General features: G+C 42.0%; 1 protein-coding gene, 1 long non-coding RNA gene and 1 pseudogene across 13 annotated transcripts; 1 reads left to right on the top strand and 2 right to left on the bottom strand.

Moving 5' to 3' along the window:
- Window positions 1-12,179: 12,179 nt before the first annotated feature.
- On the bottom strand, window positions 12,180-132,284 carry KIZ (kizuna centrosomal protein). 12 transcript variants are annotated; one of them, XM_077951105.1, is made up of 15 exons: window positions 132,066-132,284; window positions 131,730-131,831; window positions 126,268-126,361; window positions 126,065-126,127; window positions 121,717-121,879; window positions 112,535-112,624; window positions 94,928-95,573; window positions 94,264-94,579; window positions 53,771-53,864; window positions 44,616-44,781; window positions 43,345-43,410; window positions 29,568-29,672; window positions 25,920-26,016; window positions 14,489-14,532; window positions 12,180-12,323 (listed from the first exon to the last, which is right to left on the bottom strand). In XM_077951105.1, exons 6-15 carry the CDS (start codon window positions 112,595-112,597, stop codon window positions 12,226-12,228), a joined length of 1,695 nt encoding a protein of 564 aa, XP_077807231.1. In that variant the 5' UTR covers window positions 112,598-112,624; window positions 121,717-121,879; window positions 126,065-126,127; window positions 126,268-126,361; window positions 131,730-131,831; window positions 132,066-132,284; the 3' UTR covers window positions 12,180-12,225. The 12 variants fall into 12 exon arrangements, with proteins under 12 accessions (XP_077807231.1, XP_077807227.1, XP_015005072.3 ...); XM_077951101.1 differs by lacking the exons at window positions 126,268-126,361; window positions 131,730-131,831 and adding an exon at window positions 119,047-119,151; XM_015149586.3 differs by lacking the exon at window positions 131,730-131,831.
- Window positions 132,285-144,591: 12,307 nt separating this feature from the next.
- LOC700685 (large ribosomal subunit protein eL24 pseudogene) lies at window positions 144,592-145,065 on the bottom strand (annotated as a pseudogene).
- Window positions 145,066-153,881: 8,816 nt separating this feature from the next.
- Window positions 153,882-168,898, top strand: LOC144332029 (uncharacterized). The gene is made up of 3 exons (XR_013399732.1): window positions 153,882-154,212; window positions 156,985-166,172; window positions 166,588-168,898. It is a non-coding gene; the product is annotated as an uncharacterized LOC144332029 (long non-coding RNA).
- Window positions 168,899-288,358: the final 119,460 nt, after the last annotated feature.

Genomic DNA, 288,358 nt, shown 5'->3' on the forward strand with positions numbered 1-288,358 from the left:
GACACAGTGTCATTGCACTCCAGCCTGGGTGATAGAGTGACACTCCGTCTCAAAGAAAAAAAAAGAAAGTTAGAATGTGGTTGCCAGGGACTGGAGGAAAAGGGGAATGGGCAGTTATTGTTTAATGGGTACAGAAGTTTAGTTTTACAAGATGAGAAAGATCTGGGGCTGGATGGTGGTGATGGTTCCACAACAGTGTGACTATACCTAATGCCACTGAACTGTATGCTTGGTAATGGTTAAGATGGTACATTTTATGTGTATTTTACCATAATTTTAAAAAATTAAGAAAGAAAAAAATTTTCACTCTTATGCATGTATATAAAAAAAAATACAGGCCAACCAAATGAGTTAATGCTTTCCCAAAACTCCTTCACATATCAAACTTGCCTCTTCCAAATCGCTTTTTGATTCTGAGTGGCAGATGTCACTTTCCCCATGTGATGTCATCCACGGTGCCATGAAGCACATTGGTGATGCAGCATGTCAGAGTTCTCCACTATTGTCCCCAGGACTTCTGTCGAAGCAGCTGATACCCATTCTGCAATGACAACAATGCCACGACTGTTGTGTGACCAGTGAGATGCATTCCAATTTCAGAATTGTTAAAATGTGAAGAAAACTGTGCCAGAAGCAATAAAATATGGTGATTTTTGTTCTTGACTTTTATTAGCTAGTGGACTTGATGAACCTAAAATGAGATTGTCAGAATACAAATGGTCTCTCAAGACGGAAGTCTCATCCCCTGTTTAAAAGTCTTCAGTGGCTTCCAAATATTGGCCAATAGAATAAAGTTCAAATTCCTTAGCATCAGTATAACACTCTTCATGACCTGTTTCTTTTTTAAAATTACGAACTATTTTAAACACACAAAAATTCAGAGAAAAACATAACAAATAACATGTAGCCACCACCCATATTTGACAAATATTTGATAAATGTTGATACTTTGCCATATTTGCCTAGACCATATGGTTTTTTTTTTTTTTTTGCTATGTAAACATAAGTAACATTTATAACACTAGGTGTTAAAAAGTCAGGGTAAGTGATAAGTGAACATATTAAAACTGTTCCAAAAAATATACAACGGAAAAAGTCTAAAAGAAAATAAACCAAAATTACAGGGTGAATAATATATACCATTTGTCTAAACCTGGGAGGCGGAGCTTGCAGTGAGCTGAGATCCGGCCACTGCACCCCAGCCTGGGTGACAGAGCAAGACTCTGTCTCAAAAAAAAAAAAAAAAAAAAAAAAAAAAAAAAAATATATATATATATATATATATATATATGCACGCAATCATTGGAAAATTGTTTAAAAATTAGTGGTGATCAATGATATAACTGAAGACTATCTATGTCTTATGTCTTTCTACATTCACAAGTACATGAAGCTGAGAGAGTATTTGGGTTTTTGTTGTTGTCGTTGTTGTTGTTTTTGAGACAAGGTCTCATTCTATTATTGCCCAGGCTGGAATGCAGTGGTGCGATGTCGCCTCACTGCAACCTCTGCTTCCCAGACTCAAGCAATCCTCCCACCTGTCTCTGGAGTAGCTGGGGCAACAGGCCTGTGCCACCATGCCTGGCTAGTTTTTGTATTTTTTTTTTCCTAGAGACTGGGTTTTGCCATGCTTGCCAAGCTGGTCTTGAACTCCTGGGCTCAAGGGATCTGCTTGCCTCAGCTTCCCAAAGTGCTGAGATTACAGGTGTGAGCCACCGTGCCTGGCCAAGTTGCTTAAGAAAGTAAGCCGCTACTGATGAATTGAAATTCTCTGTGTACCACCCACCCTATTCTTTTTTCTTCCCCAGAGCTAATCGCTTTCTTGAAGCGCTCACAAAACCCTTCCATCCATGTTTTTATACTTTTATTCTATATGAGTCCTTTCCTATCTTTAAGTGACACATTGAATTACTTTGTTTTCAATTGTACACATTATTTTTGTTTTTCTTTTTTCACTTTTACATACGTTTCCTTAGCTGTATAAATCCTCCAGCAATGTGTTTCTTATCATTTTCCTGTCCCTGGGCCCAAATGCTTCCAAATTTTCCTATTTCAAACAATCCACAATTAAATTTTGGACATGTCTTTGTGTACAATGGCCAGAATTCTCTATAGCAGCTTTGGCCAATAGAAATATAATAGAACCACAAATGCAAATCACATATGTAATTTTAAATTTTCTAGTAGCTACATTAGAAAATGCAAAAAGAGGCTGGGCATGGCGGCTCACACTATAATCCCAGTACTTTGGGAGGCCGAGGTGGGCAGATCAACCGAAGTCGGGAGTTCAAGACCAGCCTGACCAACATGGAGAAACCCCGTCTCTACTAAAAATACAGAATTATCTGGGTGTCATGGTGCATGCCTGTAATCCCAGCTACTCGGGAGGCTGAGGCAGGAGAATCGCTTGAACCCAGGAGGCGGGGGTTGCAGTGAGCTGAGATCATGCTATTGCACTCCAGCCTGAGCAACAAGAGTGAAACTCTGTTTCAAAAAAAAAAAAAAAAAGCAAAAAGAAACAGGTAAAAAAAGAAACCGTTGAAATTAATTTTGATGCTACATTTAACCCAATATATCCAATATATCCATTTCAAGATATGAACAATATAAACATTAATAAAATAGTTTACATTATTTCTTGCAGACCAAGTCTTCAAATCCAGTGTGTGTCTCATAATTTGGACAGGTCATGTTTCAAGTGCTCAAGTTATATGTGGCTGGTGATGACTGTGCTGGGTAGCGTGGCTCTAGAGTATACATTTAGAAATGGAGTTGCTGAGTCAGGACATGCCTGTCTATAACTTCACTTGATGTTGCAAATGGGCTCTTCACACTGCCAAAGTCCCTCTTCCCTGAAGTCCTTCCCAATTGTCAGTGTGACCTGCCTCTCACTCTCTGCCAGTCTGTTGGGTATGGAATGGCACCTTATCATGTGTCACTTTTACAGTTTATGCTAGTGAGTTCAAGAATCTTTTACATTTACTGATCATCTGAATTTCGTTTTGTATGAACTTCTCATTCTGATCCTTTGTGTTTTTCTACTGAGTTGTATTTTTCTCAGTACGTATTTCTTTATGTATTCCACGTACAGGTCTTTGATGGATATATATCCTAGAAATGTCACCCTCCAGACAATGATTTGTCTTTTTTTGTTGGCATTTTTGTCACACAGCAGAGTTTAAAAACTTTTCTTTCTTTCTCTTTTTCTTTCTTTCTTTTTCTTTCTTTTCCCTCCCTCCCTCCCTCCCTCCCTCCCTTCCCCTCTCTCTCTTTTCGGGGTCTTCCTCTGTCACCCAGGATGGCAGGCAGTGATCTCACCTCACTGCAGCCTTGCCCTCCCGGGCTGAATTGATCCTCCCACCTCAGACTCCCTAGAGGCTGGGACTCCAGGAGCACACCACCACACCTGACTAATTTTTCTATTTTTGGTAGAGACGGGGTTCCGCCATGTTACCTAGGCTGGTGTCAAACTCCTGGGCTCAAGCCATCTACCTGCCTCAGCCTCCCAAAGCCATCTACCTGCCTCAGCCTCCCAAAGTGCTGGGATTACAGGCATAAGCCACAGTGCTCAGCCGCAGAAGTTTTAAATTTTAATGTTGTGATATTTATCAATATTTTTATGAGTTTGTGCTGCTTCTGTCTTGGCTAAGAAATTCTTCCTTGCTTCAAAGTCATAAAAATACTTATTTTTTTTCTTTAAAAGTTTTAAAGTTTTCTTTTTCATATTTAGTTCTTTATCCCAGCACAAATTTCTTTCGTGTTAGGGATGAAGTGGAAATTTAATTTTCTGTTTTGCCATGTGTCTTGCCAGTTGGTCCATCCCTGACTGGGAAGTTGGTGATCACCTCACTGATTTCTAATACTACGTCGATCCCACACCCAGTTCTCACGCCTGGGAATATTTCTAGAGCCTGCATTCTGTTCCATGTTTCTATCCCTGAGTCAATACCACATGGCCTAATTACTGCTCTTTATAATAAATCTTGATTTCTGCTATAGCAAGACTCCTTCTCTTTATTCTTCAAAATTGTCTTCAACATTTTGTCCTTTTAAATTCCTTCTGAGTTTTACGACCAGCTTGTCAAGTACCTGGAAGACCTGTTGGGATTTTGATTGAAATCGCATTGGCTTTTGGATCAATTAAGAGGTAACTACGATTCCTTTTTTTTTTTCTTTTTCTTTTTTTTGAGATGGAGTCTTGCTCTGTCGCCCAGGCTGGAGGGCAGTGGCGCAATCTTGGCTCACTGCAAGCTCCGCCTCCTGGGTTCAAGCGATTCTCCTGCCTCAGCCTCCAGAGTAGCTGGGATTACAGGCAACTACCATTACAAAACCACCCTAACACTCCCTTATATCTACCCATCTTGCCGACCTCTCACTGGTTCTAAGGTGTAGCCCTCAAAGTCTCTTGATTTTCTTTGTTAACAACCATATTGTCTATGAATAATGAATACTCTGTCTCCGCCCTTCCAATCTGCAGTTACTCCTTTCTCAGTTACTTCCACCTACCTTCATGGACTCAGCCCTCACCTTGCTGCACATGTTCCTTATGCTGCTACATGCGACGATTAATCATGCTTCATTTACACACATTCCTTTGTGCCGCTGAACCTTGCAGGTGCCATTTCTCTGCCTATGTCCCCTGTGCCTCCAGATTCACTCCATCTTGTATAAATGCCACGTCCCATGGGAAACTTTCTTAACTCTACCTTAGGAGAAATTATTTTTCACTCCTCTCAGCTTTGGGGACATACACAGATGGTCCCTAACTTACAATGGTTTAACATTTTTGACCTCATGATGGGATTACTTAATGCATTTCAACTTACCTCTATTTTTGACTTATGATAAGGTTGTCAGGATGCATCCCATTGTATATCAGGGGCATCATTCCCACCATCATGTATGTAATGCACCATGCTTCAGGCTTTTCCTCCTTTCTTGGAGTGTGAGTATCCCAAGGTCAGTGACTGTGCTACATTCATCTCTGCATTCCAAGTGACTAGCATAACAAGGGCCCACACACGGGGAGTGTCCGAAAAGGACTGAGGTTTATAATTCTTTGGGTGTATACCCAGTAATGAGATTGCTGGGTCAAATGGTATTTCTAGCTAGATCCTTGAGGAACTGCCACACTCTCTGCTATAAAGACACATGCATATGTATGTTTACTGTGACACTATTCACAATAGCAAAGACTTGGAACCAACCCAAATGTCCATCAATGACAGACTGGATAAAGAAAATGTGGCACATATACACCATGGAATACTATGCAGCCGTAAAAAAAATGAGTTCATGTCCTTTGCAGGGACATGGATGAAGGTGGAAACCATCATTCTCAGCAAGCTATCACAAGGACAGAAAACCAAACATTGCATGTTCTCATTCATAAGTGGGAGCTGAACAATGGGGACACATGGACACCGGGAGGGGAACATCACACATTGGGGCCTGTCAGGAGGTGGGGGACTAGGGGAGGGATAGCATTAGGAGAAATACCTAATGTAGATGACGGGTTGATGGTGCAGCAAACCACCATGGCACGTATATATCTATGTAACAAAACTGCACGTTCTGCACGTGTACCCCAGAACTTAAAGTATATACAACAACAACAACAACAAAAAACCAAAAATATCCTTTACTCGGGGGGCGGGGGTGGTGGAAAGGACTGCAGAATGACCAAATACTAAAGCTGCATCTGAATTTCAGTTGGGAGTTGGTGGGGAGTGACTACCCCAGATCTAGAGCTGAGAGTCCTTAACACTGTGAGTCCTGGTGCTTCACCAGTTCACAGTATCCACATGTTCATCAAACTCACAAAAGTTTGATTTATCAATGGGCAGATCGGGTTATTAACTTACGCTGTGATAGTGATAGTGCTTTCACCTGGGAAACAGGACTAGCCATGGGCCCCATGTGTGACCTTCCCATGAAGCCTGATCCTCTGGAAACCCCAAAATACATCAGGGAGGTGTTTGGTGAGGGTAACAGAGCAGCTTTCCCCTCCTTCCACTTGGTCATGCCCTCCTAGCATTTGTTCTATTATTTTTTTTTTTTTGGCTTATTTTTGAAGGTCAATTTTCTTTTTCCCTAAAATGTATTTTAAAAGGGAACTTTATATCCCTGCTATCCATTTTATTTTACTTTTATTTTGTCAGGGCCTCATTCTGTTTCTCAGGCTGGAGTGTAGTGGCACGATCATGGTTCACTGCAGCCTTGACCTCCCCAGACTCAGTGATCCTTCCACCTCAGCCTCCTGTGTAGCTGGAATTACAGGCATGAGCCACCGTGCCTGGCCACTCCTATACATTTTAAACCAGAGTCATTTGAGATAAATAGAAAGCAACTAAAAAGAAAAACAAAAGGTTAAATTTTAGCTGGAAAATTTTGCTTGCTACTAGTGTGGGGCCCTAGGCCTACTCTACTGCTACGAAGTAAGAAAACGGTTAGCAAAGTTTTAAAGACTAGCACCAAACCTAGGCTTTCTTCTGGACGATCACCAGTGCAGCACGTGATTCTAGGTAAAAGATGTTAAGACTTAGGACTCTGTATACCCCATCAGCATTGCTGACACATAGCAAGGTAGCGCCCTGGTTGAAGGCCTACCAGGCCTGTTTTGTTTCCTTAGTGGGTATCAATCCTATAAGCCTGGTAAGTTTTAGATTAAAAATAGAAACATTTAAGAGAACGAAAAATCATAAGCGCATAGAAAAAGTGTGGAAGGGTGTCACCCAAGTGTCAATAACATTTATTGACGGAGGTTAGTTTATGTGGAATAATTCTAGATTTGTTGCAAAGATAATGCAGATTTCTTATATAGCCCTAGCCCAGTTTCAGTTGCCCTTAATATTATCAGCTTACATTGCTGTGGCACATTTGTCAAAACTAGGAAACCAACATGGTACATTAATATTATACTCCAGACTTTTTTCACATTTCGACAGATTTTCCACGAATGTCTTTTTTTTTTTTTTTTTTTGTTCGAGGATCCCACCAGGGCTCCACAATGCATTTTAGTTGTCATGTCTCTTTCTCCTCTGGTCTGTGGAAGTTTCTTAGTGTTTCCTTGCTTTTCATGACATTGTCTGTTTTGAGGAGTAAAGGCTGTGTGTTTTGTCAAATGTCCCGAGGTGATCTGATATTTTTCATGATTAGGCCGTGGTTAAGATTTTTCAGAAAGAACACTGTAGAGGAGAAGTGCCCGTCTCCTGGCAGCATGTCAGGGTTCCAGATATCCACACGAGTCATCACTCATGGGTGTTAACCTTCATCACGTAGGGTGGTGTCAGGCAGGTTTCTCCACTGTACCATGACTATTTCCCCCTTTCCATCTCTATTCTGTGGAAGTGAGTCACTAAGTCCAGCCCACATCAGAAATGGGGAGAGGAGGGAGAATTCAGTTCTACCTCTTGGGTCAGATGGTTGGAGGAACCCAGTTCATTTGCTATTTTCCAGTTGAGATATATACAGATACCCAGAGAAATGCTCCAGATGCTGTGCCTGCTTTCCAGAGACCACAGAGGGCTTCCCAGCAGGCTGTGGTTTCTGGAGTTTTTCCTGTCAACAGGCTCCCATTTATTGGCTACCATAGCTCAGTTCTAAAAACGTCCCGCAACCCCTGCCCCAAGGTGTGCAACTTGTTCCTCACCTTCTGCAACTGTAACTGTTAACACTTCATTTAGAAATAGTCTAACCACAGACACTTCAGGTTCTCAACTGGAAAAAGGAAAAAAGATGTTCTTTATTCAGTATCAAATTTTCTTTAAAAAAATCTTAAAGGTGTAATGTTTATTTAGTGAGCATTTAGGAAACCTTGCAAGTCTCACCACTCCAAAATTAAATTACACGTGGCCTAATCAGAATATACATAAATGGCTGGGCGTGGTGGCTCACGCCTGTAATCCCAGCATTTTGGGACCCAGAGGAGGGCAGATCACTTGAGGTCAGGAGTTCGAGAACAGCTTGGCCAACATGGTGAAACCCTCTCTACTAAAAATATATAAATTAGTCAGGCATGGTGGCGCATACCTGTGATCCCAGCTACTTGGGAGGTGGAGGTTGCGGTGAGCTGAGATCCTGCCACTGCACTCCAGCCTGGGCGACCGAGTGAGACTCTGTCTCACACACACACACAAAAGGAAAAAAAGAAAAGAAAAGAATATACGTAAATGGAAGAATGTATATTGGTCAGGCTAGGCCAGAATTTTCCTGTGGTAACAACCTCCCAATTCCAGTGGTGCGAACATGATCAGCGGGGAGGTCTGCCCGTCCTAGTCACTGAGGCACCCAGGCTGATGCAGGCTCCACTTGTCCCATGCTGCCATGGCTGCTGACCCAGGAAAGAGGACACAGAGAATCACACATAGCACTAAACCTTCTCACCAAAAGTGGCATCAGTTACTTGTGTTCACATTGCATTGGCCAAAGCAAGTCATGTGTTTCCATTTAACTTCAATCCTTGCCAGGCACACTTCTCCTTCCTTGCCTTCTTAGTGTTACTGACAACTTAGTATCCATATTGCTCTTCCCTTGGCTGCCTTATTTATGTATCACTTTTGACCAAGTTTTCTAAAATGAGAAGTTTTGATGAATAATGTCCTTTTTGACTCTAAACTTCAAAGACCATGTGATCTCTAAAAGCTTTTCCAGTCCTAAAATATCATGATTCTAAATCTTTCCATCGTGTGCTTTGAGCCATAATGTACCCCCTTATTTATGTGCAGAATTACCATTAGAGTCAACTCCCATTATTTAATAATGGTGGATAGGGAAGAAAGAATATAGAAAAAAAATGCTGGAGTATAAAGCTTAAAAGTTTTAAAAACCAAAGAATGAAATATTTTCTTATTAGAGTAACTAAGCCAGAACAACATAATGCAAAAAAGAAAAAAATAGAAAAGAAAAAGAAAAAAACAAAACAAAACAGAAAAACCAAACAGCCAACATTCCTTGCCTCCCATCAGATGGATAAAAACACGGATTTCAGAGTTGAATTTATTTCCCCACAGTAGATAGTTGTCTTTCTAGAAGAGTGATTCCCACAGGGGTGCCTGCTAAAAATGCAGATTCCTAGTCTCTGCATCAGCTCTGGGTTTCTATGCTAAGCAAGCAAAGTGTCTGGGACATAATAGGGTGCTCAATAAATAGCAGCTGTTTTATTAGCAAATTAATAATACACAAATTATACCTTTTTAAGAAGAAAGAAAAAGGAAACCCATGGCAGGATTTTTCTTAGTTGCCAAGGGCAATATCAAGACAGCTGCTGCAGAAACTCAGGTGTGAAGGCTCAGATGCGGATGGTGATGATGGCAGGGAAGACAGGAAGGGCCTTGGTAATTTGAGTGAAGAGAAGGAAGAATAAAGGAGTGAATCAAAGACAACTCCCAAGTTCTTGAGCAGGGTGAGTGACAAGCAGGAGGTGATTTAAAAACGAAACACAATGCTTTAAAAATCATTTCAGCTTCAGAGATTCTGAGGGCCCAAAGGAAGCCAGAGTAGTCACATGACCCACCATGACCCCCAGGCTCCTGAGTTGCACAATTAACTTCTGACATTGACTAAAGTGACCATTTAAAAGAAAGTGTTGCACCAAGAGTTGCCTGTAGTCACTCGAGTCACTAGACCCCAAGATGTATGAATTACCAATTTCCTTTTTCTAAACAGTATTGACATATAATTTACATAGCATATAATTCACCTATTTAAAGTGTACAATTCAATGGTTTTCGGTGTATCCACAGAATTATACAGTCATCAGCACAATGAATTTTAGGACATTTTCATTATCCCTCCCAAAACTCCTCCTATCAGCAGTCACTCCTCTCCCGACCCCAGGCCTAGACAACCACTCATCTGTCGATGGATTTTCCTACCCTAGACACTGCATAGAAATGAATCTGACATTATGTGGTCTTTTGTGAGTGACTTCTTTCACTTAGAATAATGTTTTCAAGGTTCACCCATGTTGTAGCATGGATTAGTACTCCATGCCTTTTTACTGATGAATGATATTCTATTCTATGGATAGTCTGTTTATCCATTTATAAGTGATGGACATTTGGGTTGTTTCCACTCTTTGGCTCTTACGAATAATTCTTCTGTACACATTCCTGTACAAGTTTTTGTGTAGATGTTTTCATTTCTCTTGGAGTAGAATCATTAGGTAATAATCCCTCTATGTTTAACCTTTTCAGGAACTACTAGAGTGCTTATCAAAGTTGCTGCACCATTTCACATCCCTGCCAGCGATTTCTCCACCTCTTCATCACTTGTTACCTGCCTTTTTGATTCCAGTCACGCTAGAGGGCATGAAGGGGTACCTCACTGTAGTTTTGATTTGCACTTCCTTGAAGACCAATGATGCCACGCATCTTATTGGCCATTTGTGTATCTTCTTTGGAGAAATATCTATTCAGATCCTTTGCCCATTTTAGAAATTGGGTTGTCTTTTTATTATTGAGTCCTAAGAGTTATTTATGTATTTCTGGATACAAGTCCATTTTTAGATGTATAATTTGCAAATATTTTCTCATTCCATAGATTGTTTTTTCACTTACTTTTTTTTTTTTTTTTTTTTTTTTTTTTTTGAAATGGAGTCTCACTCTTTCACCCAGGCCGGAGTGCAGTGGCGCTCTCTTGGCTCACTGCAACCTCCACCTCCTGGGTTCAAGCGATTCTCCTGCCTCAGCTTCCCGAGTTGCTGGGACTAGAGGTATGTGCCACCATGCCCGGCTTTTTGTATTTTTAGTGGAGATGGGGTTTCACCATGTTGGCCAGGCTGGTCTCAAACTCCTGACCTCAAATGATCCACCCAACTTGACCACCCAAAGTGCCAGGATTACAGGCATGAGCCACTGCACCTGGCCTTAACTTTGATAGTATCTTTTGCAACCACATCTAAGCCTTTGCGGTCATATCTAAGAAACTGTTGCCTAATCCAAGGTTAGATAAATTTACACGTTTACTTCTTTTTTTTTTTTGAGACCAAGTCTTGTTCTTGTCACCCAGGTTGGAGTGCAATGGTGTGATCTTGGCTCACTACAACCTTCGTCTCTCAGGTTCAACCGATTCTCCTGCCTCAACCTCTCAAGTAGCTGGAATTATAGGTGCCTGCCACCATGCCTGGCTAATTTTTGTATTTTTAGTAGAGACGGGGTTTCACCATGTTGGCCAGGCTGGTCTTGAATTCCTGACCTCAGGCGATCTGCCTGCCTCAGTCTCCTAAAGTGCTGGGATTACAGGCATAAGCCACCGTGCCTGGCCACCTATGTTTACTTCTAACAGTTTTATAGTTTTAGCTCTTATATTTAGGTTCTTGATCCATTTTGGTTAATTTTTGTACATAGTGTGAGGTAGGGATCCAAGATCATTCTTTTGCATGTGGCTATCCATTTGTCCCAGCATCATTTGTTGAAAAGACTGTTCTTTACCCCATTCAGTAGCAGAAATTGTCACCCTTGTCAAAAATTAATTTACCTAAATGTGAGTTTGTTTTTGTATTCTCAATTCTAGATACATATGAATCAACAGTCAATATTCCATTGATTTCTGTTTATCTAGTACCACAGTATCTCAATTACTGTAGCTTTTCAGTAAGTTTTGAAATAAGGAAATGTGAGAAATCCAACGGTTTTTTTTTTTTTTTTTTTTTGAGACGGAGTCTTGCTCTGTCACCCAGGATGGAGTGTAGTGGCGTGATCTCGGCTCATTGCAACCTTTGCCTCCCAGGTTCAGGCGATTCTCCTGCCTCAGCCTCCTAAGCACCTGGGATTACAGGTGCATGCCACCACACCTGGCTAATTTTTCTATTTTTAGTAGAGATGGGGTTTCACCATGTTGGCCAGGCTGGTCTCGAACTCTTGACCTCAAGTGATCCACCAGCCTCAGCCTCCCAACTGTATTTCTTTTTCAAGATTGTTTTGGCTATTCTGGGTCTCTTGAATTCCACATGAATTTAAGATCAGTTGGCTAATTCGTAACATAGAAACTACCTTGAATTTTGATGGGCATTGCATTTATCACTTTGCTTCATGATGACACTTAAAAATGAATATGCAAGTTCATATTTATGTCATAAAATTTCACTTGAATAGCAATGTAGTCCTAAGTTTTCCTATGAAACAATTAGAAAACTTAAAAGAACATATTCATTTTGGACATCATATATGAACACAGGGTTTCAGTGTGTTTAAAGACTTTATTTACAACAGATGTCACAGCATGTTAGTCATAAAAATCATCAGAATCATCGGTGTTATGGTTTCTAGGGCGTAAAGCAGCCTCAATTTCTGAGTTACTGTCGTCAGACTCATCCCAGAGGGCTGGAAAATAAAACCAGACAGTCATTTAACATTTCTGCACTCTGGTTAAGAGCTTACAAAACAGCAGAGCATGGAAGGACTGGTTAAGCGGAGTGTCGGTCTGCAAAATGCCTAACAGGGACACCACGTGATGTACCTGACCAGACACACCCAAATGCATGTCACACTGCACAAATTACACAAAGTGTGTCCTATGCACTGTTATGGAAAACAATTTGCAGAATACTTCCTTTTCCCTTCTGTTGTGCCCAACTCTTTATTACAGGATAGGGATTTAAAGTCAGGGTTACATGGAAGCAGGGTTCCCTGGTGTGCTGTATCAGCCTGATGCCGCCCCACCTCAGCTGTCCCTCCACTTTTATCTCCCATTCTTCTTTATGAGAGCAGAGAGGAGAAGGGAAAGACGTGACAGAGGAATAAGCAGAGATGGTTAGCCTGAGACAGGGCTTTGGTTCACCTCGTTTACTTGAGAGGTGAACCCAGGAACCATGGAGACAGTGTAACAAGGAAGACAGGAAGCCAATGAAGGGTATGATGATGAGTGGGTGCCTGGCAGTGAGTGGACAGGCAGGGCTCAGCCTGCTGGGGCCCCCTGAGAGACTGCAGAACCCTCCCCAAGGTTGTCCCAGTGAAGAGCAAGGGAGCGGGGTTACTGATCCACCAACTTGCCTCTGTTGGTTGAGGGTTGCTCTCAACCCAGGGCATCAACTCCGTGGTACTCTGGGCTGCCTTGTGAGGGCTGAGCATGCTCCTGCAGCCAGAGAAAGCCCTCAGGCAGAGAGACACAGCTGCTTGGTGCAGGAAGCTGTGGGCGTTGTGAATTGGAGCTGAGGTGCCCTGTGGGTGGTCTGGCAGGATGTGGTGGTGGAGTGCACTGCGTCTACCGCATCAACAATCCCCTAACTCTGCGGACACCCGCATGGCAACACCTGCCAGCTCTGTGCTGACTTCTCATATGCGACCCGATCTCATCCTCACACTAGTCTGGCAAGGTAAGTATTAATGTTTCCATTTCACTGAGCAAACAAATGGGCGCTGAGGGGGTTAAGAAATTGGCCACAATCACTGCCTGTGAGTAGCCAAGCTGGGAGTCCTACCCAAGTCATCTGACTCAAGCCTGTACTCTCCATCACAACCCCCTGGGTACTTGTCTCCCCCACAGTAGGTAGCTGTCCTTCTAGAAGAGTGATTCACACTGGGGTGCTTGCTAAAAATGCAGATTCCTAGGCCTAGGTTCTACAGCCGCTCTGAATTAGTTTCCACGCTGCGTTAGCAAAGTGGGTGCTAAATAAATAGTAGGTATTTTTGTTATTGGCAGTAAAACTATTAATCGAATTATACCTTTAATTTAAGGTATAAGCAGTTTAAGAAGACAGGAGCTGAGAGAGCCCAAGCTGGGCAGGGGATATGCCACAGTGTTAGGGTAGAAGGCAGGCTAGATTTTTCCTGTGAGCTGGGGGTTGAAGGATGAATAGGAGCTCACTGGGCTGAGGAGAAGGAAAAGGAACTCCCTAGAGAAGGAACAACACGGGCAAAGGTACAGAGGCATAGGTGTGGTACAGCTGAAAAAAGCTGACTGTGGCTTGACCCAAACAGGGGACCTTGGGAGGAATAAGCTGGAGAGCAGAGCTGAGGCCTCCCAGGAATGGAGAAAGCTCAGACTACGCTGCAGGCACGGGGAGGCATCGGCAGTCCTTACACAGGAAGGTCGGGGGAAGCCAGGGTCTAGAGGCTGGTGGCCAGGTGAAGGACAGTCAAGAGCTGGGAGGAACTCGGTATGAGGAAACCAGTTAGAGTTACTCCAAGAGCCTGTCCACTCATGAGCAATGGGTGCTTCCGAGGATGGGGAGAGTCAAGAAACATTTTATTGGTAAAATACATGGTGCCGATAATTAATTAGACATGGAGGCCAGGATGCCCTGCAAATTCATACTTGCAAATTACAATGCTCTGCCCCTGAGGTCCATGGCACCTGTGTGGTCCTGTCTGTGAAGAACGGAGCCTCCAGAAGCCCTCAGGCTCCACCCCAGGGAGAACTGCAATGGCAGTCCCTGTGAGCATGCCCGCTTCAGGACTCACATGAGGGTGTAAACAACAAATGCATGTCACAGAGTTTTTTGGTTAAAACACAAAAAGAAAATCTGTTGTCCGATTATCTCTCTTACCATTAGATTTTAACTTGATCATGGGTTTCTTTTTGTTTTCATGCCTGCAAAATAAAGAAACAGTCTAAGTTCTGGAAAAAAAAAAAAAAAAAAAAAAAGACAATGAAACTAGTATTTTCATAATGAATGCATTAGAGAAGGAGCACTTTGATTCACTGGAGGCCAGAACTTTACACTTACTTCCCAGAGTTTAAAAGTAAAGGGAAAATATCGGGATGCAGCGTGACCTTGCTGGGAGGGTCGCTACTCAACAGCATTGCTCCCGTCCTGGGTGTGTCCCCTCAGCAGGTCTGCATGGCCCACCCCGCGCTGCTGAGCTGTGCCTGTGTAGGGCCCTGTGTTCTTGGGGGAGGATGATCGCATGGGCCCCTGAGGCAGGGGACCGGTTTCCCTCAACAGTCTTCTGGAAGACACTGATGCGTGAAGCTTTAGTGCTTTCAGGCAAGCTAAAAATGAAACACTGAGAGTAGGGAATTCAGGATGTTGGTAAGGAAGTTAAAATACTGAGTCAAACCAGTGGCAGCAATACTAACAGCCTAAGGAAGGAGTTCAACACAAACACCTGGTAGAGGGCACTGCAAGTGTCATACAAATGCTAGTGTTCATGGCATCCAGGACCGAGTGACTTCTCGACTGAGGCCAATATGGCAAGAAAACTGGCTCCACAGGATATGATTTCTCTGTGTGCCTTTTCAGGAGTTTTTGCAATTTTAATGAATTTAAAAGTCTCCCCAGGGAGCAGCACTCGAATGTTTTATGATGCTGAGATTTTTAAAGAATTGCCTGAATGGTCACAGGAGATGTTGGTAGAGAAACCATTCTTGGTGCATAGTTTGACGCTTTGCCCTACCCCACGTACCACCACTGCCCTTCTCAAGGCCAGGGCCTTGCTCTTCTGACAAAGGAAACCCTGCAAATATCTTTTCCTTCCCTTTGGGCCAAGTCTGGTTGACTTTTGGCTTAAAAATCTACCTTTTGCTATAATTTACTGTTTTTTCAGAACAACATGCTTCGCTAATGTATTGTTTTCTAGGCTATCTTTCAGTGTTCCCTTTAAATTTGGTGCCTGTTTCTTTAATTGCCATGACTGAGTAGCACTCACAGCCATTTCTCCATGAAGCATGGAAGACCCCTACGAGCATCTGGAAAGGCCAGCAGCTGACTGACAGTCCTGGAGCTGCCAGGATTGTGGGGACCTGCCAGTGAGGTGAGCCTGAAAGAACCCGTTTTACAGAAAGTGACACACACATCACACACACACTAAATGCAACCGCAGGGATGTCTATTATTTCCCCACCTCCCGCTATCTGAGGACACTGGGCTAGGTGCTGCAGGAGAGGGTGGATTATAAAAATGCTAGGAGGGGTGGAAAGAGGCTAATTTGCCAGCCACGGTCCATATAAGAAGAGCCACAGGGGGAACAGGAGAAATCTTTGCCAGCTGGGAGGACGAGGGCACTGTGGCAGGCAATCGGGGGAGCTGCAGGACCACAGAGAGAGCCAGGCACCTCCAAAGGCAGAGGCCTTCACAGGCCAGGACTGAGGAACAAGGTGTGGCAGCAGGGAGCCCCTGACACAGAGCTGAGGCCTGTGTCCACTGAGGACACAGTGGCAGGTGAGCTCAGCTCCATCTCAGCAAATGGTACCCCCGACCCACTAGTTCCCCCAAGCCTGTCTCCAGTCTCCACTCCTCCTTCCTCCACACCCAGTCTGGCCCTCGGTCCTGCCAATTCCCCCACCTCCCCACACTACTTCCAGCAGTCCTCGCCAGTTCCCTGGGCACTGCCAGCACACTGGGCAACAAAACTATCAGCTCTTGCTTCTTTCTCTGCAACAACTTCCCAACTAGTGACACACACTCATCTTGTCCCCTACAATCCATTTCCCACTAGGCAATGAGAGTGAGCTTTCTGAAATGCAAATCTGGTCACTCCACTTCCTTGCTTAAAATTCTTCAATGCCTTTCCACTGATTTCTGCACAAAGACCTAAATCTCAAGCAGTGCCTCCAAGGTGGATCCCCCAGGAGTGTCGTGCTGTCCTCCTGGAGTCTTCCCACTTCTGACTCCCTATCTTCACCACTGAGTCCTCGTCAAGTTGCTGTCTCACATCCACTTGTGCAGTGAAGAGATGTGCCACTCCTCCCCCTCTGAACTGCAAGCTCCATGCGGGCAGTGACCACAGCTGTTTCAGCTCACCTGGGTAACGCGGTGCACAGCACTTAACAGGTGTTTAGTATGTTCACTTGGAATGAACAAGTGAACCTCACTAAGCATAGGGCCCTGCTTAAAGGCATTTGATCAATATTCAATTATATAATACTTGATTTACATATTTCTATTTAATATTGCACTTCAGAATCAAGTTTAAGTTTCTTTGGCTTCCCTGGTGGCAAAGAAAAAACAAAAATAAAAACCCAGAAAAGCTAAAGGGGGAAAAAAAAAAAAAGGAAAAAGTCATGCACAAGGCTGTAAACACAAACAACATGAGAACCATCTATGCGTGTGTGTGTTAGTTGTCACTTAACTCATCAAAAGCAATCAGCCAGCAACGCTCAGTCCCACCACGGAGGTGACCCACTGAGCATTTCAGGGACCTCGCTTCTGCATGTGGCACTCTAGGAAAAAATGATTTCCTGAAGCCATGTCTCTATGAGGCCACTTGAACTTGCTTTTTCTGTTTGTCCTGTGGTTACACAGTGTGGCTTTGAGAACATTTAAGCCACAGGGAGCCAGTAAACATCCCAGTGAAATGTGAATTAATTGTGTAATGGTTCTTAATTGTCTGTGTTACTGGTTTTCTCACAGGAAACATGTTTCAGAGCTAAATGTGCGTGGTGCATGGTCTACCCACGGAGACGGGCAGAGCGTGCTTTTCAGTGTTTTGTTCTCCACTCTCATATCTAAGGGGCAATTATTTTTCCTTTTGGGAAAATCTCTGAAAGTCAATGTGACCCTGCAATTCATAGTTGATGTTTTATTATACAGAATTCTTAGGGTCAACATTTTTTTTCTCTAGGTCATGCCTAATATGTAAAGCTAAGGCAAGGCTGATGGAGAAGCCTGAGAACTTTCTATGGTGTGCTGGACAGAGCCAACTACTTTGGCTACTAGAGTAGATGAAAGAAAAACAAAACTGCAAAACTGCATTTCAGAAAGTAAAAGAAATCAAAGAGTCATGTTTGTAGGCCATGGGATACGGTCACCATGTGGTCTTATGTGCTCGGAATCTAACTGCTGAATCTTTGCTGAGAGTGTAGAAGTAAAGTTTTCGTCTTGTAAGGCAGAGGTTTTCTGTAAAGAACCAGAGAGTAAATAGTTCAGGCTCTGTGGGCCATACGGTCTGCCACAACTACTCAATTGTGTTTGTAGCATGAAAACAGCCATGGACAATTTGTAAACTAAAAGATGTGGCTGTATTCCAACTAAACTTCATGTATAGACACTGAGATTTGAATTTCATATAACTTTCACATGTCATGAAACATTATTCTTTTAATTTTCATCCAACCATTTAAAATGTGAAAACCACTCTTAGCTTGCGGACTGTATGGACCCAGGCAGGGGCCTGGGCATGGCCCAAGGGCCATTACTGCTGTAAAGAATTGCCTCACATGAGGCCCATGCTGCAGGTCAGAGAGCCTGCCTTTCCCCGCACCGCGGCTCAGGGCGACTCTTGGAACCGCGGAGGGTAGACTTGGTATTTTTTCCCTAGAAGTTTACAACTGGACTGGAGGTCCTACTTCAAAATAAACCATTTTCAGCAAGACACTGCAGATGATTAACTGAGTAAACTAAAATATAACCATGTTCCACTCTTCTCATTTGAATGGGACAATTGGCTGGGTGTGGTGGCTCACGCCTGTAAGCCCAGCACTTTGGGAGGCTGAGGCGGGTGATCGTCTGAGGTCAGGAGATCGAGACCATCCTGGCTAACACGGTGAAACCCCGTCTCTACTAAAAAAATACAAAAAAACTAGCCGGGCGCGGTGGCGGGCGCCTGTAGTCCCAGCTACTCGGGAGGCTGAGGCAGGAGAATGGCGTGAACCCGGGAGGCGGAGCTTGCAGTGAGCTGAGATCTGGCCACTGCACTCCAGCCTGGGCGGCAGAGCGAGACTCCGTCTCAAAAAAAAAAAAAAAAAAAAAAAAAAAAAAAAAAAATTATAATAATAATAATGGGACAATTATCTCTGCAGAATTTCCCAGTAGCTTTGGTCATTTTTTCTCCCAGCTGTGCCAGGAATGCCCCATTCCCATTAGGGAGGTGCTCACTTGTTGCCGTTCTGCTGTGCTGACTTCACCACATCTCCCCCTCTACCTAGCCCTTAAGCCATCTCATTTTGGATGCATTTTGGTAACTGCTTATAAATTCCCCTGCTATTGATAAACCAGATTAGGCCAATGCTAATCAACGTCACTTTTGTTCTCAACTTTGTTAAACTTAAGAAGTTAGGGCCAGCCAGGACTTCAACAGAACAGGTTTTGTCTGAGAGCAGCCCTGGTACACAGTGAACACTCTACACATGGAGTCAGGATGACACAGTGTGCTATGGAAAACAGTAACAATTACGTGTCAGTGGTTCATTTTATATGAACAAAAGGCTAATGTAGCTAGAATTGGTCTACACAGTCAACATCAATATAAAGTTAGATAGTAAGGATGACTGACAATAGTAGGTTTTGCTTTGTGGAGCCAACAAGTAAAGACAAAAATGAGACACGGAATACCCAAGGCCAAGAAACCCACTATTCAATTAGAACACGGCATTCACAGATTATCAATCCAGAGCCTTCACTGTACAGTGGTGGAGCCCAGAGAGGTTGAGAGATGTGTCCTAAGACACACAGAGTGAGCCAGCAGCAGAGCAGAAGTGGAACAAAATGCTCTTCCCAGGACACTCCTACAAATGCACACGTTGTAGACACCCGCCCCACAGGGCCTCCTGAGCAGCAGTAAAACAGTAGGGCAGGGAGAACCCTGCCGCAGCATGCGCCTTGCTATGTGATCTGCTTTCAGAAGCTGAGACAGAATCAGCTCTGGGGCCAGACAGACTCTGCTCACTCGTGATCCTGGGCAAGTTCTCTACCTCTTCAAGCACCAGTTTTCTTGTCTGTGGAATGGGGACAGCAATGCCTTCCTGGAAGTGTTCTGAGAAGTTTGCAGACAATCCTGTGAGAGCCTGCAGAAAGCAGACTTCAGTAAGCAGTGCCACTGCACTGTCAGCACATGTGGATCAACAAAAGCATGTGCTCAGTTTGGTGATGTGCAGCCGTGGGTTCTAAGTGGAGGTGATGAGTACTCAGGCACAGGGGCCGAGGAATGGGAGGTTTGGGGACAGACGGAGAGAAGACAGGCCTGAGATGCATGAAGTTTCTTCCTCGAGGAACCTGACAAGTGGGTGCCCTTGAAATGGGAAGAGACAGGGCAACTGCCTCAGCCAGGCCTTCCAAGAGCAGGGGCAGAGCAAGGCATCGGACTCTGTGCTGGGGCTGCAGCAGCAAACAAGACAGACTCGCTCGATGCCCTTGAGGTGCTCATGCTCCAGTGAGGAGACTGACACCAGAATAAATACCATGAAATGGGCCGAAAAGGCAACTGTGGGGTTGGCTGAGAACTGATGACAGTGGAATTGGGGGATGATGTTCCAGGCCTCCAGCATGTGCCAAGAGCTCTCATCAAGGTCAGGGCCCGAAGCCAGACACCTTTCCATCAGCAGACAAGACAACAGCCAGGGAAGAACCCCAGTGAGACTCTGCAAGTGTGTTCACACAGGTCCTGCTTCCTGAAACTGGAGATGCATGAGCAGACGGCATATTCACAGTCATCACCAGTCTCCCTTTGAAAATGTATGTGTCCACACACACACACATTCACACACACTCTCACACACTCTCTCTCACACACACACTCTCTCTCTCTCTCTCTCACACACACACACACACTTATGCAGATAACTGTATGAAATGCATGATTCCCTGCAGCTCAAGTACATGATGCCATACAGAAGTAAGGGAACTTGTACAAACTGACTTTTATTTTAAAAAAACAAAACTAGAGTGAATGGTGCAGCTATACATCCATGCTTACTCACTCAGGAAGTGCAATGACTATCCAGCACTGGTGATTAAGAAACCCGCTGCTGGGCACGGTGGCTCGCTTATAATCCCAGCACTTTGGGAGGCCGAGGAGAGAGGATCACCTGAACTCAGGAGTTCGAGACCAGCCTGGGCAACCTGGCAAAATGTCGTCTCTACCAAAAATACAAAAAATTAGCCGGGCTGTGGTCCCAGCTGCTTCGGAGGCTGAGGTGGGAGGATTGCTTGAGCCTGGGAGGCAAAGGTTGCAGTGAGCAGAGATCATGTCACTGCACTCCAGCCTGGGTGACAGAGTGAGACCCTGTCTCTAAATAAATAAATAAATGAAACGAAGCCTGCCCACTGTGGGAGGGAGGGTACTGGGAAATGGCTTCTATCCCTGCACTACAGATGGTAACAGAAATAGCTAGGGAGACCACAGGAGGGGCATGCTGTACAGCCAGGTCTCTGCTTAGGAAACTTTCATAAGGTTGAGTTAAGCCTTGAAAAATCTAGAAGGCCTTAACCAGGTAAAAGAGTGGAACAGGAGCATTCCACTAAAAGCCAGGGACATGAAATAGTGGGTCATATGCGGCAATGACATGCGGTCTGGTTGTTAACTTTCTTGAGCAGGGGGACAAGGGGAGCTGGCTGGTAAGGGTGTGTAGACTGCCCGTGCTCGACAGGGGTGCAGGCAACAAAGGCCCCCTGAGAGATTTGTGGCAGCAAAGGTGGGTGTCAGATACTCATTCCTGGCCAGAGCCGGAGCAGGGGGTGGAATTTGGAGAAAAGAACAGAGAGAAAGCCTCATACTAGTAAGACACTGACTCAATTTCATGGTCAATATCTTTTTATTCTTTTTTTTGAGACGGAGTTTTGCTCTGTCACCCAGGCTGGAGTGTAGTGGCACGATCTCAGTTCGCTGCAAACTGCCTCCTGGGTTCAAACAATTCTCCTGCCTCAGCCCCCTGAGTAGCTGGGATTACAGGCACCTGCCACCATGTCCAGCTAATTTTTGTATTTTTAATAGAGATGGGGTTTTGCCATGTTGGCCATGCTGGTCTCGAACTCCTGACCTCAGGTGGTCCACCCACCTCAGCCTCTCAAAGTGCTGGGATTACAGGTGTGAGCCACTGCACCCAGCCATCATTTTTTTTTTTTTTGAAACAGAGTCTTGCTCTGTTGCCCAGATGAGTGCAGTGGTGCAATTTCGGCTCACTGCAAGTTCTGCTTCCCAGGTTCACGCAATTCTCCTGCCTCACCCTCCCAAGTAGCTGGGATGACAGGTGCACACTACCACACCTGGCTAATTTTTTTTTTTTGTATTTTTAGTAAAGACAGGGATTCACCATGTTGGCCAGGCTGGTCTCAAACTCCTGACCTCAAGTGATCTGCCTGCCTTGGCCTCCCAAAGTGCTGGGATTACAGGTGTGAGCCACTGTGTCTGGCCTGTCATATCATTTTTTTAAAAAGAAAAAATAGCCATGGCCTATTAACAAATATACCCAAGTTATTGTGACTTTGAGGCCTCACCAATTGAGTGTGGCAATAAGACTCAGAGGGTCCTGCCAGGAGCACTGTCTATGACGTCCAGGATAAGGAGGAATGGCTCCCGGCAGGAAGTGTCCTTCCAGTTCTGAAGTCTAATTAGCAGGCTGAAAATAGCGAATTTATGAGAAGACATGGTCTTTAGACTCCAAATTCTAAAATTTTAAGTAATTTTTGACTGCTAGCGGAAATCAGTATTACAATTTCTAAAGGAGCAATTTCAGCTGGAACGTTCCCCAAAACAAACATATGTTTCTGAAAAACAGAAGGCAAAAAATAATCCAGAAAGAAAAAAATCCCAATGACTGTGCCAACAAATCTCTGTAAACACTAATTTTAGGTTTTAAAGGCCTACCAGTAATTTAACAAAGTCTGAGCGCCCCCTGATGGTTAATCAGGGGTCCTACAGAAGATGCCACTTTTAGCTACCTGAGGTCAACTTGTTAACTTTTCTCTTCAAATAATCAAGCAAGTCATTGTTCTTATTTGCTTTGTGCAGAAAAAACAAAGTATGTAGGCTTGTGATAAGAAACGTGACATGTTTAGGAAGCTGCCAATTCAGTGGAATTTAAGAACGGAGATGTGCCAAACCCAAGACAGAGAAGAGTGCTTTTATATAAGAACCTAAAGGACTTCCAGGAAAAACTCATTTTTATTTCACTGGACTATTGGTTCCTTATAATCTTTATGTTATCCTGGGGAAAACGGCACAGCGACCAGGCAAAGACAGAAAATGCCACCGCCCCCACCAGAGCATCAGCTGCAGGCTGGCGCCCTCCACTGGCCGCTCTGGTGGCTGCAAGGCTGGCACAGAATGCCACCCATGGTGGCCCTGCCAGGGAACTGTGGCTGGGTGACTTCTGCTACCTTTCCCCCAGGCAATTATGCTGCAAGCACACACCCTTTCCTTTTGGTAAAACATTATCTGGTCCAACCAGTAAGCTGAAGTTACAAGGCAGGAACCAGCAAGCTAAGGGCAGGCTGTTAAAACATACTCTCCATTGAACAAATGGATCCGGGAGAGTGAAAACCGCTTGCTGGGGAAGGTAAAGCGAGACAATGTTTGCAGAGGAGAGGAAGCTCTGGCATGCACCCCTGAACAAAAGGGAACAAGTGGTCTTTACTTGGAGAACGGCTTCCTATTAGGACTCACTCCTTCGTACATTATGCCTTTCATCCCCACTCAACCACAAAATGATTTTGCTGAAGCAAATACAATGGTAGAAAAAGATTTACACTGAAAGAATCTTTAATAATAAACTGTTGCCAATCTGCCTACTTGCCCGTGATTTATAATACAATAAACATCGGATTCTATTACGGCTCATGCACTGAAGCTGCTGCTCTGAAAAAACGGCATATGAAAGCACCCGAACCCCACCACCATCACAATGAAATGAGCATGTATAAATGTGCTAAGAGTATCTCTTTGCATCTTTTATAGCTTGTGTGTATTAATCTGTAACGCTTATTAAGAAAGTCATTGCTATGCAAAGCAGCACCCAATCTCTTTCTCTGGCTTTTCAACAGGAGTGCACTGTTTAGCCAATAGGACAGACCCTCTGGCCCTCATTCTGCATTCATCACAGGCAACATTTGCACAATGTATCTCTCAAAGGCGGCTGAAAAGAAGGCCTTAATACTCATGTAAACAACTGCAAACCAATTACTTAATGAATCAGGCCCACACATAATGAGGTGCAGACAAAGAGCTATAAATGCATTTTTGCGCCCAAGCCGCTGCTTTAAAGTAAAATCCCTCAGCTGTAGTTTGGGCTTAACTAGCACATCATAATTATTGTCTCTAGGACATCAGAGGAAGCCATTTTTTTTTTTTTTTAGGTCCAGCGGGTTTTTTTTTTTTTTTTCCTGAGGTTGCTCATCAGCTCACTGACAAAATAGAGCAAAGAAGAATTTTAAAAGTGCTACAGCAGCACTGCACTGTTATGTTTATTCTCAAGTACCGGGTTTCGAGACCACTTGTAAAAGCAATAAAGCACAAGGAGTGACTGCAGTAAGTGGGATCCTTAAATGTAAGCCTCTAAGAAATTTCAGTGAATCCAGCACAAACAGCAAAACTGGAGCTCTCCAAAGCCCAGGGTGGCGTATTAACAACACCAAACCCAGCACAAGAACCAAACTGTGACAAACAGCACGCCAAGCCTACGCACTCTGGGCCCAGACCTTTTCATCACTGGATTATTATCAAGTGCCTAGAACCAAGAGTTCCTTGAAGGCCTTTTTGTGTGTGTGGTTTTTTTTTTTTGTTTTTTTTTTTTTGTTTTTGCTTGTTTTCTTAAAGCGGATGATGAGATTACTTGTAATTTATTAGGAAATTCATTTCATACAGAAATACTAATAACAAAAGGCCTCTGCCTCAATTTGAAGGAGGAAAAAAGTTTGATTTTAGTTTAGTGAAATATAGACAAGATGTAAAATTATTAGGCTGAGAAATGTTCTACAAAATCCAATTGCTTTCTTAATGTCTTTAAACATTTCCCAAAGAACCTATGTAAAGACTGTTTAGGAAGAACTGGGTTTTTTAGTGCCTCTATATATTATTAAGCCAAATGGTAACATTCGGCCCTGAAAACTATCTGTAGAATTTACTGTCTTTTAAAATTTCTTTTAGGAGACCTAGAACTTGAATTTATAATATACTCGTAATAACGTAATACTTTTAACACTCTTCCTGTCCCATTTACCTCCCATTTCCTTCAAAAATATGGATGAAAACTCAGGCACTAAAAATAATAACTTCTGATAATTAAATGAGTTATCTCCCTAAAACTGAACTTGTCAAGTTTCTAAAACCCATAATTTTAGAAATTCAGTCTCATTTTAATATATACTCCAGGTTCTAAAAACACTGTATTGTTTTATAAAATATGAATAAAAATAGGATTTTTTTATTTAAAAAATTCGACATTCCTGGCTCAAATCATTTTCTCTTATGGAACATTGTATGTTATACTAGAAATGTAAAGTTCCTGTTCTAAAATTTCATCACAAACAAGCAGTTAATTCAAATGTAATATAATCATCTGAAGGACATCTTTTTACTGAGCAATGCTGTTCCAAAAGGAAAGTTGCTATGCCATTTTAAACAATATTTAGCTCAAAACAAAAGAGCAAGGTATTTCATCAGATGACGGCTGATATTCCCATCTATAAATTCTAAGTGACCTGAAGCTACTGTGATTAGTATTTTATGTTAATGACAAATTCGGCACACAACTCTCTTAGCACTGGTCAAAAAACTTACAAGAAGTGAGTGCTACAGTTTGACAAATGTGAAGAGATAAATTTTGTTCTTTATGGAAAATAAGCAAGAAAGTATTAAAAAGGAAAGAATAATCTAGCCTAAATACTTGGTTAAAAAAAAGAGAAAAATAAAAATGAATATCCAGCAATTACTAGTTTATATATTAGCCATCACAAAAAGAAGAAACATGCCACTTTATTTCTTTTAAGGCCTGATGTTTTCTCTCTGCCCTTTTTTCTGACAACGTCCATTGTGTGGTCTCTAAGCAGTCCTACTGCGAGCAGCTGTAGACGCTAATTTGTGGTTCACTGAGGTGTCAATTGAGTCTTAAACCAAGGAAACAACAGCTGCAAAACAATACTTGGCTCTGGTGCAAATATTTTCAAAGGTAGACTAAAGTTTCAACTGTTATTTTAGATAAACAAAAACCCAAACCATAACCCTCCAAGTCACACAACAAAATAATATGCAGCTAGAGTTTAATTCATTGCATTGTGACATTTCTCATCTTGTTGCTGCTATTCAGAAAGGCTTTCACAACTTTACCTTGACAAAGGACTTCCTTCACTAGATGAAAAACTAGCTTCCGACGCAATTTTGTTAGCTGTCTTTGTCTCGAATGCACCGCTGCCAATATTCAAACCTGTGATAAGCGTAAACATGGAGAGTGAGGGTTAGCTGTCATGCAGCCACGGGACAAAATGAATAAAGTGGCCTCACAGTAAGTTTGGTGAAACAAATGCCAGCAGAGGAAGAAACTGTTCAAGCCACAGAAGGCAAGGGAGCTTCTAAGGCAGAGAATGAAATGCTGGTAGAACACTGAAAGGGAGTGGGGCGCTTTCCTGTGATACCTAAACAGTAGCCACAAAAAGTGAAAACTGAAATCATCCAAAGAGTTCAATTTTAAATGACCAAGATGCACATGTAGGCATATGGATCTCTACTGTGTCACAAAGCACTGGATAATTCCCACTGTTATAACACACGGGTAGCAAACCAGGGCTCAGAAATAATTGAGACCCGTGGATAACAGTTACCCACCTTATCCACTCTTAAGCCCCTCTGTAAAATCCTCTATTTTCCATCCCATAGAGGAGAAAGAATCTCCACTGAAAATCATCAAGGCCACTCTTTACCAGCCTCCAAAGGTTGAGGAGGAGGATGCACACTCCACGTCTTTCTCTGGAGCCAGAGACTTGGATATTCCCACAATGCCCCCAGTTTGCAGGGCAACCCCTGACCTTTGCCTTCTGGGAGTTCTCAGCCTTGGATGTTTCTGCTACAGGTCTGCTTCTTAATTGGCAGTCACAATCAGAGACACAGCATGCATGGGCATCTCTGCAGAAAGCATTTGCTGAGTTTCTAACCTGGAATCTGCCTGCTTGCATGTACACTCTGCAGCAAAGTGATTATTTTAAAAATGTGTCCACATTCAGCCCAAAGAGGGTGTCCACATGCTTACCAGGAGGAGGTCTTTTCAGACATGAAAACTAAGGCTCAAGGTTTATTTAAGAAGCTTTCCTCAGGACAGGTCCACAGACTCAGAAGTAAGTGAAACATGCACTGCTTCTTCATTAGATTTGGGGTGGGCTCCTTGAGCGCAGAGTGCACCACCACCTCCCATCCCTGCTACTTCTAACAACACTGTGAAGCTGCCCTATACCCTCCAGTCCACTTTCTGTTTTTCTCTGGGACTCAGATAAGTCCTTAGGATCAGAATGAGAGTAAGGGTAAAAGATAACACACAGCCAAAGGATCTGACTACAATGACAGTGACAGCAAACACAGGCAGGAGCACTTTGAGTATAGGGCAAGGGAAATGAATTTAGGGGTGCCTGACTATATAACCTAGAGTGTCATTTCATTTATGAACAAATTAATAAAAATGCATTAAGTACTAGGTTATTAATAGTACCATAATCCATAATTTCAGATACACATCCAAGGGATTACAACTTATATGTCAAATTTACTCATCCTTTTTTTTGTTTGTTTTTTGAGACAGGGTCTGGCTCTGTCACCCAGGCTGGAGTGCAGTGGTGTGACCTTAGCTCACTGCAACCTCTGCCTCCTGGGTTCAAGCCGTTCTCCTACCTCAGCCTCCTGAGTAGCTGAAGCACCTGTCACCATGTCTAGCTAATTTTTGTATTTTCAGTAGAGACAGGGTTTCATCATATTGGCCAGGCTGGTCTTAAACTCATGACCTCAGGTGATCTGCCTGCCTTGGCCTCCCAAAGTGCTGGGATTACAGGTGTGAGCCACAGTGCCCAGCCAAATTTACTTATTTTGCACTTGTCCAATTAACTACTGAAAATAACACTTACCAGAAACAGATGTGTGGAGTCACTTTCCAAAGTATGTGTGTCATTTATCTAGCTGAAAGGCTCTGAGCAAGGTGTTACTCTCCTGGGGACTCATTTGTAAAATAGGAGTGTTGAATACATTCTTTCTAATATCCCTCTGGATTCAAATTCCATGACTCAAATGTGAAGAAGGTCATGGAAAGCAAACAGTTAAGAGTTTGCAAGTGATGACAATCTCCATCAGGACAGAGGCCCTGTTTTATAACTCAGTAAACTACAATGTCTGATGTTCAAATCACCCCTACCACCGCAATGGCTGGCTCTCCTAGGGGGCTTTTCACTGTCAGGCACTGTGCTGGGCACTTCATGTAGTGGCTCACCAAATCCTCAAAACCACCAAAATAACTGAATTTTGCCGCAACTGACTTTAACCACTAATATTATCTAGGAAATAGCTCTCCAAATACAGCTAAGTCTGATGGACCGTAAGTATGTCCCTCAAAAATATCTGTCTGAAAAAGACATTTTTTGTTTATTTTTTAGATAGGGTCTTGCTCTGTTGCCCAGTGCAGTGGTGTGATCATAGCTTGCTGCAGCCTCAAACTTCTGGGCTCAAGTGATCCTCTTGCCTTATTAGCCTCTTAAGTAGCTAGTAGTATAGGAACATGCTAAAACGTGTGTTAATTTTTAAATTTTTTGTAAAAACAGTGTCTTGCTATATTGCCCAGGCTGGTCTTGGGACTCCTGGCCTCAAGCACCTCTCTCACCATAGCCTCCCAAAATGCTGGGATTACAGGCATGAGCCACTGTGCCTGGCTGAAGAACACATCCTTGAGATAACCAGGAAATCTGAATATGGACTGGGAATTACATGCTATTTAGAAATCACTGTTCATTCTGCTAGGTGAAATTATGGCATGGTGGCTAAGAAAGTCAATGTGGATTTCCTTCTGTATTAATCCATTTACTCTCACAAAGGAAAGTGAGGTAATTTATGCTTTAAAAACTGGTGTAATGAAAGGAAAACCACTGGAAATAATAGATGTACAATAACAAAGCACAAAAAAACAAAATTACAATTAAAACAAAATCCTAGATTGAAGGAACTATAACTAAGCTTAAAATTTAGCTTTCCTGACTGCGCATGGTGGCTCACACCTGTAATCCCAACTCTTCGAGAGACCAAGGCAGGTGGATAGCTTGAGTCCAGGAGTTTGAAACCAGCCTGAGCAACATGGCAAAACCCTCTCTCTACAAAAAAATACAAAAATTAGCTGAGCCTGGTGGTGTGCACCTGTAGTCTCAGCTACTTGGGAGGCTGAGGTGGGAAGATTGCTTGAGACCGGTAGGTTGAGGCTTCAGTAAGCCATCATGCCACTGTACTCCAGCCTGGGAGACAGAGCAAGACCCTGTCTCAAAAATAATAAATAAATAAACAAACAAACAAATAAATAAAATTTAGCATTCCTGGGATTTATAATCCTTTCAGTAAAATAACTAAAAATCCCCCAACATTCTGGTGAGGGAAAGCAGCCCAGTACAACACTGCCCATTGAATGACAAAGACACTAGTAGTCGTGGGGAAGAGAAGGAATTTGGGTGTGTCTTCCCAGGGTCACTGATGACAAGTCACTATCATGACATGCTTGGCAGAATCCAGGGCCTGGGAGGGCCACTGCCGTGCTGGCCAGCACATGTCTAGGACACAACAAAAGGGCTTTTCCACATGTCCGTTTGCCAAGGATAAAAAAAGTACTAGCTCATTCTGTCCTGGTGACAGCTCGTTACAGAGCAAACTCCAGAAACCTTCAAAAAGAATAACCACCCTTCCCTGAACACAGCCCTGCCCGCCACTTTGGGCCCCTGGACACTGCCATCTGCTCTTACTTACCTGACAAGTGTGACACAGAAGCATCTGCCTTTTGAAACCTGTTTTCAGTTTGATTTGTATTATCCTGAAGGGTAGCCTTCTTCAGCAACTGGTAGGCTTCTGTTTCTATTGATTAAAGAAAAACACAGAAATACCACATTTTTTACTGCCCAGAAAGCAGCTTTTAAAATTCTTCCTATGAGATGAACACTTCTCAAATGCATGCAAATTATTATTTTTTGAACTGTCACATTTTAGACATTCTAAAAATAAAAACAATTTAGTTGAAACCAGGTTTCAAGACTCAAAGACAAGTTGTATGAGTTTATTTGAGGCAGCCAAATTCTAGTCTGTGGGTCTGTGGATAGGTTCACCATCACAGTAAAACAGTTTCACTTCCCTCTGGGCCTTGTAGAGGAATGAACCAGAATGAACCAGAAAAGAAAGCAAGCCTTCCTAGGTTGCCAGCTCACTCAGAAACTCTCTTTGCTCTGGCTCTTGGGCTCTCACACTCAAGTGCAGGGGCTCTGGGACAGGGCTGGGGGAATGGGGAGAGGGTCAGGAAGGGTGGTGACAGCTGGATGAGTTCAGAGTCCCACAGCTGAGGAAATCTAACCAAGTCTTGCCACGGGGAAGGAGCGAGAACGGGTTTGCAGAGAGCAAAGCCAGGCGTCCACAGGGATCAGCGGCAGCCTGCACATGCTCATGTTCATAGGATGCTCTTGGCCATGCAGTGCTTCTAATGGCATCTGCTATAAGTGAAATTGGGGAAGACTGTTGGGAAAAACAGTAAACAAAAATACATAAAGAACCTGAGTGACACAACCTTCCCCATTACTCTAAATTTCAAGAGCACCCAGATGAAATGCAGGATGAAGAATCAGAGTTTCAGCACAAACATAACAAAACAGCATCCATGTCTACATCTTCAACGTAACACAAAAGGAGTCTCACTGTCAATGCCAGGGGCTGGCAACAGGTTGGATTCCTGCTTTCGCTGGCTTCATTTAAGGACTTAACCATGAGACCCTCTTACTGGATTAAAACTACCATCACACTGAAGAATAAAAATACAACTTACCTTGCCCTACTGAAAATCAGTCAAGATAAAAATGAGTACTTAAAATGAACATTATACTTTGGAATATTAAGTACTATATAATTAAAATACATACAGATCAGGGATTCTTCGCTCTGAAGATAATAAATTCTAAGGCAACACTTTTTTAACATTGCTGGATTGTGAAATCAGTTTAGGTCACTGAAACCAGTATTTTGAAAAATCTAATAAAGAAAACATCAGAAACAGTGCATACAGAGGGGAAAGTGCTGTTTTGTGTAATGTGTGTGTGTGGGGGGCGGGGGGGCGCTGGGGTGAAAGTGTTTCCTGGTGAGGCTGGTCGCACTGTCCTAGGATGGCTCCAATGGGATGGTGTCGTGATGCCCTTCGGCTAATCCTAATATCCGTGTTACTTCAAATACACTGTAAGGTAACTGTGAAAGAGGGACAATATTAATAAAATCAAAGACAGAGTGTCTGAATTTCTAAAGGGAAGAAATCAGTGTAAAAGAGGTAAAAATGCCCTGTTTTGTTTTTATTTTACAAAAATCAACCAAAAAGTTTTTCAGCTCTCAGGATACAACTCCAGATCTTAATGACCCCATGTTATTTCTACATTCAATTAAACTTATTTCGTCAAGGAAAAGAGAGCAAAGATGGGAACTTAAAAAAAAAGGAGCAGCTTCTTGATAAACAAAGCCTCCTGGCCACTGGAAGCTGGAGCTGTGCACTGCAAATTCATTTCTCCATTGTCGGAAGGCAAATCACTTGACTCCAGTGAGACGGCGCTCCTGCTTCTCAGAAACCAGGAAAACGTGTCACTGGCAATCAGAAGGGGATTTCTGTGAGAAGTATCAAGCTAGTAGTCCTGAGGTAATTTCATATTTGGGGGGGATTAAGCATTCTGCCCAAACAGAAGAAGAGCTGATAGTATTACTGGTTTGAGGTTAGCAAGGGAGGAAACTGCCAATGTGAAGTGAAATCACTTCTAGCAACAAGGCACCATTCTGATACTCTGGAAAAGACGAGCCCTTTCTATGCTCCACACTTTCCATCTGGTCCCCCTCCCTTCCTTCCTGAAGAGTGCGAGCTCAGAAGCTTTTGGCTAACCACCCATCCTGAGATGGCTCACTCTCCTGCTCCATTCAACCAGAGCCCACCACTTCCCAATCACCTCACTGGTGTTTCATCCTTAAGCCTCTGTGGCCCTTCTCCAAGCAGAGTCACCGAAGCCCACCTGGGCAGTTTTTATTTGGGATGCAGCTGCCCTGACCTGAGTCATAAAGGACTGGCAAGATCAGGTTGAGGACTGCTGGGCACATGTCTCACCCCCAATCCCAGTGCGCACTCTCTCCAATGGTTTAAAGGCAAAGTGAAGTTTAAAAGGTACAAAGATGAAGTGCATTCACCTAGAGGAATGACACTCACTGAGGCAGGACCACAGATGTCAAAGCAGGAGAGGGCAGAGAGCCTAGCACTGTTGCTGCCCAACCGAGGATCAGATGCACCAGAGCTGGAGTCGCTCTCCCTATGCATCACCCCCCTATTTAGTCAGAATTGTTGCACAAAACTATTTATGAAAGTCTGAGAGATGATCTACATAGGAAAAACAAAATTAATAAGGGTTGGTTAAAACAAATTAGAAGTGGTTAAAGGATACATAGTCTGCATAGAACAAGGTCGGAATAGGGAAGGAAAGTTCAGGTATTGCAAACAGACTGGACAGGATGGGCATTGCGGATGCAGATGCCTCTGGGGCCAAGCAAGTACCTCCAAGAAGTGACTATGGCCAGGCAGGAACAGCAGGAAGCGCCCGCCCTGTAGCAGGCAAGGAGGCACATGACTTGTCCATAGAGCACAGCTGCTCCTTGGCTCCAGCCAATTGCTGCCTGGTGGGAAGGTGGGTCTGGTCTTGCCAGACTTCTGCCTTTTCTTTCTTCTTTTTAAAAATAAAACACTGCACAGACAAAACAGAACATATTTGTAGCCTCGAAACTAGATGGTAGTGAGCAACTTTTTGTGTTCACTGAAAGTGGTACAAGAACACTTAGGGAAAAACTGCAGCCAAATAATACAAGCTAGATATCAGGAAAAGCTTTCTTGTTGAAAGGGTTGTTGGAACATGTTATCCAGGGAGGATGCATCAGCTGTATGAAGATTTTTAAGGGGCTGTCTGTATCAAATAGACCAGGTTTCAGACCCTGGAGGCAAGAGTGTATTTTTTTTTTAGGAGTTCTCAAACAAATCAGACATCCTCCTGAAACAGCCCAGAAGACTTGGCCGGGACGCTAGTTTCATGAAGCAAGAGTGTAAAGCTATGGATGTGAGGTTTGTGGTAATTCAGGCCCAGGATTTTTTAGAAGAAACACAGTGATGAACCAAGCAGTTAAAAGCTCCATTTTGTTGCTGCTCTGCAAATTTATAGTTATTAAATGAATGAACAAATAAAGGAGCAAAAGTAACGAATCAAGAAGTTCAAGTTAGTCTGTTACAAACAAGGTAGGGACAAAGTCAATATATTTCCAAGGGAAAAAGATTTTTGTTTTCTCAGCTGCAAGTAAACTGTAAGTCTGAAAATTTGAGGATTGGGTGTTTGCTTTAATGGTTTCACTTTCTAGCCTGACTTAGAAATCCAGGGAAACACTTCCTCCCATTAGTAAAGTTAAACTCTCAGAAAATACTGAGTAGTGAAAATGTTTAATTAGACAAACATTTCTAAAGAATACAATCATTTTCGATGGAATGTTCTGATACACACAGAAACAAACACGCATGCTCAAGCTTTCAGTTCTGAATATTTGTTCAAGCATTGATTATATATTCAAATCTGTGTCAAGACTTAGTTTCAAAAGTAGAAAATATAGTAGTTCAAAATGTAAGGCAAGGCAAGGAGGGGCATCCCATGCAGTCTACAGCTCCAGAAGGTGAAAATCTATCCTTGTCTATTAACTCTTGACTGATGACATGAGATAAATGTATTTTCCCTTACTTTGTTACATAAGCTGCCTGAACCCAATCATCTATCTTTCTGCAAAGTGCTGAAGGATCGCTGAGACTGTTTTTTTTTTTTTCTTTTTGATATGCGTTTTGTGTCTGGAAAATAGAAACAGCTACAGAAAGAAAGTGAAAACATGCTGAATAAAGAGGTGGGAGAGAGATGATGCTGAGGAGAGGAGAAAGAAAAAGCCTCAACTTCTTATCTGTTTTCCTCTTTTATATGCAAATGTACACCTGCTAAAATACTTCTAAATCTACAAATAAAAAGAAAATATCTGATGAACAAGTGCTTTTAACACCCCATTACAAGAGCCAGACAAACACATGGTTCACCAGTCTCTAAGGGGTGTCTTGGAGGCAGGGAATCTGCCCATTGCTTTTGCAGAAATCCTTAATGAAAAAAAGAGTTGGGCTCGGAGAAAAAATAACAAAGGGAGATGCAAACAATACTATCACTACGGCTAAAAAACCGACCTTGAACTGACAGAGAACTGGGCATGTTTGAGTAAGGAAGGATAATTGCTATTTCTATATGAAGTTAAAACAAAATCTGAAAAATATTCTCTGTCCACTGAGTTTCTCAGTATTGTTACTTTTCACATATTTCTACACCTACGTGTTTTTTCAAATTGTACTACGTGTGTTGCTGACACTGCAAACTCGGTCATTTTTGCAAAATAAAATAAAAATTGTGAGATATGTTTCTTAAGTTACTTCAAAAGATAAATATTAACACTGAGAATCCAGAAATCATTTGCCTAGTAATCTACTTAAATAAAAATAAGGGCCGGGCGGAAGGCTCACGCCTGTAATCCCAGCACTTAGGGAGGCTGAGGCAGGTGGATCACTTGAGGTCGGGAGTTCGAGACCAGCCTGACCAAAATGGAGAAACTGTAACTACACCATTGCATGGTGGCACATGTCTGTAGTCCCAGCTACTTGGGAGGCTGAGGCAGCAGAAAAGCTTGAACCCGGGAGGCGGAGGTTGCGGTGAGCCAAGATCGTGCCATTGCACTCTAGCCTGGGCAACAAGAATGAAACTCCATCTCAAAAAAAATAAATAAATAATAAGGAAATAGGGCCGGGCACAGTGGCTCACACCTGTAATCCCAGCACTTTCGGAGGCTGAGATGGGTGGATCACTTGAGGTCAGGAGTTTAAGACCAGCCTGACCAAGATGGTGAAACCCTGTCTCTACTATAAATACAAAAATATAAAAATTAGCTGGGCACAGTGGCAGGCACCTGTAATCCCAGCTACTCAGGAGGTTGAGGCACGAGAATCACTTGAACCTGGGAGGTGGAGATTGCAGTGAGCCGAGATCACATCACTGAACTCCAGCCTGGGTAAGAGAGCAAGACTCTGTCTCTGAAAAAAAAAAAAAGAGAGAGAGAGAGAGAAAATAGGAAATGGCTGCTTTCGCAATTCTGAAAATACAAAAAAAAGGATTTTTTTTTTTAAAGGCAGGAAGATACACAAGTTTGGGTCCATAACCAGAATCACTTTTCATGTCCCGACTTTCTGCAATCAACTCCACTCCACCTGTATAGACCTGGGCCTGCAAATTCCATTGTCAAGGTTGCTCTCTGCACTCTCCGGAAGAGGGCCGATGCATGAGAAGAGACCCACCTAATTCACATGAGTTGTCTGGCACTGCTTCAGAAAATAGAGATTTATGTCATAGTCCTAATTTCTATGGGTCAACTCAACAATTAAACCTGAAAACAAATTCCAGGCTTGAAACTGACCTTTAACTGACATTCCCCAAATGAGCTGAAACACTTTTGCTTGCCATTTAACACTGTTCAGTCGTGAGAGGTGAATTTTCAACTCTCAACCTCATGACACCTTTAACTTTTCAACTTGAGTAATCCTGGTCAGAAAGCTGTATTTTATTGATATAAATAGCTTTTTAAAAAACAGTATATTTTAGCCCTTTGTACGCAATGATTTATTTAATGAGAGAAATTAGAAATGGCAATATTATCTTTACCATTATTTATGATAGGTGCAGGAATAATTACTATAGAAGATGAACTGGATGCTAAAAATGTAAAATATGAAGAAGTCCATCCTCATTCCCTGTAGTTGGTTGAATAGTGTTGTTCCCCTCAACCCGACAAACTCATGTCCTCCCAGAACCTCAGAATGTGACCTTATTTGGAAATAGGTTCTTTACAGACATATTAGTTAAGGTTCCCGAGATGAAATCATTCTGCATTTACCGTGGGCCCTAAATCCCATTTCTGATGTTCTTCTAAGAACAGCAGACACAAAGACACAGAAGAGAAGGCCAAGTGAAGACAGAGGCAGAGACGGGGCTTATACTCCCACAAGCCAGGAGCCACCAGCTAGTGCCTTCAGAGGCAAGGGCCCTGCTGATGCCTGGATTTCAGACTTCTAGCTCTCAGAACTGTGAGAGAGTGCATTTCTGTTGTTTTAAGTTTGTGATTCTTTGTTACAACAGCCCTAGGAAAATAATACACTCCAACCCCTGATTTTATTAAAATATTTAAAGCTCGATTTCGTCTTTCAGAGTCTTCTGTATAAAATAAGGGTGCTTTACAACAGGACCTATAAGGGTTCTTTTGAACTGAGACCCCTGCTCCATAGTTCTCAAACCTAAGAAGTTACCTGGATGTGTTACAAAGTACTTATGCCTGGGTGCCACTCCCAGAGGTTCAGAAATAATTGCACAAGGGTGTGGCTGGGGCATGGGTATGTTCTAAAACTCTACATGGGATTCTACCATGAGCCACTGGGGAGAATTTCTCCTGGCATTTATGAGTTCATCTCCTTGAAGGTAGAAGCATCCAGTCCAGAAGATCCATCGGAAAGATACCTTTCATCCTTTAATGACCAGGTTAAATAAACAGCACTGTCCTGCAATATAATGAGGACTGTTTTGCTATGGCAAGTAGCAGGGAACAGGCTCCATGGGTGAAGCCCCAGCAGGCTGAGCCCTGGCACAGAGACAGGGCCATGTGGACTTTCAATGGACAATCCAGCAACATATGGCGGTTCCCCTGGTTTGGCACAAGCTGGGGGTTTCCTGTCCCAGGCACAACCGGTAACATGTCTCGACTGATTCTTGTCAGGAAAGTGCTTCTGGGGCAGGACAGGTGAAGCACATTCTCGGTAAAGCCTCAGTAGTAGCGGTGTTATGCCACTGTGCTTTGGGAGCCCAAAGTCATCACTGCAGTCTTTCCTCCCAGGATAAATCCAGTCACTAGTGACAACCTAGCCACTGTATCTTTCCAGCCCTTTTCTGAATTGATGTAAAACTCAAGCAATCACATTTTGGGAAGCACTGCCTAGAACTCCAAGTGGCACCCTCCAAATCTAAGCTGACCTCCTGGAAAGATTCTAAATGGATGTCTTAGGAAATACGCAAGGAAATATTACCTTGCATATTTCAGCTTGCCAAAGAATATCCATGAGGAATGGCACAGTCAGGCAACCACTTTCAACACAGCTTGACCAAGAGAATTGGTGTCAAAAGAACGACAGGCTGAATGGACATTCTTAGAGGCTTAATCCTCTTGAGATAAAAGCTGAGAGCCCTTTTCACATGGAGCTTAAGGAGACTAGTTTTGCCAGGATGGGCACGTGGGGTGGGAAAAGTACTGGTGGAATGAATGATTGAAAGAGATAGTATTCTGTCCTGAATCAACAAGCATTTAAGAAAATTCCTTAATATCCCCATTTTTATTCATTTGACAAATTAAGTGCCCACTCTGTGCCAGATACTGTGCTAGGTTCTGTATTTTTATGACATTTAGCATAGCTGCATCATCTGCTAAAATTAAAACTCACTTAATGCTGAAAGGTAAATTTAGTGTGAATACAAACAAAATTGTCAATGTGGGAAATTTTCACTTTGGGGATATAAGTAGTTCAAAAGGCAGACTTTCTCTCCCAATCTAGATAAGCATCACTTTGCTCATGGCCTGAGTGTTTCAGGCAAACTAACCTGTATATTAGGTCAGGAAGTATTTCAGGGAAACCGACCTCCCAGCAGCCCAGCTGGGCTCAGGTTTGCCCCACTTTATAAAAGGCCTACCTCTTGGGATGAGCTGCATTTGAAAATCCTTGCATGCTGCCCACCTCTCCAGGCCTAACCCAAGTGAAAGGAAAGGCAAGCTTTGTTTATCATTGCTCTCAGAAGCAGCTTTGCAAAGCCCATCTTCTGTTATGATGTACACTGATGTTTAATTGATCCGGACATCTTGATGCAGCTGTCTTTTTGGTAAAATAAAAGAGGCAGGGTAGGCCGGGCGTGGTGGCTCACACCTGTAATCCCAGCACTTTGGGAGGCCAAGGTGGGTGGATATCTTGAGGCTAGGATTCAAGACCAGCCTGGCCAACAGGGCAAAACCGTCTCTATTAAGAATACAAATTTAGCCGGGCATGGTGGAACGTGCCTGTAATCCCAGCTACTCAGGAGGCTGTTGCACGAGAATCGCTTGAACCTGGGAGGCAGAGGTTGCACTGAGCCGAGATCGTGCCACTGCACTCCAGCCTGGGTGATGAAGTGAGACTCTGTCTCAAAACAAATAAACAAATAAATAATAAAAAAATAAAATAAAATAATAAAATAAATAAAAGAGGCAGGGCAGTGAAACGGAAGGAGTTCAAGGGCCCAAATCCCAAAGTCTAAGTTTAATTCAAGATCTAACACACTAGCAACATGGCCTTGAGCAGGACACCTTTCTAAGTTTCTCTTTGACCACTTGCAGGGTGAGTACAATGTTTACCCTATAAGACTGTTGTGAAGGTTAGAGATGAGGGAGGCTCAGTGAGGGCAGGGATCCCATCTTTTGTGGTTCCTGGTATCCCAGGATTCAGCCCATGTAAAAGTATTAATTAATTAATATAATTAAGGATTTTATATATAATTATATGATATATAATATATATTGTATCAATACATCTAATTATATAGTACTTATTATATACAGAAAACCATACATTTATAGATACAAAAATTCATCTTTGATTTCCACCTGGATTCTTCAGTGAACAACAACTAGACTAATAAAAGGGGTAGAATATATTCACAACAACAGATCATACAGGCTATGGAATACTGACTCTGTGTTTGTGGGTGGGGCATCGGTGTGTGCCCAGGAGGGTTTGTATGTAAATCTAAACACAGAAAACTCGCATGCTCCATAATAATGATTAACAAAGCAGATGCCTTCAAAGTGACAGCAGACTCTTTAAGGAGGAGCCTCAGCCAAGATGACCTCCATTTTGGGGTGATAAGCAAATGAGAAAGGGAAATGAGATGAGAATGCTGGCACACTGGATTCTATTAGCACAGAGGAAGAAGCACAGTCCCTTGGCATTAGAAGGAATGTCAGGGGTCACAGAGGCAATAATTCCTTCCACGATGCCTCTTTTAGAGAGCCACAGGGCCAGGCAAGGTGGCTCATGCCTATAATCCCAGAACTTTGGAAGGCCAAAGCGGGCAGACTGCTTGAGCTCGGGAGTTTGAGACCAGCCTGGGAAACATGGTGAAACCCCATCCTATAACAAATATAAAAATTAGCCAGGCATGGTGACACACGCCTGTAGTCCCAGCTACTTGGGAGGCTGAGGAAGGAAGATCACTTGAGCCCAGGAGACAGAGGCTGCAACAAGCTGTGAGCACAACAATGTACTCCAGCCTGGGCGACAGAGCAAGACCCTGACCCTGTCTCAAAAAAAAAAAAGTCATGGTTCCTGCCATGGTTCAAGCACTCACACCTGGAAGATACTGAACTTGGTTTTGCTGAAATGAAGAGCTAGAAAGTTGTTTTGTTACTGAGCTACGCTCTATAATTAAGCTCGATAAATATTCTGCCTGGTATATGGCAGCTCCTCAAATATTTAAAAAACTACTGTGCCCTTCTCAGGCTAAACATCCCCAGGACCCCCTCATTCTGATAAAGATATGACTTCACAGCTTCCCACCCCCAACCTCCCGTGACTTCCCAGATTTCACCTCAGCCATGTCTTCTCTTATACTTCTCTTATACTTCTTCTGAAATGGCTGAAAAGCAAATAAAGACACACAGAAGGATCCCACACTGAAGAATAGCACTTTTGGGCGCCTAAAGTTACTACTGTAACCTTCTCATCAATTCAAGGAACAGCTGTAACAAACAGCTGTCAGTCATAACATCTGGGTGTAGTTACACTAAAGCAGCCCAAAGTTTCCTTATAAAGCAATCTCACGTACAAGAGAGCTTCCCACAAAATGAAACCACAGAAAAATGTTGAAGATAATTTTAGTGTATTGAGGAAACTGGTGCCCCCATTGGACTCACTGCTTTCAAAAGTGTTCCACATATATGTGTGTATGTTTCACAAAGCATGTTCCACAGAACATTAATTCTGTTGGCTGTTAACAGGAAAAATTCCATTTTCAAATAAACGATAAGTTATCTGAAACTCTAGGATCACAATTTTAAAAATTCCTTTGCTGAAAGTCTTCTCCAAGCCTTCACTATGTTTCTATGCATTATGCATACTGCAGAGAGAGAGAAGGATCATGCAGGGCTTGGCAACAAAATATGTATTAATTGATGTATTTTCTGGGTGGAGCACTGCAAATAACACATTTTGGAAAATGCTGCATTAGCTCATCAATACTTGTGGGGCAGCACACACATCAGGGGAGGTCTGCCGCCTGGTGATCAGGTGCCCGGCAACGTCTTCCACTGTGAGCAAGTAAGGGTTACTAAGGGCACACAGGTCCCCCCAGGCAGAGATGTCTGGGCCTTGACCAATGAGATCTTCAGGAATACTTCAGCAGCTATTTCGGATATTTCTCTATGGATTTTCTCATGGGACTAAGTGGAAGTTGGAAAAGTATCATCAAACTCTTCTTGAGATTCCTTTTTGATAAGGTAACCATCCTTCTGGATTTGAATCTCAATTGTGTTCTCAAGTGGCAATTTCTTGCAGAAACTAACGTAGCGGTACTACCGGGAAGCACTGTCTTGCAGGCATTGCAGCAGCACTGTACTTGTGTGGGTCTTGGTTCCAAGTGGCTACCACAACTCAAGGAAGGTATGCAGGTCCACAAGAACAGACTGAAAGTGTCCACTCTTCCGGGGGCTCATCTCACAATGGCACTTTCTGTGATGCTGCATCCCCATTCTCTCTACTTCTGTTCTTCTTTGAGTTTGCTTTGTGAGGCTCCTCATAGCTGGTTTGGAAATGCTGGGGCTTGTGGGGGCCAGCACAGAAGACCAAGAACACTAATAATGTTCACATGAATGTTATTATATATCACAGATAAAACTGAGTGTCTAGTATCTGCTTGGCACTTTCACAAATGATTTCATTTAAACTTTAAGACAATCCTATTGGGCAGTATGTCTGCTTTCCCAATACAGAGACTCAGAGAGGGTAGAGAAACAGAGCAAGGAGTAAAAGAGCTGACACTGAAGGCTGGTTCCAAAGCCCCAGTCCAATTGCTACATTTCCTTACCCTTCAGGGGACAGTCTCTGGAATATTTCTTTTCTTTGAAATATTCTAGAAGGAATGCAGCCCATACAAACACAACCAGCATGTACTCAGACAAACAGGACACTCCAACAAAACTATTAAAAAGAGGCAGACAGACTCTATCTTAAATTAAACTACGTACTTGCTTTACTCTAACAAATGCAAAATCTCCAAACAGTTATGCCAAAGTCACAAACATTTAATAAAGGGATGATGGTCAAGAACTTAAGAGATCAAAGTAGCAGCAATGATGGATAAAGCAACAGTATTAGTAGTGCCAAGGTGCGTGAGGCCCTCAAACATGAATTTCATGGGAGGTCCCTGGGTGGGGAGAGTACACTGGCAAGGACAGAACAGTAACACCTTAACAAAGTATATGGCTTTGCTAAGTTTTTAAAAAAATTTCCAAAGTTTTTTTTTTTAATGCCTAATATTTTGGCACAAAATAGGTACAACTTTTTTTTTTTTTTTTAACTGCCAACTATTGATGGATCAATGGCAGGTTGTTGGAATTACAATTTCTTTTAAAATCTTTTTCTTTTTTTTTGAGACAAAGTCTCGCTCTGTCCCCCAGGCTACAGTGCAGTGGCGCAATCTCTGCTCACTGCAAGCTCCGCCTCCTGGGTTCCCGCCACTCTCTTGCCTCAGCCTCCCAAGTAGCTGGGACTACAGGTGCCCGCCACCACGCCCGGCTAATTTTTTGTATTTTTAGTAGATATGGAGTTTCACCATGTTAGCCAGGATGGTCTCGATCTCCTGACCTTGTAATCCACCCACCTCGGCTTCCCAAAGTGCTGGGATTACAGGCGTGAGCCACTGCACCCGGCCTTTCTTTTAAAGTCTTAATGGCAAATAACCCAGGTTGCTTCTAGCCATATTGCACTTCTTTCTGCATAAGGGAGGATTTGAAACCCTGGTACTTAATTATCCATTTTCTTATAAAGAAAGTATATAACAAAATACATTTGCATTAACTTTGGGGAGAGTCAACTACTCCCAGCAAGGGATGATTGTAAAGAATACTGAAAAGAGAAGAAAGAATGAACAACAAGGTAATTTCCTGGTTTCTCCTCAATAATCCTTTATAATTTTAACTGAAATAAATTCAGAGGCCATTAGATACTTCTCTATCCAAAAGTAAATGCAAGGGAAAAGTATCCAAATGACTTCTTGGTTATCTGTAGTTTGGGATCATCTACATTTCTATTAATAAAAATAACAGGGAGCCATACCAGAGTTTTCAGAAAATGCAGACTAAAAACACAATAAACATATCATTGGGGAAAATGTTTAAAATAAAAAAACTCTGCATTTTAGAGTAAAATATTATCTGAATGCATAAATATATACAATAATTGCTCTACCATAAACTCCTTTTTCAAAACCAGAGTTCATCACAAAAACATGAGTTTAAAAAATTAATCATGCCAGGAATTGCACTGCCATAAAAGCAGGCCATTCTTTTCTGCTTATAAACAACAACAAAACTACCACATATGCACATGCATGCCTCAGTACCTTGGTGCAATGGTGTATTTACTTGTATAAATATTTAAAGTCAGACCTTTGAATTTATAATGAAGTAGTACACCACTTTACAAAATAAGGTACTAGTAAATTCAGATGTATGACAAATAGAACTCTGTACAGAATACTAATTGCTGCTGTTGCTATTCTAAAAAGAAAAAAAATAATATCATTCAGATTCCACCTAAACAAGCCTAATACATGTGCCGAAATCTTAATAGATCAAGATGAAGCCTGATTGGTGCAATTTTTAAATTATCAGACAGGCTTTGTAACTGAGGCAAACACAAGCTTCCTATCTGGCATTTTTTTTTTATTATCTGCTTATTTTAATATACATATTCAATTACCACAGGAAAGAAAGAGTAAAATCAGAAACATCTATAGTTTGCTATGTAATGACTGGGTGTTCCCCAGGGAGATGGACCTTTTCACACAGACGCAGGTGCTGAAAGGGTACATGATGGAGGATGTTACAGGTGTAAATACATAACATGGTGATAAAGAATTCAATAGACACGGTGATTTTCCACCTTAGTTTATGTTAACAAAAGTATATACGTTCTGCTCTTAGGATTAATCTCCTGCTCCAGCATGCAGTAGCTGAATACATGTGCTCTTAGTGGGGTCCACAAACCACTGACCCAAAATGTTCTGATTATATAATAATGTTAAATCTTGTGTCTGAAACTCTTAGGCAACCATAGCTTTACCTGTGATTGGGATATCTGCAGCCATGTTTTCTTTCTTGCTCTTGTCTCCACAGCCATTTGAAACTTCTAAAAATTGAATGCATAATAATAAAAATGTATTTCAAAGTTAAGGAATAGATCCTTTGGGTGTTTAACTGCCATTACTTTTTTTTTTTTTTTTTTTTTTTGAGACAGAGTCTTGCTCTGTCGCCCGGGCTGGAGTGCAGTGGCCTGATCTCAGCTCACTGCAAGCTCCGCCTCCTGGGTTTACGCCATTCTCCTGCCTCAGCCTCCCGAGTAGCTGGGACTACAGGCGCCCGCCACCTCGCCCAGCTACTTTTTGTTTTTGTATTTTTTAGTAGAGACGGGGTTTTACCGTGTTAGCCAGGATGGTCTCGATCTCCTGACCTCGTGATCCGCCCGTCTCGGCCTCCCAAAGTGCTGGGATTACAGGCTTGAGCCACCGTGCCCGGCCAATTGCCATTACTTTTATGTTCAATTTTTTTTTTTTTTTGGTTAATGTATTTCTTGTCTGAAATAATACTGTTCCTAAAAGGAAATCTATTCTAAAATTAAGGTATCTCATAAATAAAAATTTAAAAATTAAATTAAGGTGCCACTATGTTGCTTTCACGCAAAATAATTAGGCCTGACATCTATCAAATTTGGGTGGGACATAAAATAAGTGAGTCTCACATCCTGCACATGTACATCAACTCGAGCAATTCCTGAGGAATTCGTAACTGTCTTGGAAAACCATTAAAGCAGTTAAATGGCATGTCTTAGCAGTAGTGCTAAAATAATCACAGTTTCTGGGTGCTCAAAATTGGTTATTAAATTTGGGGGGCATAAATTCATTGATTCTTAATCAACTGTTTAGACACTGGTAAGGTTCTATTATAATTAAAAGGAATGTTTACAATTATGAGTAAATTCTATTAAGTGATATCAACAACTTCACAGTACTTTATGGAATCATCTTCATCTTTGTGGGATCAAAATCATCTACTGCCAAGCAATTAGTTTTGTTAAGATTTCATAACTTCTGAATACTTATTTTATTAGAAATAAATTCCCTAGAACGACAGACTTACAGTTAGATTTCCCATTCTTGTTAGACTAAAGGAGAACATAAGTATTTATTGGAAGGTGGTATAAAACAAATAATACATTATGCATATTAAAATCAGAGGTATTCACTAGTCAGTGATATTCTACAGGTATACCTTGAGAAAGATGATGATGACCCTGAATGCCTTTTTGCTATGGACACACACTTCAACAATAGTTACCTTGTTCCCTTGTAGGAACGTTGTTGAGCCATACAGCAGATTTGGCTTCCTTTATTCCACTATTGTCATTCAGAATAGACGGCAAGCTGCAAGATGATTCACTACTGTGAATAGCTGACCTATGGCCACACTCTTCTGTAGGGGCTTTTCTCAATAATGCTGTTGCCTACAGTGTTTCAAAAAAAGCACAAAGAAATAAAAACAAACTGTAGCCACATTCCTCTTGGACTCAAAGACATAGCCTTCAAATATAATTTTAAGTTAAGCTTTACTTAGGATTTGTTTCCTATATTTAAATGAAATTAAAATGTCAAGATAAAATAACACCAGGTTATTTTCTATTATAATCTAATTCTTTACAAGTTACCCTCAAAATAATACACTTTTTGAGGGCTGAATCTTACGTAATGCAGAAATGTTCTTCTGCTTGTTAAGTATGTATATGAAACCTGACCACCTCTGTTAATCTGGGCAGGTTTATCCTCCCTTTGATATATACAAAAGGCAGAGAGCCTCAGACCTCCTTTCTGAAGGAAAAAATTATTCTTTCATTACATGAATCCTATTTTCTAGGCATGCCAGACAGAATTACTTTGAACTGAGAAAAAGATCTGGAAAGATGTGACCCTGCCATATCCCCGTCCTCCTCAAAATGACCCATGAACTTCCCCTAAATAGGAAGATTGCAGAAAAATTTGTGGCTGAAGAGAATGCACTGAGCAGAAAGATAACTGCCCTTATTCTAAATTCCAGTCTTCAATCAAGTACTAAGATGGTCTACACTTTGCCTGTAAGTTGTCTGGGGATCTGGGGAAACTCACCTACCACACTGCCTATCTTTTCTCAAAGGCATTGTCTTACTTATAATACCTCATGTGTCCTGAGCAAGTAGGAAGACATAGGTTTTTATCAGAGCCAACTTTAGAGGTGGAGAAAAAGGGGCAATTCACAGGGCCTGGGTTACTAGCCATGTCTCTTGATTTTCAGGTCAGTACTTTCCCCTAAGAAATAGAAATATGCTGGCAACAAGAGTTAAACTTTTAGTAGGAAACCACTGGTCACATTATCCCGCTGCCAGACTGTATGTTTCTCTCATTTCCTATTGATAGGTGGCAATTTCCTTAGGTAGCTGGAGAGGAAACCTCGGTGGTGATGGTGACCCACAGGTAGCTGACAATGACAGTAAATACTGGGTAGTGTCCAACCCAATTGTGGGAAATGCCCATGAGTCTTTAAAATTAATATGAAGAGCAGAAATGGACAAATGTTCATAGGTCATCATTAGCCAAGAGTGAAGTGGTAACAACCTAACTATCCAGTGAACAAGGTGGAAAAAATAACCTTCCTTGTGATTAACATGAAAGAAGGTGAAGACACTCTGACAGGGAAACTCACTAAAGCAGAGCATGGAAGGTCTGGCCTTGCATGTTCGGCATTTCAGACACTTTAAAGCAACCGCCTTTAGTCCTGACATCCCTGCAGGGTTCTTGCCTTCTGCCCTCCCTAGTACTGGCTGACCTCCTGGACCCATGGTCTACCCTAGGAGCTGGAGTAGCTGATTAGGGGGATTTAAGGAGTTCTAGTCCCCCTGGCCAAAGAACTTGGTGTCAAGTTAGCCTTGCAGCCAGGACCTTTCTGTGGTGCAGTTCTAGTGACCAGGGGCTTTTCCTCTATTTCTAGAAACTAGTCCCTGGATTTCACTCCACTGTGATAACTCTGTCGGGATGACTTGCTCAGTATTCCCATTTCTGCAGAGTAGGGGGAAGGCATACGGTCCTGCCCTTGAAGGCCAGGCCAAGGTTGATTCCCATCACTGCCCCCATCCCAACTGTCTACACAGATCACTGCACTGCACCTGTTTCTGGAATCTACTACAAACATCTTTCTACTGAGTCCTTGTATGCTTGACAAGAATACCACCATTGCCAACAGTTCTGCGCTGAGCCGTCTTTTCCACGGTGAGGTAAATAATGTGGTGGGCACACTGCACTGCTAGTTTAATTTACTTTGTACACAGACACTCCTTAAGTTTATGAAGGAGTTACATCCAATAAACCCACAAGTCGAAAAAATTGTAAGTCAGAAATGTATTTAACACACTTAACCTACTGAACATCACAGTTTAGCTTTGCCTGCCTTAAACTGCTCAGAACACTTACATTAGCCTACAGATGGCTAAAATCATTTAACACAAAGCCTATTTTATAATAAAATGTTGATTTTCACATGTAATTTGTTGGATACTGTACTAAAAAAGAAAGATAGAAGTGCTGTATAGGTACTTGCAGTATGGTTTCCACTGAATGCCTATCACTTTCGCACCACTATAAAATCAAAAAAATGTAAGTCGAACCATTGGAAGTCAGGGACTATCTGTATTTTATCCCATTTATCTTCACTACTCAATACTTATCTCCAGGATTTCCGTTACTTTTTTGATAGAAATGTTTACAAAACAACCTATCTTTTAAGATAATTCCACAGATAATTTCTCAAAGATGATAAGCAGGGATGAAGACAAAAGTTAGTCTCAGACAAGGAGAGACAAGGACAGATCATGGATTTCTAGTCAAAAACAACTTTGTTTTGAGACAGTCTCGCTCTCTTGCCCAGGCTGGAGTGCAGTAGTGGGATCTTGGCTCACTGCAACCTCCACCTCCCAGGTTCAAGTGATTCTTGTGCCTCAGCCTCCCAAGTAGCTGGGATTACAGGCGTGTGTCACCACATCAGGCTAATTTTTGTATTTTTAGTAGAGGCGGGGTTTCACCATGTTGGCCAGGCTGGTCTCGAACTCCTGTCCTCAGGTGATCTGTATTCCTTGGCCTCCCAAAGTGCTGGGATTATAGGCGTGAACCACTGCGCTTGGCAAACACAACTTCTGCAGTCAGGAAAACATCTGTAATACATTTTCAAGATGTACTGCTTGCAGATGTTCCAGAAAAGTGTATTTCTAAGGAAACCTCCAATTTGAAGGAGTTTGCAGTCTGAGACTGATGACACTAACACATAGAGAAGCTCAGAGAACAGTTAACAGGTTGCTTTATTACATCTCATGCTGGGACTAAATGGGTTCTGCAAATTGGAGCTAATTCTCTGAAAAAATGTCACTAGACAACAATTTTACCACAGGCTTTCTGATAGTGCTTATGAATGAACTATGCATGGGTTTCAACTTACCTGTTACTAATAAAGGCTCTCTTTTTGGAGCCCAGAAGAGAAAACTAGAAATTGTTTCACTGTTCTCAGCAGTCTGAAGCCTAACTCAGTACCAACAAACCATCTCTTCACTTTTCAGCCTTCCCAGGAGCCAGGAGAAAGGGCTTGGAAATTAAATGCCAGGGCACACACTATTTGTGGAATGACTGATGTTGATACTTCCATATTTCAGACATTATGGCAGATAAACCGTTCTATGAATTATACCTACAGTACTATTCCTTTATTAGCCCAGTTCTACTAGAAGTTTCCTCCGTGTTCAGTTTAAATATTAATCTTGCTATGTCTAGAACCCCAAGAATCATCTAGGCTGACTCTTAAATTATATCAAAAAACTTAACGGTTGTGATATTCAAATGCATAAACAGACAGATGTAAGATATTAATAGAAAAGACATTGTGTCCAAAACACCATTAAGAAAATTAAAAGACAAAAATTAAATTGCTAAAAAGATAGTAACAAAATCTCCAAATTTATATTTAAAAAGTTTTTGCAAGTCAATAAGAAAAAATATTACTAACCTAATAGAAAAATGAGCAAAGAACATGAGCTGGCAGATTATGATAAAAGAAATACAAATAGCTAATAAATAGGTAGAGAAAAAGTTCGACCTCAATTGTAACAAAAAGGTCAAACGAACAAAAAAAAATTGGATGTCATTTTCATCTCTCAAATTGGTGCCCCTAAAAAAAAAAGTTGATAGTATCTAGTTTCATAAAGAACTCAGAGAAATGTTATTTTCATCCATTACTGGTAACTCTGATGACCCTTCCAGAGTGAGATCTGGCCATGCATAGCAAAAGCCTGAAAGATATACCCACCTTTTGACCTAGTAATTCTACATCTAGGAATTCATTCTAAGAAAATATTATAGATATTTGTAAAATCTGAATTGCACAGATATTCTCTGAAACTTTTTTACTAGAGGAAAAATTAGAAACAAATGTTGAACAACAGGTAAATGACTGAAGTGACAGTGGACAGGGGACCTCTGTAAAGCCATTTGAAATGATATAAATAGAACATGTAATGGTATGAAAGAGTTCACTTTGCAGCAAATGGGGGTAAAAAAACCACAAGGTTATGCATACAAATAATGCAACCTATGTTTTTCAATGTATTAATTATTACTATTATTTTTTAAAACAGAGTCTCGCTCTGTCACCCAGGCTGGAGTGCAGTGGTGCGATCTCAGCTCACTGCAACCTCTGCCTCCCAGGTTCAAGCAATGCTTGTGCCTAAGCCTCCCAAGTAGCTGGCATTACAGGTGTGTGCTATTACACCTGGCTAATTTTTCTATTTTTAGTAAAGATGGGCTTTTACCATGTTGGTCAGGCTGGTCTTTAACTCCTGACCTCAGGTGATCCACCAACCTCAGCCTCCCATATCAATATATTAAATATTAAAAAACATACACCATAATGTTAACAGGTTATATATAAATAGTAGAATAGTAGGATAAAGGCCAGTTTTCTTTTTGTTTATCTTACTATTTCAAGATTTTTTTTTAATGCTTGTTTTTAAAAGAAAACATATGCTAGCTCTAAAGAAATCCAATTTCTGCTGTCGGTGGTACCAATACAAAGAGAAAATGAATGTAAATGCATCTGATAAAATTAAATTCCCTTCTATATGCAAACCAGTGCTACTAACACAGACACAGAAAAGCAAAAGAACTAAAAATCGTGGATACGGACAGCAGATGATATTTTCCCCTAGTATGCAGATTTAACTGACTCTTCCTCAAGGTTCAAGAATATTCCTCTTGGACAATGGAAGTAACTTCTTGGTGTTTAAATAGAAATGCAAGCATCAACACTTAAGTTCTACATTAAAGGGAATGAAGGGATTTTACCTGTATAGCAATTTTTTTTTTAAATGGGAAGATATTCATATGACCCAGCAAATGAGTCTTCAGGAGATAAGAACAAGAAAACAGTCCAGCATTTGGGGAAAGCATCTTCCTGGTGAATAAAACTGGTTTGTGTGTATGGTGCGGGGCAGGACCCAATCTACTCTATGAGTGTCACCAGCAGATTGCTCTGCTATGACAAAGTTCTCCAGGGCGGAAACAGATATCACTTGGGAGAAAACTAATATTAAGGCACCTTGTATTTTAATGAAGTACCCAACTCATCTTTTTCTCCACAAAAAGTAATTACAAATTTTTCTGATTTAAAAGCAGGCAGTTCAATTATGTAATTGCCTAATAGGTTATGTGGGCACTGTGGACCTTATCTGGTCTCCAGGGAACATAATCTGCGTTTCTGCGGCTTTGATAATGTATTTACTCAAGAGAAGGGATTGACTCGGGCTGACAGCACAGGGAACCACAGGTAAACATCATTTACATGCGGCTGTTTAATTAGCCATTTACCCAAGAGATCAAAGTAAATATTTCTGAGCTTCATTAGACTCTTAACCAAGTAGTTTCTAGTAGAGCTTTTTTAAATTTTGAAAATCACTTACTTTTAAGATTTTATCTAAAGAGAGAGATTTAACCCATAGTATTTACTAAATGTGTAGATGGTTTCAATACACAGAAACAACTCAAAGAAAGACACTTTAGTTTACTAATCAGAAAAGGATGACATGTAAACCAAAACAGTTTTAGGACTCACAAAAGCATTTTGTCCTTCAGTTCACAAGGTGTGCCCCGCCTGCATCATTTTGGTAATATTGTTCTTTGGGACTGTTCTTCAGTCTCAAATAATATTGTTCTTCACTCACAACTTAACTGGATGGGAAATTACCTGTTTACTTCCTTTTTTTTTTTTTTTTTGAGTCTTGCTCTGTCACCCAGGCTGGAGTGCAGAGGTGCAATCTCTGCTCACTGCAAGCTCCGCCTCCCAGGTTCACACCATTCTCCTGTCTCAGCCTCCTCAGTAGCTGGGACTACAGGTGCCTGCCACCACACCCAGCTAATTTTTTGCATTTTTAGTACAGACGAGGTTTCACCGTGTTAGCTAAGATGGTCTCGATCTCCTGACCTCATGATGCACCCACCTCAGCCTCCCAAAGTGCTGGGATTACAGGTGTGAGCCACCGCGTCCGGCCTACTTCCATTTTTAAGGATAGATTTTGTCATTAATCTATTGGTAATTTTTACGATTGTCCCTAAAATGAGATCAGAATGATTTAAAAAGGAACAAAGATCTATTGGGGAAGCACAATATAATTTGATTCATTAGGTATTAATTGGAGAGCAACCCCTCCCATTATTGGAAAAATTGAGTAGATTGGTTGTTTAGGACTTGGACTATGTTTTCTAATATAAACAATATCATTAAAGAAAAAAAAAAAGATTAGATAGCAAAGGACAGCTGACCAACACTTATTTCACCCTTAAAATGCCTAAGATGTGATGTACTTGCAGTGAACAAGCATGGAAAATAATGTTGTTACAAGACAGTGCTAACTCAAAGGGACAATAAAACCCAAACAGTATCTTTCTTAAGATCTATGTTCATCAGCTGGGCATGGTGGCTCACACCTGTAATCTCAGCACTTTGGGAGACTGAGGGAGGGGCGTGGATCGCCCAAGGTCAGGAGTTCGAGACAGCCTGGCCAACATGGTGAAACCCTGTCTCTACTAAAAACACAAAAAATCAGCCGGGCATGGTGGCACATGCCTGTAGTCCCAGCTACTTGGGAGGCTGAGGAAGGAGAATCACTTGAACCCCGGAGGCGTGAGCCTCGGTTGCAGTGAGCCGAGATCGCGCCACTGCACTCCAGCCTGGGCAACAGAGCGAGACTCTGTCTTGAAAAAACGAACAAACAAAAAAGGAAGCAAACGAAAAAGATCTACGTTCATCAGCAAAGAACGAACGGATCTAGGTTATCTTTGAAAAGGGGCATGAAATCTGTGAGAAGCGTACAGGGGGCTGTATCTATCTTTGTAATAATTTATTTCTTCCCCCTAAGGAATAGGGGGAAGGGGGAGGGAAGGAAGTTTGAGAAGAGGGAAAAGAGAGAAAGAGCAGAAGAGAAGGAAGGTGGGTGAAGTGAGGGGAGCAAAGGAGGGAGAAGGGGGAGTACGAAGATGGGGGAAAGGAGGAAGAGGAGGAGGAGGGGGTCGGAAACAAATATGGTGCAACGGTAACAACACATGTGAATTTGGGTTGTGGGCATGGGATTAGTGGGTCTGTCCTATCACTGAATATATGTATGTTTGAAACGCTGTAAAAAAAAAAAAAGTCCTACTACTCTCTTAATTGCAGCGGCAAGGAAAGAGGGGTCTGAGGAGGACTGAAGGTGCTCTGGAAGGCTGGAGGGGGAATGCCAGAGGCTCTAGATGGCACAGCCACATAGGCATGTGACTTCAAGACAGAGGCAGCAAAGCTTGACTCCAGAAGGTGCAGGTACATAATCCTTGAACTATGAGCATGACAATAATTTTAAAAACACCTTAAAAAGAACCAAAGCCAGATTATCCTATATTATATATAAAGATGAAAAAACATGATTTGAAATAAGACACATTCCCAAGATGTTCAACCTAGAAGGCTGTTTCCCTGAATGTGACTTTTCTAAGGAATGAGGAAGGAATATGCCAATGGACATGCTCTAAACTTGGGCTTCTGGTTCCTCCCCTCATAATTTCCTTGGGAACTTGCTCCATCCGTTTCCATGTTCTGTTCAGTATCTTCAAATTCTCTCTTGGCACCAGCTCCCAAGGCCTCTCCTTCCTCTTGCCTGAAACACTGCAGGGCTCCCTCCTTCAATGTCTCAGTCCGAAACCAAACATGAAATTCCCTAAGGCACTGCAGAACTCCTATCACAGCTCTGTTCAAAAAGCTCCAGTGGCTTTTCAAAAGCTACGAAACTAAACACAGTCTCCCTGGCCTGGTGTTGGATGCTGCACACCATGGCCAGCAACTGCTTCTTGTGCTCCTTCTCACCATCCCCAGACTTGAGTCCTCGCTTCAGCCTCAGGATGGCTCTGTTGCCTGAGTATGTGTTGGGTTTCCCAGTGTGCTCTCTGGCTCACAGCTGCCATTTCTTGTCGCCTCTGCCCCCTCCGCCAACTCATACCATCAAAAGCCTATCTTTTAAGGATCACCTCTCACACCCCTGTACTCCCTCTATCATGACCTCTGCCTTCCTTGCTTCTCCAGGAGTCTTGGCTTGGCTCTCTTTCCTGAAAGCCCATATTTTTGCCATTTTCTTATTACATGCATCCCATGATGTCACACCCCAGAAGGCAGGCGGGGGGCACATTTTATTTGTCTCTTTCCCTCCAATGGATCTGGGCTGATATCTGTGTACAGTAATGGATTGATAGGTATTTGCTGAATTGACATGAATGACTATACAGTATTTCTGAAGTATGGAGTGGAGATGAAAAACCAGAGTGTTATAAGACGCTTTGAAATTTCTTGGAAAATGAATTCTTACATAAAACATTCTGCAAAAGGCCTGAGGTCAGAAAGTTAAAAACCAACCAACCACAAAACCTCACTTACTACTTTTCTTATCGTTGTTTTTTTCAAATACATAACATTTCCTCAAATGAATAACTGGCACATCTGGAAACCTTTTTTTTTTTTTTTTTTTTTGAGATAGTGTCTCACTCTGTCACCCAGGCTGGAGTGCAGTGGCGTGATCTTGGCTCTCTGCAACCTCCGCCTCCTGGGTTCAAGCAATTCTCCTCCCTCAGCCTCCCAAGTAGCCAGGACTACAGGCGCATGCCACCATATCCAGCTAATTTTTGTACTTTCAGTAGAGACGGGGTTTCACCATGTTGGCCAGAATGGTCTTGATCTCTTAAGCTCGTGATCTGCTCGCCTCGGCATCCCAAAGTGCTGGGATTACAGGCGTGAGCCACCACACCCGGCCAAAACTTTTCTTTTTCTTTCTTTTTTAAATAAAAATTACTAACCTTGCTCTGTGGTCCACATTTGTGACTGGGAAAACTTCAGACAGTTTAGCTACCTACCTCTTCTTTGAGAGAATTATCATGTTCTTTCAAGGTGGCAACATGCTGACCCACCAGTGCCCTCGGTACGCCTGAGTCTGGTGCTTGTCCAGGTCTATAAAACAGAAACAGGACACTCACTATAGATTTGTAATATTATAAGATTCCTACTTTTTTAAAGGCCTCAATTATGTTAGTAGAAGATGGTTTATCCAGAAAAGTCTAGAACTCAACATATTCTGGACTAAGTGAGTTTTGAGTACAAGTATCATTTTTTTTTAACTTTTAAAAACTTTGGTTATTTCATTGCTAAGTGAGTATTCTCAACTTTTGCTGCACGCAGAACAACCTGGTGAGTTCTGCACAATCTGGGTGCCTGGGGTCACCTCTACAGAGTCCAGGAAAAATGGTCTGGGGTGCGGCTTGGCCAGTGGGCTTTTTAAAAAATTTATTTTAAAAATTTAATCTATTTCTTTATTTAGAGACTGGGTCATGAGACTGGCTTTCATCATGTTGCTCAGGCTGGTCATAAACTCCTGGGCTCAAGCAGTCCACCTGCCTCGGTCTCCCAAAGTGCTGAGATGATAGGTGTGAGCCACCATGCCTGGTCTGGTCAGTGGGATTTTTAAGGCTCACAGAGTGATTCTAAAGTACAACAATGGTTTTGAATCACTGCATAGATGGTCAGTCTTCCACATGTAGTCAGGAGAAAAAGATCACATTTTCATCTCGACAGCAGTTGTTTTGTTACACTCTTACCATGGTCTACTTACAGGTTTTTAAAAATTAAGATATTAGGAAAGCGTTAAAAAGTAAGCCTATACTGCTACCCAGGCTGTGGTATTTATATACTAAAAGGAACCAGAGTTCATTAAAGAAATGCCCTATTCAGGTCTGGGGCAGGAAACGCACAAGATGAACCTGAAATATCTTGTGGGTACCAGAAAGCAAGGAAGCTCTCAAAGTTGTATCAAAAGAACTGAAGGTGGGGAGGGGATATCTTGAGGAAGCTCCCACTGTCAATGATGGGACGATTTCAGCCTCAAAAGGATACTGACTGTAATGCACTGAAACACAGGAAATACATGAAAATCCTTGAGTTCATCTAAAAATAAATAAATAAAATTTAAAAAATAAAAATAAAAACCTTTGGATTCAGCCTTAAAAGGAAGGAAATCCTGTCACATACTACAACATAGATGAATCTTAAGGGCATTGTGCTAAGTGAAATAAGCCAATCAGAAAAGGACAAATACTGTATGATCCCAACATGAGGTACCTAGAACAGTCAAATTCATAAAGACAGAAGTTGAATGGTGGGTGCTGGGGCCTGGGGGGAAGGGAAAATGAGGAGTTGTTTAATGTGTATAGATTTTCCATTTTATATGATGAAAATGTTCTGGAGATCTGTTGTACAACAAAGTAAAGATATTTAACACTACTGAACTGTACAGTTGAAAATGGTTAAGATGGCTAATTTTATGTTTTTTTAAACCACAATAAAGACAAAATAAAAATAAACTGTAAAACCTTTGGAGGCTGGTAGGGCAACAATTCATTATTCTGCAAACTGGTAAATAAAGAAATAGAATAAAACATTTATCCTGCTTTTGTGGTCAAAAAATACATTTCAGAGTCACCAAGTAGCTGATAAGGTGACTTATCTTCCAATAAACGCAGAAGAAATGATCAAATTAGAAAAGTCACCATTTTGTAAGTCCAAATTAATGAATGTATCTAGGAAATGGTCATAATGTTGTGAAAATTACATAATAGTAAACTTCTGTACTGGAGTCACCAACCTTCCAACATTTGAACCCACAGATCGGTCTTAGTATCACTAACCACGGGGTGACCACGCATCATGTGCTGCCCAATTTTAAGTACCAGCACCACCCATGACATTTTCTTGCCAAAATAACTGGCCTGGAATTTAATCACACATTTGTATCTAACCACCAGTTTACAGGTAATAAAGAGTAAAGAGGAACTGGTTAAACATACCAACCAAATAGAGCATGTAAATTCTCCAGGATAAGTGACCCAATTCCTTCAACAAATCAATACTATAAAAAAAGGAGGGAGGGAATGTTACAAAATTAAAAGAGATTTCAGAGACATAGCCAATTGTAATATGTGGACCTTATTTGAACTCTGATTCAAACAAAACAAATATAGAAAAACATTTTTTCAGATAAGCAAGGCAAACTGACAAGGACTAGGTATTAGATAAACTGAAGAAATTTGTTGATTATGTTAAATGATAGTATTTTAAATCCTTATATGTTAGAGATATAAGTATTTGTGAATGAAATGATATGTTGTCTGTTTTAAACTACTCAAGAAAAAAAGCGTTAGGGAAAGAGATAAAACAAGACTGATGAAATGTGAACAGTTGGTGGGTCTGAGTAATGGGTATATGAGACTTCAAATATTCAAAAATGTCAACGTAAAAAGTTAAGTGTATATTAGTGTCTGCAACTTACTTAGAAATGTATAAAAATAAGAGATTGATGGAAGGATGGATAAACAAATATGAGAGTGCAATAAAATATCAGGAGTACAATCTGGGTGGTGTATATACGGATATCCACTGTATGATTCCTTTCACTTTTCTGTATGTTTGAAAAATTTCATAATAAAATCTCTGGAAAAAGAAGTAAGTCTAGGTACAGTTCAGAACCTTCCTTAATAAATCTTAATTGTTATAACTTGTGCCTGACCTAACCCTATTTTTTCAGGACTTGAATAAAGTGAGATGGATCATTGGAATCCTTTGATTCTAAGGCTTCTGACTAGTTTGATAGAAAGACCTTTCAGCAACTTGCCTTTCTTGGTTACCACCGTACCTCAATGATGTCATTAAACTACCCAATTCCTTTGTTTTGACCTTTGCATCTATATTTGGTTTCTTAACAGACTGCCCTGCTGGGAAAATGCACTGACTAGTCATCAGCAAATTCTAGCCTATTCAGCAGGTATATTTATTATAGTAAGTCAGTCAACTATGCTTCTTGCTTGAAAGCAAGTTTAATTAGGATAAATTAGTTAAACAGCTAAGTGAGTCAAATTATCAACTAAGTGAGTCAAATTATCAAAGAACAGTCCCTCTGGTGTCTAATACACATGATTTTCTGAAGTAGCAAAACCAAGACAAGACTCTTGTTACTAATACACCACCCAATTGCATCTACCCTTTGGGTCCTAGCATGAAAAACTAGCTAAGGTTTCCTATAATTATTATACTTATTTCCCACATAAGGACAACATTGATTAATTGACTTGCGCAAGTCAAACAGAAAATCAGCTGTTGAAGGAGGTGCAGCACCTAGGGTTTGTGACTTCTGAACAACTAAGGCAACCCTTAAAGCACAAAAGCAAGTTGACTTGCAGATTTCTTTTGGGATAGATCAGGTAAGAAGTGCAAGAGCCATGGCTTCCTTAAATGGAGCTTTGCCCATGGCTCTACAAAAACATACCACATCAGAAAATGTACAAAGTGGTACAAAGGATTTAAAGGAGATTTTTCTGTTTTTTCTACTTTATGTTGGAAAATTTATAACATTGATGACACATAAAAAAACAAAGTTTAATGTCAGGTAGTTCTTTAATTAAAAATGTAATAAAGGAATATGGTTTAAATTGTCCATAATTAATTTCATGTACTTGAAAAGGCTTCCAATCAGAAAAGTGAAATTTAAACAAATCTATCAGCATTTCTTAACTTTAAAGGCAGAATAATAAATACCCTGAATTTTATTCTGAACACAGGCAGACTAAAATAGAGATTTTTATATACTATAATCCAAACAATACAAAGCTGACTCAATTTTTCAGTATAAGCATGAGAACACAATTGGGAAACTGTATCTGAAGGTAGCCACTAATATAGACAATTAGTTGCACCTGGAAAAAAATAAATGGATAGTTTCATTATGTTTCTCATAAGATAAAACTACTTATTAATCATTTTTATATTAAAATGTTTTCCAGAAGACAATAATGAGCAATTTTTAAATCAATTTCTCTAAATAACATGAATTATATTTTTATAATTCATAATTGTCAAAAACAATACCTTGGTCTTCCACATGATAATAGTAAACCTTGCATATGACTTTTTGTTATTTTTTTTTTTTTTTTGAGACAGCATCTTGCTGCGTCACCCAGGCTGGAGTGCAGTGGCACAATCACAGCTCACTGCAGCCTTGACATCCTGGGCTCAAACGATCCTCCCGCCTCAGCCTCCTGAGTAGCTAAGACCATATGTGTGCGCCACCACACCTTGCTAATTTTTTTGTATTTTTTGTAGAGATGGGGTTTCGCCATGTTGCCCAGGCTGGTCTCGAACTCCTGAGCTCAAGCAATCCATCTGCCTCAGCCTCCCAGAGTGCTGAGATTACAGGTATAAGCCACCTGGCCCATATGAAGGTCTTAATCCTTGATATAACATAAATCAATAATGATGACGAGAGTGGTTTGTTCTTTTTTCTCTTAAGATGCTTCATTTTGTGAGCAGGAATTCAGAAATCTTCACATTATCTTCTAGAGCAGGTGTCCCAACACCTAGGCCACAGACTGGTACTGATATGTGGTCTGCTAGGAACTGGGCCACAAAGCAGGAGGTGAGTGGCAGGAGGGTGAAGCATGAGCTCCACCTCCTGTCAGATCACAGGGAGCATTAGATTCTTATAGGAGCACGAACCCAATTGTGAACTGTGCATGCGAGGGAGCTAGGTTGCATGTTCCTTATGAGAATCTAATGCCTGATGATCTGTCACTGTCTCCCATCACCCCCAAACGTGACCATCTAGTTGCAGGAAAACAAGCTCAAGGCTCCCGCTAATTTTCTATTATGGTGAATTGTATAATTATTTTATTATCTATTAAAACATAATAATAATAAAGTGCAAAATAAATGTAATGTACTTGAACCATCCTGAAACCTGGCCCCCGCTCACACCTCCCTAACCCGGGTCCGTGGAAAAACTGTCTTCCATGAACCGGTCCCTGGTGCCAAAAAGGTTGGGGACTGCTGCTCTAGAGTATGCTATGGGGGCAGATGTCTCATTTTACAGATCAAGATTAAAGAGACAGATGTGAGCTGCTGCTACACCAAATACTCCTTTAAGGATTCTGTAACCAGTCAAAGCCTTTCCACCCTGCCTGGATTAGAATTCTATGACACCAGGCTGGGTGTGATGGCTCATGCCTGTAATCCCAGCACTTTGGGAGGCAGAGGTGGGTGGATCACTTGAGGCCAGGAGTTCAAGACCAGCCTGGTCAACATGTCTACCAAAATACAAAAAATTAGCAGGGTGTGTCGGTGCGCACCTGTAATCCCAGCTACTCAGGAGGCTGAGACACAAGAATCTCCTGAGCTCAGGAGGCGGAGGTTGCAGTGAGCCAAGATCACTCCACAGCACTCCAGCCTGGGCGATAGAGCAAGATTCTGTCTTAAAAAAAAAGAAAAAAGAATTCTATGACACCAGAGTTATTAACCATTAAAGAATAAGAATAGGCCGGGCGCGGTGGCTCAAGCCTGTAATCCCAGCACTTTGGGAGGCCGAGACGGGCAGATCACGAGGTCAGGAGATCGAGACCATCCTGGCTAACACGGTGAAACCCCGTCTCTAATAAAAAATACAAAAAAAAAAAACTAGCTGGGCGAGGTGGCGGGTGCCTGTAGTCCCAGCTACTCGGGAGGCTGAGGCAGGAGAATGGCGTGAACCCGGGAGGCGGAGCTTGCAGTGAGCCGAGATCTGGCCATTGCACTCCAGCCTGGGTGACACAGCAAGACTCCGTCTCAAAAAAAAAAAAAAAAAAAAAAAAGAATAAGAATAAATCATTCTCTCCAAACCAGTGTTTCTGCAATGGTTGATCAAACTGGCCAGGTGACGATCACAAAGCAGACAGGTCTATTTCACTTAGACTTGGGGTTCCCAGTAGGGACTTCTGGGTGCTAAGGGGTACAGAGGAAGCCAGAACAAGGAGGGCAGCGGGGGAGCCTGGTGACTAATATCCATTAGGAAGAATCTGTGTTTAAAGACCTGACTACCGTCTCTCAAAGGTCACAAACACTTGGCACTTTTTTCAAGGCTAGACAGTGAACCAGTGATAATGAGTGTGCGTTAAACAGCATCCCCAGTCACAACATATACAGCAATTCTAACTGTAGCAGAACATAATGCTGACAGCAGAAAACATTCCTGACTTCTTTATCTGGCTCTAAAAAATGATTGTGGTAAAGAAACAGTTTTGAAGACTCCAGATATTAATTTTAAAATTTGTGGTGGTCATAAAGAAGGATCATTTCTTATGGAAGACTGATTTACACATAACTGTAGATCAATAGTCATGTAAAACACAACCTTTCATAATGGAAATCAATGCTCTATTATGAATGCTGAGAAAGTCTAACAATCGTTAGTCTAGTAGGTGCAGACATCATGGCTTATCAGCCATAATCGCAGTTTGGCAGCCTAGGTTAAGAGAGTCACAAAATGAATCCTTTTTTTAAACAACTCAGTTTGCACAGAGAATTATAAATGCATATATTCTTCCCATGCTACACACCACAACTGTGGTTTATGCCAAATAGTATATAAACAGATACAAAAGGCAGTGAGAAAGAAACGGGAGATTCGTTAAAGAGCCTTCTAAGACAGAATCACCAAATGACCTAGAGAGTGTAGAAGGACTCCTCCCAACCCAGCTTCTTCCACTACATTGTAAAGGATTATTTTAAGACTGGTTTTTATTCTGCATGATAAAAACTACAAGAGGGTTTTCTTGCATTGTCCTTTACTGCCTTAGGTTGAAAAGCTACTGACCAGGAAGGTCATTTCCAGCATTTCCCATAGGTTCAAAATTACTAGTACAGATGCAGAAGGTAATATAAAAACACAGCCACTTAATCCAGTGACGTTTTCTTGTGACAAGGTCCCTTTAAAGACTATTATCCTGATTTCCATCCACCCTTTGAGAGAATCCAGTGTGTACTAGATTTAAGCGGAATCCTCTAAATATCCTCCCTATTTATATTTTTAACATAAAACAGCCTAAGTGGCACATGACAGGTGAGGAAGACGGCGCTATGTGTAGGCTAAGCAGACCCAAAGCCACTCACTCGCTCGGCCAGCCAAACAAGGTCCCTTCAGAGGGGCTTTCACAGACATGCATCTACTGACCACTCCTGAGTAATAATCTGTTCTCTGCTGGTAAACAGTGCAGATGTATTTTAATAAGAGGATTGCAACTTTAATAAGAGGATGTCAAGCCAGTAAGACTTGACTTGCTTTTCATAGCTGCCACCCCAGGTAGCAGTCCTGGAAGCTGATGAAGGACAGCTTCTCTGTGAGCTTCAAGGTCTTCTTTCAGAATGTCACTGTGATTACAGAGCCTATAAAATAAAAAAGGTGCTGCAGGAGATGCTTATTTAAGCACAGATCGTCAGCTTCTAGAATCTATGGTGGTTCTTCATGGTTTACTGAAATATATCTGTAATATAATCTGGACATTAAAATGCAGCAGCTATACTGTCTCTCAACAAAGATATAAAATGGGGCAGTTTGAAAAACTTGTTTGTGTGTATGCGGCAATTTTAAATCCATCAGAGGAAGTAACTTTTAACCCTTTGTTGACTTTAATGATGTTCAAATCCACAGCTGGGCAATCTCGTTCCACATTCCACCTGAATGATAGGTATGCTAGATAATCTTAACAGCAGAAAGGGCTAATTTTATATTGTCAATCATAACAAAGTTAGATCCCCACAACTCATATGAAATTTACTTAAATTGTCACTGCTAAGAAATTGAAAACTACTGGCTGAAGTATAGGTTACGTCCTCTATTTCCAAATGTAGAAAAATGACTATTATTTTTCCATTCAGATCCTATTGCAGTAAAATTTTCTTTATTCTTAATCAGGATAGGAAGGTATGGAAAGAGGGATTTATCTTTTATTATCTATATCCAGTCTACTGAGTAAGTGATAAGAGTCTAAAAATTTGGTCACTGTTTTAGGTTAGGTCTACCATTGTATCACAGTAGCCTTCAAACAGATTGGTTAGTTACCATCTTTAAAAAAAATGTCTATTTTGGGGGATGCATGATTCTAAAAAGCTATAGGAGAAGATATAAAAGACAAAACAGTGTTTCTACTTTAAAGGAGCTGTTCACATTTGTAGTTAGGAATATTTAACATAATACCCCAAAAAGAAAATGAAGATTAGTTACAAAGCAACTTATAAATCAATATGTTATTTGCGAAGTACTAATTTGTAAATAGCACTACAGTTGGTGAAGTTACTGGACCTAGTTGATGACTATGTGCCTGATGTGATAAGGATGAAGGAGACGTGGTCTGTTGGAGGGTGAGTGACAACTGCAGACTCAGGCCTACCCCTACTGTGAAGTGTATCTTTATGCTGGGAAGGAAGTAATAACAGGCTCACAGGATTCAAGTGCTATTCCTGACTCTTATCCACACTGTTGGTGCTCCAGCTCCTTGCCAATTCCCAAGCTTCTGTCTAAACTCTAAGCCTGGATTCTTAGTTCTTATAGTTCAGACCCTGAGTTGGGTCTTTCACTCCTGGGTTCTGCTGTCCCAAAGCTTCCAGACTTCAGGCCTATCTGACTTATAGTACCTGTGAATACCTCTTATTGCCTAGGCAAAATCTGGATCCTAATTCTTCCTGGAAGACTCTATCTTGTCATCACTCAATTCCCAGAACAACACCTGCCCTTAAGAGGTTCCCCCAATGGTGAGCCAATTTCAGGGCAGTAAAAGAGAGCCTGTAATCAATGGTGAGAGGCACATGGCAGGCCATCAGACAATCAGGAATTATGAAGCAGTGAAGACACAGAGAGATCACTGGAGGCCCATGGGCTTCACTGAGGAGGAGGAACTTGAGCCAGGCAGGTTTTACGGAGGAGGGGAGATGACATTTGAAACTAAGGAGAGACACAGGCAAAGGTGATGGGAAATGGCAGGGTAAGAGTGGTGTGGGGACCAGCAAGGGAGACAAGTTTGGCTGGGTAGGGGCTGCTGCTGGTGATAGTAGGATAGCAATGGAAAATTAAATTCAATATGAAACTCTGGAAAGAATACAGCAACAGGCTTGTGGATTTCCGAGTCACTGCTGGTTTCTCGAAAGCAGTGTTTTTCAGAGGGTTAGCCTGGCAGCCCTGCAAGGATGGAGTTGGTGAGGAGAGAGACCTCAGGCCCAGAGACCAGTCAGGAGACTGACCTTGTGTTGTAGGTGGCAGAGGAAGAGCAGGTAAGTAGGTGAGGCAAGGGAGGAAGAAACGTGTTTTACTGCTCACCTGGGGAGCACTCAGCTGCCTACAGGAAAGGTAACTGAGACCACGCTGGCTGCTGGTGGGGTGGGGCTGTGGAGAGCTGGGGCCAGTGCCTCCATCAAAAGTTCCCTCTGGGGAGTGTGTGTCCTAGTGAACCTAGATCTTCTCAGTTTTTAAGAAAAGCTGGAAGTTTATAATCACTAGTTTTGTTTTTATTTAACAGCTCCCAGTTTTTAAAATGTGGTGACTAATTCAAAAGGTTGCCTATCCACTGACAGGACAAAGAGAACCCATCTGCAGGCCAAGGTAGGCCTGCGGCCACCAGCTTATGATCTCCAAGTTTAGATTCCCTTTAGTCCCACTTCTCAAACCAGGATGCAAACCTGCAGCAAGGACCATGGCTTAATGTTTTGGATATCCTCTAAAAGGTTAGTACTGTGCAATACTGGAAACTGGCTGACACTCCATGGTGCTGGTGGATGCTGCAGTGGGAGCAGATTCCCTCCCTGGGAAGGTGTATTTTATCTTTGCCATGCTTAGGAATGGTGACGACAGAAAGCAGACTGACTTTTAGTGGTCTTATCATTGTTTCTAAATTCTTCCATAGAATGCACCTACTTATTACCAGAATCTGCACTCCTCCAACATCCCCTCACTACCACCATGGTGTGCATGCTAGTGCTTAGTAATGCTTGATTGTCCTGCCAGGACAAATGCCAGATAACCTTTGTTCTTTGCAGATCTTATCAATCTAAGTGTCAGGCTTACTTAGACTAGCTCAGCTCATGACCCTCTAGAAGCTTCCCTGACTACCTTACTCATAGGGATCTTTCTTATCCCTGCATTCTTTAGCACAAATGAGATACCATCTTACCTTCTTACCTTGTGCTATTCCATAGTTAAGTCATCTCTGCTGAGTCTTCTCAACAAGAGCAAAAGCCTGGTGAGAAGAGCAACTGTACTTCTGAATTTTTTACTTTTATTTCTCATAGCATTCAGCACAATGCTGAGCACATAACTTAATGATACCACATGTCGAATGACAAGCTGAAACTTAAGCCCAGATAAAAGAAATTCATATGACACACTTATCTTTACAGTTTTTTTGTTTGTTTGTTTTGTTTTTTTATAAAAATGAGATGGGGTCTTGCTTTGTTGCCCAGGCTGGTCTCAAACTCCTGAGCTCAAGCGATCCTCTCACCTCGGCCTCCCAAAGTTCTGGGATTACAGACATAAGCCACCACATCTGGGTGACAGTATTTTTCTAATGGTTGTTGTTACACCAGTCCAGGGTTTCCCCCTTGGTATTGGGTGATCAATCAGCTGGCCACAAGCACTATGCACCGCGCTTATGATCTACTCTAACTCGGAACTTTCTCTGACTAAAAGATGAGCTGGTTTATGCTGAGGATTTCTAACAGTGCTCTTCCCAGATAGCAGACTTTAGTTTATAAAATATTCATCAGTTATTTTGCTGAAAAGAACTCAACTAAAGAATTCAAACACTGTATGGAATTAAATATTAAAGACTATGGGTCATAAAAACACGGAAACTATTTTAGAACTCAAGACCTCAATTCCTTTTTCTATGTGCATTCCTGCCAAAATCATTCCAGCTAGAAGACACTGGCCTGAGGAATCCGTGTCCAGTCTCTGGCACCAACATGCTAGCCCTACCATCACCTTGTTCTCTGTCAGATCTGGCAGGTGGAGGAACCCGCTGAATGACAAGTAACTCGTGGACACAAATGGCACTTTAAAGATGCGTAACTTATCCAACAACAGTTAAAGCAAGTAATAAATGTAAAAAATTTGGCCAAATTAAAAATAATTGCTTTCTAGCTTCATTTTCAGTCACACAGAATTTAGGAGACAACTCCACTCCAGGCTATTGGGAACACTGAAATTAAGGTACAGGGTTTTTTAAAGTGAGTAAGAGAGAAAAGGTGCTATGCTCAGAATTGCAAACTGAGAATTACTTCTTGGCAAAAATGACCCTGTATGAGGGCTACAGAAAATAAACTTTTCCTTAACCCTACCAGATAACTTTTACGTATTCCTGACAGTGTTATCTTTTCGGTGAGTTAGATTTTTGTGTTTCAGTTGCAGCACAATAAGCTTGATTTGCAGATTTTATTTTCTCCAAGGAATAGCAATCTCAAAATGGTGTGGTGATCTCTGATCATAAGTAGTAACAAGTTTGCCAACATTGGGGCTCAGAAGCTGATATCCCAAAATACAGCATTTTGAAATGCTGGGCTGAAGCAGGGATGCAAGGTCTCTCTGATCTTCCCTCCCCCACTCCCCTTCCTGTCTTTCAATTCTCTGTCTCTCCCAAAGCACAGGATGCAATTGTTCTCTGAAGTTCCCTTATCTGTCTAAAGTCTGAACCTGCTGGAAGAAGAAAACAATCACCTATGGTCCCTTCTCTGAATTTTTATTAACTTAACTTACACTGCAGGAAGGACTAAGTCTGTCAACACACCTGGACAGATTTCCTCACAAACCACTGTCTACTCTGCAGGCCAAACACTTTGTCCCAGGGCACTATATGTTCAAGTCCATTCGTTTTCCCCTAAAAATCATTTACTATCCCCCAAATTGCCACCTTTCCCCATCTCCCCTCCCCTATGAAGAAGGGTAAAAAAGTATTCATACCCCAGTGGGTTACTGGGTAATCATCCTCCTGTAATTCCCCTGTGCTGTGCGTATCAAAACAAATTTTCCAAATCTTTTCTCCTATCAATCTGCCTTTTGTCAGTTCATTTTTCAGGGAAACTTATACTTACATAATTTACATATTACTTTTTAGAAGTTTTACAGAATGTTGTTACTGTATTTTTAGTGAGACTGAAGAGTCACAGAGCACTGGAGTTGATCACATCCAGAATAAAATTTTAGGGAAGGAAATTGTATTTCAAAAGAAGCAAGTCAGGCATGGTGGTTTTAGCCTGCAGTCCCAGATACTCAGAAGGGGGAGGCAGGAGGATCACTAGAGCCCAGGAGTTGGAGTCTAGCCTGGGCAACATATTATAACCCAGTTGCTAATAATCAAACAAAATAACACCCTCCCCACTGCCAAAAAAAAAAAAAAAAAAAAAAAAAAATCCCGAAATGAACAACAAAATGGTGTCATTTGGAGAGGTGGTCCCTAAGTGATGAACATGTAATTCAGGAATACCCTGTATTCAGAAAGCTGGGAAGAGGCAAGGCAGCCAACCTTTGTTTCCAATTCCAATTGTTTTCCAGTGACACAGAAAAACTGGCTAGGAAACTCAGCTTCTGTCTTCTCATGGGTTTGGCCCTACCTTCCGTCCTGCTCCTGCTCCTTGGAGCCCTGGGTTTCCCTTCTTCCAATCCCAGTGTACCCTTCCCTGCCGGCAGGACTTGGGGTTGGACAGTTCCCAACAAAGAGGGTTTGTGACTGGAATAAACCAAAACATTCTCGATAAGGGAGCTCCGGGCTGCGTTACTGCCTTCTCTCACTAAACTCCTTTTACTGGTATACTGGTAACAGTCTGGGGCTGCTTTTTCTTTTCTTTTAAACAACTCCCACCTCCTCTCCAAAAAACAAAACAAACTTGTTGGTTACCTCATATACTAAAAATTCTTTTCAGGTACAAATCAACTAAGGTAGGTTCCTTTCTGGATGCTTCCCCACTCTGTTCTCTTTTAGCAAGTATACAAAGATACATTAAAGCAAAATGAACAGGCTTCCTTATTTCATAGTTATTTTAATTTTTAAACCATGATGATTTCTTTAGCCTCTGTGAGGATCAATGAACATCCAGTCACTGCCTCAAAATTTTCCAAAGTTAAAAAACAAAAAATAATTTAGTTGTGGTTGCTTTCTTGGAATACAAAGCCTTTGCTGTGGCTCACCTCCCCAGGAATGCCTGGCCTGGCTTTCCCCATAGGCTCAAAACAACCTTTCCTGGGAGTCCCCCAAAAGCCCTTCCACCCAATGCATTCAATTTCTTTAATGTTTCTTGAAAGAGCAATATTTATTTATAAACAGTTGTGTCTACTTTCCTTCTGCCTGGCATGTCTATTACATGGAAAACTTGCAGGCTGCAAAGTCTGTTTAAATTATATTTACTATCCTGACTACTCTCAGCAACCAAGACAATTCTTCTTACTCCATGTGCAATATCACTAAATTCAGCGGCTAACACCATGCCTGAGATGGATACCTAGTAAGTACTTGTTGAATAAATGAACAAATGCTTTATGAGGGAAAAACAGTAGAACTAGTGATAAGGTGGTCATTAAAATGTCCCAAGCTTTGTTTTCATTCCAACCAAGCATTCCAAACTCCATCAGTTTTCATCCATTTAATGTAGTTTTAATACCCTCTCTTCCTGCCATGCTTCTGACCTGCCAGTTTCCCTCCCTGTCCACCTCCCTGCTCCTCCATCTTACAATCAGAACTCACTCAGGCCTAGGCTGAGCATCTGAAACTGATATGTAGTTCCAGCTTTACATTATGAAAAGACAATTTCATCTATTGTCTATTGACAGGGCAATTCTAAACATAAAAAGGCTTTGATCTTTAAAAACATATGGTCTGGATAGAAAAAGATTACTTTTAACACTATCATGTTCTGGTTGTGGTTTTTGCATATAATTCCCAAGGAAATTTGTTGCTTACAATAAACAACATTTAAAACCCTCCTAAGACCAATGAAAATTTTTACTTGAAACAGATGTAGAAGAATGCATCCAGGTACCAAATACTCAAGGACCACAACTGCTACAAAATATAATGAATGAACCAAAGCAGACTATTGCCTGCCAACTTGCCTGAGAGGCTAATTCAGTATTTGTGGCATACCAGTTATCCCAAAGCAATTTAGCACCCTCATCAATAAGATAAATCTCTAGTGACTCTCCCATCCGCAGGTACACAAATTCAACTGGGAACCAGAGAGGTCTGTAGAAGCTCTACCTCCATAAGGATGCAAATTAAGATTTAAACAGCGTAACAATTGGCTAGCGCTAATCCTTTTACAGAGGTGTAAATGGCTATTGAGAACTGAGGCTGCCAGCTTTTGTTAAGCAGCATTACAGGCAAATTTCACCCAAGAGCAATGCCCAGCCATCAACTCTGAGGACTACTGATAAAATACTTTAATAAAGCCAGCGCAATTTGCTTGTTTTGATATCACGTTTCTTGGCCATAAATCTAAGTATGTAACTAGAAACCACATCAAGAATTAGTGTCCTGGGAAAATAAACTGGAAGCGACTATCTCAAGTCTGACACCCGATGGCTGGAACAGCTGTATGTGAGGCCACAGTGAAGTTTGTATACAGGGTTTTGTTTGCCACACAAAACAGTTGTAGAAAGGACAAACACATACATAGTTAAACAGTATTTTTCTTTTAAAGGGCTGTCTTACAAAACCTGTGTTTTGGTGGCTACCTCAGTCTCCATTGTGCAGCCCCCTGGGTGGTCCCTTCCAGGGGGCCACTTGAAGGGAGCACAATGCCAAAAAGGAGGGAAGGAGGGGACAGCAACACAAAGGCCAGCAGAGCGGGGCGACCACGGCAGGCTGTAGACCAGGGGTCAGCAAACAACGCTCCTTCTCTTTACCCAGGAAACAAGGGCTCCTTCTCTTTACCTGGAAACAGTGTGATGAAGCTGACAGCTTGAATTATGGGCTACATTTGGTAGGGCACTGTCCATCTGCACTAAGGTCCTCTTCATTGTAGCACAGGCTGCACAAGCAAAACCCTTGCCTTTTCCCCACTCAGGCCTCTAAACAGACCTCATCATTCTGTCACATTTGAACGTTCAGAACTAACCCCCTCCCATGTGACTTTTTAAAAAAGTTTCTTAATGAAGAGCTGGAAGGCCTGGGAGAATTTTTAATAGGTATTTCCCTCCACCCTTAAAGACAGAACCCATCACACATTTTTTCCTTCACCCTTAAACCGCCTGAACCCATCACCCATTTTTAATAGCCAAGAATCATTTGTAATGGTGGCAGACATCCTTTATGAAATGAGTAACATTCTCTCTTTCACAATTCTATGGATCCCAAACTTAACCCTTTTAACAGAACAGGGGTTCTGTTTTTTTTCAGGTTGAAAAAAATCCTCCTGACCGGGCAGGTAAAGATTGGGAAAATTTACTCTTACTTCCCTGGGTTTCTTCCAAATCAGCACCGATACAAGGGTGTAGTCACTAGGGTACTGGCTGAGTTCTCCAACTGAGATGTATAAACAGCACGCAGGATGGTGGCTCATGCCTCTAATCCCAGCACTTTGGGAAGCCAATGTGGGAGGACCGCTTAAACCCAGGAGTTTGAGACCAGCTGGGCAACACAGCAAGACTCTGTCTCTTAAAATAAAATACAAAACAGGCCAGGTGTGGTGGTTCATGCCTGTAATCCCACCACTTTAGGAGGCCAAGGTGGGCAGATCACAAGGTCAGGAGATTGAGAACATCCTGGCTAACACGGTGAAACACTGTCTCTACTAAAAATACAAAAAAAAAAAAAAAATAGCTGGGCATGGTGGCAGGCACCTGTAGTCCCAGCTACTTGGGAGGCTGAGGCAGGAGAATGGTGTGAACCTGGGAGGCAGAGCTTGTGGTGAGCCAAGATTGCGCCACTGCACTCCAACCTGGGTGACAGAGCGAGACTCTGTCTCAAAAAAATAAATTAAATAAAATAAAATACATAACAGATCTCCAGGGCTTACTATGGAGCCAGCTACCTAAAGTGACTGCTTTAAATATCTACTAAAGAAAAAAAAAAAAAGAATGTGGAGGGTGTAGGGGCAGAAGGGGTGATCCCTTTCCTCCTCATCATAAGGGTCACAGTCAACACCCTTATAACAAACAGGTTAACAAAAGAAAACACAACAAATTTTATTTGATCATTGTTTTCTGTGACATGGCAGCCTTCAGATTGAAGACCTAAGGATATTGAGAAGACTGTCCATTTTTATGCTGAAGTTCAATGAAGAACAGACAATCGTGTAGAACTGTGCTTAGCCAAGAAGGGTATGTATGACTGAATGCTCACAGACTGAGTGCGGAAACTCAGCCAGGCCTGTCTGTTCATTCTTCTTGGCGTCTCTGTGCAGTGTTCCTTCCTCCCTGGTACCGGGCAGGACCCTTTCTGAAATGGGGAGTCTTACGACTCACAATCAAACAAGGTAGGTTAAAGAATTTCTTTACGGCCAATTCCACCACAGAAATATAGGAGGGAAATTAGAGTAATATTTTTAGGTTTTATGGCTGGCTTTGGGGAAAATGGGTTCAGGTTTTTATGATCCACTTTGAAGAAAAGGAATTCTAGTTTCTACAGCTTATCTCTGAGAAAATGAGGCTGAGGTACAGGAGAGTGGGAGAAGATCAGAGAAAAACTTACTTCTGAGGCCTTCCCTTTGGGGTGTCATTTTCTGAGGCCCAATGAGGGTAAATGTCTTATTATCATACAACTTTATGCCTTCCCCAAATTACAATTAGGCTCTGTATTTTCAAAAAGTTTTAAAATACTACAAACACATCAAAAAGAATTTACTAGACATTATAATCAGTTCTATCATTAAACTCTAGAGGGTAAATGATGATGAAAAGGTATCTGGTATTGTCAAGGTAGAATCATCTTTGTGAGGATTAAAGGCTGATGCAGGACCATAAAACAAAACGTCAGACTCTGCTGTGTTGTTCCATGTCTGTCCGTCTGCTTATATTCATATACACACATGTGTGTTTAAGAGAGGAGACGAGGCTCAGACTGGGCTGGTGAGGGTTACACTAGGTGAGTGGATTCGGGGAGAAGGGAAACCAGAGGGCATGAATGGGACAGGCTTACTGAAGTTTGGCTCCTGCCATGTTGAGACCCTGAAATAAGCTGCCATGTCACTTCTCTAGGGTAAGTGAGTCTCCACACAGGCCAATTTAGTCTGATGAATGGGAATGGGTCTAGTACAGAGTTATCCTCCACTGAGGGGGTACTCAGATCAGTAGGGCAGGCCCCATCCTGGGTTCTTACTCTGCTGGGGGTCCATTTCTGTGATAACAGTGAAATGGCTGGTTTATGAACATCATGCCTCCTGCTCTCTGAGCATGGTAGATATCAAATACAGGACTGCTGAAAGGATTGGGCTGGTTTGCTGTTGGACCCTCAGAGGATCAATATAGGTTGAGTATCCCTCATCTGAAATGGTTGGGAATTTGGATTTTGAATTTTTTCAGATTTTGAATTGTGTTTTTTTATTTTTATTTTTTGATTTTGGAATATAAGCATCCCAAATCTGAAATGCTCCAATAAACATTTCATCATGTTGGCACTCAAAAAGTTTCAGATTTTGGAGCATTTTGGACTTTGGATTTTAGGATTTGGGATGCTCAACCTGCCCTGTATTAAATTGAAGACGCTGAATCAATTAATTATTCAAGTGCTTGTTCGTCTAAGAAGCTGCTAAGAGGAAGCCAAAGACAAAAAGAAGAAATAAGAAACATGAAAGTGCACAAGAACAAGTATTATGAATGGATACATGGATTAAGTCTGGAGGAAGGGCATGCGGGATGTAAGCAAGAAAACAACAAAAGCTAACTGGCTCTCCTAGGACAGCCTGTCAGATTTGAGTTTGTTTTCTTTACTGTAGTGATTCTCAGATATATTTTAGTAGAATTATTCTACATTTGAGTAAAGTGGTCTTTTCTAAGTTCTTAGGAAAATTAATCTTCGTAATTTTGAGAAACTTCCCAAAATTGGTTTAGTAAAGTTTTGGCATCTGCTACCTAGTTTGCCTACTAGAAGATAATAAAATGAATGAGAGTACCGAATGAAAAATAATGGAAAGTATGGAAGTAGCTGGGAACCAGATGCAATGACCTCTTTTGTCAGTGTCAGAGTTTAGGGGATGTCAGATAAGCATGTCCCAATTCCAGGTAAGTGGACTTTTCAAAGCAGAAGAAACGGATTCCAAGTGTACTCAAGATTACAGATGCCAGCCTGTAATCACGCTCCTAAAACAACCATGCCCAGTCCAGTCCATAACATAGACATCATATGTCCATGTGATGTGTGACACAGCTGATCAGTAAGGATCATCAGTCTCATGACCAGAAATTCTTTTCGGGATTTGGTTATCCTGGAAAGTGGTGCTTTTCAATGTTTAAGGTGGCAGAACACCTGAAATTCACAAAAATTTTTGCCACGAAGTATTAATATATTCCATTTATCACACAAATTAGAACACTTTTTACTAAACAATAAATATATGCATACAATATAAAAATCAAACCATTAACATACATGTCCATGATTCAAAAATTTGTCGAGATCAGCTACTTCCACTTTCCCTTACTTTTCATTCGGTACTCTCATTCATTTTATTATCTTCTAGTAGGCAAACTATATAGCAGGTGCCAAAGTTTTAGTAAACCAATTTTAAGAAGGTTCTCAAAATTACAAAGATTAATTTTCCTATGAACTTAGAAAAGACCACTTTACTCAGATGTAGAATAATTCTAGCAGGGCATGGTAGCACGTGTATGTAGTCCCAGTTACTCAGGAGGCTGAGGCAGGAGAATTGCTTGAACCTGGGAGGTTGAGGCTATGGTGAGCCAAGATGGCACCACTGCACTCCAGCCTGGGCAACAGAGCAAGACTCTGTTTATTTGTTTATTTTTTTATTTTTTTTGAGACGGAGTCTCGCTCTGTTTCTCACGCCATTCTCCTGCCTCAGCCTCCCGAGTAGCTGGGACTACAGGCGCCCGCCACCATGCCCGGCTAATTTTTTGTATTTTTAGTAGAGATGGGGTTTCACCGTGTTAGCCAAGATGGTCTCGATCTCCTGACCTCATGATCCACCCACCTCGGCCTCCCAAAGTGCTGGGATAACAGGTGTGAGCCATTGCGTGAAGCGAAGGGAAGGGGAGGGGAGGGGAGGGGAGGGGAGGGAAGGGGAGGGGAGGGAAGGGAAGGGAAGGGAAGGTGGATCGCCTGAGGTCAGGAGTTCCAGATCAGCCTGGCTAACACAGTGAAACCCCATCTCTACTAAAAATACAAAAAATTAGCTGGGCGTGGTGGTGGGCATCTGTAATCCCAGCTCTACTTGGGTGGCTGACACAGGAGAATCGCTTGAACCCGGGAGGCAGAGGTTGCAGTGAGCTGAAATCGCGCTATTGCACTCCAGCCTGGGCAACAAGAGTGAGACTCTGACTCAAAAAAAAAAAAAAAAAGTCAGAGATGCAGAGAAGGGAAGTGTTGGGTCTGCCACCTGGCAAACCATTAAGTAGAATAATTTTTTACTTAATTTATAATTAAGATAACCCGGTTTTATTCTGATGAACCACTACTCCCCTATCCTAACCCATACACCTTGAGTGAAGCATGAGGTCCAAGTAAAAGCCAATGGACTCTGCCCTTGATTCAGCGATTGTGTAAGGGATGGGCATATGATGTGGTCAGAGCCAATGACAGTCTCTGATTCAGCATGCCAGGGAAAAGTTCTCCAGCAGCAGGGCCTAAGAACTGAGCTGATCCAGAGGGAGGGGAGCCAGGAAACAGAGAAGTCAGAGTCCACTGGCACCGTCTGAGGCTTGGGTAAAGCCAGCCTGAAGACTGTCTACCACTGGGCTGCAATGACATGTGCAATGAAAGAGTCCTACTGCATAAAAAGAAATACACCTTAAAAAGAGGTAAAAAGGACAAAAAAAAAAAATCCTGCAATTTACTGTTTCTGTATCAGTTTTATTTTTGTTGTAAGGATACTAATTCTTTGATTATAAAATATAAAATATTTTGCATGGCCTGAAAAATATTTAGCACATATGTAAAAAGAAACGGTTATTAAAAGCATCCCCATCATGGGAAGATTTCCAAGGCCCTCCGTGAAAGCTGTGAAGCTAGCCACATAGCCAAAGGCACCCTTGCCTCTAAAGGGCAAGCACCACAGAGCTGCGGTCCGTGGTTTTTAAGCTTGGAATTCAGGAGATTTTTTTTTTTTAACTGTTCTAGTAAGATATGATTCACATATCATAAAATTCACTAATTTAAAATGTACACTTCAATGGTTTTTATTAGCATACTCAGAGTTGTGCAACCATCACACAATCAGATTTTAGAACATTTCTGAAAGATGGTTTAAATTTTTTTCCTGATTATAAAAGCAATACCTGTTCATCACAGACAACTTGCCTGTGGCATTTCCATTTTAACCCACCAGTCACAGGACAAACACCTTGCTGGGGTAGAGTTGTGTCTCCAGACTCAGTCCCTTTGGCTGTTTCCTATATCTACTAACCTTTCTTTGGACCAAATTTAGCAATCGTGCGGTTACCTACTCAATGTCGATCTCCCTTCTTCCTTTTCGTGGAACCCCAATTTTGTTTAGTAATCAACCTCTCCCTTTGTATAACTCATGGGGCAATAATTCCTTGCCTCATTCCAGAGTAGACTGTGATTAGTCTAAGCCAGGAGTGACCAAATCCAGCCACAGCCTGCTGTTGTATAGCTCTTGAGCATATATTTAAAAAGAGAAAGAGCAGAGAGAGGGAAGGGAGAGGAGGAGAAAAAAAGCCTAAAATATTTGCTATTTGGTCTTTTTTTTTTTTTTTGGCTGGGGGACAGTCTCGTTCTGTTGCCCTGGCTGGAGTGCATGGCACAATCTCGGCTCACTGCAAACTCTGCCTCCTGGGTTCAAGTGATTCTCATGCCTCAGGCTCCCGAGTAGTTGGGATTACAGGTGCACACCAACACGCCCAGCTAATTATTGGTATTTTCAGTAGAGACAGGGTTTTGTCACGTTGCCCAGGCTGGTCTTGAACTCCTGAGCTCAGGCAATCTGCCCACCTCGGCTTCCCAAAGTGCTAGGATTACAGGTGTGAGCCACTGCGCCCAGCCTTACTATTTGGTCTTTCACAGAAAAGGCTTCCTTAGTCTAGGCCAATTATAATAACCCTTGCCAGTAATTAGCTTAGGAATGGGTCTGTGAACAAATTTTAGTCAACAAGATGCAAGAGGAAGTCTACTGAATACTTTCCTTGCTTCTAACCGAGACTCAAAAAGAGTCTCTTTCTGTCTTTGGAAGCTATAAGGCTGTGGTGTCTAGATGGGTCCTTGGTACTTGTCTACCTTCTCATTCCTCACTGTGTCCTCAGATGGTAGGGGAGAGAGCTCTCTTGTGTCTCTTCTTATAGGGGCACTTAATTCTATCATGACAGCCCTACCTTCCTGACCTCATCTAACCCAGATTACCTCCCAAAGGTCCCTTCTCCAGATATCACACTGAGGGTTACGGCTTTAACATATGAATTTTAGAGGGACACAAACATTCAGTCCATAATAGCATTGCTGCTGCCCCTTTGCTCCTGGCTGTAGGAAGATGTCAACACTGAGGATGTCAGAGCACGGAAATGGAAAGGATCTGGGTCTTTGACAACAAAAGTGAAGGGCAGTACCAACCAACTCCATGGCCTGCTCTACCTCTGGACTTCCAGGAATGAGACAGAACAAATGTACTTCTTGTTTAAGCATACGTGTTTGAGACAGTGTTCCTGTTACTGGCAACCAACAGCATCCTGATACATCAAGATAATAGCTGCATGTTCAACAATGCCAGAAAACTAAGTTTTAAAAAATAGCTCTGAAGCCAGGTGCTGTGGCTCACCTCTGTAATCCCAGCACTTCGGGAGGCCGAGAAGAGTGGCTCCTTTGAGGTCAGAAGTTCAAGACCAGCCTGGGCAACATGGTGAAACCACGTTTCTACTAAAAATACAAAAATTAGCCAGGTGTGGTGGCACATGCTTGTGATCCCAGCTACAAGGGAAGCTGAGGCACGAGAAACGCTTGAACCTGGGAGGTGGAGGTTGCAGTGAGCCAAGATCACGCCACTGCACTCTGGTATGGGTGACAGAGTGAGACCCTGTCTCAAAAAACAAAAAACAAAAAACAAAACCTCTGATAGACGGCTTTTCAGCAATTCAAATTTGTGTTTCATTGAAAATAATTTAAGGGGGTGTTTTAAAATGACAAATGTGCATTCTGCCCCTAACATGTCTCCTCTTTGTCCTTTTAAAAAATCTGAGTTAACAATAGAACCCTTGCCTTTGGTGTGGCTGGGCCAGCATGAGGCAAGACCAGGAGGCTGGTCTTGTGTGGGAACTGGAGAGATGAGGAAAAGACACTTTGCAGACCCTGACTGCATCCCCTGGGCCTACAGTAGTGCTATTTGCTGGCATGTGAGCTACTCCTTCAGTTGGAGTAACCATAGTTCCCAGATACGGGCCATGCTTGCTTATCTCCAGGCCTCTGCTCATACTGCAGCCCTCAAAATCTGGAATGACAAATCTCCTTCAACTAGACAAACCAGTCATCATGGCTATTCTGGTTATCTACTGCTGTATAATAAAATACCACCCAAATTTAGTGGTATAAACCAACAACTTTTTATAATGCTCATGGCTTCTGTGGTTCAGTAATCTGGACATGGGTAGGGCATAGTACAGGTGGCTTGTCTCTGCTCCATGATGTCTGGGGCCTCAGTTTGAACATCTGAGGGTGACTTGGAATAAAGTGACTGGAATTATTTGGTGACTCCTACACTCACATCTGGAGCTTGGGCTGGAATTACTGGGCTCAGCTGGGATACTGACTGGAGTACCTGTACCTGGTCTGTCACTGAGACTTGAATGCTATTGGGCTAATTTTTTGGGAAACCTGACTATGTTCTGCTTTCTCCTGCCTTATTTGGGTCTTGAACAACCAGGGCTTGACTTTCAGAGTCTCCTCTCTAACTTCTGAAGCCATAGGTAAACCTGTTCCACCAGAATAAACTACTCTTAGATCTCAAATTCGTACTGAAAGAAGTTTAGTTTTGCTACACCCGTAGTTGGATTTGGCTTGACCCTTGGTTCCCTTCTCAACAGAGGCTGAAGTCTGCTCTATGCTCTCAGTAGCCTTCCCGGCTTTTCCTCTCCTTGCACCGGTCTCTTCTTTCCTCGCCCCACCCCCTATCACTTACTTGGCTCCAGGAGAGTGGGATAGGACACCTTAACACTGACTTGGGAGATTGCCCCAAAATGCTGTAATTTACTTAAATATAAAATGGTGAAAAGAATTATAGGAAAACAGTTGTAGAGTTGTTACCATCATCATCTTTAAAAAAAAACCTCCCTGAATTTCCTTATTTAAAAAAAAAAAGAGCAAAGAGCAAACCAAAAACTCATAGATTTTTGAGTTTGAAAATGAGGTGAAATAGCAATATAATACTGGTAGGAGACTTCAGTATTTCATGTTCAATAATAAATAGAACAATCAGACAGAAAATCAACAAAGAAACAACAAACTTGAACAACAGTACTGGCCAAATGGACCTAACAAACATATACAGAACACTCCACCCAAAACCAATAGAATATTTTATACATAAAGTATAAAAAAAAAAAAGAAAAAGAAATTTTAAAAAAGACGAAAATTCACGTGGAATCACAAAAGACCCGGAACAGCCAAGACAATCTTGAGAAAGAAGAAAAAAAAAAGCAATAGAATAGCAATACATTCTTCTCAAGTGCTGACAAAACATTCTCTAGAACAGATCACGTGTTAGGTTCCAAACCAAGTCTCAATAAATTTAAAAAGACTGAATCATACCAAGTGTTTTCTCTGATGAAATGGAATTAAATTAGAAATCAATAGCAGAAGCAAAATTGTAAAATTCACAAACGTGGAAATTAAACAACACACTAACAACCAACAGATCACAAAATAAATCAAAAGGGAAATTAGAAAATATCTGACACAAATTAAAACAAAAATACAACATACCAAAACTTATGAAATGCAGCAAAAGCAGTACTAAGAGAGAAGTTTATAGCAATAAAAACTTACATTTAAAAAGAAAAGCTTAAATCAACAACCTAACTTCACACCGTAAAGGAAGTAGAAAAATAGAACAAAACAAGCCCAAAGTTAGTAGATAGAAGGAAATAATAATGATTAGAGATAAATGAAAAAGAGAATACAAAAAAATAGGAAAAAAAACCAATTAAGAGTTTTTTCAAAAAATAAACAAAATTGACAAACCATTAGCTAGACTACTTGAGACAAGAGAGAAAACCCAAATGCATAAAATCAGAAATGAAAGAGGAAACACTGCAATTGATACCAGAGATTAAAAAGGATCACAAGAAACTATTATAAACAATTATACACCAACAAACTGGATAACCTGGAAGAAATAAATAAATTCCTAAAAACATACAACATACCAAGACTAAATAATGAAGAAATAGTCTGAACAGACCTAAAACTAGTAAGGAGATTGAATCAGTAATCAAAAACCTCCCAACAATAGCAAAAAAGTCCAGGACCAGATAGTTTCACTGGTGAATTCTACCAGACATTTAAAGAATTAATGCCAATACTTCTCAAACTCTTCCAAAAAAACTGAAGAAAAGGGAATATTGCCAAACTTATTTTATTAGGCCCGCATTACCCTGATGCCAAAGCCAGGCAAAGATATCACAAAAAAAGAAAACTACAGACCAATATGCCTAATGAATATAGACACAATTATTGTCAACAAAATACTAACAAACCAAATTCAATAGTACATTAAAAGAATCATAAATCATGACCAAGTGAGACGTTTATCCCTGGGATGCAAGAATGAATCAACATATAAAAATCAATGTGATACATCACAGTAACAGAATGAAAGATAAAAATCACATGACCATTTTAACAGACACAGAATAAATGTCTGACAAAATTCAACATCCTTTCCCAATAAAACCTCTCAATAAACTAGACATAAAATGAAATTACCTCAACTTAATAAAGGTCATATATAAAAAGTTCATAGCTAATATCATACTCAATGGTGAAAGCTAAAAGCTTTTCCTTTGAAATCATGAACAAGACAAGGATGTCCACTCTTGCCACTTCTGTTTAATATAGTACTGAAACCCCTAGCCAGAACAATTACGCAGGAAAAGAAATAAAAGCCATTCAAATCCAAGTAAAATTGTCCCTGTTGCAGATGACATGATATATAGAAAACTCTAAAGATCACATACACACACACATGCATACTGTTAGAATTAATAAACGAATTCAGTAAAGTTGCAGGCTATAAAATGAACATACAAAAATCAGTTGTGTTTCTACACACTAACAACAAACTGTCTGAATATGAAGTTAGAAAAATATTCCCATTTACAATAGCACCAATAAGAATAAAATAGTTAGAAATAAACTTAATTAAGGAAGTAAAAGACTCCCATGCTAAATACTACAAAACACTGACAACAGAAATTAACAAAGACACAAGCAAATGGAAAGAATTCCACGTTCATGGATTAGAAGATTTAATTTTGTTCAAGTGTCCATACTACCAAAGCAATCTCCAGATTCTATGAAATTTCTATCAAAATTTTAATGGCACAGGGCAATCAGGCAGGAGAAAGAAATAAAGGGTATTCAATTAGGAAAAGAGGAAGTCAAATTGTCCCTGTTTGCAGATGACATGATTGTATATTTAGAAAACCCCATCGTCTCAGCCCAAAATCTCCTTAAGCTGATAAGCAACTTCAGCAAAGTCTCAGGATACAAAATCAATGTGCAAAAATCACAAGCATTCTTATACACCAATAAGAGACAAACAGAGAGCCAAATCAGGAGTGAACTCCCTTCACAATTGCTTCAAAAAGAATAAAATACCTGGGAATCCAACTTACAAGAGATGTGAAGGACCTCTTCAAGGAGAACTACAAACCACTGCTCAACGAAATAAAGGAGGACACAAACAAATGGAAGAACATTCCATGGTCATGGATAGGAAGAATCAATAATGTGAAAATGGCCATACTGCCCAAAGTAATTTACAGATTCAATGCCATCTCCATCAAGCTACCAATGACTTTTTTCACAGAATTGGAAAAAACTACTTTAAAGTTCATATGGAACCAAAAAAGAGCCCACATTGCCAAGACAATCCTAAGACAAAAGAACAAAGCTGGAGGCATCACGCTACCTGACTTCAAACTACACTATAAGGCTACAGTAACCAAAACAGCATGGTACTGGTACCAAAACAGATATATAGACCAATGGAACAGAACAGAGCCCTCAGAAATAATACTACACATCTACAGCCATCTGATCTTTGACAAACCTGACAAAAACAAGAAAGGGGGAAAAGATTCCCTATTTAATACATGGTGCCAGGAAAACTGGCTAGCCATATGTAGAAAGCTGAAACTGGATCCCTTCCTTATACCTTATACAAAAATTAATTCAAGATGGATTAAAGACTTAAATGTTAGACCTAAAACCATAAAAACCCTAGAAGAAAACCTAGGCAATACCATTCAGGACACAGGCATGGGCAAGGACTTCATGTCTAAAACACCAAAAGCCATGGCCACAAAAGCCAAAATTGACAAATAGGATCTAATTAAACTAAAGAGCTTCTGCACAGCAAAAGAAACTACCATCAGAGTGAACAGTCAACCTACAGAATGGGAGAAAATTTTTGCAATCTACTCATCTGACAAAGGGCTAATATCCAGAATCTACAAAGAACTTAAATTTACAAGAAAAAAAACACACAATCCCATCAAAAAGTGGGCAAAGGATATGAACAGACACTTCTCAAAAGAAGACATTCATACAGCCAACAGACACATGAAAAAATGCTCATCATCACTGGCCATTAGAGAAATGCAAATCAAAACCACAATGAGATACCATCTCACACCAGTTAGAATGGCAATCATGAAAAAGTCAGGAAACAACAGGTGCTGGAGAGAATGTGGAGAAATAGGAACACTTTTACACTGGTGGTGGGACTGTAAACTAGTTCAACCATTGTGGAAGACAGTGTGGTGATTCCTCGAGGATCTAGAACTAGAAATACCATTTGACCCAGCCATCCCATTACTGGGCATACACCCAAAGGATTATAAATCATGCTGCTATAAAGACACATGCACACGTATGTTTACTGTGGCACTATTCACAATAGCAAAGACTTGGAACCAACCCAAATGTCCATCAATGATAGACTGGATTAAGAAAATGTGGCACATATACACCATGGAATACTATGCAGCCATAAAAAGGGATGAGTTCATGTCCTTTGTCAGGACATGGATGAAGCCGGAAACCATTGTTCTCAGCAAACTATCGTAAGGACAAAAAACCAGACACCACAAGTTCTCACTCATAGGTGGGAACTGAACAATGAGAACACTTGGACACAGGAAGGGGAACATCACACACCGGGGCCTGTTGTGGGGTGGGGGCAGGGGGCAGGGAAAGCATTAGGAGATATACCTAATGTAAATGATGAGTTAATGGGTGCAGCACACCAACATGGCACATGTATACATATGCAACAAACCTGCATGTTGTACACATGTACCCTAGAACTTAAAGTATAAAAAAAAAAAAGAAATTAAAAAAAAGACGAAAATTCATGTGGAATCACAAAAGACCCAGAACAGCCAAGACAATCTTGAGAAAGAAGAAAAAGTTGGAGGCATCACACTCGTGATTTCAAAATACCTTACAAAGCTACCGTAATCAACACAGTATGGTATAGCATAAAGACAGACATATAGACCAACAGAACATTCAGAATAGAGAGCCCATAAATCAATCCATGAGTATGCAGTCAACTAATAAGGGTGTCAAGAATATATGATGAGGAAAGGACAGTCCTTTAACATATGGTGTTGGAAGAAACTGGAAATCCATATGCAAAAGAATGGAACCAGACTCTTACACCACACACAAAAATCAACTCAAAATGAATTAAGGATTTACATATAAGACCTGAAGCTTTAAAACTCCTAGAAGAAAAACACAGGGAAAAAGCTTCATAACACTGGCCTTGGCAAAGATTTCATGGATACAACACCAAAAAGCACAGGCAACAAAAGCAAAAATAGACAAGTGGGACTACATCAAACTAGAAAGTTTCTGCATAGCAAAGGAAATGATTAACAGAGCAAAAAGGCAATCTATTGAATGAGAGAAAATATTTGCAAAATACATATAAGGGGTTAATTTCCAAAACATATAAAGAACTCCAACAGTTTAATAGCAAAAAGACTAGTAATCTGATTAAAATATGGGCTAAAGACCTGAGTAAACATTTCTCCAATGTCTCCATAAAACATACAAATGGCCAACAGGTATATGAAAAGATCCTCATCACTAATCATCAGGGAAATACAAATCAAAACCATGGAAAAATATCAGTTCATATCTGTTAGGATGACTATTCACAAAAAGAAGAAAAGATAACAAGCACTGGCAAAGATGTGGAGAAACTGGAACTCTAGTACACTGTTGGTGGGAGTGTAAAATGGAAAACAGTAGGGAGATTCCTCAAAAAATTAAAACTAGAACTACTATTTGATCCAACAATCTCACTTTTGGGTATTTATCCAAAATAATTGAAATCAGGATCTCAAAGAGGTGTTAGCACTCCAGTGTTCATCATAGCACTATTCACAATAGTGAAGATTTAGAAACAGCCAAAATGTTCATCAATGGATGAATGGACAAAGAAAATACACGTACAATGAAATATTATTCTGCCTTAAAAAGGAAAGAAATTTTGACACATGTCATAACATGGATAAATTCTGAAGACATCATGCTAAGTGAAATAAGCTAGACATCATTTCTCTACCAAGTCCAATACTGATAAGCCCATCAAAGGCATTCTTTATTTCTGTTAGAGTTTAATTCTAGCATTACTTTTTTATTCTTTATTATAAATTTCATCTTTCTGTTTACATTGCCCATCCTTTCTTGCACATTGTCCTCTTTTTCCTTCAGAGCCCTAGAGCCCTGGCATATTAATCAGTTATTTTAAATTCCTAGTCTGAAAAATCCAACATCTGCCATATTTGAGTCTGGCTCTAATGCTTGCTCTGTCTATTCAAACTGTATTTTTTTTTTTTTTTTTTTTGCCTTTTAGTGTGCCTTGTAATATTTTGTTGAAAGCCAGGCATGATGTACTAGGTAAATAGTCCTTTAGGGTGAATAGGTAAACAGGCCTTCAAGGTGAGGTTTCATGTTCATCTGGCTAGAAGTTAGGCTGTGTTTATCGTTTGTTGTAGCTGCAAATGTAGGTATTGGAGGCTAAAATTCCCTTGGGTGTCCTTGTTTTTGTCTCCTTCCCTTGTCTTCAGGTTTCCCGATTGTTTGACTGATTTGAGACAGAGTCTCACTCTGTCACCCAGGATAGGGTGCAGTGGTGTGATCTTGGCTCACTGCAACCTCTGCCTCCTGGGTTCAAGCAATTCTTATGTCTCAGCCTCTCAAGTAGCTGGAATTACAGGCACCTGCCACCACATGCAGCTAATTTTTGTATTTTTCGTAGAGACAGGGTTCTGCGCTGTTGGCCAGGCTGGTCTTGAACTCCTGACCTCAGGTGATCCCCTTGTCTTGGCCTCCCAAAGTGCTGAGATTATAGGCGTGGGCTACCATGCCCAGCCTCCTTTTTTATTCAGACAGGGTCCCACTCTGTTGCTCAGGCTGGAGTGCAGTGGCGCCATCTCGGCTCACAGCAACCTCCGCCTCCTGTGTTTAAGCAATTCTCCCACCTCATCCTCCTGAGTAGCTGGGAGTACAGATGTGTGCCACCATCACCAGCTAAGTTTTGTATGTTTTGGTAGAGACCAGCTTTCACCATATTCACCAGGCTGGTCTCAAACTCCTGACCACAAATGATACACCTGCGTTGGCCTCCCAAAGTGTTGGGGATTACAGGTGTGAGCGAGCCACCATGCCTGGCCTCCTAGAGACTTAACTAAGGTCTGAGACATGTGGTTCATTCAGTTGTATAATAGTTTCCTGCTACTAGACAGGATCCCTAGTGATGTGGTGGCAAGGTTTGGGGGAGGAGAAGCCTTTTATGGTCCTTGGATTAGGTTTCAGTCTTCTGTGACCTTCACAAGTGCTTCTCAGTTCCTATCTAACCCCTCCCTTTGCCCCATGTGACTCATGTTCTTCTGACTGAGGCTAGAAGCCTATATGCTGAGACGGCTGGCAAAGGATGGAGAACTGGGTTCATTCTCATTGGCCAATGGAGACTTCTTTTGACATCTCCTCTACACCAAGTGACAATGACTGTGACTATGATTATTGCCTACTTTGCTAAGGATCAGGTCTCAGGACTATTCCCTTCTTAGAAACCTGGTTTGGATTTTTAAAAATTTAAACCAAAATAAGGATAATGAAAGTCTTAGATTTTTCAGAAACTAGGTGAGCTAACAGGAAAAGTACAGGCAAGAGAAGAATGAAGTGACAGGTAGAAACAAAGGGAATACTCTGAATGGCCACACCTACTGGCACTGGGTTATTTTTCCAGAAGTATAATGCATAGCCTTACTTTGGGAACAAAGGACAGAATCTGTGTGGTGGCAAGAAAAAGCTCAGGGGCCACCGGTGTTGAGAGGCCAAAGGTCACATTCAAGAAAAACAGCCAACTGTGCTGATGAAAACAGACAGCTGAGAACAGACATGTGAAGGCATCATCACATCTGAAGGAATGTTGAATTTCTAAATATGCTTCCAGCTCCTCATAAAGTGAATTCAGGGTAAATTCTAAATGAACATAGTTCAAACCTATTATTCCAGGCACATGACTTTCAGCAACAAATTTTTCTCAGATGCAATAACTTCTTTCCTACATTTAACTTTGAAGAGGAACTAAATTAAAATCACTGGATGGGATTCAATCTGTGTGATCACATTTTTATGACCTTGAGAAACCAAGCCTTTCATTTGACTTAGTTTAAAAGGCAGCGTTACATTCTGTTTTCAGTCACACTCCAGGGGGAGAGAGAACAAAGCAACTTTGCAAGTACTTTGTTCAAGCCTGAATAAAGGCACATAGCACTTCATTGGCCTATTTGAGGCTGGAAAGCACAAAACCAATATGGACGGAGCAAAAGGTCAAATTGCCACTGCTTAGTTTTCTTTTCTTTTTTCTTTTTCTAATTAAAGAATCTAATTTGCTTTTTGAGCTTCCTATTTAACTTTATAAAATATTATCTTTGATGATACTCCAACTATCTAGGTAGTAAAGATTCACTGGGAGACAGCATAGGGTACCAGTTAACTCTGGTCACAGAGGGTCAGTTTGGAGCACACATAGCTGTTTTATGACTTTTGATATGTTACATAACTCCCTGTGCCTCAGTTTTCTTATCTGTAAAATGATGATAATAGGATTAAATGATTATAAATAAAGGTGTTAAAACAGTGCCTGGCATGGAGTCAGTACTACTGAAGAGCATATCACCGTATTAGTTGTGATTTGGGTGGTAGAAAACAGAAATCAAGAGCATGCATTCTGGCATCAGACTGTTAGTTTAGACCCTGGCTGCACCTCTGTGACCTGGGCAGGTTATTTAAGCTTTCTAAACCTCATCTGAAACATTCTACTTGGCACCTGCAGCATAACGCCCTCCTGGTTCTCCTTGTTCTTCCCTGCCGCGTCTTCTCAGACTCCTTTGCTAGTTCCTTCTGATCTTCCCCACCCTGAATGTGGAGTCATGCCCTGGGCCGCTTTCCTATTTATATTCACTCTCTACTGTTCTTCTTAGGGCCCACGGCTTTAAAGTGCATTTACACCCTGATGATTTACAAATTTATTTATCTAGCCCTGACCTCTCTCTGAATTCCAAGTTCATGAAATCCATCTGCCTACTCAGCATCTCCCTGTGAATGTCAAAAGGGCATCTCAAATCTAACATACCCAAAACTTGTGTCTTGATTTTCTTTCCCCCAAGTCTGTGCCTCCTACATGTTCCTTATCTCAATAAATACCTCACTCTGCCCCCAAAGCCTGGAGTCACCCTTCTCCTCCTGTTCTCTCATAACCCAGACCCAATCCATAAAGAACCCAGATGGTTCTTTTTTTTTTTTTTTTTTTTTTGAGACGGAGTCTCCCTCTGTTGCCCAGGCTGGAGTACAGTGGCATGATTTTGGCTCACTGCAACCTCCACTTCCTGGGTTCAAGCAATTCTGCTGGCTCAGCTGCCCAAATAGCTGGGATTACAGGCACCTGCCGCCATGCCCGGCTAATTTTTATATTTTTAGTAGAGACGGGGTTTCACCATGTTGGCCAGGCTGGTCTTGAACTCCTGACCTCAAGTAATCCACCCATCTCGGCCTCCCAAAATGTTGGGATGACAGGCGTGAGCCACCATGCCCAGCCCTCCAGCTGGTTCTTTTATATAAAAATATATCCAGAATCTGACCACTTCTTACCACCCCGCTGCTGCCACCACAGTTCAAAGCAATAGCACCTCTCTGCAGGATCTCTGCAATATTCTCCAAACAGCACTCCTTGCTCCCACTCTTTCCCCCAGTTTATTTCCCATAAGTGGCCAGAGTGATTCCTCATTTCAATTTAAGTTCAACCCAAAGTCCTTCCTTCAGCCTACTGACCCTTCACGACGTGGCACACTGATGCTCTCTCACTCCAGCCTCTCCCTCCTCCCCAACACCTGTTCGGATTCAGGTGCACCAGACACTTTGCTGTTCCAGAAAACACTCAGTACGCCCCCATCGCATGGCCTCTGTACTGTGGTTCCCTTTGCCTAGTATTCTCTTTCTCAAGACATATCCCATCCCATCTCTCTCCCCTCTCTCTCCCAGAAGAGAGAGGAAATATAAACTATGAACAAAACACATAAACCAGTGTAAAAGACGACAAAGAACAGATGAGGTTAAATGGATAGAGAAGGCATGGGCACAACTGAATGTGGCTTACCAACTCTCTCACTTCAGGTCCTACTCAACTACCATCTTACCACAGAGACCTTTCCCCACTATCTTATATCTTATATTAAATTGCACCCATGCCTTCTCTATCTACTTAACCTGCTGATTCTTCATCATAATATATGTGTGTGTGTGTATATATATATATATATATATATAAAATTTTTATTTTTTTATTTTTATTTTTTGAGACAGGATCTCACTTTGTCACCCAGGCTGGAGTGCAGTGGCACGATCTCGGCCCACTGCAGTCTCAACCTCCTGAGTTTAAGTGATCCTCCTGCCTCACCATCCCCAAATAGCTCAAGCATGTGCCATCACACCTGGCTAATTTTTTTGCATCTCTCGTAGAGATGAGGTTTTATCATGTTGCCAGGCTGGTCTCAAACTCCTGAGCGCAAGCAATCCATTCACCTCAGCCTCCTAAAGTGCTAGAATTACACGTTAGTCACCACGTCTGGCCCTTTGTCATAATACTTTTCACACAGATTGTTTACTGGTTTATATTTCCTTCCTCTCCTCCACATGCACGATCATAAGTACCATAAGAGCAAGAACAATGCCCGGCATAGAGCAGGTGTTCCATATTTAATGTTAAATGAATGTACCCTTTTTCTCATTATCTATAGACTCATAACAAACTACCTCAAAACTTAGTAGCTTAAAATAACAACCAAGTCATTATATTTCATGCTTTTGTGGATTAGGAAAGCAGGCAGGGAGTGGCTGGGTGACTCTTCTGTTTCACATATTATCAAGAGAAGGCATTTAGTGATATTTAGTCTCCGGACAGATTTGTCTGGAGAGTCCAAGAAGGCTTCACCTATGTGTCTGGCACCTTGGTGGGGATGACTGGAAGGATAAGGCTCAGCAAGGACTATGGACTGGGGCACCTACACATAATTTCTTCAGCATAGCAGCCCCAGAATGATCAGACTTTCTATACGGTGGCTTGTGGTTCCCATAGTGAGAGTTGCAGCTAATAGGGTAGACATTGCAAGGCCTTTTATGTATAATTCAACCTCAAAAGTCATATAGCATCAGGCTGGGCATGGTGGCTCATGCCTGTAATCCCAGCACTTTGGGAGGCCAAGGCGGGTGGATCACCTGAGAACATGACTTCGAGACCAGCCTGGCCAACATGGTGAAACCCTATCTCTACTAACAATACAAAATTAGCCGGGTGTGGTGGCACGTGCCTGTAATCCCAGCTACTCAGGAGGCTTAGGTGGCAGGATCACCCGAGCTTGGGGAGGTAGAGGCTGCAGTGGGCCACGATCGCACCACTGCACTCCAGCCTGGGCAACAGAGTATGACCCTGTCACAAACAAACAAAATACATTTTAAAGAATAAAATTTAAAACTTCTGCTCTGTAAAAGACACTGTTCAAAGGAAAAGACAAGCCATAGATTGGGAGAAAATATCTGCAAGGCACACTATCCCCCTGATAAAGGACTGATACCCAAAATACAAAAAGAGATATTAAAACTCAACGATAAGAAAACTAACAACTGAATTAAAAATGGGTGAGAGATCTGAACAGACATCTCATCAAAGAAGATACACAGATGGCAAATAAGCATATGAAAAGATGTTCAACATCATATGTCATTAGGGAACTGCAAATGAAACCAATCGCACACCACTAAACACCTTTTAGAATGGCTAAAATGTTAAAAACTGACAATACCAAATGCTGACAAGATGTAGAACAAGAACTCTCATTCATTGCTAGCGATAATGTAAAATGGCACAGCCACTTTGGAAGATGACGGTTCAGCAGTTTCCTACAAAGCTAAACATAGACTTACCTATTTAGCCATAGAAAAGAATGAGATCATGTCATTTACAACAACATAGATGTAATTGGAGGTCATTATGTTAAGTGATCTAAGCCAGGTACAGAAAGACAAACTTTGCATGTTCTCATTTATTTGGGGGAGCTAAAAATTAAAACAATTGAACTCATGGAGACAGAGAGTAGAAAGATACTTACCAGAGGCTGGGAAGTGTAGTGGGGCTCAGGGATGGGGGGAAGTGGGGATGGTTAATGGGTACAAAAAGATAAGTTAGAAAGAATGAATAAGATCTAGTATTTGATAGCACAACCGGATGACTATAGTAAATAATAATTTAATTGTATATTTAAAACTAAAAGAGTGTAACTGGATTGTTTGTAACACAAAGGGTAAATGCTTGAAGGGATGGATACCCCATTTACCATGAAGTAATTATTATACATTGCATGCTTGTATTAAAATAGTTCATGTACCATATATATATATATATATACACACACACACATACACCTATGTACCCACAAAAATTAAAAATTAAAAGTTAAAAAATAAACAACCCCAAACCAAAAACAGATTTACATATGACCCAGCAATGACCCTCCTTGGTATTTACCCAAATGAGCTGAAAACTGACGTCCACACAAAAACCTGCACAGAGATATTTATGGCAGCTTTATTCACAATTGCCAAATCTTGGAAGCCACCAAGATGTTCCTCAGTAGGTGAATGGATAAACTGTGGTACATCCAGACAATAGAGTATTATTCAGCACTAAAAATAAATAAGCTATGAAGCCATAAAAAGACACGGAAGAACCTTAAATTTGCATTACTAAGTGAAAAAAGCCAATCTGATAATACTACTTGTTACATAATTCCCACTACTTGACATTCTGGAAAAGACAAGACACTAAAAAGATCAGTACTTGCCAGGGGTTCAAGTGGGGTTAAAGGAAGAGGGGTGAGTAGATGGAGCACAGGTCATTTTCAAGCAGAGAAACTATTTTTTAATGATACTTTAAAAGTGAGTACATGTCATTATGCATTGATATATAAAACAAAGCAGGCTGGGCACAGTGGCTCACACCTGTAATCCCAGCACTCTGGAGGCAGGCAAATCTCCTGAGGTTAGGAGTTCGAGAACAACCTGGCTAACATGGTGAAACCCCATCTAATTTTGTAAAAATACAAAATTAGTTGGATGTGCTGGCACACGCCTGTAATCCCAGCTACTTGGGAGGTTGAGGCATGAGAATAGTTTGCACCTGGGAGATGGAGGTTGCAGTGAGCCGATATCGTGCCATTGCACCCCAGACTGGGTGACGAGAGCGAAACTCCAACCCCACCCCCACACTCCCCCCAAAAAAAGCGAAACAAACAAAAAACCCACTAGCATGAGAAACTGCTTATTGGTGAATGCAGACAGGGACACCCACTTTTAAAGTCCCTATCAGTCTATAATGTTCCACTACTGCTTACCTGAGTATGAAAATGCATTTGCTCAGATGGTGAAGGTACAAGGTGAGGGGAAGCACAGGTTACCTTGGCTGCTGAATCACTTGCTCAGCTACTTTGTTACCATGTGTTCCCACAAGGAACCCTGAATATGTCCAATTCAGCCTGTTCCCAGTCATTATGGGTAGACACTTCTATCCATACAATCCTTGCTTCCAATTCTTCAACTGAGTTGTATTAAATTTTCTTATTGCTGTATCACAAATTACCACATTTATTATTTCATAGTTCCCATGAGACAGGAGTCTGGATCTGGGTTAGTGGGGTCATCTGCTCAAGGTCTCACCAGGCTGAAATTAAGGTGTCTGCTGGAGATGCAATCTCATCTAAGGCTCAGGGACCTCTTCCAAGCTCACTGGTTATTGGCAGAATCAATTTCCTTGTGGCTGTAGGACCGAGGCCCTCAGCCCCTAGAGGCTGCATGCCATTTCCTGTCATGTGGTCTTTCCCACAAGATGACAGTTTGCTTCTTCAGGCAAACAGGAGAGTATCTTAGCTGCTTTAACTCTCCCTGGCTTCAGGCTGGGCGTGGTGGCTCATGCCTCTAATCCCAGAACTTTGGGAGGGCAAGGCAGGCAGATCGCTTCAGGTCAGCAGTTCAAGACCAGCCTGGCCAACATGGTGAAACCAGGTCTCTACTAAAAATACAAAAATTGGCCAGGAGCGGTGGCTCATGCCTGTAATCCCAGCACTTTGGGAGGCCGAGGCGGGCAGATCACCCGAGGTAGGGAGTACAAGACCAGTCTGACCAACATGGAGAAACCAAGTCTCTCTAAAAACAAAACAAAACAAAACAAAACACAAAAATTAGCCGGGCATGGTGGCACATGCTTGTAATCCCAGCTACTCGGGAGGCTGAGGCAGAAGAATCGCTTGAACCCAGGAGGCAGAGGTTGCAGTGAGCTGAGGTTGTGCCATTGCACTCCAGCCTGGGCAACGAGAGCAAAACTCCATCTCAAAAAAAACCAAAACCAAAACAAAACAAATTAGCCAGGCGTGGTGGCAGGCACCTGTAATCCCAACTATCTGTAAGGCTAAGGCAGAAGAATAGCTTGAACCCAGGAGGCAAAGGTTGCAGTGAGCTGAGATTGTGCCACTGGCTTCAGTAAGGGCCAGTCTCTTTTAAAGTCTTATCTGATTAGGTCAGGTCCACCTTGAATAATTTTCTTTTTTTTTTTTTTTTTTTTTTTTTGAGACGGAGTCTCGCTCTGCCGCCCAGGCTGGAGTGCAGTGGCCGGATCTCAGCTCACTGCAAGCTCCGCCTCCCGGGTTCACGCCATTCTCCTGCCTCAGCCTCCCGAGTAGCTGGGATTACAGGCGCCTGCCACCTCGCCCGGCTAGTTTTTTGTATTTTTTAGTAGAGACGGGGTTTCACCGTGTCAGCCAGGATGGTCTCGATCTCCTGACCTTGTGATCCGCCCGTCTCGGCCTCCCAAAGTGCTGGGATTACAGGCTTGAGCCACCGCGCCCGGCCTGAATAATTTTCATTTGACTAGCTCAAGGGCAAATGATTTGGGACCTTCATTATATCTGCAAAATCCTTCATCTTTGTCACGTGACAGCTTCATCACAGGAGTAAAATCCACCAGACTCCCAATCCTGCCCACTCTCAAGGCAAGGGGATTACACAGGGCACAAACAACAGGAAGAGAGAATCTCAGGGCCATCTGCACTTCTGCCTACCACACTGATGATTAATCCTAATGAACTAACGCTGTCAGGTTAATCCTAAATCAAGCCTCATCACACTATCCTCCTCCTAAAATAACCTTGAACAGCTCTACAAAGCATAGAGTGAATTCCAAATTCATTAACCTGATATTCCAGGCCTTTCTCAAGCTCACCCTAGATGACATTTTGAACCTTAACTACAAAAGGCCCTCCTCACCCATGCGGTCCTTTGCTCTGCCCCTCCCATGTTCTCTGTGTTCTCTGCTCTGCATTCCTTCTTGCATTTTCCTCCAGACCCTATTTGCTCTTTCCCTCCTCTTCCTCCTTCAAAGCCTATACAGACTTCAAGATGTTGTGCAGATTCTACATTCCAGATCATATGCTCCTGTGTGTCCTCCTTTGTCCCATTTATGCATCTTTGCTAATTAAATTCATTCAAGTGATTTTTCTCCAGGCCCCCAACAGACCCTAAAGTCAACTGAAATACTGAACTGTTGAGGTTATAGTGTTAGTTCTATAAATATGATGCTATGTCTCAGACTAATAATTAACCCTAAGAGCAAAGGAGAAGAGCTCCAACTAAACAATAAATTCACAAAATGTGGGGCCTCAAATGCAGTGGTGATGTCAGGGAGTTAACTAGCATTCATTTAAAACCACCTTCGACCTATTCCTGGAGAATATTTTTACCCAGAAAATCAGTAGGCTCAAATTTGATAATATAGACACAAAAACAACCACTGCTGACTGACATTTTCATTCTAGGGGCATTTTATTAAGAAAAATACTCAAAATTCCCTACATGCCCATATTTTCCAATAAATACTGGAAAACTATATGCCAAAACTCCAAGGAGCCTGACTTTATGCCTCCAAGATCATTTTTAAAAAGTCTTTCGAATGGAGACAGAATGAACATTCTTGACTCTTAGAGAAATGTTAAGTAGGAATTCCATACACATACCCAATTTTTTTCACCTCAGAAAAAGACTGAGTCCTGGGTAAGTATATTAGTCTCCTTGTCAGCCTACCAAAGTACTAACTGGTCCATCATGCCATAAAAATAAGCCCACAAACACAAAACTAGAGATAGATAACATTCTATCTCCAGTAATAAAGTTTCTGATGATGTAATATGCATTACCTGTGTCTCTTTGATGAAAGTATTATTACTAGAAAAATCCATTTGGCTTGCCTCTCCAATAAATCAAATTTCTCAATGACAGGAACCATGTCAGTTCTTCCATCCCTCATGCAAGAACTTTTACTTGGATATGCTCTTAATAAATATTTCCTGAACATCAGTTTGGATACAATCTATAAATTAAAGCCCATTAATAAACTTTTCACCATAAGTAGACAATGAATGGTAAGAGGCAATATATTAAAAGGTACAATGGTGTTCTAAAAGAGAACATATGCCCTCCTATACAAAAATGCCCACTTGGCTTTTCACTCCTGCCAGCTTTGTGGAAATGAAAGGGTGACCAGCATTACGGTGTAACAGAAAATTCTGGAGGTGGGGCAGTGGTGTGACATTCAGGCAGACAGGGTGCAGGGTGCTCTGCCCCAGCAGATCCAGCAGAACTATATGACACCACTCTGCCCCGGCCTTCGTTTCCTCATTTGTAAAAGGTGAGATCTACCTTAGGTTGTTTACTTAGGTTCCTTCTACTCCTAAAAGAGATTTGATGTTATTAATGCCATTTTTCAGCACAGAATCAGTTTTCAACAGTTAACAAGTTTTCTACACAGTAGATACACAAGAACTTTCTACAACGTTTTCTTCTAGCATCTCCGATCAGTAGCACAAAAGCATATATAAATTTTTATCAGTTGGATAATGTAAGTTCTCAAAATGTATAACGCTGATGTTCCCATTTAATATTAGAGATTCCAATGTTTCCTATTTACATTCAAAAAAGGAAATCTGGCTTATATATACAATTGGAAGAGCTTATTAACTCATATTTAATCAGATGACAAAAATGATACTATGGCAAGGAATATAAGGATTAAGCAAATTAATTAGACATAAAGTTCTCAGACTCTAATACTGCATTCCTAGTAAGTTTAACTGTCACCTTCTGTGCTACCAAAACTTCAAAACAGATTTATTTTCTGAAAGGCTGGAGAGTAGGGTGTTGGGGAATGACTTATTATGTTAACCAGGGATTGTGTGTATATAATTACAAGCTGCAATCACCATAACTCAATTATATCCAAACGTTTAAAGCTTTTCTGTTAAAGAAAGAAGGAAGGGAGGAAGCAAAGAAGAAAGAAGGACAGAAAGAAAATTAGGTCTTGCCTAAAAGATTACTTATGAGACTTAAGGAATTTACACATTCATGGCTGAGTGCTCAATAATACATTCCCAGTGGAATGGTCTCTAGAAATGTCTACAATTAAAAACAGAACAGTAGAAAAAAAAAATTGAATGGCTTACTCTCTAGTTAGTGCGTGAGTGGAGGATTCCTTTTCTGAATCAGGAGAGCTTAGGGTTTGCAAAATACAATTATTTTTTTCAGTGGATAGGGCATCTCTTTCTTGCTCAGCATGGATTAATTTTAAGGCCTCTATTCCATCTTCTCCCTCCACCTTGCCACCTGGATTTGGCTGTGGTTCTGGGCTCTTTAAAAACAGGTCATCTTCACTTATTGAAACAGTGAGGTCACTGCTGGTGCTCCAACTTTCCTCCTCCTCCTCTTCCTGCTTTTTTCTGAAGGGCTTTTGTGACTTTGGGTCCCCGTGAGCAAGATGATCTGCAAGTGGGGACACGAATCGATTACCAATCACTGACTTCAGGGGGAAGCAGGGTAACACACAGCAGAATCACTCATCAGTTAAAAACACGGAGAAGCAGCCCACACACAATTCATTATGGAACTTAAAAGCTTAAACATATTTTCAAATGTTTAAAAAAATCACAGCGGGTTTAAAAATCAGCAAATTCACTTGCATGTACATTTTTAAGAGTTCATTAGAATGGATTTTGTTGGCAAAGATACTATTTTATGACAAAGAGAGATAATTAGAGAGTATATTTTGTCCTTACATAAGATCACTACCACCCAGAAAACTCAGCAACCAAACTCAGCCTCTCATCCCACCTGAAACACCTTGCCAAGGAGAATGCTTCTCTTGAGACCACTTATTTTCAGATTCACAGTATTCCGAAACTGATATCGGAGAGACTGGCGGGCTGGCTCTTTTTTCCTCAACTTCAATATGTTCCCGTGTCAGTATTTCTCCCTCTGATCCCTCTGATCTGCTGGAACTGTCACACTTTAAACCAGTGGTTCTCTTCTCTGGACTTAATCTTTCCTGTAACGGGGAATTGAGTTCAGCAGACTTTTTGCCTTCAGATAAATTACTCTTGCCATGACGTGTGTTACTTCCTATCTCCAAGCAATGAGTTTGTTCCTCCTCAGACAATACACTGGCTGTGACTGGCGTTTTCTCACCAATCTGAAGAGATGCCTTTCCATCTATGTTGTCAGACTTATTTAAGCACTGTGTGTCATTACTAGTTTGTACCACACAGCTGTCTGTCACATTACTTCTCTGGGCTGTCTGTCGGTGTGAATGTGGGTCAGGAATTGAAAAGTTCTTTGTTGGTTGGGGAGATTTGTGCTCTGTACTGAAATCTCCCATGCTTGAGACGGCTGACATTTGGCGGCCCATAAAGATTGTTGCTGGTTGATACAATCCTCTTGACATGGCTGTTCCTGAGTTAATTCCCTCCTGCACTGCAACCTGCAACACCAAAAGAGATGTGAGCTAAACATATTGTGTATAAACAATTAGGTGGTTTTTTTTTTTTCCCCGGAAATGAAAGGAGGTCAAACAAAGCATGATTACTGAAATCAGCACCTACCACGTTTTATTAAACTCATGGCTTCCTACATAATGAATGAGCAAAAAGCAGTAAAGTCCATACAATTTAATTTTAATAACAATGATAGTTCACAAAACCAACATAGTAAAGAAAGTAGGCCAGGTGTGGTGGCTCACGCCTGCAATCCCAGCACTTTGGGAGGCTAAGGTGGGCAGATCACCTGAGGTTAGGAGTTCGAGACCAGCCTGGCTAACATGGTAAAACTCTGTCTCTGCTAAAAATACAAAAATTAGCCGGGCATGGTGGCAGGTGCCTGTGATGCCAGCTGTTTGGGAAGCCGAGGCAGGAGAATCACTTGAACCCGGGCAGCAGAGCTTGCAGTGAGCTGAGATCATGCCACTGCACTCCAGCCTGGAGACTCCATCTCAAAAAAAAAAAAAGAAAGTACAGAATATATGTTTTTGAAAAAAGAAATACATGCTTTGAAAAGACATCATTAGGAAAGTGAAAACCCACACAATGGGAGAAAATATTATAAATTATGTATTTGATAAGGGTCTAGTATCCAAAATACATAAAGAAGTCATATAACTATGTAATAAAAAGACAAATAGCCCTTAAAAGTGGGAAAAGGATTTAGATAGACATTTCTCCAAAGAAGATATATGAATGGCCAATAAACACATAAAATGATACTATCGTTACTCATTAGGGAAACATAATTCAAAAGCACAGTAAGATATCACTTTACCCACTATGATGGCTGTCTTGGTCTGTTCACGCTGCTGTAACAAAATATCATAAACTAGACAGTGTATAAATAACAGAAATTTGTTTCTGATAGTTCTGGAGGCTGGGAAGTCCAACATCGAGGCAGGCGCCAGTAGACTCCGGGTCTGGTAAGGAACTGCTTTCTCTCAGACAGCATCTTTCTGCTGTGTGCTCGCAGGGTGGAAGGGGCAAGCAAATTTCCCCGGCCTCTTTTATAAAGAAACTATTGTGCCCATGAAGGCTCTGCCCCCTTGATTCAATCACTTCCCAAAGTCCTCATCCTCAAAAACCAACACCTCGGGGATTAGAATTTCTTTTTTTTCTTTTTTTTTTTTTTTTGAGACGGGGTCTCGCTCTGTCCCCCAGGCTGGAGTGCAGTGGCCGGATCTCAGCTCACTGCAAACTCCACCTCCCGGGTTCACGCCATTCTCCTGCCTCAGCCTCCCGAGTAGCTGGGACTACAGGCACTCGCCACCTTGCCCGGCTAGTTTTTTGTATTTTTTTTAGTAGAGACGGGGTTTCACCGTGTTAGCCAGGATGGTCTCGATCTCCTGACCTCGTGATCCACCCGTCTCGGCCTCCCAAAGTGCTGGGATTACAGGCTTGAGCCACCGCACCCGGCCTAGAATTTCAATACATGAATTGTGCCGGGGGCGGGGGGGACACAAATATTCAGCCCATATCAATGGCTATACTAAGAAAGATAGACGTTTTAATTTAGGATATATAAGATGGAGAGTATCCCTCCAATAATTAGGAGAAATATGAGATAGAAATAAAGACATTATCACTTACAGGTTCTGGAGAGTACACGGCATACCTGGAGGCCAGCACACAAACGTCAGGGAGTGCAGGCAGAGAGAGGAAGAAAAGGGACCCGTGTCCTCACATGGTGGAAGCAGTGGTTTGAGGGGAAGGACACATGAGCCAATGTCTTTAATGGGTCCCAGGTGTTATCCAAACAGGTTTCCCAAAGGCAGCATGGGGAGTTTTAACTGGTGAGTTTAAAGCAAGCAGGCATGAGTTTTGGGAGATTACCCAGTGACTGAGAGGTGGTCACTGTGGCATATGGTCCATGGGGAATGTGAAGGTAAGAAGGGCCTGTCAAGCAGGCTGTATCCAGCTGTCCCATAGGGAAGTGGTCACCAGAGAGCAGCTGTGTAAGGCAGGTATCTGGACCAACCACACTGAGGAACTGGGGAAAAAGGTGGAACTGCCAACTGTGTCGGGGTGACTCAGTCCTGCTTCTGGTATGAGAAGGTTCAACTTAGATTTAAAATGTTTGCTGAGGCAACATAAAATTATAAGAATTCACTACGGCCGGGCGCAGTGGCTCAAGCCTGTAATCCCAGCACTTTGGGAGGCCGAGACGGGCGGATCACAAGGTCAGGAGATCGAGACCATCCTGGCTAACACGGTGAAACCCCGTCTCTACTAAAAAAATACAAAAAACTAGCCGGGCAAGATGGCGGGCGCCTGTAGTCCCAGCTACTCGGGAGGCTGAGGCAGGAGAATGGCGTAAACCCCGGAGGCGGAGCTTGCGGTGAGCTGAGATCTGGCCACTGCCGCTCCAGCCTTGGCGACAGAGCGAGACTCCGTCTCGGGGGGGAAAAAAAAATTCACTACAACAGGCAATAACAAGTGTTGTCCAGGATGTGGAAAAACTAGAATCATACACTGCTGATGGGAATATAAAACGGTGCAGCCACTTTAGAAGAGTTTGGCAGCTCCTGAAAAAGTTAAACAGAGTTATCATCTGACCAGCAATTCCATATCTAGGCAGAGGTATGGAGAATGTAAACATATGACTACACAAAATCTTGTACAAGGATGTGCACAACAACATTATTTATGATAGCCAAAAGTGGAGATAACTCCAATGGCCAACATTAGATGACTAGATAAAATGTAATACATTCACACAAGAGAATAATTTTCAGCCACGAAAAGAAATAAATTACTGATACCTGTTACATCATGGATGAACTTCGAAAATATCATGCTAAATGAGAAGCCAGTCACAAAAGACCATATACTGTAAGATTTCATTTATAGAAAATGTTCAGCATAGGCAAATTTTTAGAGACAGGAAGTAGTTAACTGTTTGCCCCAGGCTGGGGACTGAATGGCTAGGGTGGGTGATGGGGAGTAGAAGGAATCGGGGGAGGTAAAGAGTGATTGCTAACAGGTATGGGGTTGCTTTTTCAGGAATGAAAATATGTTCACATTGATTGTGATTATGGCTGTACAACTCTTAATAAAAACTATAAAGCTGTCACAAAAAAAGAAAATGAACAAATGAATAAAAAATCCTTAGAAAAGAAATTAAGTTATGCAGCTAATCTGAGATTAGGAAGAGTTCCTGGCCCTGAGGCTGAGGTGGGAGGATTGCTTGAGCCCAGGAACTTGAGACCAGCCTTGGCAACATAGTGAGACTACATCTCTACAAAATAAAAAATTAAAAAAATTTTTTTTAATTAAAAAATATTTGGGCACCTGTAATCCCAGATACTCAGGGAGCTGAGGCAGGAGATTTCGCTTGAACCCAGGAGGCAGAGGTTGCAGTGAGCCAAGCTCCATATATATATATATATATATATGTATAAAATTAGCTAGGCATGGTGGCACACACCTGTGGTCCCAGCTACTTGGAGACTGAGGCAGGAGAATTGCTTGGGCCCAGGAAGTCAAAGCTGCAGTAAGCTATGATCGCACCACTGCACTCCAGCCTGGGCTACAGAGTGAGGCCATGTCTCAAAAAAAATTAGGAAAAGTACATCTCTCCCATCTCTCCCCATAGAGGGAGGAGGGACAGGAAGATCCAGCAGGATAGAAAAGTATAGAGGAAAAAGGAAGTTCTACCTCCACGATCCTTTAGTACTCTAGCTGTTCTCCCCAGAGAAAGCAACTCTAAGTTTCTTGCAGAAAGGACCTTGATACACTAGTAGGTATGTGCGTAAAGGGTGACATACTTTGCATTACATAATTATAGTTTTTATTATATTCAATTTTAACAGCAGCATATTATCCTATTCTATAGATGTACCATAATTTATGTAAACAGTCTGCTATTGAAGGACATTGGTTTGTTTCTCACCATCTTCCACTCCAAATCATGCTGCAGTGATTATCCCTGAGTGTATGTCTCTCTGCACACAGGCAAGTATATCAGTAGGACACTTTTCTAGAACTGAAATTGCTGGGTCAAGCCTGCCTTATAGAATATTGTCATTTTACCATCCAAAGAGGCCATTATGTCATTTTAAAGAATTTTCCATTATACCATATGGTTTAAATAGCAAAATGATATTAATCAACATTCTGATTCATCAATATGAATAGTATTTGTAATATACTGGTGTCTTCTATTCCTTTTGTAATAAAAAAGCTGATATATGTTATACTGATATAATAAAAACAAATTTTAAAACAGGAAAAATTATCTATTACCACTACCGTAATCTAACAACTACTTTCATTTTTCCTGTTTTAAAAAAAACTAGTTGCGTAAATAGATGGCTCTGAGGGATGGGCTACTGTGGAGACTTTAGCAGGGCTAAAAGGGCTGAGGCCTCCGAGTGGCTGTGCAATAGCAGTCATTTGGTGGAGACATGAGGCAAATCAGTGATCAGACTTAGAAGTCTGAGAAGGCTTTAATTTTTCATTTTCAAGACCAGTTTATGAAGTGTTAATGCACCAACACCAGAGCAATGACTAACCCAGTACAGGGAGGACATGGCAGGCCTAAGCACCTTCCTCTTTTGATCTGCTAAAGGCCAAGCCAAAGCACAAAAGAAGGCACATTGCAGATATGAGAAAGACACCTGAGGAGGGCCAAAGGACGTGCCCCTGAGTTACTGCACTCAATTAGTAATTCTCAAATGTCTCCGACCCCCTAAGAGAGGCAAAACTGAACAACGAATCCAGAGCCAAGAAGTGGAGAGAAACAGCAATCAGATTGGTAATCTGCAGAGTCAGGAAAGTAGCAGGGAACCATGATGTACTTATAGTAAATGCTTCAGAACTACAGAAAGTGAAAATAAGGACCTAATTCAAGAGACAACACTGTTAGCAGAGGTTTATCTCCCAAAAAGAGGAGCATTTGTCACTTTCTGTGATAGCAAGTAGTTATGAACTGTTTTGCAATTTTGCCAAGCATTGCCAGACTTCTTGGGATACGGAAATCTGGATCCTCAATAAACTCTAGTAATATCCTAATAAATAAGTACATGGCATGTTAGTGGCCTGTAACAAATTAGGAGTTATAAAAAAGTGGCCCTTAATTATGTGTAAAAATAAAAGTCTGTGGACGATGCATCATTCATCCAAGGGCCCAAAAAAGGCAACACGTACTTGAGGATCTGCTTCAACTCAATAGGAAGGTTGTCTTCCTGCGCTATTTCTAGTTGTTGCCAGTATTATTCATAGGGAGCAGTAACTTTTTATTTTGACATAATTTAAACAATATTTTTTATTTATAGAGATGCGGTCTATGTTGCCCAGGGTGGACTCGAACTCCTGGGCTCAAGTGATCCTCCTGCCTCGGTCTCCCAAGTAGCTGGGCCTGCAGGTGTGCATCAACACGCGTGACTTTATTTTGATATAATCTTACACCTACAGAAACATTGCAAAAATAATACAAAACATTCCCCTAACAGTGTTTAGCCAGATTTATCAAATGTTTACATTTTATCCCATTTATCATTTTCTCTCCTTCTACATATATGTATTTGTCTCTGCATGTGTGTATACTTAAATATAAACATACGATTTTTTTCTGAATCATTTGAGGGTAAGTTGGGACACCCTGCCTATTTACCACTAAGCACTTCAGTGAGCATTTCCAAAAGCACAGGGACACGCTCGTTCTTGAGCAAAGTTCATGATCAGAATCAGAAAATTTAACATTGATATAATCTTGTTTTCTATTCCACAACCCATAATCCAATTTTGTCAATTGGGCCAATAATAAGCCAGTAACAAAGTCATTTATTATTATCATCATCAAGTATTATATACTATACGTAATTGTTTCTGCTATACTTTTATACAACTGGCAGCACAGTAGGCTTGTTGACACCAGCATCACCACAAACATGTCAGAAATGCATTACACTACGATGTTAAGTTACAGGCAATAGGAATTTTTTCGGCTCCATTATAACCCTATGTCTAAGACTGACAACAATGTAATACCATTCTATAAACATTAAATTTTTAAAAATTTAAATTATAACAATCCTGGATTGGGTCCTGGAACAACAAAAAAAGAAGACATTAATGGAAAAACTGGTAATATCTGAATCCAGTCTAGAGCTTAGTTAATAGTAACGCATCTGTGTTGGTTTCCTAGATTTGACAAGTGTAGCATGGTAATGTAAGATGGTAACAATGGTGGCAACTAGGTGAGGGATCCAACGGAACACTTTGTACTATCTCTGCAACTTTTCTGCAACTCTAAAATTACTGTAAAATAAAGACAATTTTTAAAAAATTATAACCCCCCCCCCCAGTACTGAGGAAGGTTAGGTGAAATAGAAGCTCTCACACTGTTGGTGGCTGAATAAATGGGCAGAATCCTCTTAGGGAAGAATCTGGCAACAAGAGTCCTAACCATGCTTGTTGCTTTGATTCAGTAATTCTATATGGAAATAGAGCTAAATAGGAAATAAAGCTAATAGAAAAAAACAGCTATGTGGACAAACAAGTTCACTTAAAGCATTATTTAAAATCATAAAAAGTTGGAAGCAACCTGTATGACTATAAAATAGGGAAAGGTCACGAAGTCATATAAATGAGGCAAATAAAGACTATGTCATAGCAAAAATACTTACACTTTAAAAATTACATACTCAGTCTGCTTATACCTATATAAAATAAATCTAAACACAGGAAAAAGATATTTACCAAAACATGTTTATATGGAATTATGTCAAGAATATTAACATTACTATTCTCTTTTCTTTTTTTTGGTTTAATAAATTCAACTTGATTTAAACTTTTGAAAACCATTTTACTGAGATATAATTCACATACCATAAAACTTATCCTTTTAAAAGCATACAATTCAGTGGGCTTTTAGTATATTCACAGAGTTGTGCGACCACCACCACAATCAATTTTGGAACATTTTTTCATCACTCTAACAAGAAGCCCCATACCTTTTTGTACCTCCCCACCCTCCCCAGTCAGTTCCCAGCCCTAAGCAGCCACTAATCTACTTTCTGTTTGTAAAAATCTGCTTATTCTGCACATTTTATTAATATTTAAGTGGAATCATATAGTATGTTGTCTTTTTTGATTGGTTTCTTTCACTTAGCACAATGTTTTCTAGGTTTATCCATTCTGTGGCATTTATCAGTATTTTATTCCTTTTCATGGCTGAATAATATTGTGTTTTAAGGATATACTGTATTTTGTTTATCCATTCATCAGATGAGAACATGTAAATTGTGTCCACTTTTGGACTACTATGAATAACGCTGCTATAAACTTTTGTCCACGTTTTGTGTCCAATCTTGTACACAGCAAGCTGCTATGCTTGAATGCTATGCTATGAATGAAACTGTTGCTTCGTATGGTAACTATATGTTTAACTTTTTCAGGAACTGCTAAACTGTTTTCCAAAGTGTTTGCACCATTTTACATTCCCACCAGCAATTACATAAACTTTAATAACAAAAAATGAGAAACTTGCAAAAATTAATTGCTGCTCCCTATAAGGCAATGCTGCATCTGAACTAACTCAATACTTGCAAAGTAAAATACTGGCTCCAGTAAAATGCAAGCTGAGCTTCTGTAGGCTTGCAGGTTTCCCATTTGCTGAGATCAGGCTCTAAGACAGGTGTCTCTTTTCTTTTTTAAAAGTCTGTCATTTTATTAGCTTAGCAACAGGAAACAGAGTACTCTTTAATCCTAAATTATGAACATTATTATGTGTCTTCTCAAAGCAGTTTCTGAGCCAGGGAAGCCAAAAAGAGAATGCCATGTTTCACATTATTGTTGACAGAGGAATAATATTAGGAATTCCAAAGTTTTTGAGAGACAGTTGTTATTGCCAAAAGCAGCAGCAGGTTATCAGTATTTAAGGATCTGACACAATGACCAACTTTTCCACACCTTCCTATTGCTTTGTGTAGGTGAGTGCTAGAGATAAATCTATAATCCAATATTTTAGTTCAGATCTTCTTTTCTTGTCACAGTTATTCATCTGCAGTCTTAAAAAATGTTGGGAGTTGTGGGAAGCAATAGCAAAGCAAATGAACATGACCAAAAATATTTATTAGTGAACAGAAGATAACTTAAAAATCAGGAATTCATCTTTACTAGGAGAAAGAAGAGGAGTGAACATAAGAAGATATCAACAAGTTTAGAATTGTAATGATGTATTAATCATTATGAACTACAGTATTTAAAGGCAGATCTTAACCACTAATATACTTTGAAAAAAAATGTTATACTTCATGTTTTGCAAAATGCTAAGGAAATCTTTATTTTTTCTTCTTCTTATTATCTTCACAGACAAGGGAATAAGAAGCAGCAAGTTAAATGCAGAATGGAAATGAAGCTGTTAGACCAAATTTTCAGCTTTTCACATGGTACAATTATTGTTTTTAATTTCTACGTAAGCAAGTTCTTAAGTCACATTGAGAATATTTTTTAAAATCCATTAACAATAATTTACATGCAACAATCCTGAAGAAATTATTTTATATGATTGTTATTATAAAATTATTATACATATTTTACATGATACACATATCACACACTGAATTGTGTCCAATTCATATGTTGAAGCCCCAATCCCCAATGTGGCTTAAAGGACAGGGCCTTAAAGGAGGTAACAAAGGTTAAATTGGGTCATAATGGTGGAACCTTAATCCAATAGAATTGGTGTCCTTATAAGAAGAGGAACAGATACCAATGATCTCTCCGTTCATGCACACAGAGAAAAGGGCATATGAGGACACAGTGAGAAGGCCCCTTCTATGACTCAAGGAGAAAGGCCTCATCAGAAAGCAACCCTGCTGGCACCTTGATCTTGGACTTCCAGCCTCCAGAACTTCAAAAAATACATTTCTGTTGTTTAAGCCACCCAGTTTGTGGAATTTTGTTATGGCAGTCCTAGCAAACTAATACATTATGCCATTGTGATTTTTAAACCTTCTTCTTACATGTTGCCACCATGATAAATGTAGTCACCACCAAAATTGCACAACTTAGGCCACCAAGAGACATCTCTGGCCATGAAATTCAACAGTTATTGGAACTATCTAAACTTTAAGATGTATCTGTTAAATTAGGCTTTAATGGTGTATTCTGTAAATTATCTTACACAAAATCAATCTGAGTTGTCACCATCAAGTGGTATTATCTCCTATTTCTTCAATTCATAGGTAGTCTCCCTACCTCCACACCAACCTCTTCACTCTCTTAAATAAGTGGCAAGAATCCAGGATCAAAGTAAGGCTACCCTAATGGAAAACAACAATGGTGCTGATGGCGGTGATGGTGGCATCAAGAGCAGTGAACATTTATCAAGCATGTACGAGGTGACAAGCAGGAGCTAAGAGATTTATATTATCAAAACAACCATTATTATTAGCCCTACTCTTATGGGACTTAGCCAGGTTAAGCAACTTGTCCATGTTCACAGAGCCAGGATTCAAACCCAGATACCAGGACTCCAATGCAAACCTTTTATGCTACAATATTCAAAACTGAGTCAGTCAAACTCAAATTGCATTACTAAACCACAGCTTTTTAAAACAAACATAAAAATCCCTAATAATGAATCTGAAGCCTGTGCCTAATTTCTAACCTTGAATAACTCAAAATCTGATCTCACTAAAATAGACCCTGAATAGAACTTGTATATGATAAATAAAACCTAGTGTATGTGGGGTAAATGGAATAGTAAGAGAAAAGCAAGTATGAGCTTCAAGAGAAATTCGGCATTCCAAAAGAGTGCCAGCAGGTAACTTTCACAAAACGAACAGAACACCCGAGAACCACTCTTCCAACATCCGTAGCTCTAAGCAACTGTCTTGGTCAAAGTAATAAAGTTAAGTTACAGTTTTCAAGTAACACTTCCTAAGAGGCTTAATAAGTACCTAAAAATGTCAAGGTAACAGCCCTTTCTTTTTATAATACAATTCAATATCCCCTGTATATACCCCACCATCCCCAAATAGGGTAACTCAGGATAAAACTCTCTTAGAGATCCCCATTCACAAAAGAACTATGCAGAACTACATCAGAGGGATAGAAAGGCGCCTCCACTTTCCATAATTCTGAGGGATTTGAGTAAGGATGTAAGCAATTAACACTCCCCCACAATTAATAGAACAATCTCAACCACAAGCAGGCTCCTTCTTCCTAAAATGAACCAACCACCTACTCATCCCTTCTTCATAGGTTTAATTTTAAAAATTGTATTACAATTATTAAATTATAGAAAGGAGACACAAGGCAAAGGGATGTAAAGAACAAGTGACTTATTTTCCCCACCTCATTGCCTCTCTCTCCCCTCTACGAGGTGACTGAAGCCAATCAGTTAGGATGCCTATTCACACCTTCCTTCAAGCCCAGGACAACTAATTGCTTGATGGTAAGGTTTGGCCACTTGTACAAAGTGAGAGCGTGTTGTAAGCAACTCACCGCAACCTGCTTTTCTCTCTTAGTAATATTCCTTGGACACTGCCCAGATCATGAGGAATGCACTGGACTCTGGGCGCCACATGCAGAGCACTTGATCATGAGGGTGCTCTCTCTCCCTAGCTCAGCCTCTCCTCTGCAGCTGCTCATTCAGGCTGCTTCCATATTTCTGCTACTACAAATAATGCTGCAACATACAGACTATATTTTTGCCATTTTTTAAAGATTTTCTTTCTAGGGGACAGATAACCAAATGTGGGACTTCTGGGACAGAGCATATGTGTGTATTCATCATGACTGTTATCACCAGATTTTTTCCAAGAAAGTTCTAGGCACTAACTTTTTTTTTCAGACTGCAAGAAGTATATCTTTTTCTAATAATACAGTATTTCATGGACGATAAGTATATGAATTTGGAAAGTCTTCTAAAGAACAAGAAATCAATACTCATTCTCCTGTGGAGCTTCTATAAACCTTTTTCCACTATCAAAAGGAGAAAAGAAACAGTGTTTCCCCACAAAATTTATCCTCTTCTTGTTAAATTGACTTATGTTTCTTTTCCCCTTCTCATCCACTTTTTTTCTTTTTCCCCTCATTCCACTACACGATAGGCACCTGTATCTGTGAATATAATTTTCTCATTTGTTAGAGCCTCTGTCACATAATACACTTGCCACAGAATCCTGCCACAGAGAAGAGCAAAGGAAGATAGCTGGCTAGCCAAATGTCTCCACAAAAGGTAAGTTTTAAAAATATTGTTTTTCTTTCCTTCTTGACTATGAGAGAGTAGCTAATCCCTTAAAAAAAAAGGCCCTCTCCCATCATTTTCCTAAGTAAATCCTTTCTCCCAGTAACTGAAAAGCAGACTGATGTATTTATGAAGACTCCAGACCACTCTCCCACTTACTAGCTATATGATTGAGAAATTAAGTTACTTAATTTATTTGAGCTCCCATTTCCTAATCTGTAAAATGGGTATTAAAATAGTTTTTATTTTGTAAGGTTGCTGTAACCAATGTGTATTTCTATATGCCTATATATATAAAGTCCTTAGAACAGTGCCTGAAAGACCTATGGGGGAGCTGTCCATCAGAGCCACATTCCCCACTAGGTCCTTGAAAGGCACCCCCAAAAGCAGGAGTGCAGAGTCCAAATGTCATCTGCCCTCGAACACCACATGAAACGGGGAGTACCCTTCACTCAGAGAGCAGCTCTCCCCTCTTCCTCCTTTCAGGTGAGCAGGCCATCATCACTCACCAGGTGCAGGGTGCTGTGGGGTGGTGCGGCAGGGAAGAAGGGGCCAGGCCCCGCCATGTGGAAGCTTACTGTTGAGTGAGCTGGGAGAGAAGAGCAGGTTCTACCCTCTCCTGAAAAAAACGTCTGCAGGTCTGCAGATGTAGTTTTAGGGCCAGGACTTGAATACAATTTGTGTAATTCGAGTTAACTTCTAACTGTTTTCCGAATACAAACACATATAAATAAGAAATCAATATAAAAAGGTCCAGCTGAACACAGAGAGACTACTTTTTGACTTGTCATGGTTCTGTCTAAATCAAGTACAGTCAAAACTTTGAGAATGGCAGAACTGAGGGCCACGTTCCCCGTGAAGGCAACTGCTCAGAGCTCCCATTTAGGGAGATTTTTGTGTTGTTTATAGTTGAGCAGTGATTCACGGGGGCTGCTGGTGAAGGCAGCACTGTGGGCTAGTAAGGATAAAAAATCGGGCTTACACAGAGAATTCTAAGGAATAACCTCTACCTCCTCCACCCACTGTTAGCAGGTGTGAGAGGTGTGAGAGAGCGGGCCCATATCCCTGGGCCCTCACCATCCCAGTACCTGCCCAGTGTCCTCCTGTAAGCACCTGTGCCTCTTGGCCCGAGCGTTTCTCTCAGCTGCTGTGTAGCACCAGAAGAGGAGCCAGGCGCAGCACTCTGGCAGTGGCAGACCTGGAGGGGAAACACCTCCCTTTCCTACTCTGCGAATGGGATATCCCCGAGGCATGCCCTATACAGTCATCCAAAGTTCCCCAGTGGGACTGAGCGCCAGGTGCTCTGAGTGATAACCCACTCAATCACACACTCTTACAGCCCACTTTCCCTTCCCCCTGCCATCTTCCCCTCTTTTCTATCTGTGCTTCCTGGGACCACCTCCCAAATGAACTACTTACACTCAAATCCTTGTGTTAGGGTCCTTCCCAGAGTATTCCAATTCAAGTCACTTGCTCTTTCATTAGAGACAGTTCAGTATAGTTTTAGGATTCCTTTTCCCCCTTGCTGCAATATTTATTTCAATAAAGTTTCCCCTACACAAGGTATCTATCTGGTCCCTTTACTCCTTGGAGATGAGCCAGGTCCTACAGTGGCTGCCTTGGTCTCATGAATGGTGCTCAGATCCTGGGAACAGCATTCTATCTCATCTGGAATGGAAGAACCCTTTCCATCATCTCATACTGGGGTGTTGTCTTCTCTGTCATGTGCCTCTCCTGCAGTGGCACTACTCCTGGGAGTACCTCGGACACATGCTCAGATCCGTAGCTAAAGCCACTGCAGAGCTCATCCCTGCATACCAGGCACACAGCCACCTCCTGTGGCTGTGCAGGCTTTCTCCCTTCAAGTTCTTCTTCAGTTGAGCTGTAACACATTTCTTCTGCCCAACAAAGCCAACAGAAACAGATGCTTCTTTTATTGCAAACATGGGCAGTTTAGGGGGCAGGTCCTCTGCTTGCCATGGCTCACCTGATTCAGCTCAAATACTACAGCACCAAGGAAGACCATTTCTTCCCTCAAGTCTAGGTAAAAATGTAGTACTTAAAGTTTTAATTTCACCAGGAATTTCTCCAACTTTTGAAGAGCTACCCATACTACCTTTTACCCATACTGCCTTAGAGGGCATTGTTGCAAGGTGGTTAATAGCAAGGACGCTGAAGTCCAATGGTCTGGGTTTGAATATTGCCTCTGCCTGATTGTGTAGTTTTCGACGAGTTAACTAACTTTTCTGAGCATTACTATAAAATGGGGGCAACAATATCCTCTACTTCCAGGGTTGCTGAGAAGATACATATAAAGTGTTAATACAGCACCTGGCAAAGTAAAAGTGCGGTGATTATTACCCATTGTTACTACCAGTATTAAAAAGTGGGAATAACACCTTTGTAACCATTCTCCACCTGATCCTTGCAGAGAGGGTGACCACAGGGGAAGTGACGCTCCTCCACAAACCTTCAGCTCTGTGATGAAATTCCCTGATCCTCCACACCTATCCAGGCCTGATAGAGTATAATCAGTTTGCTTCTACTTCTAGTAGAATATATTTCACAGACTAATAGTTCAAAGAAACCACACAACCCCCATCCCCAAATGTATACTCTCATTCAAAAATGCCATCTCAATCTTTCTTGAGGACATACATTTTTATGTGTTTTTATGTATATTTTCTAGTCACTGTTCTTCAACCAGAAGAACATGCCTAGAAACAGAGTTTGCCCCCAAAATAAAAAATAACTCTCTCTATATATATAGATATATATATATAATATATATATATAATAGAGGTGAAGAACTATTATAGTAAAATTTGTGAGGATTTGAGTGGGGCTTGAAATGTGCCTTTTTGGTAAGACACATTTTTGTAAGCTAAGTAAATTCATAGTGGAAACAAGCATGGCAGATGAATAGACTATTAACCCTTCTAAGTGATGTATGATTCTAAAGAGCAGCCACTGGATGCAAGCAAACAATAGATGTCCTACACTAAAACTGAGCCAGGGTTTTACATTTATAAAATGGACACACACCACTTGATGACTTTTCTTGGCATCCACATTACCGCCTATGGTTGAAAGCTGTACAGCCACTTAAAAAATATCTTTTTATAATTCAGAATGATCACCAATTTGATCGATCCTCTCCCCTTTATTAGTGTTTTCCACCTCAATGGCCATCCCCAATACAGGCCCTCCATTCTGTTAATTCTTCCTGTCTGAATGGAGCCTCATTTCCTCAGCTCCATATACTCCTCCCCAGGCTCATCCTGCACAGCACTGCCAGCCTCATCTTCCCGCAGCTGCACACATGGGATGTGACCGCTCTGCTCACAAGTCCTTCCTTCATTGGCCCCAACACACACACACACACACACACACACACACACATACACACACACAAATTCGAAGAGGAAATCTCAGTTCTTAGCCTGGTACCATAGTTTCAGGCACCAAATCCCACAAGGTAGCTTTCCAGGCTCATTTTCTGCCACTGACTGGCATCCTGCCCATCCTTCTATGCCAGCTCACACACCACCTCCTCCACCAGGCCTGGGGTTACTCAATTCATGGGAAGCAGGACCTTCTTTCTTCTCACTGCTCATGCTTGTCCCATGTGACTGGCACTTTATCACACACTATTCTGTGCCTTAGAAAGAACATTGCTTTGTGAGAAGCACTTTGAAGGTAAGAAAATTGTGGCATTTATAGAGTGGCCTACTGTGGCTTCTCAAACAGAATATATGCCTAACAACTACTTACTGATTCAACCAGTGACTGTACTATGCTTCGAAAGGCCCTGGGCCAATGACTAAGACCAATTCATACGACTGCCCAAAGACGACGAGCTTGGATTTCCACTAAACAATAAGACATAACTCATATGATAAGGAATTGTTCAGGAATTATAGAAGGAGTCACTAAAACATGATTTCGCTGAAATGCATTTACCTTTTAATTGGTTGAACATCAGTGGAAAATTAGAAAAGGCAAAATATAAATTTCTCAAAATGTTACCTAATTGATTCTTATACAGCCAATAGTCAAAGCTTTTAAGGAAATGACATCTTTCCATATAAATGAAAAGACTTCTAATTATTATATGTAAGATTTTAAGGGGTTGTCAACTGTATGTCTCTTGACCTAATTTTAAATATGTCCTAAAAGGAGACTCCATAACTATATGCAAGGTAAAGAATCAGTGGGTAAGAAAAAAAAATCTTCCGTTTTCCTGAAGTACCATTGACACTGCTGTGCTAAGAATATGTCTATCAAGAACGGCACAGAAAGAACTAACTGGCTTCTAGATTAAAACACATCAATTATTTCATGACTGAATGTCAAACAGAAAAACTGCTTGAATGCTTTAAAAGTCTATCACATCATACCACATTTGGCCTACACCGAATGGCATATTCATCATTTATCATTAAAGGCCTTTTTATATAGGTCAAGGTTGCTAGGGCTTGGTGTTTTGTATCTTACAGTTTAAAGAATGCTCTAAATTCTAGGGTTTTTTTTTTAACTTTTTAATCTATGAGGAAGGAAAACGAAAACTTCCTATAAACTCAGATTAATGCCTGCTAATGCACGGAAGAAAGAAAAACTAAAACCTTCCTCCTACTATAAAAACAAAATAGTGTGGCCTCTGTTTCTTTTCTGATAAGAGTCTTAAATACCAAACAGTTAACTGCATAATAACATTTACTGGCAGCCAGGCAGCCTGCTTAGCAGATATATAAAGCAGGTAAAAGGAGAAAAAGTTAATTTCTTGGCTGAATGATTCCATCGGTAGCTATAGGGCAAACCTGAAAGTCTTTTAGTAAAGTAGCAGTTGATTCTTCTATCAATCTGTAGCACACATACTCTTCCAAGGAAAGCATTAAATATGAAAATCATATCCCGTTATCATCTGTTTCCAGCTTTCAGCCCAGTAAGCTTTTCTTAATGAATGCTGCAGCCTAAGGAACAAGCACGCTGTTGGCTTTTCTGAATAATGGAGTGATGCTACCATTTTTGCTTATTACAATATCGACTGGCTGAGGGGGTTTCACACATAGTCACAAGTGACTACTCTTGCCAGCATGCTCCAAGTTATTACAAGATGTTTTTAGACATTTCATCTAAAAGAGCTTTACTGCTTTTAGTGAAGAAAACATCTATGGTCTTGAACAGAATCATTTATATGGAGATAGGCGGGAGGATTAGAAGCCTGCATTACAGCAGATACATAGCAGAATTTATTTAAGTATTCCTTGCCGATCTTTTTGTCTATTGCTTAGATATGCAATCTGTTCTTTCCACTTTTTCTGTGCAAAGGTTAAAATGTACAGAATTATATATATTCACACAAATAAAAGAATCAAAATGCCATATTTTGTTTACTTTTCATTTAAAACACTTCTCAAACTAAGAAAAGAGCAGCTACAAGGCATGATTTAGAAAAATAATTTTACCTACTGACAACATTGAGGTTTTCTTTAGAGTCTATCCTTTCTTCCCAAAGTAACTCCCTTTCAGCAAACTTAATTAGACATTAAAGCAATATTCTGTAAGCAAAAATCTTTAATCACTTAAGGTTTAATCAAATGGATCTTTCTAATAAGATGATTTTATTTAAAACAGTATCTTAAAATATAAACACTCCAGAACTCCTCTGTTAACAGAAAGGTTATCAATTTAGTTTATTACCTTTTCTCTGTCTTCATCTTTCAGTTCACCTTTTAGTCCCAGACTATCTTTTGAGAGTAGCATCTTCTTAATTTGAGTCTCATATTCAAGCTAAATATAAACAAAGTTTGATTTTGTGATAAATATTTTTACAACTAGCACCTGTCTGTATACTGCAGTCTTTACAACATACAGGGAACACTGAAGTAGAAAGTAAAAGCTGATGTTGCCACGAAATTCACCTTATCTTAGAAAATGAACAATTTTGCAAATAACACATATCGAAAGTTGAATTTTACAAAATGCCACAATTTTTAAATAAAATAAGATTTGATGGATTTTTTACTTTCATCAACTTAGCGAATAAAATCTTTATATATATATATACACACACACATATATATGTATACAGTTTGATACTTTATCACAAAAATTCAATTCCTTTATTATGAAAGTAACACATTAGACAGTGTTTCCTTTTAGAAGTTTTGCCCCAAACAAAAGAAAAAAAAAATCAATCCTACTGATTTCTTATCTGTATGATATCTACAAAATATCATGATTCTGATCGTCACAGCAATTGAGTATACTTGCTAGATCATCAACTTAAAACAAATTCCATTTTCTATGAATAAAAATATACTGCAGACATCAATGATCAGAATCCAGTTTGCTCTGGCACTAATAACTACATAAAGATGTCTGCATCATTACCACACTATAATTGGTGAAAGTGATTCAATCTTAAAATGACTTTTTCTTAAAAGCAAGGCATAAAAAAGCACTTTGATTCAGTATGCTAGTAATTAAAGCCTTAAAAAAGTCATGGATTGTGGTCCATCACAGATAAGTATCAGAACATTTTCTAAATTAGGCAGGTATGCACTGTAATTAGAAACACACCTATGAGATGATGAAATTGAAAGCTGTTTCCTTAGTTCTCTGATTGAACATAAAATAGGCCCAAGCTTTGTTCTGACACACAAAAAACGAATGGGCACTAATAACCAAACTGATTTGTTTCTCTCAAAATATTCTGAAAGGTATTATTAATATATGCTGTCTCATTGTTAGTAACAGGTATGGATTTTTTTTAACCAGCAGAGTACTATTAATATGATAGATGGCAGTAATTCTCTAAATAGATACCCAATTAAATGAACATTTTATAAGGCCAGTACAAATGATAAAATAATAAACTAAGAATAGATAAAGCAATAACGAAGATACAATTTACGTCTCTCTGTTCCATATCTATTCCTTTGAACTTGGAGGTGTTTACATTTTAACCACAAGAGCTTTAAACAGATATCCCTTGCAGATTCCAAGGGACAGTATCTCAAAAAAGAAATGGGGGATGAATTACAATACAAACATAAAATTACAGGTTAAACAAAAATTCTTTTTTCCTGTGACTACAAATGTTTTCTTATGCTCTTTGAGATCAATGAGCATTGTACCTGATTTCCTCATTATAGGATCATTTCAGAGCCATACCTTCCAAAGACAGAGCACTTTCTCAAAGAAATATGAGAGTTTTATTCAATTCATTTTGCTGAAGGAAAAAGGAAGTGATAACTGCATAAAGTCTTCCTAAAGAACAGAAAGAAGTATCTTTAAGAGCCCAATTTAGATTGCTCTCAATGCAACTGAAAAAGTCACTAAACTGTAGATACTCTTTTTCTAAACAATGCAAATAGAAATGGCACAATGAAGTTGCAGAGATACAATGATAAATTAATGATTGATACAGACTGTAAGCCTGCATCCCCTAGGACCATGGATTTCCATCAAAAAATGCTTTGTTCTCTTTTTTCTTTTTTTCCTTTTTATTTTTCTATACAACACCTGGTTATTATCCATGTCCTGAACACTGGAAAGCAGGAGTTTTCCACAGTGCTCTCCAGAGCCTACTTATGCACCAGTAACATCTCCTGGTCTGGAGCCCTTTTAGGGATAAATAATTCCCTTATCTTCCCAGCCCCAACCCGAGAAAACTGTTTTAATAAACCCAAGAGCACTGAGTTAATCCATCAGGTAACTTGTTCTGTCTGTCACCGTATTGCTTCACAGCATTGGCTTGATGCTGCCCACCTAAACTTAGTAGGACCTTCCCATTTACTTCCTCACTATGCATAAGTAATTTATTTCAGTGGAATTAATGAAATCTGTTAACAATGACTGGGGGTTGATGGAGGTTCTCGCAGAAGTTTCTGGTCTCTGGGATTTCTCTCCAAGCTCACAAACGTTTTCCATTGCGTTACTTTCTGTATTTTCACTTCCGTCAGTTTCCCTTCAATCACTTTACTGTTTGCCTGAGAGTGTCACTACTACCTTTTTTTTGCCACAGACTTCCTTTTTCATTGTTTTTCAGGGTTGCTCAGCTAATTCTCAAGTTACAGAATAAGTGAATAATTGAACTGAATTGACATTTAAAATCTGCTGGCCATGTCTCCTCATATCAGAGTTGAGGAAATGGGTACAGAGAGTTACATAATGGGCTGATTTTATCCTCAGGTCAGTACGAGAGACGCGACTAAGATTCACAGTCTTTTGTTTTCTCTTCTCCTATTTTTTTCCAGTATCTGTGCTTCCTCTTAGATCGTGAACTTTTACCAAAGATATGGGGGAACGTTTATTTGTTCAACTAATGTATATTAACAGGCAAGACACTCTGGTTGATAAAAAATGGTATGTGCTACACACTTTGTCCTCCAGGGGCCTGAAGGTTGTGCCCTGCTCACAATGTCTGTCACAATCCTTAGTAGAAATCAAATCAGAGTTCAAAAGATGTGTTCTCAAATATTAGCCCCTTATAAGCATACATAACCTAATGACTGAATTTTCAAGAATAAACACATCTATTTTACTTTACTTTTTTTTTTTTTTGAGACAAGGTCTTGCTCTGTCACCCAGGCTGGAGTGCAGTGGCATGATCACAGCTCACTGCCCTTCAACCTCCCAGGCTTAATAAATCTTCCTACCTCAGTTCGCCAATAGCTGGGACTAGAGCACATGCCACCACGTCTAGCTAACTTTTTCTATTTTTTTGCAGGTTCTCATCATGTTGTCCAGGCCTGGAGAATCACATCTTTAAATAATGACATTATATATTCAAAACCCCTCTGCTATTAAACAGAAATGCTAACTGGGAAGGTATAATAAAGAGTATCATCAATACCACATTAGTTCTCACATACTAGTTCATGGTCCATAACAGAATGAGATAAAAAATACGGAAGAATTAATTTCAGTCAAGGGGGAAGTCTCGATGCTTACTGAGTGCTTATTATGTGCCATATTCTGGGTCAGATACTGAGAGCATTGAAATAATAAGACAAGGAGCTCACAGTGAAGTGGGAAAACAGACATGTAAACAATTATAATACCATGAAGGAAGTGCTTACTGAGATAATTATGACACAGACCTAAGGCAGGGCAGGGGGAAAAAGGCCTTCTAATTGAAGGAGGTATGAGATAATGTGGTGCTTTCAAGGAAATGCAAATTGTTCAGCATGCTTAAAGTACTGTGGATGATGTAAGACTGTGTGTGCGAGACAGAGAGAGAGAGAGTGTGTGTGTGTGTACGTGTGCGGGAGATAAAGATGTAGAGAGACAGTGGGAAGATATGGGGGTGGAAGAGTTAGAGGATCTGGAAGAGACAGATTTGGGGGTAAGAAGAGGCAAGGAGACAGGAATAGGAGAGTGGGGAGAGAGAGATAAGAGGGAGAAATGGGGATGGCAGGAGAAGATGGAAGGGGACAAATTAGGGAAAGATGGGGAGAAAAAATGTGCACATGTCTGTGTATTCGTGTGAGAGAGACAGACAGAGAGAGAGAGAGAGAGAGAGAGAGAGAGTGTGTGTGCGCGCATGTGTGTGCGCACGTGTTGGGAGGAGTAATAAGGGTGAGGCTGCTCTGTGCAGGCAGAGACCAGCGTCTGGACTTTGTCCTGAAAAGCCTTAGCCAGCATTTCAGGCCAAGGAGAGACCTAACCAGATGAAGACTCTTGTGCCTGCTATGGGGATCCTCCCCGAATGCCCTGACATGTCAGCCCCATGCCTGGCAATAGGCTAAGGCAGATGCTGTTCTACACATGTCCCTGGGACTTTTCTGGTCACTCCTAAATTCTGGAATCTGGGGCTCCATGCCTAAGGCTTCTCAGAACCTGGGAATGCTGCTCTGGGGAGCGTTTGGTTAATTCCCTACCACCTACAACCTTGCCCATCAGTCCTCAATCAATGCTGCTTAGGAGCTGCTGGACACATATCCCAAATGTGCAAACCACTTCCCAGAAGTTCCCTGTAGGATTCGGCGCCGGGCTGACTATGGTAGCTGGCTTAATCCCCCCTTGCCTACTGATATTCCTTATCTCCCAAATAAACCACTTACTGTCAAATCCCTGTTCTCCAGGTCTACTTCAGGGAGAACCCAACCTGAGACAAGGATAATGGGCACCTGAGTGAAACTGCTTTAAGTTAGGACCAACTGGGGCCCCTTTTACAAAAGCAGCAAATACAGGGAGCAGGGGGGCGGAATGAGGGATAGGAGGGCACACTCCTCACAGCATTAATACTAATATTTACATTCTTAGGTTTTTTAAAATTTAATTATTATTAATTTTTTTTGGAGAGACAGGGTCTTGCTCTGTCACCAGGGCTAGACTGCAGTGCCACCATCATAGCTCACTATAGCCTCAACCTCCTGGGCTCAAATGATCCTCTCCCCATCTCAGATTCCTGAGCAGCTGAGACTACTGGTGCACACCCCCAGAGTTGGCTAATTTTTAAATCTTTTGTGCAGATGGGGTCTCACTATGTTGCCCAGGCTGGTCTCGAATTCCTGGCCTTAAGTGATCCTCCCACCTCAGCCTCCTAAAGCACTGGAGGCATGAGCCACCATGCCCAGACCTAATATTTACATTTTTGAACTGTTTATTCAGCCCCTTTATCCAACTGACAAGTAGCAACATAGATATAACACTATATTTTCAAAACTACATAACACGTCAATATCCTTTATAAGCCCTAAAAATTATTATAGGCCTCCAAATAAAGTATTATGAGTCATAAAACCAGTTGACAGTGTTTTCAGCAATTAGCTCATTTTAAGAGATTTTAACATTATATGACGAACTGGGCCCAGCCCACCTCTACAAAGTGGGAGAAACTCACTTGGTATCAATTTGGGCAAAATCCCCACTTCTCTCACACGGCTTCACTTGGTTTCACTTTCTGGAATTCTACCAATTTGAAGCTCATGTGTATTAGCTGTAGTCTGTTCAAGGTGAAATACCTGTGGCATTTTGGGGTGTGTGGGCAATGCATTGTGAACACCTTTCTCCTAAGACTTATGTGAGGTCAATCAAGAAAGGAGGTAAAGATCTGATACCTGGATGGGCAGCATTAAGAGGAGACAAGTGGTTCTGGCATACCTGGGCCACCACTGGACACTGGCCCAAAAGGAAGAAGCAGAAAGAAATGGGAAAACACCAGAGACAAACATCCCCTATGTTGAACCTCAGCTCACTGCACAGCCTGCTGAAGGTGGGATCACTGGTGGGGTCTCTGACATTGCTATCTGGGTTCGTAGGGACACAACAAACATTGGCTTTGGACCTAGGGTGACTGTCAAAGTCGAGTTCTCCATGGAACTCACATCCTTCCCGAGTGTAGTGCCATGATTTGGCCTTTTATGCTACTAGAAGAATTTTTTTTTTTAAAGGCATTCCTCATCCAAAATTCAAAAAAGGAATATCTACATAATTTTTGAACCATATTTATTAATAGAGCTTTTCATATTCCTATCTAGTTTGTCATGTTAAAATGGTCCCCCATGTTGACAGTCTTTAGTAGCTCATACAAGTTTTTTATAACATATCCTTTTTATAAAATGAATGCTCTCAATATAAAAAAACTTTAAAAGATGATTCTTCCCTTCAAATTCCTTCCTCTCAAATTTGGCCATAATAAGAAATCAACAATTAAATGAAGCCTTAATATGAAAATCAGCAGAAATTTTCTATTTTTCCTTTATTTTATTGGGAAGACAAAATTCCCTCCTTTGCCCATCACTTTCATTTTCTCCATGAAATCTTTGAAAAGTGGTTTACAACATTGATACTGACAACTTTTTTTGAACTTTAAACATTTTTCACGAATACTAAAATAAAAAAATGGGGAGCTAAAACTTGCTGTTGCCTGAGCACATTTAACTGTATATCTTGGTTTCTAAATACCCCTCTCCATTAAAAAGAACCACAGCTCCTTGGATAGGAGGCTAATTCCATATCTGAGGGAGAAAAAATGTGAGGTGAACCTGGAATATCTTGTTATGCCCCAGATCAAAGAAGGCTCAGAATTAAGGGGGTTATGTCAAAAGGACACAGGAGCCAATCTAGAGAGACTCCCACTGGCCAAATATAAGACAATAAAATGACAAAAAGAATAATTACTGTAATTGATAACATACTAGTAAATAGAAATTCACAAGTCCATCATAACATTAAAAAAAAAAGGGGGTCTATGGCCATACCACCCTGAACACGCTTGCTCTCATCTGATCTTGAAGGCTAAGCAGGGTTGGGCCTTTTTCATACTTGGATGGGAGACTCCTAGGAATACCAGGTGCTGTTGTAGGCTAAAAAAAAAGGGGGGGGGGTGAAAGAAAGAAAATAGGGAAAACGCTCTTTGTTATAGAGGAAAGCCAGTTAACAGAAGATACAATAAAACAGAAAATCACCATTTTTCAAAACCTCCACTAGAAATAACTGGTTCAGGCAAGGCTCATCTATGGGTCCTAAAACGGTTAGGTAAAAGGATATTGAGGAACACAATATTCCCATGATGCCAACTTATCACTCCACAGATTAGTTACTAACATGCAAAGGGAAAAAACTGTACCTTACAATAGAGACAACTAGAGATCATCATCTTAACCAATGGGTCAAAGTCAGCCTCACCCAGGGGCCACCTGACATCATGGGCCTCCTGATGGGATGCAGTTGGAAGTATAACCTCAGCTGTAACTGTTTAAATTAAAATTAATTAAAATTGGCAAAATTAAAAATACAGTCTTCAGTGTCACAAACCACATTTTAAGTGCTCAATAGCCATATATGAGCAGTAGCTGTATTAGATAGCATCAGTATATATACAGAACATTGCCATCACTGCAGAAAATTCTATTGGACAGTGCTTGTATAGACCACATTTCCAGTCCACAGGAAATACAGGGGATGCTGTGCAAGTTAAATGATGCCTTAGATTCAGAATGTGGATCATTCTACAAGCAGATGAACTGCCTTTTCAAAACAGCCAATTACATGGGGAAAAAAAAGGAGGAATGGTAGGAGACTAAATTCAATTAAAAGAGACAAAAAAGGCACAATAATCAATAACGCAAAAAACAATACGTGAGCCCTAGTTGGCTCCTGGTCTGGAAAAATAAGTTACTTTTTGGGAGAAGTGGGGAAATCCAAATATGAGCTGAATATTAAATAATATTATGTCTGGGTGCAGTGGCTCAAACCTGTAATTCCAGCACTCTGGGAGGCCAAGTCAGGAGAATTGCTTGAGACCGCGAGTTCAAGACCAGCCTGGGCAACATAGACCTCATCTCTACAAAAACTAAAAAATTAGCCAGGCATGGTAGTGCACACCTATAGCCCCAACTTAAGGCTGAGGAAGGAGGCTTGCTTGAGCCTAGAAGGTTGAGGCTACCATAAGCCATGATCACGCCACTGCACTTCAGCCTGGATGACAGGGTGAGGCCCTGTCTCAAAAAACAAAATATTATGAAATCATTTTTAATCTTCTTAGATATGATAATGGTATGATTATGTAGGAGACTGCCCCTGCATTTAGGAGATCCATGCTCAAAGGCTTAGGAAAGAAATGTCATGATGCCTGCAGCAGACTTTCAATGGCTCAGAGAAAAGAAAAAATATATACAAAGCAAATACAACAAGATATTTAAAATTATTGCATCTAAATGGAGAATTATGAGTGTTCATCACAATAATTATGTTAACTCTTCTGTGTATCTGATAATTTTATAATAAAAGGCTGAAGAAAAACTGCAGGGCAAAAGAAAAAAAAAGGTAGGGGGGCTCAGTAGCAGGCTAGCAGGCAGAATACTGAATTCAACTCCTCCTGTGATCAATGTTAAGGTGGGTTAAACTGGACAACACCTGACCAGTGGAAATGGTGAGGATAAAGGCCTAGCTCCTGGCCCTCCACACTTGGCCTAATTTGTGGAGCAGCAGGTAGCCAAGCAGCAGCAGGTAGCCAAGCACCTGCACTTCAAGGGGAAAAAGGTGCCAGAAAAAGAGAGGGCTGCAAGGGCAGTTACTCTGGGTCACACAGTCCAGGAGCATGAAGGTAAACTCCTCGGGGACAGTTCTATCTTTACTGCTGTCCCAATGCACTGTTTGCCAGAGAGGGGCCCAGATCACAGAAAAAGAACCCTTTCAAGACAGAATCAGTTTCTAGAGGGAACCCCAATGCTGCTCAAATTCAGTCATTCAGCCAACAAATACCATGCATTACACCGTGCCAGGTACTGGCTAGTGATCTTGCCTGTGTTACAGATATCCCATTGATTCCTCAACTAAAGAAGAATCTTGGAAAATGCAGTTTCAAGTTCTCTGATAAAATTTAGCCATACGGTAATTCACAGAAAAAGCTGATACTTAATCCTAAGTATGAACAACTAAACATTAGTGACTACCACTGATCTGAAAATTACTACTCATTATTTCTCATTTTAGCAAAAAAAAGATTAAAAACAAAACATAAACCTGGGGTGTGCACCTGTAATCTCAGCTACTCGAGTGGTACGCAGCTACATGGGGTGTGCACCTATAATCTTAGCTACTCGGGTGGTACACAGCTACATGGGGTGTGCACCTGTAATCTCAGCTACTCGGGAGGTACACAGCTGTATGAGGTGTGCATCTGTAATCTCAGCTACTCGGGAGGTACACAGCTACATGGGGTGTACACCTGTAATTTCAGCTACTCAGAAGGTACACAGCTACATGGGGTGTGCATCTGTAATCCCAGCTACTCAGGAGGTTGAGACAGGAGGAATGCTTAAGCCCAGGAGTTCAAGTCTAGCCTGGGTAACACATTGAGGCCCCATCTTGGAAAAAATAAATAAATAAATAAATAAAATAAAACATAGTAAAAAACAGGAAGTCACCTTCAGTTTTTGAAGCTTCTCTGTATTTGTGGTGAAGTGTACAACATGAGCTTGGACACGCTCAAATCGCTTTAAATATTCTTGGTTTCGAGTACGAGCCTTCTTTTCAGATTCACATATTTCCTTCAGATAATTCTTTAGTTTTACATATTTCAGCTTAACTCTAGAAAATTAAAAGCAGTTTTAAAACAATGGACTAGACTTGGACAAATCTGAGAAAGAGAATTTTCTTTATCAAAATTGTTAATGAGACAACGTATTCTAAGATATTTTACCCAAACCACTAAAACCCAAAGGACAAAATGCATATACACATTTTTGGAGAGAGAAAATTAATGCAGTACCACTGAGCTATCATATCGGTTTCCTCTAAGCACAACTCCCCTGAGAAATATATACAAGACCACATTCTAACATTCACACAGTAAAGATTTCTATGGACTTATTTCTCAAAATTAAATGTGATTTCAAGAGTCGTGTCTATATGGACATGTTTGACGAATGGCTCACTAAGATTCTTATACACAACTATTTCAAAAATAACTGCTCATAAGGAATTAAATCAAACTACAAATCACAATCCATAAAATTAAGAAATTTAAAAGAAATTTTAAAATGTTAAAATACCAAAAGCTCTCATTTAGATAACACAAACATACTTGTTAGAAATTGCAACAATATAATTCACTATTAAAACATTTTATAATAATATATGGACTGTAACTACTCCAACTGTGAAAAAACCTTTAAGACTCTTATCCAAAGTATAATAGCAAAAACATACTCTGCATTCCAATTTTTCTGTACATACAAAGACATATGGGATAGTTCAAGTTGTGCAGTCGACTTTTCTCATGGTACCAACGCCGTTAATCCTAACTCTTCTTCCCTGTTATACAGCATTTCAACTGTTGGCTCAATAAATTATTCAACATTCTTTCATCAAACAAAAATAAATTTTAAAATGACAAAAATATTCAAAACATTTTTTTGAATATTTGTTTGAATCAAAACAAAGATTTGCAAAGATGCTGGAGATGTCCAAAGTTGTTTAACAACAATTTTCAAGAAAGTCTTTATTGTGTTAATAATTCCATGCTTTGACCATGGTTGGCTGTCTTCATTTTTCTTTCTGAATAAAAACTGAAGACTGGTCTTATTGCTGCCCGTGTCTCTGCATTTTTGACGAGAGTAACTGTAATGGAGGTAGAACCTAACATACTGTCGTTCACACTCCGGCATTCAGTAAAGCTGCTGCTGGTGGTGTCTACATGGAGTGGGTACAACTGTACCATGCCTCTCCATCCCAATTCTAGTTCCATTCCAGCTAGCACATTAACCTTCAAAGCTGACCGCATGACTGAGTAACTCATCTACCCATGCAATCATCCATATATTCAGCACTCCAAAGATAAAAGTCTTTCAGCTAAGGTCAACAAAGGAAACAATGAAATAAGTAAATATGGGATGAATGCTATGAGGGAAACTAAAAAGGACTTCTAGACACTGGGCAACCTGACCTAGCTGAAAGGGCCAGGGAGGTCTTCCCAGTGGAAATAATTTTCAGCTAAGACCTGAAAGATGGGTCAGGCATAGGGATTCACGCTTGTAATCCCAGCATTTTGGGAGGCCAAGGTGGGTGGGTCACCTGAGGTCCGGAGTTCGAGACCAGCCTAGCCAGAATGGTGGAATACTACCTCTACTAAAAATACAAAAATTAGCCGGGTGTGGTGGTGTGTGTCTGTAATCCCAGCTACTCAGGAGGCTGAGGCAGGAGAATTGCTTGAACCCGGGAGGCAGAGGCTGCAGTGAGCCGAGATCACACCACTGCACTCCAGCCTGGGCAACAGAGCAAGACCCTGTCTCCGAACCAAAAAAAAAAAAAAAAGACCTGAAACATGAATGAGAGTTAATCAAAATTGATGAAGTCAAAAATGAAAAGATGAGGGGAAAACATTCCAAGTGGGGGAAACAGCATGTCAGAAAGCTCAAAGGCAAAACATAGGAAAAAGAATGTTGATGAAATTGTAATAAATAACAATTGGCTCCAGATCAGACACTGCTTTAAGGCTTTGTATGAATCTTGTTGAGTTCTCACAACTATCATTATTCCCATTTGACAGAAGAAGAAATGGAGGCACCGAATGTTGGGGTAATTGCCCCAAGGTCACCGGCTTAGAGCTGGTGAAGCTCAGATGGAACTGAAGCACCTAACCACAGGCCTAGAAGTTTATACTACATTACAAAACATCCCGTCATGCTTAAGAGCCTGACGTTTCAGTCAGTGTCGAATCTTAGGGAGAAGCTGGAGAGAGATGGTTATAATGTAAATTTAAAAGGGTGCAGATAACGGTGGGTCTGGTGGGCTGCTGGATGAGACACCTCTTGTGCCCACCTCACACCTCCTGGCCTGACCTTTTTTCTACCAGCCACAATAGCCATAGCCGCCACAGCCTACTGCATGCATGTGGAATAACCTGAGAGCATCTGCCTCTGCCTCAGCTGCACATGGCATCTCAGGGCCACCGTTCTGAGTTTGCAGCACGGAAAAGCCTAGATGTGTGAAGGAGTTACCTCCACCTGGGGCCACACTTACCAGTGGGGGTCAGGAACCGGTAGGAGTACAGCCCCTCTCCTTTCACAGGAGTAGACACTGTGCAGAGCAGAAGGGTAGTCTACATTGCTCCTCTGAAGGCTCCTCTGAAGGTCTGGAGCGACTAGAGCCCCAGGTGCTCAATGCAGTGAACAGCTCTTATTTTGGTCTGCCCAGCCCTGCTCTCCAATTTTAGGTGACCACCTTGTCAAATAAATTACCACTTATACACAGACCCTCGTCTCAGACTCTGCCTTCTGGCAGGTACTAGGTGGAGGCAGCCTTGTTTGGATTTTCTTCTACAGGCAATCTAAGCAAGCCTATTTTTAGTAAATCATATCCTCTGTCTTCCAGGAAACAGTAAGAGGCTGGCAAAGCAGCAGCAGCTCAGTGAACTGACAGTTTGGTAAGAGTGTCCATCCTTTTCTCGCACTTGCCCCTCCCACCACCAGAAGGCCAGGAGGCTTCCCAAGAACAGACTGCATGAAATGTCTACACACAATCTTCTGCCCTTTAGCCATGGGCTAGAAAAATGGCAGCTGCCAAGGATCCCCTTAGACTTGGGCCCACTCTTGAGGCCACAGCATCCACAATGCTGGTTATTTCTTCCACACACAAAACAACTGATTTCTTGTCTCTTTCAGAGTTACTAGAGACATATGGCTGTCTACCTCAACTGGAAGGTCTAGAAGTACACTAAATCTTAAAACTAAAGAACAATTTTGAAGACAAGGGAAAGAACTGACCTAATAGGTAATTTGACTTTAAAGAATTCTTGGCCTCTCTCTCTTCTGGATGAGATCTTTTCATTTCTCACTTATAGTGTGACATTGATAAATTACAAATTGAATGCTATCAAAGCCAGAAGTTCTTCACATGAATAATATAAGAGGTAATGCCATACTTTTGGCTTAAGGATAAAGTTCAGTTTTTATAAAATAGAAATTAAAATATTTAAAATCTGCTCTTAATAGTGGAAGAAGAAACCTAAAAAGGATAATATGTACAATATATTATTCACTACTTATAATTTTAATAGTCATTCTCACATACCCTTGAACAAATGAGATACCAGGTAACCATGCCTACAGTAGTACACTGAAAGATCAACTACAGTAATTATGTCTTCATCATCACACAAGCTCAATGTGTTTAAATTGCAACCAAAAAGATAAGGCTATGAAATAAAACAAATACAAAATAATGAAAATAACATATTTTGATCTCATATCGATTTTAACCAAATGTATTTGATAGTAATTATATTAAACTGTACTGTTTATTTCAAATTATTACACACTAAAAATAAGAGAATGGTGAGAGTACTCCAACTAGGCCGGGCACGGTGGCTCACTGCTGTAATCCCAGCATTTTGGGAGACAGAAGCGTGGGAATCACTTGAGGTCAGGAGTTCAAGACCAGCCTGGCCAGCGTGGTGAAACTCAGTCTCTACTAAAAATAGAAAAATTAGCTGGTGTGGTGGCACGCACCTGTAATCCCAGGTATCCCAGCTACTTGTGAGGCTAAAGCAGGAGAACTGCTTGAACCCAGGAGGCAGAGGTTACAATGAGCCGAGATCACGCCACTGCACTCCAGCCTGGGCAAAACAGCAAGACTCCATCTCAAAAAAACAAAACAAAACGAAACCAAAAAACCAGTACTCTAACTATAATATTTATGGCATAACATTAGAGTTAAATTTTTGATTAATATATGGAACCTGGCTTGAAAACGGTTCCCACTGTCGTCTCTTACCTGCATGTATCAGACTGATTATATTCATAAAGTTTCTTTTCCAGGTCCAATCTCTTCTTTTCACTATAATAAAAAACATTTTATAAGCAATTACACTGATAAGTAATAGGGAGTTGGATTTAGACCATGCTCTTCTTCGAAATCATGTCTTTGTTACAAAGTGTTGATTAGAGGTCAAAAAACCCCCAAATACCAAATCACACCTTTGTGAGAATGCTTCTCTGGTCTAAGAAGCAGAAAATGACAGATGCATCTAAAGCAAACGACACAAAAGTACGCAGCAGTCACCAGGGAAATCTAAAAAACAAAATGAACACCAATAAGAGACAAAAGAATAAAATCCACAAAGTAAACAGGGAAATGCAATAGGAAAAGTCTGGGAAGCAGGTGCCTTCATTTAGCAAGTATTTCCTGAGTGCCTATGAAGACCCAGGTACTGTTCTAGGCCTGGAGACTAACATGGTGAACTAGCCAGCCAAGACCCCTGCTCTCAGAGAGTTGACATTGTAGGGAGAAGGACAGGCAATAATAAACAAGATAAGTATATAAAATGTAATGTGGCCAGACTTCTCTTGAGTCGCCGGCATTTCAGTGATGGGGTCCCATTAGATCTTGAGTACAGACTGAAGACTGGTGGCTTGCTCTGCTTTCAACCAGACAAGCCTGGGCACAGCCAAGTGGATGAGCCAGAGAAAGGCCTCTGAAAAGTAAACCTGGCCTCACTTACATCTGATGAAGACCAGGTCTTCTAAGACTATCATTTCAAATTTGGAGGGATTTCTTTTTATAACTCTGTAATGGTGCCACTATTTGTCACAGGTTGCTGTTTTCCTGGAGCTACTACCAGTAAAGACTGAACCTGTGCTGTTCAGGTGAGTGCTAGCAGTAAGCTAAGGAGAAAGCCTGTCTTACCCCACAACCAGCCTGGGCAAGGGCGAGGGGGAACTGGGCAGCAGAGGAAGCAGAGGCAGCCAAAACCAGGGGGCTGAGAGGTAAAACGGATGAAGCCATTCAGTCCCAAGAAGAGTGCCTAGGAGGATTAGCCACAGAGGGTTCCATTTGAGCACTACTATTTTGCTTCAATCCCACCTAACTGAAGCTAAATTGCTAACCTAAATTAACATTAAGTAAGGCAAAGAAAGAAACCACATAATATCCTATGCAATCGAAGAATCCTAAACAAAAGACTGTGAAATAAAGATAAGGACTCCAACAGAGGTGATCTCAGGTTGGCTTCCTGAGGGAAAGGGGCTGGCCCCATGTTCCATTTGCGAGCTCTTATCAGTTTCTATATTTCTTCAGATAGTTATTTTCCTTTCAAAAAAAAAAAAAGATCATCCCAAAAGTCACTGTTAGCTACATTACAGGTTAAATAAGTTTATTTCCTTTGCATAATGTTAAATGGAAACTACTATTTAACCAAAATTCATTTAATGGGAAAACAGGGTCCAAAATCCAGACACAGAATCTTCGCTTGGGGAACACAACCCCAGGGTTGGGGTATGCCTATGTTAAAAAGGAAAAAAAAGATTAAAAGGAAAAAAAAAATTACAAAAACACACATTTTTAACTAATAGCATCACAGATCTTTACTTTCTCACTAGTAAGAGTGAACTTAGAAGTGAAGGAAAAATAGCACAATTGCTTCCACATTAGAAATTTTTATTAGTTACCATTCGCCCCCCGCAGTTTCACGATCAATTGGGTACTTAGTTTATACAGAATGAATGACTGGATAGTGTGAGCAACTTGTCATTAAATTACAAGGACAGGAAGGCCTCTAAATACATCTATGACCCTGTGCCCAGACGTAGTGCTTCATTTCTGTTGTATTCCTAAGAAAGCATGACTGCAGTCTGGTAACGAGACACCATCAGATATATTCAGCTTGAGGGTCACCCTCTAGAATGAAAGCTGTACTCTATGAACTTGTCAGGAACGTGGAAGACAGGGAAAGACGGAGGAATCATTCCAGATGTGGGGAGACCGAAGAGACGTGGCAGCCAAATGCAAGCAGGGTACCCAGGTGAGCCACTGGACCGGGGGAAAAAAAGGGAGCATCGTTAAGATAGCTGGTGAAATATGATGGGGTCTGTGGACTGGGTTCACCACTAGGAGGGCTGTATGGTGTGATTATGTACAAGAACATCCTTGGTTTCTGGAAAGATACATTGAAGATTTTAGGAGTGATGGGGCATCATATAGGCACTTCTCAAATAGATCAGAAAAGGCTAATGGTTTCAGAGAGACATTTAAATAGATACACAACAGATATCTCAGTGTCAAAAATCTAATAAAATGTTAATAGTTGAGGGATCTGGGTGACAGGAACACTGGAGGTCTTTGTCCTACATTTGCAATTTTTTTGTAAGCTAGAACTTACTTTATATATTTTATATAATATATATATTTTATATACTTTATATATATTACTTTATATTTTATATATATATATATGTATATGTATTTTTTTTAGGCAGAGTCTCGCTCTGTTGCCCAGACTGGAGTGCAGTGGCACAATCTCGGCTCACTGCAACCTCTCCCTCCTGGGTTTAAGGGATTCTGCTTCAGCTTCCCAAGTAACTGGGATTACAGGTGTGCACCACCACACCCAGCTAATTTTTGTATTTTTAGTAGAGACAGGGTTTTGCCACATTGGCCAGGCTGGTCTCAAACTCCTGACCTCAGGTGATCCGCCCACCTCTGCCTCTCAAAGTGCTGGGATTACAGGTGTGAGCCTCCATGCCCAGCCACTTTAAATTGATTTCTAAAATTCACCTGTGACCTCTAGTGAAAAAGGACCACAGTCACGTTGGAAATCCATCACCTCCCAAGCAGCAAGTTCTTCTTAGTAATGAATGTAAAATTTACTTGTAAAACATCTTCAGCAGATGCAGACATCGCTGCTCACACTTCTCTATCACAACACTTCATACCCTGACAATCAAACTCCTCTTGGCTTTCTCTCCCAGGCAAAACGGTGCTAATCCTGTTTACTCTTCTTCACAGGCCTATTTTCTAGCCCCTCATCCACACTGCAGCACCTTTGAATGCTGAGTCCTCCATGTCTTTTTAAAATTTAATACTAAAAACCAGATATTTGCCTCAACGAAAAGCCTTTCCATGGCTTGCAATTCCTACATATTAAATCTCTATTTCAGAATCTTTGAAACCCCCATCCCTGGGATGCTTACCCACAGTTCATGTTTTCAGTTACCCCTCACTTGGACCTTTCAGTTTTACACAGCTAAGTGATCCTTAGCTAGCTGAGTTTTCTACTTTTAAGCCACTTGTTATTCTGTTTTTGTCTCGATACCACAATTCTATACCATCTTCAGCTTACTCCACTAATATCTCAGTGTCAGTTTCTAGACTATTATGATATCTTACTCTGAATCAATATAGGCACTGAAAAAAACCGCGGCTGGCTAATGGGCCCTTTTAAAAGGATGTTTTTATATAACCGTAAGAGCCAATTCCACTCATAAGTTTCTGCCATGCTTGTGGGTGTTATACACACTGTAACAAGTCACTCCATTAGATTCTTTTATAGATTCAATTATTGACTTCCACCACAATGCAGAGAAAACACTGTACACATATAGGAAAACATTCAGACGATAAAATTACATCTATGTATAGCTACAGTTAAGATGACTTGGGCTAGAAATATGTTGGTTATTTGACCAGCTAACATTGCAATGACCACCTCTAAAAGGGCTAAGAGGGAGTTTTGGTTTTTTTTTTGTCTCCCACTTCCCAGAAGTTTCTGGATTGATAAAGCAGCTGTGACTACCTAGGGTTGCAACCTACGAAATGACTCAGGAATTTTAGGAGACAGTGGTATCTGTGATCACTGGGATGGTTTGTGTTTGTTTGCTTAAAAAGGTACATCCAAGGCCGGGTGCAGTGGCTCACACCTGTAATCCCAACACTTTGGAAGGCAGAGGCAGGCAGATTACCTGAGGTCAGGGGTTCGAGATCAGCCTGGCAAACATGATGAAACCCCATCTCCACTAAAAATACAAAAATTAGCTGGGGTTGGTGGTGGACACCTGTAATCCCAGCTACTTGGGAGGCTGAGGCAGGACAATCGCTTGAACCTGTGAGGCGGAGGTTGCAGTGAGCCGAGATTATGCCATTGCACTCCAGCCTGGGCAATAGAGACTATGTCTCAAACAAACAAACAAACAAAAAGGTACATCCAAACACTCAAATTGGATACAGACAATAATATTCTTTACACATTGCTTTGCAAAACTACAGCTTTCGGCTTTTTTTTTTTCTTGTTTTACTTTAAGGCCCATTATACTAGCAAAGAGAAAAAGAAAAAGCTGTGGCCTTACTTTGCATATTAGTCAAGCCTCCTCATTCCTGGTGAAGAACCAAGGTTCAGAGAGGTGGAGCAACCTGCTCAAGGTCACACAATTGTTCGCGGACTAGAATCCAGGTTTTGATGTTTCTACTGGAGCCTTTTCTGTATCTAGAATTATTTGCCTCTATAACTGTGTGCAATGTGCATTAACCTGAGTTAGTTATAAATTCTTAAAATGAAAAATGAACACACACAGCAACAGATTTGTACTGACTTAAAAATAAAACAAACCTCCAAACGCAGAACCGTGAACAGGCTATAAAATTTGACTCAAATTCCTTATATATTTTCAACAGCCTCACCTTGTTTAATAATTAAAGGAATAAGTGTTAATCATAAAGTACATAATCATTATACAGTTATTGTGCCATAAGGACTATAAACAGCCAGGTGTTCCTAGCACAGGAAACAAAAATAACTTACAATTAATAGTTCAGAAAGAATGCCATTTATGAGTGCTGTAAGAATGCCAAGAGTCACAAAAGTGAGGGAATGGGTTGAAACTGGGAAAGCTCTGCAGGAATTGATTTATTTTTAAAGTTAGAAATTAAGAGGTCACTGATATAGGTGAACGATGATATGTCAGAAAGAAAATAGGATGTAGAAAAGGAGTACAAGGTAAAAGAAAATGCTAACGACAACTAAGGAAGCCTGTTGTAGATGCTCTGTAAATATCTGACAAGAATTAAATCTAGCATAAGATAAATGTAATTCCTTTACAAAATCACTTACTTCTGCCTTTATTTTCCATGTAATTATTGTTATCATTTTAGCATTGTCACACCCACAGCTCTCCTGTTCACTAGAACGATTTTGTAACTTTTAACACTCATTAAATGTTTTATCAAGAGATCCAAAAATCTATTTCCTTTCTTGTCAACTAACGAGATTTACAACTTCAATTAACTTAGCAGCTAAATAAGAGGTCCAGCAATTTATCTTTCACGTGGTTATTTATAGTACATTGCGTTATAATTTTCATTCTATATGCACTCTTAGATCTAGCTGTTTTCAGTGGTTCCCATCTTTCATATCTTAAAGGCATCACGAACCCTCTGGAAGATGGACTTCTCTGGCTGGAAATTTCACCCCTTCGCTGGAAATCTAGCCAGCCCTCGCTCCCCTCAAAAGTCTCCTGAGTTTAAACAGGGCACATGTTTGACACACACACACACAACCGTCTGCGTTCCAGGACCTGTCATCATTGATGCAGTGCAGCTGTCACGGCGGGATGACAATTTGAAGAGAGAGTTGGGAGGGGGCCTGTAAAAGGGGGCAAGAGAAACTCACAAGGCTTGATGGAGAGTGACAGGCAGAAGAACTCCCACTTTCACTTCTGGGCAAATTCTGTGACGCGGCCGCATCCTCAAACCGGAGACCAGGCTTTAGCTGCTATTGAAGGGGGCAGGGGGCGATCTCTCACCTCTCTCCGCTCCCACCCCCAGTACAGGGGGTGGCTCTAGTAAACGTTGTCCTCCAGGCCCCACTGGGAGCCTGGGGGGAGTTTCGCGCGGGCCTGGACCCCGGGGAACCTCGGGCGGGGGAGCGGGAAGGAAAAGCGGGCAGGGCATGCGGAAGACCCTCGGCGCGGGCCGACTCCCCACCCCCACACTCCAGTGCCCTTACCTGTCCCGCAGCCCATGCTGGAGTTGGCCCAGCCTCTCGTAGTAGTCGGGACTCGACTGAGGCACGGACGATGCGAGGGTCCAGTTCATGCTGCTGTCGCTGTGCCACCTCGGCACAGCCTCTGGCCGGCCGTTGGGCCGAGGTTGCCGGAGGAGACCGCCCCACCATGCACTGCGGGTAAACACCGCGCCCGGCAGCCTGCAGGAGGCGGGGCAAGACGCCGTGGGGGCGGGGCGCCGCTAACGGACGGGGCGGAGGCCGACTTTGTGGGGGGCGGGACGAATAACTGCATGAGGCGGGGAAGAGGCGTGGTAGAGGCGGGGCGTCGTGAGGCAGGCGCTGGGCTACGTGAGGCCCTGGCGGACCACGTCGGAGGGGCGGGCGCTCGGGGCTCTCTCCTCTCCCCATCGGAACCCGCGTCTCCTTTCCCGTCACCTTTCAGAATTCGCACAAACTACGTTAAAGTTGCAAGGCTCAGTCCCTCCCTTTCTTCTGTCTCTCCTCGCTTGCTTTTCCTCGGCCTCCTTTCTTGCCAGGATTTGTTGAGTGCCAGACACTGTGCTAAGCTTGTTCTATTATATCAGCACTCAAACGCGACACAAAACGCCACACAAAAAAAGACAAACCCTCAAATGCTAAACAGCTGTGCTCAGCCCCGGCAGTGGACCAACCCCTTACTCGAAAATCCGTGCTGAATCTAAGGATGTGTTTATTGTTCCAGGTGCCAGTATCGTTGGCGACAGGGAAAAGTTGCTAACTAGTTGCTTGGGAAGCAGACGTTTGTGCAGACAGCTCCAATGGACAGTGCTCCTAATGTCTTGTAGGATCCTCTAGCAGGAGCCCTGGATTCCCTATCCACGTCCCAGCTGCCAGGCCGTCTGCAAGTCACCCCAGGTTTCCTCATATGTAAAATGGGAGGCTGTTAACACAGGATTAGTTTAGGATTCGATTGTTAATATGTGTTAGTGTTTGTAAGAGGGCCCAGCATATAGAAAGCATCAGGTTTTATTATCGTCACCAACGTGGGGAAAAAGCTTCCTGAAGGAAGCCAACCATATTCCAAAACCCACTGGGCAGAAAAATTAAGCCTTAGCCTGCCTGCCTGCCTTCCTGCCTTTTCTTTTCTTTTTCCTTTTTTTTCTTTTTTCTTTTTTTTTGAGACAGAGGCTGGAGTGCAGTGGCGTGATCTCGGCTCACTGCACCCTCTGCCTCCCAGGTTCAAGAGATTCTCGTGCCTCAGCCTCCTGAATAACTGGGATTACAGGTGTGCGCTACCATACCCAGATAATTTTTTTGGGGGGGGGAGTATTTTTTGTATTTTAAGAAGAGATGGGGTTTCACCATGTTGGCCAGGCTGGTCTCGAACTCCCGACCTCAGGTGATCCACCCACTTTGGCCTCCGGAAGTATTAGGATTACTGGCGTGAGCCACCATGCCCGGCCTGTAGAGTTTCTTTAGTCTCTTATTCTTCACTTCTTTTGGTTTCTTTCCTATGCCATAAATTTTACTTACACATACAAGGTACAAGGTGTGACAAACTAAAACTGTAAGAGAGATGGAACACTCAAAGGCCAACAACACAAAACTGTGATTTTACTCAGCCTTCTGTTCACATTTGCCAGGTCCAGGGCAAGAGTGTGAATGGAGGCCCTCATACCGTCCGCCTAAATATTAAATTATAATTCAAGATAACAAACTGTAGGTAAAATATGTGTTCTCCACTCCACTTCGACCAATATGCCTTCTTAAGAACCTGGAAAACCAGGGTGGAATATAGTTTGCCTGCTTCTCCAGCTCCCCCCAACCCCATTTCCCACCCCAGGCTCAGTTTTGCACTGTGAGGGGTCTCATACACAGGCAGGGATGTGTGTCCTTGCCTCTTCTCCTCCTCCTTGTCCAGCCAACAAGTCCCAACTCTGCTCACATCCCCACCTCAGCATCCTCTTGGCCTGGCAGTGAGCATGCCAGTGATGGTTACCCTTGCAGGAAAGACCCAGCCAAGAGGTCTTTTAAAGCCTTAGAAAGCAGCTTAGGCCCCTTTGAGCAGGGAAGGTAAGGGTGTTGGGTACTTAGAATGTGTTCTAGGAGAGCATGTGTGTGTATGTGTGTGAGCACCCCAGGTGGGCCTGTCATCTGGCCCTGGGACCTCCTTGCCTTGCGTGGAGCAGCATGGGCAGACAAGGGCTAGAACAGACTCTGTAATACACAGAAGCCAGGGCAGAGGCCTTCTTGCCCTGGTCTAAGGGTAGCACTGATGCAACTTTTATTTAGTTGTTATTCAGATTATATCCAATTGATTCAGTGGTAACGTGCAAAGGTTTATTTTAATGAGTTTAGTTTAACTTACATTTTACTACAACCCTGGCGAAAAAAAGAAAAGCATAAAATTTTTAGGATATTGTATTTAGGACCATGCCCCCAGGTTAGTTTTTTTTTTTGTTTTTGTTTTGTTTTTTTTTTTTAAGAAAAAGAATCCCCAAACAATTAATGTAACTATTTTCAGCAAGTAGCACACAGTAAGGCAGATGAGGCAGTCATTTAGCACCCCAAATTTTTATTAGGCCATTTTAGGAGAACCTAAAATTAAATGTAATTAAACAGTAAATAGATAATTCAAAATAATTATAATTTGCATCCTATGGTTGATTCATTAATGACATATGACAAATCTAGATGTGGGATCTCCTTTATTAACAATAACACACAGCAAACAAAAGGAATATTTCTAGAGTATTTATGCTAAAATTATGCATTTTAAATGGTGATAGGCTTTCAATAAATTCTGAGTTCTTCACTTTGAATATTTAATTTGCTAGAGGCCTCTATTTTAATATTTTTCTTCAAACCCTTTATTTAGCTGAGCTGATTTCTGTAAGCAGCCCTGCTTTTGGCTCACTGGACCAAGGGTCATCAAGTCTGCCTAGATCAAGGCTTCCTCTAAGTCCTAGAATGTCTTAGCTAGAATTTAGAGGGAGTCTATCCCCACCCCATTGTTTTACAGGGGGAAAAGGGTTCAGGGCAGATAAGGGACTTGGCCAAAGTCACATAGCTGGAAATCTACGTAATATTAACGAGTCTGGTCCAAAATATGGATCCCTAGTGGTCCCATTAAGCAAACAGCGAGGGAAGCCAGAGTTTCGGCCCAGAAGTCACATGAATCTTAGGGTGAACCAAATGAAATTGTTGTTTTTGTAGCTCAAAAACAGTTAATAAGTGACAAATTGATTTTAGAAAATATATTGAAATTAGAATTGTACGTATATTCTAATTTTGGGAAATTCTAATTTCAACATATTTCCATATATGTGTATATGTACATTACATTTACCAGTTTATTATAAGAATATCATAAAGGATACAGACGAAAAGATTCATAGGGTGAGGTCTGGGGGAAGAGGTGTAGAGCTTCCATGCCCTCCACGGGCACTCCAGCCTCCAGGAACCTCCTCCACATGTTCAGCCAGCTCAGAAGCTTCCTGAACCCCGTCCACTTGGGTCTTTTATGGGGACTTTATTGGAGAGGCATGATCAACAGTTGTGTAGAAATATGATTGTACAAAGGGGACATGATATAATACTAACTGAGTGGGGAAACCCAACAAGTGCTGTTCCGATTCCTCTCGGCCTGTCAATGCAGCAGCAGTTTTATTTTGTTTTGCTTTGTTTTGTTTTGAGATGGAGTTTCGCTCTTGTTGCCCAGGCTGAAGTGCAATGGTGTGATCTCAGCTCACCGCAACCACTGCCTCCCGGGTTCAAGCGATTGTCCTGCCTCAGCCTCCCGAGTAGTTGGGATTACAGGCATACACCACCATGCCTGGCTAATTTTGTATTTTTAGTAGAGATGGGGTTTCTCCATGTTGGTCAGGCTGGTCTCCAACTCCCAACCTCAGGTGATCCGCTGGCCTCGGCCTCCCAAACTGCTGTGATTATAGGCGTGAGCTACCATGTGGTCTGGCCTGCAGCAGCATTTTATATTTTAAAATGCACACACCATGCCGCTTTTAATTAAATCATGTATAAATCGTGTATAAGTGACAGGCTGTAGGTGCTGACGTCACATGTGAACAGTCTTTGAATGCCAAGATTCTCCTCAAAAATCAATAACCGCTTGGATATTGTATTAATTTGCTAGGGCTGCTGTAACAAAGCACCACAAACTAGGTGTCTTCAACAACAGGATTTATTGTGTTGCAGGTCTGGAGGCTAGAAGTTGAAGATCAAGATATCCGCATGGTTCGTTCCTTCTGAGGGCTGTGGGGAAGAATCTGCCGCATGCCTCTCTCATGGCTGCTGGTGGTTTGCAGGCAATCTTTGGTGTTCCCTGGCTTGTAGACACATCATTTTGACCTCTGCTTTCATGTTCACATGGCGTTCTCCCTGTGTATGTGTCTCCAAATTCTACCTGTTTATGAAGGCACCAATCATATTGGATTAGACGCCCACCCTTCTCCAGTTTGATCTCATCTTAACTAATTACATCTGCATTGATCCCATTTCCAAAAAAGACTACATTTTGAGGTACTGAGAGTTAGAACTTCAACATATGTATTGTGCAGGGGACACATTTCAATCCATGATAGATATGAAACTAGGAAAAGATTTCATTTTGCAGCCATTTTGCAGAAATATAAGACATTGCATCCTAACCCATTAGAAAATTTGATCTAGAAGTAGAGATGAGGTGGGGCAAAGTGGCTCATGCCTATAATCCCAGCACTTCAGGAGGCCAAGGCAGGAAGATCACTCAATTCCAGGAGTTCAAGACCAACCTGGGCAACATAATAAGATCCCCCCGTCTCTACAAAATTTTTTTTTTAAATTAGCCAGCTGCGATGGCACCCACCTGTAGTCCCAGCTACTCAGGAGGCTGAGGTAGAATGATCTCTTGAGCCCAGGAATTCAAGACTGTAGTGAGCTATGAGCCATTGCACTCCAGCCTGGGCAACAGCCAGCCTGGGCAAGACTCTACCAAAATAAAAAAGTAGAGACAAATCAAATGTAGGAAGTTGGGGGAAAGCTGTGATGTCCATGTATGAGTATGCCATTGAAATGTACTCCTTCTCTCACTGAGATGTACACTGGTGCAAGCATTCGTAGCCTCATTTAGATCTATGACAGTCCTTTGAGGGCACCAAAAGTTGAAGCAACTAGCCCAAGATCACACTCTCAGTGTGTTCTTGTCAAACAAATGGTAGTGGTAGGATTAAGAGTGGTAGGATTTGGACACAGGCCTGTTCCAATTCCGGAGTCCATCCTCTCTTATATATATTCTATATATATATGTATCCTTTGCCTTGATCCTCATCATTTGAAGCTACCTATATTTTTTATTTTCCTTGTATGAGATGTGTAAAATATATACTATGTGACCCAGAAGGATTTTTACAGATACACGGTTCATGTATTGGGAATAGCATGCATAGAATACATTTTTCCACATGCTGTGATACAGCATGATGTGTTCACCATTCTGGTTTAATTTCCTTCTTGGAACTCAGAAAGACTGCATTTATCATCCTTGCTAGCCGTTAGGTGGATCTACATGACCAAGTCTGACTAGTGAAATGTAGGCAAAAGTGATGCAGCCACTTCCAGGTGTGATCCCAAAACATCCTGCACAATCTTCCTGTTTCCATTAGTTTCCTGGCTAGATGCAAAGAATCCACTGGAGAACTCTGAGGCCCTGGAAGAAAAGTGACTGACTGCAATAAGCATGGGACTGTGACTTGAGCAAGAAACCAATCTTAATTGTGTGGACTGACTGATATTTTAAGGTCATTTGTCTCAGCAGCTGGCATTGCTTATCCTGACTAATACACAAGCATTCCATGCAGAAATTACACAAATGCATAAAAATGTCTTTCCATAAAATTCTCAGCGAGGATTTATGTGACTATCCAGATGGTAATAAAAACCTGGAACAGTAATATTAAGAGCCAACACTCAAGGACAGAGTCCCAGATAATGAAGCCAAGGCTGTAATAAAGAACCAGTCAGAGAGACTCTGTCCAATAGGACTTTCTGCAATGATGGAAATGTTCCATTCTGTGCTATCCAATCTGGTAGCCATTAGCCATACATGGCTATTGGGCAATTGAATGTAGCTAGTGCAACTGGTAAATTGAATTTTTAGTTTAATTTTTATTTATTTATTTATTTTGAGATGGAGTCTCACTCTGTCACCAAGGCTGGAGTGCAGTTGTGCAATCTCAGCTCACTGCAACCTCTGCCTCCTAGGTTCAAGTGATTCTCCTGCCTCAGTACACTCTAATAGCTGGGATTACAGGTGCATGCCACCATACCTGGCTAATTTTTGTATTTTTAGTAGAGATGGGGTTTTGCCATGTTGGCCAGGCTGGTCTCGATCCCCTGACCTCAGGTGATCCACCCAGCTCAGCCTCCCAAAGTGCTGGGATTACAGGTGTGAGCCACCGGGCCCAGTCAAATTTAATTGTAGTTTAATAATTAAAATTAAAATTTAAGAGGCTACATGTAGCTAGCAGCCACTGTGTTGAACCATGCAGATCTAGAGATAAAGTGGAAAGATAGATAAACGTGGCACAGGGAGAGGGAGGACATAAGTCACTGGGAAGTGGAAAGATAAGAATAGAAGGTAAGATGCCATCCTTGCTGGGAGATTGATATAGTTTTGCTCTGTGTCCCCACCCAAATTTTGAATTGTGATACCCCTGTGTTGAAGAAAGGACCTGGTGGGAGATAATTGCTATTCTTGTGGTAGTGAGGGAGTTCTCATGAGATCTGCTTGTTTGATAAGTGTCTGGCAGTTTCCACTGAGAGCTTGCTCTCTGTCTCTCTCTCTCTGTCTCTCTCTCTCTCTCTCTGTCTCTCTCTCTCTCTCTGTTTCTCTCTCTGTCACGCGCCTGCTGCCATGTAAGACGTGCCTTGCTTCCCCTTCGCCTTCTGCTATGATTGCAAGTTTCCTGAGACTTCCCCAGATATGTGGCAATTAAATGTCTTTGGTTTATGAATTACCCAGTCTCAGGTAGTATCTTTATAACAGTGTGAAATGGACTAATATAGAGGTGATAGTCATCAAGAGGAGAGGTGTGATGGTGAATTTATTTTATGTGTCAACTTGGCTAGGCCATGGTGGTCAGTTGCTTTATCAAACACCAGTCTAGACATCACTGTGAAGATTTTTTTTTTAGATGTTGTTAATATTTGAAGCAGTAGGCTTTGAGGAAAATAGATTACTCTCCAAAATGTGGATGGGCCTCATTCAGTCAGTTGAATGCCGTAGGAGAAAAGAATGAAGTCCCTCACAATCTCGTGAACCAATTCCTAAAAATAAATCTCTCTCTCTCTCTCTCTCTCTCTCTCTCTCTGTCTCCATATATATATATACACACACACATATATGTCCTACTGGTTCTGTTTCTCTGAAGAACCCTGATGAATACAGGAAGACATGAGGTTACTAACGGCACTTTGCTCAAAGGCATTTGTTTTTTAAATTAAATTAATTTGATTTTAAGACAGGCTCTCAGTCTGTCACAAGGCTGGAGTGCAGTGGCATGATCATAGCTCACTGCAGCCTTGAATTCCTGGGCTCAAGTGATCCTCCTGCCTCAGTCTCCCGAGTAGCTGGGACAACAGGTGCGTGCCACCATGCCTGACTAACAAAGACATTTATAATAACCAATTTAAAATAATAAGAATTGGGTGCAGATTCCAATAAATAAAAACACGGATTTCCTCATTTTATTTCTTATCATATAAACCAACAGTTAATATGTGGATCCTGGCCGGGCACCGTGGCTCACCCCTGTAATCCTAGCACTTTGGGAGGCCGAGACTGGAGGATTACCTGAGCTCAGGATTCAAGACCAGCCTGGACAACATGGTGAAACCCTGTCTCTACTAAAAATACAAAAAATGAACTGGGTGTGATGGCACATGCCTGTAAGCCCAGCTACTAGGGAGGCTGACGCAAGAGAATCACTTGAACCTAGGAGGCGAAGGTTCAAGCTGAGATGACGCCACTGCACTCCAGCCTGAGTGACAGAGTGAGACCCTGTCTCAAAAAAAAAAAAAAAAGTGAGTCCCTAAAATAGTTGAGTTCTATAAAAGCTAAATAACAGCCAAAAAATGGAATAATCAAGTAGTTAACTGCCTCTAGCTAGAGACTCACTACTTAAATGTGATGGGCTCAATCTGTCTCACAGCTCTTAGATGCCTATGATTTCCACTGAAGTCCTTGAATTGGGCTTCCATGAGGTCTCCAGGATTATCCCTTTGTAGACAAAGAGGAATCCTCAGAGGAGACAGACTTGAAGCACCAAATCTTTGCAGTCTTTTCTCCCTGCAGGACTGGCCCGTGGCATGGTGTGCCAGGCAGGAGCAGCTCTGCAGCCCCGCAGCCCTGGGTGCATGAGTGACAGGCTGTAGGTGCTGACGTCACATGTGAACAATCTTTGAATGCCAGGATTCTCCTCAAAAATCATTTGGTGAATTTCTTAATCGTTTGCCACTTGGATGCACTTCTCTTCAGGGTTCAACAAGTACTCCTAACTACAAGGGTTGGAAACAAAGGGATGCTCTAGGCCTGTTCTTACAATTCACAGGCAGGTTAAAACAAAGGGTTTGCATAATAAATACCACTTATTTGATGGCTATATGTTTATGTCTACAAGGTGACAGGGCACCGCATGTAGAATGTTCCGCTTCTCGTTGTCTGCAGTTATTCACAGTCTTTGTAGAAATGTTGGCTTCATTCATTCCTGGGGCACACCTCAATGGTGACTGCTACACAAAACACCCTCCCTACACTTAATCATCAAACATTTGCCATTGTGTCCTCGAGAAGCAGTCAAATGCAAGGGTTGGGAATTTGGGCTCAGGTGCCTCCTCTGCATGGTATACTACCACTTCTCTTACAACCTGTGTGACCCTGGGCAGATTACTTACCCTTGCTGTGCCTCCAATTCCTCATCTGTGAAATGGTGATCATAAGAGTGCTTTCCTCTCAGGATCATTGGCAGCCTTAAATGTGGTGATCTGTGTGATGCACTTGGAATCATGCCTGGTAGAATTATCCCTCAACCAACACAAGCTAGCATTGCTTCTTAGGGAGACAAGAAAAATATCCCTTTGGGAGGTAAAGCAAGTCATCAGAGGTAATGGCCCAAATTCTGCGTTTTATGACTTATCTTTGTCTTTCAGAGGCATTTCCTGAGCTTCATCTTTGTCCTTTTCATCAATTCTACTGGTTCTGCAGTCACCTGCCCACGCAGGGTCAGGTTCTGGTCACCTGAATTCATCACTGATGACTCAGTAGGTGACATTCGGTTGGGAACCTCAACCTGGGATTCAGTTTTACTCCTTTTGTGTTAACCCTGGCAGTTGAGATCTCAGCCCATCAGCCTCAGGGGCAGAAATCAATGACATGCAGGCAGCACCATGTTGTCTAATGATCATGTGCTTCAGCATCAGTATACTTGACTTCCAGTCCCAACTCTGCCTCTTAATGACTGTGTGGCTCTGAGCACATCTCAACATTTTGAATATCTCATTTTGCTCATTTCTAAAATGAGGACAATAACATTTTTATTTATGAAGTAATTGCAAGGAGTAAATGAAATAAATATTTAAGACATTCTTAGCACAGGCCTGGCCCGTAGAAAACACTCAATAAACAAATGGTTCCAACCTCTCCCTGAGGACAAGGAAGCATTCTGAATTTCCTAGAACTTCTAAAGGTAACCAAAGAGGAATGGTGATGGGTTCATTTTGGTAGAGGTTGTGTGTATGTGGTCACATGCGTGTGTGTCGGTAAATACCATCCAATAGCTAGTATGATGGAGCCTCACTTTGTGCCTGGTTCTTTACATGTATTGGCCCCGTTTTCCAGATGAGGAATTTGGAGCATGTCAAGGTTAAGCCACTCCACCAAAGCCACATGACTCGTCAAAGGAGGGGTGGAGTTACAACCCATACTATGTAGCACCAGAGCCGTAATTCTCAACTACTATATTCTACTCCTTCTCACAATGGCAGGTGTTTGTTGGAGCAGTGAAACTGAGGCAGGAGAGGCTGTGTCATATCCAAGATGGGCCACTCTGCAGGAGTGGAAGCTGGGGTGGACCTGTGGAGGTGTTATGGGGGCCTTGCTTCTTCCCAGTGGTGGACTTTTTTGGGATGAATTTAAACTGGAATCTTTTTGCAAGTATTTTAACACCATGTTTTATGACAGCAACTTGATTATAGACCATCTTCAGGAATAAAGGCTGCCATATATTTCTTCGGCATTCCTCAGCTGAGTTCTGGGACCAGAACCCAGGCAAGAAGACCACCCCAAAGATACTGGCTGATGGTCAGGTGTAGCAACATGAAATCAACCAGATGTTTTTTAAAATTGAGACATAGTTCACATTTGATGAAATTCATCCTTTGAAAAAGTAAAATTTAGTGATTTTTGGCATATTCACAAAGTTGAACAACCATCACCACTATAAATTCTAGAACATTTCACCGCCCCAAAAAGAAACCCTATACCTCCTAGCAGTCATTCCCCATTCCTCTCTACCCCCAGTCCCTGGCTACCACTAACCTACTTTTTATCTTTATGGGTTTATCTATCCAGGAAATTTCATACAAATAGAATTGTACCATAAGTGGCTTTGTATCTGAAGAAGCCATTATTTTTAATGCAATAAGGTGGTCAATATAGAAGCCAGCTTCCATCATGGCCCCTGTATTAGTTTGTAGGGCTACCATAACAAAGTACCACAAATTATAAGGCTTAAACCACATAAATACATTTTCTCACAGTTCTGGAAGCTAGAAGTCTGCAATCAAGGCGTCAGCAGAGTTGACTTCTTCTGAGGCCTCTCTCTTTGGCTTATAGATGGCCATCTTCTCCCTGTGTCTACATGATGTCCCTCTGTGTCTGTGTCCCAATCTCCTCCTATAAGAACATAGGTCATATTGGGTTAGGGCTCACCCTGATGACCTCATTTAGCCTTTGCCATGATTTGGTTCTATGCTCTCACCCCCCAGATCTCATGTTGAGATGTAATCCCCAATATTGGAGGTGGAGTCTGGCGGGAGATGATTGGATCATGGGGGCAGATCCCTTATGACTTGGGGCTGGGTGCTGTCTTCACAACAGTGAATGAGTTCTCACAAGATGTGGCACCTCCCTACCCTCTCTCTTGTTCCCATTCTGGTCAAATGACATCTTTGCTGCCAATGTGATTGTAAGTTTCCTGAGGCCTCCCGAGAAATTGAGCAGATGCCAGCATCATTCTTCCTGTAAAGCCTACAGAACCATAAGTCAGTTAAACCTCTTTTCCTTATAAATTACCCAACCATAGGAATTTCTTTGTAGCAATGTAAGAATGGCTAATAGAATCTTAATTACCACTGTAGAGAACCTATCTCCAAATATAGTCACATTCCGAGGTACTGGGAGTTAGGACTTCAACGTGAATTTTGAGGGGATACAACTCAGCCCGTAATAGTCCTCCAATATTCCTTCCCTTGGAATTCATGCCCTTGTGTAGTCCCCTCCTGCACTGTATCAGGGCCAACCTGTGTGATTTTACATGACTTTCAAAGATGGCTCACTTGGAGGTAAACAAGCTACCTACTGTAAGGACACCTGAGCAGTCCTGTTGGAAGTACCACTGGGAGAGCAACTGAGGCTTCCTGTTAACTGCAGTACCAACTTACTAGCCATGTAAGTGCTGATAAGTCAGCAATTAGACTTAGCTGGAGTTAGACCCTCCAGCTCTAATTTTCAGATGACTACAGCTCTAGGCAAAATCTGACTGCATCGTCACAAGGGATCTCAAGAGAGAACTAAACATCCAAGTTGCTTTTGAATTCTGACCCCCAGAAACCATAAGATAATAAATTATCATATTCTTTTAAGTCATTAAGCTTGGGGATGATTTGGTAGGCAGCATTAGATAACTGATACAGTTGGGGTGGGATGGTAGGGGTTCAAAAAGTCAATGATTATTATATACACACTCTCTTTCAACCATAGAATCGTGTGTGGGAGTCTACTTCTTCAAGGCTCACAAGAGCTCTGCAAAATGTGTGTTATTGTCCCTGTTTCACTGAGGCTTAGGAGGTTAAGGAACTTGCTAACTATTTAAATGTAGTCCAGCCTTTCTCCAAGATCTGTATGTTTTCTACTGTATCATTGGGACCCTATCATAGGAGATCACCACTCAGGGATGGTGTTATGTACGCAGTTAACTACTTGCTACCACTTAGCAGCAACAAGAGTCACCCAAAATGTGTCTCATACTTAACGTTTGTATTCTACTTTGGAAAAGTCACCATTTTGCATTCAACTCTTTTTGCATTCTTCTCTTTTTCTCTATTTTTCTTTCCTTTCTTTCTTCATGTGTGTGCATGTAGGTTTTAGTGTCTTTAAACCAAAATGACTTATTATATCACATGAATCTGTGGGTCGATTGAGCTCATCTGGATGGCCTGGTTCACTTTTTTTTTTTTTTAATCCAATCTTTATTTAAAAATCGACTCTGCCAGCTTAGCGTTTTCCACCAACTTGGGGAGCTAAAACTTTCACAGGCTTCACAACTTTTTGCTTAGGTGCTGCCTTTGTAGGTGCTTAGCAGCAGCCATTGCAGTCTTTTTAGATGCTTGCTTAGCCTTTTTTTGCTTCCTTAGCGGCCCTGATAGCTTATTCTCGTTGATCCTTTCTAACTTCAGGTTTCTGATTCCTCTTGGCCATTATATCAGCAACAGATGCATCAGTAATGGCCCTCTGGAATTTGACCGCTTGACGGGTTCTTTTCTTTTGAATTTCTTCTGACTGTCCCTTTTTGTGCTTCATTCTGTAGAGAACAATGCAGTTTATCTGTCGAGGATTCCTCTTGGAAAGGAACACCTACTCACATTTTGAATTAAGAAACTGGAAAACCTTCCCATCGGTCCTGGCATAGCACCTCCCGTGTCCGGAGTAGAACTTGTACCTGCTGAAACTGCACAGCTCAACCTTCATGGCGGCAGCTCCACGGGAGGAGGAAAAAGATGGTAAAGAGAACAGTTCACATATTAAGCACATTCAACCAGGAGCTTTGCTGAGGCTGCAATGTCCAAGATAGCTTCACTCTTGTACTGCGGCCTTGGTATAGATGTTGGCTGGCCTTTCTTTCCACATTATCCCATGTCAGTCAGTGGTCTAGTTTCTTTCTCTGGTGGCTGGACTCCAGGACAGCTTTCATATATTTTTTCATTATTATAATATTTTTGAAACAATACATCATAGGAAATTCAATTGTGAAAAAGACAGCAAAAAATGTCCCTCTCATTCCTGCCACAGGCCTTCCAGTTTCCTTTTCCGGAGGTAATGAATTACCAGTATCTTACTTGGCCTTCCTGAGTTATTCTAAGCACACCTTTGTCTATCTGTGTACCTCTACATTTCCAAACCCAGCTATTATAGCATTTAAAATATGTAAATAGCAGCACTCTTTACACACTGTTCTGCATCTTGTGTTTTTGCTTGAAATATCTTGGAGATCCTTCTGTATCAGGATATGAAAAGCTATAGATCTACCTCATCCTTTTAAACAGTCATGTAGAGTTTTGTTTTGTGGATCTTACATGAGGCAATTTATCTAGTTGGTTCTCTTTTAATGAGCATCTTTTCATTTCATATACCATGATATTGACAGTGATGGCATTTAAGATAGTAACTTCTATTTAACTTTTAAAATTGACTTAAAATATCATGGAGTAGGCATCTTTCTAGTATATCACAGCACCGCCACCCTATAGCATTACTAATAAGTCATTTGTCAAATATATACATGTGCCTTGCTTATGGAAACATGTGGTCTAGTAAATGCTGCTGACTGGTACCTCTGGGCTTTTTAAAACTTGCATCATTAGATCATACTTACAGCTGTGCACCACTACTGAAGGCTCCCTTCCCCCATAAGATTTTAAAATATCCCATATCACTACTATTTCATTATCTTTAAAAAATTATCCCTTCTTGGCTTCAGTGACCCGCACCTCAGTCACCCCTTCAATCATTTGCTGATTATGTTGCTACTTGAATCCACTCAGAAGAGTAATTCCTAATACCAGCCTTAGGATACAAGCATGGCACGCAGAGGCAGTGCTGGACTATTAGTGTCCAATTATATACTGCTGGATGCTGTGTTATCATTGCTTCAAGTGCATTACTCCCACATCTGGTAAGACTAAAGAACATAGTCTAGAACCAGAAGAACTGGGTTCTAGTTCTAGTTCTGCTACTAACCACCTTGATCATTTGTCAAATGACCTATCTTGTTTTTGATTTCCCAAAGCAGATCCCAAGACAAGGTTTAGGGGCATAACTAGTTTATTTTGGAGGTTATCCCAGGAAATGGTTGAGAGACAGGGACCATGAGACAGAGAAGGGAAGGAAGCAGATTTAAGAGACCTTAATGGGCAGGTTACCACCAAGGACAGCTGTGACTCAATTCAGCTGGGGACCTCTAAGGGACTATGTAAGGATGGAACAGAATCATCTTGACTGAGGGATGAGAAAGTAGGCTTTTGAATCTATCCACTCCCACCGCTCACTGATGGAGGGTTGCTCCTTAGGTTAACTCCTGCTGTGGTCTGAATGTTTGCATTACTCCAAAATTCATATGCTGAAATTCAATCCCCAGGGTTGTTTTTTTTTTTTTTTGAGATGGAGTCTTGCTCTGTTGCCCAGGTTGGAGTGCAGCGATGCGATTTTGGCTCACTGCAATCTCTGCCTCCTGGGTTTAAGTGATTCTCCTGCCTCAGCCTCTCGAATAGCTGGGATTACAGGCATGCACCACCACACCCAGCTAATTTTTATATTTTTAGTAGAGATGGAGTTTCACCATGTTGGCCAGGCTAGTCTTGAACTCCTGACCTTGAGTCATCCGCCCACCTCAGCCTCCCGAAGTGCTGGGATTACAGGCGTGAGCCACCACGCCCGGCCCCCAGTGTTTTGATATTAAGAAGTGGTGCTTTTGGGAGGCAGAGCCCTCATGAATGGGATTAGTGCTCTTCTAAAAGAGGCCTGAGGGAGCCTGTTTGCCCCTTTTGCCCTTCCACCACGTGAGGATGCAGCAAGAAGACGCCCTCGGTGAAGTAGTGAGTCCTTGCCAGACACCCAATCTGCTGGTGCCTCAATCTTGAACTTCCCAGCCTCCAAAACTGTGAGCACTCTGCTTTCCTGTTGTTTATAAGTTACCCAGTCTAACATATTTTGTTACAGCAACTTGAACTCTCTAGTATTTCCAGTCTTGCTTGCAATCTCCCAAGTAGTCCCAGCACCAGAGAACACCCTCAAACAGAGAGGTGGAGGATGTCCTGGACTGTACAGACACTATGAAGGTAACCTGCAGGGTAAGAAAGGAGAAATGAACTCTGACAGCATCTGCTATTTAGAATCAGCATGTGCATTAACTAAAAACATAGTTTTTAGTTCCTTAATGGAGCATGTCATGACAGACCAACAAGTGAGGATGTTTTGAACACTTGGACAAGGGTATTTAGCACTTGGGAGCACAAAAGAAGTTTCCATGGAGAACTTAGAATATTAATCAAAGGACACTGACATATACTGAGTGCTATGATTCAGGCCTTGGCTGGGCTTTCAACATATAGGATCTTATTACTCCTAACTGTAGCATGGCAAGGTGAGCATTATTATCCTGAGGCTTGGAGAGGTTGCTTCTCTTGTTCGAAGCCCTGCAGAAGACAGAGAAGTAGAGGGCAACCCATGGTCATCTGCATGACAAGTGTCCTCTTAGAGGATAATGGGGAGGAGGGACACCAGGCTGTGTCATTCTGGTTTCTACTGCCTTGCAGAGAACTAATAAGTGGGTTTAGCAAGGTTGTAGGATAAAAGATCAATATATAAAACTCAACTGTATTTCTACATACCAGCAACAAACAATAGGAAATTGAAAAATTAAAAATACCATTTACAATGGCATCAAATACCACGAAATATTTAGGGGCAAATCTGACAAAAGATGTGAAAGAACTGCAAACTGAAAACTGCAAATATTGCTAAGAGAGATGAAAGAAGATCTAAATCAATGGAGAGAAATATGAGTCAGGATACTTAATATTGTTATGATGTCAATTCTCTCCAAATTGATTGATAAATTCTACAAACTCCCTATCAAAATCCCAGCAGGTTTTTTTTTGTTTGTTTTTGTTTTTAAGAAATCGACAAGCTGTTTCTAACAGCCAAAACAACTCTATAAAGAAGAATTGTGGAAAGAATGTTGGAGGACTAAGATTGATTTTAAGACCTGTTATAGGACTACTAGAATATACTACCCTGCTTAAAGGGAAACTGTTCAATTTCCTCTCCATGCTCCAGATTTCACTGAATAACCTGGTGTATACACTCAGAAGCTGTCAGATGGAGGGCTTTGGGCACGCACAGGAGGTCTCACCCTGAACCTAAATCTTGGGCCGGTTGGTTGCCTTGTGATATTTGTACTCTGGTGCCTTCAACAACAGACATACTTACTGGCTTTCTGGCCTTTGTTGTTGTAAGATGAGAGCAATGCTCTTTCCAGCTCTCTTTTATCCCCAAGCAGAACCTGAAGTCAATGGGATGAATTTTAAATAGAAGGTAGAGGGGCCAGGCGCAGTGGCCTGAGCCTATAGTCTCAGTTACTTGGGAGAATTGCTGAGCCCAGGAGTTCAATGCTGCAGTGAGCTATGATCGTGCCTGTGAACAGCCCCTGCACTTCAGCCTGGCCAACATAGCGAGACCCTATCTCTTAAAAACATAACAAACAAACAAATAGAGGGAATGAAATTGTGGTCTAGGCCGGGCGCGGTGGCTCAAGCCTGTAATCCCAGCACTTTGGGAGGCCAAGACGGGCGGATCACGACGTCAGGAGTTCGAGACCATCCTGGCTAACACGGTGAAACCCCGTCTCTACTAAAAAATACAAAAAACTAGCCGGGCGAGGTGGTGGGCGCCTGTAGTCCCAGCTACTCGGGAGGCTGAGGCAGGAGAATGGCGTAAAAACCCGGGAGGCGGAGCTTGCAATGAGCTGAGATCCGGCCACTGCACTCCAGCCTGGACGACACAGCAAGACTCCGTCTCAAAAAAAAAAAAAAAGAAATTGTGGTCTAGAAGTGACATTATGAAATTAAGTGAGAGCGTCAGGTCAACTGGATATTGCAAAGTGTGTAGAGCAATGAAGATAGCAGTAAGTTGAAATTTTCTACCACTTTGCACTCTAACACTCCATGGGATTCCTTCTCCAACATTCTTTTTTATTATTATTTATTTATTTATTTATTTGAGACAGAGTCTCGCTCAGTTGCCCAGGCTGGAGTGCAGTGGCTCGATCTCTGCTCACTGCAAGCTCTGCATCCCGGGTTCATGCCATTCTCCTGCCTCAGCCTCCCGAGTAGCTGGGACTACAGGCGCCCGCCACCATGCCCGGCTAATTTTTTTGTGCTTTTTTAGTAGAGACGGGGTTTCACCGTGTTAGCCAGGATGGTCTCGATCTCCTGACCTCGTGATCCGCCCACCTCGGCCTCCCAAAGTGCTGGGATTACAGGCATGAGCCACTGCGCCCGGCCCCTTCTCCAACATTCTTTAATTGCTTCCCTTTCTTAAGCTTCCTTGAATGTTTCAGAGAGGAATTTCTCTATAGGAATAAATTTCTAATAAGCATGTTGAAATTGTGACATCATTATCTTTGGGCAATAATAAAAAAAAAAAACAGAAAAGAAAGTTATCTGCTATGGGGAAGGAAAAGAAATACAAAGATTCCCATGACCCCTCAAATCTCAGAAAATGTACCTGGGTATTCGAACAGTACGAAAATAATTGGACCTCATGTTTTTTTCTCTATTACAATATTCAACCTGATTTCTAGAATATTTTGGCAACATTATTTGTGAAAATGCTTACCTCTTTCTGTAGAAAGCCCATAGACAAGGTAATTGCCATTATTTCACAAAAGCCAATAAAAACTCTCTCATCACAAAACCACAGAAATATTTCAGGTTTATTTAAGCAACTTAATAAAGAAGAATAAAACCACTTTTACCTTAACCTACTAACTATTTAATCATAACCTCTTCAGGTGCCACAATTTTTATAATTTAGTAATCTGTCCATCTTATCTTATTTAATTCTTTATTCATTATTTCTTTTTTTCAGCTTGATGTTAACAAAATATGTATTATCAATGTAATGACAGCAGAATAGTCCATCTCATTGATGAATCTTGGGAATTTGAGAGCAAGAAAGTTTGAAAGAGCTAAAATGTCAATCTAGGACAAGATATTCACTACAGAGATGACGAAACTGAGGTACAGAGAAGCAGAGTGGACAATGTCACTTCCTGTTCTGACTATTCTCATCATCAATTGCTGTGTGATAAACAATGGCTTTTTATTACTTTACCGTTCTGTGGATTTACTGGGCTCACCTGGGTGGTTCTTGGCTTGGATCCTTTTCAGCCAGAGTTCTCCAGAGAAAAAGAACCAATTATAGACATAGGTATATATAGATATGTACATATGTGTATACGTGTATATATGTGTGTATATATGTGTATATATATATATGTGTGTATGTATATATGTATGTGTATATACATATACCCTGTATATGTATACCATATATATATATTTAAAGGAATTGGATCATGTAATTGCAGGGGTTGGCAAATCTGAAATCTGTAGCACAGGTTGGCAGGCTGGGGATGCAGGCAGGAATTTTGCAGCAATCTTGAGGCATAATTTCTTCTCCAGGAAACTTCAGTTTTTGCTCTTAAGGCCTTCAACTATTCAGATGAGGCCCATTCACATTACTGAGGATAATCTCTAATACTTAAAGCAAACAGATTTTAGATGTTAACTACATATGTAAAATACCTTCACAGCAAGTTACTGGGTACCATAGCCTAGCCAAGTTGATACATAAACTAACCATCACAGGATTTCTAACGTGTTTAAGTCAGATGTGAAAGCCGCAGTCTTCTGAAGGCTCTGCTGGGCTGGACATCCAAGATGACTCATTCCCATGGTGACTGCTCACTCCACATTGGTGGCTAATGCTGGCAGTCAGCTGGGAGTTCAGCTAGGGCTGTTGAACTGCACGCTCACCTGATCTGTCTCCAGCATGGTGGCTGGGTTCTAAGAGGGAGTGCCCCAAGAGCCAGCATTCCAAGAAACAAGAAATGGAAGCTGTTGGCCAGTTAACACCCACACTGGAGTTAGTACAATGTCAATTTCACTGTGTTCTACTGGTCCAAACAGTCACAGGGCCCATCCAGATTCAAAGGGTAGAAAACTAAGTCCCACTTCTTGATGGGAGAGTGGCAAAGTCAATTGCAAAAGAACACGTGGGCTGGGAGATACAAATGCAGCTGTTTTTGGAAAACACAATGGGACTTACCATTTCCATCCACATTGGCCCACCATCTGACTCCCAGCATCTAGGACTCTTTACCTAAGGTCTTTCTTTGGCCAATGTCTTCTTCGCCTCCTGTAAGGCAACCCTACAGTGTGGGCAAATAATGCCCACCCCAGAAGTCCTCAACCAATAACTGGATACTACAATTTCCTTGTCCCTCATGCAGGTGTCTACACTGCCTCCCAAGGTTTCTCTAGTAGTATTAAGTTCCAGTTGCATAAAATGGTAACTTACTAGGTAATTCACTCAGTATTGCTCCCTCCCCTTCTCTGTTTCTTTTCCCTACTCTCCCTACTGTGTTGCTTCCTGAGATCATCTCCTGAAAAATCTATTTGCACTCATCTTTGGCTCAGGGCTGACTTCTAGGGGAACCCAACTAAAGTAAGATAGTGACTTGTTCAAGGTCACAGAGTTATAACTAACGGCTGAACTGACACCTAGACAAGAGTGCTTTCCAAACTTGCTACATTCTGACAGAGCTTCAGAGAATTAAAGAGTTCAATCTTATTTAGTGATAGGGAGGGCCTATGAAAAAGAAAAAATTAGATGTTTATGTTAGCTATTTGGAGAGAGCACTGGACTAGGAGTCAGGAAATGTGGGTTCTTGCTTTTGTTCTAGTGATGAACAAGTTCCATAACTTGAGCCTCAGGAGTGGAGATAAATTCTCATCTCGAATTCACACTTTTAGCATTCCAGTGAGCATCAGATGAGTGATTGTGCAAAAACAGTACAATGAAGAAAATAGGCAAATGAATGGAAGGAATTATTTTTTCCCATTTTTGGCGACTCTATTCAACAAAAGCTTATGTTTTAATTTTTTTCAAAAGCTTCTCATGTGGTCTTGAAGTACATGATTGTCAAGTTCACCAAACCATGTTGTCTAGATAATTCAGGTTATGTTCAAAATCTCCAGTTTTAAAACAAAGTCTTCAGATACAATTTTTTAGCCAATGGCCCACTTTTACCAGAAAAAGATCCTGGCATTGAAAGCCATCTCTCAGTCCCTGACAACAAATGTCCCTGTCATTGCAGAGCATATGTAGGCATGAACTGCCTGGATAAAGATAGTCAATATATTTTTCTCCATTGGCTTATGAAAAAATATCACATCCATAGTATGGCTTTCCCCCCTCTGCACTAGCTTCTTTAGGATGTGTGAATTTCACCTAGCAGTATGTGTGTGTGTTGAGTTTTGATACCCATCTCTTTGTGTGTTAGTGGAGAGGGTAGAAAAATGCAGACAACAGATTAATAGAAGAGAAAATAACTCATGAGTGGTCTTGGACACATTTAATATTATCAATGATATTCTGCGATAAAACATAAGCAGGGAGTAGTATTTATGTATTTATTGGCTTACTACATTGATCACATTTTCTGGTAGAAAAGTTAAATGCAATTTAGCTGCTGAGGATTTGGAACATGCCCCAGTTTGGTATTTGTTTATACTTTATATTTTAAAAAGGGAAAACAACTTGATTTGATCTCTGATTTGTGTAGAAAACTTGACTTACCAACTTAGTGAAATTCACAGCCCTTGCCCAGAGGAACTGGTCTTCTGCTGAAAACTAGCCTTGGCTTATGCCAAGGTGGGAAGAGACTTAATTTGGGAATTACATTTCTTCCAAAGACTAATTTCAAACTAGGTATATATTTTTTTAAGTTGGTTTGCAGATTCACATCTACACTACCTCCTCCAGAGGTGGGGGATGTTTTCCCTCTTGTTTATCGTTTGCTGGTGTGAATGCTGAGAATTAATTACTCTTCTTTGTGCCACTAAGAAAACTTTTAATGAGCGTTTGTTTCTTCTATTGTATGGAATGAAATCATAAGAAGTTTCATTTAATTGGTTTATTCATTTAAAGAGATTCCTTTAATTGAAATAGAGAAAAGGAAAAATAAAACCCTAGAAAATAAAACCAGGTTCTAACCACTTTAGGGCGAAACGCGTATATCATTTTAAAAATGAATACCTCAAATTAAGAATTTAATTTTTAAAATTCTTTATGTCTCTCTCACCACATTTGTAGTATGTGAAAGGCAAGAGAGGCCCTTTGAACTAGGGAAAAGTTATTCTTTGAAATGACTTCAGTGATCTGACTCCGTCTGTATTTCAACCGAATTAACTTCACACCGTCCACACTGGACAACGAAGATGCACAGAGTCAGGTCAAATTCACCCTCCTGAAAAACTGCAAATTAAGATGTTGTTGATCACACGCCACCGGCTGTCTTCATCATCGTGATCAAAATCCAAATATTAAGGAAAGTGGCCTGGAAGGGTTACGTTTGGGCCTTTGACAGACCCTCAACCAAACTCTGACGCCCAGCCTGCGCGTTTCCACATCTTTTTCCAGGCAAGAGGCTCCATCAGCCCGCGTGGGGCTCTCAGTGTTTCTCAAGAGTGACTAGACATCCCCCACTCCCCAAACCCAGACACACCCCGACCCCCGCGAATGGTTCTGGGCTATCAAAACACGCAGCGGCGTGTTCAGTCCCAATAACTCGCGTGATGATTAATGAGCAGCTTGATAATTTAATATCGCGTGTGATTAAATTATAAGGCGTGGGGGAGGGGAGCTCTGCGCCGCCTCGGCAGCCCAGCCGACGCCGACCAGCTAACCGGTCTGGGCTGCGCTCGGAACCCGCTCTTCCCGTGCACAGTGCGGGGCGAGGCTTGGCGAGCGGTGGGTCTCGGCCTTCCTAAGGTCAGTGGGTCTGGAGAGGGGAGGACGGCGGGACTGGGGGTGGCGGAAGGGGTGTCTTGCAGAGCGGAGGAGAGGTGTGGGCTCAGGGTAGCTCTGGTCTGAGCCGATGAGCAGGGCGAGCCATCGACTCTTTCCCCGGCAAAGGCGCGTAGAAGGCTGGAAAACGGCTTCAGGCAAGGGAAGATTTGTTTTTAAAAATTCCTCTTTTCTCTGCCACTGGGGCTTAGAGAGTCCCTAGGATCCGGAGACCCCTGGGGGGAAGGGGCGTCCCTCTGGGTCTCTCTCTCTGGATCCCGCCCCCCGCCCCCACCCCGTGCCTTGACTTTGTGGGGTTTCCACGCAGGCCGGGCCGAGGTGGCTGTCGGGTTGGGCCACCCGAAGTCCGTTCTTTTCCCCAGCCCGCAGACCCCGGCCCTGCCTAGTGCTCGGCGGGGTTCAGGCAAGTCCGGGGGAAGAGGGGGTGGATGAAGCCTGCTAGAGCACGAAGCTGCTGGGAGGCGGAGAGACGCCCACAAAACTGTAGCCGCAGAGTTTCCGGGGTTTCCAGCCGGATTCCTAGGGGAGGCGCGAAACCCCGGTCTAAACTTAGGTTACTGGAGGGACTCCTAGCCGTCACTCTTTTCTCCTGAAGGGGTCGGGTAGGGGGGCTCGGGCGTGGCCACTCCTTATCCTGGAAGAAGTGTGAGCGCAGGGCCCGCGCCGGGTGAGTGGGCCAGCGGCGCTCGCACTGTCCCCGCCGCCGCTGAGCAGTCCTGCCCCGGGCCAGGTAGGAGGTTGCTTTTGCTGCTGTGCAGAGCCAGGTCTGCTCGCGGGGCGGCAGCCTCAGAGGAGTACCTCGAGAAACCACTTGCGGGACACAGGGAGAGTCGCCTCTTAGTCTACGACCGCATCGAAGGGCTGAACTTTTAGCCCGAGGAGGGCAGGCCCTGGAGAGGTAGGGCTGTCCCCAGAAGACCCTAGGAAACAACACCCTGGAGGGTTGTTCAGACCCAGAGCGGGAGGGTGAAAATTAAAGCGTCCTGACCAGGGCTCCAGAGGGCTCGGTGTCCAGGTTGTGCTGGCTGGATTTTCAGCTGGGAAATGGCATTCGAAAGGGGACGCCGCGGACTGAACCTAGGCTGCCTGCTTTCCTTCAGCCAGAGAGGCCCTAGAGAGCGCCAGAACGGCGCGCCTGGTGTCCGGTGCCTCGGACTCCAGGTGCAGTGGCAGAACCTTCCTCCTAGACAGAGGTAGAAGCTTCCTAGGCTGGGCTCCTTGGATATGCAGGCATGACCATTTCTCTCCCAGCTCATCCAGATATTTGGAGGTAACACCAATTAAGGGGAAAATCATGAACAACGAAACGGGCTTGTAAACAGAAGGTCACAGTATGGAAAAAAATATATGCGTGTGGGTGTATGCGCCTGTGTCTGTGTGTGTCCTCTCAAAACACCCAGAGAGAATATGTAAACAAAACCTGCCTAGCTAGAGCAGAAACAAGCCACAAATTGGTTCTAGGAGGCTCAGCCTGAAATACCCCAAATTAGCAGAGGATGTAGGTTGTGACTGCAATTCCTGGATATTTGGAACACACAAAACCCTCCTTAGGAAAAAAACAGAGGTAAAGTCAGGGGTTGGAGCATGAGGGGCAGAGGAGAAGTGCTCGGAAGCTGCCTGGCGTCCTGGACCCCCAGCGGCTGCAGACCTGGTTGCATCTTTCTCCAGGGGCCCGCACCTCTCTGTCCTGGCCCTCAGGCCCTAAAGAGGAGGCTACTCCCCTCAAGGTGCGTTAGTGGTAACTAAAGAGGGTTTTATGGACAAGGTTTTGCTTGCGGCTGCCTCTGCAGCCGGGAGTCATTTTAAGGAGAAGCAGCCTCTGATATTACCACTGACGCTCTACCTCGGGGTACTGACGTGACCAAAGGCCAACGCGCTGGTTCCGGCATACAGCTTTTGTCCTTGTTATGAAAATCATTCCTTAAATTTGCTCCTCATCTGTGCTTTTCTCAGACACAAACTGACCCCCTTATATCTGGTTCCACCAAAAATAGTGGCTGGGCCCACGGAGAACAATTTAAAAGCCAAGGACCAACCTGTTTCTCCCAAAGGTGGCACACATTATAGCATTAATAATGTGCGCCTGGTGGACGCATTATATTTCCCAGGAATTACATTTGTTTTCCAGAAGCTGGACTGGGAAGGTCCTAGACAGAAGTGAGTCCTTGGAAGAAAGGACTGAGCGTCTCAGTAATGACATGGAGTCGGGGAGGGTGTGGGATAAGGGACGCCAAACTGGATTTTATTCCCCAGATTATCATCAGTCTGCTGCGTGACTGATGCCAGGAGACTAACAATTCCCAAAGTTGCGAAAGGAGTAAGAGTTAGTCTTATACTCCCGTCCGAAAGATCACTCACGTCTAATAATGATTTCGGACACCTGCAAGATGAGTCGATTAGTGCCGCGTGGGGTGGCATTGTTCACTCGACGTGCCAGGACGCCAGCGGTGCTACCTTTTCCTGTCTCCTGAGCGCGAGTTGGCGCACATTGATTTCACCCCTCGCTCTCCGCCCCGCTGCCGAACACCATTTAGGCCAAGATCGGGTATAATGGGAAGGAGCATCAGCAGACAATTACCCTTTCAGAGGATTCACTTCTCCTCACAGACACTGTTATTTGAGAAATAGGATCATTTGATTTCATATTGCACTAAATAACACCCAGCCGGTTCAAATTGCCAGCTTCTTAAAAACCGCCCATTGGAATAAATTGCAGCAGCCTCTTTTGCTTTTCAGGGCAATATGATGGGCACCGGGCAGAACTTGGAAAAATATCTACAAAGCCAGCCCCGAGCCGTGGCTATTCGTAGGAACAGCCCTGCCACCCCGCAAGCAAAGGCATCCAGCCACCTAGTTCCCTGCCACCGCCCCCTCCACCCGCCAACTTTGAGGTGATTCAACCTCTTGACTTTGGAATTCAAATGCACAGCCCCAGCCACCCCAAGGAAGCGCTTCGAGCCACAAGGCGCTTTCGTGTTGAGCAGAGAAAGATGGGCGGGTGTGCGAGACACGCATTTCGGTGTGTCCGGCCACATTGCTTGCAGCGTTGGAACGTTTGGACAGCGCAGCGGGTTTGGGGCTCGGCGGCGGGGGAGTGCGCCCTCCAGCTTCGCGGGTCTGGGGTTCCCAGGGCCAGATCAGCCGCTACATTCTGCACACCAATGCGCCCTCCAGGCCTGCCGGCCGCGACGTCCTTCTCCGCTCTCAGCACAGGCGCCAAGCCGAGAGTCAGGGCTTCCGGGTACAGCTGCGGACAGAAGAGGAGGGAGGCGCACTGGGGCTTCAGCACCGAGTCCAGAGGGAGAGGCGAGCGGGGTGAGCGGCAACCGGCGAGCTGGGGTTCGCTGCACACTCATCACCACAGACATTTCAAAAAGAATTAAGCCTTTTGAAGTCAGCCAGAGCTGCGGTTTGTTAATTGACACTGTTCAACTGAGTGACAATTGTTACGCTCAGTGGGGGCTACCCACTCCCTTCCTCCCTCCCCCCGCTTTTTCTCTTATAAAATAGGAGTTGGCTCCTTGGTTCTCCGTTCTTCTGTGCCAAGGGGCAGGATTTATTTAAGACGGCAAGGGCTTTGGCGATTCTGTGCGTTGAAGTCTTTCTTATATTTGTGTGAATGTACTTCAGGAAGGCCGCGTTAAATTCTTTCTCTCCAGATCCCGAAGGGTCGCCGCTGCCCCCCTCTTCGGAACATGAGCTGGAAAGGCCCTCTTAGTGGGTCCCGTGACCTGGAGCGACTTAGTCTGAGACTTTGGGGACAGGGTGGGAGTCTTTCCCCTTCCTTGACACTGGGAGGAGCCAGGGAGCAGGGGGTTCTGGGTACGCGGCTACAGGGAAGGTTCCAGACACGTCGAGAGTGGGAAACTTAAATTCCCCTCTCTGGTGTAGGCGCAGGCTTTGGCTCCAGGGTCTTTTCCGGGTAAGGTGTCGCTGCCCGCTTAAGATGGCATGATAGGTAGCAGGGGACTCAGCGTGTCTTCACTCTCCACTTGGCCTTGAAGTGGGGACGCTGAGCCGCGCTGCTCCTTGGCGATTCGGGTTTCTGTTCGCAAACAGCTCAATTGCGAGGCCCAAGTATACCTAAAGCAAAACCTTGGCCGTGGGCCTTCAGCACGGCCCTCCAGGGCTGGGGAAGATACCGCGATGCCCAGCCGGCCACGCCGCCAGATCTGGCCTTGCGTATCCGCCTCCAAAGATCCAAGGCCGGCCTGGGGCTGTTCAGTCGAGCCTAGGCAGAGCCCGGAGCTGCTCCATCACCGCCCCTGCCCCCAGGCGGTCGCGCCCTCACCCCGAGCGCACTCCGCCCCGACCCACCCCCGCGTGCCCCCGCGAGCCTCTGGCCCCTGCACGCAGCTAGGGGGCTGTGTTCCATCTCCCACCTACGTCCCCACGGTGGCGCAACCGAGGAACCCTTTCTTGCCCAAGGCCAAGCCCAAGCCCAATCGAGGCAGCTTTTCCAGGAGGCAGGAACTGGGCGGTTAAATTCGAAGGAGCTGGAAAACACGTCTTGCCCGGCTCCACAGTTAGCTGCCTGCGCAAACGGAAGCGCTGAGCTACGCGGTGGAACTGCCGAGCCGCTCGCAAGGCTGCTCCAACCTGAGGCCCGAGTCCCTGGAGCTGGCGGCGGCAGACTGCGTCCCTGGGGACACTGGAGGGGATTCCAGGGACAGCGTGGGTGGGCCTTTCCCCCAGCACGCGCCTCTCACTGTCTTTCTGGGCCAGAGCCGGGGCAGCGCTTTAAATTAAGGTCGACCTCCAGCTCTGGGTGAAGTCTTCGTTCCGCCCGATCCCGGCCCAGGAACCCTAGGTGAGGGTGGTCGGGGTTTGGCTGGGGCTAGCGGGTCAGCCCTTATGTCAGCTATTTCTGCCCCCACCCCGATCACTTCTCGATGCCGGTCCCGGCGCTCCCTCCCTCGCCCGCGCTCCCCGCACGTCGCCGTGTTTACCAGCGCGTTTTGTTCCCCAGTCGGATTCCCGGCCGAGGGGCTGTAACCGTGTTCTCCTCCGACGGAAGCTAATCAAGTAATTTCCCCATCCCAGCCCCATCAAATTGCTCTTTAGCTGTTGAACCGCGGAGTTTTGCTCGCCTTTTCACATGCTAATCACGCCCATTCAGCGGCTCTCGGTGGGGCTGTTTGTCGCGGGGTAAATCTCCTTGTTTGCCCGCTGCATGATTAATTGATATTGTTGTCTGGCTTTTGTGGGGACGGCAAGGAGCTGAAAGGCGGCGCGTAGTGGCTGCGTCGGGGCCGCTGGCGACATCATCGGGCTGCAGAGGTCCCGGCGAGGTCGGGCCGGGGCTGATGACATTATGGGCCCGATTTGGTTTTCCTTATTAGAAACATGATGAAAGACTTGGAGACCTCCGGTCTTACAACCCGCCCCCCCCAACTGGGTGCAGAAACCGCACGGCGTTTAAGCCACAAGCTCAGACAAAGCCCTGGTGTTTGCTCAATTCAGGGGGAAAAGTGGGTGTCACTTCCTCACGCAGGAGGCAATTAAATCTTATTTCGGCCCGCCCGGGATTTCAATAGAGTTGAACATGAACGCACAGCATAGTGGTTTGGTTTCACAAAGAACAAAAAGAAAAAAAATGTTTTGGGGTTTAGCGGTTGTAAAAGCAGGAACTTTCTAAGGTTAAAATCCCCCAAAAAATAAGTAAACGGAAGCCAGAGCCTCCCTTGTAGGCAGCGATGGAGGAAAGTCGCGCAGAGGCCCTTCCACGCCAGGCCCCTAGCGATGCAGTTTGCGGAAACGCGACTCCCTTCTAATCGCAGGCTTCGGTGAAACCCGGGGCTAACGCTGAGGTAGCGCGATTCCCAAGGCCCGCGTCCGCCTACAAGCCAATGTTTTATTTGACATCACTGGTCCCTGCTCGTGGCTGGTATTTTCTCGCCGACCACAGGTGTGCAGTCAAACCAACAAATTCCTCCGCCCCCTATACTCTCCCACCCTCTCCCCTGAGCACTGGGGTTTTATCCTCTACGGACATCCCTAAAAACTTGAAGATTCAATTAAATAATTCCAGTTACGAAGTGCTACTACCGCCTGCTTATCGCAAATATTTCCTTCTTCGAGTTCTTAAAAAAAAAAAAAAAAAAAAGCAAAGAGAAGAAAAGAAACTGTCGCTTTCGCTTTCACTGCGCGCGGGGTAATTGATAGGCGCCATCGGAGGTCAGAATTTGCATAAGAATTAAGAGCAGTAAATTAATTTAATATTCCATGCACATCTCCAATTATTCCTGGAGACCTTTGTCTCCGCGGCTGCCAGAGAGGGGATTCAGCTGCTCTTCAGCCAAACAACATCTGTGCGGTTAATAATTTGATAAACAGCTCATACAAATAGTTTCTGAATTATCTGGCAGCCCAATGACTATTCAGTTTGGAAACGTTTTGGCAGGGTCTCCCGGAGTCCTCTGAGAGCCTCAGGCGCCCGCCCTGACAAATGTCTTCTTATCTTTTAAACATCAGCAGACGACAATGTGTAAAATAAGTAATTATCATTAAGTAATAACTCTAACCCATATATATATATAAAAAGAAGCGCGCCTGAGTCATCAGGGTGTCAGCAGGTCGTCTGTCAGGTACCCCAAGATGAAGAAATACGTTGGGGAGTGGGCTGGGTGAAGAATGACCTGAAGGGGAAGAGAAGACCTGGGTGCTGGCAGGGGCTGGATAGGGATGGGGAGCTGTGTTTTTCAAGGTCATATATTTAAATTGAGTGACAATTTGTGCATGGAAATATCTGCAAGGAAGGCTCACAGTTGCCACTGGGAAGGAACCAAAGTAGGTGGGCTACAAGGAGACCAACTTTCTGCTGTGTTATTTCTTGAATCTTTCACTTTTCTCCCCACATGCAGGTATTGTTTATTTCAAATGTAAATACAAGAAAATAAATTGCGTTTAGCAGAAAGCAGGGTAAATTATTTTGGCTGGATATTGTCCTGCCTGGCTTGGGGCTATCCTCCTCCTGACCACTGTCCTTCCTTCCTTCCTATCTTTACCCTCAGCCAGTGCACCCTCATCCTGATAGCAACTTCCCAGAAAGCACAGATTCATCCAAAACCGTGGAGAGGGCACACAGATTCAGCCAAAGCATTGAGTTGGCCCAAACTGGAAAGGAGGCACTTGTAGGATGAGGCCATTGTGTTGTTAAAACAGGCCTGAATTTAAACACTTACCCCTTGCTCTTCTTGTCTTTACACTAAAGATTTCATGGCTGCGATTATGTTCTTAAATCTTTCTGTTACCCAGAGCAGAGCCTGTTCCTGCTAAAAAGTCTAGAAAGGAACGATTTGATCTTGAATGAGACTCAGGATGCTCTAATTCGTGCAACCTGCACATTGCAACTCTGTTTACTCCAAGCCTGTGTTTACCCTGGAATTTTTCTGCACCCTCTGCAATATAATAGGATGTTTGAGGAGGATCTTTATCTCTCTGTCTATACATTCCTACATGTTTGATGTATACACCTCACCCATTCAATATTCTACTTTCTATTTCCTATACTGCTGACAATCTAAGTACTTGAAGCCACTGAAAACTACCTAGGAGTTCTGAGAAGTGTCAAAGCAGTAATATGCTAGAGCTTTGTCCTGGTACTCTAATGAGCCCCGGTAGCATTGCGCTTTAAATACAGACAAACCCTTCAGACTACAGGTTTAAATATACAACTTTACAATGAATACAATGCTTGCCTGGGCTCAATGGAAGAATTACTTTTCCAGAAAAGAAGACATTGTGTCACAAGAGTATGACAATAGCATTTCTACCGGGCACATTCATTTCTATTTTTAACATTTTCTTCTTGCATTTCATTAGTTTTTTTCCCCATAGAACTATAGACACTGCTGGGCCATGCAGGCTTTTACACATATAAAAATCGTCTCTGTTATTTATGATTGGGGGTCTCTGTCTGCATCCTATTATTAATTTCTGACTTTGATTCAGACTCCTCTAGTCAGCAGAATGATTTGAAAACATTTCTTTTCTTAAATGGAACATTTTCAATCCTTTGGGGAAGCATTCTAATTTTAAACACCAACATATTCAATTTCTTAATCTGCAGCCACTGGTGTTGCTCATTTTTATGTACAGAGCCTATCCCCTTTGGCGCTAGTTCATTTATGCTTGATATTTATCTTCTTTACATTTGTTTGACTATTTTTCAAGGCAGTATATGGGCAAAAAATGGCTACTAAACAAGAAGGCAAGGAGCTTGGATTATATTTTTGACTATGGAAGTAAAGCTACAGAACATGGAAATGTTGAGAATTTTTTTTTCTAAACTAATGAGCCCTCTCCAGAAAAGCCGTCTGGATACCATTAAAGTTGATGCGTTTGGAAGGCTTATCCTGATAAATGCTTGGCTTTTTTGGTGATTAGACATGTATTTTCAACACAGTCTACTAACTGAGACTGAGGTTTGCATTTGGAGGGAGGTTTGTTGAGCCTAACAGGAAATTGTTGGGGGGAAAAATCCAAAGTACCACCTTACTGTAGAGTTCAAATCAGAGGTAACTGCTACTCTTGTTCACTTGCACAAAAATATTAGAAATATAATAGTGAGTTGTGTCGAATAACTTAAATGAAACAAACCTTGGTAATTTTCAACCTACATGTAAAAAATATATACCTCATATCTTGGGAAAAGTTAAAGAATGGTTAAAGCAGAATAACGATTTTAAAATTTAGTGCAACCTCTATTGAGCATAAAGGATTTTTTTGAAAACTGACATAAAAGAACAGTGCAGAGCCATTAAACACATTTTTGCAATAAATCATTTGCTTTCATTGCCCCCCCTTTTTTATTAAATGACCATTTGTACATATATGGCCAGATTAACCCCAAATCCAGTCAAAAAGTGAATTTGAAAAATTCAGGTTAGCATGTAAAAGTTATGAATAGGATCCGCTTAGATAAACCTGTCTCCTCTCATTTTCTTCTATTTTAATATATAAATGAGCTGTGCTGGGTGGGCTTAACCTTCTAGCATTTCCATCTGTGATACTGAGTTCAAAAAGAAACAGCTTTGTCGGCCTGTAGATAATTGGAAGCTACAGAAACAAGTTCAGGTTCTTCAGAGATGACTGGAAAATATCTCTGATATCCATAGATTTCAGCTAGCCCCCCGGTTCTTTCCTCTGCCTCTCCTGGCCAGGATTCCAGTCCGACAGATTGAGTGTCACATACGGGTACCCTTCCCATTGTTGTTGATGTGTGTGGTTTGTATGGTTTCTAAGACATTGTTTTGGTGTTTGTCAGTAAAGTAACAGGTGCATCTAAAAATCTGTACCATGGGGCTACATGGGCTAGCAGTGAAGCTGGCTGGCTCTCTTTGAAAGCATAGGGCCTCTATGCTATTTGCTTTGGTCACAAAGTCCAATCGAGTAACCTCATGTAGGCTGAGCCTGAGAGGGCCTCCAATGGCTTATTCTGCTTTGCTGCTTCTGTGATGAGGGGAGATGAACCTTGCAGAATACCAGACTCTTCAACATGACATGTGAGCTCTGTCACAGTCTGGTTGGAATCCAAGTGAGGAGAGTAAGGAAAAAATAGTATGCAGAAAGGCTTGTAGTTCCACTTGTCCACTAACTAGCTGTGGGCACTTTGGCAACAAACTAATCTTCCAGGTCAGAGACTCCTGTCTGCCACTTGTCATCATTTATTCTCTTCTTGCTGGGCACACGGCCGACCAGCTGAACTACGTTTCCCAGCCTCCCTTGCAGTGACACGAAGACCATGTGACTAAGCATTCACCAGTGGCATGCAAGTAGAAGTGATGTGCGTAATTGTCATCTCATACTTGCACCTCCCTGTTCCTTCTTGCTGGCTGGGAAGTATGCTAACGAGAGCCATGTACTGAGGATGGCAACAGTTCCCCAATGGCCTGGGTCCCGAGATGACTTGTAGGAGCAGAATCTGCCCTCCCATCCTGGACTGCTTATATGGCAAGAATAAATTTCTGTTTTGTTTGAAGAGCTGCACATTTTGGTTCATTTTGTTATAGCACCCACTCAAAGTAATCTCGGTCCTGGCTTTATTTTTCTTAACTGCAAAATGAAAGCATCTTAGTTTGGGTTTCTCCAAAAGCATGCAATCTATTACTGAAAGGTGATCTCTGGAAACACCAGTAGGAGAATGAGGTTGAGAGACCGAGAAGGGAAGGCAACCATTAAGGTGTATTATAAAGCAGGTTACCATTGTGGGCACCTGGAATTTAATTCTACTGCGAGCTCTGGGAAACAGTGTAGCACACACCTGAGCTGGAATATTTATAGACCAATTCCATCAGTCACTGACTGAGGGCTACTCTGCTGGCATTATTTCCCCAGCACTTCTGGCCTGTTGCATAAGCAGAGTGAGCTTCAGGGGCCAAGAAAAAGCTCCCAGGCAATGAAACACAGGTGCTGGTGGTTGGACATTGAGCTGGTACACACTGATGTAGACAGGTAAGGAGCTATCAACACTGACAGCATCTCCTGTGGAGGGCATCACATGGACTGCCTTAAAGATCTCCTTCCCACACTAAAGCTATTTGGGCCTGATTTACCAATCTATATTCTTCTAGTTGTTAACCTGAAATGCTTGCTCTAGCCAGGTTGGTTTATCCAGTTTGGGGCTCCCTCATTCCATATGCACTCATTCTCATTTTATTTATGCCACCTTCTCATGTGGAATGCAGTTCATCACTCATGTACTCCTCTTTATCCTACTGTTTCATTTATCTGTTGCTGCTTAATGAGCCACCCCAAAACTTAGTGACTTAAAACAACAATAGTTTATTTTTTTTTCACAATTCCATTGGTCAGAATTTCTAGCAGGACTTGTTGGGCACCTCTCTAAGGAGGGTCAGTTGGGCTTATTTATATGGAAAGTCCAAGACACTCTCTCACCTCCCAGGGCCTATCTCCACATGAGCTCTAATCATTCTGTACCCTAGCATGGGTTTCTCTTCCGCATGGCAGCTGGGCCCCAGCGGGGAGGCAGTGGAAGCTGCTAGTCCTTTTAAGGTCTATGCAACTAGAAGTCCCAGAATGTTACTCCCATCTCATTCTATTGGTCAAAGCAAGCCACAAGGTGCAGCCAGATTCAAGGGGAGGGGAAAGAGGCTCCTCCTTTATTTGTTTGTTTATTTATTTATTTATTTATTTTTGAGACAGAGTCTCACTCCATCACCCAGGGTGGAGTGTACTGGCGCGATCTCTGCTCCCTGCAACCTCACCTCCTGTGTTCAAGCGATGCTCGTGCCTCAGCCTCCTGGGTAGCTGGAATTACAGGCACACACCACCATGCCTCGCTAATGTTTTGTATTTTTAGTAGAGATGGCCAGGCTGGTCTAGAACTCCTGACCTCAAGTGATCGGCCCACGTTGGCCTCCCAAAGTGCTGGGAATACATGTGTGAGCCACTGCGCCTAGACTATTTATTTATTTTAACAGACAGGATCTGGCCATGTGGCCCAGGCTGGCATGCAGTAGTGAGATCATAGGTCACTGCAGCCTCCAACTAGGACTACAGTGTGAGCTGCCACTCTTCCTGTTGATGGGAAGAGCTACATGGAATGGGAAAAACTAAGGGTGGTTATATTTGGATACTATCATGCTTACCCACCCCTCTTTCCACTTATTCAAATCTCCAAGACACACTTTTATGCTATTTCATGTAGAAAGTCTTTCCTATCATGCTAGTCCACGGGGGTCTTCCGCGCTCACCCCTCAACTCCTAGGGCACCTCTTAGTATACACACTTGTTGTTTTGTCTTTAATCATTTACTGTCTTGTGACACTTTGTTGCCTCTTATTGTTGGCTCTTCAAGGTCAGAAAATGCAAGTTAGAGCTTCAAGAACACACTGTACATTTGAGTACATAGTGGAGTCTCAGCATGAGTGTCTGTGCAAAGCCAAAAGAAAAACCCAGAGGTAAGGGCTGGGTGGAGAGAGTGACCAGCATATATCTGCCCTCGGGTTAAGATTAGATCAGTAGAGCTCATTTCTGGTATATTTCTCTAGTCTTCAACTGTTCATTCTGAAAATTAAATAATTCTGAAATCCTCCCAGCATAAATGAGGCTTAGGTGATGCAAACATTTACATCACGAATGGCCAAATTTGTTCCCACTGGAATGGATCACCTGGAAGGCTTCCCCTTCCCAAATACCATACCTCCCCTCCATCCCCATCATGACACACCATTCCTTTGGGTCAAGAATTGCCCTCTTTTATGATACAAGTACTGCCTGTTGGAGATGGAATGGGAAGGATAGGGTATACATTTGAATCTCTGGTGTCTTAGTGCAAATGAACAGATAAGAGCAGTGTTTCTCTTTCTCTTACAGAAGAGACTGGGGCAGCATGAATGTGCTGGAAGATTAGTGGCTGCTGATGCTGAAGAAGGGAGAAATGAGGAGGAAGGGTCCCTGTGGACAAGTCATCTCCTTGCATTTAAGCCAGGCTAGTAGTCTGGGAGACATTCTGAATGATGCATTATCCTAGGCACCAGAAAGTAGCTAATATTCTCATGGACAGCAGGGAAAAATGAACCCATGAGACAGGGGAATATTCCAGCACCTGTGAACATGTTTGTGCAGGTTTCTGTCAGTAGATGGATATCCCTCAAGCCTTTGGAATCCAGTCTCCTGTGTTGTGATTGGACCGTTCGTCATTGGATTTCCAATGGCAGAGTAATGCTGTGGGAGAAGTGGCTATGATGGCCACAGGAGGTGAATTAAGTATTGTTGTTTTTTAGTAGAACCACTAAAGGAAGATCTGCAGGCAACTTGGGTGAGTATAAGAGCCAAAGATTGACAAGACTTCCTCAGATGCTCGTACTGACCAGTGGGGACACTTCTACAGCTCCCCAAATATGTTCTCCCTACAACCCCTACCACTTTTTAGTTAAATGGCCAGAACTGTCCTTTGTATCAAAACTTACTTTAGTCTATCAATCAAAGAAGGCTTCCATAGCCCACCTCATGGCGAAGGATATCAGATATGTAAAAGATAATTGTTTTGACATATTTATTACCACAACTAGCAACTCCTTCTGCATTCATGTTGGCTGGTATGCAGAAAAGGGTGCTTTACAGGATTCTTGGAAATGCGTATGGGATGCTGGCTCTAGAGGAGGCAGAATAGAGTGTGGGCTCAGCCATGGGTCACATCCGGGTTTTAATTCTGCCTCTGGCACATGACCTTGAACACACTGGAAAACCCTGTTAGACGTGCAAGAAGCCTTCTTCATCTGTAAAGGGGGAATAGCAATACTTAAGTCACTGGGTGGTTGTGAGTAATACATAAGTTAATGTATGCTAACTTTCTAGAATGTTTCCTGGCACAAAGTTGTATTTAATAAATGATTTTTAAAACAAGCTCCTTTTTTGGGGTTAGTTGCCATCTGATCATCTAATCACACCACTATGCTTGTAGACTGTGTGTATGCATTTTCTATTTAGCATCAGAAAATATATGTAGGAGCCTGTGACTCCTAACAATTGGGAAACAATACAGAGGATCTAGGATGACTGGCCATTCTGTTAATCGAAAAGAATCTTTTGGTGCCAATTTGAGGGATTCATAAAGAAAACAAGGCATTTAAGCCATAACAGAGAGGAATTCTCTTTTACTGTTGAAGTAACAGATGATCTGGTTATAAAAATTGGCAGAAGCTCTTGGATGGAACTCTCCCTTCTACCTAGGGCATTCAACCTCAAAGTGCCTACCGCCTGGGCATTCCCACTGTTACATCATTACAATCTCTTGTAAATTTGTAAAGAAGCTGCTTTCCTTTTGGATGACTCCTAGTTCTTGACAGTTACCCTTTTTGTTCTTCTCTGAGTTCCAACCACAGTGAGACTTGATCCTCAGATAGGAATGTTGGTAACACTCCTTTTTATCCCTTGATCAAGCTTCTCGTGCAATAGTATCCCCCGAAATAAACCAAGAGTAATCCTTCCAATCATCTCTTTCTCTTCCAAAGGGTATTTATTGGTTGATAATAGTACAGAGTAGTACAGAATTTGCAGTGTCCTTAAACACTGGGTGGAGTAAACATCTCTTGATGGACTCTTTAATTGAGTTGAAGCACCATGACGAGGGGGTCTTAATCAGCGTTTTCCAGTTATTAATAGTGATTTGTCAGAAAGCCAAAACTGAGGGATTTTGGAAAGAAAGAACTCAGCCTCTTTACAAAACTCCTCTCTCAAAATTGGAAAGAGAAAAAAAAAAACCTGGAAAAAATTAAAGAAAGACAAATACCAAAGAAATCTGGGAAATTGTTGGAAATGAATGTGCATACAGATGTCACTTTTCTGAAGGCAGTTAGATTCTTGAGTTTCAGTTCACTCATCATATTAATATGTGCCCATTGCCGAGGATGTATGCTTCCAAGAAAAATAAAGGCAAGTTTCTTGGCATCTGTGTCGCTACACCCTGCTGTGGAAAATGCATTGAAGAGCCATTCTTGATGGCAATAGGAAATGTAAATGAAATGGCCCCCTTTTTAGTATTTGGTTGAGATGGTCCTAATGTTTGGTGGAGTCATTAAACCTTCTCCAAGCAATATTCACAAAAATTAACAGAAGTTGTCAATTCTCAGCATCATTAAATTTATGTCAGTAGTCACCATCGGGGGAAAATGGAAGTCACATTTGCATTGCAGAGTGGCCTCAGTAAGAAACTAGGGCTGTAGCTCCACTTTTGGGGGGGGTGGGTGGGAGGGTTTGCACAATCTCTTTACTAAGTTTTTAATCAAGTTGCTAGTCCACTCTTTCTTTTATGGAGCCATAGAAGTGTCTGTAATGAAAGATTAAAATGGTCCTGTGCAGTGGTTTGCAGTAGCTATGCCCAAATAAAATATGACAGTTCTCTCGTAGGGCCTATATGTAAGCAGAGGGAGCCGATAACAAGCTGCATTATGCTCTCTGTTGTGCATACTGATTGCAAATTGTGTGGGTTACCCTGGATGCCATAAAAAAAAGGTGTGTGTGTGTGAGTGTGAGGGAGAATTTCTTTCCCCCAAATGATTATGCCCCTCATGAATAGCAAGCAATGGAGCATCGATGCTCAGATTTCCTGTAGCAGAGGTAACACACACACACACAAACACACACACACACACGCACATTTACACACTGACAGGCTAATGGCTACTTTCCCAAAGAGTGGTTAGAAAGAAGTAGTAAATGGGACTGTGTTGATGCCAGGAGAAGACCCGGGCAAAGATCAAGATACCAGCAACATATCGGATAACACATAATTGGCGGGTCACAGCCAAATGAGTGTAGTCATGCATCTCCGGGCAGGCCTTTGCTGGCGATAAAGACACTTGTAAACAATTCAGTCCCAGAACATGGCAATAATATGTTGATCCGGCGTGTAATGAGGTGTTCCTGGAATCAATAAGCAGTCATGGAGAGCAGGGAGCAAGGGCAGCGGCTGTCTTTTTGATGACCTTTCCTCACCACCAAGGACCTCATCTCCCCTGAAGAGGACTTTTCTCATTTTGCAGCAAGCTCCGAGTGTCAGAACTTCCATTCGCAGCCGGCAAATGAACAGCCAGGCCCTGCATGCTAATGAAGTCCAGGCTATTTTGCACCTTTTCATCCGCACATTATGCTCTTGACTCTGGAGAAGGTGGGAATTAGGCCGGACCCCGGTGTCAGACTGCCTGATGGCTCGGCTCCGGAAAACTGGTAATTGAAGCTGATGACTGATGCGAGGGAGGCCTGAATTTGGAAATAAACAGTTTCAAGCACTGCATGTCATTTCTAGAGAGACTGCTGAGAGAATGGAAATGAGCTTCGTTTCTTGAATCTAATGCAGTTTCTCAGCAGGAAAAACACCGTCTTTTAGACAACAATGCCAGTCATTAAGATTTAAATGTTCTGGCGATAATAGAAGAACTGGCCTTCCAGTTCACAAACAGCACTTATGTAAATGTCTTTCAACACCCAGATCTTCATTTAATCCACGCCCAAGAAGATAACTGTGTCGGAAAGCGGAACCAAATGCAATTCGGAGTCTATAAATATCGTTCATAAGAAGAGAGAGGAAAACAGTAAAATTGTTTGCCAACATATCACATAGCATTGCCTGTCAGCGCAGGAGAAAACAGCAGCTCTCTGTTGAAACAATGGAGGGACATTCAGAAGTCTACGTAAAAACGCACTGAAGCCGCACTTCGATGATTTTTGTACTGCTGTATTTCATTCCAAATAATATGCTACCCTTTCAATGTGGAAATGGCATAAATATTTCCTACCTTATATGCAGAACCCATATTTGGACAGTGAATCCTCATGTTTAATGTTGCAGGAGAAGCCCAAATCTAGACCCCCTTCGCTTGTAATCTTTTAAAAGAAGCTCTTCTATCAAGCATTTAATTTTCTCTTAACATCACTGGGTTGTCACAAAACCACAGACTAAACATGGCAAATTGTCTTAGTCCATCTCCCCAGTCGGCTGAGATTAATTGGACGTTGTTTGCTGTATGCAAAAAGAATGACTCATAATCCAAACACAGACAGGCTTTTGCGTTTTAAGAGGCTTTAAAAATCATTTTTACTAGACATCCCTCCAGCCCAATTCTTCCTGTGCAGGTAAAACACCTTCAGGGAGAAAATTACGAGCCCAGCGAAGAGGAGAAAGAGACCACTGTTATTTATCATGGCAGGCCGGGAGTGATTCATGAATAACCATCGGTTTGCTTTTTTCTCGCTTCCCTTCTCTACCAGAAGTGAGGTTTTGATATTTCAGGCCTTTTTCAATTTAATGACATACATGATTCTCACAGGCAGTCTCTGGTTTGTTAGAGACATCAAGGATATCAGCACAACTTGAGAGAAACCGAAGACGCCTTGGGTGTTATTGTCGCTTCAGTTTAAAGGTAGCAAGCCTATCTTGAAAAGAATCAACACTGAATTATTTCAACATTTCAAAAATATGGATAAGTAATACATTTCTAATAGCGTACTTGTGGATACTAGATAGATCAATGAATATTCAGCAATCCTTTGCATGAAATATATGACACTCAATGAGAAAAAGGTTAAATCTTACACTTGCACGCACACACACAGGCACACCTACTCCTCACTGTGACAGTGTTGCTCCATTCTGACATTACTCCTGTGTCTCATGGGGTCTCCTATGACTTAACGGCTAAAAAAGAGGCAGAAAATTGGGGTCACTACAATCTGATAATAATAACCATAGGGTTCTCTGTGCATGGGTTACACATACACTAGGAATGCAGTATTGGTATAGTGATTCCTTCCAGGTTCAGAGCACCGAACATGTTGATTTTTTTTGAAAAACTTTTATGTATATTTCATCACTGGACTCTCATCACAAGCCCATGGCTCAAAGATCTATTTTATTAACATTGTAAGAAAAGGGAAACAGAAACGATGTGATTTTTTCTAAGGTCAACAGCAAATACAACAGTGAGGCCAGAATCAGAACTTTCTGTTTGTAATCATATGTCACCTTGTTCTTTTCTATAAATCCCACTTCCCTGTGTAGATACTATCAATAAAGAAAGTTATGCTGTGTTAGGCTATATCTTTTATCTTTCACAAGCACTACCTTTTCTATTGCTGTTATGAGGTTGAAATTATTATTATTATTATTTTTTTTTTTTTGAGGCGGAGTCTCGCTCAGTCGCCCAGGCTGGCGCGACGCCGCTCACTGGCGCGATCTCCGCTCACTGCAAGCTCCGCCTCCCGGGTTCACGCCATTCTCCTGCCTCAGCCTCCCGAGTAGCTGGGACTACAGGCGCCCGCCACCACGCCTGGCTAATTTTTTGCCTTTTTAGTAGAGACGGGGTTTCACCGTGTTAGCCAGGATGGTCTCGATCTCCTAACCTCGTGATCCGCCTGCCTCGGCCTCCCAAAGTGCTGGGATTACAGGCGTGAGCTACCGCGCCCGGCCGAAATTATTCTTACTTCCAAGACTTGCAACTCCAATTGTCCTGAGAAAGACTAGCTGGAGCAAGATTTTTCCAGTCTTTATTGGCCACAGATGGTGACTTCTGTAGTAATAGCACAGCGTTTGTGCAGAGTGTTACCTGGAAGAGAACGAATGACTCAACATAGCTTTGGTTCAAATCCTGCCTCCATCATTGTATCAGTAATAACAGAAAAGCAGAGTGGGTTTGCTCAGGTAACCAGAATTCTAGACGTAGGTAGTCTGGGTGGAGGAGAACATGTCCCACGACGCTGTCAACGTCCCGGGTTCCTTTGATCTTTCTACCCCACCTTTATTCACAGTCCTCTCATGGCTGCTGCAGTTTCAGTCATCTCATCTGAAGGAGGAAGGAGGAGGAAGGGAAAGGCAGAAGAACTACTCCTCCTTTCAAGGAGCCTTATGGGAAACAGCTCTAGCCACAACTTGCCGCTGTAATGCATTGGTAACAGTGTAATCACATGGCTATTTCTACCTACAGGGAAGGCTGGGAGGTATGAATTTGAACCTGGACACGCTGCTGCTCCCATTAAAGTTTGGATTATTTTACTAAAGAAGAAGAGAACAGATACTGTATGATTAATTGGCAGGAGGAGTTTGCTGCCATAAACAATGGATGTGTGAATCCACGCTAGTTCCCTAGCTTCTAAGCCTCAGTTTACTCATCTGTCACCTGGGAAAAAATATTGGCTCCTTCCTCACTATTACATCAGGGATGAATTGTGAAGATAAAATGAAATAGTTCACGTAAATTGCCAATTATAGTTCTGGGCACATAAATGTTAAGAAATGGTAATTTAAGAATTAAGGCATGAAAATATGTTCAGTTTTACTAGAGACTGGGGGAATGCAAACTAAAACACCAACAAGACGTAATATTTCTTTCCTTTCCAAATGCCAAAAATAAAAGTGAACAATAATGTTTCATTTTGGCAAGGTCATGGGGAAATGGCACTTTCATAAGCTACCGGTGAGATGTAACTGGGATGACATTTTTGGAGGGTAATTTTGACAGCAGTCCTTCTTCTTTGTCCTTCCTCAACCCACTCTAAGTAGATATTTGCACAAATTTATAAAGAGAACTGTCTGACAATGGTCACTGAAGCGCTGTTTGCAATAAGAGAAAGAAAAAACTGAACCCATTCAAAAGGGGAATGTTTAATTAAACCATGGCACATCCATGCCATGACTCTCTAGGCAGCAGATTAGAAGGGAGATCTGTTGGCATATCTATAGTGGCAAAGAAAGAAGGAAAGGAAAAATGCCAAGTTCCTGTTAAGTGAAAACAAACTGCAAAATGACACGAAGAGAATGGTGTCAAATTTTTAATTCCTACTCCATACTGCCCCCAAATAACTTCTCTCTGTCTCTATCTCTGTTTCTGTCTCTCTCTGTATATATAGTGTTTGCGTGTGTATATATATATAGTATATACATAGCTATCCATATATAGATAGGTACCTATATAGATAGGTATCTCTCTCTATATCTATATCTATATCTATATAGATCTAGATCTAGATCCTTGTGATTGTATAGCTAATAGTCTGGAAAGGTATGCACCAAACAAGTCATGATCACCTCTGGGACTTGGAGAAGTGTCATATCAAAGAAAGTTTCTTTTGGCCTTGTCTATAATGATTTACCTAAATGACTGTAAACGTACATTTTGATTGCAATATTGTTGACAGGCAGTTCTCTATAGGTCTATCATGTTTCTGCAAGTCTTGTGAGCAAAGGCACTACCAGGTTTTGTTCTAGACTGTCTTTTCAAATATGTTCATATAGTGAATAGCCTTGGAAGATAGAGACAGAGTCTCCCTCTGAGGAGGGGCAGATTTGTTTGCTGTGCAGTATAATAAAAATAATGTCTCCTTCTGAGACAAAGTTTAAGCAGCGTTTGCTTAGAGTTCCTTTACGAGACTGAAGTTTCCTAGGCTAGGATTGTCTGATGCAAATGCACTGTGTGTGCAGCTTCCACCAGGTCTAATCTCCACGTTACCCCTGTGGGTCTTGAGGGTTAAAGGGAATTGATGCAAACATGAAGCTTACGATTCTTGCGAATAATAAAGTCCTTTGTCTCTGACCTAGGATCTTGTGTCTTCTACCAGTATCCATGAGATTGTGGTAGGCTAAAATGATGGATTCTTCAGAGTTTTCATAATAATAACGTAAATATTGCAAAAGTACACATATAGTAAATGTACAGTTGATGAATCCTGCAAAGTGAACTCACTTATGTAACCAGCAGCAGATCAGAAAAAAAAACATTAGCAGCATCACAGAAGCCCCACAAATGTCCCCTTCAGTCAATCGCCTCCCAAAGATAACCACACTGCTATCTAGCAGCATGGGTTAATTTTGCCTGTTTTTGAACTTTGCATAAATTAAATCATGCAACACGTACTCTTTTGTGTCTGAGTTTTTTGGTGCAACAATATGTTTATAAGATTCACCTGTATTATCTCACGTAGTTATGGTTTTTCATAATCATTGCTGTATAGTATTCTATCATGTCAATAAATGACGATTTATGTGTATCCTCTTGTTGATGGACATCTGCATTGTTTCTAGCTTTTTACTATGTAATTATTTATTCTTTAAAGGTGAGTGTATTTACATTTTACTTGTATAATTTTTATTATGGAATTTTCAATCATGAACATAAATAATAAGAATGGTATAATGATTCCCTAGACAACCATGGCCCAGCTTCGAATATTAACTTAGGACATTTTGTCATGATGAGATTGTAATTACAGTTTCATAATATTTAAAAGAGAATAGGCCAACTTTACTCTCCCCAAATTACTTTTAAGATGAAAGTTTTTCACTCTCTCCTCTAGCTTGAAATCTCTTTGGTGAAAGAATAACACCAATTCACTCTCTCAGTGGCCTTACCCTGTCTCGTAGCTTTAATTCCATCTACATCTGATTGACATCCAAATTTATTTTTCTAGCTGAAACATCTCTCATGAGCTTGATATGTCTGCTTGGATATCATTTTGGATCTGGTTCCTCAGCAACTGACCTTAGACAAGGACTTGTGTACTCGTGATCCATTAGGAGCTACTCTTAGGAAACTAGCAAGGGGGTGCGTGAAGCAGGACGGGACAGAGAAGATGAGGAAACCAAACAAACTGTCATCTCAGGCAAAGTTCCATGGAGGGTGGCTTTAACCGTATCCCACAGGGCTGTTCACACCGCAAGGTTGGTAGTTTGTCCCAGTGCAAAGAAATGGGAGCTGGGCTATTATATTCCCACATTTATCAGTCATTCTTCAGGCGCTGTTCTGGGAAAACATAAACTCCCAGGCATCTCTAGCTTGGCAGCAGAGCACCAGCAGTCTGCTATGGTCTATTAGACATTGCAAACTTAACACGTCCTAAACTTCTGGACTCTTTCCCTCGCTCCCACTGCTCTCTCAAACCCATCCACTTACACCTGGTAGATGCTACATAAACAGTTATACCTTAGAGTCATCCATGAGTCCTCTCTTTTTATCACACCCTTGTCAATACATCAGGGAATCAGGTTGGCTTCACCTTTAAAATGTATCTAGGATTTTCTCATCACCTCCACTGCCACCCCCGACTTGAGCCACATCATCTCTTCCTTGAATTACTGCCAGAGCCTCCTAGCAGGGAGAAAAGTCCTCTCGACATAGAAGTGATCATATCAGTCTCATCGAAACCTTTCCCATTTTCTTCAGAGTAAAAGTCAAGATCCTTACACAATGGCCTTCAAGGCCACGTGTAGTCTGCCCCTCCCGTCTGCCCCACCACCCTTCCTTCTCGACCTTCTCTCCTTCTACACTTCCTGTCACTCCCTCCCTCCCTCCAGCTACACTGGTCTCCTTGCTGTCCCTCAAACACGCCAGGTCTGAGCCCGTTTTACCACCCCTGCATTACAGGTTTCATCTGCTGGTATTCTTTCCTCCCACATAATTGCATGGCTTCCTCCTTCAAGTCATCTTCTCAAAGAGATCTACCTGGACAACCCATTTTAAAGTTGCATCCATCCACCATTCCTCAGTGCCCCTCATCTTTCTTATCTGTGCTCTTTTTCTTTTCGTAACATACCATATAATTTTCTTTCTTTCTTTCCTCTTTTTTTGAGATGGAATCTCACTCTGTCACCCAGACTGGAGTACAGTGGGCATGGTCTTGGCTCACTGCAACCTCTGCCTCCCAGGTTTGAGTGACTGTCATGCCGCAGCCTCCTGAGTAGCTGAAATTACAGGTGCCCGCCCACCATGGCCAGCTAATTTTTGTATTTTTAGTAGAGACAGGGTTTCACCATGTTGGCCAGGCTGGTCTCGAACTTCTGACCTCAAGTAATCCAACTGCGTTGGCCTCCCAAAGTGCTGGGATTACGGGCGTGAACCATTGCGGGGGCCATAATTTACTTTATTATGTATATTGTTTACTATGTCTCCTCCCACTAGAATGTAAACTCCACAAGGGCAGGAATTCTTGTGTTTAGTTCACTGATATATACCAAGCTCCTGAAATAGTTCAGACCTATAGTCTATGCTTAATATTTGCTGAATGAAGGAGCTTGTGTATATCTCAGTGCATTGATACTGTCTTAAAAGGAATGTGCTTAGATTTGTAGTCCAGCAGCCTTTCAAGTTGTACCCCTGCAGTGACCAATCATTGGATGTAGATTGTCAAAGAGGGGCTGAAACTTGGGCCAGGCAGCTCCTATCATCTAAGAGCTGTTTCTGGAGAGAGACCCAAAAGTAAGTCCTAAGGAGGCAAAATGCTGTCCACCCATGCAGTGCATGCACTGGTCCTGAAGCGGGAATCTGGGTAGTGTCATAGCGTCCTCTATAGAATGGGCTTTGTGCCTCTCAGATCTGCTTGCTGCATGTAAATTCAGCCTTCCAGGATTCTCAAGGTTTTTTCCTAGAGAAAATACAAGAGGAAAGTTAGTGGGATGAACTATAGCTCCTGGTAATGTAGCTAACTTGGGACTGAAGCTGATACTCATCTTTTCCTTCCCCCATTCTCCATTCTAGATTTCCCTCAGACTTAGTCAGCACCTGTCCTGGTCTAGGTAACTTCCTTGTTGGGGTGACCCAGATCTTTGTCCCTGAGGAGTCTGAGCCTCTGGTCTCCATGCCCTTCTGTGACTGTGGCTGCTATACCTGTCCACTTACTGTTAAAACTGGGCAAGGGAATACCTAGAGGCCCTCAATGGATGCTACACACATTCCTCCCTGCCCTCACTGCTTACCAGCAGCCCTGTCTGTTCGTGATGATCAGGGTTAATTGATGCTTTCCAAAATGGTGACTCCAGTCTTTGCGTGCAGGTCTCTTGATATGAGGAACCCAAAGTTGGCGTTCACAGCTTAAAGTTTAACGATGTACTTACATCCCCTGGTGGAAGTGTTCCCCTTCTTGGTAACAAGATGTCTACATCCACGGAAACTAGGTTTGAAGAGATGAGAAGCACATATTTCTAAATAAATCACTGGAAGTGATGATATGTGAGGTTACTTCTATATTCAGCCCTTGGTCCCAGAATCTATTTATTTCATCTAGTGGGGACACAGTACCATATAAGGGTCATTGACTTAGGGTGTGTGGCATATTCTGGAAAACAGCCACATCCTTGTAAGATGTTTATTTCTCAGCCAGCACATTGGCTTTGCCTTGAGCAGGTGATGTAACTCGTGGATCAAGCTGGCAGCTTCCCCGTGGTGTTGAATGCAGCAAGACTCGTAGACCCCAGGCACATGAAACTGTTGCTGCATCCCTTTTGCTATAAAATGGGCTGTCTTTGTCCATTTTTGTGTTGCTGTAACAGAACATCTAAGACTGGGTAATTTATAAAGGAAAAATATTTATTTAGCTCATGATTCTGGGGTTGGGAAGTCAAATATTAGGTGTCCGCGTCTGGTCAATGTCTGCTGAGAGCCATGTGCCGCATCATAACATGGTGGAGAAGTGGAAACAGAAGGGTATGCATGCAAAGAGGACAAAACATGAGCGGCAACCACACTTATTTTTATTTTATTATCTTCTTATTGTTTTTTGAGCAGAGTTTTGCTCTGTCACCCAGGCTATAGTGCAGTGATGTGATCATGGCTCACTGCAGCCTCAAACTCCTGGGCTCAAGTGATCCTCCTGCTTCCCCGTCCTGAGTAGCTGAGACCAGAGGCATGCACCACTATGCCTAATTTTATTTTATTTTATAGGAACTGGCTCTCTCACAAGGTTGCCCAGGCTGGTCTCGAACTCCTGGGCTCAAGCAATTCTCCTGCCTCCATCTCCCAAACTGCTGGGATTACAGGCATGAGCCACCATGCCCGACAACCTCACTTCCAACAACTTGTTTTTGCTGCCACCAATCCAGTCGCATGAGAGTGAAAACTCACTCACTCCTGAGAGGCTGCATTTATTCCTTCATGAAGATGGATTCCTCATGACCCAAATACCTTTAGGTTCCATCATCTGTCAATACAGTTACAACCATCACCAGCATCCCTCTCCAGCACTCATTTTATCTTGCAAAATTGAAACTCTGCATCACAAAAAATAAGTGCCCATTTCCCTCTCCCCCCGGGTCCTGGCAAGCACCATTATACTTCCTGTCTCTATGAATTTGACTACTGTGGGTACCTCATATCAGAGTAATCATACAGTATTTGTCTTTTGCCTGACTGGTTTATTTCACTTAGCATAATGTCTTCAAGATTCATTCATATGGTAGCATGTATCAGAATTGTTCAATGTCTCAAGTTATGTTACTGTGGTCTTTAGTTACATTTCCCTGATCAGTAATTGTATCGAACACCTATATTTATTATCCATTTGGATATATTCTTTTGGAAGTACCTATTCAAGTCTTTTGATTATTTTAAGAACTGGGTTGTTTGACTTTCTCTTCTTGATTTACAGGAGTTTTCGTAAATTATGTACGTGAATCTTCTGTTAGATACACAGGTTGAGAGTATTGTTTCCCAATGTGTGGCTTGCCTTTTCACTATATTAATTGTGTGTGTGTGTGTGTGTGTGTGTGTGTGTGTGTGTTTTTTTTTTTTTCTCCAGGCTGAGTCCCACTGTTTTCCAGTCTGGCCTCAAACTCCTGGGCTCTAGAGATCCTCCCATCTCAGTCTCCTGAGTAGCTGAAACTACTGGTGTGCACCACTGCACCTGGCTAATGGTGTTTTTTTTTTTTTAATTTTTGAGTAAAATTTTACATTTTCTCAAAGTCTAACTTATTAGATTTTGTTCTGTAATGGTCTTTATAGTTCTGTGCCTTAAGAAATATTTCTCTACTCTAAGATCACGAAGATAGTCTCCTATATGTTTTTAGGAACTTTATATGTTAACTTTCACATTTAGGTTTATGATTTATCTTAATTTTTTTGTGTGTGAATGGTGTGAGGTAGGAGGTCAAGGTTCATTTTTAAGATGCAGATTTCAAATTTCTCCATGCTATTTATTGAAAATATTTTTCTTTCCCCTTTGAGTTGTTGAGCATCTTCACTGAAAGTTAATTGAAGCCTGGGTGTGGTGGCTCACACTGTAATCCCAGCACTTTGGGAGACCAAAGCAGGTGGATCACCTGATGTCAGGAGTTTGAAAACAGCCTGACCAACATGGTGAAACAAAATCTGTACAAAAAATACAAAAATTATCTGGGCGTGGTGGCACATGCCTGTAATCCCAGCTACTCAGGAGGCTGAGGCAGGAGACTTGCTTGAACCCAGGAGGTAGAGGTTGCAGCGAGCTGAGATTGCACCATTGCACTCCAGCCTGGGCAACAAGAGCAAAACTCTGTCTCAAAAAAAAAAAAAAATTAATTGACTTTATGGGTCTATTTTTTAACTCTAGTCTATTACCTTAATCTATGTGTACATCTTTGCACAGATGCATGCTTTGCTTTGTTTTTTCTTGGCATAGATGCACTGTTTTAATTTATGCAGCTTTGTAATAAGTCTTAAAATCTGCTAGTAGTATAAGTCCTCCTGCTTTGTTTTTTTTCTCATGATTGTCTTTGCTAATCTAGTGCCGTTGCATTTCCACATCAACTTGTTGATTTCTAAAATAAGGCTTGCTAGGGTTTTGATTAGAATCATGGTGACTTAATAGCTCAGTTTGGGGTGAATAGCTATCTACAATATTGAGTTTGCCACTCCATGAAAATGGTATATCTCTCCATTTGTTTAAATCTTTAGTTTTTTTCAGTAATACTTTATAGTAATGTAAATGTCTTGTACATATTTTGTTACATTCATTCCTAGGCATTTGATGTTTTTGATACTATTGTAAATGTCATTTAAAAATTATTTTCCACCTCTTTGTTGCTGATATACAGAATAAAATTAATTTTACATATTGACCTTGTATCCAACTGCCTTATTCTATTTATTCATTAGTTCTAGTACATTTTTTGTAGACTTTTTTGTTTTTTGTTTTTTTTGAAATGGAGTCTTGCTCTGTTGCCCAGGCTATAGTGCAGTGGCACGATCTTGGCTCATTGCAAGCTCTGCCTCCCGGGTTCATGCCATTCTCCCGCCTCAGCCTCCTGAGTAGCTAGGACTACAGGCGCCCACTACCAGGCCCGGCTAATTTTAATTTTTTTAAATTTTAGTAGAGATGGTGTTTCACCGTGTTAGCCAGGATGGTCTCGATCTCTTGACCTCGTGATCCACCTGCCTTGGCCTCCCAAAGTACTGGGATTACAGGCTTGAGCCACCACACCCAGCTGACTTTTTTGATTTTTAACATATATAATCATATCATTTGTGAATGAAGACAAACATTTCTTTTTTTTCAGGTGTTTGTTCTTTTGCTTCTTGAATTTGCCTCTTCTATTTTATGGTATTTATTTTTCTTAAATGCATGGTACTTATTGAATGTCTTCTGTTTTACAGGTTTCCTATCTGTAAGTCCTATATGTTTTAATGTAGTTTGTCTCCAGTGTTTCATCAGTGAGATGCATAAATCTAGGCTAACTCTCTAGTCTTTGGCTTAGGTAACAGGGTAGGAGCTATTTACCAAAATAGCAAATGTAGAGTGAGAGCAGACTGGAGAAAAAAATATGGAGACTTGAGATTTGGACACATTGAATTTGAAGGGCCAATCCTATCATCTGTAATGTTCACCAGGCTGTTGGTAGATAACTGATACTTGGGAGAAGACAGACTGGTTTAGTAGCCATCAACATAGATGTGAGGTTACATAGATGGGTAAGGATGACATTGCTCATGGAGAGTGAATAGAATGAAAAGAGAAAAGGAGAGAGGATGAGGCCTTGAGGAACACACTTGAATAGTGTCCCTCGGATTTGCTAATTAGGAGGTCATTTGAGAAAGCAGACTGAGTGACGTTATGAAAGTCTTCTGGTGGTTGCAAGGGAAGCATGGTGGGATGGAAAGAGGAAAAGAAAGAGGATGGGTGTTTTAGGCGAGGGTAGGGTAATGGGGTGGGGAATGTAAGGCAGATGACAGTGTGAGAAGTAAATGAGAGATGTAAATGCAGAGTATAGATTGTTATTTCTCAAATGGAAAGATGTTCTGAAAATAATGCTTGTATATGTGTTAAAGAAAACCCAAGAGTCCAAAGGTCATCCAATGAAAAGCAAAATCCCTTCAACAACTTTAAACTTTCTTTGGTTTTCTGTTTTCCAGTAGTCGCCTCCGTAACGCTAATTAACATGGCCTCCTACTAGTTCTTGATTTTGTTTCTCTCCACATTTTCTACCGAACTTGTTATATTAAATGAGGACTTGATTCATGTACACCCTTTCTTCATCTTCCCCTCCCAAGTACTGGTAAGTAGATCTTCGGTATCTGTCTGCTGGCTACGTTTACCAATCTTTTTTTCTCTTGTATTTTCTAATGTAAGCCACTCTGCAATGCATTACTGCTACTACATACACTGAAAAATGTTTGCTTTATCTATATGAAACCAGATACTTACTTTTCTGGCTGTAAATATTTTTTCCTTTTTTGGGTCTGAATGCATTTTTCATGTTTGATTCAATCTGCATCACTTCAATTAAAGGACAAAAAGAAATAAAACCCACATGGGAATCTTTGTATATGTGAAATAGAAGCCTTATCAAATATTAAAACGCACACACACACACACACACACACACACACAAAACCAAACTCAACACCTGAGTCTTCTTTTTATCCGAGTAACAAGGGAGAGAGACTCTTTGAAATCCTCCCTGGATTCCATGTAAATGACCAAGACAGTTATGTAGCAAATGATCTTCAAAGCAGGGATATTCCAACAAACGTTTGCATTGATTTTGTTATTTCTAAAGGCTGACTGATGCCAGAAAGAACAAAGTGATAAGGCAAAAACTGTCTCTTTGATCGTTCCCCTTGTCCTGTATTTTAGAGTGATGACGTGACACTAGACCGATTCTCTGGTCATTTAGGGAATTTTAGATATTCCCCATCAGGGACTAAGAAGGACTGGCATGTGGGGAAGAATGAACTATGTCATGGGGTCAGATGTCCAGAAGTTCCGTCTGCTGTTTGTTAGTTGTTCTTTATGACATTTGGGGATTAAGCTGCTTAAGAAAGGGTTAGAGAAAACCAACCAGTTATTCTGACCTTGTATCTCCTACCTTGTTTGAATTTTTAACTTTTAATTCTTTACTTTTGAATGCTGTAATGTTAAGCAGAGTGATTTACAAAAATTAATAGCTCATGGGCTCAAGTTATCCTCCTGCCTCAGCCTCTTGGGTAGACACCATGCTTGGCTAATTATTAATTTTGTTTTATTTTTCACAGAAACAGAGTCTTGCTTTGTTGCCCAGGCTGGTCTTGAATTCCTGGCTTCAAGTGATCCTTCAAGTAATCCTCCCTACTTGGCCTCCCAAAGTGCTAGGATTACAGGTATGAGCCTCCGGGCCTCATCAGACATCAGATGCTTTGCTTAGGAATTTCCTAGTAGCTGAGGCAGAAGGACAGAAAAAAAAATGGCAAGTAGGATGGGAAGACAAATTAAAAAAAAAAAAAAAAGAAACCAGGGCACCAGCATAGAGAGATTAATTTATAAGAAAGAATCTTTTCATTACATGGAAAATTATTTCTGATTGTTAAACATAGGTATGTTTAACAAGTTTTTTTTTTTTTTTTTTTTTGGGACGGAGTCTTGTTCTGTTGCCAGGCTGGAGTGCAGTGGCAATCTTGGCTCACTGCAACCTCCGCCTCCTGGGTTCAAACGATTCTCCTGCCTCAAACTCCTGAGTAGCTGGGATTAAGGCGCCTGCCACCATGCCTGGCTAATTTCTGTATTTTCAGTAGAGACGGGGTTTCACTGTGTTGGCCAGGATGGTCTCAATCTCCTGACCTCATGATCCGCTCACCTCGGCCACCCAAAGTGCTGGGATTACAGGTATGAGCCACCGTGCCTGGCCAACAAGATTTTAATGTTGAAAATACTATTGAGAAAACTTACAAATATGGCAAGTAATGGGAGATTTCATAATATATTAGTACCCAAGAATAAATGATTGGTTTCAGTTATCTTAATCTTTGTACAGAGGACACAAAAGAACCTGTTCAACTTTAATCTTTTTGGCAAAAGGAATTCATATTTCAGGTTATTTACTGACCTACCTTTGGTGAGCAATGAGCTAAAGCTCTAACCCAATGTCGTTTAATAGGAATATAGTGCAAACCAGACCTGTCATTTAAAATTATCTAGTCACCACATTATTAAAAAAAGAAAAGAAACAGGTGAAATTGAGTTTAATATATTTAATTTAGCTCAACATATTAAATATATTTTCATTTCAACATATAATCAATACAAAAATTATTAAAGAGATATTTCACTTTTTTTCATTCTAAGTCTTTGAATTCCAGTATGTATTTTACATTTTTAGCATGTCTCTATCCAGACACTAAATTTGTAATGATTGAAATTAAATATATTTCTACTAACCCAATAAAGCTGTCTTCAGCAGAAAAATAGTTTTACCCTTCTTTAGTTTTTAAATTTAAATTAGTTAAAATAAAAAATTAAAAAATTCGGTTTCTCACCACACGTCAGTGTTCAATAGTCACAGCTATCGAACATGGTAGCCACACGTAGCTGTTGGCTACCAGTTTGGACAGTGTAGCTCCCCACCAAAGGACACCCTTAAGATGTTCATGTAGTCAAGCCCGTCGTCAGTCTTCCAGCAAGAACGTCTTGGGTTAGAATATTTGTAGTTTGTAAAGATCCTGCTGTTGTAGACTGATCTGCGTTCTTCCAAAATTCACAGGTTGAAGCCCAAGTCCCAGTAAATCCGGGTGTGACTGTATTTGGAAATAGGCCCTTTAAGGAGGTAATTAAGGCCAGGCACAGTGGCTCCGACCTGTAGTCCCAGCACTTTGGGAGACCGAGGCGGGCAGATCACTTGAAGCCAGGAGTTCGAGACCAGCCAGGCCAACAAGGCGAAACCCTGTCTTTACTAAAAATATAAAAATCAGCTGGGCGTGGTGGCATGTGCCTGTAATCCCAGCTACTTGGGAGGCTGACGCAGGAGAACCACTTGAATCCGGGAGGCAGAGGTTGCAGTGAGCCAAGATTGCACCATTGCACTCCAGCCTGGGCGACAGAGCGAAATCCTGTCTCAGAAACAAACAAAGAAAGAAAGAAATAGGTAATTAAGATTAAGTGAGTCATATGGATGGGACCTAATTCAATCTGACTGTATCCTTACAAGAAAAGGAAAGCCGGCCACACAAAGAGACGTCGGGGATGCCCTGGCACAGAGAAAAATCCATGTGGAGATGCAGCAAGAAGATGGCTACCTGCAAGCCAAGGAGAGAGGAGGCCTCAGGAGAAGCCAAACTTGCCTCTGACTTTCAGCCTGTGGACTGTGAGAAATAAACTTCTATCGTTTAGGCCATCCAACCTGTGATACTTTATTATGGCATCAATGGCAAACTGATACAGTGGCCCAACATACAGAGGGTTAAATAAAATTCAGATAATCTCTTTACCATTTCAGAGGCATTTCTCCTATTTAGTCACCAACTTCATATTTAAATGTCCCACAAATTCTTAAAGCTTGGCTCTCTGAAAACCAATTTAAGAAAAACACAAATCCACCGTTTTTTTGTTTTTGTTTTTTTAAACTGCCCTTGTGTACAAGTTATTTATTGGCTGGGTGGCCAAGATGTTGCGTGCAGTTTCCATTCAGAAGGTGAGGAGTGAGTGAGTCATACCAGAAAACCACACACACGGTGCTCATGTTCAAAATGAAGTGCCTGTGCCCATCAAGCAGAACCTCTTGCCTTTGTCCATCACAGGCATCGAGCCTCTTCATGGTCGCCAAAGTTCGTTAATAACGTTTGTGTCTATGCTAATACAATCAGAAAATTATGCAGACCATCTATTTCTTCCCAGAGAGAACAGGGTGATCAGCCATTAGTGATTCACACTGATGAGCCTCCACTAATTGCACAGAATGTAATTAGTGATTATATAATATTTGAGCTCTTGCAACTGTCATTAATGTCCACGATTCACCAGAGATGGGCCCTGCTGAATGGAGTATGATTGCCACATGCTAAATCTAGTTAATCCGAGGCATGATAATCAGCACAGGATGCTCTTTAGGCCGTGGTTAAAAGCACTGGTGACCTCAGGAAAAAAACCCCTGCCATTCACCAAAGTCTGAATTGCATACAATAGAGATCCCTTTAAGGGAAATTTAATAATTAAATGGCCTGGAAAACTTGAGGGCAGAGTTATCAGATGGTTTTAACACATTTAGATTTTTCTGTAACAGATATGGTGATCAAAATGTTGTATTGGTGCTGGCATTAATTTATGATACATTAGACTGGTGGCTCAGGGTATATGATGTGTCAAAGTTATGATGGATTTGCCATGTGGATAAGGAGAACTGGATTAAAAAGTAGTTCTTTCTAAGAGGAAAGATGATTATACATAATCGCCCAGAGCCCTATTAGATGGAGCACAGTTTTTAATTTATTTCATGGAAAAAATTTTAGAAGTATTAACATTAAAAGGTATTCTGCTTCCTGTAATAAAAGTTGAGTTCTAAAATGGATTCACATAATCATACATTTCACCACGTTCTGAGTCACAGTACATTTTAAAAACATTTATAGCAGATGCTACAAATATATACATATTTTTTGAGACAAGGTGTCGCCCTGTCACCTAGGCTGGAGTACGGTGCTGCAATCATGGCTCACAGCAGCCTTGCCCTCCCAGGTTCAAACAATTCTCCCATCTCCACCTCCCGAGTAGCTGGGACTACAGTCAGGTGCATGCCACCACCTCAACTAATTATTCGTTTGTTTGTTTTGTAGAAATGGGGTCCCACGGCCGGGCGCGGTGGCTCAAGCCTGTAATCCCAGCACTTTGGGAGGCCGAGACAGGCGGATCACGAGGTCAGGAGATCGAGACCATCCTGGCTAACAGGGTGAAACCCCATCTCTACTAAAAAAAAAATACAAAAAAGTAGCCGGGTGAGGTGGCGGGCGCCTGTAGTCCCAGCTACTCGGGAGGCTGAGGCAGGAGAATGGCGTAAACCTGGGAGGCGGAGCTTGCAGTGAGCTGAGATCCGGCCACTGCACCCCAGCCTGGGCGGCAGAGCAAGACTCCGTCTCAAAAAAAAAAAAAAAAAAAAAAAAAAAGAAATGGGGTCCCACTATGTTGCCCGGCTGGTCTTAAACTCCTGGGTTCAAGTGATCTTCCTGCCTTGGCCTCTCGAAGTGCTGGGGTTACAGGTGTGAGCCACTGCGCCCGGCACCTTCCCTTCTTATCCTCCATCCTACCCAACCTCCGTCACCCTAAGAGAAGGTAACCAGCTGCCAGGACTTCCTCTATATGTGTGGCAAGCCCTGAATAGTTCTCTCCTAGATACGTAGTTTTTACCAGTAAATTTATGTGAATTAAAATCTTTTACACCAGCCATAATTTGTGTTTTAAGTGACAGTACATATAAACGGCTGTTTCCAATGCGGAATTGTACAGGTTTACAAATTTCCGAGGCCTGAGTAATTTAATATGGTCCAGTTTTTCATAAAATAATATGGTTGTTGTAGATTCTAAGGAAAATAGCAGCTTGTGATTTATGTGATTTCCTCCTGTTTATGTATTTTATATAAATAGTAAACACATTGGCATCTTTGTTTTGTAAGGTGCTTTCTAGTGGTTGTTTAAGCAGCTCAAAGTCCTTTAGGTCTTGTTTGCCAGACACTGAGAAAAGTTCTGCTAAATAATAGGGGCCAACCGAGGTGGCTCACATTGGTAATCCCAGCACTTTGGGAGGCAGAGGCAGGAAAATTGCTTGAGGCAAGTAGTTCAAGACCAGCCTGGGCAACATAGTGAGACCCTGTTTCTACAAAAAGTAAAAATGAAAATTAGCTGGGTATAGTGGTGTGCGCCTGTAGTCCTAGCTATTTTGGGAGGCTGAGGCATGAGGATGGCTTGAGCCCAGGAATTTAAGAATGCAGTGAGCTGTGATTTCACTACTACACTCCACCTTGGCAAGAGAGTGAGACCCTGTCTCTAAAAACCAACCAACCACCACCACCACCACCACCACTGCCACCACCACCACAACAACAACACAATAGTAATAATGACAGGAACTTGTGTTGCCACTTACTCTCTGCCAGGCACTATGCCAAGCTTTCTGCTTTAAGAACTAGTGTCATCTCCAGTTATAGATGAGGAAAATGTGGCTGAAAATGGCAGGCGGATCACTTGAGCTCAGGAGTTCGAGACCAGCATGGCCAACATGGTGAAACCCCGCCTCTGCTAAAAATACAAAAATTAGGTGAGTGCTTGTAATCCCAGCTACTTGGGAGGCTGAGGCAGGAGAATTGCTTGAACTGAAGAGGTGGATGTTGCAGTGAGCCAAGATCGTGCCACTGCCCTCCAACCTGGGCAATGAAGCAAGACTCATTCTCCAAAAACAAAGCAAAACAGTTAAGTGATGTCCTGCCTATGATGTCATGACCTATACATGGTAGACAAGCGTCTGCATAGAGGTGCCTTGCTTTAAAGCCCATCTTTGTTCTCAGGCTGAAAATGGAAGAGATTAGAGAGCTTCCTTCGAATCTCCTGATTCTCCTTCTTTGGCTTGGACTGAGTTAGGAGCCAGGACACTGCAACATACAAGGTTATGTCAGCCAGGGCATTCCCAGGCATATTAGCTTCCCAAAGCCATTGCCTGCATCTCTCTGTCCACAGGCTGCCTTTAGGGTTCTTCGCCTTTGATGCTCCTCAGAAGTGCCTGGAATTTATGTCTCCTTAGGGGTCCCCCTTAACAATGCCAGATGGAGCATGGCTATAAACACTGTAGGGTGCTTGCCCTGGTCTGGGCACAGTTAGGACAGACCCATGTTGGGTGGACTGAAACAAAATCACTTTCCCTGGTGATGAGCTTGAAACTGCACTTGGCTTGGCCTCCTTCCTGGTTCTGCTTCCCACTCTCCCGCCAGGTTTTCCTGGGGTTGGGTCCTAGTAAGCCATATCCACATGAACCTTATCTCAGGGCCTGCTTCTGGAGAACCCAACCTAAGACAGAGCCTGTGAGAGGGCCATCAATGCTTGGGGTCAAAGGCATCCAGAAAGGCAAACCTGCAAGATAAGCTGGGATTAGAAACTGTGAACAAGGTTATTGACTGTTTGAACTAGAATATGATTGGAATACAGTTGGAAACAACTTGAATGTCCATCAGTAATGGATTCATTAAATAAATTATGGAAAATTCACACAACGGAATAATACATAGTCGTAAAAAGGAGTGTGAAAACCATTTCAAATCAGCAGAAGTAAACTCAATCTATTTGATTGGAAGACAAAAAAGAAAGGAAAGAGAAGAAGGTAGACTAATTTCTAATATATTAGTAAGTGTAGTAAATGTATTGGATTTAAAAATTCTATAATATATTATATACAAGAGACACTTGTAAAATGGAGAGGTAAAGGAAGTTTGGAAATAAGATGAAAAAAGCTGTAATAGGCAAGTATGAACCCAAAGAAAGTTGGGGCAGCAATCTTAATTTTCAAAAAAATCAAATAACAGGCAAAAAGGTCATTTACAATAAAACAAAATGCTATATAACTGCAAAAAGAACAATAGAACAAAAACATATATCCACCGTAGCTATATGTGGCCTTTATCTATCAAGCAACAGCAGATAGAACTGCAAGAGAATTACATAAACCTTCAGTTGTTTTTGAGGTTTTTAACACAGCTAGAAACTGCTAGATCAAGTGGATTAAAAATAAGCAGAGATACAAAAATTTGAACAGTATAATACATGCCTAGGTCATAGACATATATAGAACTGACAGAGAGGAAGAGAGGAAGAGAAACAGAGAAAGAGACAGAGACAGTCTTCTTAATCGCACACACAGACACAATCACACATATAGAACATTTATGCTAATCACCAGGTGTGGTGACTCATGCCTGTAATCCCAGCACTTTGTGGGGCTGAGGCAGTAGGATTGCTTGAGGCCAGCCATTTGAGACCAGCCTGGGCAACATGGCAAAACCCTGTCAAAACAAAAAAAAAAAAAAAAAAGAAAAAGTACAAAAACTTAGCAGGGTGTGGTGGTGTGTGCCTGTAGCCCCAGCTACCTGGGAGGCTGAGGTGGAAGGATCACCTGAGCCTAAGAGGATGAGGTTGCAGTGAGCTGTGATTGCCCCACTGCACTACAGCCCAGGGAACAGAGTGACACCTTGTCTCAAAAAAAAAAATAAAGGAAAATAGGCCGGGCGCGGTGGCTCACGCCTGTAATCCCAGCACTTTGGGAGGCTGAGGTGGGTGGATCACAAGGTCAGGAGATCAAGACCATCCTGGCTAACACGGTGAAACCCCATCTCTAATAAAAATACAAACAATTAGCTGGGCATTGTGGTGGGCACTTGTAGTCCCAGCTACTCGGGAGGCTGAGGCAGGAGAATGGCGTGAACCTGGGAGGCAGAGCTTGCAGTGAGTGGAGATCTCGCCACTGCACTCCAGCCTGGGCAACAGAGCGAGACTCCGTCTCAAAATAAATAAATTAAATTAAATTAAATTAAATTAAAAATAAAGGAAAATAAAAGAAAATCAACAATGTATTAGCCGTAAGGGCAGTGTCAATACATTCCAAATAAACAATAACTATATTTTCTCTATATGGTTAGTTTCTCTGCCATAATGCAATCAGTAGAAATGAATAACAAATGAAAGCGAAAAAGTCAATGTATTTGTAAATTAAAGATATATTACTAATTGAACCAAGTTCAAAAGAAATCAATCAGCAAGTGAAAGGATATTTAGGACTGAATGATAATGAAATCCTACTTTTCAAAAGTTGAAAGTTGTGATTCGTTACTAAACATAGCACTTATTAGGATTTTTTTTAGCTTTTAAATACATTAATTAGGAAACCAGAAAGGTTAATAATAAATATAGTGAATGTTCAACTCACAACTTTTGAAAAGGCACAACAGGGCAAGTCCAAAAAAAATGAATAAAGGGCAGACATTCATAATATAGAGAAAAAATTAAAACTGAGTTTTCAAACCAAAAACTAGTTCTTTGAAAAAAAATTGGTAATGTAGGCTGACCTCTGATCTCTGCAAATGAAGAATGAGAAAGAGCAAATAACTACAGACACTTTAAGAATCTAAATAAAGTAAAATAATAATGTTTTATTTGTATGCCAGTGGATGAAAACTCTTACAGAGTAATTAAGTTCCTAGAAAAAATTATAATATCCCAAAATTAGCGTAAGGACAAAGAGATAACTTGAAAGAGACTAATAGATACCAAATAAATTAAAATTGGCCAAAGATTTATTTTTTCCCAAACCTCATGATGTGGTTTGGTCTTGCCCCCACCCAAATCTCGTGATAGTGGGTAAGTTCTCATGAGAGCTGGTGGCTTTAAGAGGGGCTTCCCCCTTCTCTGGGTTCTCATTCTCCTCCCTGCTGCTGCCATCTGAAGAACGATACGTTTGCTTCCCCATCCGCCATGATTGTAAGTTTTCTGAGGCCTCCCGAGCCATGCTGAACTGTGAGTCAATTAAATCTTTTTTTTTTTTGAAACAGAGTCTCAGTCTGTCGTCCAGGGTGGAGTGAGTGGCGCGATCTCGGCTTACCACAACCTCCGCCTCCTGGGTTCAAGTGATTCTCCTGTCTCAGCTCCCCGAGTAGCTGGGATTACAGGCGCGCGCCACCACGCCCGGCTAATTTTTGTACTTTTTAGTAGAGACGGGGTTTCACCATGTTGGCCAGGCTGGTCTCGAACTCCTGACCTCGTGATCTGCCCGCCTTGGCTTCCCAAAGTGCTGGGATTACAGGCGTGAGCCACAGCACCTGGCCAATAAAACCTTTTTCCTTTGTAAATTACTCAGTCTTGGAAATGTCTTTATTAGCAGTGTGAGAACAGACTAATATACCTCACATGCCTAGATGGTTAAGGTGAATTCTAAAAATAAAATTCCAAGGAGCAGCTAATTCTTCTTTTATATAAGGTGTTCCAGAAAATAGCAGAAAGAAAAAAAAGCTGCCTAATCCATTTAATATCATCATTTTGGCTACATGACTTGACTTTGGACAATACAAAGAAAGATCATAGGCCCATTTCACTTATGAACACACTTGTAGAAATCCAAAACAAAAACAAAAACAAAACCAGTCAACTGAATCCAACAGTATATAAAATATTTCAGAACCAAGTAGGGTTTATCCCAGGAAAGTAAGGATGTTAGATTTACCATAATAATAAAATAGAGAAAATCATGTGATTTGTTGATGCAGAAAAAGCACTTGTTAAGCTTCAATACCCATTTATGGTAACTTTAGTTAAGACCAGAAGAGAATATCTCTTGGCTGATACAAGTTTTACACCCGAAGTTGCAGCCATCATTATACTTAGCAGAGATATTTTAAACTCATTACCTTTTATATAAAGACATTGTGGAATGAGTGAAACAGGGGGTTATTAGACTGGAAGATGCCAGCTACAATTAATACAATAATACCATAATGAACACACCAGGATTAATCGACCAAATGCTTAGATGAATGCTACATGCTGAGATTCTTGTTCTTTTGAAGCCTCTCAGAAAGCTAGAAGTCAAATCTTCACCCTGCAGGTAGAAGACTGGAAGACTCCATTCCTGGAAATCTGAGCAGCACAAAAAGAAAAACCCAAAGATGCATATATGGAAGGTTTGTCAACAGAGAACCTGCCCCAATCACTTAGGAGTGAGGCTGAAAGTCAGCAAGCTCCATATCAAAACACCAAGGATACACAGGACACAGTGAACAATTCTGAGCATATGAATTTGGAGTCCCAGAGGCAGGAGGAAGAAAGAATGGAGCAGAGCCAGTATTTGAAGAGATTGTGACTGAGAATAGTCCAAAGCTGATCAATGATATTCAGCCACAGATTTTTCTTTTCTTTTCTTTTCTTTTTTTTCTTTTTTTTTGAGATGGAGTCTTGCTTTATTACCCAGGCTGGAGTGCAGTGGCGTGATCTCAGCTCACTGTAAACTCCCCCTCCCAGGTTCACGCCATTCTCCTGCCTCAGGCTCCCCAGTAGCTGGGACTACAAGTGCATGCCACCACCCGCGGCTAATTTTTTGTATTTTTAGTAGAGACGGGGTTTCACCGTGTTAGCCAGGATGGTCTCGATCTCCTGACCTTGTGATCCGCCCACCTCATCTCCCAAAGTGCTGGGATTACAGGCGTAAGCCACCTCAACCGGCCGAGCCACAGATTTAAAAAGCACTGTAAACTTCAGACAGGATGAATACAAAGAAATCATACCTGAGGATGGCATGCTGAAACCGATGAAAACTGAAGACCGAGAGAAAATTTTAAAAATAGCTGAGGAAGATGCTGGTGGTGGTGGATTAACAGTTTCATAATTTCGGTTGAAAAATTAACTGTAAGTCTAATTGTAGCTTTTTTGAAGGTAAAGCACTGAAAGGAAATAACTGCAAATCAGAATTCTATACCCAGTGAAAATATCCTTAAGAATGAACATGAAAACACAATGTTTTAAGGCAAACAAAAACTGAGGAATTTTTTTTTTTTTTTTTTTTTTTACCAAAAACACCCATGAAGGCAGGAGAAAAATTATCTTAGAGAAAAGCACAGAAATGAAGGAAGAAATGAAAGGTAGAAGAAACAAAGGATAAGACATGGTAAATATATGTGGACAGTCTAAATCTGTGGTTCTCATCTGAAGTCAGTTTTGCTTCCTAGGGGACACTCTCACTGACTGGAGGCACATTTGAGGCCCATAACCTGGGGTGGGGAGGATGCTACTGGCATCTAGTGGGTGGAGACTGGGGATGCTGATAAGCATCTTACAATGCCTAAGGCAGCTCCTACACAAAGAAGCATCTGGCCTAAAATGTCAGCAGTGCCAGGTTTGAGAAACCCTGATCTAAATGCATGTTGAATGTACAAAATAACAAAAATAATACTGTCTTGTGAGGTTAAAATACTTAATTAAAAGCCAACAATAGCATAAGAGGTCAGAGAGAGTAAATGGAGTTAGTGATCTAAAATTCTTTAATTGTCTGAAAATTGTACAATACTAATTTATAGTATTTTGATCCTGTAGATTTATCAGGATCTATCAAGGTGCATGTTGTAATCTGTAGGTCAAACGACAAATAATGAAAAAAGGTATAACTTATTAATAGGGGGTAAAAATGGAATAATTTTAATTTTTGGGAATTCCATTTAATGGAATAATTTTCCATTAACTTGGTTAATCCAAAAGAAGACAACAAAAAAGACAAAAGAAATAAACAATAGGTAGGACGGATAGAAAACAAAATAGTAATATGCTGGCCTTAAACCCAAATATATTAGTGTATACATTAAAACAAACAGACTAAATGTTTTAATTAAAAATCAATATTGTCATAGTGCATTAAAAATTCAGTGCTGTGCTGCTTAAATAAGACATAGCTGTAATGTTAGGACACAGGAAGTCTGAAAATAAAAGTCTGGAAAAATACCATGCAAACACTAACACAAAGAGAGCTGTTATAGTTGTATTTTTAAATTAAATTAAATTTTATTTATTTTAAGTTCTGGGGTACATGTACAGGATGTGATGGCATCTTATGCCAATCAGAATGGTGGTTATTAAAAAGTCAAGAAACAACAGATGCTGGTGAGGTTGCAGAGAAAAGGGAATGCTTTTACACTGTTGGTGTGAGTGTAAATTAGTTCAACCCTTGTGGAAGGCAGTGTAGTGATTCCTCAAAGATTTAGAACCAGAAATACCATTTGACCCTGTGTTAATACTAGACAAAACACAAAGTCACAAGACTTCAAGGAGGAGGAATTATTCGAGATAAAGGAGAAACTTCTACAATGATAAAATGTTTAATCCAATAGGAAGACATAACAATCCTAAATTTGTATATAGTTAATAATCCAGCTTCAAACTATGTAAAGTGATAGAACAAAAAAAAGGCATCATAATCATAGTTATAAATTTTTTAAAACTCTCTCAGTAATGATAGAACAAAGAGAAAGAAAAATCAGTAAAATTCTAGATTTGGACAATCAACATGGCCTAAACAACACATGTAGGATATTTCCAACAAAAATTGGAGATAGACATAGTTTTCAGGTGTATTATATGTAACATTTAACAAAAATGATGATAAGTTAGGGTCATAAATCAAGTTTTATTTCACAGCATTAAAATCATAGGGAGCATATTCTCTGACTTCAGTGGAATTCAGCTAAAAATCAATAACAAAAGATAATTAGGAAAATCTCTATTGGAAATTAAGCAATGTTCTTCTTGTTCTTCTGAATAACCTGTAGGTTAAAGAAGAAATCACAATGGGCATTGGAAAATACTATGAACCGAATAACAGTGAAATGTGGCACATGAAACTCGTGAAAGGTAGCTAAAAGTGTTCTTGGAGGGAAATTTGTAGCTCCTGATGCATAATTTATAAAAGACAATTTATGATCTAATTCTCTCTCTCCTGAAGTTAAGAAAAACATTGAATTACACCTAAAAAAAATGGATGGAAAGAAAGAAGAAAGATAACATCAGACATTAATTAAATAGAAAACAGGTATAGAAAATCAACCCGGGAAAAAGTTAGTTCAATGAAAAAACTTAAGAAAATAATTAAATTTCTAATAAGACTTAATCAGAAGAGAAAAGCCACAAATTACTACTTTTTAACAATGAAAAAGAGACCATCACTACAGATCTTTTATATATGAAAAAGATCATAAAAGAGCATTTTGAACAACTCATGCTATTAAGTTTGGAATTCAGATGAATTATACAATTCATCTAATTTTCAACTTCCTTGAAAAATACAATTTACCAAACATGAAGGACACATGATGAAATAGAAATCTGAATACTTCTCCTAGATTTATTAAGGAAAGTGCATTTGTAATTTGAAAACTTTCCAATAAAATGCCAAGACAGATGGCTTCACTGTTGAAATATTTCAAATGTGTAAGGATGATATAACACTAAACTTACATAAACTGTCTCAGAAAGAGAAAAAGGTGAGACATTTCCTAACTTGTTTTATGAGGCAAGAATAACCTTGATATAAAAATATAACAAGAGGAAAGGAAAATAGGACAATATCTATCATAAATATTGATGAAAGATTCCAACTTATTAGTAATTCAAATTCAGCTATATATATAAAAGATAATCATGATTAAATTGGGTTGATGTGAGAAATTCAAGCTTGGTTGAATATTTGAAAATCAATTGATATCATCCACTATGTTAACAGAGAGAAATGAGAAAAATATCAAAAGATTATCTCAATAAAAACAAAAAAAAGCATTAAGTTAAATTAATCATTAAATAACTCACAGCATACTAGGAATATATGAGAATGCAGGAGGACAGGTCCCTGGACGACCTTGGCCAACTGAGCTCATCCCCCTCTTGCCTGCAATTCTTAGGCAGAATGAACTGAAAATGCAACATCTTGAGATAAGGAGGAGATGTCCGCAGCAGTCTGGGATATGTCATGATTCCTTCTAGAATAGGATGTCCTGCAATACTTGTGCTCAGTGAGCCAAGTGGTGCCCAGGGTGTGGAAACTCAGGGCGGAGCACTTTCGATTTCCTCCAGTTGCAGTGCAATGTGGATTATGTGCAGATGAGACTCCATCCACCCTGGGCAGCTTTCCTGAGCCTTAGAGAACTGTCTGGCCATGGAGCCTAGGCTTCTGTTTCCTCTTGCTGTCTATCTGTGAGTAATAACACTGTTCTGCCTGGCTTGTCATGTGAATGTTTTCTCTGGATTCATGAAATTGGTAGAGAAACTTTCCAGGGAACTTCTAATCTAATATTATGTATTTGTATAAGCCCCACAGAAAACATCACAGTTAATGGTGAATTATTAAAAGCTTTCCCCTGGCGATTGAGGGAAAAAGAAGGATGCTGCTAGCATCCCATTTATGCAACATAATACTGGTAGTTCTCGTGAGTGCAAATTGGGAAGAAAAAGAAAGAAAACTTATGAATGCTGAGAAGGAGGAGAGGAAGAAAAAAAGGAAGAAATAAAAACAGACGACATGTACATAAAAAAGTTAATCTACAGATAAATAAGTGGGATAAATAAATGGACTTAGCAAGCCTGCAGAATATAATAACAAAATAGCAAAATCAGTCTAATTTCTATATGTTAGCAATTAGAATATCAAATTTTAAAAAACAATGTGATTTCTGATAGCATTAAAAATGAAGTATTTAGGAATATGGATGTGCAAGAGATTGACACAGAGCTACACAATGTTACCAAAATGTATAATGAATTGAAAGGCTTAACATTATATAGCTGCTAATTTTTTCTAAATTAATCAAAGGGAGCGTTTGGTTTTTTTTTGTGTGTGTGCAAATCTTTAAGTTGATTCTAAAATGCATATGAAAATGCAAATGATCAGAAATAGCCAAGGCAGTTGTGAAGAAGAACCAAGATGATGGATTCATTTGATTACTGGTGCTTTATAAGAAGACAGTATGGAACAGATGCAAGATAGACAAATAGACCAGCGAAATCAATGGTCCAGAAGCAGATTCATAAACATTCAGTCTCTTAATTGTATTGCAAAGTACCACTAGAGCACAGTAGGGGAAGGTGGTCTTTTCAAAAAATGATTCTACTTACATCATATACAAAAAGAAGTTCCAAGGGGGGTTGTGCATCTAAATATTACAGGTAAACACATTTAGAAGGTAACAGCAAAATATCTTCATGGCCTTTGGAAGGCTAACGTTTCTTTCTTTCTTTTTTTTTTTTTTTTGAGATGGAGTGTTGCTCTGCCGCCCAGGCTGGAGTGCAGTGGCATAATCTCGGCTCACTGCAACCTCTGCTTCCCCGGTTCAAGTGATTCTCCTACCTCAGCCTCCCGAGTAGCTGGGATTACAGGCATGTGCCACCACACCCGGCTAATTTTTGTATTTTTAGTGGAGACAGGGTTGCACCATGTTGCTCAGGCTGGTCTCGAACTCTGGAGCTCAAAGTGATCTGCCTGCCTCGGCCTCCCAAAGTGCTGGGATTATAGGTGTGAAGTCACCACACCTGGCCTAATATTTCTTAAGTGGATGCAGTAATCACTAACCATAAAAGAATAAAGTGAAAAGTCAAGCCACAGAGTGGGAGAAGATATTTGTAGTAATATGTATTACCAGATAATGATACATTGAATATGAAAAATATTCTACAAGTCAGTTAGAAAAGACCACACAATTCGAAAAAAATGGATAAAAGGCTTTTAAAGACGTGAAGGGCTTCTGGACTTCATTAAACAGCAGGGAAATGCAAATTAAAATCTCAGTGAATTACCATTACATACCTACCAGATGCCTACAAGTTAAAAAAGAAAAAGAACAATACCAAGTGTTGTTGAGGATGTAGAGCAGTTGGAACTCTTTCTCCTCTTTTCTTCTCTTTTTTTTTTGAGTGGAGTTTTACCCTTTATGCCCAGGCTGGAGTGCAATGGTGTGATCTTGGCTCACTGCAACCTCCACCTCCCAGGTTCAAGTGATTATCCTGCCTCAGCCTCCTGAGTAGCTGGGGTTACAGGCATGCACCACCACACCCTGCTAATTTTGTATTTTTACTGGAGATGGGGTTTCACCATGTTGGCTAGGCTGGTCTCGAACTCCTGACCTCAGGTGAGCCACCCACCTTGGCCTCCCAAAGTGCTGGGATTACAGGCATGAGCCACTGTGCCTGGCCTACAATTGGAACTCTTATATACTGATTATGGGAGTGTAAATTTTTACCACCAGTTTTGAAATCCATGGTAACATCTACTATAGAGGAATATACAGACACCTTATTGAGGTACGAGGTGGTATTCAACTCCAGAGGCAAGGCTTGGACACTGGACAAAATTGAGGACTAGCTAAAACAGGAATTTGGCTGGAGCACTATTAAACATGCCTACCAGTGTGCCATGCTGGTTTACCATTGCCATGGCAACACCAGAAAGTTACTGTCCCTTTCCATGTCAACGAACTGATGACCTGGAAGTTACCACCCTTTTCTGGAAATTTTCTGCATAACCCACATGTCCATAAACAAGTTAAAGCAATCTACAGATAAATAAGTAGGATAAATTTATACCCATTTAAAAAATTTCTTCATCTGGGAACTGCCTTTGAGCTGCTACTCTCAGCGCACAATGACTGTGGGGTGGCCCTGCTCTGCAGGAACAGTCATGGCGCTGTAACATTGCCATCTCAGCACAGCTGTTTTCTTCTACCACTGGCTCACTCTTGAATTCTTTCCTGGGCAAAGCCAGGAATCTTCCTGGGCTAAGCCCCAATTTGGGTCTTGCCTGCCCAGCCATCATGACCTAAGAGCTCCTCTCCTATGTAGACAACAAAAATGTGTGCCCATGTGCTCAAAAGGCTTGTACAAGATTACTGATAGCCGCATTATTCAAATATTTCAAACTACAAATAACTCCACAATCTATTAACAATATAAGGAGTAAGTAAATTTTAGCATAATAATATACTGGGATGCAGATAAAAATATAGTATTTATGAAATTAAAAATAAAATTCAGTAAGATGCAGCAATAAAATGAAGAAACTATTTCTATATGCAAAAACAGATAAGTCTCACCAACTAATGTTGAACAAAAGAAGCTAGACATAAAGGGATGTGTTGTATATTGTATGTTTCTATTTCTATAAAGTTCATAAACAGGCAACACTAATCAATGGTGATAAAGGGTACAATAGTGATTACCTTTGTTGAGGGTCAAATATGGGGAGGAGGAAAATTTCTTGGTTTTGATAAGTTACTATTTCCTCACTTGTGTGGTAGTTAGGCAAGTGTATTTAATTTTTAAAAAATTATTGTCCAGGTGTGGTGGCTCATGCCTGTAATCCCAGCAATTGGGAGGTTGAGTGGGGGACTGCTTGAGCTCATTAGTTGGAGACCAGCTTGGGCAACATGACGAAACCCCATCTCTACAAAAAATACAAAAATTAGCCCAGGGATGGTGGCTCATGCCTACAGTCCCAGCTAGTTGGGAGGCTGAGGTGGGAAGATGGCTTGAGCCCAGGAGGTGGAGGTTGCCATGAGCAGAGATGGTACCACTGTACTCCAGCCTGGGTGATAAAGTCAGACTTTGTCTCAAAAAAAAAATTAAACTAAATATAAGTAAATACAAATATATTTATAAAATAAATATAAATATAAACTAAATAAAATATATTTATTTATATTAAAATATAAATAAATATAAACAAATACATTTAAAAAACAAATTATACAATTTGTGCAAATATTTATATGATGTATTTTTTCAATAAAAAGTTTTCTTAGAAAAGAATCTTTGAAAAATTTTAAACATTAAATATATGATATCAGAAATAAAAATAGAAGACTTGGAAAATAAAGTTGAGGAAATATCCTTGATCCCAGAGCAAGGAAATGGAGAACAGTAGAAAAAGAAAATTAGAGGACCAGTTCAGAGATTCAACATCCAAATAATACAATTCTAGAAATTGAGGGAAGAAAAAAAATGGAAACAATTTAAGAAAAAAAAAAATCACAGAGGGAAAGAAGTTACCAGATTGAATGTTCCCACCAATTATTAGTGCAGTGGAATTTCATCATTGTGAAATACCAGGGATGATGAGAAGCTACTAGAGAATAAAAACTAGGTGTTATACAAATGAATGGGGAAAAAAAATGACAATGGAGTGATGCTTTTAACATTGAAACAAAGGACTTTTCAACCTAAAACTCTTTAACAGCGAAATTATCAAATAAGCATGAAGGTAGAATAAAGACATATTAAGAAAGGAAATTTACACTCCAAATAACTTTTCTCAGAAAAGCTACTAGAGGATGTGCTCCACCAAAATTCGGGAGTAAACAAAGAAAGAAGACATGGATGCTGAAAACATGGATGCTGGCTTCTTTTGTTAAACATTAGTTGGTGAGATTTATCTATGTTTTTGCATGTAGAAATAGTTTCTTCATTTTATTGCTGTATCTTATTGAATTTTATTTTTAATTTCATAAATATATTTTTATTGCTGCATCCCAGTATATTATAAGAGGACCATCATAAGAGGAAGTCTCCAGAAGAATGGAGAACAAGGATCCCAGGGTGATGGCTATGCCCCCAACACAGAGAGTAACTAGCACAGATAGCTCAGAATGACTTAGGAGTCAACTTGTAACAGAACATCAACATAGTCACTGCCATTGTATAATTTTTATTTTAATGTGAAGACAGAACATCTAGTGAGTCTAGCCCAAATTTTGATAAGCCTTTGGTTCACATTGATTATGTACTGAAGAAGTTCCTGCCCTGAAGCATTGCAGGCTGAATTGAGAGCCCTCATTTCAGCTTACAGAGTCTTCTGCTTGGACCTATGCCTGAAAGACCGAGGAAGGGCATGGTGAATTTAGAAATAGAAAATATAAAGTGATCCATGCTCATTGACCATATTCTGGGAAGGCATTCAATACTGGTCCCATTGAATTCCTTCCAGACACCCTCATTGTACAAAGCTTTAAGTTTTCTAGGTTTTTATTCAAAGTCTTGCCCTCTGATTTTTTTCAAAAGGGACTCTTGTAAACTGCATGGATAGCTGATGAGAAACTATATCCCAGAAGATCTCTTCAGTTTATTTCCTCTAGAAGCCTTCATTTCACAGTGATAATAGTGTCCTTCCTTCACACAGAGAAATGTGTACTTCCTACCTAGTTTAAAAATGTGGCAATATATTGTGTAGGAATACAGACTCGGGTGTTAGATGTATTTAAGTGAAAAATAAAAAAATAACTAATACAGAAGTTCTGTTGTTTGTCTCTGGGGAGAGATGAGAAGGGGAAGCTAAGAAGATATGAGCTGTACACAGTTGATTCAATTTCTTCATCTGGGTAGTAGGTATGTGGATGTTTATTTTTCTTTAAACTGTGTGTTTTAAACTTTCTGTTTATATCACACATTTTATAATAAAATATTTTAAAAAGAGATCTGTCAATGCCTGTTATGATCAAAAGGATGAGAATCAGACATTATGTGCTTCCTGGTGGAAATACTCTACTATAAAGTAGTTTTACCGAGAGAGAAAAAAAAAGAGCAACTTATATATGCAACTACATTTTTTTCCCCAGGAAATACAGAGGACTGAGGGACTTTAAAAACTATACAATGGAGATGAATTCCGCAAAACCCAGATTATGTGAAGTAATATGGGCCAATCGACCTACTTTCTTCAACAAACAAATTACAAACAAAGGAGAGACGTGAGTGGAAGTCCGACAAAATAAAATAGATCTGACAGAACAATCAAATGCATCATCATATGGCTTTATTCAAATAAACACACTTTAAAGAAACAAACTAAAAAATTATGACATTTATGAAACAACTGGAAACTTGAACATCAATGATTATTTGATGATATTAAGGGATAATTGATCTCTGTGAGTAATATGGTAAATTTGAAGATCAGATTCTAAGTTCAATTTATTTCAGTTCTTGCTTTTAATGTCCCAAAAAAAGAAACCTCACAAGGTTTTATATATCCAAATGGAAGAAGTGCATCAATGGCTGGGCTAAGTGACAAAACACATTTGTAACCGCATCCTTCAATTTTCAAAAATTTTTATTGGAATTTGGCTAAGTAAATTATAGCTTCCTTGATATCAGTCTTACAAAATGATTGAGAAGTATTGCATTTTTATATTTTCAAAAATCTGCTCAGAATGAAGAAAAATTCTGTGTTTAGAAGACTTTATAACAAATTAAAAATTCTGTTTGTGAGGGTGCAAATACAGGAGCTTTGGGTAAGAAGTATATTTGTGTGACAGTGGAAATGTTTCCAAACACACACTGTTCAAAATGCCTCATTATGGGATATATTTTCTTTTAAAAGCAGCTACTTTTCACTCCTTGGTAAATAAAGAGAACTTCCTTTCTCTTTTACCCTATAGTAATAGATTGTGTGCTTGCTTACTTGAAAAATATGTGTGAGGTCACATAGTAGTGACAGCTACTTGTCATCACAGAAAAGTCCAGAAATCTGGAACCCTTTTAGTTTCCCTGTTCTTTTAGGTACATTGTCCAAAGGACAGTCTATGTGGTCCAAAGATTTCTTAGGGTCATTTCTACTCTCATTATAAAATGTGTTAAATATTCAATCATATTTGGCAAGTCTCGTTTTTATAAATTTAACCTCATAGGTGACATCTGTTGTTTTCTTCATCTTGCTTCACTACTTGCTAAGAACGACACAGTAAATGCATTTGATGGTTGTGCTTTCGTTGTTAACTTTACTTTAATTTTTTTCTTAAAAAACAAACAATAGTTCAGCCATTCCACCACTAGTGATTACACTTACAGATTTCCACCCTAAACACTTTCTGAGTTATTTACTATTGAGACTATAATGGTTTAGCAGCTCATAAAAAAAAAAAAAAGGCCTTTGGTGTATTTCATTATTGAATGGAATCTAGCAAACACCACAAAGCGAGACATGTTGGAAATATCTGTACTTTCATTGAATTCTCTGGCAAACCTTGGTAGAGCATAATTTGTTCTAATGTGTGTATCTTTAAATCTTCAGCATTGTTTGCTATGCATTTCCAACCGCATTGCTAATAAAGGCAGGCATTTTAACTTGCCGCCGTATTGTCGTCTCTGTATTATTGCAGCCATTTTTACTGGGGCATAAAGAGAAAGGTTTACTCAATGGTAGGTAGCTTTTTTGTTTTTCTTTATTTAAAAACTTCAGTATTTTTCAGTCATCTGTGTGAAACTTTGATAAAATACTGAACTGAATATCTCACAGTTGTAAACATTGCTTAGAAGTCTCATAGATATTTGCTTCTGCACACTGAATGCTTACCCATATGTAGGTCTTGGTTATCACCGTGGCTTTCCATCACCTTCACCTCAAATCTTCAAACCACCACACACACGTGGAATTCATTCTCCATGACAATGGTTGTATATGCTCATTATCAGTAGTCTTCATTATAAGTTCAATATTTTGGGCTGAATTCTTCTCATACTAATTAGATGATTATAATTTTTACCTTGTAGTGAGGCCAATGGGAGGTACTGGGAATGGAAGGGTCATTTCTGCCATTGATTTTCATCCTTTCTGCTTGTGATATTAGGATTATCTTCCATCCATTGTTTCTTGTCTAGAATATTTTTAAGCCACTTTCTCAAGTTGAGAAAGTTACTTAGTTAAAGCTGGATTCATATAATCTGTGCATTCATTTAATGAGGCTCACAAAAGCCACCAAGTAGGCATGCCACTCTCAGCTGGAGTGTTGGGATTCCTGTATTTCCTTAGGGGGGACCTCTGGTACCAATTCTACAAGACTCTGACACACAGACCCAGGAAGGGCACTATTGTCAATCAGTATAATGTATTTCAGTAAAACTTAATCACTTTGCCATTTTTACATAAAACTTACAAATAGATGTCCTGATATTTTCTTTTTTTTTTACTCAATGGATTGTCATGCACCCCTATGTGGAGACCCTGAGACCCTGGCTTAAGGTTGTATGTGTGTGTCTGTGTGTGTAGCTGTCTAGTAAGAGAAGTTAATATTTACAGACTATCTTCTAGTGCCAAGTACTGTATTATGTGAGTTCCTTAATAATATAACAGCAGGTCACACCTGATTATCATGGGTGCCACCAGGCTTTGCACACATACTCTGTGGCAACCCTATGAGTTAGGTATCATTACTTACCTATTTTTCAGGTGAGAGAGGCCAGTTATGTCCTTGGTTCATTTGGAGACCTGCTATGGGGAAGGGATGTCTTTCAATACCTGAAAACACACAACCTTACTCACTCCTCAGAATCCTTCAACATCTTTGCTTTTGATCCTTCTGATTTTTAACTATTAAAATCCTTTTAGTTTTTAACTAAATTTTTTTTTGTTGTTTGTTTTTTATAGAGACAGGGTCTAGTTTTGTAGGCCAGTCTCAAACGCCTGGTTTCAAGTGATCCTTCTGCCTTGGCCTCCCAAAGTGTTGGGATTACAGGCATGAGCCACTGTGCCAGTCAACTAATACCTTTTTAAAATAGTAGTCATCCATGTACAATATGAGGTCTCTCACCTATCCTCTGTGGCCAAGATTGGTAACCTCAAGGGGGCAGGAGCCTGGCTAGCTATCTTTAGCACAGTTACATCACTAGTGTCTAGAAGAGTGTCTAGCAAAGTAATTATGCAAATCTTTGTTGAACAAATATGTGACTTGAAAGTTTTACGTCTGAAAGACAGTAAACATAAAAAGCCTACCTAAATTATGGGATAACTTTTGTTTTTCACTATATCTCTTTTATAAGCATCCTTTAAAATGTTTTCTCAATTAAAAAAATCTTCATGTGATCTTGAAAATTATAGTATCCTTCTCTGTATTTGACTAATTTTATTTGATGTTGTCTTGAGGGAGGCTTCTCTTCATAACTTTGCAATTTCCAAATACGGGATTACAATACCAGCTGAAGCACCAGGCTTCGCATCCTGGAAAAATTAAATCTCAGCTTTAGGATATGTATTAATCATGTAGACATGAGCAAACAGTTGGTTAACACTGGGAAACCTGGATATTTTACTGAGCATTCATTTAGGATTTTAAATGAATTTCTCGCATGTGTTTATGAGAGGATTTGCAAAAATGCCCCCAACCTTTTCTGATCTGAGGCTCAGCTTATTTTTCTTTCCTCACTATAAATGCAATGCCATTGGCTCATTTCTAGAGTTTCTCTACCTGTTAGCTGGAGAGGCTGTTAATTTCAGCAATGTTGCATGATTTTCTACCAAATTGAGTTGGCTTAACTGACTCAAATTCACTCAAGAAGTTTTATGGGTAAAGTTCTTAAGGGGTTCCTTTCAAAGTGAGCTGAGACCAGAAGTATCACTTTGTGGCATACACACGCTCTTGTTCCTTAAGTTCTCCTTGTCTTCGGAAGAGATCCTGCGTGAAGCCTCCCTGTAGAATCACAGAGGGCTCCATTTCACGACCCCCACAGCTGTAGCACTTGTTTATTTATAAGTCAGATGGATCCCTGGGGAGAGTGTTTTCCCCTCAGCTGGCCTGTGTTTTTACCACATATGAGCTATCGCTGAATCTAAAACTATGAATACACTGATAACAAGCAGAAAGATATATTTTTGGCGTAGCATCTTCAAGAATGCAGGAATGCCGTGTAACATGGGAATGAATGTGTTAAAATCCTTCCTACTAGATGAGGGTCTCCTGGCCAAGGAGCTCTGCCAGCAAGAATCTTTCCTTTGTCTCAGCATGCCCCCAGCTGGCAGATGGGGCTCACAATTTGCTTTCCAATATCTCAGCCTGGCTATAGGATCTGGTGTTTAAAAGGAAAAGGGGTACACAAAGATTTCCCTAGCCTGCAACGCTCTGGGCAAATAATAGGCTTTGCGGGGTGATCTTGGGCTGTTGCAACATGCGAGGATTAACTATTCAAATAAAGTTCATTCTCTGCTGGAGAAGAAGTCATTCATTCAAGCAGGTTTATCTGCTCCAGGCCATGGGTTTCAGGATTTTTGCATCAACATTTTCCCACTCTCTCTACCTCTCCCCCAACATCTGGGGTGACAGAGGAGGGAACATAAATTATAGTCAGGGTCTCACTGGCTGCTCTATTCTAATCTGTATGGTTTAGTCAGTGAGCCTACTAGGGGCGGCGGAAACCCTTAACTTTGGTCCTAGGGAATGTAGCAGGTGCTGTTGATAGCCTGCCACCACTTAGTCCACTGGGGAGTTGTCCTGCCAATGCTCCCTCCCAGGTCAGTGTCCTGTGTCTCTCTGTCCAAGGGTGTTGTCTGTGGACTGTGCTCATCTATGGGGCAAACCAGAAGTGCCAGGGAGTTAACACCCCGGGAGTGGCCCTCGATCAATGATGGGTGGGAATTAATGGGAAAACATCCAGCATCCTCACTTCAGAGGGACAATTCCCTGCAGCCTCCCAGAGTGTCCCAGGGATTTCGTCCTGGGTGCCCACTGCAGTCACCCACTCACTTACCTACACCAGGTTCCCTCCTGCCTGACTCTCCCTACTTCCTCACAGGGATTCCTGGGGTCGGCCCCCAAACAAACTACCTGAATGCAAATCTTCATCTCAGGCCCTGCTTTCGGGGGAACCCATGCTGAGTCAGGCACCTCTGGGAGATGCAACTGGGCAGGCCAGCCAGGCCTGTCCAAAGCACCCAGCCCAGTGCTGGGGTGGGCTGTAGCTTCTCTCCTAATTTTGATGTGATTCTTGTCTCTCGTTGGCATCAGCACAGTCACAGCAGGACAACCTCTGGCAGGCTCCTGAGTACACGCATGCGGTGCCCACTCATGACAGTGACCAGTGGAGGCCGACGCCCGGCCCTGCCAGGCCTGTCCACCACATCCTGAGCCAGGCGTGGGGCTCAGTCAGCAGAGGAAAGGGAGCTTTTTGTGAATTGGTCCATCCCAGGGGGCACCGGTCATCTCCCCAGAGTGGTGACGTTTCTGATTTGCCCACAGGTGCTTTCAATGCGGTGGCCTTGGCCAATGGAGGCTCACAAATTGAGTTGCTGCCTGTCACCTCTTCTCTGCTTTCTGTCTTCTTGAAGAAGGTGTTAGATCCTGCCCTAGGTGACCTCCCAAGTCAACACGAGGCCCTTTTCCCAGAGGACTCTGCATCCCAGAGGTCACCACCTCCATGGAACTTGTTGACCAGAAAATCATAGAAAAACTTTGTGAGAGCAAGGCCACCACTCACCATGATAACATAAGAACAGTTGCAATTCAGGACAACTGATGACATTCAGGTGTGCAATTGGTTTTGCTTAAATTGATTTGTATAAACTCATATCCACACGTTACTAAAAATAAATCATGTGTATAAGCTATTATGCAGTTTCTACCGAAACTAAATATATGCATACCAGCAATTTCACTCCCAGGTATAGATTCAAGAGAAATGATTGAATGTGTCTACAAAAAGACATGTTAAAACATGTTAACACTCATTTCAACATTCCAAAACTTACTACAAAGCAACAGTAATCAAAACAGTGCAGTACTGGCAAAAGGATAGACACGTAAACAATGGAATAGAATTGAGAGTCCAGAGATAAAACCACGTGCCTATGGCCAACTGATTTCCAACAAGGGTGCCAAGACCATTCAGTGGAGAAGAAGAGTCTTTTCAGCAAATGGTGCAGGGACAACTGGATAGCCATACCCATAAGACTGAAGTTGGACCTTACCTCATACCGTATACAAAAATTAACTCAAAATAGACCAAAAAACCAAATGTAAGAGCTAAAATGATAAAACTCTTAGAAGAAAACATAAAGGTAAATTTTTATGACCTCAGATTTTGCAATATATTTTTAGCTATAACAACAAAAGCACAAACAATGCAATGATCGGTCAGTGCAGGATGTAAAGTCAGCTCCCTTGTTCCAACAGCTTGGAGGTCCTGATGGGATCACCTGATACCTTGAGACTTAATTCCAGTCCAGAGTCCAGCCTCAGTCTGCTTCATTCACACCTCACAGGTGTTGATACCAAGAGCACTGCCTAAAAAAAACTCAGCTTCTGCCTCCTGGGGAAATTGACTTGTAATAATGAAGTTCAAGCTCAAGCAAAACTACTTGGTGATGGCATTCAGAATAGCAATTTCCTTGGGGTTGGGGGCAGGGGTGTGTGGCTATTGTCTGGATCTGGACGTCCTGCCCCATCATCTTTGCTCCTCATGGGGCTGCACCACCTGGTCTGTTCATGGTCCACCCTGAGCTGCAGCTGTGTAGGCAACAGCCTTTACATTCCCAGGGCTGGCGGGGCCATAGTACTGTGCTCACACTGCAGACAGCTCCCAGCCAGGAGTCCATGAGCCCTGCTCCAAACGTGAATCACTCACCTGTAAAATGAGGGAGTCAAATGCAATAATGTCTTCTTTTGATATGGCTTTTTTTTTTTTTTTTGGCAAAAGTTGTATACTTTTATGAAAAAATGTTCAACTGTTCAGGAAAGCATAATGAAGAGAATAAAGAATCCTGCTTCTCAGGGATGACTGTCATCAACAATTTGGCAAATATCCTTCCTGACACTTCTCTATGTGGATTGTGTACCTCCTGTGCCCTGTTCATAGCCCCTTGACCCACCTTTTAACTCCAGTTGTTGCCATGGCCACCAGCTGTGCAGGTATAACTCCAGCTCCCCTGCCTATCTCTTGCTGTATGCCTCAGGGCACCCCTGCCACTGCAGGATGGAACATTCACCACCATTCCGGTGCAGGTGATCGCTGGAAGGGAAAAGGAATGAACATCTCCTAGGGCAACTGTCGACCAATGGGGCCTATTATCTAGTGGATAAAAAAGCCCCTGTTCTGTTCCTCAAGCGAACGATTCTAAGGCTGTCTACATAGTGCCCCAGAGGGTCCCAAACAGGCCTAGGCCCAGATGTTCACAGTAGTGATTATCCCTCTTTCTCTCTAGCCTCCCTCTCCCATTTCTGTGGTCTCTTTCCAAAAGACACTGACCATGTACATGTAAGCCCTTGTCTCAGCCTGATCTGGGAGAAACCACATACACTAAGACACTGTGCGTATGTGTGTAAATCAATCAATGTAAAATAAAGGGGCGGTGCTATTCACACGACTTTACAGCCTGAATTTGCACTTTCTATGCCAGGAGATATCTACATCTATATCTAGATTTCCACCATCTGTGTAGTACTTTATTATTGTATGTGCCATGCTTTACCTAACTCATTGGATGATTTCTAGGTTTTTAGTGTCTCATGCAGGATTCCACCCTTGATGAAAATGGGTTAGCTAATTTCTAAAGTATTGTCTAGTTGGAACTAACCGGCCTATGAAGAGTAGGCCTCAAAACCCCCTCCTTGCTGGGTAACTGGGAATATCATTTCTATTTCATCAGTTAATGCTATGCAAAGCTATGATCTGTGCCTGGGATTTAGCTCCAGCCTCCTGGGGAGATCTGGAGTGTGAATTGCATTGTGGAGTTCATGTCCCTTGAGGCATCTATGAGCCCTATAAGGTGTGGTCTTTGGGCTCTGGCAGCACATGGGATGGGCTCACAACCCCCTGGGCGAGTAGCTTCCCTTTTGGCCTGAGGACAATTCTGCAGTGAGGGAGGCAGCTGAGATCCCTAGCAGCCAATACTCCAAGCAGCTGGTAAGGGGCTCTGGGCGGAGCTCTACAGCTCCCTTGCCGGGCAGTACCTTAGTGAGAATTACATAGCACATTCTCTTTACACTCCGTGTGGATTACCAGTTTTCAGCCCACACTTTTGCTATATACTCAGTGGGGCTGCCTTGCCTGTTCCATTTCCAAATGTTCTGATGAAGATGTATTAGGATAAATTTCAATTAACTGACAGCAAAATCAGCCCTTAAGACGGCATGCACCATTAGGCATATTAGAGTAACTAATAGTCCTTAATGAGCCACGATCTCTCAAAGCTCCATAAAAACCAGTTCCCAAAGACACGTGAGGTCCCTGAGGACTCTCGTACCTCACCTGGACCATGGCAATTTGCCTCACTTCCCAGTCCCCTCTGGCGGCTGCACCAGCATCCATTCTCCCTCCACCCTCCCAGTGTCTTTTGTGCCCGCCTCATTCCCCTCTGTTCACTTCTGCCCTCTAGTGGGCGCTCTGATGGGCTCTGATGGGCCCGCCTTCCGGGAAGCTCACAGGGTATCCCTAACCTGGAACTCTGAGCTCTTCTGGGACCTCTGGGGAATAGTGAAGGAAACATTTTCTCTGCTTTCACCTCTGGGCATTCCAACGGCTGCTGCTGCTGTCCTCTGAGCAACCTACCTCTCCTGCCTGTTTCTCCTCCCCAGCGTGATCCGAGCTGGTTTGCACCTTTATGAGTTGAAGAGAGACCCAAGGAGAGCAGTCTGTTAAGAGAAACAGCTGGAGACCCTCCCAATTCCATTCCTCTTTGCCTCTCTGAGACAACTGCACGACCTGAGGAACAGCAGGGCTGACCTCGTTAGGCTGTGATATGGCTGACATCCAGAAGGTTCCCAGGACAGTGCCTAGTCTGTAGTACGGACTTAATAAACGTGTGCTATTATTGGTATAAGGTCACCAACCACTGTGTCTTCCTGCTTCTTCTCAAGTTTCATGGTAAAAATGGATTTTGCCTGCATTTTCCTATTTTATATTGAATTAAAAGTACCTGAGCTGACAAAGGCAGCTTTGATGTGTGCTGGAATAAGTCTATCTTGGTCCTGATACAGCCAGGAAATAAGATGCAGCTGAGTTGAATGCAAGCACGTGGGTTTTAGAGCTGGGTAGAACCAGGTTGGAATTCTGGCTAAACCACCCGAGTCTTAGTTATTTCATGCAATATGTCCATCTTGGGCCATTGTGGAGTTTAAATGAGGAAATAGAGCCTGGTGGTGGAGAGTGTAGTAGGTTCTAGAGCCGGACTGACTGGCCTGGAGTCCCAGTTTTCCACCACCTATCAATTGTGTAACTGTGGGCAAGTTACTTAACCTCGCTGTGCCTCAGTTTTCCCCAATTACGAGATGAAATAATGGCAACATTTACTTTGTAGCAGATTGAGTTAACATCTCTGCTTGGCTCATGGTGTTTAAAAACATAATGCTCTTTATGAATTATTATGTGATAAGTTAATGGCAACATTAACTAATACATATTAGCTTTTAATTATTAGGAGAATCATGAAGATGACAATTATGTCATAATGATATGTTTTATGAGAATTTACTATTATATAAAATATTAGTTATTTTATATTTTTGCTGCAAATTTGAAATAATGCAAGCCTCCATGAAATAAAAATTAATCTAGAATTGGATCATTGCAAAGCTGATAGGTCGAGTGAATTGTATACCGGTTTATGCTATTGCCACATGGCTGGTGATCAGAAATACCTCCTTCCTTGGGATTTATGTTGAATCATGCACCTTTGTATTACGTGATTTCTTCAGGAACCCTTTGCATGAAGTGCCACCACCTTGCATATAAAAGCCCTTGAACACTGCCTGCCACAGAGGAGGCACTCTACGAATGGCAGTTACCATGGAGGTGTCCTGTGCAGTCAGGTACCAAGCAAATAGCTCAGGTTCCCACAAGCTTGGCTGGTTAAGTCCTCTTCCACCACACACCGTGGCTCCCTAGGAATGGGAAGATGAGTGATATCACTACCCTGATATTACCACTCAGCGTGGTGATTGCTTCTCTTCAACCCTCTCACCCAAGTCGCTGTGAGCCATTTCTGTGGTTTTGCTGTGAATACAGCTCGCTGCTTCCCTGACTGCATTTTTAGTGTTGTGACATTGGGGTGTGCCTTTTCTCTCACGATTGTTACGCTGTCTCACAGAGCTCTAGGCATACAGTCAAGATGTAATACATCCTTACCAACTTCACAATTTTTCAAAATTTGGAGCGAGAAAGGGGAACAGCTGTATGTGGTAAAATTACTCACTCAGGACACGTCCATGATTTGTCAATTGTGTGGATGTTCGCCTGTACATCTTCCTGGTGCTAGTAAATCTGAATGAGTGAGGGTGTTTATTTCCCTTCCGAATCTACTTTCAGGTAGGGCACAGTGCAGGCTCCACTCTGAGCATCCCTTCCACTCTTCATGGGATCAGAAGCAGCAGTTGAGGAGCTGGTTGATCCAACTGCCCTTCAGCCTGGTTCCCCATTGTCTTAGCCTTCATTCCCTCTGGAGCTGCCCCTGAGGTGAGAATTTGCAGACAAATGTTGCCGGGAAGCACTAGTAGGGAGGAGGGCAGGCAGAGCAGCCCATGATAGGTGTTAGCAAGTCAGGCTGCTGTGAGCAGCTGGGGAGAAGGTGCAGAACCTCTGTAGATGGTGTGAGCATGCATCGGAGTTTTCCATCTGAGGGGTAAGAGTTGGGCTACTTATCTAGAAATTTCCACTTCCAGCACTATTCACAATAGCAAAGACTTGGAATCAACCCAAAGGTCCATCAGTGACAGATTGGATTAAGAAAATGTGGCACATATACACCATGGAATACTATGCAGCCATCAAAAAGGATGAGTTTGCGTCCTTTGTAGGGACATGGATGCAGCTGGAAACCATCATTCTTAGCAAACTATCACAAGAACAGAAAACCAAACACCGCATGTTCTCACTCATAGGTGGGAACTGAACAATGAGATCACTTGGACTCAGGAAGGGGAACATCACACACAGAGGCCTATCACGGGGAGGGGGGAGGGGGGAGGGTTTGCATTGGGAGTTATACCTGATGTAAATGATGAGTTGATGGGTGCAGCACACCAACATGGCACAAGTATACATATGTAACAAACCTGCACGTTATGCACATGTACCCTACAACTTAAAGTATAATAATAAATAAATAAATAAATAAATAAAAGAAATTTCCACTTCCATTAATTAAGGGCTTCTCTGGAGGCAATAACTCCCTGGTACTTCATGCCTGCCCCTCACTGGCCACATGGGCTGAGCCAGGAAAGCCCCCAGGCAGAGAGTGATAGTAGCTTTCAGTACAAAGTTGACAGCTGGTATGGAAATGATGAATGTCAGGGGGCTGTAGACAGCACTGATAACATCTGCTGCATAGGTTAAGAAAAGGAATGTGTATAGAGAAATAGCCTAATGATACTCAAGCTCTAGAATGTAGTGTTCTGGTTATATATTGCAGTGCAATGGCATGCCAAAACTTACTGGCTTAATCTCCGACTACCATTTTATTCCTATTTACGGTTTCTCTGGGTCAGGAATTCGGGAAGTCTCTGCTGGGGTCTTCTTTCATGTGGTTGCCATCAGTAGTGGCTGGAGCCGGCACAGCAGATGGAGATGGCCGGGAATGTCTTTCTCTCTCCGTGTGGTCATCTGCATGGGCTTGTTTGGGCTTCCTCACAACATGGTGGCCTCTGGGCCCTTGGGCTGCAGTGGCAGCTGAAGTTTGTAAGAGCAGGTATTCCAGCTCCTAAGGTGGAAGCTGCATTACTTTTTATGACCTGGCCTTGGAAGTCACTTCTGCTGGACTCTTGTTTATGGGTGGGTCACAAGACAGTCCAGATTCAAGGGCAAGTGAATTAGACTCCACTTGTTGACAGGGAAGTTCTAGAAGATATTAGTGAAGTCACCTTTGGAAAATACAATCAGCTGTGTGTGTGCACGTGTGCATGTGTAAGTGTTAGTAAATGCTGCCATCTTTCAATATGAAATAAATAACATCCACAGAATAGCAAATGAACGTGGATCAGCACAAAAGCCTTGACAAATAAGATGTGCAGAAATTTACGAATTTTGTAACTGTCTGAGGCTGTCTCCCCCACAGGCATTCTCAGCAGGCTGAATGTGTGTGTGTGTGTGTACGCGCTTACACACACATATGCACGCTGTGCATTCTTAGATGGAGACAGTATTGGCTAATGATTATCAGCAACTGCGGAAATGAAGGAAATCAGTGACACAATAAAAACTCTAATTGCTTGGCAACAGTGTTTAGGCTTCATTAGGTAGATTTGTAACAGCTTCAAGAGAAATAAACTCCTGTGTCATTAGATAACAAGGCAAGAAATAGGTTATTTCCTTTTTGAAAGGTATGAAAGCTTCCAATTGCCTGATATATTCACTTAGTAGATTATTTTCTGTCATCTCAATTAATTGAATTTTATCCCTCGCTCTTAAAATGCTTTCCTTCAAAATAAGGTTATAAAGTTCAGAGAAGTCATATTTGAAATCATAGTCACAGAAGGCAGGAATCAACCTTATCTAGACAAAGTGCTCCAGGAGAAAATAAAAAAACCCAAACCTTTAGAAGATCACCTTTCCCATATACTTGGATGATTTGGCATTGAAATTGTATTTTGTGGAATATATCTTAGTAATATAGCACCCAATTTAAATTTTAAAATGAAAAGTAAAAATTATTTTTGGTTTCATCTAAACTCCTTCTATCAAAGCTTTCAATTCCATCAAAGCTTTCAATGTTGAACGTTTTTTATTTTAGTTAAAAGGAACGAAAATCAGAATTCAGGTTTGGTTCCAATATAAATCTGGCTTGCAATATTATTTGGTAGTAGCATACTTTCAATCTGTCTATGACATATTTCATGCCTGCCCTCTCAGTCTTTATAAACTCTTGAGTCTTTCTTGATTATGCATAAGACACACACACACACACACACACACACACACACACCCCTTGACACTACACAGTCAGTTATAATGTGATATAAAGCTCATTTTCCCTTTTAAGTGCTAAAAAGTGGAGCAAATCAATGTAGCAAACATATTTGCAATATCTTACATCTGGATTTCCAAGGCTAAAATATCCCTGACCATACTGTTTATCACTTCATTCTTTCACTGCAGACTTTTAACTCCTCTCTCAGGAAAAAGAAATATGAATATGCAATCCACTCCCTGCCTGCCTCGGATATGTCCCCTGGTTTGTTTCACCCGCCCGTTTGTCCCAGTCCCTCAGAAGTTTAGAGACGCTGATGAGGGAGGCAGGCAGATGTTAGTGCCTTGGGAAGTCTACAGCATGGACTTTGACTCTTTGGTGCCAAACAACGTCTCATGCAGAGGGTGTCTAACCCTCTCCTTTCTCACAGGTGAACACCCGGAGGGGTCTAGGAGAAGAGAGAGATTCTACCTCCAGTGCTCATAATTCCAAGCCCCTGGCTGGAGCAATTTTCTTAGAAAGCTGGCTTTGTGAGAAGGTGAAATGATTGTTAAATTTGAAGCCAAAACCACCTTCTGGAGAAATACATGGTGAAGCAAACACTGTCGGGGCCCACCCATGTCCCCTTGTCCTCACCACCCTGACACAGGCCAGTAGAGAACCTGCACGGCACAAGCAAACCATAGGCCTGAAGTGCTCAGAAATGAATGCTACTGGGAGGGGCCCTGGAACACAGGCAGACTGGAGTGGGTGGATAAGTAATGCAGCTTCCTCAGCCTTTGGGTGGGACAACTCTGAGGCATGTTCAACATAGTCACTCAGATGTCTCCACTGGGTTCGAGCCCATTGCCCACAGTAGTGAAGCGTTCATTCATCTCCCTCATAGGGGTGTCCTTCTCTTCCCTGTCTCACTTCCCCAGCTTGCCCCCCATCCCCCCACCAGTCTTCCAGGAGTCACCTCCCAAATAACCTACTTGCACCTAAATTTTTGTCTTAGCGTCTGTTCTGGGGGAGCCCTGGCTATTTTCATCTCTGACAGCAGTGAAGTCTAATATTGGATGATTTCACTTAACAAAGATGGAGGCCGATCCATGTGGAACAGATTTGGATTGGTTATGAATTCCTGGTCTCTCATTTCCCTGCACACCTGGTCCTATCTGGTTTTCCTGTATGCTAAGGGTTCAGGCTCTGAGCTCAGACCATCATGTGCTTGTTTCCAGGCTCAGTCACCAAGAACTGGACAACCCTGAGCAAGTTCCTTAACCTCTGTAATTTGTTCCCTAACCTGGACCTGGAGAGGAAAATAATCCCTAGATCACGGGGTTGGTGTAAGGAATAAATGAGATAATGTTTGGAAGAGGCTTAGTATAGTGCTAACACACAGAAAGTGCTTAATACATGCTAAAATACTATTATTATTACTACTACTGTTATTATTATGCCTAACTTCCTAAAATACATTTCTGCATATAACTGAGAAGTTTGCTATCTCTTTGGCGCAGTCATAAGATAGATATGCCACAACGAACCCAAATTAGCAATGTGAGTTCAAATTGACAGTGTGGTTCACACTGCTATAAAGATACTACCCAAGGCTGAGCAATTTAGGAAGGAAAGAGGGCCAGGAACAGTGGCTCACTCCCATAATTCCAGCACTCTGGGATGCCAAGGCAGGGGATCACTTGAGGTCAGGAGTTCGAGACCAGCCTGGCCAACATGGTGAAACCTTGTCTCTACCAAAAAATACAAAAATTAGCCAAGCATGGTGGCAGATGCCTATAATCCCAGCTACTTGGGAGGCTGAGGCAGGAGAATTGCTTGAACCCTGGAGGTGGAGGCTGCAGTGAGCTGAGATCATGCCATTGGACTCCAGCCTGGGCGACAGAGTGAGACTCTGTCTCAAAAAAAAAAAAAAAAAAGAAAGAAAAAGAAAAGAAAAAAGAGGTTTAATTGACTCACAGTTCCCCATGGCTGGGGAGGCCTCAGGAAACTCACAATCATGGCGGAAGGGGAAGGGGAAGTAGGGCACGTCTTCACAAGGCAGCAGGAGCAGGAGAGAGACAGAGAGAGAGAGAGACAGAGAGGAAGGAGAAGCACCAGACACTTATCAAACAACCAGATCTCGTGAGAACTCTCTATCACAAGAACAGCAAGGGGGAAATTTGCCCCCATGATCCAATCACCTCCCAGCAGGTCCCTCCCACAACACATGGGGATTACAATTTGAGATGAGATTTGGGTGGGAACACAGAGTCAAACCATATCACATATCACAATGAATGAAATTTTGGTTCAGGATATTCCTATGGTATAAAATATCTGAATTCTAAAGCTTGGCATTTGCAGATCTTAAACCGCATGGTAACAAGTCACTTAGTTCCTTGGAGAAAGTTTTATCTGACAAACTCTCTAGACCTTTTCTCCGTATTTGCAACTGCATCTTCTGGGATATTTCTAATTGTGTTCACAGTTCTGCAGAAGCAGTCTGCCTGACTGCTTGAGCTGAAATATCAATCTTCTCTTGCCCTCAGTGCTCCTGGTTCTCAGGCCTTCAGACTCAGACTGGAATCTACACCATTGGCTCTCCGGCTTCCAGGCCTTAGAACTGCACCACTGGCTTTCTGGGTCTCCAGCTTGCAAGTGGCAGACTATAGGACTTTTCAGCCTCCATAATTGCATGAACAATACCTTATAATAAATTTCATATCTATCTATCTATCTATCTATCTATCTATCTATCTATCTATCTATCTATCATCTGTCTCTGCCTGCCTATCTATCTGTTTCTGCCTGCCTGCCTATCTATCTATGTATCTATCTATGTATCTATGTATCTATCTATGTATCTATCTATGTATCTATCTATCTATCTATCTATCTATCTATCTATCTATCTATCCATCCATCCATCTATCTATCGAATCTATCTATCATCTCCTATAGGTACTGTTTCTCTGGTGACCCAGGAATAATACAATGGGTGCCCTCTTTTCCTGGGGGTGCAGTGTGGGGAGGGAGAAAGGTGTAGAGTGCAGAGAGAGTGTGATGAAAGATCACATCTCTAGAGGTGTAAATTGTGAATTTAAATCCAGTATTTCTCTCTACCAGTGTCATTTGCACTTTAAGCTTCTTTCAAAGGAATTTCAGGCATCACTGCGGTAGGCAGGAGGAAGTGGGGCCCAATAATATAAGCTTCCTCTGTCCTGGAGGTGTCAATAAAGGCCCAGTAGTCAATAAAGGCCCATTTAGTGACTTACAAAGCCGTGGCTGAGGCTGTGAGCCTGAAAGTGCCTGTGAGGGTGAACAGATGAGCTCCCCTTATCTCAGCATCAGCTCATGTGGGAGCTGAATTGAAGGTCAATACCTTGGATTCTCCTGCAGTAAGCAGGTGTCTAGAGAGTATAGATTTTCTGCTATGTAAGCTCAACTCTCCTCTTATTGTTGGCCTGCATCAGGCCAATTTCAAACCCAGCAAAACATATTATGGAGAAGCCAGGTTTGAACAAAACCCTCCACATGGCACTTCTGGAATTTAGGGCTGATATTGCGCAGGGCTGATATTATTCTTTCTCCTCCCCGCCACCTCCATCCTCTCTCCCTTCATTTCCTGAGGACAACACATGCTGACCATTGGGAGCGTAACAAAGATGTCACACTCCAGAAAGAGTCACACCCTTTTTAATTCATCCATTGCTGCAGCTGTTCTAGAAAATGACAGGTGGTGGGTGAGCCACCTCTGCTCTGGGGACTGGGCTACTGGGTGCCCAGATATGTGGTCAAATATTATTCTGAATGTTTCCATGAGGGTGTTTTGGAATGTAATTAGTTGTTTTTTGGTTTTTTTTTTGGTTTTTTTGAGCTAGAGTCTCACTCCTTTGCGCAGGCTGGAGTGCAGTGGTGCGATGTTGGCTCACTACAACCTCCGCCTCCCGGGTTCAAGTGATTCTCCTGCCTCAGCCTCACAGGTAGCTGGGATTACAGGTGCCTGCTACCATGCCTGGCTAATTTTTATATTTTTTGTAGAGATGGCCAGGCTGGTCTTGAACTCCTGACCTCAAATGATCTGCCTGGGATGCAATTAATATTTAAAATGGAGACAGTTTAACAGATTCCCTTCCCTAATGTGGGTGAGCCTCATCCAATCAGTTGAAGGCCTGAATAGAACAAAATGCTGTCCTTCCTTCAGTAAGAGAGAATGTTTTCTGTATCATGGCCTTCCTACAGGAACATTGGCTTTTTTTCCAGCCTTTGGACTCAAACTGAAATATCAGTTCTTCCTGGGTCTGCGAGCCTTAGGATTGGAACCGTACCATCAGCTATCAGTCCCAGGCCTGTGGACTTGGATAGTAAGTAAACATTGGGCTCTCCTGGTCTCCAGTTTGGAGACCAAATCTCCACCCAAATCTCCACTCTGCAGATCTTGGGACTTGCTGACATCCATAATCATCTGTGTTTGTAAATCAGGTAATAAATCTTGTGTGTGTGTGTACACATATATATTCATTACACACACGCACATATATAAATCCTATTGGTTCTGTTTCTGTGGAGGACCCTGACTAATAAAACCAGCACAGAAAGTAGGCATTGAGTTCTTCCAGTGTTTGCCTTTGGTTGTCAAGTATTCATTTATTTGTTCATTTCTCGATTCACTCAACACCAATTATTTAGTAGTATTATTTGACAGACACTGTGCTTGGTGCTGGATATATAGCAGTTAACAAGACAGAGTCTCTGCCTTCACAGAATTTGGAGTTTATCTATACCAATTAAAAATTGCCTTGTATGCTACATAGCTCCCAAGTACAAAACTTCTGGGGTGCACAAGAATAAGCATCCATTCAGCTCATCTGTTTGTGGGTTAGCTGGGGGTGGGCTGATCTTGGCTGAGTGGCTCCGCTGGTCTTGGCTGGGTTGGATCACATACTTATCTGGGAGTGCTTTTAAACTGTCTTGGCTAGCAACTTGTATTAGTTAGCCTGAGCAACCATAACAAAATACTATAGACTGGATGGCTTACACAACAGGAATTTATTTCTCACAGTTCTGGAGGTTGGGAAGTTCAAGATCAAGGTATCAGCTGATTTAGTTCCCCATGAAGGCTTTCTATTCCTGGCTTGGAGATGGTCCCCTTCTTGCTGTGTCCTCACGCAGAGGAGAGAAAGAGAAAGCTCTGGTCTCATTCTCTTTTTATAAGGACACAAATCTCATCGTGGGGTCCCTGCCATCATGACATCATTTAAACCTAATTACCTCCAAAGGCTCCATCTCCAAATACCATCACACTGGGGGTTAGGACTTCGATGTATAAATTTTGGCAATGCACAACTCAGTCAATAGCATAGCTCTACTTCCTGATCTGGATCTGGTTGGGCTTAGTTCCTCTTCATCTTGGATCCGCTTTCTCTGTGTCCGTCTGGAACTCAGACTGAAGGGGAAGCAGCCACCCTGGGGAGTGCTCCCATGATGGCCAAGTTTCACGCCCAATCATCAAGGCTTTCCCAGCTGTCAGTCATGTTGCCCCTGCTCACAGTCCATTTGCCGAACCAGTCACATGACTGAACCTTATGTGAAGAGGGTGGGAAATGTCCTGTGCTGCTCTAGTGGGAGGAGCTGCAAAGTCACGTGGCAAAGGGAAAGGTGAAGAGTCAGGGCCATCTGTGGAATCACACCTGTGCTACTGGTGTTATTTCTCAGAGGGCCCTCAAAGCTCAGGCTGAAACTTCTACCAGAAGAGGTGGAGCATTAGCAAGTATCTGGTTTGGGAGGTGGAGATAGTTGGTGTCAAAGCCATGGGCCTCCTGGTGATAATGGCCTCAGGGGAGTCAAGAGGGAGCCTGCTGGAATATGGTGGTGGTGGATGGAAGAATGGATGAGCCTCAAGTCAGGGGAAAGGCTGAACTCACCTAACAACGTGGGAAATTTGAGACGTCATTGTATATGTGTGTCTGCACACATGCCTATGTTTGGGGTGTGTGCCTGAGTGAGGGGGGCAGATTGAGAGGGACATTCCATAATACCTAGTTTGGAAAATAATTTATGGAGAAGGAAAATGATAACAATAAGTCAGTTTCTTTCCACCATGGCTGTGTGTCAGAATGCTAAAATATATGTATACCTGGCTGTGTCCTGCCTATAAGGCTTCTGATTCAGCAGTGCAGGGGGAGTTCTTTAATTGTATATAGTCAGGTTAAAAATACTTATATGTAGTCATGCGCTTCATAACAATGTTTAGGTGAATGACAGATTGAATATACAACAGTGGTCCCATAAAATTATAATGGAGCTACCCTATACAGGTGTACCATTTTTTTTCATCTTTTATACCATGCTCTTTTACTGTACCTTTTCTATGTTTAGATATATATTAGAAACATAAATGCTTACCGTTGTGTTATAGTTGCCTACAGTATTCAGTACAATAACATGTTGTACAGGTATGTACCCTTAGAGCAATAGGCTATACCATATAGCCCAGGTGAGTAGTAGGCTATGCCATCCAGGTTTGTGTAAGTACACTCTATGATGTTTGCACGATGGCAAAATTGCCCAGTGACACGTTTCTCAGAGCATATCCCCATCATTAAGCAAGCTAGGAATGTACTATGTTCTAAAACCGTTTTTTTATTATACTTTAAGTTCTAGGGTACATGTGCACAATGTGCAGGTTTGTTATATAGGTATACATGTGCCACATTGGTTGGCTGCACCCATCAACTCATCATTTATATTAGGTATTTCTTCTAACACTCTCCCTTCCCCAGCCCCCCACCCCCCAACAGGTCCCAGTGTGTGATGTTCCCCTCCCTGTGTCCATGTGTTCTCATTGTTCAACTCCCACCTATGAGTGAGAATGTGCGGTGTTTGGTTTTCTGTCCTTGTGATAGTTTGCCGAGAATGATGGTTTTCAGCCTCATCCATGTCCCTGCAGAGGACATGAACTCATCCCTTTTTATGGCTGCATAGTATTCCACGGTGTATATGTGCCACATTTTCTTTATCCAGTCTGTTATTGATGGACATTTGGGTTGGTTCCAAGTCTCTGAAACCATTTTTATGCATCTATTTGGGAAGGCTAAAAGTTAGAAACCAACGAGTGACATTTATACTATTGTGATTGTGTGAGTATTCAGCACTCACCAAAGTGTTAAATATAGGAGAGTCTATTTCTTTGTCTACATTGTCAGTGCTTCTCAAAGGAGACTCTTCTTTGCTTCAAGGTAAAGCTGTAGGCTGGTGGGGGTAGGGGAAACACTGGTTTCCATACAGACCTTAAGCCAGTTGTTCTCACGCTGGCTGCACATTAGAATCACCTGGGGAGCTTTTAAAACTCCCAACACCCGGATTGTACCTGAGACCAATTAAATCAGAATCCGTAAGGTAGCATGCAGGCACTGTTGCCATTCAAAGCTCGCCACACATTCCCCTGTGCAATCAGGGTTGAGAACTACAGCTTTACTCCTCCAGTGCTTAGCTTACTTCTTGTCCCTGCCCCTGCTGGGCCTGCAGGGTTCTGCCAGGCAAGTGGGCCCCCTCCACCTCAGCACCACCTGCAAGGTTCTTGCCTGCAGTTCCCCCAAAGTCCCTTCTACCTTTTACTGTCTTCCCCAAATGTGTTGAACTCTCACTCACTGCTAAGGCTTCCTCTGCTCCATTTGCTTTGCTGTTACTGGGTTTTATTTTTTAAAACCCATTATCACAATTTCAACAGGACCTCAAAAGGGTATAGAGACACAAAGTGTGCGCTCAATTTACCATCTTGAGCTGCAAAAGTTTAGGTTATTTAAAAATGCTTTTAATAGACTTAAAAAAAAAAGTTACCTGCCTGATAGTAACTCACAGCCATGAGCTCACTTGTGTGCATTAGCAAATGGTGGATATACCAGATTTCTTGAGAGCTGTTGATGGTGTGTGATGACATCCTCTGGCTGGATAATGTGGCTGTTTAACCATAGCGTGCTGTAGTAAGAGAAATATTGGTCTTGGACTCACAGAATTGTGGGTGCTAATTCAGTTTTGAGTAAATTATCATCTAAGTTTTCCAGGGCTCAGTTTCATTATGTAGAAGACAGGGAGAATTACTCTTGCCTTACAGAGTCGTTGTGAGAATGTAATTATAGCTCCCAGAGGAAGCTGCTGGTGCAGTGCCTGGCACAGGACATTTTCCTTCCTACTTCAAAACTGCCTTGGGATGGTGTGAGTAAACTTGAACTTTCCGCCTAAATCAAATGTCTCCCTATTTTATTTTGTGGTTGTGCCGGTGTGCCAATGCAGGAAACTGTCTGCATTTTCAAAGCAAAAAATGCAAATATAGAAGGAAATGGTTATGTTTTCATGGGCAGGGCCCAAAGGTTCCTCTCCTGTTCTGAGATATGCAGGGTCATGCGCTAATTGTGATAGCAATGTGAGTTCTGTCCTTTTCAGGCAAACCTTAGTCATCTCCGGCATATGCTGCTCCTTCTATTGTTGGGTTTTCCAGTGATTCCTAACATATTCTTTCGCCCTTTCCACATCATTATAAAGAAAATTTCCAAAGCAATCTTGAAAGTATTTCTAACCAATATCCGTAATTTCGTTTCTTTTTCTTTTTTTCTTTTTTTGAGATGGAATTTTGCTCTTTCGCCCAGGCTGGAGTGAAGTGGCATGATCTTGGCTCACTGCAACCTCCGATCCGCAGGTTCAAGCGACTCTCCTGCCTCAGCCTCCTGAGTAGCTGGGATTATAGGTACCTGCCACCACGCCCAACTAACTTTTGTATTTTTAGTAGAGATGGGGTTTTGCCATGTTGACCAGGCTGGTCTTGAACTCTTGACCTCAGGTGATCCACCTGCCTTGGCCTCCCAAAGTGCTGGGATTACAGGCGTGAGCCACCGTGCCCGGCCCTTTATCTGTAATTTCATGAGGACCCAGCTGTTGCTCTTGGTAATACGCTGATAAGAGCACAGCTTTGCCAGAGAAATAATGTGGAGAGACTGCAACCTTAGCAAGCTGACATCTTGTATATTCTTCTAGCCAGGGCTGTGTAGACAGGAACAGAGGTGCAGTGAGGCAGGAGTTGGGGCATACCCAGATAGCCCAAACTCCAGTTCTTTTGTCTTAGTCATAATCCTTCCTCTTTTTGCTCCTCAATAGCACTGAGTAGTGTTTAAGTCCAAAGCCTTTGGAGAAGCAGATGTTGGTTTGAATCCTGGTACGAGCTGTGGGCATCTGAGCCTTGTCTGCAGCCTGGGTGTGGCAATCCTTATTCCACGAGGGTGAATGAGGATCACAGCACGGGGCTTGGCACATAGTGCTAGATAGTGCCCAGTGTCACTGTGCTACTGAATGGGGCCAGAGAAGAAATGCAGTGGGAAGCTGGGCGCTGTGGCTTAGGCCTGTAATCCCAGCACTTTGGGAGGTCGAGGCGGGAGGATTCCTTGAGCTCAGCCTGGGCAATATGGTGAAACCCTGTTTCTACAAAAAAAAAAAAAAAAAAAAAAAAGTAAAAAATTAGCCAGATGGGCCGGGCGCGGTGGCTCAAGCCTGTAATCCCAGCACCTTGGGAGGCCGAGACGGGCGGATCATGAGGTCAGGAGATCGAGACCATCCTGGCTAACACGGTGAAACCCCGTCTCTACTAAAAATACAAGAAAATTAGCCGGGCGAGGTGGCGGGCGCCTGTAGTCCCAGCTACTCGGGAGGCTGAGGCAGGAGAATGGCGTGAACCCAGGGGGGCGGAGCTTGCAGTGAGCCGAGATCGCGCTACTGCACTCCAGCCTGGGGCACAGAGCAAGACTCCGTCTCAAAAAAAAAAAAAAAAAAAAAAAAAAAAAAAAAAATTAGCCAGATGTAGTGGTGTGTGGCTATAGTCCCAGCTATTCAGGAGGCTGAAGTGGGAGGATCTCTTGAGCCTGGGAGATTGAGGCTGCAGTGAGTCGTGATCATGCCACTGCACACCAGCCTGGGTGACAGAGCAAGACCCTGTCTCAAAAAAAAAAAAAAAAAGGAAAGAAACAAAGAAAAAGTAGAGGGAAACATGAATCAGATAATTTTCCTATGTAAGCACTGCTGAAGAAACGGTTAAGGAAGAAGAGGAGACTTCACAGCTAACGTAAGGTGTGGGGATTACCTCTTGGTCTTAGAAGCTGGTATAAATTCTGTTTAAGAAAATGGGAGTTCAAGTCTTGTGTCTAATTAACGACACTGTGGACTTTCTTATGCACAGCTCCATTTTGTCCTCAAACATCCCCATGGAGCCAGGATGGCAGGAATCACCTGCCTTGGCCCCTGATTTTGGCAGCATCAACGACAGCTGATCTTGCCTGGGAAAAATGAAGAGCAGCCTGAGGACTGGAATGCTCACGTCTTGATCAAGTGCAATGCACAGAAAGTTAACCTGACACATTTGATGACATAGGTCATCATCTTGGGGCTGGGGGTAAATTAAGCCCCTGGATCAGTCAGGGAAGTGACATTCTGTTTTCTTTCTGAGTGACATGAGAGGTAGCTATGTATGGATCAAAAAAAAAAAAAAAAGAGTAGAGAGAAGCGAGAAATGCATCAGCCTCTTGTGTCTCGGAGGGCTTGGATCATAACCTGAGGGGGCCTCAGCTTCGTCCTTTCTTTCAGGAGCACCAATGACCAGGTGTTTCTGGAGCTCAGGCTCAAAAGTTCACCTCCTCTAGGTGTGGAGAATGCTGAATCCGCAGAGTGGATATTGAGCTTCAGACTGGATAGTCAGTGACAATCATTTGTGCTGGAAGATGATGCTGCTCACCGAGGAATGAAGAGCAGACAGGGGAGTTGAGACTGAAAGCTAAAGAGGATCCAACTTATCCACTTAGTGGGAGAAAGAATTCATTAATGAGGTCATGGCGGTGTGTGTGTGGTGGTCCCTTCCTATTCAGACCAATTTTAAATTTCAGAGAAAGCCTGGTATTGTGAATTATGACTTTCACCAGTGTTCACACCTTCCTTCCTTGCATGGCTTAAAACACAACTAATTAAAAATTGATCTTAGTGAACAGATATCCATCTGAGAACAGATAAAGGCTTCAGCAAGGCCGTTCCCTATCAAGTATGAGTGAGTGTAGCTGGGTTGTTCTCCTAGAGCCTCTCAGGAACCTAGCAAGGGGACTGGGGTTTTGTTAGGGCCTGCAGTAGCTGCAGGACCTGGAGGTTGTGTGTTGAGGCTGCACGACACAGCAGGACTGGGCTGGGTGGGTGGAGGGCTGTCTACACCCCAAGTTCGAAGATCAGGAGGTTGAGTGGCTGTCAACATGTGTGTGCGTGCGTGCATGTGTGTGTGTGTGTGTGTGTTGTGTGTGTGTGTGGTGGTGCTGATGGTGGTGCAGGTATGGAATATGGGATGAACAGGCAAAAGTGAGACCAGGAAGCAGAAGTAAGGGAAGAAAAAAAAAGAGAGGTGGCAAGAAAGCCCATTTATTCAACATATTAATCACCCACTATGTACAAAAGAGCATTCCAGGTCCTGTAGGGCTGTAGTTCTCAAACCTTTTTAAGTAAAAAGATCTTTTTTGGTATGAAAAGCCTATTATATGGAGGGCCAGTGCATATATAATAATTCATGTTTTACTACTTCTTGACCAAAAAGTAACATAATGTCCAAAAGTTAAAGCACCCGTGGTTTAGGCCCACAAGTTAGAAACACTTTATGGGTGGAGAGAAATTAATTAAATGCAAATGTTGTAATAATTTTAATAGGCAATGTTTCTTAAATGTTTACTATGTTCCAGCCTCCTGCTAATTGCTACATATGGACTGTCTCATTTAACCATCACAATAGCTCCCTGAATAATACCTGAAGCAGGCATCATTTCTATGCCTATTTACAGGCAAGGAAATTGAGGCTTAAAGATAAGTAACTTCCCCAGGTTTTCACAGTGAGACAGAGACAGCTGTGTGATGGCTAAGGCCCATTTTTTATTTCCTCTTAAGCATCTAGCTAGAATATATTTCCTAATTGTCCTTACAGTTAGATGTGGCCACGTGACAGTTCTGACCAAGGGACTGTGTGCAGAAGTGGCTGTGAAAGCCTCCTCCGCGGTCCTCTGCATGCCCTCCCCTGATCTGACAGCTGAGTGCAGAGGGCCCAACAAGGAGTCTGAGGCCCAGGGAATGGTGCAGCCATAAGACGCAAGGAAACTGAAGTCCTGAATGATCACGTGGAAAGCACCTCCCAACCAGAAACATCCACTTTGGATTTTGTGTCAGCAAGAAATAAACTTTTTTAAAAATTTAATTAATTAATTTTTAGTTCATTAGCTTTTGGGATACAAGTGGCTTTTGGTTACGTGAATGAATTCTGTAGTGGTGATTTCTGAGATTTTTGTGCACCCGAGCAGTGTACACTGTTCCTAATATGTAGCCTTTTATTCCTCCCCTACTCCAGCCTCCCCACCTCTGAGTCTGCAAAGTCCACTATGTCACTCTGTGTGTCTTTGTGTCCTCATAGCTTAGCTCCTACTTATAAGTGAGAACATATGTATGTGGTTTTCCATTCCTGGGTTACTTCACTTGGAATAACGGCTTCCATCTCCATCCAAGTTGCTGCAAAAGACATTATTTTGTTCCTTTTTATGGCTTAGTAGTATTTCATGGTGTATATATACACCACATTTTCTTTATGCACTTGTTGGTCGATGGGGACTTAGGTTCGTTCCATATTTTTCCAAATATGACTTGTGCTGCTTTAAACATGCATGCGCGTGTGTCTTTTTCATATGACTTCTTTTCCTCTGGGTAGATACCCAGCAGTGGGATTGCTGGATTGAATGGTAGATCTACTTTTAGTTATTTAAGAAATCTCCATACTGTTTTCCATAGAGGTTGTACCAATTTACATTCCCACCAGCAGTGTAATATTGTTCCCTTTTCACCACATCCACACCAACATCTATTGGTTTTTGACTTTTTAATTATGGGCATTCTTGTATGAGGACGGTGGTATCTCACTGCGGTTTTAATCTGCATTTCCCTGATGATTAGTGGTGTTCAGCGTTTTTTGATGTTTGTTGGCTGTTTGGATATCTTCTTCTGAGAATTGTCTATTCATGCCCTTTGCCCACTTTTTGATGGAATTGGTTTTTTTTTTTTTTTTCTGATTTGTTTGAGTTCCTTGTAGATTCCGAATACTAGTCCTTTGTCAGATTCGTAGTTTGCAAATAAAACTCTGTTGGTTGTCTGTTTACTTTGCTGATTATTTCTTTTACTGAGCAGAAGCTATTAAGTTTAATTAGGTCCCATTTATTTCTTTTTGTTTTTGTTGCACTTGCTTTTGGGGGCTTAGTCATGAATTCTTTGCCTAGGACAATGTCCAGAAGGGTTAAGAAATAAACTTCTATTGTGCGAGGCCGCTGAGATGTGAGGCTTTGTTTGTAATAGCAGCTGGTATTATACACCCTACCTATTTGCGTAGTTTGCAAACAGTGGAGCCAGGATTCACACAGGCAGTCTGTGAGCTGAACTACTACACATAGACAGTGACAATACAAAAAAAGGAAGTGACAGAGTCTTTCTTAAATCTTCTTATTCCCATTCTTGGCACTTGTAAGAAATGGCCTCATCCCATTATTTTGGTCTTTAAAAGAATGGTCAGTTGTACACATGAGCAGATGCAGGAAAGGGAGAGGATGGCACTGGGAATTTGGAAAGGGAAGTGGGATGCACAAAGGGGACTGAGGTGAATCATGGTCAAGAAAGAAGGTGAAAAGAAGGTATGTGCTGGGGTGAGTTGCAGTTCAGAGGGACACCAGCTGGATCATGGGGCTGGGATAACTCTTTTTTTTTGCTAAATGGTTTCCATTCTTTATTGAGATTCCCTGTTTGTTTTCAATTATGGTATTTAAGAAAACCCTTTGAATATATTTGTAATAGCTGCTTTAAAGCCCTCACCTGTTAATTCTAACAATGCTGTCATCTCTGGGTCTGTTTCTATTGGTTCATTTTTCTTCTGGTTATGGGCCACATTTCCCTACTTGGCTTGTCTACAAGTTTTGGATTGTATGCCCTTGAGTTCTGGATTTTGTTGAGCATTGAGTGTAGTTCTGGCAGGCAGTTAATTTCCTTGCCAATGAGTTTGATCCCTTGGAAGCTTGTTTTTTAAACTTTGTTAGGGTGGGTCTAGAGTAGTCTTTACTTTAGACCTCTAGTTGAGTCCTACTCCCAAGGTGTGGCTTTTTGGGAGTCTTGACTCAATGCCTGGGACATTCAGTGATGTCTCTCCACTCTGGCTGTTAGAACTCCAGCGTCTTTCCATCCTCTGTAAACTCCAGAATCCCCATCCAGCACATAGCTCCCCAGGGATTGTTCTCATGAATTTTTTCTTTGCACAGGTGCAATTTAGTCTTGAGCCAAAGGTTTAAGAGGATCTTTATGCAGATTCTGGAGCTCTTTTTCTGCACAACTGCATCCTTTTCAGTCTCCTGACCTCATACTCCAGCCATGTCAGCAGATCCAAACTCTGATGTTTGACTCCTCCTCTCAATGCAGCCACCGTGGTCGGTTGGGTCTCTATCTCTCTGTACTGTGGTCTGGACAGTGTCTCCAGGTAGACAGCAGGGCCATCATGGGTCTCGCCTTGTGTGTGTCTCCTCCCTCAGGGCCACAGTCTTGTGTTGCCTTCCAATGTCTAAAAATAGTTTTGCTATTGGCCTACAGTGGAAGAATTAGTCTGGAACTTGGCATGCTGTCATGGCAGGAAGCAGAAATTATCTTCCCGTTGTTCTGATGTTCTTGAATTTGGAAAGAGTCAGTTGCCTCTTCTACCCTCTTCATACCTACTCAATATCCATTTGCAAGCAGGCTGGAGGGTACTTCAATGGGGGTCTTGAGGGAGATGCCCTGTATGCTGTGGATGGGATCAGGACCTCAGAGGGACAATGAGTGTATATATCAAGAGGTTATGCCCTGTTGGCTGGAGTTTCTTGCTCAAGCCCCTTCACTTGGCAGGATGCAGGCAGCCTTTTTATTTTCCCTTTTTAAAATAGGGGAGTAGGAAAGAGCTAGGAGGAGTAGAAGGTCCAGACCAGGAGATCTGAGGACCATACCCAGTCCCATCACTTATACGCTGTGGGATACTGGACTAGTCATTTAGATTGTCTTGACTTTCATTTTCTCATCTGTGAAGTGGGAGAAATGGTCATAGTGCCATACAACATCAGTGAGCTCATGGGTGTGAATGCATCGTGCAAACCAGGAAGACTCATAAACACAAAGAGTTTTTTCTCTCAAGGAATCCAGGTGCAGTGTGTAGTGTGTGATTTGCCTAGGGCCCCAGGATCCCTTTGGAGAAATCCCAGATTGTAGAAAGAAGCAACCAGGAGAAAGAATAAGGGAGAAATTTCCTCTCCCATCAGCCCCCTTCAGGCCTCATTTGTCCATTTGTCCCTCAGGCCATAGTGAAATCACATGTGTCTCCTTGGGTGTGTGTGTAGTGGTGGTTTTTGGCCCTGGAAATAAGCAAGCATCCCTGAGGCCTGCGATTGCCTTGAGAGGCTTTCTGAGGCCTGGCCTGTGTCTGGATGCCAGGGCTGCTGGTCCCCAGGGCTCAGGCTGGGTGGTTTTGGGCACCTGCAGGAGAGGCAAGCCCTTCTTTCTGTGAGGTTCTGACTTCTCTCCCATCCACCCACCCTACCCCACAGGCTGCTGTAGAAAGTCAGGTATACAACTGTCTGAGAGGCCGGGTTTGGTAATCTCCTGGCCTCTGAGGCTGAACAATGGGGACCACCAGGGAGGGGAGCCAGTGTGGCCTCCAAGGCTGACCCCAAGGCTTTATCAGCAGGATAAGGCCATATGTCCTCGTTAATCCAACATTTGGGTCACAGGGTGAAGAAGCGTATAGAGCCTGGCTAATGCCATGGCTTAACTCCCCTCCCAAATTATAATTCTCAGTGGCAGGGGAAATTTAGTTATTAAGAGATGGTAGTGGGGAAGGCAGAAAACAAAGCAGGCTTTGGAAAACAAACACATTTAATTTGCACGTAGTGTTCTTTAGAGCATAATGGTTAATTTTAACATCACCCCCCGCCCTTGCCCCAAAATTAAACAAGAAAGAGGGGGTGGAGTAAGAGAGGACAGATTCTTTATGGAATTTTAGACTGTGATGTGGGATTTTGTGGTTTTCTCATTAACCTTTCTGAACCCAGGTTATATCCACACCCCACTCCCAGTTGCATTTTTTTGGTTGTTGTTTCAAAAGTGAAATTTGAATCCAACTTGTCATTAGTGAACACCTTTCCCAGTGTTCACAACGCAGCCCCGGAGCAGCTAGCTGGCACTCTTGGCTGGCCAAAAAATAAATAAACAAATGAAATCTGTCTTTGCCAATTAAAAAGATAATCAGGACATGGAGAGAACAAATAATTGAGTGGGGATTTTCAGATCTTGTTATTTTAATTATGAAATCACTCTCCTAAAGTTCACTGATACATTTTCAAGTTCATTCTCCACAGAGTGGAAGTTCTACATTCCAGAAAAAATATATATATATAGCCCTTTCCTCCCTGCTTGATTTAATAGACAAAGGTGAACTGGCCAAAAACCAGTTGTTGTCCCCCCCACTGCCACCCCTACAAAGCCTGAGCTCTGTGAAATGTTCTGATTCATGCCATGCATGCGCTGGCAAATGGCAAGGGGGGAGGATGGGGGCTTCGAGATGTGTGGGTGGCCCAGGGCCCCGGCCAGAGGCATCTGAGTGTAAACAGATGCACGGTTTGCTGCACCTTCCCTGAAGACACAAGAAGACAAGCTTTGAGTTACTTGTTAGGCAGGTAGAAAACCTAGGATTTCTACTTAATTATAACCAACATCCTTCCATTTTGGGAAAGATTCACCTTTGCTAAATTAGAGACTTGATTTGCAAAGTAGCCAGCAAGGGAATGAACAGGGGCTGATGACTCTGCCACCCAAGCCTCCACCATCACGAGAGATGGCTCTGGAATGGCAGCATCGCAGTCACTTTTTTTTTTTTTTTTTTTTGAGACAGTCTTGCTCTGTTGCCCATGCTGGAGTGCAGTGGCAAGATCTCGGCTCACTGCAACCTCTGCCTCTCGTGTTCAAGCGATTCTCCTGCCTCAGCCTCCCAAGTAGCCGGGATTACAGGCACCTGCCACCATGCCTGGCTTATTTTGCATATTTTTTTAGTAGAAACGGGGTTTCGTCCTGTTGGCCAGGCTGGTCTTAAATTCCTTACCTCAAGTGATCCACCTGCCTCGGCCTCCCAAAGTGTTGGGATTACAGGCGTGAACCACCACTCCTGGCCAGGATCTCAGTCATTTTGAAAAGGCTGTTCCATTTTCTGCTTGACTGTCCACCAAAAGCATTAGAATAAATTGCACAGTATGTACTACATTGCTATAAATTTCCCAACTGTTTCAAAATAGTTTCTTCCTGAGCCCTTTTTTCCTGGGCCAGTTGGGTGGAGCAACCCCAGGAAACATGCGGTGGCAGAAGCGAGTGTAGCCTTCAGGCTCCTAGGTCCCCACTGGCACACATTGGTACAGTACTTTCCCAAGCTCTTCCTGTAACTGGTAAAGGGAAAAGTATTCAAAGGCTGAGAGCGACACTGCAACACTGAATTCCAGAGAAGCGGGGGCACATCTAGAAAAGACGTCTTGGCCAAAACTAAAATTTGCCCAATGAAAGGGGGAAGAGGGATAGCAGTGGCACTTTGAAACCACGTACCTCTGAGTACATGATGAATGTGAGTTCTTCTGTGTCCAGAATGTCAGATTAGTGGCTTGGGATCCTTATTAAACAGTTCTGAGCCATAAGAAAGCTCATATACTAGGCCGGGCGCGGTGGCTCAAGCCTGTAATCCCAGCACTTTGGGAGGCCGAGACGGGCGGATCAGGAGGTCAGGAGATGGAGACCATCCTGGCTAACACGGTGAAACCCCGTCTCTACTAAAAAATACAAAAAGCTAGCCGGGCGAGGTGGCGGGCGCCTGTAGTCCCAGCTACTTGGGAGGCTGAGGCAGGAGGATGGCGTGAACCCAGGAGGCGGAGCTTGCAGTGAGCTGAGATCCTGCCACTGCACTCCAGCCTGGGTGACAGAGCGAGACTCCGTCTCAGAAAAAAAAAAAAAAGAAAGCTCATATACTAGTGTGAAAATACTGACACTAAAAGAATCGTGATGAAGCAGCTGTAGAACTAAGCAAATGTGCCGATCACTTCATGAACTAGAATGAGGTGACCAGGGAGGGAGACTTAACTGGGAGAAGACTAGGTTGGGGTACAGCTCGGGGCCTGTCTCCGAGGAAGAACACACCCACCCTATGACACGTCAGCATGATTGGAAAGGCGACAGCAATAAATACAGGTTACCTTTAATTTGTCATTAACTTGTTTGCTTTCCTGAGGGTGTACTATGAGGCCTTAGGTACCATGAAATTCCAAGATCAAAAACATGGCCTCTCTCCAGGTGCAGTGGCTCATGCTTGTAATTCCAGTGCTTTGGGAGGCTCAAGAGGGACGATTGCTTGAGCCCAGGAGTTTGAGGTTACCGTGAATCATGATCAGGTCACTACACTCCAGCCTGGGTGACAGCAAGACCCTGTCATTTTTATTTTTTCCATTTAAGCAATTTTTATTTTTTTTGAGACAGGGTCTGGCTCTGTTGCCCAGGTTGGAGGGCAGTGGCATAATCTCTATTCACTGCAAGCTCCGCCTCCTGGGTTCACGCCATTCTCCTGCCTCAGGCTCCCGAGTAGCTGGGACTACAGGCGTCCGCCACCATGCCCGGCTAATTTTTTGTGTTTTTAATAGAGATGGGGGTTTCACCATGTTAGCCAGGATGGTCTCGATCTCATGACCTCATGATCTGCCTGCCTTGGCCTCCCAAAGTGCCAGGATTACAGGTGTGAGCCACCATGCCCGGCCCAATTTAAACAAATTTTAAAAAGACCCACATAGACCCTGATTGTTGGGACTCATAGTAAGGACAGAAAAATTCATCCTCATCTTCCTCCTCCTCCGTAAAAATTACCGAGCGTTCATGTATGAGGCTTTATTTATTTGAACTCAGTTGATTGCCACAGAAAGCCCCTGAAGTAGGCACTTTTCATATTCCCATTTTATTTTAGAAATGTGGAAAATGAGGCTGAGAGAAGTACAGAGTCAGCAACTGCAGAGCCTGGATCTGCAGATACACATCCACAGATCACTAGGCAAGATGTGGTAGGGGCTGCTGGAGAGGTAGAAATCGGATGCAAGGGCGGTTGAGAAGCGGGAGGTCGGTCACATTTGACTGACGAAAGGGCAGGCTTCAGGGAGGAGGTGGCGGTTCAATGGGGGCTGGGAAAGGTAAGATGGATTTCATCAGGTGGGGACCAGGATCTGGGAAAGGTAAGATGGATTTCATCAGGTGGGGACCAGGATCTGGCAAAGGAGGACAACTGGTGGTAGACACTTACACGGGTGAACGCTCAGCCAGGTGCTGCCGCCGTGTTCCTGAGGACACTGTCCCAACGATAGGGAGGGAGGCCAGGCAGCCTTGCTGTCCGACATGTCCTGTCCGCATTCAGACTGACGTTACCACACCTCATCCCAAAAGGTGAGTTTCTGTAACTAAAACAAATATTATTCAAGATAATATCTACGTGGAAGAAAAGGTAAGTGGAAGTTTCCCCAGATGGCAGTGTTGCGAGTATGTTTGGGAAAAGAGTGAATAAAGCTTCCTATGGGTGAATATTTGCAAATAAAGATAGAAAAGGAAGAGATAATTAACTACAGTGAGAATTAACAGCTGGGGCCTGTGGGGCAGAACGACGACATACTCAGTTCTTTACACACCTTATGTCATTTTATCCTAAATAATATCTACAAGGTAGGGTAGAAGGGTAAAAAGTACAAGGTAGATATTATTGCTGCCATTTTATTGATGTACAAATTAAATACCAAAAGATGAAGTAACTCACTCAACACCACGTGGCTAATTCAGTGCAGGTGCTGGAGCATTGAGTGCAGGCCTCCCTCATTTCAAAGCCTGAACTCTTTCCATTACACTGCTAAAGCCAACACATAGCACAGAGTGAATGCCAGGCAACTAACCTTTTTTTCATTTTCATTTTATTGTGGTAAAATAGACATGATATAAAATTTACCATCTTTCCTGTTTTTAAGTGTGCAGTTCAGTGGTATTAAGTGCTTTCTTATTATTGTGCAACCATCAGCACTATCTATCTCCAGAACCCTTTTCCTCTTGTAAGACTGAAACCCTATACCCATTAAACAATGACTCCTATTCCCTCCGCCCCCCCAGCCCCTGGCAACCACCATTCTACTTTCTGTCTCTATGATTTTGACTATAAGTATCTCATATAAGTGGAATTGTACAATACAGATACCAAAATCCATGGGTACCCTGAAGTCTCTTATATAAAATGGTGTTGTATTTGCACATACCCTACACACATCCTCTTTAATACTTTAAATCATCTCTGGATAACTTATAATGCCGAATGCAATGTAAATGCTATGTAAATAGCTGTGAAACTGTTTTTTATTGGTATTATTGGAAATATTCAGGAAAAAACAATAAAAAATAATACAAATAAAAATAGTGAAATAAGCCCATTGCAAAAGGACAAGTACAGTTGGCTCTCCATATCTGCAGGTTCCACATCTGCGGATTCAACCAGAGGTGGTATTTCATTGTGTTTTGATTTGCATTTCCCTAATGATTAATGATGGTGAGAATCTTTCCATGTGTTTTTTGGCCATTTGTTCATCATCTTTGGAGAAATAACTATTCAAGTCCTTTGTCCATTTTTTGATCTGGTGATTTGGAGAGCTCTCATTTTTAACCCACTTTCAAAGCCTGTATCCAACAGGTCTGAGGAGGGACTCTGGTATCTGTAGATTGAAAAATCATCACAGATGTTTCTGAAACAAGTAAGATTTGAGAGCCGCTGTGTCACATGCCAAGAGTATTGTCTCTGCCAACTTAATTAAACATGCACATATTCATATAAATGATCCAACGTTGTCCAATTCCTCTCTATGTCAAACAGAGTCACTACGATTTTGTTTTGGTCATGAATTATCTAGGTCTCTTCCTTCATCTTTAGACAACCTCAAGGTTAATGCTGGTCACTAGTGGCTGAAGAGGGTAAGCAAAGAAGAGGGTGCTAATGTCTAGCAAAGCAAAGAGCTTTAGTTAGGAAAAGGCTGATGCTGTTCTCCGCAGTGCAGTGAACTTCCCGTTTTTATTCTTCTCGGGACCACACTGTGTAAGTAGACAAAGAACAGACTTCAGGAACCCCGAGGGGAAACACCATATCCAAGATATGACTGAGAAGGAGCAGTCAGTCTAGGTCTAATAGGTGGCTTCAGCACGTGGATTTCAAATAAGACCAAGAGTGCTAGGAAACTAGGAATCGAGAGGTGTCAGTCATCCAGAGATCTGTTGGTTGCAAGTGACAGCAACATACCTCGAACTGACTTGGGACAAAAAGGCACATTGGTGTCTCATCTCATGGGGAAGGCCCATGGCATATTCTTTATTGGTCTCTTTTTTTGTCTGTCTTTCTGAATATCAGACTGGAAGGGAACACAGCTGCTTAGAGGTTCTTGTTGATGAGTCTAACCATCTGTCTCTCCTAGGCTTTAGTTTGAAAATTCCAGGCCAGGATTCTGGTTGGTGTGATTTGGGTCACTTGCCTGTTGATGGATCAATCACCTGTGGCTGGGTTAGGGGTGGACTAGGACTGTTAGTCCATGAGAGCCTCATGGTTGGGTTGGGTGAGGAATAGTTTCTCCCAAAGAAAGGCTGCTGGAGTGAATGCACACATATAAACATGACAAGGATGTGTAGGGAACAGAGCACAGACAGCATTTACTATACACACACATACACATACACACACACACTCATTTAGTCCTTAAAATATTCAAAAGTGTCATTTTGAATACAGTTGCCTGTATGGTTAAGAGCAGGCTTTGTCAGATGGTCTGGTGTAATTGGTAGACAATGAGGCACACCAGGAGAATCATAAATACATCACCCAGACTCCATGGCACCTATCACGTGCTTACTACAATTTTGGTTGTTTAAGAACATTAAAAAATTATTTCGGTGGTTCAATAATAAAAGGCCTTTTTAGGAAAATGGGCCTAATCTTAGACTCTGTGCATATTTGCCTACACCTTGAGTGTTATATTTAGCTCATGATTCTGTAGGTTGTCTGGGCAGCTCTTCTGGTCTGGGTTGGCCTGGCTGACCCCTGTTGGACTCTTGCCAACATACATCTGTGGCGTGTCTTGTGACTGGATGACAGAAGATGGCCTCATTCACAAGTCTGATGGTTGGGCAGGTCTTAGCCATGTGTCTCTCATTTTCCAGCAGGATAGCTCGGGCTTGTTCACATGGTGATCTCCAAGTGCAGCAAGAGGGCAATGCTAAATGCTTTTCAAGCCTCTGCTTCTGTCACATTTGTTGATGTCCACTGGCCAATCAACAAAGTCCCATGGACGATCTCAGAGTCAGGTCTGGAAGGCACTACCGGGGGTGGACTTGGGTTACTTCCTTATCATAGGTGGCCACGGCACATATTCAACAGCTCCTTTAATGGTCAGCTTTCCCTATATTTTCATTTGACTTTTAATTCAGTTATGGGATTAACCAATTTTGAAATTATAATATTTTATTTCATTAATTTTTTTGAGATAAAAATATCGTTCTGTTACCCAGGTTGGAGTATAGTGGTGCAATCACAGCTCACTGTAGTTTCAACCTCCTGGACTCAAGTGATCCTCCCACCTAAGCCCCACAAGTAGCTGGGACTACAGGTGTGCACCACCAATGCCCGACTAATTTTTAAAATTTTTTGCAGAGAGAGGGTCTGGCTATATTGCCCAGGCTGGTCTTGAACTCCTGGGCTCAAGTGATCCTCCTGTCTTGGCCTCCCAAAATGTATCTTTTTAATTAAAAAAATAAGAGTAGTCTTTGGATCCCAACCAGATAAGGACTCTCTTCTCACCTGGCATTAGATCCCATCATTTCTCGCTCAGAAGGTTGTTTGTCAGGCATTTCGTTTTTCTGTGTGCCTTAGCTGAAGACGTATGAAAAGCTCACATCAATGTGATTACTGTTCTGTCAATGAACAGACCAGAATTTGCAAAACAAAATCATGTGGAAGCAAGGTCACTCAGGGTTTGTGAGCGATGTTTCACTCCCTTAGGTATGCCCTATATTTTACCCATGATTACTCCTAAAAGTAAATTTTTTGATAAAAAAAATAATGGACACATTTTAACAAATGTGTAACCAGTAGCATTCAACAGGAGGGGTCACCCAAAGAAGCTCTTTATGATGCCAAATGTAGACCCAGGTAGTAAGGGCCTTCTTTTTCTTTCTCCCTGATTAAGCACAAATATATATATATATATATATATATTTTAAGTCTCTTCTTAAGGAGTAGCAATGTTCTGGTGCTTTCCCCACGCAGGGAGGAGCAGTTTCTGCTTATGTGCCCTTGTCCAAAACTTGAGCATGTATTTTAAAAATGAGACACCCCCACCCCACCTCTCCCAAACACACAACCCTCAGACTCTACCCTTCCCATTTTCTCTATGTTGAGCCAATTTACCTACTGGTTGTGGAGCTGGTGTTTAGGAATGAATGATACATTGACTATCCGCAGCCAGCTTTGAATCTGAAGTCTGGGTCAGCAGTTAGGATTGGGGAGGGGATGGACCCAGGTCACCTGCACACAATGGCATAGTTACTCGATGGTAAGCTGGTTTGGGCTATTACTAGAGCAAATGCCACCTGGTTCTGGAAAGATGGCAGGTAGAAAAAGCCCTGCCTACGCTTAAGGATTGGCTTGGGAAGTAGGGAAAAGACTGAAGCTTAGACAGGCCAGGCAACTGTGGACTCTACAGCCCTCAACTATCCTGCCAGAAATGAGCCAGTGAGCTCAAGACTGCAGTCGGTGACAGACAGCTCCTTATTTGTAAGTAGTTAATGTTTCTTACCAAGCACTTCTAAAAGAAATTGGTATGTAATGACAGCACTCACTGGAAAACAGGCCGATTAGAAAATGCACTAACTTATCTGGTATTCATTTGAAAAGTAAATGGATGCACGGCAAGGTGAGAGTTCACTATCAATTCAAATATTTTCCCTTAACGGGCTCTAGCACTCCTGCTTTAATTCAAGCAGAAACACAAGTATGAATAATCAAACTAGATGACGCTCATCAAGAACCTTTGTGCCTTGCACCATTTCAAATGGTCATTGAAGCTTAATGGCAAAAAATTTACATTCTTCCTTTAATTTGTATTCTATTCCTTCCTTCTGAGTGATGTGATTGTGGCTTGCTGTTGCCTGCTGTATTATTTTGATGCAAATGCTATGTTGTGTGTGCCTGAGTCCAATTTCCTGGCTTTTGCTAGCAAGAGGAGTGACTGTGAAAATAGTTGAAAATCAGGGTTATTTAAAGAGTTTATAACTACTGCTCCTAATGAGTGAAACAATACAATTGATGAGCCCACTGTTTGGAGACACCTTGATGGCCCTAGGTTAACAGATGCCCGCAAAGGAAAATAAAATCAACAGGAAAAAAAAAAATCACTGTTTGCTTGTGTCTGTTTCCCCAGCCGGAATATTAGACTTTATTCTGGCTGCTGTCTACGAAAGAATTAAAAAATTTGTAATCCAAACGAAACTCCCCTTCCTGCGACATACTCACCCGGGAAGGAATGCTTTATTGAGATACAGGGGGTTGCTCGCCAAAGACTGCAAACACAGGGCCCCAAGGGTGATCCTTGAACGTAATGTATGCACAAACTAATTTATGATACTGTGACTAATTTCCATTTCTTGTGCTTAGAGTTGCCTGGCTAATTACAGGGATGTTTTCTTAACTTTAGTAATTACGCTCTGTGCTTTCGAAAGGCAACGGAGCAAATGAGTGAGGGCGGATTGCGCAGTTTTGGAGACAGGCACGTCCAGGAGAGAGGGGACCGCGCGCGGCCCTCGCAGGGCCGGCAGCCCTGATCACAAGCCTCGCCAGCTTTGACCAGAGCCCGCAGGCTGCATCGGAAGCATCTGGAGAAATATTTGATGGAACACCCCGTAATTAGATGGACTGGCTTAATTAGGAGAAGTTTGCGGGCAGAGGGAAGCCGGGGGTCTGTGCTGGGATCTGAAGGTTTGCAGCCTCGTCCCAGGAGGCCCGGTGCACAAAGCTCTGCCCGCTGAGCACGCACGCGCTGGTGTGTCTACACATCCAAGGGGGTCCCGTGGGGTCTGCGAATCCAAGCGGGGGGCCAGGGGCCTGCCTCGCTGCAACAGCCTTGCCAAAACGACAGCAGCCACGCTCATCCGATGCCCCCACCGCCCATGTAGTCTAACAAGGCGGACAGGATGCAATCGCTCTGTGGAAGCTGGCTGTGGGAGGCATTTTTCTGAGAACGGGAAGAGGTGGGTAGTGGTGGTGGGGATGAAGGGACCGAGGTATTTCCCTCATTATCTAGGGCCCCCTGCCCCAGCACAGAAGTCAACGTTCCAAGCAAGCACTTTGCTCTTTAGGAACCAAGGTCGTAATTGTCTAACCCCATCAGTCAAGGCTTTCAACAAACTTAAATGCCAGGCACTGCCCATGGAATCAGGCTCCCCAGGAGGGCAGAGCGAGGGGGCTGGGCAGGGGCTGTGGGCACATCTCGGAGACATCTACCCACTGTTTGGAAGCAGGTGTTTACTAAACACTTACAATGCTCAGGATTCTAGGTATTGTGGCTTGAGCACGCACAATGTGAGGGAAGAATCGGACGGAACGTTTTCACCATCTGGAACCACAGCAGCCAGAGGCAGAAAGGAGAAATAATTGTCACCAAAGCATCACAAACTCTCCATATTTACTTACTCTGCTCACACTTCTGGAGACATCTTCTCTTCCTCCCACATAGGGGGACAGCAAGGGAAAAACTGAAGGTTTGCATGAGAGTGTGTATGTGAGTGTGAGTGTGTGTGTGTTTGTGTGTGAGTGTGTGAGAATGTATGTGTGTGTGTTGTGAGTGTCACTGTGTATGAGTTTGTGTGTGAGTGTGTGAGAATGTATGTGTGTGTGTGTTGTGCGTGTCACTATGTATGAGTGTGTGTGTGTGAGTGTGTATGAGTGTGTGAGAGTGTGTGAGAGTGTGAGTGTGTGTGAGTGTGTGAGAGTGTGTATGAGTGTGTGTGAGTGTGTGAGAGTGTGTATGAGTGTGTGTGTGAGTGCGTGTGTGTGAGTGCGTGTGCGCGGCGGGGTGGAATTGTTTTCCCTCAGCTCAGAGATTTTTACTTTCTGGAACATCAAGGCTATTTATTGCTAACATACTATTAGAAAACATGAGAAGATACCAATAATTCGTTCCCCCTTTAGCAAATTAAAATGATTCTCCTGCCTTATGGAGATGAGGCGATTTTGTACACGGGCCATTCAATATATAAAAAATGATCTGTGCCCTAAATGTCTCATTAGATATAAACATTTGATGAAATGCACTTCAAGCCACTTGTGGTATCAATTTTAAACTAAGCCAACCGGGTAACCTGCATCAAAACAGGCCACACCAAGCTCAAGTCTGTTGAATTGTAAATGTACCATTGAAAAACATGAATGGACTTTATTCCGAAACTCTAAAAATGATTTTCAAATGCATTTGAACAAAATTCTTCACAAAATAATGAAAACTACATCTGAGCTACTACTACATCCCCTTTTAAAGTTTGGCTTCTGAGTTAAAGAATGAATGTTTCGGAGGGCATCACCTTTAGTAAAGGAAAAATAACACAGTAGAGGGAATTTGCTAGAGTGGCAGGAGTATCTGCAACATTGCACATCATACGGGACATTCACAGGGCAAACATTCCTGACAGTATGGCTTCTTAGTCACCTGAGAAAGAAGAGGTATAACCAAATCCACAATGTTGGCAAGAATTAGCTCATGCAGTGCCTAAAATCCCAGTAAGCCATGACGGAACGGAGGCTTTCTCACTGTTGGGCGTGTGTTCCTCTCAGAACAGCCCTCACTGAAAAAACGTCCTTCTTTCATCTGTTCAAGTGAGGCTGATGTGCCTGCTCATGTGATGTGGAAGAAAGGAAAGCAACAGAAATGTAATTATTTTGACACATTCTTTAAAAAAAGGTTATTATTCCTACTTAATGCAAAGTGGTTTACACTGCCATTATGAAAGAGAGTCCACCGTCCTTGGTCTCTATACTGTGAGCACGCCGAAGATTCAATGCCAGACACAATCGGCAGTCACTAATAGTTTGATGACAAACTGCGGGGAATGATCATCTCAGGGCTGTGAGAAGTGCGGAGGTTCCCTCCTCCTTCCAGCATTCTCTATGCCCTACATTTTACCTCCTTTTTACAAGAAAAAGCTTATTTTTACTATGTGAGAAGGAACAAAGAATTTTGAGGGTCCCATCCCTCATGATTCTATGGTTTTCTCCCCAGTTGACTTATTTATCCTGGAACACCATTGCATGAGGCCTCGGTGGTGTGATTCTTTTGAAGGAAGTTCTGGGATGAGAATTGCACCTTCGAGTTACCATGGCACTGTCCTGCCTGCTACGAGAGCAGTTGTGGGTGCCTGTGAATCATTGTGTGTGAATAGTTGCTCCTTCGGGGGAGAAATAGGCTCATTTCTGTCCCATCCCATTTTGTCCTGAAGACGGTTTAATGCTAGGAGATGGACGTCTTACAAACCCGAAACTCTGCTCAGCTTCGACCCACCCTGCAGCTACAGAGGGGGCTCAGATGTTCCACCACAAAATGCCATTTGCGAGCAGGAGATCAAAGCCACTCCGATAACTCACCCATCTTATCATGCTCCTTGGGCATCCGGGGGAAGGAAAGGATCAAAGTCATAAATAGAGGCCATATCACTGATGAATAATTTACATGCACAGTAGGTGGGAGTGAGTTAGTACATAAAGGTCCCTTTGAAGAGGAGAAAAAAAGTCGTTGCCTTTTCTAGCGAACACTGGCTTTGGCAGAAGCCGGTGAGAGGGAACCTTTTCACGAAAGGATTTAGCTTTGCTCAGACCATGGCCACGATGCTCTGAGAGTCATACATGCACACTGGGGCAGGCCTAGCAGGCTCAGAGGGCTTTTAAACACTCATTTATTCATTCATTGCCCAAGTGGTGAGAGCGCTCAGACTCCATAGCTGAGTTAATAACTCCAGCCAGAAGCCTGCAATGAAGGAATTCCAGCACCCCTGGTTTTTCTCATCATGATAACTACCTTTCCCTACTGTGTCCACTCTCATCTCTAGGGGTTCTAATAAAGTTATTTTAAATTAAAGACAGGCTTAAAACTCCACCAAACCAAGAGAATCATACCAGATTTTCCTGCAGAGTAATAATTACATTTGGAACAAAAGTGCTTTTAGGTATATGTGTATCTGGATTAAGTGAGGCTGCTGGTATGCTACTATAAATGGAAATTTTGTCTCTCTTTTCAGGATGTAGGCATAACAATTGGCTTTTGAAAGCAGTCAAATTCATGTTTCTGAAAAGAGAAAAAAAGCAGAAAGAAATAAAGATGCATTTAGCTTTTTACTCAAGAGCAGGCACGTTGTTCTCCCAGTCTGTCTTAATTTTGGATGCTGACATCATTCATGCGTTTTGAATTATTAGATTGATAATAACTTCCTTAAAATAATTTCAGCAGTCAGCTACAATAAAATAGATTTCTTTCAAAGAATCCTTAGTTAAATGTGCTCAGTGCTACTTTCTGTATCATGCAGGTCAATTTAACTCAGCTCAGCTCCTCTACTCAGCTAAACAATTGCTTTTCAGTCTCTGGAGAGCGTGGTGAATACAGCCAAGAATACCCATCTAGAGACGGCCTTGGGCACTTTTGCTCATAAAAACTGGACATCTGAAGTCCCACTCTTTATTAATCTCTTGTCAGAGTTAGTCAAGATTTCTGAAAAAAAAGTCAATGTCATATAAATCATTATTAATGATTCAATGAGTGAGAATAAAATGGAAGAATGCAACCTTTTAAGAATGGCTGACTAGGCGTCCTGTCTACAAGCAGCTCCTTCCACGATGGCTCCACCTTGCCATCTGCAGCCTGCTTTTCTCTGGAGCTCCAGACTATGAGAAGTAGCCTCCCATTCCATCTGATGGTTTCCGTAAGACCGGCATTGCAGGTATCTGCATCTGTGTGTCTCTCTATCCAGGCATTTGCCCCATGCCTCGTTTTTTTCTCTCTTATTAACATGGCCTCACCACTTGCTTTTCTTGCCAGGCATCTCTGTCTGTGTTTCCCCAGAAGCGGACCCTCAGAAAGGGTCTGAGTACAAGGTGTTGAGTGGTTTATTTGAGAGGTGACTGCAGAAAGTACAGGTGGAGTAGCATGCAAGTGAGATAGGGAAGGGAAGGAATCAATATGTTTGCATAATAAGCAGGTTACAGGTGTGGGCAACTGAGGCTCAGTCCTGCTGGGGACCTCTGGGAGGTAATGTGGGACACGTCTCAGACTTGTTCTACCCAAGGCGTGTGGAAGCTGGGGTATGTACCCCCAGATTTTGTTTGTCTTTAGTTGAGAGGTCAGGTATACCTCTTCAGCCAGAGGAAGCTCTCTCTGAAGTTGCTGGCTCACATAAGAATAGTGAATGTCCAGAGGAAATGGAAGGGGCGCCGACTGCCTCGGCCATACCAGCCAGGCTGAACTCACACATACGAGGTGCTCATACAAGATGTTCATACCTTGCTGTATACCCAGCGTGTCACTAACAGGCTATGTGTGACTTCCAGAAGTCATGTACCCTCCTTGGGCCTGTGTGGTATGAAATTGACTAAAGGGTTCTTTGGGGTGCTCCAAGCTCCCACAGGAGTCCATGGTGGTCTCCCACATCCTTAAAGTACTGCACTAAGGACTCCCACCAAAGCTGCCCATCATGTGATTACCCCACAGCCCTGCTCTCCATGTGGGTTGGGTCCTGGACCCATCTCCCATCCTAGAATACAGTTGGTTGGATGAGTGACCACCTGATCCTAGGAAACCAATCAGAAAGTGGGTTAGAAATATTCTGTGGCTTGATTTGAAAAGGTAAGCTGGGCCAGAGGGCCTTTTCCAAGGATCTGAGCTAAGAAGTAGGGAAAATGTGCCCCCACATGGCAGGAGCATCTTTTAGAAGTTCATAAAGTAAAGTAGAATTTTAGCTGAAAAGAGCGTGATAGAATCAAGGTTGATGAGGTCAGGGATATTTGAATGATGGCACAATGCCCAATTGATGGATTTATCTCATTGACCCAATGCTGCAACCCCAGGGCTTAAAATAGCACCTAGAACACATTAGGTGCCAAGTAAACATTTGTTGAATCAATGAATGAATTTGCTGTACAAGCCAAAGTAATGGGGGAGCAGTAACTCCGGGTCACTAAAGGAAGCCAGGTGGGGAGAGAAGAGTCAGCAGTGAAACGCATTCATGGCAAGTCTTCCAATAAACATATAAATAGTTAACCCATCATATAAATGATCCTAGATTACAACTTCATGTAAGAGGTACTGGACTGTCCATTTTAACAGATAAGGAAGCAGAAGCCTGGAGACATTAAATAACTTTTCCAGAACGACACTGTTAGTACCAGTGGCTCCAAAAGGGGGCTCTTAATACTATGTTTCCCCTATGTTAAAAGCCGCAGAACTCCCTGCATCCAGAATAGGTCCCAAAGTCAACTGCCAAGAGGTGCAACCCTATTTCCTATAGACATATTTCCATTTCTGGCCTTAGATTTCTTCTTGACTGCATCCCTCTTCTGTTCCAGAATATCCCTATGATAACTGTTTCCTTAAAAAGTTATTTTAAGGAAGAACTTTTCCTAAAAGAAAGTTCCTGGAGACCGCCTCAGTGGATCCCATTTCTTGCAATCAAGGAACAATATTAAAACAGAACACAGATAGCATTGAATATGCAGTCCCTGTAACTCCCTCCCAAGTGTTTTGCATGTGGCCTGACCTGGGTTCTTTGGGAACCACCCCAAATGGTGTAGTCCTGACGTCAGAGGGTGTTTGCTGAATAAATTATGAGGTAGTCATCAGAAACTGAGTCTCTAAGTCAAGTGCCTTAGGCATATTGTTGCTTTTTGCTGCGTAAATAAACCACCTCAAATTTTAGTGGCTCAGAACACTGGCACGTTTATTTTGCACATGAGTCTGCAATGTGGGTGGAGGCTTGGCAGGTGTTACAGGCTGACTTGTGTCTCTTGAATAAATTCATGCTGAAGTCCTAACCTGCAGTGTGTCAGAATCTGTGTTTAGAGACAGAGGTGAGTTAGTGAAAACAAGGTCATTAATTAGGGTGAGCCCTAGTCCAATATTACTGGCATCCTTATAAGAAGAGAGAATTCAGACGCAGGCAATGACAGAGGGTGACTTAAAGCACACTGAGAGAAGACAGCCATCTCGAGCCAAGGAAAAACACCTGGAGCCGATCCTTCCCTTCTGGCCCCCAGAGAGGACCAACTCAGCAGATACTTTGATCTTCAATTTCTGGCCTCCTGAACTGTGAGAAAATAAATTTCCGTTGTTTAAGCCACCCAATTTGTGGTTCTTTGTTATGGCAGCTCTAGATGACTAGTATTGCAGAGGCAGCTCATCCACTCATCCATGCTGTATGTGGTGTTAACTGCAGCAGCTCAGAGGCTGGGGGCTAAATTCATGAAAAGACTGCTTACTTATACCTCTGATGGTTGATGCTGGCTGTGGGCTGGACCTCAGCTGGGGCTGTTGGCTGGAGCACCTACCTGTGACCACTCCACTTGCCTGGGCTTCCTTCCAACATGGTGGCTGAGTTCTGAGAGTGGGGCCAGTCAGGTGGAAGCTGAACCTATTGTGACCTAGCTCAGAAGTAACTCAAAGACACTTCTGCTGCATTTTATTCATTAGAAGTGAGTCCAAAAGGCCAGTTCATATTTTATAAGGGGAGAATTAAACTCCACATTTTTCAATGGGATGAATGTCAAAAAATTTGCAGGCATGTTTTAAGATCCCATTAGGCAAACAAAGCAATATCCTTGCTTAAGCAAGGGCCTCAAGATAGCATAATTCACACCGTCTTGGACTCCCACCAAGATTCTTTGTAATTTGTTCACATGAGCACAGTTTGAAGAAAGGATGCTCCAAATGTGTGCATAAGGGACACCATTGTCATGTGGTCAATGTCCATTGAACTGGACATTGCCAGATATTTAAAGTTAATACAAACCACAGAAAGAGTGCAAACTCTATCATTGTTAATTTATTGAATTGTGGCTACCTCAACCTTCTCTGTTGTAAAAGGGCATCCCCAGGTGGTGTTTGAACTGACGGGTCACAGGAAATTTAGCCATTCAGAAACTGGCAGTGCCTGACTTCAGCCCGTGGAATTCGTTCTTTAAAACCAATCTGTCGGCCGGGCGCGGTGGCTCAAGCCTGTAATCCCAGCACTTTGGGAGGCCGAGACGGGCGGATCACGAGGTCAGGAAATGGGGTGAGAGAAGTGTCCTTTCCATAACAAGCCCCTTTCAGCCGTACCTGAGTTTGCAATTGTTGTTTATGTTGACTTTACCATTTTGTTTTGCGCAATAACCTTAAGGCTGTCTTTATCTTCAGGTATATTCCCCCATATCCTTTAATTTCCTTATGCTAATGGGGTGACTCTTGGTGGGGCCCTAGATGGCTTCAGGACGGGGGAGTCATTGTCAGAGGAACCCATCATGTGATTAGAGGGTTGGAACTTTCAGTCCTATCCTTCAACCTCCACAGTAGGGAGAAGGGCTAGAGATTGAGTTTAATCACCAATAGTCAACGATTTAATCAAACATGCATGTGTAATGATACTTTCATAAGAAACATGAACACTGGGGTTTGGAGAGCTCCTGGGTTAGTGCCAGGAGGGTGATGCACCCGCAGAGAGCGTGGAAGCCCTGAGTCCCTTCCCTATACTTTGCCTTATAGATCTCTTCATCTGGTTGTTCATTTGTATCCTTTACGATTAACCAGTAAAGTAAAGTGTTTTCCTAAGTTCTTCGAGCCATTACAGCAAGTCATCAAACCTGAGGAAGGGGTCATGGGAACCTTCAATTTGTAGCCAAGTTGGACAGAAATGTGGGTAACCTGGGTATCAATTACTTGGAGTTGGCATCTGAAGTTGGGGGCAGTTTGGTAGAACTGAGCTCTTCACTGTGGGGTTTGTGCTGACTCCGGGTCTTTAGTGTCAGAATTAAATTGTGGGACACCCAGTTAGTGTCTGCAGAGAATTGGCACACTGCTTGGTGTAGAAAACCCATGCATTTGCTGTCAGAAGTGTTGTGTGAGTAGAGAAAACAGTTTTTCCTTTTAGGGACAGTTGATTCCCTTTTCATCCCTGACCAGCTATTCTTCCTTATTGCAATACTCTACAGCGGGGATGGCTGAGGTTGTGGGTATCCCAACACTTTGGGAGGCCATGGGAGGTGGATCATCTGAAGTTAGGAGTTCAAGACCAGCCTGGCCAACATGATGAAACCTCGTCTCTACAAAAAATAAAAAAATTAGCTGGGCATGGTGGTGCACACCTATAGTCTCAGCTACTTGGGAAGCTGAGGCAGAAAATTGCTTGAACTCGGGAGGCGGAGGTTGCAATGAGTCAAGATCACACCACTGCACTCCAACCTGGGCGATAGAGCAAGATTCCATCTCAAAAAAACAAAAACAAAAACAAAACAACAAAACAACAATCAAACACACAACAACAACAACAACACTGTACGTGTCTACAGATCATCTGGACTGAGCTAGAGGTGAGGAAATGAGACATCATCTGGTGATATTAATACAAGGGTCATGGGAATAATATGTTGTCTTGCCTTCTGGCTTTTAATTATTTATGAATAAAACCTTCAGGCCAATCTCTCTGTGCCAAGGATGGGGCCAGATTCAGAGAGTAGGATTCACAATCCATTGCTATTGTTGAGATCAGAAAACAAATGCTGCCTGTAGTGAGCCAGAGAGCAGGGAGGGCTTGTAGAAGACTGTCTTTTTCACAATTCCTTAGACACATCACAGGCCTGGCTCTCCCAGGAAAGCACTAAGGGTTTTGATGATGGAAACAAGGTTGGTTTAAGGAACAAATGGTCATTTTTTTCTTTTTCTTTTTTTTTTTCTGATGGCCTGCTATGTGGCAGGTGCATCGTTTCACTTCAGAATCTTATACCATTTTGTAGGGGAGGAAAGTGAAATTCAGAGAGGGTAAGTAAGTTGCCCAAGGTCACACAGCTACTGAATGGCAGAGTCAAAAACTGAAACCAGGACTGTCTGAAAAACTAGTATCTCTTCTCACTGAAGGTCCTCCAGACAGGAGACTTCTGCCCACAGATGGAAAGTTTGTGGGATGCCCAAATCCTTCTGATTTTATCATCAAACCAATTTAAGAAGGCAGTGGGAAAAACAAAGACTTCGGTTGGTGTTGCCAGAGTCCCTTATAAATATCAGTCCACCGGTCTTGTGACACATAAGCCAATGGCTAAGGGGTTCCTTCATGGCTTGAACCATTTGGGGAGCCAGAGGACCACAAGGCAGGCAGACGGTGGACTGGTCTGGCATGTGCCCGGCCGCCTGTCTGCAGATGCCTGGGTTCAAATGCTCAGTGGGACATTCATTATTATATTTTCATTTCATTATTATATTTGTAATAATGAAAACTAGAAGGAAGCATAAGTGTACATCCAAGAGGGAATGGTTAGACAAACTGCAGCCCTACCTAGGCAATCACAGATAAGAATAATATCAAGCTCTGTGTGCTGATGCAGAATGATCTACAAGATATATAGGTAAGTTAAAAATCCTGGCTGGGCACTGTGATCATATCTGTAATTCCAGCCTTGGGAGGCTGAGTTGGGAGGATCGCTTGAGGCCAGGAGTTCAAGACCAGCCTGGAACACAGTGAGCTGGGCATGGTGGTGAATGCCTGTGGTCCCAGCTACTTGGGAGGCTTGAGGCAGGAGGATCACTTGAGCCCAGGAGTTGGAGCCTGCAGTGAGCTATGGTGGTGCCACTGCATTCTATCTTGTGAGACAGAGTGAGACCCTGTCTCCAAAAAAAAAACAAAAAATCCCCAAGATACAGACCAGTTTACTTGTTATGCTCTCATTTATTTAAAAATATTAGATTGATTGATATGACATTGCTGCTTTTATAGATCAAACATGTTTCCACAGTGGCAATTCATATGGTTCAATCTACCACATAGATGCTCCTCAACTTAAGATGAGATGATGGACCAAAAAACTCATGATTAATTGAAAATATCATAAGTTGCAAATGCTCTTGATACACTGAATCTAGCAAACATCGTAGTCTAACCTAGCCTCCCCTACCTTAAATGTGCTCAGAACACTTACATTAACCTACAACTGGGCAAAATCATCTAACACAAAGCCTATTTTATAATAAGGTGTTGAATATCTCATGTAACTAATTGAATACTGTATTGAAAATGAAGAACAGAATAGTTGTATGGGTACCCAAAGTATGGCTTCCACTGAACATGTATTGCTTTCATACCATTGTGAAGTTGAAAAATCATTAATTGGGGAGTGTCCATATATGTGTAACATGCATGTACATATGTTTGTGTATATAAGCATGCAGGATATAAGAAACTAGTAATAGGGGCTGCATATTGGGCAGGTGACTGGAGACTAGAACTCCGGGGTAAGAAGGACAGGGAATTTACTACTAGGAGATAGTACTATTTCTATGAAATAAGACTAATAATAATAAAAAATAAATGTATTTGACACCTTTAATCTGTGGTTATGGGTTTCTCAATTTATTGCAGATTTATTGACCTGAATAATAAAAGGAGTCATATTTTTCATTTCCTCAAATTCTGGTGTGAGATACAGAGTATATTTACTTTTTTATTTCAGAACACTTTAAATAGGATCATTAAACCAAAATAGGCACCACTCTTACTGGGGAGAACATAGTATGGATTGGAGATGGGAGCAGATATTTAAAAATGGAAGAGGGGATCTGGTGCAGTGGCTCATGCCTGTAATCCCAGCACTTGGGAGGCTGAGGCAGGTAGATCACCTGAGGTCAGGAATTGAAGACCAGCCTGGCCAACATGGTGAAACCCCATCTCTACTAAAAATACAAAAAAATTAGCCAGGCGTGGCGGCATGGGCCTGTAATCCCAGCTACTTGGGAGACTGAGACAGGAGAATCACTTGAACCTAGGAGGGGGAGGTTGCAGTTTGCCAAGATTGTGCCATTGCACTCTAACCTGAGCAACAAGGGCGAAACTCCATCTCAAAAAAGAAAAAAAAAAAAGGAAGAGGGAAGCCAATCCAATTCTGCCCAGTTTTCTCTCTCCCTTAGTTTTCTCTCTCCAGTGGCACAAACCTCTTCCAACTCCTCTCAATTTTCTCAGGAGCAAAAGACATGATACAAGATGACCATCAGAAGAGGTAACACAAACCATAATGGTCAACTACATTTCCACCTAGCCGAGTCAGAGGAAAAAAATATGATGTGGATTCTGTGGTTTTGCAGATGGCCAACTGCTGCTGGGGTCATAACTGAGGCCCGGTTATGTCAGTTATACAAATTCAACTCTTGAGAATGTTTGGGCATCAGAGAGGGCCTGGGATGTTAAGCAATCTCAGAAGAACTGTTATCTTCATATAGAATTATAGCCTCAGAAAGGATAATATCTATGGTGGATTCATTACAGATATGGTCCCAGTTTGTTCATTCCTGTCTATATACATGCCTTTTGGTAGTTCCCTCTTACATAGACTCTAGGCTAGATCATGTAACTTGCTTTGGTCAACAGGACAGTAGCAAATGTGATGTGAGCAGAGACATGAAAAGCTCTTGAGCATTGGCCCTCCTGCTGCTTTTGAGGTCCTGCTGAGCCACCATATCAATAAGCTTGCTGGAGGATGAGAGCCCCCATGGAGCAGAGACAAGCTATCCCAGCTGAGCCACCCTACACCAGGCAGTCTCCAGTCACCCTGGAAACTGACAGCAGAGCATGCCCAGCCAAGATCAACTGTGTCTTGTCCAAATAGGCAGAATTGCCCGCTGAGCCCAGTCCAAATTGCGGTTCCTTAGGACAGTGACTAAATAAATGATCATTGTTTCAAGCCATTATAGCAATGATTTATTATAGTAATAGCTAAATGATACATCTTTGTTTTTTAATATCTGATTTCAAAGGTACTAAAAATAATGAACATTTTTGGTGTATATATACCCACATTTTGGTATATATTTTATATATGTTATATATTATATAACTATATAAAATATATTATAAATTTATAATTTATATTAATTATATACTTATAATTATAAATATGTAATATATTATATTAAATATATAATATATTATATTACAATATATAAATTAAATAAATTATAATATATAATTAAATATATAATAAATAATTAATTATATATTAAATATATAAATTACATATTATAAACTTTACATATAATATAAAAATAAATAATTTTTATAAAAAGGAACTTTTTTATTAGCGTTCCAGAAGTGACATTTTACTAAATCCAGCCAACTGTTAAATTTTGATATATATATGTAAATATATATACCAAAAGTGTTCATTATTTTTAGTGCCTTTGATATCAGATATTAAAAAGCTGTATATATCTTTATCTATATCTATATCTAGAGAGAAAGAGAGCATGGAATACTACTCAGCCATAAAAAGAATGAAATTGTGTCTTTTGCAGCCACATGGATAGAACTGGAAGCCATTATCCTCAGCGAAATCACTCAGGAACAGAAAGTCTAATACTGCAAATTGTCATTTATAAGTGGGAGCTAAACAATGGATACATTTGGGCATACAGAGTGTCATGATAGATGATGGGGGAAGGGTAGGAGGGGGTGAGGATTGAAAAACTACCCGTGTGAGACAAAGCTCACTATTTGGGCGATGGGTTCACCAGAAGCCCAGACTTTTCCACTAGGCAATATATGCATGTAAGAAATCTGCACTTTTGTGCCCTAAATATATAAAAATAAATAATTTTTTTAAAAAAATATTTTTTATTAGCTCTCCAGAAGTGGCATTTTACTTAATCCGGCCAACTCTTGAATTTCTAGATAAATGTGGGACAGAGACATGGCGAAAAACCAAACTTCAGAGACAGCCTAAATTCTCCAATCTGTTGAAAAAGTTCTGGAGATGATGGTGGTGATGACTGCACAACAATATGAAGGCACTGAATGCCACTGAACTGTACACTAACAAAAGTTAAGATGGTAAAGTTTATGTTTTACATTTTACCACAATAAAAACATGAAAAACTTACATTCTCTGTTACTAGTTTGCACTTCCTTCAGGCAGGCCTGAATCAATAGAAAAAAAAGAACTCCCGTGGTTCTGATCCCACCATTGCGCCTTTGCCATGGGTGCTAATGAGCAGTGAAAGGGAAAAAGGCGAGCAGCTGGTGAGGGTGGGAGGCGAAGCAGGAGATCTGGATCATCCGTTTCTGGTTAATGAGTCAACAAGCACCAGGGGTCTACTGGAGGTGAGCACTTTTCCCTCCTGCGTTCTTTTGATCAGCTTGAATCATAATCAGCTGAGACGCATCGCGACTCCTCCATTACGCAAATCCAAGGTTCACTTCTTAAATACACTCCAGCGTAATATGTGACAAACCCTAATGAATGAATCTTGTTTTTGAAAAATAATGGGTACTCTGCCTACTTCTAAAAAAGAATTTGAGTTGGCGGAAAGTCTGCTATGGTAGAGACGGGAGAGGGATATTTGTACCGGGAGCTGGTGGTTGAGACACTGTGAGTGCCCTGCCATATCTCCTTGGCTTGCCCTGGGGGTCTCTGGTAGATAGTCCTGTACATGCCAATGGCTTTCTGTGTCTCTCTAGGTGGGACAGCCCAGAAGTGCTATTAAGTGCTCCCAGGATGACCCCCAACCAGTGAAGGACAGGAGATGGTGGACAAGGACCCAAGCTTCCTTGACCACAGTGAGGCAGCCAGGCATGGCTCTACCCAGTCCCAGGTTGCCCTGTGATAACCTGTTCATTAACCCAGTTTATGTTAGCTTTTCACTCTTCCGTGGTCCCTCAAAGTGCTTTCTGGAAGCATTTGCTGAACAAACCACTTGCACCCAATTCGTCATTTTAGAGTCTGCTTTGGGTTAGGTGGGGGGACCCAAATCACAACAGAGTCGCAACTGGTATCCAATATACCCTTAGCTTCCTAGCTGGCAAGAAGAGTTAAGAGAAACACAAATTCTACTATGCAGTGGCACCAAGTATAAACCATTAGTTACTAAGATAGTCTCCCTTTTCGATGAATCATCTTGGCCTTATAAGGGACAGCTTACTCCTTCAGATCACTGTCTCAGAAGCCTTATCCTGCTAACTGGAAGGAGTCACTCCAGGGTTGGGTACCATTTGGGCCCTAGAAAAGTTTCTCTGGGATGGAAAGTTTATAAGGGTTCTGAAGAGGAGACTAGCTCTCCCAGTAAGGAAAATGTGGGAAGTCATCACGTGGAGGAATAAGCAGTAGGAATAAAAGTACCAGTTAGGTTGCTTGTGGTGGCTTAAAAACACATCCAAAAATGACTTGAAACTCCTCCCGTCAAGAGATGAAGTCTATGTACCCTCCCTTTGAATGAAGGGCCCACCTTTGTAACTACATGATGAATAGAATTTGGGGAAAGTGAGACTGTGTGATGTCCAAGGCTGGGTTAGAAAAGGCCTTGCCTTTTTTTTGGGAACATTCTCTCTGGAGGCTTTTGGCTACCATGTAAGAGGTCCCACCTGATTTTCCTGAGGCCACTAGACAGATAGACATAGATGGATAATAGATAGATAGGATACATGGATGACAGATAGATGATAGGTGATTGATAGGTAGGTAGGTAGATAGAGAGATAGAACAGATATATGTGGGAGAAAGGATAGATATGATAGACATATGGCAGATAGGATAGATATATATGATAGATAGATAGATGACGGGTAGGATAGAGACAGAGAGAGGTGATTGGGGAGCCCCAAGTCTTCCTGCCCCCAGGTCTTCCTACCGCCAGCTGCCAAGTCTTCTCAGCCCAGGTGCCGGCATATGAGTAAAAACACCTTCAAAATGACTCTGGCCACAGCCATCATCTAATTGCAACTGCATGAGAAGCCTATGCAAGTATCACCCAGCTAAGCAGCTAAGCCATTCAACCACCAGATTCATGAGAAAAATAAATGCTTGTTTTTCTTTTAAGTCACAATTTTAGGATGGTTTGCTATTCAGCAACAGATCTATCTGGTGGCAAGTGACGGAATATCCAATTGAAATGTGAAGGTGAGTTTTCTTCCCAACAGCAAGTCTGGAGGCAGGTTGTTCTGGGGTTCATTCATTCAGCTGCTCAGCAATGTCAGGGCCCTGAGTCAGCTCCTCTGTGGATATTTTTGCTTTCTCCTCAGAGAGCAAGACAGCTGCTGCAAACCCAAGCAGCATATTCTCACTCACGATCCAAAGGCGGGGTGGCGGGGAGTTGGGGGCGGGGAGTGGGGATGGTTAATGGGTACCAAAAATAGTTAGAAAGAATGCATGAGACCTAGTATTTGCTAGCACAACAGGGTGACTACAGTAAAAACTAATTTAATTAAAAATTAATTTAATAATTACTTAATTAAATTAAATTAATAAATTTAAAAATAACTAAGAGTATAATTGGATTATTTGAAACACAAATGATAAATGTTTGAGGTGATTGCTACACCATTTACCCTGACGTGATTATAACATGTTGTATGCAAGTATAAAAATATGTCATGTAACCCATAAATATATACACTTACTATCTACCCACAAAAAAAGTTGAAAAATTAAGTAAAAAATCCAGAGGTGGGCACAAGAGGGCATTTTGCCCTACGTGGTACTCCTTTTATGAAAAACCTTTCCAAAAACCCATTTTGCAGACTGCCCCTTGGGTTCCATTGGCCATGACCTAGCTACAAGGAGGCGGGGAAAGAGAATAGCTCATCATTATAGTCTCTGAAGTAGCAGGTGGGCTCTGCCATCATGGAAAAGAGGGCCGGATAGCTGTTGAATGGACAACCAGGAGTGTTCTCTAAAAATGAATTTCTAGATAATTGAAGTGACCTTAGGTGAAGTTTTATTTTAATCACTTATAATGAAAATCTTTCTAAAACTTTTTTTGTTTTACATTTACTTCTGGTTCTTTTAACCACTTGGAACCAGTTCTGTCCCTGTTTGGGGCATGGAATCTATTCAACAGCATGGGGAATTTTTCCAGTCCTTCATGGGCTGATTGGTTGTTGACTTTGCCATTTGTGGTGACCCCTGTGTTTTCACCCTGGCCTAGTTTTGGACTTCCTTCTTGGTTTAGTGTCTGGATCTGCTTGGACCCCAGCCTTTGGTACCACCCACAGGCACACAGAATCATGCTTTGAAAACATGGTTCCTACACTAGTTGTCTATTGCTGCATAGCAAATTACTCCCAAACTTATTGACTTAAAACATCTACTATTTATTATCTCTCATCTTTTTCTGGGGGCCAGACATTTGAGAGTGGCTGAGCTGGGTGGCTCTGGCTTAGGGTCTCTCTAGAGGCTGCAGTCAAGATGTTGGCAGAGGCTGAGGTCTCCTGAAGCCTTGGTGGGGGCTGGACAATCTGTTTCCAACAGCTCACTCACACAGTTGTTGGCTGCCTGAGTTCCTTAACATGACAGCAGGCTTTCCCCCAATCAAGCAAACCAGAAAAGACAGTCAGAAGCCAATTTATCTTTTGGAACCTAGTCAGCAGAAGTGACACACCATCACCTCTGCCATATTCTATTGGCTACACAAACCAGCCGTGATTCAATGTGGGAAGAGCCTACACGAGGGTGCGAATCCCAGGAGAGGGTTGTGATGGTTAATACTGAGTGTCAACTTGATGGGATTGAAGGGTACAAAGTATTGAACATAGATGTATCTGTGTGAGTGTTGCCAAAGGAGATTGACATTTGAGTCAGTGGGCTAAGGAAGACAGATCCACTCTTAATCTGGTGGGCACAATCTAATCAGCTGCCAGTCAATATAAAACAGGCAGAAAAACGTGAAAAGGTGAGATGGGCCTAGCCTCTCAGCCTACATCTTTCTCCCTTGCTCGGTGCTTCCTGCCCTCAAACGTTGGACTCCAAGTTCCTCAGTTTTGAGACTTGGACTGACTCTCCTTGCTCTTCAAGCTTGCAGACAGCCTATTGTGGGACCTTGTGATTGTGTAAGTTAATACTTAATAAACTCCCCTTTATATATTTATGTATCCTATTAGTTCTGTCCCTCTAGGGAACCCTGATTAATACAAGGGTGTTTGGGGCCACGCTGCAGGCTGCCTCCCCCACTTCATAATGAGTCTAACAATATTACCTGTCCCCTGTGATGTTTTGAGTTTTGTCCTGATTTTTGAAAATAATATTTAATTGTTCCCCCTCTTACACTTTCTCCCACTTTTTAATACTTTTTCTTCTTTCTCCTTATGTCACATGCCCCTAAAGGTTTCCACCATTAGAATATGCTACTAGCACTTTGCCTATATCCCCTCAGATACCTTTTCCCTTCTCTTGGGAGGATCTTCCTCTGGCTTTGAGGTGCTTTGAATCTTTGTCTCAGGTTGAGATAACTGTGAGGTGTAATTCAGGCTCTGGAGTTCCCCTGTGAGATGAGGCTCAAGTTATCCTCATGCAGGACTTTGCTTAAGACCACTCTCTTGCTTGACTTTTTTGATTTTCCTTTTTATCTTTTCCTATCCCCTGAAAATATCTGTTTAGGAATACAGTCTCTGGGTCTGCTTCTGGGGAACGTGCCCCAATATAGCTGTTGTTCTTAGAGGAGAAAATGTCCTTGTTTTATAAGCTATGCATATGTGTTTGTAAAATTCCTCTGAAAAGGAGCGAGAGAGAATTTCTTTTTAAGATTACTCAAGATTTCAAAATAAACAACAAAACTTATTTAAACTAGACATATCTACATATATTAAAATACCAAAAAGTATGCCCAAGGAACAGAAAAATGTCTTGTGCCTTTATTTATCTGCTAAAGCACTCCTCGGTGTCTTCTTTGCTCAAGCTCCGAGTGTGCTGAGCACCTAAAGAGAGTCAGAGAGTCAGACATCATGTGCTGATGACACACGAGTAGGGTCATTAACTTTTGAAGGGCATATGCTAACCTCCTCTGCAGTAAGGAGCTATTAAGCTCACTTAAAACCTTGCTCTAGGAGCCCTCTTGGCTGCTCCCAAGTCTCTGGAAATATGAAGAGGGCTATCAAAATTGCTGCCTCCAAAAACAGGCATGCATTTGGTTGATGGCTGAGAATCCTTGATCATCTGGCACATGTTTATTATTAAGATTCCAGCATGCAATGCACAAGGTAAGGCTCTAAAGATGCCTTCATTAGCCTATGAACGGAGTAGAAGTGACCTGTCTTGCTTTTCAGATACCTGCAATTTCTAGCTTATCTACCATGTTCGTGAATCGCTGGTGAACTTTTTTTAAGGAATAGAAACCCTGAAGACACTCTGTTCACAGGAACCTGCTAACATTGCCATGCTGGTTGGTTTACAGCAGTCTCTCCTCTACAAAGACTTAGAATCTCACTCCTGTAGGCACCACTTTTGATGTTTGGGCATGTATTTTAAATGCGCGGTTTGTCCTGGGAGCCATATTTTCTCCACATGCCCTCAAGCTTCATTTGGGACCCCATTTGCAAACCCCATCCTGGGATACATCACACAGCAGTGAGACACATTCACCTTTGGAAGCGTAAGCACTTCCAAGGACACTGTTGACATTCTTCATTCCCAGCACAAGCTCTTCTCTACAAAGGTTTCTGTGTGTATAGAAGGCTGCAAACAACAGTCCTTTATCCAGACCTACTGGGGAACCCCCTTTTCCCTCTCAGAATGGACTCTGTACTAGTCTCCTTCCCCTCCAAGAGCATATTTTCCACTTTTCATAGTAAGTGCCAAAATGACTCAATCTTCACTAATACTCGTTTTTGCTGTTTTGATTGTTTTAATGATATCTGGAAATATAAATTCCCATGAAGAACATCTTTTCTTTTTGTTTATTTCACCTCTTTTCTCTCTAAGATATATAATACTTTTGTAAATGTCTTGTTTAAACCAAATGTCTTTGAAGTTAACCCAATTGATGTTTTGTTTTCTTTAGGGGTTTCTTAGACCAAGAAACCCACGGACTGGATCCACAGACAATTTGTCCGCCAAATAAATAAACTCACAGTTAATTCAACCAAACCAGGGCTCACTCTTTTCAATTTTTCTTTTATTCCTTTGTCAAGTCAGACAAAATAATCAGGCTAGCATAGGGTTCTCTAAAGAACCTGAAACAGTCTCTCTCTGAATTTTTTGGAAATTTAAATGAAAGGCTGGCCATCATTACAAGCGATTATTTTATGTATAAAGAGGTTGTAGTTGCAAGCAGTGCAGAACAGAAATAAACTGGAGGTACACAAATGTCCCCTGCACTGCAGAATTTCCCTTCCTCTCTATTCAATAGTCTGCACAAAGAGATAGCAGCTACATGGGCTCTGGCATTGGGGCATCATGATGCCTTGGGTTTAGCTCTGGTAGAAATCCATCATCTGTACCCATTTCACCATGACACATGTGGACTTACTAATGAAAGGAATTAGACACACCACACACATATGCACAGATGCTGTCACTCCAGGGAGAGCTGCATTCAAAAAAAAAAAAAAAAAAACCACCACCACCATTTACCTATTCAAATTCACAAACTTGCCGCAAATTATTGTTCGTGGTTACTTACGTCTCAACCAGTGAGGCTGAGAACAGTCTCAAAAGGGAGGGAGGAGCCTGGCACATCATGGAAAGCTGGCTGCACTGGGGCTCTGTGGTTCTGCTGCACACACAGCTAGCTAGGAGCTATCTTAGGGGGTTCTTTTATTGAAAGAGAAGGCATTCCTCAAGCGGGATCATGTTACTATTATGTACAGGGAAAAATATCCTCACTTAAAGCTTCACCTTTACCCATTGGAGTTTGTCTTCATTCAGAAACAAGGGAGGCACAATCCATTCAACAAATATTTCTGAACTCCTGCTTAGTTCCAGTACATGATAGGTGCTGTGGGAAAGTCCACAATGAAGCTGACTTTTCTAAATTCAGGAGCATACAACGTTGTTGGGAGGAAAGTTCATGCAGGTACACGTGTGTGCACACACACATATCCCCCAACTGCTACAAATACAGTACCTATTAAGGTAGAGATCCTGAGGGATCTGTGAGCATGGAGGAGGAAGATGTACTAAGTAGGCTCGGCTACTGCACCAAACTACCATGTCAGTGGTTTATGCAACAAAGGCGTGGATACCTGCTCCAGGTAATCTGGGGCTGTTCTCCATTCACTCAGGGACCTGAGCTGATGGCGGCCTAATACTCTTGTAGCTGCCTCGTTGGAACCACATGGCTCCTGAGGTTGCTGTAGCAGGAAGGAAAGAAGGGCTGAGCATGGGCTTTTCATGACCGTATCCTGGAAGTGTTCACGTGGTTTTTGTTCACATTTTATTGGTCAAAAGAAGGGAGGCTGGGACATGCAGGGGACCATGCATGTAACAGCAGAGTCACTCTATTGATCTGCCACAAAACTCATGAGGTCCCACTGTGTGTCTGCTTCTAGGTACCTGCCCAAGGGAGCAGAGGATTTATGAAAGAAAGAGCTTCTTGACTGTGCCTTGAAGAAATCATAGGTTTTAAACTGGAAGAAATAGATGGAGGAAAAGCAGGAAATTCCATCACAGATACCTGTGAAAAATGGGTGGAGAGAGGGATGGACAGAGCAGGTTTGGCAAACGGGGAAGGATCTGATCTCTTAGAGATCTCAGGGCTGTGCATGGGGTCAGATCACAGAGTGCTTTGACTATCATAGTCAAGGGTGAGTTTTGTTTTCCAGGCAGTGGAAGCCTGTTGAGTTTTGCTCAAAGAAATAGCATGATAATCATCAATGTTCTAGGAGCCACCATTTAGTCAGTGTGTCCCATACATACTAGGCTCCATTCTGAGAGCTTTACATGGATTATATCATTTTTACCCTCATAGTAACCCTCGGGGCAGGTACTTTTCTTATACCTATTATACAGATGAGGAAACGAAAGTTCAGAGTTTAAAGAACCTTCCCAAAATTATACTGCTAGCAGATAGTGGAGAAAACCCTATTTCTGTGAAAATAATTTAGAATTGGGTAGATTCATTGATATTATCATGCTTATTGGTATTATTAAAAACAAAAACAAAAGCACTGTTCTGGTTTCATGTTTTAAAAAGACCAAGAGCCTGCTAAGAGTCTTGTGTAATGAGATAAAAATGTGTATGCTGTGACTTTTTTTTCTTCTTAAGAGGGAGTCTCCACTCCAAGGCTGGAGTGCAATGGCGTGATCTCAGGTCACTGCAACCTCCACCTCCCACGTTCAAGTAATTCTCCTGTCTCAGCCTCGTGAGTAGCTGGGACTACGGGTGCATGCCACCATTCCTGGCTAATTTTTGTATTTTGGTAGAGACAGGATTTCACCATATTGGTCAGGCTGGTCTCAAACTCCTGACCTCAGGTAATTACACCCGCCTTGGCCTTTCAAAGTGCAGGGATTACAGGCATGAACCCCTGTGTCTGGCCTATGCTGTTGACTTTTATTTTTATTTATTTTTTTTTTTGAGACGGAGTGTCGCTCTGTCGCCCAGGCTGGAGTGCAGTGGCGTGATCTCGGCTCACTGCAAGCTCCGTCTCCCGGGTTCCCGCCATGCTCCTGCCTCAGTCTCCCGAGTAGCTGGGACTACAGGCGCCCACCACCACGCCTGGCTTGTTTTTTCGTATTTTTAGTAGAGACGGGGTTTCACCATGTTAGCCAGGATGGTCTCCAGTGAACACCAACTTTAATAAACCCCTATGTCTGGACAGAAAAGATGAACAAAACAGACTGCCAGAAGGAACAAATGAAGGTAGAAAGTGAGTTTGAAGGCTAATTAATCGGCCAGGGGCATCTCCATTTTGCTTTGGAAACGAGCCAAGCAATTTACATTACAGAGCCAAGTCCAATTAGCACGTGACTTTGCCCGATGAATGATGGCTTGTTTCTGCACACGTTTTTTTCCCCCACATTAACAGGGAGCTTGGGAACTGCCCTTCTGGAAGGATCAGAGACTGTGAATTGTATGTTCTGTGGGCTGCTGTCCCTTTGGGATGTGATTATCAGAGATAAAAATGCTCTCCTTCAGCTTTATTGTTCAGATAGAGAAGCTATGTATTCTGAAAGGGGGTCTTTTCATTCACGTGCCTTGATTTGGCAAATGCATTAGAAAAGCTACGAATTGAGGCAGGGCAGGAAGAATTTGTGAAATGTTTGTAGGAGTTTGGGAAGCAGCCCAGGGGCACCCGATTCTTCACCCCTATGGTGGTGGCATCTGGAAGCAGAGCAGGTCACTGGTGACGTCCAGCTGAGAAATGATTTTTCTGTCCTTAGTCCTCTTGTACTGTTTTTTTTTAAATTTCAACATTTATTTTAGATCCAGGGGGTACATATGCAAGCTGGTTACATGGGTGTATTGTGTGATGCTGAGGTGTAGTGTACTGATCCCGTTATCCAGGTAGTGAGCGTAGGACCCTATAAGTAGTTTTTCAGCCCACACCTGCTCCTTCTCTCCTGGCTCTAGCAGTCCACAGTGATGACTGTTACCATGTGTATGGCCATGTGTGCTCAATGTTTAGCTCCCATCCCTTGCTATTGAGGCAGAGAGAACACACAGATGCTTCATATATTGCCTTAAAAACATTAAATTAAAATCTTTTTTAAAAGTATAATGTATACACAGAACAGAACAAAATCAGTAAATTTTTCAAAACCCAATACAATACTATAACCAGGACCCAGATCAAGGACAGAACATTTTACCAGCAGAACATTTTACCAGCCCCAAGAAGCTCCTCATGTGTCCTCTCCCAGTCCTTACCTCTACCAAGGGCATTCATGATCCCAGCTTCTCACACCATAGAGCAGTTTTACCTGCCTCACAACCCCTATTAATGGAATTCATTTTTTTTTTTTTTTTTTTGAGATGGAGTTTTGCTCTTGTCGCCCAGGCTGGAGTGCAATGGCATGATCTCGGTTCACTGCAACTTCCGCCTCCTGGGTTCAAGTGATTCTCCTGACTCAGCCTCCTGAGTAGCTGGGATTACAGGCATGCACCACCACACCCGGCTAGGCTAACATTTTGTATTATTAGTAGACACAGGGTTTCTCCATGTTGGTCAGGCTGGTCTTGAACTCTAGACCTCAGGTGATCCGCCTGCCTCAGCCTCCCAAAGTGCTGGGATTACAGGTTTGAGTCACCGTGCCCGGCCTGGAATTCTTTACATATGCACTCTTTTATGCTCAGCTTCTTTCTTTCTTTCTTTCTTTCTTTTTTTTTTTTTTTTGAGACGGAGTCTCGCTCTGTCACCCAGGCTGGAGTGCTGTGGCCGGATCTCAGCTCACTGCAAGCTCCGCCTCCCGGGTTCCCGCCCTTCTCCTGCCTCAGCCTCCCGAGTAGCCGGGACTACAGGCGCCCGCCACCTCGCCCGGCTAGTTTTTTTTTGTATTTTTTAGTAGAGACGGGGTTTCACCGTGTTAGCCAGGATGGTCTCGATCTCCTGACCTCGTGATCCGCCCGTCTCGGCTCCCAAAGTGCTGGGATTACAGGCTTGAGCCACTGCGCCCGGCAGCTTCTTTCATCCAACATCCTTTTGTGAGATCCACCCACACAGTTGTAGTTCATTCATTCTGATGACTGTGTGGTATTCCACCGAAAACCAACTCCCAATACATTCTACTGTTGATGGGCATTTGGATGAATTTCAGTTTGGCATTATCAGGAAGGACGCTGCTATGAGCATTCTAGTTCATGTCTTTTGTCAAATACACACTTGCATTTCTGTTGGGTATCTACCTAGGAATAAAATTGCTGGTTTTGACATTCTATGCATGTAACAAATACTCACACGCACTTCATAAATATGTAAAATATTCTGTATCAATACAAAATTTGCTGGGTTTGTATATGTCTGGCTTCAGTAGAGACAGCTGCTTTTCTGAGGTGGTTTTAGAAATCAACATCAGCAGTGGGCTCTGGTTGCTCCAGATCCTCATTGACACTTAGTGTTTTCCAAGTTATGTGTATGTTTTGGTTCTGCAGCAGTATTATTCTCAAAGAACTGGGAAAGATGAGGCCTGGTGTAAGAGTAATTTGATTCAGTTAATGTCCTGAAGAGGAAATCCACAATCCACACTCCAAAGGCCCCAGCAAATGATGTTGGTAGTGTCACCACAATTGTTTATAAGCTCCAGTCACCCTGGCCTCCTTGAACAGCACAGGTGTCCTGGGAAACCCTTCTAGAGACAAATTTGTGCAGACAACTGACAGATTAGCCAATGGCTACGTTTCTGTAGCAGTGATCCCACCTTTTCCCCTCCCCATCCTTCTTCCCTCCTGCAAGGCCACCACCAAAGACTCACAATGAAGCCGACTTCTACGTCTAAATCCTAATAATAACTCAGCATCTCCACTGTCTGCCCGACAGCCAGAGCCCGCTCTCCTGGCGTGCACAGCGCCTTGGTCTGCTTGCCAAGACGGAGCACAGTGAAGCTTCCACATAATCATTTCCAAACATTAAAATGGCCCCATTGTCATTACAGCAGGGAGATTGAATTCGCCTCATCAAAGCGGAGTGTGACAGGTGACTCAATAGGACAGTGCCAAGCGCAGAGGCAAGAAGATTAGCAGGGCACTGATATCATTATTTCCGCCTATCACAGATTCGGCAGGGAGGCAATTGTAATTTCTGGGCTTATTAGTCTACATTCGGAGGGAAAAACCGAGTGATAAAACTCACGGTGACAGCTAGGCATTTGTGCAGCAAGTGCTGTCACGGTGACACTTAGAAAATGCCAATGTGGCTACGTCCTCATAATCCTCACTAATAGAGGTTAAAGCCGGGCACAAAGGCACCCTTATCAGTGATCAGTCCACTAATAACATTTGCATTTTTAAGTTAAATATAGTAAGTAAAGGAGTAAGTCGTTCTTTGCAGTTGGGACAATTAATTTCACACTGGAATTAGAAAGCAAAGCCAAAAATTTCTAGCCGCTCCTATCTCTTCAATCACTTGCAAGAATCCTCCCAGGAAAGAGATGAGTGAACGGTGTTAAGAACAATGTTACCCGCAGTATCTATTGCCTGTGAAACCGTCAATAGGAGAACATCACTGAACTCCTGAAATTAGATTTCTGCCCCCCTCCAACCAACAGACAATGCGGCTCAAGGACTTAAAACTAACAAATGCAGCGGAAAATATCTTTGCATGCTTAACATATTCCTGTCTTAACGCTTCCTATTTTGCCAGCCAGAGGTATATTAAATCACGTAATCTGAAATCCAAGAGCTGGGGAGGGAAAGGCAGTATAACTGTTGGCAATGGAGACGGATTGCCGCCTATTCTAAGAGCCACTTCCAGGAAAAGCCTTCCTAGCCCCGCTGATTTGCATAAATCTCTCTAATTAATATGTGTCCATATAGGCATTTTTCACAGATTGGCAATGAAAAAAATTCAGAGAATTTTATTTTTGGAGATCATACGAGGATGATATTTTCATGGCCAAACCTTTCCCTAGAATGGGGAAAATATTAGAATTCTAATTTTATTTTGTTGGAAACATATTACAGGTGGCAAGCCGTTACTTTCTCACATTTAAATAAGACACCAATTAAGAAGACTATGTAATTCAATTCTTCAGTGAGTGCCACTGAATTCAATTTGTTTCAGGTCAATGAATGCAACGCAAAGTTATTAACGAAAAGGTCAGGGGCTGCGTGGAAAGCGTACACACAGGATACAACAGGGGTAATTAGTACACTTTTCAAATGTGCTGTTGTGCTGGCATATGGTGGAGAAAATCTTAACAGGATTAGATGCTAATAAATTTTTAAGTCTGTCTTTCCTCCCTACCCACTTCATGAAGAAGGCTTGACTTGGCTTCTCTGTCTCTCTCCATCAACGCCGTAGATTAAACGCACAGTAGTTGGTTCTGAAGGCCACACCCATCCATAAGCAGCCATGAGAATCCCTGCTGCTCAAAGCAGGGTCTAAATTAGGAGTCTTGGACTCCATATTGAAGAGAGTTCTGGTAAGGCAGGTACCCCCCACACCTGTCCCTATTCTGAGTTCAGAAATCCAATCTCCCAAATTTACCAGAGGAGGCCAATGGGAAAGAGCAGGGCATGCACGATTCAGAGCGTTATTTTGAGTGGGAAGGAGGAATGTGGGCCAGGAAGATTTGCATTTCCAAACTTTCCAGACACTGTTTAAAAGCCTCTGTAAGTAGAGCACGTGGAGAGACACAGGGATACATCCTGAGGGAGCACCAAGCCCTCCCTGCAAGCACAGTGCCTGTGGCTCCCAAAAGGTGTAAGTCACCTTCTGCAGGAAGAGGAGAGTGGCAAAGCCTGCCAGGACCCTACACGATCCCCTGCAGTCCTCACTGTCGCCTCTAACAACTAACAGGGCCATGAGGAGTCTAGTGGATCAATTCCCCGGCATGCCCGCTACACGTGCCCCTGCTGGCTGGCATCCCTGGCTTGTCTCACTTCTCCGCTCCCCACCAGGATTTCCTTGTCACCTCCTTCAGAAACTACCTGCACTCTCCTTCTCCCAGGGTCTGTCTCTGGGGAAGTCCCATGACGGGATAAGCAGGAAACCCAGAAAAAGGAAGAGAGAAGCTGTGGCTGACCTTCAGCCCTGGTGTGGGATCGGTCAACCAGCTGCTCTGCCAAGTACAGCATGTTCTTAACGCAGATTGGTTCACTGGGAAGGGGCCTCTCCACTGGAAGCTCCAGGGCCCCAGCTGGCTTGATTCCTACCGCACTGTGAATTGGCTCCTTCCTCTCCCTGCCTAACTTCCCCTCTCCCCAACATGTTTCCTGGGATCTCCTACCAAGTAAGCTGCTTGCACTTTTTTGTGGACAGAATGCTTGTGCTCTCCCAAATTCATAGGTTGAAAGCTAATCCCTAATGCAATGGCATTTGGAGGTGGGGCCTTTCGTAGGTGATTAGGTCACAAGGGCTCCATCCTCACGAGTGGGATTGTGTCTTTATCAAAGACACCCTGGAGAGTTCCCTCTCCCCTTCTGCCATGTGAGGACGCAGTGAGAACATGTTCTTCCGTGACCCTCACCAGAACCAGAGTCTGCCCACACCTTAACTGTGGAGTTCCCAGCCCTCAGACTGAGAAATAAATTTCTGTTGCTTATAAGCCACCCAGTCTTTGGTGTTCTGTTACAGCAGCCTGAGTTGACTGAGACACACCCGAATTCAGGTCTGCTCAGAATCTGCTTCTGGGAGAATCCAAATAAGGCAGTGGTCAAGGGTGGCCTCAAGAGCTCGAATACCCCACATCCTTCTCACAATCATGCCAGTGTGTCATTTTAAAAGTAAAATCTTATAAAACAGCCTTTCAAATAGTTATAAAATATTTATCAGCCTCTGTGTGCGAATAATAAAAAAAATCACAAACAACCTATTTCCCCTGCCTGAGATCAAACAGGGAGCAAAGAAAAACATGAACAGAAATTCGATTTTCCCCTTTGACAAGATGTTATCTATAAGGCCACTCTAGATACAAAGGAATGAGAAATACAAAACCAGAATATAAGGCTAGTACCCGTTGCTGACACATGGCTGGGGTATTATCTAAAAAAACAACTTGACTTTCATGTTTTTAGGTAGGAATCATTCAGCTAAATGCTTAATGCTAATGTAATCTAATTTCTGGCTCTGATTACGTGATACGAGCTCAGCCTTCCTTTGCACCCACTGAAGGACATTAATCTTGAGTCAGGGGAGATAAAATGACTCTTCTCTACAGTTGAGTTGAAGACCTCAGTAGTGTGGCAATTAACGTGCCCATCTACATACCCAGGCACACGCAGAAGGCTGGTAAACACACTCCTGTAAAGCGTACCTACCTACAACCAAAAATGGAGAAAGGTGTGCTTGGCCTGTCCTTCTCAAAATTACAGAGACGTTTGTGACATTGAGCAAGGTAATTCGTGTCTCAGTTTTTGCATCTGTGAAATGGGCATAAAAGGTCTAACTTTTGGGAGCTGAATCAGCTATTGCACGCAAAATGCCCAGAACATGGTAAGCTCGCATTGATGAGGGTCACAGTTAATATTTAGGGGTTTCGGTCAAGAACCTGATTCTCAAGGCACAAAAACTCTCCCCTCTTCAACACATATTTAATAACTTAAGAAATACATATTTTAAAATTAGAAATTACAGATAAGCAAAAACCCCAATGCAATTCTATCATACCAAGAGGACTGTTCACATTTTGATTTGTATTTTCTAGATTCCTTCCTGAGCCCATATTGCCATACATATTTTAACGAATAAGAGATTGTACAATAATGCTGCACTGTAAAGTGCATTTTAAAAAAGTAATAGTCTTTGTATTTTAGAGCAGTTTTACCTGTACAGAAAAACTGAGCAGAAAGTATAGCGTTCTCAAGTGGCCCTTTCCCACAGTTTCTCCTACTATTAACATCTGGCATTAGCATGGTACATTTGTCACAACTGATGAACCAATAACTAATATCGATACACTGTTAACTAAATTCTACAGATTACATTGAGATTCAGTATTTGTGTTGTGCAGTGCTATGGGTCTGGCAAATGCACAATGTCATGAACCCACAAATACAATATCATACAGAGTAGATTCACTGCCCTAAAACTCTATGGTCTACCTATTCAACCCTCATCTTTCCCCCCAAAACCACTGGCAATCACTGATTTTTAAAAAAACTGTCTATAGTTCTGCCTTTTCCAGAATGTTATGTAGTTGGTATTATTACTTGGCAATATGCATTTAAGCTTCTGCCATACCTTTCATGGCTTGTTAGTTCATTTAAAAATTTTTTCTGAATAATATCCTATTGCATGAATGTATGACAGTTTGTTTATCTGTTCACCGATTGAAGAACATCTTGGTTGCTTCCAAGTCTTGGCATTTATGAATAAACCTGCTATAAACATTTGTGTCCAGGTTTCTGGGTGGACATAAGTTTTCAACTCATTTGGGTAAACACCAAGGAGCACGATTGCTGGATCATACAGTAAGACCATGTTTAGCTTTATCAGAAACTGCCAGGCTTTCTTCCAAAGTGGCTGTACCATCTTCCCATTCCTACCAGCAATGAATGCAGATTGCTTTCGCTCTGCATCCTTGCCATCCTTTGGCGCTGTTGGTGTGTTGTAGTTTAACCATTCTAAAAGGTGTGTAGTAGTTACTGTTGTTTTAATTTGCAGTTCCCTAATGACATATAATGTGGAGGATATTTTCGTATACTTATTTGCCATCTGTATATTTTCTTTGGTGAGTTGTCCATTCAGATTTTCTTCCCATTTTTAAAATGGGTTATTTGTTTTCTTATTGTTGAGTTTTAAGAGTCCTTTATATGTTTTAGATACAAGTCCTTCTCAGATACACATTTTGCAAATATTTTCTTCTGGTCTATGGCTTTTTATTCTCTTTATGGGTATTTTTCATGGAGTAGAAGTTTTTAATTTTAATGAAGTCCCATTTATCAATTTTTTCTTTCAGAGATTATGCTTTTGGTGTGGTATCTAAAAAGTCACCAGGCCAGGTGTGGTGGCTCACACCTCCTAAATCCCAACAATTTAGGAGGCTGAGGCAAAAGGATGGCTTGAGGCTAGGAGTTTGAAACCAGCCTGCACAACATAGTGAGACTCTGTCACTACAAAAAATCATCAAATTAGCTGGGAGTGGTGTCATGCACCTGTAGTAATAGCTAGGGAGGCTGAGGCAAGAGGATTGCTTGAGCCCAGGAGTTTGAGGTTGCAGTGAGCTATGATCACACCACTGTACCCCAGCCTGGGTGACAGAGCAAGACTATTTCATTTAAAAAAATGTCATCACCAAATCCAAGGTTACCTACATGTTCTCCCATGTTATCTTCTAGAAGTTTCCTTTTACATTGAGGCCTAGATTTATTCTGCATTAATTTTGTGAAAGATGTAAGGTCGATGTTAGGTTTTTTTTGTTTTGTTTTGTTTTGTTTTTGTTTTTGTTTTTTTGGCATATAGCTGTCCAGTTGTTCTAGCACTATTTGTTGAAAAGATTATCTTTCTCCATTGAATTACCTTTGCTCCTTTGTCAGAGATCAGTTGATTCTATTTGTGGAGGTCTGTTTCTGGGATCTTTATTCGTTCCTTGGATCTATTTATCTTTCCCTTCAACAATACCACACTGTCTTGATCACTGTGATCTTATGGTACGTGTTGAAATCTAGTAGCATCACTCCCCCAACCCTATTCTTCTTCATGATTATGTTGGCTATTCTGGGGCTTTTGCTTTTCCATATAAACTTTAGAATCAGTTTGTTAATATCCACAAAATAACTTGCTAGATTTTGATTGGAATTGCTTTGAATCCATAGAGAGTAAACTATTTTACATATTTTGACCAATTATAGATCATTTATCTTATTATTATAGAATCTCAAACATGATGAATTCTTCGGGTTCAGTATATTTCATTATATATAAGGTGATCATATAATTTATCATTCAAACTGAGGTATTTTAGAGAGTAAAACAGGGATGCTAATTCCAATTGCATGAGGATAGCAGGAGTAAACTGAGATGCAAGGCTATCCTACTGGCTGGGCTCCTCTTGTCTAATCTACCCTATATGGTTGGACATTTTAGTGCAAACTTGACTGTTGATTATTGCAAACAATATGGTGAGGATGAGCATCCATAAAAATGCAGTCACACACTTTTTTTGATGTTTTCATTGGGATTAATTACTAAGTATGTAATTGCTTTGTCAAAATGCATGAACAACTTTTAAAAAGACCAACTTAGAAAAATAAAACCTCCCTTTATTTTAGAACAAATTAGTTCAAATGTACATAAAATAGGTCAATGAAGAAAAAGATCTTTCCTATTTTTGATCTTTTAAAATACCTCTCATAGTAACCTACCATTTATTTAATAGGTACTGGAATGCTTAGAATAAAATTGCATGTTCTTGCTGTTGTTTAAGAAATATGCTGATGTTTTTGTTTTTTCTATTTTAAGATTACATTGAACTTGGTTATGCCACAAGTGCAGTCAGAAAGAAAATAGAAACATGTAAAAATATGATGCCATTCTGGATCACTTAAAAATGGCCAACTACCACTTTAAAATTTCATTACAAATGTATATTTGAAAGTAAATAAAACTCTTGTTTAAAGTATTTTAAAGTAAGAACTTAAAAGCTCGGGGTTCATTTTCTTTTCCTCCTCTGTTTCAAGTTCTTATCGTAGCTCATTTTTGTGTCAGTAGTTTGAAAGGTGTGTATATTTTATAGATGGTCTATACATATTGTAAGCACGGCAGAGGTAGCTAGCTGTTGACCAAAATCAATGTTTCCATAGCGTTTGTTGTAGTTGGAAGTCACTACCCATGAAGGGACTACATTTCAAGCTTTCCTTACAGAGAAATGTGGGAATACGATCGACTCTCATCAATAAAGTGTGAATGGAAGTGTGGGAGTGGTGTATCACTGTGCACCAAGGCTGAGGAAGGGAGTGCTTTCACCATGCTCTTCTCTTAACATCAACTGAATAAAAACAGAGATGAGGACTTAGGAAATGGAGGAGCCACAGATGGAAGGAACCTAAATTATGGCATGGATTGGAGAAGTCAGCTAACTGTCATGCGAATAAGAAATAATTTTCCAATGTACTTTAGCCTCAATACATTTTGGGGGTGCATGTGTTACAACAGCTGTATGTCTGTTACAACAGTTTAGATTACTCTAACTGATACAGCAAGGAAACTTCCTAGAATAACACAAATCTGACATGAGAAATTCATGATTCCTTGTAGCAGGATTCTTCATCAGCCAACTGGTTGGATGTCCTTGGTGTGATGCCTCTGATTTTCAGAAAAATCCCATTCATATGTTCTGTTTGGAATTATCTATTCTTCTAGGTTGCCCTGGGAAACTCCTTTTCACTTCTACAGAACCATTTCAAACATCATCTCTCTTATGAATTCTTCTGTAAGCTCTGTACCCTTTTTTTGAGCACAATTAGTAATTTCTTTCATTGTGCCATTTAATTTTATTTTTGTATCTTTTGTATACGGTTATAACTCCTTGCTTACATATGCCTCCACAACAGATATAAACAGAGAACTGAGTTCTGTAAATGCAGGAATAACATAGTATTTAATTTTGCACCACTTGAATCTAGATGGTACTTTGCTCATAGTAGGGATGTAAAAAGACTTGTAGAATGAATGAATGAATGAATGAATGAATGGCGAATGGCTCCCATATTGCTAAAGATTTATTGATTTTTTAATCCATGAAGGTAAAGAGGATCATTCTACAGCACTGATTTGGAATTTTAATTACTCTTGATTCCCATGGTTCCCATCTTGGATGCAATAATTTCTGACTCAGAACAAAGGCAACCTCAGGTGGCAGGATTTTCAGTTGGGTATTACAGTGTGCCCAAGGGAGCTGTTTGTAAGCTTAAATGTGTAACAACTCATTTAGTGAAAAGCCTTGGGAGAGAGGGGACTTGGCAGCATTGGTAACTGGGGATGCTTCAGGTTCCATTATGGCAGTCTCTGCCCTTGGCTGGGGCAGATTTCCACCATGTTTGGGAAACACACAATTACTGGCTCCCTTGAACTCAGCACCTAAGTCAACCAGCGAATGCAAGCAAGCTGGCCTATTAAAGCTGGAAGGAGCCTTAATGATTAGAGGGCCCAACCCTTTTATCAAGACAGAATGATGGTTTGACTATCAATGATCTCCTTTTTTACTGAAGACTTCGCCCTACTGTCACCATCACGGTTATATAGGGATCCACCACGTTATTTCATGAGCATAGTTGACAGTATAAAGCAAGTCAAGTAGAGTCTTTCTCTGGAAACTTTGGAGCTGAACCATCTAATCTCCTCTTGGTGGCTGGGCTTTAGGACATAAATCTTGGAAATTATCTAGGAGGCTGTATTTTACTTTATGAGCCAGAGGGACACAAGAAATAAATTCACAGTAGAGAGAAGAGTAATGCAGATGTACAAAGAGGGACACATCCAAGAGGTGGAGAGAGCACCTACCTGGGGACTGAGCGTGTCCCCAGAATCTAGTTGCTCCCGAATCTGAGCACATTCCTCTCACAGCTCTAGGTTGCTGCCATTGTTTCTGTGACACAGCCCAGGACCATTATGATATGATCCCCTTTGTATTTAAGCCAGTTCCAGTTGAGTTTCTGTCACTTGCAGTCAAAACTGTCCTAACAAACAGTCTCCACATTTTAAAGAAAAGGAAAATGATTCGGAGGAAGAAGGATGTATTTCAACACATAATATTGGATGTGCATTCTGTCCTGAGAAAAAAGAGCATTCTCTAAATCGTAAAAGTATATGCCAAACAATGGTGCATATTATTAGCAGCTTCTCTGGAAAGACTTTACAAAAAACATTTCATTTAGAGAAACTCTACTTCTTTTGTCTTTAATTTTTGGCAGGGGTGGGGACATGGGTGGGGAAGGGTAATCTTGGAGAAACTGGGCTGACATGGCAGCTTCCGCCTGCTTTCGCTCTGCCAGTCCTCCATTGTTGCCCCAAAGGCCTAGGTTCTGATGAAGCAGAGTGGACCCCTGGCCTTATGTACATCCCTTGTGGGGCCACCAAGAAACCAGAAAGCCAATCACCATAACATCTCTTTCACCTCCTGAAGCTGGGAGGCCCAGGCCAAAGACTGATTATAATTCTCTCCAGAATCAATTAAAAGAAAGCTGTTTCTATTGTACACAGGCCTGAAATGGGAAATTGGGAAATTTCTGAGGTAGAGCCAAATGAATTTGCACATAAGCTTTGGAGTTTTGTTCATAATGCAAGGAGACTTCTTATCAGCTAAAGGAAAATAGGCACAGCTTCTCTTAAAATAAAATGAAATTTATGGACACAGGATTATAGCTGTTCTAAGCTGCCAAAAAGGCAATGTTTGTAGAACCCAAATCCTTTAGACACTCTTCCAAATCCAAGCACTACATTTTGCTGCTGATATCTGTGTTGGACCTGTTACCCCATGCACTCTGCTTCCTGCCATGTATAGTGACTGCACATTAGGGAAGGCCACCATGTTTAAAAAATTCTCAAGCAAGTTCTTTTACTACGTTAGGCATCCTCAGAAGCAAATGCCAGAAAGCCATAAAGCAAATGTGAGATCATTATGGTCTTTCTTGAGACCACTGGAGAAAGGCAAACTGAAGATTACAAAACAAAACACCTCAGTGGCTTAGTCAAAAATTAATAATGAAATCTGAAAATGTAAGAATGTACGTAGGAGACTTTTTTGTGTTCTGTGTGACATGCCCTCAGCAGGCCGCTGATTTGGGCGATGGCAGATATCTCCTAAGTATGTGTTACTCTCTTACTTCAATGACCTATCACAAAGTTCTGTTTGCCTTGTTATGTTCTCTGGAGCCGTGTAAGCTTGCTCAGTCACAGGTGCCCCAGGTAGGTTGGAAGCAATACCTCCTGGGGTAATCCTAAAACAATGGCTGAAAGCAGTTAAACTACGGATTCTCCAACTTCCAGTCTTTTGAAGGGATGATAACGAAGTGCATTCTATAGGATTTACCAGCAGCATTGAGCCTCAGTTGCCCACAGCAGTAACAAGCTTAATAACATATATTTAACTAGATTTTCCTCTTCTATAACACTTCCCACCTGCCTTCCCTGGAATCACCTCCCAAATTAACCATCAGCACCCAAGTCCCTAAGTAAGACTGCGCTTTAGTGGGGTTCACACTAAGATGGTATATAAATCTAGCCCTTGTTTTCATGACCATATCATTTAGGACTAACTTCCTGCTCCTTGGTAAGATCCAGTTGCCCCAAAGACACACTTCCTTTGTTATATGCAGATGCTTATTGTTCTTTTACCTCAACATCACCAGGTGAAACTGTTCTATATGGAAAGCTTCCATATAAAGCTCTCATTATTTACCCAAGACTGTGCTGCATGAATCTCAGTGTGGAATGTTCCTTTGGTAATATTAATAGAACAGCTACTTATTTAATGAGAGCTGTTGCGTGTTGGCCCTTTACTGTATATACTTTTTTGGAATGTCCCTGCAAGGTAGCAGTCCCGCTTTTCAGGTGATGTTGAAGATTACCTAGCCAATGGGTGGGAGAGTGGAAATCCAGAACAGATATATATGGATCCAAAGTCTATGTTCTTTCTATGGATGTAGACTTTTTGAGTTTCTCTCACTTTCTTCTACGAACTTTACCTTTCATCTGTTTTTCAGTCAATTAGACTATCATGACCATTCACTATGGCAACTGTGCACTAGGAGAAAGGAAATACACAGATCTTTACAGAGCTATTTGATATAGAACTGAGCTGACATGGATACTAGGGGACCCAAAACAACATTATGGGCTCCTATTAGAGTGGATTTTATGGAGGTCAGATGACAAGTGGAATTCTGAACAAGTCGATCTCACAGTGTGTCCAATGAGGCCTCACACTCAGATGCATAATTAGGATGGCAATCATTAGCAGCTGAAAGAATCCTCACATTGATTCCCTGTCACGTGGATTAAGAGGTATTATGGAAGGAGGGGCTGAGTAGAATCCCCTTAAGCTGCTCCTTCCCTGTCCTGGCCAAAGTAGTAAATCAGAAAAACATATCTCAGGAGGTATTGTGCCACTCTCAAAAACTTTAAGAATGAAATGTTGAAAGCATTCCCTCTAAAAATTGGAACAAGACAAGAATGGCCACTCTTACTGCTCCTATTCAACATAGTACTGGAAGTACTAGCCAGAGCAATAAGGCAAGAGAAAGAAATAAAAGGCATCCAAATTGGACAAGAGGAAGTCAAATGATCTCTGTTTGTTGATGACATGATTGTATGCCTGGAAAACCCTAAAGACCTTCCAAAAGATTTCTAGACTTGATCAATAAGTTGAGTAGTTGCAAGATACAAAAACCAATGTACAAAAATCAGTATACCAGTAACATCCAAGCTGAGAACCAAATCAGGATGCCATCTGATTTATAACACACACACACACACACACACACACACACACACACACACAATACCCAGGAACACATTTTACCAAGGAGGTAAAAGACCTCCTAAAGGAGAACTACAAACCACTGATGAAAGAAATCATAGATGACACAAATGGGAAAACATTCCAGGCTCAGAGATAGAAAGAATCAATATCATTAAAATGACCACACTGCCCAAAGCAATCTACAAAGTCAAAACAATTCCTATCAAATGACCAACGTCATTTTCACAGAATTAGAAAAAAAACTATCCTAAAGTTTATATGGAACCAAAAAAGGACCCCGAATAGCCAAAGCATTCCTAAGCAAAAAGAACAAATTTGGAGGCATCACATTGCCTGATTTCAAGGCATTATACTATTAAAACGGCATATAAAACTACAACAGCATGGTCCTGGTACAAAAATAGACACATAGATCAATGGAACAGAATAGAGAACCTGAATATAAAGCCACATACCCACAACCAACTGATCTTCTTCAAAGTTGACAAAAATAAACAGTGCATAAAGGATACCATATTCAATAAGTGGTACTGGAAAAACTGGTTAGCCATATGCAGAAGAATGAAACTGGACCCCCATCTCCCACCATATACAAAAATTAACTCAAGATGGATTAAAGACTTAAGCGTAAGACCTAAAACAATAAAATTCCTGGAAGAAAACATAGGAAAATCACTTCTGGACATTGGCTTAGGCAAAGAATTAATGATGAAGACTCTAAAAGCAAATGCAGTAAAAACAAAAATAGATAAATGGCCTTGCTTCCCCTTCACCTTCTGCCATGATTGCAAGTTTCCTGAGGCCTCCCCAGCCATGCAGAACTGTGAGTCAATTAATCTTTTCTTTGTGAATCACCCAGCCTCAGGTATGTCTTTATAACAGTGTGAGAACAGACTAATACACACATATATGTCAACTGGATGAGGAAATGATGAGGACCGCCCCCCCACTCTTTCATTCTTTGTTTAACTGAAAAAAGTGATTTTTTAATTCACCAGTTATTTTTTTTCCAAATGTCTTGTAAATAATCATCAAATGTACACATGGACATACAGTGTGGAATGATAGATGATGGAGACTCAAAAGGGTGAGAGTGGGAGAGGGACAGAAGATGACAAACTAATGGGTGCAATGTGTGTGTTTCTAGCAATGGATACACTGAAAGCCCTCAGTCCTTGACTGTAGTGAATGGTTTAGTTGGTTAATTAGGGATCTGGAGAGAATAAGATTGGAAAAAGGAAGACAAAGGTATTTGGGTATGAGTAAGTGAACGGACCTATGGCAGTGGGTGGGGGATGCTGTGTCTTATTCTACTGCTCTGAGAGGTGGGCTCTTCCTAATGGATGACTCATTCTGTGAATATCCCCTAACTTCTTTCCTAGGCTACTCCAGTATTTCTGCAATGAGTTCCTGAGTAGATGACCACGGTGGCGGGGATGGAGGCCGTGTGTGTGCCTTCTCGCCAAGATGGTGCTAGCTCCTGCCACTGCCCAATGCCCAACCAGCAGAAAAGACAGAAGTTACACTCTAAGCATAGTACCATCCCTCAAGGATATCAGCCAGCCGTTAGATACCAGGTTGATTACATCAAACATCTTTCATCCTGAACTGGGAAACAATTCGTTCTTACTTGAATTGACACTACTCTGGATCTATGTTTGCCCTGTTTGAACTCAATGCCTTTGTCAACACCACTCTCTCAGGGTTTACAGGATACCTGATTTACTGACATGGGGCTCTGCACATTGTTGTCTCAGATAAGGGACCATTCAGTGGAGGAGATGTGATAATAGACAAGTGACTATGGGATCCACTGGTCCAACCAGAAACGGCCAGCCTTACAGAATGACAGAATGGCCTGCTAAAGGCTTAGCTAAGTCACTAGCTCAGGGATGTATCCTGTGGAATTGAGATACTATTGTCCGGGAACCATTATACACAGTAAGCCAGTGACCAATATAGGGTGCTGTGACCCTGTAATTAGAATTCATTGGTCAGGAAACTAAAAATCATTAGTATGATTGGTCCTTCTTTGTATCAGTCCCAGTAATCCACTTTCAGATGTTGTACTTCCCATCTCCCAACTGTTTTCTCTGAATTAGAAGTCTTGGCTTCGGGAAGGGGAATGCTCACACAGTAGGACAAAGAAAGGGATCCACTGAACCGGAAACTAGGAATCTGGTTATTTTGGACTCTTCATGCTGGTGGACAAACACAGGAGTTACTATTCTGGTGGTGGTAATCAGGCCTAATGCCTCTGAAGATCTTTGTTACACTGGGGTATCTCTTGGTGTTTTTATGCCCAGAGGTAGCTGTCATTGTAGCGGCTCATTAAGGGTGAAGCCACCATAGACTTCCTTCAGTGATGAATGTCTGGGTCACAAGCAAGCCACCTAGACTTTCCAACGTACCAACTGAGGGTTAAGAAAATCTGCATTCGTAGATCCTAGCGGACTGAGGGATGGACTGTATTGGTCATATTTTTTCTCTGCTTACATTTTCTCTGGCCATCTTTTATTCTAACCAGTGATGTGGCAGCCGCCTTCATGCAGCAGTAACGTAAAAGGACTGTGCCTTAGTTGCAGCACTGCACCACTTCTACCTCCATTTTTGCTTGGGGCACAGAAGATCTGTGGGAGCCCTCTTAGCAAACCTGGGAAAACCTGGAAATGCTGAGTTCTGGACGCCCTTGACCTGTGGGGGATGAAAGCCTGTGAATAAATGCTTCCCTCTGCTGTCCCTTGGGGGCCTAATTATTGAGGTTGAGTAGAGCCCCACTGCCTTTGTTTAATGCATAGCTGTACTGGCTTTCCTTGTTTCACTGTTCCCAGCCCCTGCTCTATTCCCTGGGAGCACTTCCCAAAATGAACTATCTGCACCAAGCCCTTGTCTCAGGTTCTGCTTTCTAGGGGAAGCCAGGTCAAGACAGAAAACCACTCCTCTCTCTTTTTCTTACTCTATCAGGTCTGGATAGAGCTGATCCCTCTCCCCCACCAGACTTAGGATACACAAACCATGCATTGCCTTCCCATTGCCACAGTAATTGTTTGAAGGAATAATCTAGACATTTCTTCATTCACGGGGTAAATATCTATTGCCAGAGCACTGTGATAGGCTCTAGGAATTCAGCAGTGAACAAAATAAAAACAAATTACTTCTCTTATATTTTAGTGGTGGGGGCAGCAGACAAATTAAGAAAAATAATAAGCCCATCATGTATGAGGTGCTGATGAATACAATGAAGAAAAATAAAGACAGACTGGGATAGGGCTTGACAGGCATAGCTATTTTGGATAAAATTGTCAGGGAAGGTCTGGAGACCTTTGATAAATAGACATCTGGCCAGGTGCAGCAGCTCACGTCTGTAATCCCAGCACTTTGGGAGGCCGAGGTGGGTGGATCACCCGAGATCAGGAGTTTGAGACCAGCCTGGCCAACCTGGTGAAACCCTGTCTCTACTAAAAATACAAAAAATTAGCTGGGCATGGTGGTGGGCGCTTGTAATTACAGCTACCCAAGAGGCTGAGGCAGGGGAATCACTTGAACTCAGGAGGCGGAGGTTGCAGTGAGCCGAAATCATGCCATTGCACTCCAGCCTGGGTAACACAGCGAGGCTCCATCTCAAAAAAAAAAAAAAAAAAAAATAGACATCTGAGCATAGACCTGAAACAAGTGAGTGAGTAAGAGAAGTAGATCTGGTAAATTACCTCAGGCAGAAGGAATGATAAGAGCAAAGATCTGGAATTGGGAGCACGCTTCATATCCTGGAGGACTAGGAAGGAGGCCAACAGTAAGAGTGGGTTGAGACAGGCAGGCAAAGCCAGGCCCTGAGGTCATGGGAAGCTGCTGGTCAGATCAGGCAAGGCTTTGGGGAGGACTTAGGTTTTATTGTGTCCTAGATGGAAGCCATTGGAAATTTTTGAACAGAGGAGTGATGTGATCTGACAAGGTTTGAAAGGGTCACTCCCGGGGTTGTATAAATAGTAGACCATAGGCTGGGCATGGTGGCTCATGCCTGTAATCCCAGCACTTTGGGAGGCCAAGGTGGGTGGATCACGAGGTCAGGAGTTCGAGAACAGTCTGACCAACACGGTGAAACCCTGTCTCTATTAAAAATACAAAAATTAGCCAGGCGTGGTGGCACATGCCTGTAATCTCAGCTACTCAGGAGGCTGAAGCAGGAGAATCGCTTGAACCCAGGAGGCAGACGTTGCAGTGAGCCGAAATTGTGCCACTGCACACCAGCCTAGGTGACAGAGTGAGACTCCATCTCAAAAAAAACAAAAAACAAAAAACAGTAGACCGTAGAGGTCAAGGATAACAATCAAGAAGACCAATTAGGAGGCTATGGCCAGGCTGCAGATGAGAAGTAAGGATGACTTAGGTAGCAGAGGCTGAGTGGTGGAGGCGGTGATAATTTACTAGATTCAGGATCTAATTCGAGGAAAGCTGACATGATTTGCTGACAGTGCAGGATGTGATAAATCAGAGAGGCGTCGAGATGGTAAGCTAAAGATACTGATTCTAAAATCTGTTGGAAGTGTTGTGATTGCTAACTGTGAGAAAAGTGTAGGCCTGGGGACTTCTGAGCCCAATCCTTGGAGGAGGTTCCTAGAATGAAACCAAAACAGAAGCCACCAGAGCTGAGCTGTAGAACGACCCTGGGTCCATCCAAGTTCAAAGCCACATCTGTTAACGTGGGTCTCTTTCTCTTAATCCAGTTTGAGTGGGTTCACTTTATTAGTAACCAACTGAAGACAATGAGTAGTAACGTCTCAATTTCTGACAAATAAGTCAATTATTAAGCAGATGATTTATGAGAATTAAGATAGAAACTATAGTTATTAACAGTCTATTGAGATGTGCAAACATGTTGACAAACATTCTTTTCTCTTTTGTAGGATTTAATAGGTTAGGTCAGGGGAATTCTGTACATAGAGCACAACCTGGATTTACCCTAATGTTAGACAGGCACTTACCACTGAGAGGCTTTCTCTGACATTATCAAAAGGTCAGGTGCTCTCTCTGTCATACTTGCAAGCTTGAGTACTTATAAGGCCAAGCAAGGAGTGGTAAATGAGCATAGCAGGTACTCAGACAATAGAGAGTGGTGGGGTCTGTGGCAAATTGGATAGTAATAAATAATAGAAAGGCAATACAATAGCATTAGTTTAAATGTATTTCCTCCCATGAGATGGAGACTATCTCTCTGGGACTAATACTCATCTTTTTATAAATTTATAATTGGAGCTTGATAAATGTTTTTTGAGTGAATGAATGGAAACAGTGGGCCCAGAAAGCATTTGAATTTCTAGAACTCAGGTCATTAGCTCTGCCCTTATCCTCAGGATCTGTATGTTGATTCATCAGCTCAGTTTCAGAGAGAAATAAGATTTCTCCTCAACATCCTTTGATCATAGAATAATAATGACACAGAATAGCTTTCTTTTCATTTTCTATTTTGACACAATTTCAGATTTACAGAAAAGTAAGAATAGCACAAGGAATCAAAACCACAATAAGATACAAATGTACACCCCCTAGGATGACTAGAATAAAAAAGACAGAAAATAGGTGTTGATAAGAATGTGGAGAAACTGAGACCCTCACACACTACTGATGGGAATGTACACTGGGGCAGCCACTTTGGAAACAATTTCCACTTCCTCAGAAGGTCAAAGATAGAGTTACCATATGACCAGCAATCTCACTCCTAGGTATACGCCCAGGAGAAATGAAAATGTATGTCTACAAAAACATTTGTGTGTGGATGTTCATAGCAGTATTATTCATAATAGCCCCAAAGTGGAAACTGATGAAGGGCTAAACAAAATACAATATACCCATACAATGAAATATTATTCAACAATAACAATAAGTGAAGTGCTGATGTAGCTACAAACCTTGAAAACATTACACTAAGTGAAAGAAGCCAGTCACAAATGACTACATATTGCATGATTCCATTTGCATTCAGTATCCAGAAGTGGCAAATCTATAGAGACAAAAGTTGGTTTGTCGTTTGTGATATTGACAGTTTTGAAAAGTATGGGTCATCTATTTTACAGAACATCCCTCAGTTTGGGTTTGTCTGATGTTTCCACCTGACTGTGTTGAGGAGATACACGTCGGGCAGGAAGACCCCGGGAAGACTGCTGTGGAACCCCTCTCAATGCATCCTATTAAGAGGTGCATGATGTCCAGTTGTCCCATGACTGGTGATGTTAGCTCTGATCACTGGCCCACCATGCTTCTTTACTTGAATTGACTATTTTTCCATTTGTAATTAATAAGTATCTTGCAGCAGCTTTCCAGAGGCTGTGTAAATATCGTTAGTATAGGACCTTTTGGTCATGGAAGCTATGCAGACCATGAGTCCAATCAGAAGTGAGGGAAGGCCAGGTGTGGTGGCTCATGCCTGTAATTCCAATGCTTTGGGAGGCAAGAGAATCGCTTGAGGTCGGGAGTTCAAGACCAGCCTGGGCAATATAGTGAGACACCTCTCTCTACAAAGAATTTAAAAAGTAAGTCAGACATGGTGGTGCATGCCTGCAATCCGAGCTACTCAAGAGACTGAGGTGAGAGGATTGCTTAAGCCCAGGAGTGCAAGGTTACAGTGAGCCATGATTGCACCATTGCAATCCTGCCTGGATGACAGAGTGAGACCCTGTGTCTAAACAAACAAACAAGCTAAAAGAAGTCGAAGATTGAGGAAGCTTCTGCTGACTTGCCCTACCTTCCTCTTACCCACTGGGATCCTTCACCCTTTCAAGAAAACAACAGAAACATTAATGCTCACTTAGAAGAGGGCTCTCAGCTTCGACCATAGCAGACAGTGAAAATCATTGTCACTGCAGTTAAATGCTTCCCCTCTAGACTGACAATTACTTGAAGCTTGGATGGTCATTTTGCCTTTGTGGCTTTTTCACCTTACCCTAACCTCTTCCCCTGGCAAAGTCCTACCCTTCCCTCAGGTTCTGGCATAAACGTCACTTTCTCAGGGCTGACTTTCTGGACACAAGTGCCCATCCCAGACTGGATGGGCTCCCTGTCATCTGATCTCTGCCACTCACTCTCTGGATCTCATGCTTCACAACGGGAAGACTGCCCTGCTCTCTGCTGCAGTCCTGGGGCTGAACATGACGCCCACAAACTCATATTTGCAGCTGGACGAATGCATGAATGAATAAATGAATGATGAGCACTTTGCCTCTCTTCCCAAGATCAATTGCATGTTGTAGGCTGAATAACTTGCCCCCTCCTCCCCCAGTGCCCATGTTCTAATTACTGGAACTATGCATGTTACCTTCTATGGTCAAAGGGACTTTTCAGATGGGATCAAGTTAAGGATCTTGAGATAGGGAGATGATCCTGGTTTATCTGGGTGGGCTCGATATAATCAAAAAGATCCTAACGAGAGAGAGGTAGGACATCATAGCGGGAGAAGGTGACATGAGGACAGAAGCAGAGGTAGAAGCAGAGGTTGGAGTGATGTGGCCTGGTGCCAAGGAATGCTAGCAGCCTCTAAACCCTGGAAGAGGCAAGGGAGGGACTCTTCTGGAGTCTCTTGGAATGAACCAGTCCAGCTGATACTTTTAAGACCCATTTTGAACTTCTGACCTGCAGAACTGTAAGAAAATTTATTTGAATTATTTTTAGACACTAAACACGTGGTAACGGGTTACAGCAGCAATAGGAGACTGATATGCTTGTCAAACATTGCTGGCACTTCCTGGGTGTTCAGCAGGTATTGAGGGCCATGCAAATGGGAATGACCTTCACCTGTGTCACTGAGAAGCTATTATGGGAGGTCAGAAAGATGTTTGGTCTTGTGATGACACCATGTCACATTATTAGAGAGGAATGGGCCCAGTAGAATTGCCAGAAAGAGAAAATAACCTACGTGTGAGTAATACAGAATTCAAAGAAATGTTTTTTGAAAAAAGAATTTGTCTCAGCTTTCTTAAACTCCACTATTCGTAGGAAAGGCAGATTTAATTTACTAAAAGATAATATCAGTATTTCATAACCATAGTTTTGTTAACATTCCCACACAGGTATAGTGATCCTGTGATATAAAGCGGTACAAAGACTTCCCGGAATGCTATCAGATCCAGCCACAAAGAAAAGAGCCCGTCAATTTTGTGCAATGGGCTGGAGTTATGGAAGAACTCACTCCAGGCAGAGATTATGGCTCTGCGCTGATGGCCCATCCAGCGTGCGTTGTGCTCCATGATTAGATCCAATTGCTGTCTTCTCGGAATGAATCAGGAGCCACGGCTCATCTCAGCGAACCAGAGGGGAGGGCACCTTTCAACTGAGCAAGGGGAAAAGGGTCAGTTCACGCCATTGTCCACGGTCCAGATAAGTTGCTGAAGCGTGACTCTTTGGCAGCGATCTCTGCTGACTCGGGGCTCAAGTGTCACTATGGTCTGAGAGGCCTAAAGGAGGCCTGGATAATCAAAATTTCTGTCCCACCTTCAGTGAAAAGATTCTGTGAAAACTGAGTGGGATTGTGTTATTGAAAACACTTAGTCAATGGGACTGTGTGATATGGGCTTGTGCACAATTTCTGCCATTGTTGTGTCTTGAGCTGTTCTTTTCTTTTTCTTTTTTTTTTGAGACGGAGTTTCACTCTTGTTGCCCAGGCTGGAGTGCAATGGTGCAGTCTCAGCTCACTGCAACCTCCACCTCCCAGGTTCAAGCAATTCTCCTGTCTCAGCCTCCCTACTAGCGGGGATTACAGGCGCCTGCCACCATGCCCGGCTAATTTTATTTTTAGTAGAGTCGGGGTTTCACCATGTTGGCCAAGCTGGTCTCCATCTCCTGACCTCAGGCAATCCACCTGCCCGGGCCTCCCAAAGTGCAGGGATTACAGGCGTGAGCCACCACACCTGGCCGTGTCTGTCTTGAGCTTTTCAAGGGGGCAAAGGAGAGGTCAGTAGAAAGGAAGGAAGGTGTCCAGGAAGGGGACTCTGGTGGGTACTTAAGGTGTAAAATTTAAGGAGACACTGGCTCTCTAGGCCTGACCCTGGACTTTGGGGTCCAGTGGTAATGAAGAGCCTGTGAGACTGCCTAGGTTCAAGGCGTGGCTCTATGGCCACTGACTGAGTGAATTTAGGCAAACTATTCTCAGGGTCTCAGTGACTCATCTGTAAAATGGGCCTAATGATAGCAGCATCTCATGGGACTTGGGGGGAAAATATTCGGTGCCTAGAATAGTATCTGGTACATAGTGAATACTCAAATATTGTAGCTTGCATCATTTTATTACCATTATCCTTAAAGGCAATTTGAGGGACTAAAACAATTTGAAACCCTAACTTTTCTCAACTAACAAGAGGCAACAGAAATAAGAGGAGGGCTGTACCCCCATAGGCTTGTAGTCAGCTGAGCTTCCTGGGAAACGGGAAAGACAGGCTGGCACTGGGGCAGGAACGGAAGCTCCTGTCCCTTCAGTGCTTTTGTTCTACCTCACTCCGGCATTGGAAACCTGGTCACAAATGACTTGCTACTTGCTGGGCTCTGCCTTCCTCCTCATCCATCAAGGGTTCTCCTTGGCTCTCCAATCCAGTGTTCTTAGACCTTTAAAACGCCTTTATTCTCCAGCCAGTGCTGTTGGCCTTTGAGATGTCATTACTGCACACGTAGCTGCTCTGGTGCCTACACAGTGGGAAAAACCATCAAGAGTACACAGATAAACCGAGGCTGCCAACTTCGCACACTCAGCAAGTTCCCTCTGTGGACAATTAGGGCCAAAAGACAAATATTGACACATTAGACTATTTCCTCATTTATTTTCTGTTGATTGTCTGGGCAATCTGATGGGGCAAAATTCCACTTTTCTGATAACTGATTCTTGGCTAATAGAAACAAATAAAGTAAAGGCTTCTGTCCACAATGGGTTGAGCAGGCCCATTTTGTGGAACTGCTAATCGGATTAAATGGACTCCCAGCTCTATTTGCAGCCACCAAACTCCCTTGAACACTTTCCACATCTGAAGGGTACCCATCATGGTGGCGCTCTTGCTGTTGAAATCAACAGCAAGAGGAGAGGAGCACGCAAAGCCTTGAAACTGCAGCAAAGCCTTCTCCGAGTGAACAAAGTACAGGGATGAGGAGAAATGCATGCCGAGTCCTCTCAATTAAGTGGACAGACAGAGAAAGTGGTTCCGGTCAATGGGCTGCAGAAATCTATTTTCCTCCTTAGAAACACATTTTTCCCCTATTTTTCTTCTTCTTCTTTTTTTTCTAAACTGATAAGGAAGGAGAGGAGTGAAAGTGTAAACTTCCGCTACTGTGATCCACACATCTCCCGAAAAACCAGAAGTCCTGCAAAAGTCATCCTCATCAGCATTCTGGGGTGCAACGCATCTTTCTGATTTTGCCAATTTATCTAGAAAAATTACAATTTAATCTATGTTAATAAAAGACCAACAGGGTAACAAGGCCTGTGGTTTTATGTGTCTGGCTGGCGTCTATTAACATTTAAATCTGCATCCATTACATTAGTCCCTTAAAATAAACACAAACATTTATGCGAGTGACAATTCGAGTTAGTCTTAGTCAGTCTTAAATAATGTCACTCAACACGGTATTTGGACCGAAGCCTGTGAATCATGAGGTATATTTTTGCCTACAGTCTGATAATTTTCAAAGCTATTGGCAACCTGGGAATTTTCCTTCCTTATCACCAGGGCTCAGCTAACTTCACTAAGACTAATCAGGCCGGGAATCATTCATTCAAGGATTGCATGATCATGTTTTTCTTTAGCTGTGACAGCTGCCTCAGCCACATTAGCAATGCAGATTAGCCAGCCTAATAGGTTAATGCAGAACACGCGAAAATTAGGTTTAATCCCCAGTGAAATAATCTAACATTTTCACATTTCTTGATGTTGGGATAGACATTGCTGGTGACTCAATTAGGTGTAATGTAGATCAAAGCAAATTTACCTTCTGGCTGAACCTTCCCAATAGTTTAGACAGAAGAATACAGCAAGGGCCCTCTACTAATTGGTGAATAGCTGTGGGGAAAATTGCATTAGGAACATGTAGAATGTGAGCAGAACTCTTTGGCCGAGGACATACAATTGACATATTTTGCAAATATCCACATCTCTCACTTTGCCATGCCTCCCAATGATGTTGCAGCTCAGGGCAGATGCGAACACCTTGTGTACCAACCCATTCATCCTTTGGGCATAACTGCGATAAATGGGAACGCACACACATACACATACACGCTCTCTCTCTCTCTCTCAATCCATACCTTTTTCACGTCCTGTCCAGGAGTATCACAATTGTATTCTGAATGGGCCTGCATTGTAAGAGGAACAGAAAGAGAACGAGAGGGTGTCTAATGTTTTCATTCTGGCGAATCGCATATCAAACACCCATCTCTTTCAATCATAAAGGGAAGGACACAAAAAATTACATGCCCTCAGTTGCCAAATTATTTTTTGCCTTGACATCTTAATTCTTAATCCTTGTGTGTGGTCAAATCAGTCTACTATAGGCAACCAATCAAGCAATTATTTCTAAATTATATTTGCCCAACTCACATTGATTGGCCATTCTTTTCTTATTGGGTTAGCTCATTAATTCTGAGCAGCTCGCTTATTATGCCTTCCACATCATTTTCCTTCCGAGCCTATCTGCTCCAGCCAGCCTGCTGATGTTTCAAGATGCCATACAGGGGAGGGGGAGAAAGCAACCAGCGATGTATGCATTGTCTCCTCTAGCAATTACAATTCACATTGCTGATTAACTTTGATGTGAAAACTAATGAGATAAGACAAGCTATCAAGGCGGGCCTGATCGTCATTCCATTTATACAGCATTTGCCACCGGTGAATGACAAAAAACTAATGAAGACGTATCTGACAGCAGGCTGAGCGGAGGCAGGTTTCGGTTCCCCATCAGCCAGGGCTGGGCTCCCTTCTCATGGTCTATCTGAGACACGTTGGAATTAGCTTAATAATGAAAGCACTTCATCTAAACGGACACATGTTTACATTAAAATAACTACATGATAAATAGATTGCGGAGATTTTATGCCTTCTTGAGTCTAAACAACAAAGTAAAAATGTGTTCTAGTATTCACTAAATCATTCGAAGGAAAATTCAATTTAAGCTATTATACTTACCACTGAGCGTCCCCCCTGTTTATGGGTAACAAATGTTGGTTTTTCAGAGGGTGGGGGAGGAGACGCGACCTGGGAAGAACAGGA

Source organism: Macaca mulatta, chromosome 10, assembly GCF_049350105.2.
Source record: "Macaca mulatta isolate MMU2019108-1 chromosome 10, T2T-MMU8v2.0, whole genome shotgun sequence".
Lineage (NCBI taxonomy): Eukaryota > Metazoa > Chordata > Mammalia > Primates > Cercopithecidae > Macaca > Macaca mulatta.

What these genes read in the sequence shown, in the direction of transcription:
- KIZ (XM_077951101.1), bottom strand. Translation starts at nt 132,154, where the DNA reads ATGAACTGGACCCTCGCATCGTCCGTGCCTCAGTCGAGTCCCGACTAC. An exon ending in AATCAGTCTGATACATGCAG is followed by an intron (nt 121,880 to 126,064) that starts GTAAGAGACGAC and finishes TTAATTTTCTAG; the next exon opens with AGTTAAGCTGAAATATGTAA. An exon ending in AGAAGCTTCAAAAACTGAAG is followed by an intron (nt 119,152 to 121,716) that starts GTGACTTCCTGT and finishes CTTTTTTTTTAG; the next exon opens with CCTACAACAGCACCTGGTAT.